The sequence below is a fragment of the Lissotriton vulgaris genome, chromosome 10 (assembly GCF_964263255.1).
Source record: "Lissotriton vulgaris chromosome 10, aLisVul1.2, whole genome shotgun sequence".
NCBI lineage: Eukaryota > Metazoa > Chordata > Amphibia > Caudata > Salamandridae > Lissotriton > Lissotriton vulgaris.
The window spans coordinates 1,005,354,903-1,005,578,219 of NC_141698.1; the positions used below are offsets into that span (position 1 = coordinate 1,005,354,903).

Consider the following 223,317-nt stretch of genomic DNA (forward strand, 5'->3'; position numbering starts at 1 on the left):
GCCATTTTGGTTTTATGGGCTAAACTGGCAATCCTGGGGTTGGGCAATTGGCTAATTCACCCCCGTAATTTACAAGCCAAGAAGAAGATAACTTTCTCCCTGGAAAACAAATCCAGATCATTTGAAAACCACTGGTCTCCCTTTTTTTCCTACCTGTCCACATTATTTGGAGGGAGAACTGATGTTGACTGCCTCAAATATCCCTGGGTAAGTATTGTTCATGTAGAAACTCCACATCTCCACCAGGTTTGACGAGCCATTACTACCATGCCATATCGTCCATTCTCTTCAGCACTATTAGTTTGCACTGGAGACTTGGAGTAAGTATGCAACTATGCTGAGCGCGTGTGATATATGATATTTGTAGAGTGTACAGCTACTCAACAAGAGTGTCCCGACGCTTAAGAAACCTTGAAGCATAGCTGTTGCAGACCCTGGAAGGGGAATGCAAAAATCTTTAAGGTTGTTGCTGGAACAACCAGGTTTTCAACAACTTCCTAAAGGTAAGTACTTCCGACGCCTGTCTAAGAGTTACTGGTAAGATGTTCCAAACACGGGCTACCTGAACTTGGAAGTAGAGACCTCCAGTTCGGGTGTGGGAAAACTTAGGGATAACCACCTGGTGCCGGAAGGATAATTAGTGACTCTCCTTCTAAGATTGTGTGTGCCTGTACCTTGAAAGGCCTTGAAGGCTAAAACTAAAGCTTAAAAAGTGATTCTCTTTTGGACGGGAAGCCAATGCAGCCCCTTCAGGTGGGGTGAGATCCGGGCTCAAGGTGCAAGCATGAGGACCGCCCTGGCGGCCGCATTCTGTACCACCTGAAGTCTATTCAGAAGGTACTGCGGAAGGCCAAGGTATAAGACATTGGCATAGTCCAGCCTAGAGATAATAAGGGATTGGACCACAGTCTTCCTGTGGGTGAGAGGCAGTAGAGGGAGAAATTTCTAAAGCATCCATAAGAGGCCAAAGCAAGATCCTGCGACTGACTGGATTTGTGTCTTCATGGTATCCAAATTAACACCCAGGTTCTTGACCGTGCTAACCGAGGCAAGGGGGGGTGACATGTCTAATGGCCACCAGTGTTTCCATTCGTCCCGGATGGCGAACCGAAGAAGATTATCTCCAATTTCTCCAGGTTACATTTAAATTGATTCTCTCTGAGCCATGTGAAAACCACGGTCAGGCTGTTGCTGATCTTCTCCCTTACAAAGTCCTCGCCTTTTTCATATGAAAATAGAATCTGCACGTCGTCCGCATAGGATATTATTGTAGCGCTGCAAGCTTCAGCCAGGGGAGCCAGAGGGGATGTGTGAATAATAAGGGGGACCAGACCTCTTGAGATCTATCCTCCGAAAAATAGGAGAACCACTTAAGCACTGTGTCACCCAGGCCGCCACTTGTCAATCCCTAAACCTTCCCTTTTCTGCATATTAGTCACCCTATGATAGACTCAAGGGCAGGGTGATTTGTAGGTAAAAGGTAGGACATGCCTGGTGTGTGTGGTATGTACTAATAGTGAATTACAGTCATTTTTGTTTTCCACTATTGTAGGAAGGTGGATATCTGACTATATGGTTACCCCAACTTTTTGCCCAGTGTTTTGCTGGTTTTCGACTTAGTTGGCCTGGGATCCTGCTATTCAGGGCTCCAGGCCATCTGCTTTCCCTATAAAATGGACTCCATGTACTTTAGGTACATACCAGATTGGGTATTGGGTCACCTTTGTGAGTCCCTGTATAGTGTACCATAGGGCATAGGTGCATCCAAGGCCTACCAGGGGCTGCAGCATGTATTATGCCACCGCTGGCTGGCCCTCCAAACTGACACCGCAGGTCTGTTCACAGAGCCTGGGTAAGGTGGTATAATCACCCCTTAATTAGATATAGTATACCTATATCTACCTTATATATAGACACATATGCACCTATAAGTCACTCCTATGGTAGGCCTCTACAATCCTGGAGGCAGAGTGCTTGGTTTTATGTGAGAGGGTGCCCTAGCATGAGCTAAGCCCCTCTGCAGCTTTCAGAACCATCTCCTTATAGCTGTTCTATGATATAGCCATACCATATACTCTTAAAAGCATTAGAATCCTCGCGGTTTATGCTAACTTTGGTTTGGCTTTATCAAAACATGTTGTGTAAGGTGTCAAACGCTTTGGAATACTTCCCCCCCGCCAATTGTGGCGGCGGGGGTAGCATTCCACCCTTCTAGAGGGAAAAGACATGTATGTTACTGCTTTACCCAGTTAAAGTTAAACAGAGCCTCAGCATCACAAAATGGATGCTGCTGCCACAGACACGAGTCTGACCTCCTGTTGCTGGGTGAAACTCCAGCAAGGGCGGCTTGGACAATAGGTTTCCTGTCCAGGGAGGTGCCAGCACCCCCCCAGACAGGGGTTTTGTGTATTGGGGCAGGGAGGGCTGCATTCAGTGAATGCATCTAGATCACAGCTTTCCAAACTGTGTGGCGCGACACATTACTGTGTCGCGCCCCAGCCATAGGTGTGTCGCGGGATGAGATAAAATGACTTCTGCCGGCAATCGGCAGAGTGGAGCTGCAGGGGCTCCTAGAAGGGGCGAAGCAACAACAAAGGCTCATTCACATGCACAAGGTCTTTAACGGCCTGTGAAGTGCTCGGATGCGGCTGTGAGCAGGCCCGGGCTGCCACACACGACGGGAGGCGGGGGGGGATTGGGGGGTGGGGAATGTCCGGGTTTCACAACAGCGTCCGGGTGTAAAATGGTAAAATGTTTCACTCAATCTTACAATTACAAAGTGTGAGCCTGCCTCACCTTTCCTCCACACCAGAGTAATTTATTTACCGATCAACTAAAATGGGTGAATGGAGATTCATGCTTCTTAGGGACATACTTTGATGATCCTCTGTTCACAGTAAGTAACGCCAGCAATCCTTAGACTGACTAGATTTTAGTGAGCCAGTGCAAGCTGTTAAACGTATTTAGTTTATGTATTACTGTATTTTACATTACCATATTTCTCGTCCCAATTGCATGAGATAATGCAGTTGTTGTGGAGTAGCGTAATCAAATAGCGCCACCTTCTGGAGGGTTGCAACTGATGTTTAGTTTTATCAAAGTATAATGAAATGACTACGTTTCTCATCAACCTTTCGTGAAAATGTTGAGATGACATGAGATGAGGTGAGGTGCAGTGTTTCCATTGTATCTACAGGCCTGGGTGGGCAAACACCAGCATAAGCAGCACTGGGTAGTGTTTGTTTGTTGACTACATTCAGTGCTATGGTTCCTTTTGTGCAAGAAACAACCACTCCCTCACTCCACCAAACCTTTCTTTTATGAGTTGGGGTCACAGGTTTGCTTTTCACTCTGGTTCCTACTGCTTCACGATTTTCAAATGTCATGCCTCCCCACTTTGCAGTGGGAAATGAATTTGGTTTAAGTTTGTTTGTGGATGACTGCCTCCCATCTGGGACTGGATAAGTGAAAGGTCGCACTGCCATGATTGCAACATCGCACATCACTATCATATGTGGAAAAAGTAGCAAAATGTGTTTGCTCTATTTTTTTTTAGCACAAGTACAATGTTTTCACAGTACTACCTCCAGTCCACATTGTGTCTTTACATTAAGGGCCTTGTCCTACCAGTGGCTATCGCCTCTTCATGCCATGATAAAAGGCCATGTCTGCATACAGCACCCAAAAAAGCTTTATCCCGCTCAGGGCCTCGTCAGAGGAACAAAATCTTCCTTGCAATTAGGAAACCCTTGCTCTTAACTGCATCGGCGGAGAAGGAGGGAGTGAGACAGAGAGGGAGGGAGTGAGACAGAGTGAGGGAGGGAGACCGAGAGGGAGGATGACAGAGATAGAGAGAGTGAGACAGAGGGAGACAGACAGGGAGAGAGACAAAGAGTGAAACAGAGAGTGAGACAGAGGCAGACAGAGGGAGAGAGAGAGAAAGACAGTCAGAGGGAGTGAGCTAGAGAGGGAGTGAGCTAGAGGGGGGGGTGAGACAGAGAGGGAGTGAGACAGAGAGGGAGGGAGACAGATGGAGGGAGACAGTTGGAGGGAAAGGCCACCTCCGCCACTGATTCCCTCACTAGTACCCTCTAACAGTGCCCCTCAAGTCTCTGGGGCCGATTCACAGAACTAACTTAAGACAAAATCCTAAACTTACTACTTTTGGTATTCACAGAAGTTAGGATTTTGTCTTAAGTTTGTCTTAAGACAAACTTAAGACAGACTTAAGACAAAATCCTAACTTAAGTCTGTCTTAAGTCGGTCTTAAGACAAAATCCTAACTTCTGTGAATACCAAAAGTAGTACGTTTAGGATTTTGTCTTAAGTTAGTTCTGTGAATCTGGACCTCTCTGCGTGGGGTGTGTGTGTGTGGGGGGGTGTGTGTGTGTGTGGGGTGTGTGTGTGGGGGGGTGGTGGGGTGTGTGTGTGTGGGGTTAAGTGTTGGGTGTGTGGGGTTGTGTGTGTGGGGTGTGTGTGGGGTGGTGTGTCTGTGGGGTGGAGTGTGTGGGTTTGTGTGTGGGTTGGGATGTGTGTGTGGGGGTGTGGCACCTGAACCCACCATAGGTGGTTCGGGCTCGCTCGCTGCGCTTCCTCACGTTACCGTGTCCCTACATTTTTTTTCACAAAAGGGTGTGTCACCAACATGAAAAGTTTGGAAAGCTGTGATCTAGACACTGCCTGGGGCACACAAGGTGCTCCATGCATAGCCCGGTTCAAACCAGTTGCTGGGGCACTCCAGCCCCAGCTCTGGCGCAAAACTGGACAAAGGGAAAGGGGTGTAACCACCCCCTTCTCACGTCCACCCATAGGAGGGACCTATTCAGGTAATCCAGTCCCCATCCTTAGTATAAGTATAGGAGCTGTGTCCCCAGGACTTCAGATTATCCTGGAACGAAACTTTGATACAGAACTCTTGGACCTTTGACATTCTATTCTGACTAGAAGACGGAAGACATCTCCCTTGTGGTCAAGGAGTGACCACCCTGTGCAAACAGGCACCATCAGCAACTTTGCCGCTCTGCATTTTCAAGGCTCCCGCCAGATCCCACAGAATCTGCGACACAGGAACTGGACTTCCAGACTTCTCTGACTCCGACCCACATCCACAGCAAAGCTGAGACCTGTGGCGGACACGAGAGACGTGGGACCGGACACCCTGCAATTTGCTAATGCTCGACTCCCGAGGTACCCTCGCAGTTGTGCATTGGGGTACGAGAAGCCCCAGACCGAGCACCATTTGCACCGAAGCTCAGCCCTCCACACTGCACGAGTGCCGCGTGGGGCCTGCTCTTGCATTTCAGCTCGACGCGTCTTCCAGGTTCCTTGCCCTTTGGCTAGTGAGCCCCCTGAAGACCTTTTCTTGAAACAAACTTGCTTTCCTGGTTACTTCTGGCTTGCTCCAGCTTCCCTCCTAAGGAGAAGCGCCACAGAACTTGCTGGTCTGCAACAGAGCCAATCTCAACATCCTGCGTGAGTTGCGGTTGCCAAGGCTTGTCGGGTCCAATCCGGATACCGACACCGCAGTCATCTAGATCCATCGTGGGACAGCTAGTCATTGTCGATGCCTCCTGGACTTCGTGGCTGAAGAGACAAACTCACCTTCTTCAACTTCAAGCACGCGACATCGCCTGGTTCCTTCCTGGTTCCTTCCTGGTCACTGGCTAGTGACCCAGACTCTGTCCCCTCTGCTTTCAGGTTCTTCACATCACCGATCCACCCTTGGATCCACCCGGACACTTTTCCTCTGTTCGCCTACAGCACTTCTTTGCAGATCTCCATAGAAAACGACGACGAAACCCGACACGAAAAGACACCTATGCACCCGGCTTCCCTAGGTGAGGTAACACAAGTACTCCATTGCTCCAGTGGGTCTTGATTCTCGAAGTGTCCTAGTTTAAAAGGGTTCCATCCTAGTCCATCCGGAAGTGTCCTTAAACAGTAACTTTGTAACTTCTTTGTTTCCCATTATAAGTCAATGGTAACTCACGACTGTGTTTAGACACTGCACGCGTCTCCCGTGGGCCTCCTACTTCCTAACATCTGGTTGTTTAGTGTAGCCCCAGCGATTCCCTAGGCCCTAGGCGTACTCTCTATTTCCAACGTGGTTCTTATGCCACTTTCTAAGTATATGATGTGTGAGACCCCTTGGGCATTACTGTATATTGTGCAACTTATTGTATGCTAATTGAGTAACTTGTGATGTACTTTTACCTCTGACCTCATAAAGGTTGCAGAGGGGTTGTGTTTAGAATCAATACAGATATATTTGATATATACCTTGTGTGGTGTCCTTTCATTTGGTATTCAAGGGATTATAATTGGTAAAACAGCTGGCTTCACATGCTCTCTGAAGTCTTAGCCTATTGACTGCTGGTCCATGCTACCACTAGGATAGCTTTCTATAAGGTTGACTTTACAACCACCATCAATAAGGGTCAATTAGACTGGTGCAAGGTGCCCACTAGAACTAGTGGACATCATATGCCAGGCTAACTTCTCACAACTATTGCAAGGCTACCTTTTCCCCATAGGCCAGAATGGGCAGTTTGATTATAACATCTCAAAATCCTAACCGACTCAGGGAACTAGTTAGGAATTCGAGTTTAGTATGCCTGAACTCAGAATGATAAAATACATGTTTTAGTGAAGTTGGTTTTAACATTCTGTGTTTGAAAATACCAATTTTAGAAAGTAGGTATTTTCTTGCCTAACCCTCCAAGCCTGCCTCTGCTAGGTTGTGTATTCCTTGTCTGGAGTTTGAGTGACAGGGGCTGGGGGATTCCATGAGCCAGGGTGAGTCAGCACAGGGCTGAATAGGGAGATCTGAATGTAGATGGGTGGGAGGAGTTGCACCTGGGACCTGAATAGGGCTGTGCCTTCCCTCCACAATGCCGGCTCCACCTCCTGTGGTGCATCTGATGTCCCTGACCTGCACTGTGAAAGGAAAGAAGGAGCCATGTAAACAGAGTGCTCCAGGACTGACCAGAACTGGTTTGGACTAGGCAAAGGCCTCTCTGCCTTCAGAGACCAAAGGGAAACTGTTTATAAAAAGGGGGACCCAGACCCCAGAACTTTAGATCACTTTTGGGAAACAAGAAGAAACCTTTGCTGAGGAGAGGAACCAGAGAGACTGACGAGAGACTATCCCTAAGCGTGAGAGATTGGCCTGCAGTGGTTGCCTGACTGCCAAAGAGAGGAGAAAGGAGTTTTGTGCTACTTTCTTTCAACTTGTGAAGGATCTCCAAGGGCTTGAGACAGAGCGTGCCTCCTGCTGAAGTCTCAGGGACAACAGACTTCACCCACCAGCTCCCCAACAGTTCTTTGGAAGTGCCTACAGTTGTGTTGGGCTTTCTGAGGGGCTGTGTGTCGCAAGTAGTGAAGAACCGGGTTTTAGAACCCAGCGGCGCCCGGTATAACGCCCGATGTCTTCGGATTCCCCTGTCTTGGCAAACAGAGACACGGGACACTTCTTGATGACGTCAAAAACCAAATGTATTGGCTGCAACCAGGAACAGAGGTCTACGAAGCACAACACGGGTGGTTCGCTAGAGACTGCACAAATTCAAAGAGCGGAGCATCGTCTTTTATGCTAAAAATCACATTCCTGGCTAGCATCAATTACATACAAACTGACCAATCATAGGGTGACATTTCAAACACATCGCATAACGACAATCCCACTTTCTGTTGTCCAGCCCACCAGAAATGACCAAGCAAAATCCAACATTCCTGTTCGAACGGGCCGGACAAACCCATCATAAAGATCTCAAACCATATCAATGATTAAGCCATAAAGGAAGAAACAGAAGCAGATGAGAAGTAAGATAGAAGGGTGTGTGCGTGTACCATGAACTCAGCAATGTCCTGCTCTTTGATCTCTATCTGACCAGCTGCTTAACGAGGAACTGGCTCAACGAGGTCAGCCTCGGGCAAGGAGTCAGTTCGTCCAGGTCACAAAGAAGTCAGCTAAGGATGTACGTGTCCCAGAGACTCGTTCGGCCATAGTCATCGGCCTATGTGAGGGTAACCACACAAAATGGCTGCTGTACACAAAATGGAACCCGAGGGTTCAGAACATAATCCCTAAATACGTAATGAATCCATCACTCGAACAGGACGAAAATACTCATACATGTCGCACTCGTCATTTGCGGTCGGCTGATACCAAAATCGTCACAATACGACGACCTTTATGAACAGGTTCAGAATTCACGGAACCTCAGACCCTCCTTTTGCCCTTACATAGGCAATAACCTAAACTCACGTCAGTCTGAATCCAGGTCTATATTCATCAGATCATCAAGATGTTGCTGTAGCATCATCCTAGTACTTAGCAACTCTCTCTGGACAGGTCTCTTCACACACGAAGTAGCACAAAGGCCACATATAGTAGGAGCACACTGTACGCAGAGACAGAACAGGAAAAGGATAGCTAAAACCATCCCAATGATCATCAGAATCTTTCATCCCCACGTGGATAAAAATTCCCAAAACCATCCCATCAACGACCAATCTCCCTCGTCTATATGTACAGAGTCGGAGATCTTATGTAACTGGGAAATGGCCTGGAAAACTGTTGGAGCGTTGTCTGGAATGAAAACGCAGCAGCTCGATTGAATCAGTTTACACACCCCACCACTATCTGCAAGTATGACATCAAGTGCAACTCTGTTCTGAAGAATCATAAGGCGATCCGACTGGAGCTCAGCAGTCAAGTTACTAAGGGCACCAGCAGTTTCGGCAATGGTGGACTCAACCACTCTCGTCAACTGTCGTATGTTCCTGCTGTTAGCCATCAGTCTCCAGAACGGCAGAAAACCCTTCAGAAAATCTCCCAATTCTTGTCCTGCAATATCTTCCTTACTGAAGACACCTCTAGCAACTCTTGTCTTGTGGTAATCTGCCGCAGCTGTAAAAGTGGGAGGCAACAAGAACGAAACAAAACATGTGCCCGAGAAGTCAGGGGGCAACCATGTGTACGCTTTATCGTAACAGATGAAATAGGTACCCTTAGCTGCTAGGAACGCTGGGGAAGTCTGAGACGCAAATACATAAGTCTCAGTACAGACACTCTTTCCTAACTGAGCTCTCGGATTCTTGCCATTACCTTGCAGACAATAATGACCCTGATGGGGCACTATCCAAATCGGTGGAGAACTTTTCGCTCGCTGGTTAACACTCAGACTAACTCCATATCCAGTAACGTTCCAACCAATGTATGCTAGTGTCTCATCTCTCAGGATAGTCTCATAGGAAGTAATTCCTCTAATCATGTCGACTATACCCTTGACCAGAGCACTAGTCTTTGAACTATGTTTCACGGAACGTAGGGGGTAGGCTTCACGAGCATAGATGAACATCGTTCTATATACCCAAATAGAACCATTGTAGCTGAAAGGCAAAACCAGGTAAGGAATACCTTTATCGGTAGTATGGGGCATTAGGCCACAAACCCAACAATTTGTCGCATTCATTACTAACTGGTGTTGGTGCAGAAGCTGAACAAAGGAATTTTTAGCAAATTCCAGTCTTCTAACGATTTCATGTTCGGGCAAAGGGTGAAAAGAATGAGAAGAAACAGTAGGAGGATGTATAGGTTGCGTAGTGGGCATGAACGTCACTTGAAAAGAGAATGTCACATATCCAATTAAAAACATCATTAAGCTAAGCAATGTAAACAAACATAATATTAAAAAACGTTTTCTGCTCATTAATTTACAGATTTTGTTCTTGAAGCTTATTTTTTCAACAGGTCTCTCCATCACGAAAAACTCCATCCTCTCTAATTGCTGCTCGCGGCGGTAGAGTGTTCTGTGCTAAGGAATGCTTCTGTCAGTCCAGGGCAACTCCCTTAGACCAACCAGAACCGTCGACCTAACGTCTTCGGCTTGCACTCCAAAGGCTTGACACCGCGACCCTACAACTGAACCCGGATGGCGGTTCGAAAAACAAAAATCAAAGTAGTTCCTCAGAGGAGAGCTAACCTTAAAAATCAGAAAAAAAGAATGTATTTGTTTATTAGTCCAACGACTCTCGGTCGCAAATTATAACGTTCTTTGCCAGGCAATGTCTGTTCACGAAACAATAAATCAGGTTCAACAGTGTTCAAACGGCTCAATGGAGACACAGCTTCTTGAAGGATATCGTCACTGTCTTGCTCAGTGTTCGTTCCAATCAAACGGGCATCGCTGAAAGGCAGAAAACGAGGCACGGTCTCAGTCTCAGAATCAGGAAGTCCTTTTTGGACCCACCGGTCGTACGGCAGAGGCAAAGGGGCCCTCTTACAATGTACGCCGTGGATTCAGTTCTTTTTACAGTGCACTCGTACTGCAGAACGGGTGGATAATAGCACCAAGTAGGGTCCGTTCCAGCGGGGCTGCTCGTTCTTGGTCCGCTGAAAATTTTTCACGAGCACCCATGTGCCAGGTTCAATGGCATGTCCTGGATCTTCAGAAGCTTGTGGCAATGTACCGTGAACCTGTTGATGCAAAACACGCAATTTAGGCGTCAACTTATACAGGTAGTCGAGCAACACAGGATGTTCTATTTCGCTAAACTTTGTCGGCCGCGGCACTCCCCAAACATTTGCCGGGTGACCAAAAACTACCTCGTATGGACTCAAACCCATTCGTGAATGCACAGTCATTCTAGTGGACAAAAGGGCTAGAGGCAAGGCATCTGGCCATTGTAAACCAGAGCTCTTCTGTATCTTGGCCAATTTGAGTTTAAGAGTGCCATTATAGCACTCCACTAGACCAGCTGATTGGGGGTGATTTGCAGCGTGGAACTTTTGCTTAATTCCTAATCCATCACATATTCTCTTTATCACTTGACCCACAAATTCCCTTCCATTCTCACTCCAGATCATTCTCGGCAAACCATACCTAGGGAACAACTCCTTAATAAGGGCTTTCGCTGTGGACAAGGCAGTATTATCCTTCAAAGGGTAGGCTTCCACCCATCTAGAAAAAGAGCAAACAACCACTAACACGTACTTCAGGTTGTTGCACCTCTCCATGTGGATGAAATCTAGCTGCAAAGCCTCAAACGGATACGTTGGAGGAGCAAAATGACCAGCTGGAGTTGGAGTTCCCTTACCAGGACTGTACATCAGACACACCATACAGTTTTTGACCAAATTCTCTGCACACTTGGGAATTCCAGCATTTTGCCATACTGGAGCCAACAACTTACAAATCCCTTTCACACTGATATGAGCCATTCCATGAGCCATTGTAACCACTGGAAGTACATACGCATCGGGTAACAACCATCTTTGATGCTCTGATAAATCAATCCAACAACCATTCGAATCCAATTTACCCTTGCTCTCTCTCCATTCATTTAACTCTTTCTCTGTCGCTTCAGCTTGGATGGATTTCACACTCTCAATCGTATCTTCACACATACTTCTATCTGGAACCCATCACGCCGGACCCGCAACATACATTTGACTCATCACATTTCTTGCAGTTTCTTTCGCGACTTCATCTGCAAACGCATTACCACGACCAACATCATCCGTAACTTTCTTATGCGCACTGCATTTCACAATCGCAACTTGCAACGGCAAAGTAAGTGACTCAAGGAGTTCATTCACCAACTGACCATGCTGAATCTTAGTTCCATGCGAAGTCAGGAACCCACGCTCTTTCCACAATCGTCCAAAACTATGAGCCACACCAAACGCATACTGACTATCGGTATACACAGTCCCTCGTTTCCCTTTTGACAACACACACGCTCTTGTCAATGCAACCAATTCTGCTGCTTGCGCTGAATTATGTGGGATACGTGCAGCTTCAACAATCGTATGCAAAGTTGTAACAGCATATGCCGCAGTGGTATCACCATTCGGAAGCTTGAAGCACGGACCATCAACCCATAAAGTACCATCACACTCTGAAATAGGAGTATCCCTAAGATCGATCCTTCCTTTCGTTTCTTCCTCTGTTCTAAGGAAGCAATCATGCTGTTCAGTAACATCTGTCTCAACTGAAATCGGCAACAACGTAGCTGGATTCAACGTATTGCATCTCTTTATATGCACATGACTCGCTAACAAGGTCAATTCGTAACCCGACAACCGAGCACTAGTTAAGTGCTGTGTCTTGGTACGATTCAACAAGGTATCCACTGCATGTGGAACCATCACATTCAATGTATTGTCCATCACCAAACCAGCAGACTGTCGAATCGAAACAGCCGCTGCCGCTGGAGCTCTCAAACAACTCGGCAACGCTCTAGCTACGGGATCCAAAGTCGACGAAAAGTAAGCACATGGACTCTGCTTATCGCCAAACTGTTGAGTCAACACTGACAATGCACATCCCTCTCTCTCGTGGACATACTATGTAAAAGGCTTGCTGTAGTCGGGGGTACCCAACACAGGAGCCGAACACAACGCATCACGCAATTCTGCAAAACTCTTCTGACATTCGTCAGTCCAAGGAATAGGATTTGGAGTATCCTTAACAGGAAGAGCTATCAAAGGTTTCGCGAGCAATGAAAAATTAGGGATCCACTGTCTACAATACGACGTAATACCTAGGAAAGCACATACTTCTCTCTGTGTCGTAGGCACACTCATTTTCACAATGGCTTGAATTCTTTCTGGGGTCAGTTTCCTTCCCTCCTTCAATAAGAGGTGACCTAAGTAGGTAACTTCTTGTCGACAATATTGCAACTTCGAAAGAGAAACCTTATGATGGAAATCAGACAGATGACGTAACAACGACAAAGTAGCCTCTTTACAAATCTCTTCATTGTCAGCAGCAACTAACAGATCGTAGACATACTGAATCAGAGCAGCACCATCAGGTAGAACAAGCAAGTCAAGTTGCGTCTTCAAAGCTTGACTATAGATCGATGGACTCTCACAATAGCCTTGAGGAGGGCGCTTAAACCGGAAACTTCGTCCTCCTAAAGAGAAACCAAAGATATCTCTACTTTCGACGGCAATCGGGATACTGAAGAAAGCATTCTACAAGTCAATCACCGAAAACCACGTGGCTGTAGCCGGGATCAAAGTCAGCAAAGCAGTGATATCGGGCACAACAGGAAATTGCGGAACTACAATCTTGTTCACCTCGCGAAGATCAATCACAAACCTATATACAGGAGGTTGTGAAGAATCAGTTCTTTTCAGAACAGGCAAAACCGGACTATTGCACACATTACCTCTCGTTTCCTCAATCACATCTTTCCCAATCAGATCATAGATGATAGCCAAAAGTGCTCTTTCACCATCACTGGAAATTCGATATTGCGGAATGCGTGGTAATCTAGCATTAACTTTCAACGTCACGACATATGGCGGAATCTCTAGGAGACCCACGTCATTAGGATCAGTAGTCCAAAGAGAATCAGGGAGAGAAGACAATTCAGGTGGAAGTCGATCTTTAGACAAGTACATCGGAGAGATCACTCTCTTACCCAATGTAAGGTGTACTCCTGACGGAGAACAATATAGCGTTGCATACAATCTCTTTAACAAGTCCAATCCTAACAAGTTCGCACCACAACCTGTCGTCAGAATAAGGGGTGCTTCGAATTCACAAGGTCCAACAGAAATAGACAACGGACTAGAAATCGGATTCGTAACCGAGGCGCCAGAAAAACCTATTGAAACATTCGTTAAGCCAGACAAAGGTGCGCCAGGTAGTTTAGAGTGCATAATATAACTCTTCGCAGCACCAGTATCCAACAGAAAAGGCTCTGACACACCTAATGCAATCACTTCAACATAAGGTCCACTCTGATCTCCAGGAACTGAAACAACTCCCTCTATTTGTCTATGGCTGTCCTAACAATCATTACCATCCACATTCTCACCTTCAACATAGTAATCGTCCACATAATACTGTGCCGTCCTACCAGACGCACCATTCTGCTGATCAAAGCTATTCATAGAATTCTGTGGAGGCAAAGAACGTGCGTTCTGACCACGACCTCAACCTCTAGGAGCTTGCTGAACACCTCGACCTCTCACACCAGAAGCACCATTGGTGCGCTGTAACAGAACCGGACAACTACTCTTAAAATGACCATCTTCTTTGCAATACGCACATTGATTAGGGCCTACGGGAAACCGCAGTTGAGAAGACTCGAACCTTTGCGAGTTTTCCTGATATTGCTGAGGTTACTGATAATCGCGCTGATTATTACGAGGCGGAGAAGCTTGCTGTAGAAGAACTTTAGTCTTCAATTCCTTAGAGTAGGAGAGTAGGGTCTGCAATCCTATGATCACCCCAGATTTTTGCTTTTTGCTTCACTGGTTTACGACTTCTCTGGCTGTGGGCCTGCTAATCAGACCCACAGCCTTGCTGTTGTCTCACTAAATTGACACGTGTACCTTAGGTGCATTTACCAATTGGTACTGGGCCACCTTATCAGACCCTGTAACTCAGGGCATAGGTGTACCCAGGGCCTACCAGGGGCTGCAGCATGTATTATGCCACCCCTGGCTGGCCATCTAAATCTGACACAACTGGCTGCACGACAGCTGGGGCAAAGTGGTGAAATCACCCTTTGCTGTAGATATAGTATACCTATATCTAACCCTAAAATGGACACATGTATTCCTATCAGTCACTGCTATGGCAGGCCTTAACAATCCTAAAGGCAGAGTGCTTGGAATTATGTGAGATGGTGCTCTGGCATGAGCTGAGCCCATCTGCAGCTTGCGGAACCAAGTCCTAATAGCTGTTCTATGATAACCCGTACCATATACTCTTAAGTGCATTATAATCCTCGCGGTTATTTGCTATCTTTGGTATCGCTTTATCAAAACATGTCGAGTAAGGTGTCATACAAATTGGAATACTAACCCCTCGCCAATTCTGGCGACGGGGTTAGCATTCCACCCTTCTAGAGGGACATGACATGTATGTAACTGTGAACCCCGGTTAAAGTTAACTCGAGCCTCAGCATCACAAAATGGATGCTGCCACCACAGACACAAGTCTGACCCCCTGCAGCTGGGAGTCCTTCCAGCGAGGGGAGCTTGGAAAAAGGGTTTCCTGTCAGGGGCTGTGCTAGCACCATCCCAGACAGTGTTTTGTGTATCCTAGGTAGGCAGGGCTGAATAGGAAGGTGACTGCAAGTGGCACCCCGGTGCTCACTGTGCATCTGCCAGTTTGAACCAGTTCCAGGGGTACACCAGCCCCTGAGCTGGGGAAAGTCCGGCATGGGAGAGGGGTGTAACCACCCCCCTTCCTGGTCCCACCCATGGGCAGCACCTAGTCCCGTACCAGCCCCTTTCTTTAGTATAAAGGTGGGAGCCGGGACCCTTCTAAATTAGATCATCTTTGAATCCTGAAACTACTTTCTACGAAAGGAACTCAAGACTTCTTCATAAGATTTCTCCCTTGTGACTAAGGAGTAGTCACCCTGCATCTGCGGGCACCAACTAAGAACACTGCGGTTTGCTGCACGTCCTTCCTCCGGAACCAGACCGGCCAGCATGACGAGACCCGGCTTCCCTGGCACCTCTGACCTCTACCTACATCATCAGCCCAGCTGAGATTCGTGGGTGTGACGAGACCTCGAGGGACTGGCCATCTTCAGAACTGCACTACGCTTATCCAGCATGACCGCCGAGTGATCCTCGAGTGAGTGCTTTGGGGTTTGAGAAGCCCTAACCCTGAGCAGCTCCAGCACCGAAGTCCAGCCCCCCCAGCATCCAGGAGATCTGCGTGGGGCCCTTCTGCTCTTTGCTGCTCACCGCGTTGTCCGGCCACTTGCCTGCTGGCTTGTAGCCCTCTTGACGACGAACGACGACATTTCCATCGCTGGTCTGGTTGCTCCAGACTGGCCCTTGCTCCCCTCCAACAGAGAAGCACCCCGGACCCTCCTGGTCCACTCTAGACGCCATTTTGAGTCCACTGCGTGGGCTTGCATTTGCCAAGAGTTGTTGCCCCAATCCTGGGTCCAGCATCGCCGACAGCAGATACCTTTGTGGGACAGCTCGCACCTCCATCCTGGTCGCCGACAACGCCTCCTGGTCCGAGAGACTGCAGAGCCCAGCGTCGCCCACTCACCTGGTCGAGGTGAATTCATCCGGTGCCATCCTGGTGCCCATCTAATCACTCGCTAGTGATTCAGAACTTGGTCCCCTCTGCTTACAGGTACCCTCTTCAGCTGATCCAGTCCTTGGATCGGCCCGGAACATCTTCACTGGTCGCCTGCCAGCAACTTCCACTTCAGGCTCCTGGTTCGTCGACGAAGAAACCAGACGACACTTGAACCCTATGCAGCCGCAGCCCCTGGCTAGGTAAACCGAGTACCACGGTGCTCCAGCGTAGAGCAACTCTCTAAGTGTCTAGATCCACTTTCGTTTTTGACCTACCTAGTCGGATTCGCCCGGGAACACTAACTTTGTAATTTCTAGCAACCATAGACTTTGTCCCGCATTACGCGTGAGAGTTTCCACTCTGCACACGACGTCCCTAGGCCTCCTGCTTCTAATCCAAGGGTTCAGCATTGTAGGCCTAGCGTTTCTAAAGTCTTTGAGAGTAGCACTTACCTGCTAGTAATTTCGCATTCCACTTTTGTAGTATATGGTTTTCCGTGCCCCTCGGGCATTTGCGTAACTTGTGCGACTTGCAGTATTTCTTTAAGAGTTTTGTATTGTGCTTAGCCCCCTGTCCTCATAAAGAGTCCAGGGCTGTTGTGTTCTAAATAAATATCCTTTTATTTTCATAACAACTTGTGTGGTGTCCTTTCACTTGGTGTTCAAAGGGTATATGTGATGGTATAACAGCTGTCTTAACACTCTCTCTAGAGTTTAGCCTAAAGACTGCTCTTGTCCATGCTACTAGGATAGCTGGTCTATAAGGTTGACTTACAACCAATCATCAATAAGGGTCGTTTGGACTGATACATAGTGATCACTAGAATAGTGAGCACTGCATATCAGGCCAACTTCTCACATTGGTGAGCAGCGGTTGGGATTTGAGCTTGCTGTTGTTTTACCACACGTATCCTAAGAATATCATTTGAAAGACCACATAAGTACCAAGGTACATATAACTTAGCTTAGAATACTCTGAGTTCTACTGAACCAGCTGTTGTAGTTCAACAGGGCCTAGCACACCCTGACTACAACTCTTAGCAAGGGATCACGAGGCAAACAAATAGTGTAGGTAAGTGCACCACTTACACCTCACTAGAAAAGCATGTCAGACAAAGGAGGGAACTCAGAGGCCCCCCTTGTGTCAGTTGACCCTCCACAGGTCGTCTCAAGATATGCAGCTCTTAGCTTCCAGGAGATGAGACAAGTGTGTACCTCCAGGAAGCTAAAACAAGGTTCTAACCCTACAATCCCATTCCTGATTGGTCTCTTAGAGACTTATGATGCCAGAAGGACTGCTAACTCAGACCCTTCTAATCCAGATGGGAACATGCCCCCTTAGAGGGAACCCTTGGGGACCCTGACCTCCATCTCAATGGAACAGTTAGTGAAGGAGAGGAGGAGGATCAGGAAGTGTCAGGGGATGAGGCAGACAAGGGTCAGGTAGAAGTCAGTAGACTCACCAGGACCAACTTAAGCAGGCATGAGAATGGATTTGGGGGACCCCCAGGCCCACTCTCAGGCAGGCTTAACATTGGGAATGGACAAGTTAGGTCTCTATCCAGAGGTTCTAACAGATCAATTCGAACCAATGGCTCTCAGACCTCTTCTCGCAGAGGGATGACATCCCCTCAGAGAAGAGAGCATGAAGCTAAGATGAGGGAAGTCAATCTGAGGATTGAAAGGGAAGAACTTGCTCTGGCCAAAGAGAGACTTGCCTTTGCTAGAGAGCAGAAATTGAGTGGGGTAGACCCCACTGGTGGCAGCATTTTACCTAGAGAAAAGGACAGGAGTTTAGACACTAGACACCTGAATAAGATAGTGCCCCCCTTTAAACAAGGGGATGATATCCACAAATGGATAACTGCTTTGGAGAGGGCCTGCACTGTCCAGTGCGCCCCCCAGAGTCAGTGGGCAGCCGTCTTGTGGCTCTCCTTTGAAGGCAAAGGTAGAGATAAGCTCCTCACTACTAGAGCTGAGGATGCTAACAATTACCAAGTCCTGAATAACACACTGATAGATGGGTTTGGCTTAACCACTGAGCAGTACAGGTTGCTGTTCAGGGATACCCAAAAAACTCAGTCTCAGGATTGGTCTGACTTTGTGGATTGTGCCACTAAGGCTGTGGTTCCCAAACTGTGCGCCGCGGCGCCCCGGTGCGCCGTAATGAGGTGCCAGGGGCGCCGCGCACACTATCTGTAATTTTGGCCATCACAGGGAGCAGCGCTGCTCCCCTGTGAGAGACCTCACCCCCGCTGCTGGAGGCGCTTCGCACTCCTCCAGGAGCACGAGCAGCCCCTCCCGCCCATTGTCATTCAGTATGCCGCTGATTGCCACTTACTGAATGACAATGGGGCAGTCTGGGGGTGTGACACCATGTGGCAGCCTCCTCCTGCCTCAGAGTACAGAAGGGCATTCTGTACGATAAAAAGTAAAATGCCCACGCTGCAACGTTAGGAAACACTTCATTCAAAGAAGCCTGTAAAATAAGTTTAAAAGAACACTGTCCTGTTATTTTAGAACTGAAGTATTTTCAATATGTATTCAACAAAGCCATGGTTGCTCCTTTTTTTTTTTTTAAGGAACTAGCAACCATTGACAAAGCCAATAGTCCTGCCTTGTTGAGGTGTAATGATACTTGCTGTATTATATATCTGGATGCAATGACAGAGACAACATAATACCAGTGAGGCGGAACACTATGCTAAGCGCATATTTTTAGCCTAGGTGTTTTAAGCTGCGCTCTTAATTACGTCAAACACCCCCTTTGAAGAACCCCCCAGTTTTTTTACACCGCTTTAAGCCCTGGAAACAACACCATGTTACAGTAACCTCACATCCTGGCACTGTGCATCATGCATGGCTTCTACGTTTTCAGTCTGCCTATGTGCAGGGGCATAGTGAACTCTCCACCAGCCCACCCCTTGCTTTAGTTCATTCTTGATGGGACTCTTCTGCCTGCCACTCTGCAAACAAAGGCTCAGCTCATAATGTGAAAAGGTGGGTGAGTAAATAAGTGAAGGAATGTCTGAATGGCTGGATGGATTACTGAAAGGATGAATGCATGAATGAAAGGGGGAATGGATAGATAATGAAAAAGGATGGGCGGATGAGTGAATGAATGGTAGTATGGATGAGAGAAAATGTAAATAGATGGATGTATGGGTGGAAGGGTAGATCTATGGGTGGAAGGGTAGATGGATAGGTAAAAGTGTGGATGGGTGTGTGAAAGGATGGATGGATGAGTGAAAGGGCAGCTGATGGGCGAGTGAATTGGTGGATGGGTGTGTGAAAGGATGGATGGGTGGATGAATGAAAGGGTAGATGATGGGCAAGTGAATGGGTGGATGGATGAATTGATAAGTGAAATGGTGAATGGATGGATGAGTAAAAGGGTGGATGTAAGGATTGATGAGTTAGTGAAAGGGGGTAGATGAACAAAAGGATGGATAGATGAGTGAAGTGAAAGGGTGGATGGATGAGCGAACGGATGGCTGGATGAGTGAACGGATGGTTGGATGAGTGAAAGAATGGATGAGTTATAGGATCAATGGATGGATTCCTGAATGGATGAGTAAATGGGTGGGTAGATGGATGGATAAGTGAAAGGGGGATGGAGAGAGAAAGGGAGGATGAATGACTGAAAGGGTGAATGGGTGGAAGGATAAATGACTGGGTGAATGGATGAGTAAGTGAATGGGAGATGGATGAGTAAGTGAATGGATGGCTGGGTGGAAGAGTGGATGCATGGATGATTGTACAGATGGATGGGGTGAAAGGGTGGGTAGATGAATAATGGATGGATGAGTGAAAGGGTGGATGGAGGGATGGATGAGTGAAATGATGGACGGAAGGATATATGGTGGATAGGTGTGCAAATGGTTGAATATGTTTGGATATAGATGGGCACACAGATGGAAGGACAGACCTTTTTAGTGTAAAAATAAGGCTGGGGATACTGATTACGACAGACCAAACTCAATGTTCCATTTTCTCAGAGCGGGTCTCAGTACCAAAAGGTACTGAAAGCAGCAGCTGGCATAAATAAGGGTTTGGGACCAGGTACTCTGTTGGGGAAAAAAACAATGGATTGGGATGCAGCCAGTGGATGAGATTAATAATTCAAGCATTCCAACCAATATAATACCTTCATTGCGTCCCAAATACTTTAAGGAAGATAACAGGAGGTACACACCACCCACCCACCCACCGGTAAAAAAATGGTGGGGAGCCACGGCCAACTGCCGATTAGGTCAGGGGAGCCACAGGTCAAAAAAGTTTGGGAACCACTGCACTAAGGCTTTGGAGGGCTGGTTGCTGGGCAGTAAGGTTACTGATTACACAGGATTGTACAATCTGATCATGAGGGAACAGATTTTAAACAATTGTCAGAACCAGTTGTTGCATCAGCACCTTTTTGACTCGGATCTGACCTCTCCCCAAGAATTGGGAAAGAAGGCAGACAGATGGGTCAGAACAAGGGTTAAGCAGAACCAGGACGAGAACCAGGGTGGTCAGAAGAAAGCAGACCAGAAGGGTAACAATAAGAATGAGCAAAATGACCAGAAGTCTTCGACAGGCCCCCAACAAACCAAAGAGGGTGGGGGTCAGGCTTCACAGCAGAAAAAGAAGACTCAAGAAGGCCAGTCTAAAAGGTGGTGCCAATACTGTAAAAGTAAAACTCACTGGTTTAGTGAGTGCACCAAGAAAGGAGGGCAAACTCCTACCACTGCAGCCCCCAAGGCACCTGCACCCCCTAGTACAGTCAGCAGTGGTAGTGCACCTCCCAAGGGATTAGTTGGGTTAACCTTGGGATCTGAGGGGTATGACAACTTAGTTGGCACACTCACTCAGGCTGTCCTTGTCTGTACAGGGGATGATGCAAGTCCCAATACTTTGGGCAAATACAGGCAGACACCTTTTATAAATGGAAAGGTGGCTCAGGCCTATAGGGACACTTGTGCCAGTGTCAAAATGGTGACACCTAACTTTGTGGACCCTGGACAAATCATACTAGGTACAGACTACCTAGTGAGCAATGCCAGCAATGTCACTACCCACCATAGTATGGCAATTGTGGCTTTCTCCTGGGGAGGGGTAAGTGGCCAAAAGAAAGTTGTGGTTAGTTCAGACCTCCCAGTTGAATGTTTGTTGGGCAATGATTTGGAGTCATCACTATGGTCAGAAGTGGAGCAGAGGACTCACATGGAAATGTTAGGCTTGCCAGCACATGTGCTTGCTGTGACTAGGTCACAGGCCAGAAGATGCCCCACTGAACAGGTGCTGGATCCTGGAACAATGGACCATACACCTTCCAAGAAGAAGAGCAGTAGGGTTAAGGCATTGCCTTCCCCCTTGCCCCAGGTGGAGGATCAGGTCTCAGAGGAGGCTGACCTCAAAGAGCTGAGGGAAACTGAGCCTAAAGAACTTGAACCTGATCAGGTTGAGTTTCTGGGTTCAGGGGGACCCTCCAGAGAAGACCTGGGGAAGGCACAGTTAGACTGCCCTTCTCTTGAAACCCTCAGACAGCAGGCTGATGCTGAGGCTGCAGGGAACGCCACAGGTACCCACAAGGTATACTGGGATGATGGACTCCTGTACTCTGAAGCAAGAGACCCCAAACCTGGTGCAACCAGGAGGCTGGTCATCCCCTTGTCACAGAGAGGTTTCCTTCTTACCTTGGCCCATGAGATTCCCCTTGTAGGACACTTAGGCCAGACAAAGACTTGGGACAGGCTTGTCTCACACTTTTACTGGCCTCACATGAATGAAGATACCAAGGAGTTTTGTCGCTCCTGTGTCACTTGCCAAGCCAGTGGTAAGTCAGGTGGCACAACAAAGGCCCCCCTTATACCAATGCCTGTGGTGGGGGTGCCCTTTGAAAGAGTGGGGATTGACATTGTTGGTCCAATGGAACCCCAGACAGCATCAGGGCACAAGTTTATACTGGTGGTGGTGGACCATGCCACCAGGTATCCTGAAGCTATTCCCCTTAGGACCACTACAGCACCTGTTGTGGCAAGAGCCCTAGTTGAAATGTTCTCCAGAGTGGGCTTCCCTAAGGAGGTTGTCTCTGACAGAGGTGCAAACTTCATGTCAGGATATCTGACTGCTATGTGGAAGGAATGTGGTGTCAACTACAAGTTCACTACACCCTATCATCCACAATGCAATGGGCTTGTTGAAAGGTTCAACAGGACCCTAAAAGGGATGATTCATGGACTACCTGAAAAGCTCAGGCGTAGATGGGATGTCCTGATACCCTGCCTTTTGTTTGCTTATAGAGAAGTCCCACAGAAGGGGGTTGGCTACAGCCCTTTTGAACTTTTGTATGGACATCCTGTAAGAGGACCCCTGTGTTTGGTGAAGGAAGGATGGGAGAAACCTCTCAAAGAGCCTGCAACCAACATAGTGGACTATGTACTTGGTCTCCGCTCCAGGATGGCTGAGTATATGGAAAATGCTTCTAAAAACCTTGAGGCAAGCCAAGAACTCCAAAAATCTTGGCATGACCAAAGGCTGTCCTGACTGTGTACAAGCCTGGACAGAAGGTGTGGGTGTTGGAGCCAGTGGCCCCAGCAGCACTCAAAGACAAATGGTCTGGGCCCCACACAATCATTGAGCAAAAGGGAGAGGTCACCTACCTGGTAGACCTTGGAACTCCCAGGAGCCCCCTCAGGGTGCTCCATGTGAATAGGCTCAAGGCATATGTCGACAGGAAGGACATGAGCTTGCTCATGGCCACACATGAGGGACAGGAGGAGGAGAGTGACCCTCTCCCAGACCTGCTCACTCAGAACCCTGATGATGGGTCAGTAGATGGTGTTGTCTTTTGTGGCAGCCTCTCTGAGCATCAGCAAAAGGATTGCAAACAAGTTCTTCAATCCTTTAGACATATGTTCTCTCTGACACCCAGTCAAACCAATTGGTGTACCCATGAGGTTGACACTGGTGACAGCCTGCCAGTCAAGAGTAAAATCTACAGACAGCCTGATCATGTCAGAGACTGCATCAAGACAGAGGTGCAGAAAATGTTGGAGCTGGGAGTCATTGAGCCCTCAGATAGCCCTTGGGCTAGTCCAGTAGTTCTAGTGCCAAAGCCTCACACCCAGGGTGGTAAGAAAGAGATGAGGTTTTGCGTAGACTACAGAGGCCTCAATGCAGTCACTAAGACTGATGCCCACCCAATACCAAGGGCAGATGAACTTATAGATAGATTGGCTTCTGCCAACTACTTAAGCACATTTGACCTGACAGCTGGGTATTGGCAAATCAGGTTAGCTGAGGATGCCAAGCCCAAGACAGCATTTTCTACCCCTGGTGGGCATTATCAGTTTGTGGTAATGCCCTTTGGTCTGAAAAATGCACCTGCCACCTTCCAAAGGCTGGTGAATCAAGTTCTCACTGGGCTGGATGACTTCTGTGCAGCATATCTTGATGATATACCTGTCTTTAGTTCCACCTGGGAGGATCACCTGGTCCACCTGAGGAAAGTGTTAGAGGCACTGCAAGCAGCAAGTCTCACTATCAAGGCCACAAAGTGCCAGATAGGGCAGACACAGGTTGTATACCTGGGCCACCTTGTAGGTGGAGGCCAGGTTCAGCCACTGGAGAGCAAGATACAGTCCATCAAGGACTGGGCTCCTCCAACCACCCAGACTCAGGTTCGAGCTTTCTTGGGCCTGACTGGTTATTACAGGAAATTTGTCAGAAATTATGGATCAATTATTACTCCACTTAATGACCTGACAAGTAAAAAGATGCCAAAGAAAGTTCAGTGGACAGCTGGCTGTCAAAAAGCATTCGATGACCTAAAGCAGGCCATGTGCACAGCACCTATCCTAAAGAGTCCAGACTCTCCAAACCATTCATTGTCCAAACAGATGCTTCTGAGTTGGGTGTGGTAGCTGTTCTATCTCAGCTGAATTTTGATGGTCATGACCAGCCATTGCTTTTATTAGCAGAAGGCTGACCCCCAGAGAGAAAAATTTGTCAGCTATTGAGAGGGAGGCCTTTGCTGTGGTTTGGGCCCTGAAGAAACTGAGGCCATACTTGTTTGGCACTCATTTCAAGATTCAGACCGACCATAAGCCCCTCTTATGGCAAAATCAGATGAAGGGTGAAAACCCCAAACTGCTTAGGTGGTCCATTTCCCTACAGGGGATGGATTTTACAGTGGAGCATAGACCTGGCACTGATCATGGCAATGCAGATGGGCTCTCCAGGTATTTCCACTTACAGCAAGAAGACTCACCTGGTCAAAGTTAGTTTATTGTCCCAAAGTTTGGGGGGGGGGGGTCATGTAGGAGAGTAGGGTCTGCAATCCTATGATCACCCCAGATTTTTGCTTTTTGCTTCACTGGTTTACGACTTCTCTGGCTGTGGGCCTGCTGATCAGACCCACAGCCTTGCTGTTCTCTCACTAAATTGACACGTGTACCTTTGGTGCATTTACCAATTGGTACTGTGCCACCTTATCAGACCCTGTAACTCAGGGCATAGGTGTACCCAGGGCCTACCAGGGGCTGCAGCATGTATTATGCCACCCCTGTCTGGCCATCTAAATCTGACACAACTGGCTGCACGACAGCTGGGGCAAAGTGGTGTAATCACCCTTTGCTGTAGATATAGTATACCTATATCTAACCCTAAAATGGACACATATATTCCTATCAGTCACTCCTATGGCAGGCCTTAACAATCCTGAAGGCAGAGTGCATGGAATTATGTGAGATGGTGCTCTGGCATGAGCTGAGCCCGTCTGCAGCTTGCGGAACCAAGTCCTAATAGCTGTTCTGTGATAACGCGTACCATATACTCTTAAGTGCATTATAATCCTTGCGGTTATTTGCTATCTTTGGTATCGCTTTATCAAAACATGTCGAGTAAGGTGTCATACGAATTGGAATACTAACCCCTCGCCAATTCTGGCGACGGGGTTAGCATTCCACCCTTCTAGAGGGACACGACATGTATGTAACTGTGAACCCCGTTTAAAGTTAACTCGAGCCTCAGCATCACAAAATGGATGCTGCCACCACAGACACAAGTCTGACACCCTGCAGCTGGGAGTCCTTCCAGCGAGGGGAGCTTGGACAAAGGGTTGCCTGTCAGGGGCGGTGCTAGCACCATCCAAGACAGGGTTTTGTGTATCCTAGGTAGGCAGGGCTGAATAGGAAGGTGACTGCAAGTGGCACCCCGGTGCTCACAGTGCATCTGCCAGTTTGAACCAGTTCCAGGGGCACACCAGCACCTGAGCTGGGGAAAGTCCGGCATGGGAGAGAGGTGTAACCACCCCCCTTCCTGGTCCCACCCATGGGCAGGACCTAGTCCCGTACCGGCCCCTTTCTTTAGTATAAAGGTGGGAGCGGGGAACCTTCCAAATTAGATCATCTTTGAATCCTGAAACTACTTTCTACGAAAGGAACTCAAGACTTCTTCCTAAGATTTCTCCCTTGTGACTAAGGAGTAGTCACCCTGCATCTGCGGGCACCAACTAAGAACACTGCGGTTTGCTGCACGTCCTTCCTCCGGAGCCAGACCGACCAGCACAACGAGACCCGGCTTCCCTGGCACCTCTGACCTCTACCTACATCATCAGCCCAGCTGAGATTCGTGGGTGTGATGAGACCTCGAGGGACCGGCCATCTTCAGAACTGCACTACGCTTATCCAGCACGACCGCCGAGGGATCCTCGAGTGAGTGCTTTGGGGTTTGAGAAGCCCTAACCCTGAGCAGCTCCAGCACCGAAGTCCAGCCCCCCCAGCATCCACGAGATCTGCGTGGGGCCCTTCTGCTCTTTGCTGCTCACTGCGTTGTCCGGCCACTTGCCTGCTGGCTTGTAGCCCTCTTGACAACGAACAACGACATTTCCATCGCTGGTCTGGTTGCTTCAGACTGGCCCTTGCTCCCCTCCAACAGAGGAGCACCCCGGACCCTCCTGGTCCACTCCAGACGCCATTTTGAGTCCACCGCATGGGCTTGCATTTGCCAAGAGTTGTTGCCCCAATCCTGGGTCCAGCATCGCCGACAGCAGATACCTTCGTGGGACAGCTCGCACCTCCATCCTGGTCGCCGACAACGCCTCCTGGTCCGAGAGACTGCAGAGCCCAGCGTCGCCCACTCACCTGGTCGAGGTGACTTCATCCGGTGCCATCCTGGTGCCCATCTAAACACTGGCTAGTGATTCAGAACTTGGTCCCCTCTGCTTACAGGTACCCTCTTCAGCTGATCCAGTCCTTGGATCGGCCCGGAACATCTTCACTGGTCGCCTGCCAGCAACTTCCACTTCAGGCTCCTGGTTCGTCGACGAAGAAACCCGACGACACTTGAACCCTATGCAGCCGCAGCCCCTGGGCTAGGTAAACCGAGTACCACGGTGCTCCAGCGTAGACAAACTCTCTAAGTGTCTAGATCCACTTTCATTTTTGACCTACCTAGTCGGGTTCGCCCGGGAACACTAACTTTGTAATTTCTAGCAACCATAGATGTGCCGCATTACGCGTGAGAGTTTCCACTCTGCACACAACGTCCCTAGGCCTCCTGCTTCTAATCCAAGGGTTCAGCATTGTAGGCCTAGCGTTTCTAAAGTCTTTGAGAGTAGTACTTACCTACTAGTAATTTCGCATTCCACTTTTGTAGTATATGGTTTTCAGTGCCCCTCAGGCATTTGCGTAACTTGTGCGACTTGCAGTATTTCTTTAAGAGTTTTGTATTGTGCTTAGCACCCTGTCCTCATAAAGAGTCCAGGGCTGTTGTGTACTAAATAAATTTCCTTTTATTTTCATAACAACTTGTGTGGTGTCCTTTCACTTGGTGTTCAAGGGGTATATGTGATGGTATAACAGCTGGCTTAACACGCCCTCTAGAGTTTAGCCTAAAGACTGCTCTTGTCCATGCTACTAGGATAGCTGGTCTATAAGGTTGACTTACAACCAATCATCAATAAGGGTCGTTTGGCCTGATACATAGTGATCACTAGAATAGTGAGCACTGCATATCAGGCCAACTTCTCACAGTTAGTCTTTCTATCCGCTCTCTCTATCTCATCCTTGTTCCTATTCTCATAGTACTGGGCAGAAGCCAAAATCTACGCTGACGTAGAAACAGCCCAAGCACTTTCAGAATCCTTCAACCTATTGCACAATTCTGGAAGCAAATTATGAACACATTTCTCAACAAACAACCTTTGACCACCTTCTGTACTCATGTCCTGACCACTGTGGTCTTCAAATGTCTCTTCGAACCGCGTGAAAAAGTCGGACACAGTCTCGTCTTTCTTCTGCTTGCATGCAGACAATTTGTCCCAATTAACACGCATAGCCGGCATTAGAGTCTTCATATAATCAATAATTCTACCAGGGAGGTCAGCAATCACATCCTCAGGCTTAGCACCACCTACTTGTCTAGTATCTGCAGCTCTAAGATTATCCCATGTATCACCTAATTCATTTGCATGATCCGTGTGACGAATCTTTCCCCATATAGGCTGTGGAACAACATTCCCAAACAACATGTCTAGATCAGCTAGATTCATGATACACGAATCCGCAGTTTGAGATAGCTCCTTATAATATCCTGCTGGATTCTTACGCGGATCAGGCAAAGTCTGTTCAAGAGCTAAAACTTCAGCACGCTTCCATGGAACAGGTACCCAAACTCGCTGAAAGTGTGGCGGAATAGCTGGATTAGCTGCTGCATCACCAGGTCTCCAAACTGGGGGAACCTCACGCATCGGATATTGTCGTGCCTTTCTCCTAACTGAAGAGTCAGGCTCATACAATCGCTGAGTAGGAGATTCACTCCTAAACGACAACAACGTCGCAACTGCTTTCTCAACCCCAAGACCCACAACAGTCCCTTTCGCAAACTCAGAACGTATACGGTACAACTCAGGCGGAGTTTGTCCTACCTCACCATCTTCCCATTGTTCACGAAGGAAAAAACACATCATATCGAAAACATATCTTTGTTTCTGTGCTTCCCATTGATGGAAAACATCCATAACACCCTCAAGATCATATTGCGAAGGATACGTAACCCATTTACGTGCTAAATGATCTAACACTGTCCGTTCATCAGGACCAGGCAATTGGATACGCAATTGCTTACGCTCTACAACAGGAGATATACCCAATGAACCCAACAGAGGAGAAAAGAGACCAGCAACAGCATCAGTCATTCTCTGTCGAGCAGAAGGAGAAGTTGACAAAAGAACAGGAGACGGAGTAGAATGAGAAGAAACCAACGTTGGAACAGTAATAGAAGGAACAGGCAACACAGGTGTAGGAATAGCAGACAAAGGAGGTAGCAAAGTAGGCGGCCCTTGAGAAGGCTGCACCAAAGGAATAGGAGCCAACGGAAGAGGAGCTGGCTGTTGAGGAATCACAGGTGGTAAAGCAACCGTAGGTTGCGCAACTACAACTTGTGGAGGTGCCATAGCACTCTGCACATAAGGGGGTGGCGAACTCAATAGATGCGACATTAAAGGATCTTTCACAAGATCTTTCTTTTCTTCTGGCTGTTGAGGTGGCAAAGCTGGATAGCACTTGTCTACCGCAAGTTTACGCTGCCTAAGCATCTGTTCGCCTTCTTGTTCTTCTTCATTATCCCTAAACTGTATAGCAGCCTGCACCATTGACATACTTCGTTCTCGTTTATTTTGCTATGCTAACTTAATTTCTTTCTGTTTGGCTTCCTTTCCCCATAAGCGGAAAGAGTCAAACATCGCCGGCCGGGCTTTCTTCTTGAACAGTTTAACTTCGAGATTGTCTAAAATCTCCGTTTCAAAGCTACCATAACGGGGCCACTGTAGGACACCGTCTTTCCTGGTATATTTGATCCATATCTCATTATCCGCGATGGGGCCCACTCCATGTTTTACGTAGAGCTCATAGGTCGGAGTTCCAATCGGAGGAACCGGACACGAATCTTCCAATCGGGAATCCCTAGTACAACCACAACAAAATATCTTTCCAAGTCTTCTAAGACCAGGCATCTTCGCTCACTAGTCTAGCTTCAAACTTCAAGGGAAATCTCAAAACGATAGTCTTGTGAATACACAAGTCCCTCGGCTTTGGGGCCTGCAGGTACCAAATCAAAGCGATCCCGAAGAGATACCAAACAAAACTAAGGACTGGGAGACGCTCCGCTCATACTTAACTGAAATGTCGATGGCATCACCAGAAGACCCGTCTATCGTCTCGCTCTACAAATCATCTAATGGCTCCAAGACAGGGCGACAGTCAGGGCAGCAGTCCTTCGTAGCCGTCGGAAAGCGGGGAACCTCACAGCAAAGACTGTCGGACCACGACGACATACAGGGGTCGATGAAGTGGTAGGCCTCCCTCCAGAATTTCCACACGAAGCTCCTCACGATCTTCAGGCTTGGACCAGTACCGCTGAAGTCACCCCACGTTGGGCACCAACTGAAGAACCAGGTTTTAGAACCCAGCGGCGCCAGGGATAACGCTCGATGCCTTCGGATTCCCCTGTCTTGGCAAACAGAGACACGGGACACTTCTTGATGACGTCAAAGACCAAATTTATTGGCTGCAACCAGGAACAGAGGTCTACGAAGCACAACACGGGTGGTTCGCTAGAGACTGCACAAATTCATAGAGCGGAGCATCGTCTTTTATGCTAAAAATCACATTCCTGGCTAGCATCAATTACATACAAACTGACCAATCATAGGGTGACATTTCAAACATATCGCATAGCGACAATCCCACTTTCCGTTGTCCAGCCCACCAGAAATGACCAAGCAAATTCCTGTTCAAACGGGCTGGACAAACCCATCATAAAGACCTCAACCCATATCAATGATTAAGCCATAAAGGAAGAAACAGAAGCAGATGAGAAGTAAGATAGAAGGGTGTGTGCGTGTACCATAAACTCAGCAATGTCCTGCTCTTTGATCTCTATCGGACCAGCTGCTTAACGAGGAACTGGCTCAACGAGGTCAGCCTCGGGCAAGGAGTCAGTTCGTCCAGGTCACAAAGAATTCAGCTAAGGATGTACGTGTCCCAGAGACTCGTTCGGCCATAGTCATCGGCCTATGTGAGGGCAACCACACAAAATGGCTGCCGTACACAAAATGGAACCCGAGGGTTCAGAACATAATCCCTAAATACGTAGTGAATCCATCACTCGAACATGACGAAAACACTCATACATGCCGCACTCGTCATTTGCGGTCCGCTGATACCAAAATCGACACGATACGACGACCTTTATGAACAGGTTCAGAATCCACGGAACCTCAGTAGCTGGAAGCATGACTCACGAAGAAGAAGCGGGTCGCCACAGCTGCCGCTGTCGCTTCGCAACGCAGAAGCACCTCGCATTGCCGGAGAAGAGAATCGACGTCGCACCAGACGCCGCTGTATCATCGGAGAAGGATGTCGCCGTCGCATCGCTCGTAAAGTGTGTCTCCGCTGCAGCTGTTGCATCGTCGTCGAAGCGCCTGGCATCGCCGGAGAAGGGGATCGACGTCGCATCAGATGCCACCGCATCACCCAGAAACGTGTCGCAGAGCCTGTCGCGGCTCAGAAGAATTGTTGAGTTGCCGCACGGCCATCAGGCGTGCAAGCATTGTGTTGCATCAAGAAGAAGACGCCATCTTTGTTTCATTGTACCAGATCTTCATCGCATCACGGCGCTGCTGGTCGCACTGCCATGGAAACACAGTAAGAATCCGACACATCACCTCCCCTCGCCGAGAAGAACCGACACATCCCCTAAGCATCAGTAGGGACCCAACGCATCACCGTTCTTGCGTGTACAGAACCGACGCATCACCTTCCCTGCAACACTTTCGTTGTCTAGCGTTATGCATCCAAAGGTACATTGAACTCAAAGTGTCGTATTTTACATCTAAAGAGAACTAAGCTATATTTTACCAGTTTTTAAGTACAGTATTGTGGATTTTTGTTGTTTGTCGTCTTGTGTTAAGTCTATATAAAAATATTTATTTTTAAACTACAACTTGTGTGGTGTCGATCTGTAGTGTTGTCACTGGGTTACTGTATGTGTTCATAAATGCTTTACACACTGCCTCTGAGATAAGCCTGTCTGCTAATGCCAAGCTACCAAGGGGGTGAGCAGGGGTTATTTTAGGAGTGTACTCCCTTACCCTGACTAGACGCAAGGATCCTTATTTGGTCAAATGTACCTACCTCTGCCAACTAGAGGCCCCCAAATCTAACACACCTTCATTCCAGGCCGTTGTGTGCAATATTTCCTCTATTTTCTTATTTGTTATAACAACTCTCAACTTTCAAGTTAAGTCAACGCTTAGATATTATCGAATGCTTTGTCCTCAATTATATGATGAGTCTCTCCACAACTGTGCAAGCTTTAATGTGTTATAAGTTGTCCAGGGTCTTTTGGGACATAATTTCATATCAAGTTGCAATCACGTGTTTTCTGTGAATAAGGGTGACACACTAGCTGCTGTATTTTGAATAACTATTGTGAAATGAAAATGCAAACGCTTGACTATGATAACTCGTACGAGGCAAGTTTTCTGCTGGTTGGATGTAAGAATATCTGAACCAAAACATTGTCTGACATAAATATCACGCCCTACACCTTGCTTTCAAAATATTGTCCCAATGGGTGTGGTCTGTGTATTGTTAATTCCAATGGTGCAATATTTTTTAAGACAATATTTAGGACACAATATTTATTTCGGACAATATTATGACTACAATATTCTGGTACTGCACCTTTTTGCTCATGCTAACATTGCTCAAACGAAGTACCCTTTTCCGTGACAAAACAAGATGTGCCTTGAGACCAGAGAAGTGAATTCCAGGCTATCTACAAGTGCTCTCATGAGTTTGAATGGGCACCTGCTTATATTTTTTGTGACAATGTAGTCATGTCATTGATAACTAGAAGCTTATACAATGGGGTGTATATTTGCTTCATGCCTTCTCTCTAGTAGATTGACTCCAGGGTGCCCAACTACTAGTTTTATATGTGACTCACAGTCCTGTCTACTAGTTTTTGCAGCTAATAATTATCAGATCAACCAGAACGCGAGACAGAGTTTTCTTTAACATTATTTAGACCCTATATACCTCAAGCAAAAAAATATTTTGTATAATGTACACACTGCTGCGCGATGGCCCCACATTGTGACACATTTCTCTGAACCTTTTGAACATACGCGTCTTCAGGGCAGAAGATGCTGGTGTAGTGCACCTGGAAATGGGCGTCACGGCTCTGATGGACAGGCTACGCTACACACGCATGAAGAGAAGGTCTATATTTCTCATGGAGCCACAGGACTCTCACAGGACTTGCAAACTGTGATGGCCAGCTTCAATGCGCAGAGTATACATTCCTTGTAACTCACAGTGTCCTTACTAGGCAATGGTGATGCATAGTCAGCTGCAGCTGGGAATTTGATGTCAAGATTGCGGAAACCTCACAGTCTTTTATTGTTTTGAAGTCGAAAGACTGAACTGGATTCAGAGAAGTACTGAAGCACAAGCCTTGTGTTTAAGAGGATTGACTGTGAACTAGATCACTATATTCAGGAGGTATCCACTAAGGGTTATGAACTTTTATATTTGTACTTCTTTATTTGTCCAAGAGGAGAAATAAAGATTTAGATGGGAAAGTAATTGTGGGTTCTTATGCAAATTAAATTATATTAATGTACATTTATTATGTCAAAGTTTATCAACCAGTCACATTAAAAGTAATTTGAACCAGACAAAGTTATTTCCTAACTTTTAAGGTAGATATCTTTAGCATGCCACTCATAATAGCTCAGAGTATCTTTGCCTATGTTGTAGAGTTTCTAATTGTGTTTCCGCTGTAGGTAAAGATAGAGGCTCTTCAACTAAAGAGTCAGAAATACAGAGAATGTGTAAGGGTATATCCCATACAAGATCAGAGGTAAGGTGCTGGAGTTAGTGTAATAGGAATACAAAAACTTTCTGTTGTCTTTAAATACCAATACTAGTAAAGACCAAGAGCACTTATGACAGAGCTTAATTTGTAAATGAATAAGTGCCAGGGCCCTAGTCAGCAGGACACTGCAGCTTCCATCATCCTTTGCCCCTGCCAGCTCTGCCAGTGACAGTACCAACACAACTACTAACCGTCACACTCTTACAAATGTGAAAACTCATAATATTCCAGGCCCCAAAGCTATAAGAATGGCTTGGCTAGAAGGTATCAGTCACTGTTAATGTATATTGAATTAATAAACAGCTGTTATTGTGCTCATGCCCAAATTCGACACATTGCGCCACCAAGTGGCAGACTGTGAAAAGCGCCAGTGCTGACAATTAAGTGTTGGTGCCAAGCACCGGAAACTACCGGCTCAAATTAAGCACTGCCTATGCAATAAGGCAGTGTGTGACCATATCCACCATCTTTATTTCTCTCCCTTGTCCCACTCAACTTATGCTGGGTCTGCTTCTAGCCAACATATAGTAAGTATATGGTTGGTAATGGGTTCAGAGCAGTGTGGAAGTGCGCACTGCTCTAGTCATATCTAGTTTGCAAGGTTCCTACCAGGACTGCACTTGTTCCTCACACAAGGCTGATTTTCACCACTATGGCGGGCAATATTTCAATCTCTCTCTCAATATTGTGTACGTTGGGATCTGGACTACGCTACCACTACTTCTTCTCCTGCTTCTCGCTCTGTCTGCTCACACATACTCTGTATTCAAGGTTGTGCTATCCATTAATTCCTCCCTCATCTACATTGTGTCCTTCAAGCCTGATTTTCTTGCCCCATACAGGCAACGAAGACAGAGAGTTAAGACCAAACCTGACCAATGATATACCTGAAAATAATAGTGGACACCCACTCAAGAAAGAAGTTAGAAAAAAAGATGGCTTGTAGAATTAATAATAGAACGGACAGGTGAGATCTTGTAAGAAGGAAGACAGTAGTAATTTAACTGAAAGAAAACAAAGTTAGAGTGAGGGTTTTGGTTTCTTGACAAGTAAGAGAAGGTCACATTTTAAGAATGGTATTTAACTTACAACTATTTTATATCCCCATTCCACTCTAAAATTTGCTTTCTCACCCAGAATCTCAGAGTTCTATTCAGCCTATCCATGAAAACTGAGATATTTATTGCCAATACTATATATTAACTACTGCAGAATGATTTCAGTGATTCAATATACATAAACTATGCTCACACATACCATTCAAAACAGCCAATCATCATTCAACTCTTTCTTATTCAATAGACTACTCCCATATAATAATCTATTAGGATGCCTCCTCTCTACTCCTTTGCACCAGTAGATAATATCATAAACTTTGCTTCCCAAAGTCCATGCACTTTGCCGAAACACATATACCCCCTTAGCTACTGCCGCCAAGCTAGCTATCCCACTGTCAAGAACCACACATTTCACAAGGTATTGACTGCTGTTTTCAGTGCAGTTGGCAGTCAGACCCCACACTGTCGATCGGACATATTAAAATTGTAAGACACCCACGGCTGTCCACCTGCCTCAGTCTTCTAGTTACATGCAAACCACCATGTACTGCCACAAAGTTCTGGTACTCCCTACTTCTAAGCCACTTTCACTGGATCCTCCTGCCACCAGATACGTGTGCTACCACCTGTCTACAAGTGTTCAAAACAAGTCTAAACATCCATATTTTAGAACTTGAAAAAAGTGACGATTACTCTATTTTATTCTAGAACTGCACCTCAAGTCAAGTCAAAAATAGCTTTATTCGATTGTTAGAAAGCAATCATAAAAAAAATACAAGTTAAAAATTAATCACATTTCATTTCATTTTACAAGATCACCATATTATAAGAAAACACATATAAAAACATATACAACAGTTCATTAGTGGGAGATTTCTATTCAAGTTGAAGGACTGGGTTCTTTTGGACCCAGCGGTGCCAGGGCACAACACCTGAAACCTTCGTGGGTAACCTGCTCCGGCGTACAAATCACAGAGACACGGGACACTTCCTTCGGCGTCAAAGATTCAAGGTTTATTTGCTGCAGGGAACACAGAAGTCACAGGAAGTACATCGAGTGTAGTTCGGGGAGACTGCTTCAAATTGGTTCTGTGGATCGCTCCTTTTATACAGTTTTCACCCATAGGATAACATTGAACAAAAGTTTACAACCCGGTTCCCACAATTAGCCCCCAGAGGGGTCGCCTTGGTCACTTTGAAATACATGAGGTCCGGAACATAAGTGCGGAAACATTTGGCGGTTCCCAACTGTAAAAACCATCTTCCCACCATTTAGCGAATTCCAATCAGCAGTAAAACAGATCGAAAATAGGAACGAAGACAGGTGCAGAGGAAGACGGAGACAGTGGGGAGATCGGAAAGGGTGTAAAAGGGGAGGTATCGAGAAACACGGGATACAGGCATCAAAGGGACGCGCCTAATGAGATGCACGGCTGAGACAATAAGCCCGTGCGGCAAGATGAGCCTCGAGCGGCGCCATCTGCCTTACAGCAGCAACCCCCTTGTCATAAAGACACTTTCAAAGAACACGTGTCTTCCGCAAATATCTTGGGAGTCCCAGGGTCGCGAGGCGGACATCGTCCGTTCGCTGGCTACTTGAGGGCAAGAGACAAAATGGATGCCGTACCTAAGATGGAACCCGTGGGTACAGATGAAAAACCCACATAACAAACGAACGGTTTAAGTTAGCACAGCGAAACTGCGCACACTTACTAAACTCGTCATTTGCGGTTCGTAGATACCAGACTCGACCATATTCGTGCGAGTCGAAAACACCACTTACAATTGTCACGGAACCTCAGACGCTCCTTTTGCCCTCATGTAGGCAAGCACTAGTCGGAATCATACTCGATATTCATCAGACCATCGAGATGTTGTTGTAGCATAACTCTGTCCAACCGAGTCCCCTTGGTAACAGATGGTTGTCTCATACACGTTGTAGCACAGAGGCCACATAAGGCAGGACCACACTGCACGCAAAGGCAACACGTGAACAGGAACACTACCACAACCCCGATGATCATCAGAATCTTCCAACCCCAAGTCGACATCAGGCCCCAAAACCATCCAAGTAGCGTCCAATCCCCTACATCCACGTGTATGGATTCGGAGATCTTATGCAACTTCGAGATGGCTTGATAGACAGTAGGAGCATTATCTGGAATGAAAATGCAGCAGCTCGAATGGATCACCTTACATACCCCACCGCGATCTGCTAAGATGACATCTAAAACCATTCGGTTTTGTAACGTCATAAGTCTCTCCGCCTGAAGTTCTGTGGTGATATTACCAAGGGCACTGGCAGTAATATTAGCTGTCGATTCTACCACTCGAGTCAACTGTCTCAGGTTCCTACTATTAACCATAGGTCCCCAAAACGGGAGGAAACCCTTGAAAAAGTCTCCTGCCTCTTGACCGGCAGTGTCTTCTTCGCTAACTACGCCTCGTACAACTCTAGTCTTATGATAATCGGCATCTACAGTGAACGTCGGAGGCAACAAATTTGCAATGAAACATGAGCCCATGAAGTCTGCGGGCAACCATGTGTATGCACGATCATAACAGATAAAGTAGGTACCCTTGGCAGCCAGAAACACAGGGGACGAGAGCATTGGCAGAATGTAACTTTCAGTGCAAGCACTTTCTCCAAGTAGGGCTTGCGAACCACGACCTATAAGACAAAGATTACCAGTGTGGGGTACGACCCATATTGGAGGCGAGCTTTTAAGCTGCTTTTCACTAGTGAACATACTATATTCCCCTCTACTTAGGACCCTATAGGCTTGTACCTCTTCTTCAGGGATAAGAAAAGGGTCATGGATCTCATCTTCCATATCCTCTATTGCCATCGATAAAGATTTCTGATACGAGGTAGGACCAGAATAGGGGGAACGTTGTTCCTGAATGGGGTGGAAACCCAGTGTGCTTCGGAACATTGTTTGGAATGCTCGAGCTGACCCTTGGGAACTATACGGTAACACCAGATATGGAATTCCCTTACCCGTAGTATGTGGCATCAACCCACACACCCAACAATTAGTAGTGTTAACCACTAACTGATGCTGATGGAGGAGCTGAATAAAGGAATTGTTGCGGAATTCTACACGTCTAGCCTGCTCGTGTTCCGGTAAAATGTGAAAAGAATGAGGAGAAACAGTAGAAGTAAGATTAGGGTAAGAAGTAGGAGTAGGTGTAGCAGGCAAGAAATAAGACATAGTGTAATACACCCCACCCGTCAATAATGCAGAAGCAGTTAAAAACAATACGAACAGTTGGAATACAAAACATTTGGAACGACTGAGTTGCTGCAGCTTGAATCTATAGACTTGAGCTCCCTCCAAATCATTCAGCTTCGAGAATGCCATTCCCTATGACCGTCCGCAACGTTTCTTGACGCACTTCGTTCTGTGCAGCAATAGTCAATCCCCAGGAGTTCCTAGGAACCGACGGCCTTTAACCTAGCGTCAAGACCTACTGTCCAGAAGGAAGTACGCGCGCGGCCCTACGGCCTTCAATACACAATATATATATATAAGCACAATGTCTCTCAGCTGTGGAAGGAAAAGATACAAGGAAGAAGCTTGATATATGTACAAAAAATTTCAATGATACGGATGTTCAAAACTGATCACGGGAAATCTGGGATAATGCAGTTGTCAGTTTCAACAAAGCAAGAAAATTTTATTTGTCCTTAATGCGAGATCGCAAAGAATATCGATGTTTCCCGGGACGTGTCTGCTCGTCGAACAAAGGATCCGTTGAAGAGACAGCGTCCTGCTGATCAGTTGGTTGATTTGGTCTTGAGTCTTTTGCTGACAAGTGTTCAACAGTGGCTTTCTGCTGCGCTGAGTGTTCTCCAACAAGCTGTGCGTCGCTAAAAGGCACAAACGCTGGCAATGTTTCTGTTTCTGTTGACGCAATGCCTTTCCTTACCCACGGGTCTGCCGGCAAAGGAATAGGGACTCGCTTACAATGGGTAGCATGTACCCAATTTTTCCGCCCCTCAAGACGAACGGCAGTCCTCGTGGCCAGGAGTACCTGGTAAGGTCCAGTAAATCGGGGGTCCAGATTGTTCTTGCGTGAAAAGTTGCGAGTAACCACCCAGTCCCCGGGCTGGAGCTGGTGGCCTGGACCCTCCGTCTGCGTTGGCAAGGCGTCGTAAACCTGTTGGTGAATTAACCTCAGTTTAGCAGTCAAGTCATGTAAGTAATCAATCAACATCGGATACTCAAGATCAGAGAATATTCCTGGCCTAGGAACCCCCCACACATTCGCAGGACGGCCGAACACTATCTCATAGGGACTAAGCCCTATTCGGGAGTGTACAGTCGCCCTAGTTGACAGTAATGCTAGAGGCAAAGCATCAGGCCACGAAAGTCCAGTCGTAGCCTGAATCTTCGCTAGCTTTAGTTTAAGGGTGCCATTGTACCCCTCAACCAATCCAGCTGACTGGGGATGATTGGCGCTATGGAATTTTTGATTAATTCCAAGGCCCTTACACACACTCTTCATCACACTTCCAACAAACTCACTTCCGTTATCTGACCACACGACTCTAGGCATTCCATACCGAGGAAAGTATTCCTTCAGTAGGATTTTCGCAGTAGACAAAGCAGTATTGTCTTTGAGAGGATAAGCCTCGATCCATCGGGAGAATGCGCAAACCACAACCAAAACGTACTTCAGGTTATTGCATTGCTCCATATGGATGAAGTCCAATTGAATCACCTCAAAGGGATACGAAGGAGGAGCAAAACTGCCAGGGGGAGTTGGGGTTCCTTTGCCAGGATTGTACATTATACACACCATACAATTCTTCACCAAACGTTCAGCACATTTCGTAATTCCATCATTCTTCCATACAGCAGCCAACAACTTGCAAATGCCTTTCGCGCTAATATGTGCTAACCCATGTGCCATTGTCACAACGGCCAGCACATACGCATCAGGCAACATCCATCTTTTCTGATCCGACAAATCAATCCAGCAACCATTCGCATCCAACTTTCCCGTACTCTCTTTCCACTTCATCTTTTCAGTGTCGGTGGCCTCATTCTGAATTGTTCTCACGCTCTCAACAGTATCTTCACACATACTTGATTCTGCAGGCCACCTAACCGAACTCGTCACATACATTCGAGTGCTAAGGTTCCGGGCAGTCTCCTTAGCAATCTCATCTGCAAACGCATTACCACGACCAACATCATCCGTCACTTTACGATGCGCACTACACTTAACAATTGCAACTTGCTTAGGCAAGGTCAATGCATCCAAAAGATCGTTCACAAGCTGGCCATGCTGTATCTTCGTACCATGCGACGTCAAGAAACCACGCTCTCGCCACAATCGTCCAAAACTATGCGCTACACCGAAAGCGTACTGGCTATCGGTGTACACATTCACACGTTTCCCTTTTGCTAACACGCATGCTCTAGTAAGAGCGATCAGCTCTGCAGCTTGGGCAGAATTCTGATTCAATCTTGCAGTCTCGACAACAGTATTCAATGTTACAACAGCATAGGCAGTAGTCACATCGCCATTCGGCAACTTAAAACATGACCCATCCACATACAGAATGCCATCCGGATCTTCCAATGGGGTGTTTTTAAGGTCCACTCGACCTTTTGTTTCCTCTTCTGTCCGCAAGTAACAGTCATGTTCTGCTACTTCATCTGACTCTGTGCTAAGTGGTAACAACGTTGCCGGGTTTAGGACATTACAACGTTTTATCTGAATATGGCTTGCCAGTAACGTCAATTCGTACCCAGACAACCTCGCACTCGTCAAGTGCTGAGTTTTCGTACGATTCAGAAGAGTATCGACTGCATGCGGAACCATCACCGTAAGCATATTATCCATGACCAATCCGGCTGATTGTCGGATGGAGACCGCAGCTGCCGCAGTTGCTCTCAAACAACTCGGCAATGCTCTAGCTACTGGGTCTAAGGTCGAGGAAAAATATGCACATGGACGTTGCTTACCACCAAAAGGTTGCGTTAGAACACTCAAAGCACAACCTTCCCTCTCGTGAACATATAACGTGAACGGCTTACCGTAGTCAGGGGTACCTAACACAGGAGCCGAACACAATGAATCACGCAGTTCAGAAAAACTTTTCTGACATTCCTCCGTCCATGGTAAAGGAGTTGAAACATCCTTGCACGTAAGAGCCACCAATGGTTTCGCTAGCAATGAAAAATTAGGAATCCACTGCCTGCAGTACGACGTGATACCTAGAAAGGCACGCACATCTCTTTGGGTTTGTGGCACAGCCATTCGCGCAATCGCTGCAATTCTCTCTGGGGTCAATCTCCTTCCCTCCTTTGACAATAAGTGACCTAGATAGGTTACTTCTTGACAACAATATTGGAGTTTAGAAGGTGACACCTTGTGATTTAACTCACAGAGATGTTGCAGCAATGACACCGTAGCAATTTTGCAAATGTCCTGAGTATCGGCAGCCACCAATAAGTCGTCGACGTATTGGATCAAGGCCGCACCAACCGGCAACCTAAACGCATCCAGTTGACCCTTCAAAGCTTGACTGTAAATCGATGGACTTTCACAGTAGCCCTGAGGAGCGCGTTTGAACCGGAAGCTACGTCCACCAAGAGAGAAACCGAAAAGGTCCCTGCTCTCTTCGGCAATCGGGATGCTGAAAAATGCATTTTTCAAGTCAATCACCGAAAACCATGAAGCAGTAGCTGGAATCAGAGTCAGTAGCGCCGTGATGTCAGGCACAACAGGAAATTGAGGAACCACAATTTTATTTACCTCCCGTAAATCGATAACAAAGCGATAAACAGGCGGTTTCGTAGGATCTGTACGTTTAAGAATGGGCAGTACAGGGCTATTGCACACGTTTCCCCGAGTCTCCTCAATAACATCTTTCTCGATCAGGTCATAGATGATCGCTAACAGTGCTCGTTCACCATCAAGGGAGATACGATACTGGGGAATACGTGGCAATCGCACATTCGATTTCAACTGAACAACATAAGGGGAGATATCAAGTAGGCCCACATCATTTGGACCCGTCGCCCACAAAGACGCAGGAAGAGAACTCAATTCCGGTGGAAGCTTATCGAGGGACAAATACATGGGAGAGACTACTCTTTCTCCTAACGTAAGCCTTACACCTGCAGGAGAACAATACAAAGTTGCATACAAACGTTTAAGCAAATCCAAACCCAAAAGATTCTCACCACAACCAGTAGTCAAAATCAACGGAGCTTCGAGCTCACGTGGCCCAATTTGAAGGGACAAAGGGCGTGAAACTGGATTGCTAACGGGGGCGCCAGAGAATCCAACGGAAACATTTGTTAGGCCAGACAAAGGTGCGCCAGGGAGTTTCGAATGCATAATAGAACTTTTCGCTGCACCAGTGTCCAACAGAAAAGGCTCAACGACGCCCGATGTAGCAACTGCGACGTAAGGCCCTCTCTGATCAACCGGAACTGATACCACTCCCTCTCCTTGTCTTTGGCTGTCCTAGTAATTACTATCGTTAGTCCCCTGATCGACGTAATAATCGTCTACATTGTACTGCGCAGATCGTCCTTGCGATGATCCACGTTGATCGAAACAGTTATTAGAATTAGACGAGTTGTCTGAGCGATCGGTTTGAGCACCACGACCTCTACCACGTGATGCCTGCTGTGAACCCCCACGACCTCCTTTAGACGAGTTACCACTATTACGTTCATTTAGAGCAGGACAATTGAATTTAATGTGTCCTTCCTGTCTACAATAAGCACATTGATTATACCCTAACGAAGATCTTTGGAAAGAGGAATCATTACGCGACTGCGATCGATTTGATTGCGACTGCGATCTATTCTGTTGGGGCGCATTCTGATTAGAACGCGGCGGATACGCTTGTTGCAACAACACTTTAGTTTTTAGCTCTTTCGTCTTTTTATCAGCACGGTCATTTTCCTCTTTCTCTCTATTCTCGTAATATTGTGCCGTAGCCAATATCTGAGCTGAGGTAGAAACGGCCCATGCACTTTCCGAATTCTTTAATTTATTGCTCAGATCGGGCAACAAGTTCGACACGAATTTATCCACAAACAACCTCTGTCCACCCTCAGTACCCATATCCTGTCCACTATGATCAATGAATGCTTCCTCAAACCTCGTAAAGAAATCGGAAACACTCTCATCTTTCTTTTGTTTGCAGGCGGACAGCTTGTCCCAATTTACCCTCATAGCTGGCATAAGCGTTTTCATTAATGTTATTATCCGCTGAGGAAGAGCAGTAATCAATTGATCGGGTTTAGTAGCAGCCACTTGTCCAGCATCTGCCGCTGTAATGGCAGCCCAATCGCCACCTAATTCATTTGCGTGATCTTGGTGACGAATCTTAGCCCATACCGGTTGCGGTACGACGTTGCCAAACAACATGTCGATATCGGCAAGATTCATTACCGTAGCATCTACGAGCTGCGATAATTCCTTATAATACCCAGTAGGATTTTTACGAGGATCGGGCAAAGATTGTTTCACCTGAAGCACTTCCGATCGTTTCCATGGGAGATGTATCCACACTCTCTCAAAATGCGCCACTATCGGACGAGGTTGAGCATTAGGATCAGCTGGTATCCAAACCGGCGGAACTTCACGCATAGGATATTGGCCAGACTCGTCTTGTTGTTCAATATCCTCAACGAACAATGCATGAGGAATAGGAGCGGGACGAAGAGATAGCAACCGCTCAATAGCCCGTCGAACATTAGTGTCTACTATCAGTCCAGTTGCGAACTGAAGCCGAAGTTCAGACAGGGCGGTCAGCACCTCGTCAGGCGCATTGGCCGCTATCTGATCATGAAGGAACTTGCACATTTCGTCAAACACATATCTCTGAGTTGGTATGTTGAATTGAGTAAACGTTTCGAGGACAACACGGGGTGGATTTCTAAGAGGGTTTACCATCCAACCCATCGCCATATTATATAGTGCAACACGTTCTCTGTTACCGGGAAGCTGACTACGTCTCTGAGGACCATCAGATCCAGCAGACCCAAAAACAGGTCCGAGCGACTGAAAGAAGTTTGTCGCAAGGGGAGAATTACGATTACGAGTAGAGGGAGAAGAGTAAGACACAGGACTAACAAGAGGAGGGGTAGAGACAGTAGCAACAACAGGGGTTATCAACACAGGAGCAGTAGCGGGAGCAGGAGTATGTGGAAGCGGAGGAGCAGTAGGAATAGAAACAGACAAAGGAGCAGGAACAGTCGGAAGAGCGGGTGCAGGTTGAGGAACTGGTGGAAGAACAATGGGTGGAAGAACAGGTACGGCAGGGACCACAGGAGCTGCGGTACCCTGTACGTACGGAGGTGGCAACTTCATAAGATAGGACATTAAAGGATCCTCAACTGTCTCTTCCTTCTTATCCGACTCCGTAGGCAAAGCAGGATAGCATTTATCTATGGCCATACGTTGTAGCCTCTCAAACACTTCCTTATCCTTATCCTCCTTATCACGCTGAAACTGCTCAGCTTTCTTCACTATAGTAGCAACATTATCTCGCTGACTACGTTTAGTCTGTCTGATTTCTTTCTGTCGGGCTTCTTTGCGCCACAACCGAAAGGCATCAAACATGGCCGGCCTAGATTTACGTTCGAACAACTTAATTTCCAAATTATCTAAGATCGACGCCTCGAAGCTACCGTGAGGTGGCCAACGAAGGTCGCCGTCTTTCTTTGTATATTTAATCCAATAATCGTTAAAAGCAATCGGGCCTAGCCCATGTTTGCTATATAAATCATAAGTAGGAGTTCCAACCGGAGGTATCGGACACGAGTCCTCCAGCAGGGAATCCGCACCACAAGGTCTGAAACAACTAAACAAAGTACTGCGACCAGGCATCTTGCACACTAGCCGAGTTTCACAAACTTCAAGGGTTACGGGATTTACCAAGTCCCAGCAAAGAACAAAACCCTCGGTTTTTGGCGGCTGCAGTCGTCAAACAATACAACAACAAAGTACGCTAGCAAAGTGTCACCGACAAAAACACTCACACAGCGTGAACAACAAAGACACTCGCTAAAGTGTCAACAACCAAGAACTCTGGGAGCGACCCACAAATACTTAACTCAAAGATCGATGGCGTCCTCAGGAAGGCCCGTCAATCGTCTCGCTATACCAAGGTCTACGCCAGGCGCCAAAACAGGTCTACAGTCAGGGCAGCAGTCCGTCGCAGCCGTCAGGAGGCGGGAATCTTCGCGGGAAAAGTCTTCGGGCCACTTATTTCGACAACAAGATCGATGAAGCGGGGTGCACCTTCCCTCGGAGATTTCACACGAAGTTCCTCACGATCGTCGGGCTTGGACCGGTACCACTGATGCAGCCCCACGTTGGGCGCCAACTGAAGGACTGGGTTCTTTTGGACCCAGCGGTGCCAGGGCACAACACCTGAAACCTTCGTGGGTAACCTGCTCCGGCGTACAAATCACAGAGACACGGGACACTTCCTTCGGCGTCAAAGATTCAAGGTTTATTTGCTGCAGGGAACACAGAAGTCACAGGAAGTACATCGAGTGTAGTTCGGGGAGACTGCTTCAAATTGGTTCTGTGGATCGCTCCTTTTATACAGTTTTTACCCATAGGATAACATTGAACAAAAGTTTACAACCCGGTTCCCACAATTAGCCCCCAGAGGGGTCGCCTTGGTCACTTTGAAATACATGAGGTCCGGAACATAAGTGCGGAAACATTTGGCGGTTCCCAACTGTAAAAACCATCTTCCCACCATTTAGCGAATTCCAATCAGCAGTAAAACAGATCGAAAATAGGAACGAAGACAGGTGCAGAGGAAGACGGAGACAGTGGGGAGATCGGAAAGGGTGTAAAAGGGGAGGTATCGAGAAACACGGGATACAGGCATCAAAGGGACGCGCCTAATGAGATGCACGGCTGAGACAATAAGCCCGTGCGGCAAGATGAGCCTCAAGCGGCGCCATCTGCCTTACAGCAGCAACCCCCTTGTCATAAAGACACTTTCAAAGAACACGTGTCTTCCGCAAATATCTTGGGAGTCCCAGGGTCGCGAGGCGGACATCGTCCGTTCGCTGGCTACTTGAGGGCAAGAGACAAAATGGATGCCGTACCTAAGATGGAACCCGTGGGTACAGATGAAAAACCCACATAACAAACGAACGGTTTAAGTTAGCACAGCGAAACTGCGCACACTTACTAAACTCGTCATTTGCGGTTCGTAGATACCAGACTCGACCATATTCGTGCGAGTCGAAAACACCACTTACAATTGTCACGGAACCTCAAAGTCATCATCACTATACATAAAGTGCACTACATGATCATAGTTTTTCTCCAATCTATCACTTTTTTCAGGAGGACTGTGATTATTGCAACGCCTCTTTCATTATCCAAATATTGTAGACATAGCAGGGCCGGACGACATTGGCGCAGACCCATATGTCTCAAAAGAGGCAATAAAATCCTACGCCTAATAGTAGTATCAAATTTGCAACATAAAACAACGTGCATGGTGCTTTGGGGAGACACATCGTCACAGGGGCAAGGCTGTAGATCTCGCGACCAGTCATTAACGGCTGGAAAACTAACCAGTCTATGAAAGATTCCCTACCTAAAGCGAAATAATAAAAATCTGTCATAATTGCCAGGGACACAAACCAAGTAGGGTTGAATATTAAAAGTAGTTAATAACAGTTGGTGTTGCAGGACAGTTGGTTTTAAGACCTCTGTTGATGTTCTTAAAGTATCCAACAGAGTCAGGCCCTCTTTCCTCAGGTCTTTTCTAGAAACGGCTGAGATAGTAAGAGGATTTAAAAAGTATTCAGGTTTGCCAAGATCCTTGAAAAACGTAAACACATAACTCAGCCAGGGAATCCTCATTACACCCTCCAATTTCAAGATATCCGACTAAATTTCCCTATTCAGCTTGGTTTCCTCTTTTGCCCACAGCCGGTGCCATAATAGCACAGGCTCAAGCTTAATCAAATCAGATATAAATGGGAGGCTTAATTCTGCATGGCCGATTTAACTTGAGGTACTATTTGGTACAGCTAAAATATATTTTAAGAAAGAGTTTTCAACTACCTGAATGGGTGTCGGGTTTACAGAGCTCCATATCCCACTCCCATAAATAGCAGCAGATACACATTTTGCCTTATAGATTTTGATTAGCTCAATGGGGGGTCTTGTACCCAATTTTTTGGCAAAAGTCTTGAGGGCAACAGTAGAACGTACCATCGCCAGTTTCTTCGCTGCTACAGCTTGGGCCCAAGACTCATTCTCATAATATACCCAAGTAAGAAAATTGCTTGGTTGCCTCAAGCTTCTGTCGAGCAATAAAAATGGGCCTTTTGGTCTTAAAATCCTTGCCACAGCGCATGATGAATGGTTTAGATTAATTTACCCTTAGTTCAAGATCTTTCATGAAGAGGGTAAAACTATCCACCACGCGCTGAAGACCCACTTGGGTACGCGACATTAACACCGCATCGTCTGCGTACAAAAGGGCCGGAATTGGACGGCCTGCTACGTACAGGGAATCTAAGCTAACTCTGCACAAGGCTCCCTCCAAACCATTTCTATACAAATTAAAAAGAAATGGGGCCAGGACACATCCCTGCCTGACTCCACTCCTAATTGGGATTTTAGCCGTGCGTTCACCCTTCAGGCCATATCGGTCGCGAGCTGATGCGTCACTGTAAAAACGTTTAAGAAAATAAATAATATTTTCATCAACCCCTAAGTGTCCTAGCAGACTCCATAGTTTAGTGTGAGCCACGCAGTCAAATGCGACCGAGAGGTCCACAAAAGTCTGGAACAAATCTCCTTTCTTGGCCCTTGTGTACTTTCCCACCAACATTAAAAGATTTAAACCCTGCTCCACTGTTCCTAGGCCGGTTCGAAATCCGTATTGTAAATCAGATAAAATAGAATTGTCATCAGCCAGTCCAAAACACGATCCAAAATTATCCGCCCAGCTATCTTCGTGAAAGAGTTCAACAGGGAGATAGGTCTATAACATGCCGGGTCGTGCCTATCCCCTTTTTTGAAGATAGGCACGATTATGGACTCCACCCAGGTAGACAAGAATCCCGTAATACAACTTGCATTAAGCACCTGGACCAGAAGGGGTGCCAAAAGAGGAATCGTTGCCTTAAAAATGTCTATGGGGACACCGTCTGGTCCTGGAGCCTTGCCACCCTGGCTAGCATGAAGTGCTTTTTCAACCTCATCCAAGGTAAATGCCAAATTCCTTGATCTGGAATAGGCAATAGGTGGGCAAGGGGACGAAGATAATTCCTCTCCCTCATATACCTGAGCGAAGTGCCCAGTCCAGTCTGCTTCTGGGATCGCTATCTCTATTTTGAGACAAGTCTCATCCGCTAGAAAGGGGGTTCTGATAATGTTCCAGAAGCCTGTACTATCATTATTTATAGATGCTACGTGCAAGGCTTCCCAAGCCTTCATTTTTAACATGTTCTTCCTGTCTCTGACAGCTAACTTATATTCTTTCCTAAGTCTCCTCACCTCAGTAATACTTCTTGGGTTTTTATGCAGTTCTTTCTTTAAGAGTGCATAGTGTTGTGTACATTTAGAGTTAAACCATCCTCCCTGATCTCTATTATTTTTATTTTTACACTGCCTCATAAGGGAGTTCCTTATTACATTTGTAATAGTTAAAAAAGAGGTAAGGAGAGTTTCTGGGGGGGAATCTTCGCCCAAGCATATCGCAAACTCTGACATACATTTACCGATTACTATATTAAGTATTTCTGTTTGGTTAACCATGGCCCATCGCAAAGAGTACCCGTTTATACTACCAATAGATACATTTTCTCGTGCTCGATCTTTTTGATTATTCCTTAAGGTGTTCTTCGTTGGCAGTAGGATGGCCATACAGAGCGGGAAGTGGTCGCTTAGTGCGTTGTCAGAGACTTTAAAGGAATGAATTCTGTGAGCATGATTACTAGTGGCAAGAGCATAATCAATAGTAGAAAAACAGCCCCAACCATGAAATGTTGGAGGTAAGGAGGATGGTAATACACATAATTTGTTAGCAAAACCAAGATCAAAGTTGTTAAGTACTTCATTTAGCTGCTCACCCAGAGGAGTATGATTAAAATGAGATTGGCACATGCCCTCTTCCCATAACACTCCACATCTGTTATCCTCAGCCATTCTACATAACGTACAATTAAAGTCGCCTACCAGAAGAATCATCACATCTTTCCTGTTACTTGTAACCTGGGAGGACAATACTTTAGATATATTATTAATAACATTTGATACTTCACCCAGGGGAATATTGTTATAGAAATTAACCAGGGCAATCGAAGTAACAGAATCCAGATCAAGTACCAGAAATTGAAAATAAGTATCTTTGATAGGCTCTATAACCCTTTTTAAATTCAGTTTGTTGGAAAGATAAACACTCAGCCCTGACTTAGCAATCTCCCATGCACAGCTTCGACAGGCGGGGTATGATAGGTCTTATACCCATTAAAATGGACCGCTTCCTTGCTCCTAGTTTCCTGAAAACAAAGCAGGTCTTGGGACTGAATAAAGTCCTGCCAAAATGGATTATTAATGTTTGACTTAACTCCAGCAATGTTCCAGGAGATGATGTAACATAATGGGATTACTACAGGGGTAGGAGCGGGTAGAGGGGGGCTGACACCTTCCAACAAAGACCTGTTAGGGTGCACTATCTCAGAACCAACTTCAGAGACCACCATCCCATTGATGGTACCCTTAAATCCCCGGAATCCTGCCCTTCTCCGCCCTCTCACTCATAGTGTCCCCCTGATTGGGCATAAAATTAAAGTGAACGACTTCGCTAGATAGATTTGCGAGGTTCTCCTTTTGCAGTCAATCATTAGTTTCCAAACCACTCAAGACCTCAAAGTGATTTGATGTCGGAACACAGTATCTTGCTTGGTTAGGACCCAAGTAATTTTCTACTAGGCGGTGGTGTCCTGGGCATCTTACAAGATCCCTGGGACGATAAAAGAAACCCATGGGTAAGATGTTAATAACCTCAGTGTTAACCGCCCCATTAAAGCCCCCCTCAATGATGTTTCGTACCAAATGCGGGGTTCTAAACGTTAAGATGACACAATCTCCATTCAGGGATTTAGTGGATGAGCCTACCCAGCTAACCCTTCTAGACATTTTGAATTCAGAAAACAGAGAATTTTTCAATCCAATCCTTGAGGATAAAAAATGAAGGGATTTGTTTCTCAGTGTCGACCAGTGTTCAAAAACATTGGGGGGTAAGACTAGGACGTTGGCTAACACACCTGTATATGGCGTAGCTTCTGGTGGTAAGTTTAAAGTTGGTAAGGGTTTGTTTGAAATATCCCTTTGGCCAGACTGGTCCCTGCCCGCATCACAGTTGATATTGCTATTATTTTTACCTCCCCTGTTTGGGGGCGCTTGAATTTGCCTCACTGTCTCTGATGTTACCCACTGTGTTAATAAGTTCTAGTCTGTTGTTAACCTCCCTGGTTTTATGTAGTACTGGTTTGGCCGAAACCGAAGACAAACCCTTAGGGTTTTCTCTTGTGTTGGCCGGGGATGGGTGGACTAATGTCTTAGTATGAGCTGTCTTGACAGATTGGTCGATGTTGATCATCTTTTCCTCTATATTAGCTACCCGAGTTTCAATAGTGGTGATTTTTAAACATATAGGCTCTAAGAGTGTTGATATCAAAGTCTCCATTCTTCCCCAAAACTGTGCACCTCATTTTGCATGTTTCCTTAGCTAGGTATCTGTTATAGCTTTAGTGATGAGTGATAAGTGACTTTACCAACTACAGTCTAAAACTTGTGCAACTAATTCCATACAAATATAGTTCTTTTTCTATACTGTATTAACCTCTACCTTCTTTTATCATCACTGTTGCTACGTAAAATGTTTGTAACTGAATGAAATGTTTTAGTACACAATACATAAATGCAGTAGATGAAGACAGGGACAAGTATGTCGGTGACATTTACTCACACCTATCTAAACACAATCAGATTCAACTTTTGTTGACCTCATAAGTGGTGACGCTCTGACATTATTTCATGTTTTGCCTAATACACATTAATCTGCATTGCATATTGCATCAATATATATATATATATGTTAAAGCTCCTGGGTCCACCACCAAAATGAAGGAGCACTCAAGCAACAGAGAAGGTTTGACCCGTAACCTTTAATATTGGGTACAAACTGCACACGCAGGTGGGCGGGATATGCAGAAACTTCGAATCACCTGACGCGTTTCAATTACTGTCTTCCTCAGAGGCTTTCAACGAAGTTTTCGTGCGGCACTGCCACATGCTCACTGATTGGGCCATTCCACGCCCCTGAGCATTGTGGATGTTGAAGTCATTAAAGTCCATAGATGAACGCACTGTCTTAGCTGCTGCTCTGTATGAGCCCCTAGACTCTGGATGAGCCTACACCCACGCTGCAGTTTTAATCCAGCTCCGCTACTCCACAGTCAAGGTAGGTGACATCCCATCTCATGGCCCCCGTCTTAAACAGGATGGTGCACCCTCGCGGCTAGGCTGCCGCTATATATTAAAGCTCCTGGGTCCGCCACCAAAATGAAGGAGCACTCAAGCAACAGAGAAGGTTTGACCCGTAACCTTTAATATTAGGTACAAACTGCACACGCAGGTGGGCGGTGTTAGAACTGGCTATTTCTGGTAGGCTAAGGCTGACGCCAAAGCCAGGCAGAAACCAGCATTCTAGTCAGGGCAAGGAAGTCACACGCCAAGATAACCCCTGCTCACCCCCTTGGTAGCTTGGCACAAGCAGTAAGGCTAAACTCGGAGGCAATGTGTAAAGCATTTGCGCCAGCGCACAACAGCAACAACATCCTAGGCACACCACAAAAAGGAACTCCACACAAGGTTATATAAAAATAACTTCTGTATTGTCAAAACATATCAGATAGAATCACACATGTACATTGTGCCAACTGGCACGGGCAATATTCACAAGGGATTATTTACAAGACAGGGCCACATGGGCCACTGTCATAATCAACACTTTTAGAAATAGAAATACTTGTCAGAAATTAGAATAAAAGAATATAAAATCACTGTAGCACAAAGTAACAGTTATAAATCACATCCAGTAACTACTGTGAACAGGTAAGTACCACCTACGCAACCCTAAACACCTTAGGAGAATGTCACGCAGGGAACCAGGACCTTACTAGGACCACCAGTACTAAAAAGAACAACCACCTAAGTATCACACAGCATTTAGGGGTCTAGGAAAGAACACAGTACCCATGATGCATAAATATACATTCAGAGGAGTAGTAAAGAGAAACACATGATGCATAGGCCTACACATTCAACAGTGTTAAGAACAGAGCACATGATGCAATAAAATACATTCAGAGGTGCAGCGCAAGAAGACGCATGATGCCTAAAACATTCAGAGGTGCAGCGCAGGGAAAAGGAAGACACATGATGCATAAAAACATTCAGAGGTGCAGCGCAAGAAGACACATGATGCCTAAAACATTCAGAGGTGCAGCGCAGGGAAAGAAAGGAAGACACATGATGCATAGAAATACATTCAGAGGTGCACAACAACTCAATAGCGCAAAAACACACAGTAGGCAGTTACCATCCTAGACATAGCAGATAACCACATTGCGCACAACTTACATAAGCCACCACCTGTGGCAGTCCCTAGGCCAACTGGCCTTGTTGGGGCTCAGACGCCCTGTGTCCAATGTCAGGGCGCGCTGCCAGGCAGCGCCAGTCCAAGAAAAGAAGGCCTAAACGTAGCAGCTGGCACTAAGTGCTGCGCAGCTGTGAAGGCCTGGCACCACTGTGCCCTCTCTGTCCCACACAGGGACTCTCTCCTGAATTGCGCCTAAACGGTGCAGCTGCCCACTAATTGCTGGGCAGCTGGAGACTTCAAAACTGCGGCAAGGGCTCTCACTGGCCCTAAACAAACTGCGCCGCAGGGGTTGGAGCCACACAGGCTCTCCAAACACATATTTCCACGTTGGAGCCACATAGGCTCTGAAAACACTGGTCAAACGCTGGAGCCACACAGGCTCTAAAAACGCTGGTCACCCCTAGAGCCTCACTGGACTCTCAAAACGTTGGGGCGACCCACTGCCAACCGGGGCCGCCCTTGGTTGGAGTCCCCCCCTCTGGGGGACTCGAGATACTGCAAATGCCCCTCAAGCCTCTCAGGCTCGCAACACAAGTGGGGCGCCTGGAGCCTTCTTGGGGCTCCAAACAATCCAAACTGGCCAAAAGAAATGCCCCCTGAAGCCCTCGTGGCTTCATACTAGCAACGAGCGCGAGATCGCAGTACTGCGGGGGGGGGGGGCGGACACCGAGAATGTGTCCCGGCGCCCCTCCCTTCTCCTCTTCACCACTCGCTCACCGGTTCAGATGACTCCTGCGCCGGCGGACAGCGCGGCACCTGCGGGGCTCCCTCCTTCCTTACGGGAGCTCCGCGCTGCTACCAGCGGCCTCAGCCTCTGTTTCCCGCACTTCACCCAGGCCGGCAGAATCCCTGGTCTCCCTCGGCACACGGGAGACCGGAAGGCCGATCTCCAATCAGGGCGCGGCTCTCCAAACGAGCCCCTCGTGACGCAGCAACTTCTTCCCGGGGCCCGCCAATCCCAGCGCGGCTCTCTGGGACCCACCTCCAACAGCGGCCCAATCAGTGCGCGGCCTAACAGGGCGAGCCTCCCAGGCCCGCCAATCACAGCGCAGCACCTTCGATCAGCTTCCCTCGGGGGCCATGAACCACAGCTCGGGCCGCGGCGGTGAACAAAGGGGCATAACGAGGGGTGGGCACCCTCGGTCACAAAAATAAACGTAGAAACGGGGTGAGCACCCGTTAGGCACTTAAATAAATGGGGTGGCACCCATCAATAAAATTATAGCGATATCGGGCATAAAGCAGGGTGGCACCTGCAATTCCTCACGCAAAATGCGGGAGGAGAAACGCTCGAATAAGGCAAGAAGCGCTCCCAAGCGCTAGGGAAGACAAATCAAGCGCTCCCAAGCGCTATAGCAAAGAAAAGAGGGTCTCTGCCTCAAACAAAGCACTCCCCCAGTGCTACCAGCAAAATCCAGCAGCAAGGGAAGCAAAGGGGACCCAGCAAAAGGTCTCCAGAGTTCAAGATAGGTCCATCAGGTATCCAGGGCAAAGAATAGTCCCCCCATCAGCCCAGGCAAGGCAGAGGGGTCCCCCAGAAGTCCTCCAGGCATCCAGGGGCTGGGCAGCGCCAGCCCCTGGTGGATTCAAGTCAGAAATAAGAACATTTTGGAAGGGGACACAGCCCCTTCTTATACACAGAAAAGTCTTTGAAGTCTTTGTGTAGGCAGTGTGAGAACCAGCTAGAACTGGTTATAGGAAAGTCCTGTCAGTATCAGGGACAGAGGTGACAGTCGCCCAGTGGGGGGTGGAGCCAGCATTGTGGTTTGGCAGGCACAGCCCTTCACTATCAGGTGCCATCTCCTCCCACTTCCCTGGCAGCAGATGCTGCCTTTCATCCATGGGCTGACTCAGACAACCTCCTGGGCTCTCCAGCCCCTGTCACCCTCAAACCAGACAGTCAATCCACAAGCAGGCCCAGGCACTCCTGGACCAGGCTCACCAGCCAATCACACGCCAGACACAAACTACAGAAATATGCCAACTTCTAAAAGTGGCACTTCTAGACTAGACACAGTCATGCCGCATATACCATTTCGCAGCATTCAGTCTCACGAGTTCTCTCATACCAAACTCGCCCCTGCACTCCCCACACATCAGGAACTACCATGGGCATACATATTCCCCATTCATTCCTATGGGAGGGCAGGTCACTCACCACACATACACAGAGAGCTCAAGCACTTTACACTGTACCACAGTGAAAAAGTGCACAGAGGCCTAAAATCACCAACACCAGGTCACAGAAACAGGCTAGGAAAAAGCAAAAAGTCTCAGGGTGAACCTGCCTAAAGGGCCAGGTCCAACAGGCGGGATATGCAGAAACTTCGAATCACCTGACGTGTTTCAATTACTGTCTTCCTCAGAGGCTTTCACCGAAGTTTTCGTGCGGCACTTCCACATGCTCACTGATTGGGCCATTCCACGCCCTTGAGCCCCTGAGCATTGTGGATGTTGAAGTCATTAAAGTCCATAGATGAACGCACTGTCTTAGGTACGTGGACAACGAAAATATTGCCAGAGACAGACTCCTTCTTTAAATGTGATTTATTTAATCAAATCCGTGAAATGGTGCATGCCTCATCAGACGCGTTTCGGGCACCAGCTGTGCCCTTGCTCACTGATAACAGCCACGTATGCACCACAGTGTTAAATACAAAACCTCACAGCGCGCCAAAAAATCACAGTCTTGTAATTGATATAGATAGAGGACTGCTATTTTCATCAACTGGAAAGTCGCGTGAAATGGACTCGCCATTTTGGAATGGGGTGATATACATAACAGTCATTGGACTTTTCATTGCCTAAAAAATATATAAAATACAAAGTTTATCAAACATAATTCAATAGACCGGAGTTGCATAATGAAATGCTTATATTGTACCTTCACGTTTCGGAAAGTTTAATGGGTCAACAGATTGGGCTTTCGGCAAATATATGGAAAAACGTGAGCGACGTACACTGTTATGATCATGTTACCAATACATTCTTATCAAAATTCGCAATTATTAGTGGACTGTTTGCAAAAGGGTGCTTCAAATCCCTTCAAATCCCCACTGATTATGTCCTAAAACATTTCGATTCAGAAAATCGGGGAACACAAAATATCTACGCAAAGAGATAACAATCTTCATCTGTCCATCTCTAACGCTACTACAGAGCGGGCACTCTTATTAAAGTGCATAGTGCATATGTAAACAATGATAATGTAAACAATAGACTAGTGCAAACTGATTCATGCCTTCCAATATTAAAGTGCGTTGTGCATGTGTAAACAATAGTATTGTAAACATTACGATATTGCAACCTGGTCCATAAATTGCAACACATGTTTGTATAAATACAACAAATTCCTATCCTTAGTACCCTGCTAATTCCAAGCCTGTATGCCCATACTGTAATTCCTTATTATGTCTCCATTATTCAAAAAGGTACAAAAAGCATGTTTCTTTGCTGCATAAATGCTGCTATCCTCAAACAGTCCCTGTAATGACCATTCAGTCCCCCCACGTCCTATCGTGCAAAGTGTGGTGTTGAATATTCCCGTGTGAAGTGGTACTACATGTGCTAATAAGCTGACAAACTAATAAACTAAATATCAGGCTGGTCCAATATTAGAATATATCGTGCAATTGTGATTTTAAAATAAAATGTTGCTGCTCATGTTCTCTATCCTGCTAAAGGCGGGTCCAGGGCGTGTCCTCAAAAACTGTATATGGGGACTACTAGGGGGGTTTAAAGATCCTTTCATAATATTGAAATCCACACCAAGCCTGGCGTGTTTGCTACAAAAAATTGTGAAGGTCCTCCCCCATGTTGAGACCCCCTGGTGCTTTGCTATTCAGTCTAATGATATATTTAGATTCTAGTTGCCTGAGACATTTGTCCTTGTCCCCCCCCCTTTTGGATTGTGTTACCACATCTATCACAAAGTATTTTAGATGTGATAAGTTCTTATTATGTGTAGTCTGAAAATGCCGTGCCACAGGGTAAGACTGGTCCGCATTCACTTTGGCCCTTAAGTGTTGCAGTATCCGTACGTGGACAGGATGCTTTGTGCTGCCCACGTAAATTAAATTACAGCTACATTTCAATACGTATACCGCATATTCAGTGCGGCAAGTATAATGGGCTTTTAGGGCTGTAGGAGTGTCATCAAATAGGGTATTAAAGGTGGTAGTGTTTACCCCAAATGTACAAGCCCTGCAGGAGCTACACTTAAAAAATCCTTTCCGAGGGGACAACCAGTTGCTCGCTTTGTTGGTTTCTGGGCTGCTGGTTACAAGGTCATTGCGCATGGAAAAGGCGCATCTGAACGTTAGGGTGGGGGCCTCAGGCATTATCTCTTTCAGCACCTGGTCAGTCATGATGATCGGCCATTCCTGTCTCATGATCTTCGTTATCTGCCTGGCCTGGCGGCTGAAGCCTGTGATAAGTCTAATTTCTTCCCTCTCAGAGCATATGTCTATGGCATGTGCCTCATTTCTATTGGGGTCCAAAAGTGCTAGACGATTGTTTACATTTGTCTTCATCATGGTTTCATTGAGTTTGTTTGAATTATAGCCCCTGTGTGATGTTCACGTTAAAGTTGACCTAAGTAATGTAGGGCTTAGTTTAAATAATGCATGTTAACATCTGAATATTCTTTTGGCTGCTGTATTATTTCTTTCTTTCTCACGGTTCAGGAGCCAAGTTGCAGTAGTTAATTAGAATGTTACGAAATGTGAAAATTGTTTATCTGTGAGCGTTTTCAATTAGATTGAATAGTGGATTGTGAATTTGCACACCTGTGCGGAGGACACGCGGACCACGGTGTACCATCCTGCTAAGAGATAGCTCTTTAAGTTCGTGCAGGTGAAACTTTCATTATGTGATGGCTGCAAAAAGGGCCAAAAGTCAGATACTGTTAAAGTTCGATCCTGATTGGGCCTTCCCACCACAGAAATCATGGGGAGTGCTGCTACTGTTGAAAATTGTGTTTTCATTGTGCCTTGCTGAGCTGGTTACCTTCAGATGCAACTGAACTTAACACTCTCTTGAGACTAGTCACTCTATGTTCTCCTCCTGAGCAAACTCATTCTCGCTTACCTGATTGAAACTTTATTAGGTTCTGTCTTTTAGAGGCTTTACTTACTGACACCTTCTGCTTGACTTGTCCCCCAACCTACTCGACTCCTTACCCTAGTATATTGAGGAAATTTCCCATTACGGGAAGCTGAAGCTGCTCACTTTGCTATAAGACTACATTTAACAAATTGGCTTTGCAGATGCTATTTTGAACTGAATTGAATAATAAAAACTGATTTCAATTCAATTCAATTCAAAATCTTTATTCGGATACAAATATATCCATAAAAGCCCAGGTCAAAAAGCAGCATAATGGTACACAGATCAACAATTAGGTAAAATCAATTCAAGATAAGAGAACATGAGAAGGCAATTTCCGATTAGGCCTACTAAGTTTATACATAACCTGTATCATAAAAAGATTAAAAGACTGATCTATAGAAAGTAACCATATATTTTTTGCAATAATCGTGAATATATTAATAGAAAATCAATCATATGTTACGAGCATGTACTGCAGCTTTCAAGAACGTGCCTACATGATAAATTAGTTCGTCCTCTTCCAATTTGAGGATACTTATGTCAGCTTCTTTATGACAGACAGGGGAAGTTTTTTTGAAAAACGGGTTCCATTACCATTTTGCATATTTTTAGTAAAAATTACAAAAAAATAAGAAGTGTAACATTGTTTGCTTACTTCGGTCATCACAAGGGCATAGCAATTGATCAAGATTGACATTATACCCCAGGGGGAAACAAAGTAGAAATTTCATTGTATTAGCCCTTAGACGGAAAAGGAGTCCTCACTCCCAGCGGCCTATTGGTTTTCAAAGGTAACTGGATGGCAACGGAGGTTTTCTGAACCTCCTTTTGGTATCTTAATTTGCTGTAGTGTGCATATAGAACCTCCCAATGGACTTTTTTTTATCTATGCCATCTAAACGAGTAGGGTTTAGAAAGATGTGCACAAGGTTCACACTGCTCAAGCTCTCCCTCACAGCGGCGAGCCATGATATTTCCCTACCCCTCTCGCACTTGAGACAATCTGTTATTATATCTCTGGTATTGCTGCCGGGTTTTTCAAGTTTGCAAGCCAAAATATGGCCGGGCGAGCCTTTATGTAATCTTCAATATGAAACAATTTCAGTTTGTTATGGCAAACGTATTGTGATGCAGAGATCGGAGCACCCAGGAGTTTTCGACCGAATCTTTTTGCTTCGCCCTGAATACTGTTACTTTTTGTAAAACCCCAGACCTCTGCACCATATGTTGCAGTAGGGATGCATTGTGATTTAAAAATGTTCATGATGGCTAAAACTACCTCTGTCTTTTTGGGCTGCGGGAGACCTAGGATTGAGTTAATAGCTTGATTTAAGTTTATGCTGACCATTTACTTAGATAGATTTGAAAGATTTGAATTTGTAACTTTTCTAATCTGATAATAAACCTTTCTGATTTGCAAATCTACTATTCTTTCATCATTGTGGGGTCTAATGTGCCTCACTGTTATTGAAGTATTGGTGATTTGATGATGTTTAGCCTCAGTGCGGGATTAAAGGTCCATCTGCACTTGAGCTTGTACTTGAGTTTGGCCAATGATCTGAACGGGGCAAATCCCATCCCGCTGATACATAGGCTAAGTATTAGTGTGAAAAAACATTTAGGCCTTTATGGGCTAGAGCTCTTAAAGCAGCACATTTGTGCACACCTGCTCCTCAATCCATTAGTCTGACTCAACTGCACTTTTTCTACTAAAGGAAAATCATGCCACATGTTGTCTGTGAAGTATTTTGAAGTGCTGGTTCTCAGCAGTGTATTACACTCTGCTGTATAAGGAGGCATACCACCTTATTAGACTATGGAGAAGATGTTTACTGGTGTAAGTCTAAGGACTCTGTCCTTGTTTACATGGTGTTCATAGTTTAAGGAAACTTGCTGTTAATTACTTATTATTAAAATCTAATTTCGGCCCTCGTGCCTGGGATCTCCCTCCCTCCCAGTGAGTAGTATCCTGATGTTTAGAGTATTTTGACATGTGCATAAAGGGATATAATATCCCTTCTGGGACACTATGAAAGTAGCCCAAATGGTAGATTGCCTGTAAGGAACATTTGACCTTAGCAGGTATGGTTTCTTTTGCTACAACCGACTTCAGCGGAAGCAATTGAAAATGTTTGGTTCCCCCAAAGTATTTGAGCCTAGCTCAGCCTGCAAGTTAGTTTGTTACTAACTGTGAAGCTCTGCACCCATAGATATAGGAAGATTTTTAATTTAGGGCACAACAATATGTTACTGCCAACTCTAGAGACTGTGATACGCCGAGTGATTCTGTAGAATCCTGCTGTGCGTAAGGAGATGGTTGTGGCCTACTGCGAGGGACTTGCAGTGGTTTCGGCCTGAAACCTTGGACCAGAACCTTGAGGCTCAACTGCTTTGCCTTCTTTGAGGGCCTGCTGACACTTTATGTGAGACGTCTGAGCTGACACCAGAGTGCTGCTATCCAACCCATCCAAAGCAATCAGCTAAATAAATCAAAGTTGGGTCTCTTCCTGTGCCATTCACACCAACCTGGGCTGAGATCATTACTGGAAGAACTCAAGAAGGCTCTGTGAACTGAGCAATTCCTCGATGTACCCAAAACATAGATTACGGTGGTTGTATGTACACATTGCGCACATTCCAACATTCTAACTGTCTGTGGCTTCCTGAGACGTCTCTCTGAAAGTGTTGCATGGCTATAGTTGACCCTAGGAGACTGCATTAGCTTGCAATCCCAAAGGACAGAACTGCACCCTCAAATGAATGTCCACAGAGGTTTTGTGGGCTGAGATCTACTGTTGTTTGAGTTGTGAATTTCATTGCAATCTGGTATGGTACCATACATACCGCTGGTTGTTGTCCAAGAAACCAGGATGTATTTACTGCCCACATCCATCTGAAAATGCCACGACTGCAGCAATGCGCCTGTTGTCTGAAGAGTTTCAACCCCTTGTCCATCTCTCATCCACTTCCAATTCTTTTCAAATAAGACACACCACACCCCACATTATACCATCCATGCACGCCCATCGGATGCCATTACTGAATCAGCAAAAGAGTATTATTTACGGCGTTACTTTTATTTTAGGTTCCAATAGAGCAAAGTGGAAATAAGAAACATAAATCGACTCAATAGCACCACTTAGTGGTCATAACCAATAATTAAAAGCATACGGTTAAAATATATACTTACATAAAGTGTTATATTGCAAATGAAAATCAGTTATTTTAATAAATATTTCATTTTAGGTAAGACAATATAAAATAGAGAATGAGTAGTAAAAAATGAACTTCCCATACCGGGAGTCGAACCCGGGCCGCCTGGGTGAAAACCAGGAATCCTAACCGCTAGACCATATGGGAGGCGATATACACAACCTTTCTGTGAACGCTTACAAAAGCGATGACACTCTGCTAGGTAAGAGTCCAAACATTTATGTTGAAACCGCAGACACCCTGTTATTCCCACTCAGTGTTCTTCCTGTTTTGAATAAAATACTATAATCTCCGGTCAGCAGATCTTTTGCATTTCTACCCAAGACCCCTGCCACCCCAACTGCTTGGCAACTGTAAGTGGGACTTGAAATTTCAAACCAATTTTGTTTCTTTTTGTTGTAGCAAAACACATACGATGTAGAACGACTTGAGAGAAGGGGAATTTTCCGCAATACAAATTAAAAAAATCTGGTAAACATTTTATATCACTTAAGTATGTTTTAAGAAGTATATTCCGTAATATTGACTGTAATCACGCAAACCTCCATATTCTGTAATCACACAAAAACAGCAATGTTACATAGAAGAAATACATACAAAGGTACAAGGTAATCTTATGTTTAACGATAAACGTCCGACTCCTGGCCGCAAATACCGGTGACTTCCTGTGGGAACACTGATGATCCCCTCTGGAGACCCCAATTAGAAAGACGCAAAAGCTACACTTTGTCGTTCGGTAGTAGACAGTGCTGAAACGCAGCATTTATATTAATGTCGAAAACAATGTTTCTCTTTTCTTTCGCAAGTTTACAGGAACGGACTAGTCCGAAAGGCGAGCGATTTTATGGATAACTAATCCGTTGAAGGCAGGTACCGCTTTTCAGATCATGGTCCTTCTCACCGCACTTTGAAATGAAGAAATGAAAACACTTCTCTACACCCAAGATGGCGGGCGGACTGTGGGTTAAGGTTCCCGTTGCGCGGTCTAGTGTTTAAGGAAGCTCCGCACATGACAGTCTCGAGGGCAGGTAGGCGTATCACGTGAGGCGGTTCGGGGGTCTGGACGTGCAACATCCCATCAGCTTGAGCTGTGCCCCAAGAGAGTCCGCGTGGCAGTAGTAGGAAAGGCCGGGGATTCGAGGCCTAGGCGGTTTTAGTAGGACACTGTGCTCTTCGGTCATTACGCTCGTGTTGTTTTCCTTCCTGCCACCAAAGCCTTAGGGAACGGAAGGCGGTCTGACGGGAAAACAGGCAAAGGTGGAAAAGAAGGAACCAGAGTAGCAAAGCCCCGAGGAGCCACCAGTGACCGTGCAGGTGAGGCGGAGGCGCGTAAAGAACCGTCGATAACAGGAACACTGTAATAAATGTACTGTATTATTTCCATCACCTCATACACATACAAGGGGAAGAACAGAAATGGCCAGTTCCTAGTAAAAAGCTTGCATTTATCACCCTGCAGTGACATCATTCTATAGACTAAAAACCGTAGTATTCAAACCGTAACAGTTGTGCTTTTATTTAAAGAGATTACAACAAATGAAAAGTCACAACTCTGATCTTTGACCACAACTGTGTGCTGGGGTGCTTCATATTCAAACTGGCAAGGTATGAGCCGATTGCGTGTTATAGAGGACACTAGATATCGGCATAGTTTCACAAAGTTATTGTAATATAGTATAATGTGCTGAACCAGGACTTCAAAGCCTAGAGTGAATCTGTTGTTAATTGCTTAGTATTTGTGTAGTGCAGCCCTTGAGACATGAAAGATGAAGTTATCTTCTACCCCAAATGGAACAATGAATGTTGCAAAGTATTTCAATCGCTGACCTAAATGACTCTAATTCGCTTAATTTTTTGCACGGTGGTTTCAACTCGAATGACAAAATACATTGCTGAATTGTAGAGATGTCCGAATAAAATACGAGATAAGTCTCCTTCATTATTTTTTATTTCAGTATTCATATCGATAATTATATGAGGCAGTCTTACACGCGGGCTTTAAGTGTATGCCTAATATTTGAAATAGTAATGCGTCCATGTCTAGTCTTGAAGTTTGCATGAATTACAGAAAACATTTTGTTTGAAAAATGGAGTTTCTGTAACTGCAGTTGCTTGACAGTGGTACAATGTTAAAAGTGCTGAACGAGCATATTTTAAGAGTAGCAGCTGGGCAGTAACTTTGTTGCACGCATGAGTCCTTTGTTATGGTTCCCAGCAACAGAATAACTTGTACAGAACAATGATACTCACTACATGGAACACTTCTAGTCTTATCAACTTCACACCCATCGCCGTCCATCTGACAACAATTTTGCTATTTATGCATCACATTGACTTTGCTAGAAATAGATGTTGATTCGGTCTTTTTGAGTTCCTACCTCCAGATTACTAAATACTTCTCACATATTGCCTTTGTAATAAGGCATGTAGGATTGAAACACTGCTCACAAACTCGATTCCGTCATCTATTTCTGTCTGTTCTGGTATCAGGAGTATCCTTCCTGTTGTCCTACACCAAGTACAACATTCTTCTTTTCTGTCATTTGGAGACTATCTCGACGCAGTGCATTCTTTATAGAGCCCTTGTGGGCTTAATTACGAACCTTATGCAGGATCATCATAACTTGTTTACTTTTCTAATGGTTTTAATACCTGGTTTAACTTGGCTGACCTGCAATCTACTAAACCTCTGCTTTTTATTCTTGAGGTCCAACAATTCCATTAGTAGGTAGCCACTCCTCCAGAAGGACATATTCTTCATGTTCTTTTCGCATGGCTAGATTCTCTGTATATCATTGTGGAGAAAAAATGCTCCGAGCTCTACCATTATACCAGTGCTTTGGTCCTACGGTGTCTACCAAGCACATTCTGCGCAACATAGCGCTAAACAATCCCCTAGAGTTTTAGATAACCTTTCTGAGTTACTACTTCTACTGCATCCTCAATGCCACCTGCTCTTAGGAGCCCCTCACTTCAGCTGTATACAGGAATTCCACATTGCTTAAAGTGCACCTTATGCGGTCTCTGAAGTTTTGTGACTCACTAGTCCCTAACTTCCTAAACAAAGCAGAAGAAATGGATGTGTTCATAGAAACCCTCCTTTAATAAACAACAAGCGTTTTGTGGAATTTTATCCAGACCCTATGCCACATTTAGATGATTTGAAAAGTTAATTGCGTTGGACTTTAAGGAACTGGAAGGAGGTACCAGGAGAGGACGGACTTTGTAGTCACACATTCATCAAGAGTACACATTTGCTCATGTCTCCCTGTAAACGCTGCGAGCAGACGCGTACTCTTGATGAATGTGTGACTACAAAGTCCGTCCTCCCCTGGTACCCCTATGATGTTGTTGACAAAACAAGTCATTTACAACCATACAAGGTAAAGGTCCTAAAAATATGGTCTGTATGGTAACATGCATGTTTATTAGTATTTAATTGTACAGAAAATTAGCAATCTTAAAAAGCAGGGTAAAAACGAGGTCCTGAGGAAAGGCTACCGACCCTTCACGGGCTATATAAAGGCTGAAACATGTCGATCTATCAGATGCCTGGGAACATTAGTTCCTAGAAGCATTGCGCTGATCTATTTTAACATTGCCCTAGATCCCAGAATAATACATTTGTTATAAAGGATTGAAAGGCTATTCTAACACACCCACTCAACCCTACCGTCATTCACACCCACTCAACCCTGCCTTCATTCACTGCTACCACTCAAAGAGCTTCACTTACAAACGTGTTGAGCCCACCCATTCACGTTCAGTGTCTGGGTGAGGATAATGATGAAGCATGCCCCAGGTGGTACCTGTGGGTGATAGCTATATATGTTCATTTTTCTCTGGCACCAGCACAGATGGAAGGAGGACAGTCATTAAATTATATGTATGATTAGGTCTGGCTTGACAGCTCACCCATCACCCTGACCTTTGAACCTAAACCAATATTATTCTGCAGTTCTTTGCTTCCACACAAATAAATAGCCATTTCCATGAACTTGTAATGCTTCACATTACCACTCTCTTAAAGCCAGAGCTATTGACAGTGCAAGTGCTTGTTGGATTAGCATGAACTGCCATTCACGCCTGAGATGACCTTATGGCTGTAGTGAATAAGAATAGGGCGGACACTTTCGTGCTCTTGGAACATAAGTATCTTTTGGTAGTTTTGGATATGGTACCACTTTCCTCTCCTATTGCTCCTTACCTATTCATGCCAACCGGAAGACTACTTCTCACTTCATGTTTTAAATGGATAGCTCTGCCTACTCCCATAGGTCATTAAACTTTTGGTCAATCCTATTATGCTAATGACTCCCACATTTTTCAAGATTAAATAAATCACTAGATAGTGACTTTCTATGACCATTCTTAATCACAGTCAAACACTGGACGATCAGAAACCATCTTGAATGTCATCAAAATTGAAATCTGGTCTTCAGACCTTCTTAAAATGGCCCCTAAACCCAAACACTGCATCTGCAACAAGCAATCAGTATTTGCTCTTCATACTCACTTTTGAGCCACATGTTGATACGTAGGAAAATTGATATTCTGAGGTGACTAAGCAGGTTCTTTCCATTTTATGGATTCCCACGTAATCAAGCAACCATCTCCCTTGTACTATCTTGGTGAGCCTGTAGGAGTAGAATTTATTTCAGGGGAGTGTACTCCCTCCCTCCTCCACAGACCCGAGAGAATGCCAAACAGAATTCTGCCACATAATCTCTTATGTATCTTCATCCATCCAATCACAGCTCATTAGATCTACAAGTGTTTCAGTGGTTGCTGTTTTCAGGACATATGTGGTATTAATAGATCCATCAACATTGTTAGTCCTTGCTTTCTGCAGAACACCCCCGGAGTATACAATTGAAATAAATTGTCTATGTAGAAATTATGAGTGGATATCGTATTTTCCAGGATCTCCACATTTTAGAAGAGCTTGGGAAACAGGCTGAGGAAGCTGCCTTATTTTTGTGTAATCTGCAGAGCAGTGGAGATTTTTTTAGTGTTCATTAAAAACAAACGGACTTTCCCCCTCCCACTTGCTTTCTAATGCACCACCAGTCCTTGGCTCGCTCACTCTCCCCACCTACACTTCCAGTCACTCACAATCACTATAAATTCTTCAATTCCTTGCTTGGACAATCATCACTTGACTACTATGGCCACTAAGATTGTCTGAAATATTGTTGACTTTTGCCTAATGTCTTGTTAATGGGTTTCATCTCGACTATACTCTACACCTCTTTACATTAGACGCGAGGCTCAAAAATGCTTTAAAACATTGTTTCAAGTTGTGATCCTGCAGACTTAGCTATCTGTCTCCCTCACTCAATCCCAGTGTGACGAGCTAGCCACTTCTTTCTCAAAGACAGTTGCTGATATTCAAACCACTTTCTCTTCTGCATCAGATCTTAACTTTACAGATGTGCACACCTCCCTTTCCCCCACAACAGTCTAATCCGCAATAGTATCAACCCACCAGGATCGGCTCACTGAGCTCTTTTCAGCTAGCCCTCCTCCGCGACTTTCAAATCTCTCCTCTCTTCCCTGAAGTCAGGTTTCCTTCTTGACCCTTGCCCTACTGCAGTGTTTGGCAATCTTGATTGGTCCTTGCTGGATTTATTCACACAGTTTTGAAATGCATCACTCTTGGAAGGCATTGTCCCAAGGGCATGTGCATGAAAACATGCAAGGGTTAGGCCTTTGCTTAAAAAACCTAATCTGGATCCCTCCATTTGGGCTAACTATAGACCGATATCCCTCCAGCCCACATTTTCTAAAGCCCTAGAAAAGCAGATGAATAATCAACTTATGTCATAAATTGAGCACAACGGGCTGCTCCACCCTTCTCAATTGGGCTTCAGAGCCGATCATAGTACAGAGTCTGCTCTGTTGGCCTTTACAGAAATCTAAGGCAACAATTAGACCATGATGGCACTGCTGCGCTGATTTTGTTAGATCTCAGTGCAGTGTTTGATATGGTGAATTATACCTTTCTAGTTCAAAGGTTGGAGGCCATCTGTATTCAAGACACAGCCCTGGCTTGGCTGAGCTCTTTCCTTCAGGATCAGGTCTTCCAAGTGCACAGCCATCGGCATCAGTCTAAGCCACACCCTCTGTCCTCCAGGGTTCCTCAGGGCCCCACTCTTTGCCCACTTCTCTTTAACCTGTACATATGCTAGCGGATGCAGGTCAAGAAGGGATTTTGGTATTGCTTGACCTGTCTGCTGCGTTCGAAACCATATCTCACCAAATTTTGGTAGACAGACTCCGTCTTGCAGTGGTTCAGGACTCTGCTCTGAATTGGATACATGACTTTCTAACTGACAGGACCAAAACAGTCAATCTAGGACCTTTTCAATGTAAAATTAGCAATGTAACGAAGGGTGTGCCACAGGGTTCCTGTCTCAGTCCATCCTTGTTTAATGTTTGTCGCCCCTTTGACTGGTCTGCTTAGGAAGATCAGATTTCTTCCCATCTCCTACGCAGACAACACACAGCTGATCTTCACCTATAAAAAATGTACCCCTGATGTCCAGAAAATGTTCTCCGAAGGCATGAATACCATCACCCTTTGGATGAAGAAAAATTTCTTGCAACTGAACACAGGGAAAACGGAGATCATGCTGTTTAAGGACGCCATCTCTAGATGGTCTCCTGGTTGGTGGCCTGAAGAATTAGAGGCAGCCCCTACCACAAGGACTGAGGTTAAAAATCCAGGAGTACTAGTCTATAGAGACCTCAATTTGGAGGGTCATATTGCAGCAGTTAAACGCGCTTGCTTTGATGCACTAAGCCTTCTTCGGAAGACATTCCATTTTATTCCCATGAGCACACTTAAAATGCTAATCCATGCTCTAGTCCTGAGTCGACTGGACTACAGCAATGCATTGTTGATATCTGCTAGGGAACATGATGTACAGAGTCTGCAGGTAGTACAGGACACTGCTGCTCGTTTGGTGACTAGTGCCCCCTATCGTACCCCATCCCGACCTCTCTTACACAGCCTACACTGGCTTCCAATCCGTAAGAGAATTCAGTTTAAAGTATGTTGCTTGGTATTTAATGGCCTTAATTCTATGGGCCCAACATATTTGCCAGAAAAATTAGTCAAACACTCCCCTGGGCATTCGCTTCGATCTGAAGGTAAAAGCCTGCTTACTGTTCCTCGCATTAAGCAGACTAGATTAGGAGGCAAATCCTTCTCTTACCTGGCACCTAAATTATGGAACTCTCTCCCATTACACCTGCGTGAGGAAGCAAATTATCTGTCTTTTAGGAAAAAACTCAAGACCCAGCTTTTCTAATGTCCTCCCCCTGTGAAATACATTCTGATCCTAAGCGCGGAGATACCCCATTTGGGGTGAGTCAGGCGCTCTATAAATGCAATAAATACATAAATATGGCCTCTTTCTTATGCTGACGATATCCAGATAGTTAATACCCTGTCCTCTCAGGAGAACCACAGTGCAGTGACATTGCCTCACTCAAGTCTGCTTCTGGGTGAACTCTTAAGACTTTGACGCTGACTCGAGACAAGATGGAGGTGCTAGTGTTCGGAAACCATCTTGATCTGTGGGGCCCACATTTATGGCCTGAGGAGTGGGACGGTATACCTGCCCCGGTTCCAGTAGTCAAAAACCTTGGAGTTTGGCTGAACGCAATTCTTTCTACGAGTCACCAAATCCCCAAAGTGGCCACTTCAGCATCGTAAGATGGCTCCAATGATTTTTAGGATGTCTTCCGTTCTTGGCCCAGCGAACAGTCATCCAAGCCTTGGTGATTTCTAGGCTTAACTACAGAAACATTCTGTATTTTAAAGTAATGAAGAACCTTCTCAAACGTCTCCAAATATTGCAGAATGCAGTGGCAAGAATTCTACTTCATCCCCCTAACCTCCATCCTACTGTTAGCCTGCTCCGCAAACTGCACTGGCTCCCAATTGAATGCTGTATTCAATTTAAGGTGCTGTGTTATGTTCACAAATGTCTCATGAACTCTGGTCCCTCCTACCTAAGATCCTTACGCTCAAGCAACTTTGATCTCACAGTAGCTCCTAGAGTTAAAAAATGTAGACAAGGTTGTAGAGCCTTCCTTTCTTAGGCCCAAAGCTGTGTAACTCTCTCCCTGCTGAGTTGAGATCCTGTCGCTTGCTTTCAGTCTTTCGCAGGACACTCAATACCTGGCTCTTTTAAACACTGTTACTATATGTAGTCTCTTTATGCTTTGAGTACCTTTATTGTTGCGTAGCGCAGGGAAACCCCTTGGTTGGGTAGCCATGTGCTGTACAAATCTGAATATTATTATTTTTTAAAACCAAATTGATTTGATTTGAAAGGTTTTATATAGCGCTGGCTAGACCCGGAGGTATCAGAGCGCTTTACATGAGTATTAGCCCATAGTTGCAGGTTACATCGTTACAAATGTTACACAGTTATTAGAGCATAGCTACATAGTTACATGTTAGGTCGAGACCAGCAATAAGGACAATATGCATAAGGGAAAAAGCAGATAAGGGGAGAGGGGGTGGAAGCAGGTGAAGTAGACCGCGAATGAAGGAGGGAAAGAGGAGGGGGCGGGTGAGAGACACAGCATGAACGACGAGGGGTAGGGTGACTGGGGCACAAACCGGTAGACAAGTAATAGCTGCGTCCAAAGTCCAGTAAGCTGTGATCTCAGGGGAAGTGGTATCATTCCACAACTCCATTGTAAGAGGCTCCCTTTACGCAGTGGACTCTCCCAGAGGGGTCTCTGAGACTCCAAGGCCTACCTACTGGATCCTTCCCCATAAAAGGGAGAGGGAGTGCTTTGGCAAGGGGCGCCATACCATACCTCCACTGTGAGTGGCTCCCTTGGCGCTGTGTACTCTCTGAGGGATCACTGAGACTCCAGAATATAAGTAATTGGATCTTTCCCCAACAAGGGGAAAAGGAGTGCTTAGTTAAAGGGCACAAGGCACAGAGGGCTAGGCGGCATAGCAGGCAAGGGGAGAGATTAAGGGGAGAAGGGATAGGGGCAGAGGAAGTAGACAAAGAATGAAAGAGGGAAAGCGATAGGGGAGGGTGAGAGAGAGAGAGCATGAAAGTGGGGGAGGGTAAAGGGGGCACAAACCGGCAAACGGGTAAAAACCTCGTCCAAGGTCCGGTAAGCTGTGATCCCAGGGGAAGTGGTACCATTCCCACATCTCCGCTGCGTGAGGCTCCCTTTACGCAGTTGACTCTCTCAGAGGGTCTCTGAGACTCCAAGGCCTACCTACTGGATCCTTTCCCAACAAGGGGATAGAGAGTGCTTTGGTAAGGGGCGCATACCATGCCTCAGCTGTGCATGGTTCCCTTGATGCTGTGGATTCTCTGAGGGGGTCACTGAGACTCCAGAGTAAGAATATTGTATCTTTCCCCAACAAGGGGAGAGGGAGTGCTTAGTCATAGGGCAACAAGGGACAGGGGTCTAGGAGGTGGGTCGGAACTGGCAGGTCAACCGAGGGGGAACAAACGGCAAAAGAAAATTACATGAATTACAGAAAGATAACATATTAAATACCAGGGTAAATGAGCGATCCAGAAAAAGACAGGATCCACGAAAGGCAAGGGTTAGGGAGGACAAAGGGAGGGAGTCAGCGAGTTGAAGACTCCCACAAGGAAGAGATACGAATAGCAGAAAAGGAAATGTATACGTTGTAGGGTTACTCAGGAGAGAAATGCAAACGGAAAAGCTGAGAATCACAAAATAATGATATACTAGTGGTTAGAGTTGTAACTATGCAAAATAGCAAATTCACTCGGGGTTCCATTTTCACAACGATTAGGCTAAAAACAAGTGTATTTTAATTTTCAACAGAGTGAACGGAGAAACAAGACATCCAAAGGGGGGAGAGAGAGGGAGGGAGAGGAGATTGGTGACAGGAGAGATGGGGTCCTAGCTGGGGAGAAAGAGATAAGGCCGCCAATGAACCCTGGAACATCAGCAGCCCTGGTTGTGCGTGACACTTTTTAGAAGCACAGTGAAATTTATCACCAGAGTGTCACTAGACAGACCTTGAACTCCACCTAATAACTCTTCTGTAAAAGTCTATTTGTCCGCCCTAATGAAGCTGTTAAATTTGTACATATGAGAAATCCAAGAACGGTGTGAATATGACATCAGTGTGCATTTATTACAAGGAGCTGTTTGGTACTAAACACTCATGGGTTCATTGAAACCATCATGGTGCTTTGGAACTCGAGTTGTCAAGTTCCCAGTGATTGTACATTCTAAGGCTTCCATGGCACTTAAAATATTAAGGAATTTTTATCTGAATACTGTAGGGGCCAATCTGCTCATACAGATATGCCCACACCTGGTATATAGTGCACCCTGCCGTAGGACTGGCAAGGCCTGATAGAGGGTGACTACACCTCACAGGTGCCTGCCAGCTGCAGGAGTAGTGGCATGGCAGGGTTGTGGCATTTAATAAAATATCTACTTGTCCATGGGGCAGGTTGCTTCATAAATCTACTTGTCCTGTATCAAAATCCTTTTGTCCCTTTGGTGCCATGTATTGCAGTGACAAATTTTGTCAGAAATCTCATTATATAAGAACTCTGATATAGCCGCTCTGATTATGCCAGGGCTCATACCATAGTAGTGTTTGAATACTTGCAATCTCCTTATGTTGCCACATTTCCGCCGATCTTCATACTGGGGCTGAAGGTAGTGGTAAGCAATAGTTCCAGGGTTAGAATGCCTTTTTTTAATCTGTGCAAACCTACTAACTTGCATGTTTTAAGGGTTTTCAACAACCCTCTTCTCTAATCTTTTTCCATACTGAGAAAGGTTGGAAATTTACTCTTGACAATGGCAGACGTCTTCCAGAGTTGGGGAAAAAAGTGGTTGGAGGGAAAGTGAACTTGCAATCACAGATTTTCGCCTGAGCAAATCTACGCATTCGTATTTGCTCTTGCTAAAATGCAGTTCACAAATATTTTCGAGGAGTGCTCTTTCTTGTTCTACTTCTGTACATTTTTGGGGAATTCACGAAAGCCGTATAGCTGCACCTAATGCAAGGACATATATACCATGGGTGCACTTTTGAGACTTTATTTAATAATTGGGTCCGTAATTTGGTCTGGCGTTGACCATGACCTTTTGCCTTTATTAAAATTCTCTCTCTCTGTATTGGCTGACCTCACTGTGAGTGACAGCATTCTGCTCTTTCACAAGGAGCACATCGGCACACAAAGTAGTTTTATTTAGTGGCAGTGTATTCTTTTTAAGACCAAAAACTATTTTTGCTTTTGCCAGTGTTTGTTATAATGGTGAGGGGCCGGCAGCTCCCACACCAATAAGGTTTTACAAAAACCACGGCAAAACAATTCACACATTGACAAAACTAAAAAGCTGACCATCAATTTCAGACCCACTGTCTTTGCCAAAGTTTGTTTATTTTTGTTTCCCATAATCTTATTGAAACTGGCCACACTGATTTTTCATTATGAACAGTTTTAGGAAATACTAGCATGCATCAACACATGTTACTAAATGATGCTGCAAAGAAATGGTACCTGAAGTTTTACAGTAGTTTAGCAAAATGTTTTTTTTTTCCTGCTTTAATTTTTTTAAGACCTTTTATTTTGGAAGCACAGAATCCTCAATCTTGCTTTCAAGCATCAAATCAGAGAGCATTCTGGGAGCATTATACATAGCCTCATATTGCTCAACTTTGGAAATGTGTACACATTTTTATTCTGGAACCACTGTCCGTATTGCAGGCAACATTTTCTTAGAGTGCTTACTCTAATAATAAAGGCTTTCAATTAACAAACTGTTCCATAATGTGGTACTGCAAACCGGCAGCCAAAGGGTTTGTGCTGCAGTGGGCTGTGCCTACTTGTCCCAAGGACAAAATACACAGGAAAACGTGTTGCCCTTGACCCCAAACAATATGTCCTGGGCGTCCGGCTATAGGAAATCCACATCCCTGCATGGTCCTAGTGACCAGTCCTAGAGCACCCTCTTCAGCCTCCAGGCCCTAGGTATCCAGGGTACCACTTACTAGGGTCTTATGGGGGGAGGGCTGTCCAGAAGTACCAATTGTGGACATGTGTGTAGGGTAAGAACACTGGTCCCTGGAACCTGGACAGCAGGGACTTGGTACTCTACAGTCAAAGTTGCATCAAAAGTTAAAAAGAGAGGGATCCCTTGGTGAACCAAATTAGCACAACCAGATAGTACGTGGTTGTTAGTATTCTAGCCCATATAGTAGAAGTAAATGTCACCAACAAATCAATAGATTCTCAAGTTCTTCTTTTATTTTCAGTTTTGGAAAAAGATTTTTTGTGTATTTACAAAATTTAAAAACAATACATAATAATTACATTCAGAAATACATCAATATACATTTCATAATTAAAAAAACACAATTGTGTTAAAAAGGTTACTAAAGCACTTCTGATCATAAGAGAGGGAAAGACAAAGGAGAGAACAAATAACAGACAATCCTATTTGTCATATTTATACATATCAGGGAACTCAAATGTGAGAGAATGATCCAGGACACACTCTACTTATGATGTCTATGGAGAAAGCTCTATCCCTTGATTATGTAATTCCAGGCGTCAACACGTTTCGATGGTTAGTTTAAACTTTTGACCATCTTTTTCAAGACCAAAATGGATATGTCTCTCCTATAACACTGGCACTGGTTGGTTGTCAAATTCAAGGAAATCCTTATATCATATTCGCCTTAGTCTTCTTCCAACTGACATTTTTTTATTTTGCTATTCATCAGGAAACTTTCTTATGTTTGTTTGTTTTCTAATTTTATGTATTGTTTTTAAATTTTGTAAATACACAAAAAATCTTTTTCCAAAACTGAAAATAAAAGAAGAACTTTAGAATCTATTGATTTGTTGGTGTCATTCACTTCTACTATATGGGCTAGAATACTAACAACCACATACTATCTTGTTGTACTAATTTGGTTCACCAAGGGATCCCTCTCTTTTTACTATTTACTAGTACCCTAATCCCCTGGTCTGTACGGGGTCTCTCATTTGATTACTCAAAGTTGCATCAAAAGCCAGGCAAAAAGGTTGGGGGTGGAGGGGTACTGCAACAGAACCTAATTTTCTCCCACGCTGCAAGACCACAGGAGCGGTAGATGCGCGCTATATAACTGCTTAGTGACTGTAACGGGAGATGTCTTTTTCTGTGGTCTGCAAAGAAAATAGTCGATATTGCCATCTCTGGATTCTATTGATATTTGTTATACTCCTTAGGGACCGATTCACAAAGTTTTTGCTTGCCAGAATTTAATTTCCGAGCATGCACAAAAAAGCAATGGTAATTTTGAAATTATACATACTGATTCATAGATTTGGGCTACAGACATTTTTTAAAAGCTAAGGGCCAGATGTAGGTAATTCCGATTCGGTATTTAAGAGTCGGTAAATCGGAAGGGGGCAGATGTAGGTAATTCTAATTTTAGAATTACCGAATCTGTATGATTCGGTAAATACTGAATCGATATTGCCCATTGATTCCTATGGGCCATGAAGCCCATAGGAATCAATGGGAAATACCGATTCGGTATTTACCAAATCGAAAAATAACGAATCATGCAAGGGTGCAGAGGGTGTCACTTTGACACCCTCTAGCACCCCAAGTACAGGCTTGTGTGACATGTGGCACACATACATGCCCTAAGGGCATGTCTGTGTGTCACATGGCACAGGTGTACATGCACAGATGTGCTGTACACCTGAATTCGGTATTTTACCACCCAATTGGATTGGGTGGAAAAAAATACCGAATTCTGAAGGCCTGTAGCACTGTAAACAGTGCTACCTACATCTGGAATTTACCGAATCGGTAAATTTACCGAATCTGTAAAATAAAGGGCCCTACATCTCAAAATCCAATTACCGGTCGGTAACGGCCGAATTCGGCTGTTACCGACCGGTAATTGGCGACCTACATCTGGCCCTAAATGTCTAAGTCATCTAAAAATGTGCTAGTATAAATGGTTTCCATCGTTATAAATGTAGGGTTAAGAGGTCATAATAGGAGCTGGCCTTACAAAATATGGTAATATTTCATGCTCTTGGAATGTTGTGGGTATTTCCTGCCCTGATAATGCCCATCAGCTACTCATGTGGCAGGCAGGACAAAATGCCTTTCCATTGTGGGGAAAGGGGGTTAAATACTTTGACATTTCACTGGGAAGGGGTTTTTCAAGAAGATATATTTACCCTGTTGATGAAGTGTGCTCCTGCCCGTTTCCTCTTTATTTATTAATGTGGTCTTTTCACAGTGTGGAAAATCCACAAGTTATTTTTGCCCAGTTTAGGTACTAATGGCAGTCTACAAAATTTTGTTTTTGTGATCTTTGTACATCCCCAAAACACCACGTGCAGGAGTAAAACTGCAGAAGTAGGATCTTGATTTTTGCCAGCCCTGCCTTTGAATTAGGCTTTTAGTCTTTTACTGGTGGTCTATTGCACCTTAATTGTTCAATGGCATTTGAGTTGCCACTACATGGTTAAAGTTGAGCTGAATCTCTCGTTCCTACCAGGGGACACATCATACCAATTATTATTCTCTCATATAAATCTCGATAAATCTGCTCTTCAAGTCGCCCCGTAAAAATCTGAAAGAAATAAGGTAAGGTTTGGTTGACTCAGCAACTTGGTCTTGATTGGTTGGTCGATGTTATTGAGGTTTACACAATGGGTTCAAAATGGGTCACAAGGCAAAACCACTTAGATGAGTAAATCCTGAAAATGTCTACTTTGTACATTCATTTTCATATGTTTGACTTGCTTCAATAAATTGTGTTTTTAAATATGAGTACATGAAATTGTGATTATCTATTTTTGAATAATTGTCCTATTAAACGTAGTACATAAAAAATATGTAGAACCAGAAGATCTGCAATATTGCATTGTCCTCACGGTCTAGTGGAGGAAGAGAGCTGCATAATTGTTTCATGACTGCTACTCTCGCAATACATTTGCAAAATCAGTATTTATGCCCTGTGCTTCCTGAACGTATTTGCCAACCTGCTGTTGAATTTCTCACACAAACTAACAGTTGATATTTGAAGCACTTGGTTCATTATGGCAGATAGTCTGTTTAGATGTAACCCGAACGATACTTAAACTGAACTTCTAATCGCAGTTGCATGGATGAACAACATAAATACATTTTAAGCTTTTTACGTGTCTGTTGCTGTTCCAGATGTAACACACAGATTACCAAATCAGTGTTTTTAATTTGCAACCTTCTGTTACTAGAGCAGTTCAGTGACCTAATCCATTTTCCACTGACCTACAAATTTGTCACCATGGTACCAGCTCCATTTTAAAACTAATATATCTATGCAATCAATTTCCTGATGGACTTGTTGCAAAAGAATAAAGTATACAGGTTGTCCAGAACTTTCCGCCTGATTTGCTACAAAATATGAATGATAGGATATGAAATTAAGTGTATTTGTAGAGCGCAAAATATGCCTGGGGCGTTAAGGCGCTGTGCACATTGAGCTTCAGAACCATATGGTGTTTAAGAGTCCACCCAAAAATTACTGAATATAGAGCCATGTTTTGAGCGTTTTAAGTAACCAAGTAGATCTCATTTCTGATAGAGTTGCATTAAAATCAGTCTTCCCATTGGTGGGACTGCTGGAACTGGGGCACTAGTGAAAATAATTTCCTATATCTATAAAGCCTTGCAACAACATTAGAAGCCATTGGAGGGCAGGCAACAGCGGGATGCAAACTTGGGTGCACCCCTGACTGATGCTGCCAAAAACGGAGTAAGAAATATCCTGATAGGACCTCAAAATGCCTTTGGTGTCCAGAACAAAAAGCTGTGTTCTTGCATATGACTTGGACGTGCCCTGAGCTAATGGAATATTGGAAAAATATAATAAATGCGTTGAAAACAAATGCAAACTTAGATCTGCAAAGTAACATGAAACAGTGTATTTTGTGAATCATACCCAAAACTATGCTAAAAACAAACACAGTATAAGTTTGTAACTCTGGGAGAGATGCTGGCGAGGAGATGTTGGCACCTTTCCTCCATCAGTCTCCCTTCCATCCTTCCTTCCTCCTCAAACTTGTGTAGTGAAGAATACTTCATTTAAGCCTGGGTGACAGTCCACATGGAAACACCCCATATCCCACCTTGGTGTCCATGTTACACGGCACAGGAATATCTGCAGGTTGTTGGGTCATGTAGGGCGAGCGTGAGAGTCGTAATACTCACAAGTACGTAGTACATGTAAGTTCCCTAAATTCCCACAAGAGAAAGGTAATGTGCAAGCCCTAGATCTTCTTGATTTGAGTTTCTCCTGCTTCTAATGTGGTGGTCATCATAACCATTCCTAGGAGATTATTGTGTGGCACTCCTAACTAAATTCTAGGTATTATTCACAATCGAGGATTCAAAAACCAAGCATTCTATTTTTTTTGTGGTCTCTACAGTGCTTAATTTGAGCTGGTGGTTTCCGGTGCTCGGCACCAGCATTTCATTGTTAGCACTGGCACTTATGACAGCCTGTCACATGGCACTGTCTGCCTAATCTAAGTTTGAGCACAACAACAGCTGTTTATTAATTGAATATACATTAACAATAGCTAGTACCTGCCACCCAGACCATTCTTATAGCTTTGGGACCTGGAATAGTCTGAATTGTGACACTTATAAGAGAGTGATGGTTTTTAGTTGTGTTGGAGCTGTCATTGGCACCGCTGGCAGGGGCGATGGATGGTGTAAACTGCAGTGGCATATTGACAAGAGCCCCAGTACTTATATTTTTACAAATTAAGCACTGGGATCATCCTTACTAAATGTACAAAAAAGTCAAACACTATTTTCACAAAACATGTCTGATCTTGTGAGACTCTGGTTGACTCTAGGCACGCCACTGACACTGGCCTTGTGGAAATTACTTCTCCAGACCCTGCTAGAGTTCATGTTACGCTAGTGGCTGAGTGATTCTTCCCACTTAACTTTATTGCAGACCTAAGGGCTTATTTACAAGCCTCTTGCGCCACTTTTGTGTAATTTTTAACATAGGAAAAGTGTCGTACGGGTGGCGCAAGGGACTTGTAAATAATCCCTCAAGTGCCTAGAAACCCAGCAATGAATAAACTGCAGGGGTCACCCTTATAACCCATAGGCTTTTGGGTATCAAACAAAGGAACAATAAGGTAAAGCCTACGGACCACTATTATGTCTGTCTAGTTATAAGACTGGATACCATCAATTGTCCAATCTTAAGTTAATCATTCGCAACACAAATTAATTGCAATCATTTTTAACAAAGAGTATCTCCAAGCAGATAGCCAACTGCACACAACAATCAAATGTGTAATTCAACTTATTGTTTTAATTAGACCACATTAAACCTTGATTATTGGTATCTTACATTAAACAAAACTGTACAAACTTCATATATACAGACAAAATACATATACATTTATTTTACATATATACACTTTTTTTAGGAACCACACTCGCAGTTCTAATGCCCCACTTCTTTCAACAAGGATGTCACTGTATAATTTTTTTAAAACATAACATTCCTTCACTTTAGATCACCAAAACAAAGCAAAACCTAAACCAAAAGGCGTGTGTGAGGTTTAACCATTTTTGACCTCTCTCAAAGATAGCACTCTCTTAAATAGATTTTATACAGTGTTCCACAATTTTTTTGTTTAGGTGTCTTCCAAAGAGTGTGTCGACGCGTTTCAGCCTCTGTTTAACCCAGGCCTCATCAGGACTACGAGGGCAGACATACTAGAACCCAACTTCCAATTTAGAGTCGCCAAAGGAACAACGTCCACTTTTAGATGCTAGTGCTTTCACTCATAAGGGCTTAAAATAGATATCCTTCCAAATGGGCTGCCACCCCACCGGACGAGTAAGCCTCCTCAACTCTTCTAACGGGTTCTTCTGTAATTACACGACGGTACTGGATCGACGTTAAATAATCCTCTGAGCTCTATTACTGCGCTCCCAACGTCGTCACTCAGGAAACCGTCTAAAAGTGGATGTTGTTCCTTTGGCGACTCTAAATTGGAAGTTGGGTTCTAGTATGTCTGCCCTCGTAGTCCTGATGAGGCCTGGATTAAACAGAGGCTGAAACGCGTCGACACACTCTTTGGAAGACACCTAAACAAAAAAATTGTGGAACACTGTATAAAATCTATTTAAGAGAGTGCTATCTTTGAGAGAGGTCAAAAATGGTTAAACCTCACACACTCCTTTTTGGTTTAGGTTTTGCTTTGTTTTGGTGATCTAAAGTGAAGGAATGTTATGTTTTAAAAAAATGATACAGTGACATCCTTGTTGAAAGAAGTGGGGCATTAGAACTGCGAGTTTGGTTCCTAAAAAAAGTGTACATATGTAAAATAAATGTATATGTATTTTGTCTGTATATATGAAGTTTGTACAGTTTTGTTTAATGTAAGATACCAATAATCAAGGTTTAATGTGGTCTAATTAAAACAATAAGTTGAATTACACATTTGATTGTTGTGTGCAGTTGGCTATCTGCTTGGAGATACTCTTTGTTAAAAATGATTGCAATTAATTTGTTTTGCGAATGATTAACTTAAGATTGGACAATTGATGGTATCCAGTCTTATAACTAGACAGACATAATAGTGGTCCGTAGGCTTTACCTTATTGTTCCTTTCTTTAGAAACCCAGCAATGGATTGGGTGTCCTTGCAAGTCTGTTTTTGTTATATCTTTACACAGAGGAACTGGAAAGCCACAAATGTATGGACCGTGGAAGTTAATAAATTAAGAACATACAAATATTGCCATTTTTAAAGCGTAAAACGTTTTTCAGCATTGTTTCCTGCTTTGAAATTATCTGGAAATATGTTGAGCTTACCCTGCTTGTGACAGTTAGTTCTAGTAATGAATTTGCTCTGATTTGCATTGTTAATGGTACAGCCTACTTATATGGTGACTTGTCTATTTAATGTTTACAGTTGGGGGATGCCGAGCTCCGCCATGAAGAAAAAGGTAAAGACTTTCTTTGTTTCTCTATTTGTGTCTCTTGTGGCATCGGTGGCCCATTAGGATATCTTTTTTCAAAATAGCTGTTGCTATGATACCCAGACTTACTGCTGAGTCAATCATATTTTAACAATGAAAGCTGTTGCATCTGGGAATGGGTGAAAATTGCATATAACACATAGGGAGAGCAAATTACAAAATAGTTTTTTTTTTCTTGGTGGCCTGTTTGACAGTCCTGGGTATTTCACTCAATCACCCATTTTTTTTTATGGTTTACTTACGCTTTTTTTAAAGATATATATTATACACAAGTTTGAGCAACTAAACAACTGGGTACAAAAGCAGAAAAACACTGGGTCTAAAACTTTGTTCCTCAGGAAATGACACATGAGAACTTTAGGATCATGCCTTTTAGAAAAGGGCTGAATCCTGAGAACTCACATTTTTGATGTCCTGGTGAAGTTATCTTCTTCCCCCCTTCCTACTCCTGTTTCAGAAGTAATGTTCTAGTACCGTTTTTAAACACTTTATAATCGCTCATTTTCTAACCTTGTGAAATAACTGGCTGCTCAGCTGCTATCTACCTGAACTTGTTTCTCTTTGTTGCTGATTTTCCACTGGAGTTCCTCTAGGTTCGTTTTTAGGTCTCGCCTGGAAATCGCATCCGAAGGATGCGTCCAGGCTGGAGACTTATAGCGAGCTGACACGGGGGAATGACGGACAAGAAACTGTCACGCGCTTCTCCCCGGCTGGATTCAGCTGCTTGCACGCGCACCAACATTCACGCATGCGCACATCACAGCCACACGCATACACAGCACTCACGCATGCGCACATACACACGCATACACAGGCACACCCCCGTCGCCGCCGCCGCACCTACATGCATACACAGAGACCCCTCCACACACACCAGCCCCTCTCCTCCCGGCTCCACTCACCGGTGTCTGGCGGGCGCTCCCCGGGTCTCCAGGCTCCTTCCCTTCCTCCGCAGCTGCCGGCTCTCAACATTCACACATGCGCACATCACAGCCACACGCATACACAGCACTCACGCATGCGCACATACACACGCATACACAGGCACACCCCCCCGTCGCCGCCGCCGCACCTACACGCATACACAGAGACCCCTCCACACACACCAGCCCCTCTCCTCCCGGCTCCACTCACCGGTGTCTGGCGGGCGCTCCCCGGGTCTCCAGGCACCTTCCCTTCCGCTGCTAGACAGAAGGCTTCTCTGTGGCCGGGCGGTGGTAGCGCTCGGCGGGGCTCTCTCTCCACATGGGAGCCCCGCCTCCTCAGTGCGCCCGCTTCGCCCCGCGGGTCTTCACCCGGTCCCCCATCTCGGGACCGGGACTTAAAGGGAAACAGTATCCAGGGCTCCTTCCTGGTCACGGGAGCCCCGGGGCCGTAATGCTCACGCCGGCTCCTCTTCCTGGTTGCACGTCAGGTCCCGGGCCAGCAGCCAATCAGAGCGCGGCCCGGGAATGACGTCACAGAGGTGTCCCGCAGTACCGCCCCCGGCCTGCCTGACTTCTCAATAACTTTATTCAGGTTATTTTTTTATTTTAACTAACTTTGGCCAAAGCTCTTGTCAGTGTAGGCGCCCACGCCTGCTGACTTTCACCTTCTGAATAGTTAAGGTTCCGCCCGACGCCTCTCACGGGTTCCCTGGAGATGAGTTACGGCAGGCCGCCGCCTGACGTAGGAGGCATGACGTCCTTGAAGGTGGACAATCTTACCTACAGGACGTCGCCCGAAACACTTCGAAGAGTTTTCGAGAAGTATGGACGAGTAGGCGACGTCTATATCCCCCGCGACCGATACACGAAGGAGAGCCGCGGTTTTGCCTTTGTAAGATTCCCTGACAAACGTGATGCCGAGGATGCGATGGACGCCATGGACGGAGCCGTACTGGATGGGCGCGAACTTCGGGTGCAGATGGCTCGTTATGGAAGGCCACCAGACTCACACCATAGCCGCAGGGGACCACCACCCCGAAGATATGGAGGCAGTGGAGGAAGTTATGGACGCCGGAGTCGCAGTCCCAGGAGGCGTCGTCGGTCGAGGTCCCGCAGTCTGAGTCGCTCCAGATCCCGCAGCAGGAGCCGCTACAGCCGATCCAAGTCAAGATCCCGCACACGATCAAGGTCTCGTTCCACATCGAAGTCCTGACAGTGAGTGCAGAGTGCGTGCAGAGTGCAGAGTGAGTGCAGAGTGACAGTGACAGTGAGCGCGGAGTGACAGTGAGCGCGGAGTGACAGTGAGTGCGGAGTGAGTGACAGTGAGTGCGGAGTGAGTGACAGTGAGTGCAGAGTGAGTGACAGTGAGTGCAGAGTGAGTGACAGTGAGTGCAGAGTGAGTGACAGTGAGTGCAGAGTGAGTGACAGTGAGTGCAGAGTGACAGTGAGTGCAGAGTGACAGTGAGTGCAGAGTGACAGTGAGTGCAGAGTGACTGCAGAGTGAATGCAGAGTGACAGTAAGTGCAGAGTGAGTGACAGTGAGTGCAGAGTGAGTGACAGTGAGTGCAGAGTGAGTGACAGTGAGTGCAGAGTGACAGTGAGTGCAGAGTGACAGTGAGTGCAGAGTGACAGTGAGTGCAGAGTGACAGTGAGTGCAGAGTGACAGTGAGTGCAGAGTGACAGTGAGTGCAGAGTGACAGTGAGTGCAGAGTGACAGTGAGTGCAGAGTGACAGTGAGTGCAGAGTGACAGTGAGTGCAGAGTGACAGTGAGTGCAGAGTGACAGTGAGTGCAGAGTGACAGTGAGTGCAGAGTGACAGTGAGTGCAGAGTGCGTGCAGAGTGCGTGCAGAGTGCGTGCAGAGTGCGTGCAGAGTGCGTGCAGAGTGCGTGCAGAGTGCGTGCAGAGTGCGTGCAGAGTGCGTGCAGAGTGCGTGCAGAGTGCGTGCAGAGTGCGTGCAGAGTGCGTGCAGAGTGCGTGCAGAGTGCGTGCAGAGTGACAGTGAGTGCGGAGTGCGTGCAGAGTGAATGCAGAGTGACAGTAAGTGCAGAGTGAGTGACAGTGAGTGCAGAGTGAGTGACAGTGAGTGCAGAGTGAGTGACAGTGAGTGCAGAGTGAGTGACAGTGAGTGCAGAGTGACAGTGAGTGCAGAGTGACAGTGAGTGCAGAGTGACAGTGAGTGCAGAGTGACAGTGAGTGCAGAGTGACAGTGAGTGCAGAGTGACAGTGAGTGCAGAGTGACAGTGAGTGCAGAGTGACAGTGAGTGCAGAGTGACAGTGAGTGCAGAGTGACAGTGAGTGCAGAGTGACAGTGCGTGCAGAGTGACAGTGCGTGCAGAGTGACAGTGAGTGCAGAGTGACAGTGAGTGCAGTGACAGTGAGTGCAGAGTGACAGTGAGTGCAGAGTGCGTGCAGAGTGACAGTGAGTGCAGAGTGCGTGCAGAGTGACAGTGAGTGCAGAGTGCGTGCAGAGTGACAGTGACTGCAGAGTGCGTGCAGAGTGACAGTAAGTGCAGAGTGCGTGCAGAGTGACAGTGAGTGCAGAGTGAGTGACAGTGAGTGCAGAGTGAGTGACAGTGAGTGCAGAGTGACAGTGAGTGCAGAGTGACAGTGAGTGCAGAGTGACAGTGAGTGCAGAGTGACAGTGAGTGCAGAGTGACAGTGAGTGCAGAGTGACAGTGAGTGCAGAGTGACTGCAGAGTGAATGCAGAGTGACAGTAAGTGCAGAGTGAGTGACAGTGAGTGCAGAGTGAGTGACAGTGAGTGCAGAGTGAGTGACAGTGAGTGCAGAGTGACAGTGAGTGCAGAGTGACAGTGAGTGCAGAGTGACAGTGAGTGCAGAGTGACAGTGAGTGCAGAGTGACAGTGAGTGCAGAGTGACAGTGAGTGCAGAGTGAGTGACAGTGAGTGCAGAGTGAGTGACAGTGAGTGCAGAGTGACAGTGAGTGCAGAGTGACAGTGAGTGCAGAGTGACAGTGAGTGCAGAGTGACAGTGAGTGCAGAGTGACAGTGAGTGCAGAGTGACAGTGAGTGCAGAGTGACAGTGAGTGCAGAGTGACAGTGAGTGCAGAGTGACAGTGAGTGCAGAGTGAGTGACAGTGAGTGCAGAGTGAGTGACAGTGAGTGCAGAGTGACAGTGAGTGCAGAGTGACAGTGAGTGCAGAGTGACAGTGAGTGCAGAGTGACAGTGAGTGCAGAGTGACAGTGAGTGCAGAGTGACAGTGAGTGCAGAGTGACAGTGAGTGCAGAGTGACAGTGAGTGCAGAGTGACAGTGAGTGCAGAGTGACAGTGAGTGCAGAGTGACAGTGAGTGCAGAGTGACAGTGAGTGCAGAGTGACAGTGAGTGCAGAGTGACAGTGAGTGCAGAGTGACAGTGAGTGCAGAGTGACAGTGAGTGCAGAGTGACAGTGAGTGCAGAGTGACAGTGAGTGCAGAGTGACAGTGAGTGCAGAGTGACAGTGAGTGCAGAGTGACAGTGAGTGCAGAGTGACTGCAGAGTGAATGCAGAGTGACAGTAAGTGCAGAGTGAGTGACAGTGAGTGCAGAGTGAGTGACAGTGAGTGCAGAGTGAGTGACAGTGAGTGCAGAGTGACAGTGAGTGCAGAGTGACAGTGAGTGCAGAGTGACAGTGAGTGCAGAGTGACAGTGAGTGCAGAGTGACAGTGAGTGCAGAGTGACAGTGAGTGCAGAGTGACAGTGAGTGCAGAGTGACAGTGAGTGCAGAGTGACAGTGAGTGCAGAGTGACAGTGAGTGCAGAGTGACAGTGAGTGCAGAGTGACAGTGAGTGCAGAGTGACAGTGCGTGCAGAGTGACAGTGAGTGCAGAGTGACAGTGAGTGCAGTGACAGTGAGTGCAGAGTGACAGTGAGTGCAGAGTGCGTGCAGAGTGACAGTGAGTGCAGAGTGCGTGCAGAGTGACAGTGAGTGCAGAGTGCGTGCAGAGTGACAGTAAGTGCAGAGTGAGTGACAGTGAGTGCAGAGTGAGTGACAGTGAGTGCAGAGTGAGTGACAGTGAGTGCAGAGTGACAGTGAGTGCAGAGTGACAGTGAGTGCAGAGTGACAGTGAGTGCAGAGTGACAGTGAGTGCAGAGTGACAGTGAGTGCAGAGTGACAGTGAGTGCAGAGTGACAGTGAGTGCAGAGTGACAGTGAGTGCAGAGTGACAGTGAGTGCAGAGTGACAGTGAGTGCAGAGTGACAGTGCGTGCAGAGTGACAGTGCGTGCAGAGTGACAGTGAGTGCAGAGTGACAGTGAGTGCAGTGACAGTGAGTGCAGAGTGACAGTGAGTGCAGAGTGCGTGCAGAGTGACAGTGAGTGCAGAGTGCGTGCAGAGTGACAGTAAGTGCAGAGTGCGTACTGAGTGACAGTGAGTGCAGAGTGAGTGACAGTGAGTGCAGAGTGAGTGACAGTGAGTGCAGAGTGACAGTGAGTGCAGAGTGACAGTGAGTGCAGAGTGACAGTGAGTGCAGAGTGACAGTGAGTGCAGAGTGACAGTGAGTGCAGAGTGACAGTGAGTGCAGAGTGACAGTGAGTGCAGAGTGACAGTGCGTGCAGAGTGACAGTGAGTGCAGAGTGACAGTGAGTGCAGTGACAGTGAGTGCAGAGTGACAGTGAGTGCAGAGTGCGTGCAGAGTGACAGTGAGTGCAGAGTGCGTGCAGAGTGACAGTGAGTGCAGAGTGCGTGCAGAGTGACAGTGCGTGCAGAGTGACAGTGCGTGCAGAGTGACAGTGCGTGCAGAGTGACAGTGCGTGCAGAGTGACAGTGCGTGCAGAGTGACAGTGCGTGCAGAGTGACAGTGCGTGCAGAGTGCGTGCAGAGTGACAGTGAGTGCAGAGTGCGTGCAGAGTGACAGTGAGTGCAGAGTGCGTGCAGAGTGACAGTGAGTGCAGAGTGCGTGCAGAGTGACAGTGAGTGCAGAGTGCGTGCAGAGTGACAGTGAGTGCAGAGTGCGTGCAGAGTGACAGTGCGTGCAGAGTGACAGTAAGTGCAGAGTGCGTGCAGAGTGACAGTGCGTTCAGAGTGACAGTAAGTGCAGAGTGCGTGCAGAGTGACAGTGCGTTCAGAGTGACAGTAAGTGCAGAGTGCGTGCAGAGTGACAGTGCGTTCAGAGTGACAGTAAGTGCAGAGTGCGTGCAGAGTGACAGTGAGTGCAGAGTGCGTTCAGAGTGACAGTGCGTTCAGAGTGACAGTAAGTGCAGAGTGCGTGCAGAGTGACAGTGCGTTCAGAGTGACAGTAAGTGCAGAGTGCGTGCAGAGTGACAGTGCGTTCAGAGTGACAGTAAGTGCAGAGTGCGTGCAGAGTGACAGTGCGTTCAGAGTGACAGTAAGTGCAGAGTGCGTGCAGAGTGACAGTGAGTGCAGAGTGACAGTGAGTGCAGAGTGACAGTGAGTGCAGAGTGACAGTGAGTGCAGAGTGACAGTGAGTGCAGAGTGACAGTGAGTGCAGAGTGACAGTGAGTGCAGAGTGACAGTGAGTGCAGAGTGACAGTGAGTGCAGAGTGACAGTGAGTGCAGAGTGACAGTGAGTGCAGAGTGACAGTGAGTGCAGAGTGACAGTGAGTGCAGAGTGACAGTGAGTGCAGAGTGACAGTGAGTGCAGAGTGACAGTGAGTGCAGAGTGACAGTGAGTGCAGCAGTGAGTGCAGAGTGACAGTGAGTGCAGAGTGACAGTGAGTGCAGAGTGACAGTGAGTGCAGAGTGACAGTGAGTGCAGAGTGACAGTGAGTGCAGAGTGACAGTGAGTGCAGAGTGACAGTGAGTGCAGAGTGACAGTGAGTGCAGAGTGACAGTGAGTGCAGAGTGACAGTGAGTGCAGAGTGACAGTGAGTGCAGAGTGACAGTGAGTGCAGAGTGACAGTGAGTGCAGAGTGACAGTGAGTGCAGAGTGACAGTGAGTGCAGAGTGACAGTGAGTGCAGAGTGAGTGCAGAGTGAGTGCAGAGTGAGTGCAGAGTGAGTGCAGAGTGAGTGCAGAGTGAGTGCAGAGTGAGTGCAGAGTGAGTGCAGAGTGAGTGCAGAGTGAGTGCAGAGTGAGTGCAGAGTGAGTGCAGAGTGAGTGCAGAGTGAGTGCAGAGTGAGTGCAGAGTGCGTGCAGAGTGAGTGCAGAGTGCGTGCAGAGTGCGTGCAGAGTGCGTGCAGAGTGACAGTGAGTGCAGAGTGACAGTGAGTGCAGAGTGACAGTGAGTGCAGAGTGACAGTGAGTGCAGAGTGAGTGCAGAGTGACAGTGAGTGCAGAGTGAGTGCAGAGTGACAGTGAGTGCAGAGTGAGTGCAGAGTGACAGTGAGTGCAGAGTGACAGTGAGTGCAGAGTGAGTGCAGAGTGACAGTGAGTGCAGAGTGAGTGCAGAGTGACAGTGAGTGCAGAGTGAGTGCAGAGTGACAGTGAGTGCAGAGTGAGTGCAGAGTGACAGTGAGTGCAGAGTGAGTGCAGAGTGACAGTGAGTGCAGAGTGAGTGCAGAGTGACAGTGAGTGCAGAGTGAGTGCAGAGTGACAGTGAGTGCAGAGTGACAGTGAGTGCAGAGTGACAGTGTGTTAGACGGACCGGGAGGGTCGGCCGAGATTACGGGGAGAGGTCTCCAGGGAGAGCCGTCTCCAACGACTGTACAGATAAGTAACTTCCCCCCCCACAGACGGACACCACACAAGATTGAAGGTTAACGAGACTTTATATGCACTTCTTAGGTTACGTTGATATAATACAAGGAGGTCTGGACTCAGGGGTCCCCTCGGTTCTGATCTCTGGTTGAGGAAAAGGGTAGCGGGACAGTCTTAGTTACCAATGAGTTCAATAGCTCTCAATCCTCGAGCTCGGCGTGGTTGCTGATCGGGCCGTGGAGGAGCCAAGCAGGTCCCGAGATGGATGAAGGGTAGTCGACGGGCCGTGGAGAAGCCAAGCAGATCCCGAGATGGATGAAGGATGGTCGACGGGCCGTGGAGAAGCCAAGCAGGTCCCGAGATGGATGAAGGGTGGTCGACGGGCCGTGGAGAAGCCAAGCAGGTCCCGATGCAGATGACAGTTACAACGGTCCGCGGCCTCGCCAGCAGATCCGGACGACGGTGAAGGATGAAGGTTACGACGGCTGTGGCAGCGCCACCAGGCAGGATGATGGTGCACAGGACAGAGCTACGGCAGCGCCGGTAGTCCGTCCAGGATGAGTTCTTCTTTCGTCTCTCGACTCCAAGATACAACTGCCTTCCTGTTCTGGAGCTGCCCCAGTTATAGGGCTGGCGTGCTTTGATGTCCGGACCCTCGCACTTGGAGGTCGGGAGGTCCGGGATGAGGGAGTCCAGACACCCAGCAGGGGGGTGGAGCCAGCGCCCGGGGAGGCGATGGGCGAGCGGCACTGGCCGGGGGAGAACCATCGACACCTCTTTCTCCCATTGACTGGCCAAGTAGCTCGCTCACCTCCTGGGTGGAGGGTGGTGCCGGAATGTCTGAGGCCGGCTAGGCCCAGGGTTGAGGTCGATCGGGGGCCAGGCGGCCTCGTGGCGAAGTGTCCAAGATGGCGGCCCGGGCTGGGCGCGTGGGTCGGCCGTGGATCGGACCCACGAGGTTATCATGCTCGGGGGCAGGTGTCCCTGAGGGGACGTAGGACGTGCAATGGTGGTGTGTGGTGTTTGTATGACTGGCTCGGGCTTGGTCGAGCCGGGGGAGAGCGGCCCGTCACGTGGCCTGTCCAACATGCGTCCCCCCCAGCTGAAGGCGGGGAGAGTTACCCATCCTCTTGGGGACTCTCTTCGTCGAGGCGGAAAAACCGGGACAGGCCATCCGCGTTGGCGTGGTCAGACCCAGGCCGGTGTTCAACGGTAAAGTCCATACCTTGCAAGGAGATGGACCAGCGTAGCAGTTTTGGGTTTTCCCCCCGCATATGCATCAACCACTGCAGGGGTCGGTGGTCAGTCTGCACCCGGAAGTGGGTGCCAAAAAGGTAGGGTCGGAGCTTCTTGAGGGCCCATACCACAGCGAAGGCTTCCCTCTCTATGGTGCTCCAGCGTTGCTCCCGTGGTAGGAGTCTCCGGCTGATGAAGGCCACCGGTTGATCAAGGCCTTCGGTGTTCACCTGGGACAGGACCGCCCCAATGCCCTGGTCGGAGGCGTCCGTCTGGACGACGAACTCCCGGCTGTAGTCTGGGGCCTGGAGTACAGGAGCGGAACACATGGCGGCCTTTAGCTGTTCGAAGGCCGCTTGACACTCTGGGGTCCAGTTCACCTTCTTGGGCTGATTTTTCGACGTGAGTTCGGTGAGAGGCCCCACGATGGTACCATAGTCTTTCACGAACCTTCGGTAGTAGCCCGTGAGGCCCAGGAAGGCTCGCACCTCAGTTTGAGTGTTAGGGGGTTGCCAGTTCTGGATGACGGCAATTTTCAGTTGAAGAGGGGCCACTAGACCGCTTCCCACTTGGTGTCCGAGGTAGGTCACTGACCCTTGTCCAATTTGACATTTGCTGGCCTTGATCGTGAGGCCAGCTCGCTGAAGGGCTTGCAACACTGCTTGGAGGTGGTGGAGGTGCTCGGTCCAGTGGTGGCTGTACACAGCGATGTCATCCAGGTAGGCGGCGCTGAACTCTTCGAGCCCCGCCAGGACCTGATTGACGAGCCGTTGGAAAGTCGCTGGGGCATTTTTCATGCCGAAGGGCATGACCGTGAAGTGATAGTGGCCATCGGGGGTGGAGAAGGCAGAACGTTCTTGTGCTCGGGGTGTGAGGCCGATCTGCCAATAGCCTGCCGTTAGATCGAAGATGCTGAGGTAGCGGGCAGCGCCCATTCGGTCGACCAGTTCATCTGCCCGGGGGATGGGGTGTGCGTCCGTTCTGGTGACTTCATTCAGGCCCCGGTAGTCGACACAGAACCGGAGTTCGGGTGTGGTTCCGGGGGCGGCTGCTTTGGGGACCAGTACGACCGGGCTGGCCCATGGACTGTCGGAGGGCTCGATGACCCCGAGCGTGAGCATCTTAGTTACTTCCGCCTGGATGCAGGCCCGTACCCGATCAGGTACGCGGTAGGCCCGGTGGCGGATAGGAGGGCTGTCTCCGGTGTCCACATCGTGCACACACCAGGAAGTGACACCTGGGGTGAGGGAGAACAGGCTGGCAAATCGTGATAGGAGGGCTTGGCACTCTTGGCGTTGTTCCTGGGTGAGGGTCTCCGAGAGTCGGACCCCATCCACGGAGCCGTCTTGCTCCTGGGTCCGCAAGAGGTCAGGGAGAGGCTCGGAGTCGTCCTCAACTCCGTTGTCTGTGGCCATCAAGAGGCTGAGTTCTGTTCGTGCAAAGTGGGGTTTCAGTCTGTTGGTGTGGAGGACTCGGAGCGGATTCCGGGCAGACTCCATATCGATCAGATAGGTGGCGGGTCCCTTGCGCTCGATTACCTTGAAGGGTCCCGTCCATTTGTCTTGGAGAGCGCACGGTTCTGTGGGGGACATTACCCAGACCTGTTGCCCCGGCTCGAATTCAATAGATGAGGCGTTCTGGTCATACCATCTCTTCATGTCCTCTTGACTGGCCTCTAGGTTGGCTTTCGCTAGGTCTCTGAACCGCTGGGACTGGTTGCGGAGGGTGAGGAGGTACCGGAAGACATCTGGAGGACTCTTGGCCGGAGGCAACTCCCAGCCTTCTTTGATCAGGCTGAGTGGCCCCCGTACTGGGTGCCCATAGAGCAGCTCGAATGGGCTGAAGCCTAGGGACTTCTGTGGGACCTCCCGGTAGGCGAAGAGGAGGCACGGCAGCAGCACGTCCCACTGGCGACGGAGGGGTTCTTCCAATCCCCCGATCATCCCTTTTAGTGTGCGATTGAACCGCTCAACAAGTCCGTTTCCTTGGGGGTGATAGGGGGTCGTGAAGCGGTAGGTGACCCCACACTGTTGCCAGAGGGACTTCATGTATTTGGAAATAAAGTTCGTGCCTCTGTCACTGACGACTTCTCGGGGGAACCCCACACGGGAGAAGATCCCCATCAGGGCCCGGCCGACCACTGGGGCTGTGACGGTCCGGAGAGGAATAGCCTCAGGGTAGCGGGTGGCGTGGTCCACTAGTACTAGGATGAAGCGATGGCCTTGTCTTGTACGTGGGTCTAGGGGTCCCACAATGTCTATTCCGACCCTCTCAAATGGGGTCGTGACTACGGGAAAGGGTTGCAGGGGGGCCTTTAATTTGCGGCCGCTCTTCCCACTGGCTTGGCACGTGGGGCAAGATCGGCAATGCTGGTGCACATCGTTTCTCATTTTTGGCCAGAAGAAGTGGGTCACTAGGCGGCTGTAGGTTTTATCTTGTCCCAGGTGCCCTGCCAGGGGGACATCGTGGGCCAGATTTAGCAGGAAGTCTCTAAAGCGGAGTGGCACCACTAGTACTCGGTTGGCCCCCAGCTCGGCGATTCGTTGCTCGCTGTACAGTAGGTCATTGTCCCAGTAGACCCAATGAGTTCCGGAGGTATCCCCTGCGCTTTGGGCGAGCGCTTGTTGTCGGAGTCCCTCAAGGGAGGGACAGGTCTTCTGCTCCTGACGAAATTGTTCTTGTGTGGGCCCCCCTTCTTGAGCCCACTGGTCGAGATTAGCAAGGTCGGAAGGTTGAGCAGGTTCGAGGGGGATGCCCTGGTCGGGGGTCTCGGCGGGGGCGACCGGAGGCGGAGGCGCCGGCCATTCTGGTTCTTCCGGGTGATGGTTGGCACGGGCGGCCATAGACCGGGTGGTGACGCACGCCCAGTCTGGGACGCCCAACATCCCCAAGTGTTCTTTTCGCTCCACGGCTGCCCACGGGGAACTTTCCAGGTCATTTCCGAGGAGGCAGTCCACGGGGGCGTCGTCTCGGACCGTTACTTTCAACACGCCGGAGACCCCTCCCCACTCAAAGGGGACGCAGGCCATCCGACACAGACTCTCCGAGTTGTCGGCTGATCGTACAGGGCAGAGAATGTTCGGTAGATATTGCTCTGGGGTCACCAGATGACAGCGGACGGCTGTCACACTGGCCCCGGTGTCTCGGAGGGCTTCGGCCCGTTGTCCATTGATGCTCACCCATTGGCCGTACTTTTGGGTGTTAGCGGGTAGGGGGACCCGCGGGACCATGTCTCTTCCTCCTAAGCACGCGAGAGTCATGGCGGCTGGCTCCCACCCTTGATACTCTTGCTCGTCTGTTTCTTGTTCCTCGGAGATCTGTTCTTCCCCTAGTGCCGCAGCGGCCACCTGGCGGGGTCTTGGGCTCTGATACTGCGGGCAGCTTGGGTCATTTGCATAGTGGCCGACTCGTTGGCATCGGTGACATGTAACATTGGCTCTGTATCCCGGTCGCGCCGGGGTGCTGCCCCGGTTGGCCGGGGGGGTGGTGCTGGTAGTGGGGGCGGCCGGAGTGTTGTCTCTTCCTCGTCCTTGGCCCCCTCCTCCTCCTCTGGATCGGTGGTGACCATTGTTGTTCCTGTTCTGCTCGTAGGACCCATTCCGGCCCACTCGGGTGATCTCCCACCGGTCAGCTTCGGCTGCGAGCTGCCGGGGATCGGTTAACTTGCTGTCGAGGAGGTGTTGGCGTAGTTCAATGAAGCAGTTGTTGGACAGATGCTCCCATACCATCAGATTGAACAACTGCTCGTAGGTCGTGACGTTGTTCCCTCTGATCCAGCCTTCGAAGGCTCGGCTAAAGTACGTTACATAGTCCACCCAAGTTGTACCTGGAATGCGTGTGCAGTCTCGGAACCTCTGACGGTACATCTCGGGCGTGAGGCCATAGCGAGTGAGGAGGGCCGCTTTCATATGGTCGTAGGAGGTCATCTGGTGGTCTGGGAGCTGTAACAGAGTATCGCGGCCCTCATTGAGGAATTTGCCCCATAGGCCGGCTCCCCAGTCGGCTCTATCGATCCGGTGCGCAGTCATCGCGATTTCATATGCTTTAAACCATTGCTGGATGTCGTCTTCTCGAAAATATTCTCGGACCACATCCTTGGGGATGTGCACTTTTTTGTCCGTGGTCCCGGGGGTGGACGGTCTGTCGGGCACCCCTAATTCTTTATTCTGTTTGCGCAGGTTGATCTCGGCTAGGTTCCGCTCGTGCTCGTACGTTAGTCTTTTTTCCTCGAGCTCCCTTTGCCTCTGTTTCTCCTCTCTTTCTTCTCGGAGGCGAAGGTGCTCTAAGTTTATTTTTTGCTCGGCCAATTTGAGTTCTATGTCCATCTTGAGTCGGGCCATTTCAAGTTCGTGTAGTCGGGCTTTTTCTCTTTCTTGGATCTCGTCTTGCGAGAGACCCGTTCTTTGCTCTTCAGGGGCCGTGTTGGTCTTTTTCGCGGTGCTTTGCTCCGGGGCTTCGACCTCCCCGGTCTCTGCCCAAGATTCTAGGGCATGCTTAAAATCGTCCTTGGTACTTAGTCCGGTGGTAGCGATACCTAGTTCGATGCAGAACTGCTTTAGTTCACGATGGCTGTATTCCTCTAGCTTTTCCATTTGGAACTTCTCAGTTGATCCGCTCTCTTTAGTCGACATTGTTGTTCGTTGTGGGGTGAGCTACTCTCTGTACGTTATGCGGTGATTCGGATCGCGCCGCTGGCCACCAATGTTAGACGGACCGGGAGGGTCGGCCGAGATTACGGGGAGAGGTCTCCAGGGAGAGCCGTCTCCAACGACTGTACAGATAAGTAACTTCCCCCCCCACAGACGGACACCACACAAGATTGAAGGTTAACGAGACTTTATATGCACTTCTTAGGTTACGTTGATATAATACAAGGAGGTCTGGACTCAGGGGTCCCCTCGGTTCTGATCTCTGGTTGAGGAAAAGGGTAGCGGGACAGTCTTAGTTACCAATGAGTTCAATAGCTCTCAATCCTCGAGCTCGGCGTGGTTGCTGATCGGGCCGTGGAGGAGCCAAGCAGGTCCCGAGATGGATGAAGGGTAGTCGACGGGCCGTGGAGAAGCCAAGCAGATCCCGAGATGGATGAAGGATGGTCGACGGGCCGTGGAGAAGCCAAGCAGGTCCCGAGATGGATGAAGGGTGGTCGACGGGCCGTGGAGAAGCCAAGCAGGTCCCGATGCAGATGACAGTTACAACGGTCCGCGGCCTCGCCAGCAGATCCGGACGACGGTGAAGGATGAAGGTTACGACGGCTGTGGCAGCGCCACCAGGCAGGATGATGGTGCACAGGACAGAGCTACGGCAGCGCCGGTAGTCCGTCCAGGATGAGTTCTTCTTTCGTCTCTCGACTCCAAGATACAACTGCCTTCCTGTTCTGGAGCTGCCCCAGTTATAGGGCTGGCGTGCTTTGATGTCCGGACCCTCGCACTTGGAGGTCGGGAGGTCCGGGATGAGGGAGTCCAGACACCCAGCAGGGGGGTGGAGCCAGCGCCCGGGGAGGCGATGGGCGAGCGGCACTGGCCGGGGGAGAACCATCGACACCTCTTTCTCCCATTGACTGGCCAAGTAGCTCGCTCACCTCCTGGGTGGAGGGTGGTGCCGGAATGTCTGAGGCCGGCTAGGCCCAGGGTTGAGGTCGATCGGGGGCCAGGCGGCCTCGTGGCGAAGTGTCCAAGATGGCGGCCCGGGCTGGGCGCGTGGGTCGGCCGTGGATCGGACCCACGAGGTTATCATGCTCGGGGGCAGGTGTCCCTGAGGGGACGTAGGACGTGCAATGGTGGTGTGTGGTGTTTGTATGACTGGCTCGGGCTTGGTCGAGCCGGGGGAGAGCGGCCCGTCACGTGGCCTGTCCAACACAGTGAGTGCAGAGTGACAGTGAGTGCAGAGTGACAGTGAGTGCAGAGTGACAGTGAGTGCAGAGTGACAGTGAGTGCAGAGTGACAGTGAGTGCAGAGTGACAGGGAGTGCAGAGTGAGTGCAGAGTGACAGGGAGTGCAGAGTGAGTGCAGAGTGACAGGGAGTGCAGAGTGAGTGCAGAGTGACAGTGAGTGCAGAGTGAGTGCAGAGTGACAGTGAGTGCAGAGTGACAGTGAGTGCAGAGTGACAGTGAGTGCAGAGTGACAGTGAGTGCAGAGTGACAGTGAGTGCAGAGTGACAGTGAGTGCAGAGTGACAGTGAGTGCAGAGTGACAGTGAGTGCAGAGTGACAGTGAGTGCAGAGTGACAGTGAGTGCAGAGTGCGTGCAGAGTGCGTGCAGAGTGCGTGCAGAGTGCGTGCAGAGTGCGTGCAGAGTGCGTGCAGAGTGCGTGCAGAGTGCGTGCAGAGTGCGTGCAGAGTGCGTGCAGAGTGCGTGCAGAGTGCGTGCAGAGTGCGTGCAGAGTGCGTGCAGAGTGCGTGCAGAGTGCGTGCAGAGTGCGTGCAGAGTGCGTGCAGAGTGCGTGCAGAGTGCGTGCAGAGTGACAGTGAGTGCAGAGTGCGTGCAGAGTGACAGTGAGTGCAGAGTGCGTGCAGAGTGACAGTGAGTGCAGAGTGCGTGCAGAGTGACAGTGAGTGCAGAGTGACAGTGCGTGCAGAGTGACAGTGAGTGCAGAGTGACAGTGCGTGCAGAGTGACAGTGAGTGCAGAGTGACAGTGCGTGCAGAGTGACAGTGCGTGCAGAGTGACAGTGAGTGCAGAGTGCGTGCAGAGTGACAGTGAGTGCAGAGTGCGTGCAGAGTGACAGTGAGTGCAGAGTGCGTGCAGAGTGACAGTGAGTGCAGAGTGCGTGCAGAGTGACAGTGCGTGCAGAGTGACAGTGAGTGCAGAGTGACAGTGAGTGCAGAGTGACAGTGAGTGCAGAGTGACAGTGAGTGCAGAGTGACAGTGAGTGCAGAGTGACAGTGAGTGCAGAGTGAGTGCAGAGTGACAGTGAGTGCAGAGTGAGTGCAGAGTGACAGTGAGTGCAGAGTGAGTGCAGAGTGACAGTGAGTGCAGAGTGACAGTGAGTGCAGAGTGACAGTGAGTGCAGAGTGACAGTGAGTGCAGAGTGACAGTGAGTGCAGTGACAGTGCGTGCAGAGTGCGTGCAGAGTGCGTGCAGAGTGCGTGCAGAGTGCGTGCAGAGTGACAGTGAGTGCAGAGTGCGTGCAGAGTGACAGTGAGTGCAGAGTGACAGTGAGTGCAGAGTGACAGTGAGTGCAGAGTGACAGTGAGTGCAGAGTGACAGTGAGTGCAGAGTGACAGTGAGTGCAGAGTGAGTGCAGAGTGACAGTGAGTGCAGAGTGAGTGCAGAGTGACAGTGAGTGCAGAGTGACAGTGAGTGCAGAGTGACAGTGAGTGCAGAGTGACAGTGAGTGCAGAGTGACAGTGAGTGCAGAGTGAGTGCAGAGTGACAGTGAGTGCAGAGTGACAGTGAGTGCAGAGTGAGTGCAGAGTGACAGTGAGTGCAGAGTGAGTGCAGAGTGACAGTGAGTGCAGAGTGAGTGCAGAGTGACAGTGAGTGCAGAGTGAGTGCAGAGTGACAGTGAGTGCAGAGTGCGTGCAGAGTGACAGTGAGTGCAGAGTGACAGTGAGTGCAGAGTGAGTGCAGAGTGACAGTGAGTGCAGAGTGACAGTGAGTGCAGAGTGAGTGCAGAGTGACAGTGAGTGCAGAGTGACAGTGAGTGCAGAGTGACAGTGAGTGCAGAGTGACAGTGAGTGCAGAGTGACAGTGAGTGCAGAGTGAGTGCAGAGTGACAGTGAGTGCAGAGTGCGTGCAGAGTGACAGTGAGTGCAGAGTGACAGTGAGTGCAGAGTGAGTGCAGAGTGACAGTGAGTGCAGAGTGACAGTGAGTGCAGAGTGAGTGCAGAGTGACAGTGAGTGCAGAGTGACAGTGAGTGCAGAGTGACAGTGAGTGCAGAGTGACAGTGAGTGCAGAGTGACAGTGAGTGCAGAGTGACAGTGAGTGCAGAGTGAGAGTGCGTGCAGAGTGAGTGCAGAGTGACAGTGAGTGCAGAGTGACAGTGAGTGCAGAGTGAGTGCAGAGTGACAGTGAGTGCAGAGTGCGTGCAGAGTGACAGTGAGTGCAGAGTGCGTGCAGAGTGACAGTGAGTGCAGAGTGACAGTGAGTGCAGAGTGACAGTGAGTGCAGAGTGACAGTGAGTGCAGAGTGAGTGCAGAGTGACAGTGAGTGCAGAGTGAGTGCAGAGTGACAGTGAGTGCAGAGTGCGTGCAGAGTGACAGTGAGTGCAGAGTGCGTGCAGAGTGACAGTGAGTGCAGAGTGCGTGCAGAGTGACAGTGAGTGCAGAGTGCGTGCAGAGTGACAGTGAGTGCAGAGTGCGTGCAGAGTGACAGTGAGTGCAGAGTGCGTGCAGAATGACAGTGAGTGCAGAGTGCGTGCAGAATGACAGTGAGTGCAGAGTGCGTGCAGAATGACAGTGCGTGCAGAGTGACAGTGCGTGCAGAGTGACGGTAAGTGCAGAGTGCGTGCAGAGTGCGTGCAGAGTGCGTGCAGAGTGCGTGCAGAGTGCGTGCAGAGTGCGTGCAGAGTGCGTGCAGAGTGCGTGCAGAGTGCGTGCAGAGTGCGTGCAGAGTGCGTGCAGAGTGCGTGCAGAGTGCGTGCAGAGTGCGTGCAGAGTGCGTGCAGAGTGCGTGCAGAGTGCGTGCAGAGTGCGTGCAGAGTGCGTGCAGAGTGCGTGCAGAGTGCGTGCAGAGTGCGTGCAGAGTGCGTGCAGAGTGCGTGCAGAGTGACAGTGCGTGCAGAGTGACAGTGCGTGCAGAGTGACAGTGCGTGCAGAGTGACAGTGCGTGCAGAGTGACAGTGCGTGCAGAGTGACAGTGCGTGCAGAGTGACAGTGCGTGCAGAGTGACAGTGCGTGCAGAGTGACAGTGCGTGCAGAGTGACAGTGCGTGCAGAGTGACAGTGCCTGCAGAGTGACAGTGCGTGCAGAGTGAGTGCAGAGTGACAGTGAGTGCAGAGTGAGTGCAGAGTGACAGTGAGTGCAGAGTGACAGTGAGTGCAGAGTGACAGTGAGTGCAGAGTGAGAGTGAGTGCAGAGTGAGAGTGAGTGCAGAGTGAGAGTGAGTGCAGAGTGAGAGTGCGTGCAGAGTGAGAGTGCGTGCAGAGTGAGAGTGCGTGCAGAGTGAGAGTGCGTGCAGAGTGAGAGTGCGTGCAGAGTGAGAGTGCGTGCAGAGTGAGAGTGCGTGCAGAGTGAGAGTGCGTGCAGAGTGAGAGTGCGTGCAGAGTGAGAGTGCGTGCAGAGTGAGAGTGCGTGCAGAGTGAGAGTGCGTGCAGAGTGAGAGTGCGTGCAGAGTGAGAGTGCGTGCAGAGTGAGAGTGCGTGCAGAGTGAGAGTGCGTGCAGAGTGAGAGTGCGTGCAGAGTGAGAGTGCGTGCAGAGTGAGAGTGCGTGCAGAGTGAGAGTGCGTGCAGAGTGAGAGTGCGTGCAGAGTGAGAGTGCGTGCAGAGTGAGAGTGCGTGCAGAGTGAGAGTGCGTGCAGAGTGAGAGTGCGTGCAGAGTGAGAGTGCGTGCAGAGTGAGAGTGCGTGCAGAGTGAGAGTGCGTGCAGAGTGAGAGTGCGTGCAGAGTGAGAGTGCGTGCAGAGTGAGAGTGCGCGCAGAGTGAGAGTGCGCGCAGAGTGAGAGTGCGCGCAGAGTGAGAGTGCGCGCAGAGTGAGAGTGAGCGCAGAGTGAGAGTGAGCGCAGAGTGAGAGTGAGCGCAGAGTGAGAGTGAGCGCAGAGTGAGAGTGAGCGCAGAGTGAGAGTGAGCGCAGAGTGAGAGTGAGCGCAGAGTGAGAGTGAGCGCAGAGTGAGAGTGAGCGCAGAGTGAGAGTGAGCGCAGAGTGAGAGTGAGCGCAGAGTGAGAGTGAGCGCAGAGTGAGAGTGAGCGCAGAGTGAGAGTGAGCGCAGAGTGAGAGTGAGCGCAGAGTGAGAGTGAGCGCAGAGTGACAGTGAGCGCAGAGTGACAGTGAGCGCAGAGTGACAGTGAGTACAGTCACTCAGCACCACCACATTATCACTCAGAACCACCACAGCACCACTCAGAACCACCACAGCACCACCACAGCACCACCACAGCACCACCACAGCACCACCACAGCACCACCACAGCATCACTCACCACCACCACATCACAAATATGTTCTCTCAATGTTTCAAGCTTTATTACAAATGTCACAAAAAGATGTTCATATTTCACTTCTGTTCTTGGATTTCGTTACAATAAAATACACTGAACATAATCTTCACAAAAGTTATTTACAAAAGTTTAAGCTATTGCCATTATAAATTACAATCACTTTTATTAAGTATTAAAAAAAATTAAAAGCCATTGTTATTTGTAATATCAATACATCTAAGTCACGTAAATACAAATGTTGCATTACAAATGCTATAGGTGTCACATTTGCGAAAGTTATAACTATTGGCATTGTAAATGACAAAGCTATTAATTTAGCTATTTTCAAAACCAACACATAAATGAACATTTGGTGAATTTCCATTAAAATATTTGACTTTTTTACTAAGATATTATTATACTCTTTTATGCAAACAAAATTTAGATACTGCATAAATAACTTTAATAAAACATATTTTATATGTAGCTTTTTATGTAAAAAAATAACTATAGCACAAAGCAAAAAACAATTGCCATTTACAATGCTAATAGCTCAAACTTAAATAATGCGAGACCTATTGCATTGCAAATGCTTGTTATCAGTGGCACAAAAATCGGGTTTGGTTTGCCCCCCTTTGTTACTGTTCCTTGTGAGTCATGTGCAGGACTCAACTATCACAATAACCATGTAACGAGGGACTCCACAGACTCCTCATGACCTCACAGCCTTGCTATGGTCATTGAGATGAGCATCCAATCAGATTCAGCTGCCCATCTTCACTCTTCCTCCTACTGCTCCAGCAGTGCTGGATGACCAAAACGATCTGCACGCCTCATTCTCACCTCGTTGCCTGGATTATTGTGGCTGGACCCTGTTTGCTGCCTTATCTCCTGCTTGCCAGCGTCATTCCATCACCGCTCGCAGGACCCGCTGCGCGGGTCCCACAGCGCGCTATCTTCAGCAGGAGTCGTCGTCAAGGGGCTATACTTCTGAAGAGGACCTTTGTGGGCAGAGTTGGTGTGGAGCAGGGCTGCGAGCGCCGAGTCAGGGACTCCAAATCCCAAGAGTCCCTGTGTGCCCAATTGGTTCCACCTGGGCCGCTCTCCCTGCTGGACACGCCCCCCGGATATCCCCATTCCTATTTAAGTTAGTTAACATCCCCGCAGCGCGGGAGCGTCCCGGGACATGTGCGGGCCCTCTGAGGCCCTCAGAGACCGAGTGAGGCCGGGCTGGGCCTACTTCCTTTTATCTCTTCTGTGGACATTCCCTCTGTTAATCCCCTTGCAATGGCGCAAAGTACTGATAAAGATACCATGGAAAAATCGGGGGCAAACAATACTGTTGGGACACTTGACAACTATTTCACACGGGCTTCTACTGACACAGGTAGGGAAAAATTACTGGCAGTGCGCCGAGCGGAACGACGTCGCTCTGTAGAAAGCTTAAAGAATAGGATTTCTATAGATCCCCTACCTCATGTTCCTCCACCCATAGTAGGCCTAACCGGCAGTAACGAAGATCCCCTATTTCTCGAGAGCTTCCCCCTTCTGTTACGCAATCCACCCCGACACCATTAGTCCCCATAACTCAGCCACCAGCTGACATTTCTTCTTCCACTCTGATTTTAATAGAGACACATCAGACACCTCGCACCGTTGTCCGAACTAAATCCGCTTTAAACAAATCTAAAAAATCATTGCCCGTTAAGGTACATGGCCCTCCACCTGCCAAGAGAAGACGGAAAGGGGGTGTCCCACAAAAGCCCAAGATTAGTCATACTGACTTTGGCAAACCTTCAAGGCCTACCATTACATCTACTTCGGCCCCAATGGCCGCACTAGTCAATTCACCAATTTCGACACCCCCTCCACCATTGGAATCACCTCCTCAGCCAGTGAACAATATGCCTCAATTTGATATCCCTGCAGAACTTGCTCCAAAGAATACTCCTCTTGCAGCCTCTCTAGATAATATGGAACACCTAATAAGGTCCTTCATCTTACCTATCATAGAGAGGCTGAAGAGGGTAGAGAACCGGCTCGAGGATATCGAATCTGTACTTAGCAAGCACGTAGGATTATCCAAGGTACTGGTGAGCGGGATTGTCCCGCCTCACGCCCTGGTTACACCAGGCATTCCCATTCCTCTCAAACCTCCGGCCAAATCTATTGATCTAACACACTCTAAGAAATTGAGGGCTCCATTGGTCAAGGAGCGCTCTAACGTATCTCTTAATTCAGCTAGTGCACCTGAGAGGGGACCAGGAAAAGTATCCGTAGGAAACACACGGGAGAACACACGGGAGATTATACGGGGTTCCACTAGAAATACCAGGTCACCGTCTCGTAAACTACCTCCAGTAGAACTAGCCCCTGAAGCCCTCCCTTATGTGGTTGTGCTGACAGGGGTCCCTAGATTACCAAACAACAAGAGGGAAGGGTTCCATCAATTGAAAAATAAAATTGTGCACTGGCTCAGCCAATTTAGACCACTTACACAAAACATCAATGGAGAAATTGTACATGTAAGGCGCCTTCCTTGGCTGGGCAATAGGACCAAGGACAACGATGTATGTCTGGTTGTTATAAACTTCAGAGACCCGCGAGCGGTTAATTATATACTAAACTGGCCCCTAGGTAGTGGCTCTAACTCCATCGTCCAATGCCCGCTGACTTACTTCTATCCGAGATCCATAGTGTTCCCACACACTTATTCTGGTCCCATGGCTCTCAATCATACTACCCCCATATTACCCTTCAACTCCAGACATCCGATACAAGTTCCTCAGCCCCTACCTGTTGCTGACCCCTTTGGGTGGAATATGGTACCTTCCAGGCCTAATAGAAACTTGAACAGTAGAATGGACCACCGGAGACCTTTTACACCCCTGGAGTCAGCAAACAGGTTTGATGTGCTCTCCGGATTGGATAACTGTGATTGAAGTTCACAGTCTCAACAGAGCATGGGTGCCCAACTAAACGCCACCGGTGAGGGAAAGATTGGTGTGGAATCCCAAACCACCAAACCCCCTATCGTGTTGGCGGATTCTATTGAACCTTCTGTATCGGACTCCCCTCCCACTCCAACTGGAGAGCGTACAACTAGACTGTCCATCCTTTCATGGAATTTGGCGGGCCTTCAGGGCAAGTTAGACTCCCTTGAGTGGGGGTCTTTCATCGATGATCAGGACATATGCCTGTTTCAGGAGACATGGGCACAGAAGGACACATGGCGTTCTGGGTATGCAACCTTTACAATCCCAGCCAAATGGGAGGGGAAAGGACGGCCCTCGGGAGGGCTTGGTATATGGGTGGCATCCCATCTGGGATGCAAGGCTAGGGCTCTCCATACTAATTCTCTGGATATTCAGTGCGTGTTGGAATGGTCGAACCATAGCCAACTTGCCCTTATAAACGTATACTCCAGACCGACGGGCATAACTAAGCCCTCACCCACTTGGGATGAGCTCTCTATTTCTCCCCAGAATTCCTTTGGGTGCTGGGCTTGTGCTGGGCAGAGACTTTAACTGCCAGTTTGAGCCACTTACCCTGACTATGGAGGGAGCACTTATGGAGGAGGATGACCAGTGGGGATTTCCACAATTGGTTGGACCCCCACCCAAGCCATGGTCTCCTCTAGCAACACAAATTATGGCACTTACTCTCAGCAATTCCCTGAGGGCTTGCAACGGCCGATTCAAGAGTGACATCCCCTCAAAACCCACCTTTAACAAATCAGGACAGGGGTCTCATTTGGATTATATCCTGGTTCAGACATCGAACTGGAATAGGGTCTCTTGACTTTGTGGTAGTCGAAAGAACTGACAGCGACCACAACGCGCTAATTCTTTTCTTGGTCGCGCCAAGCGGTTACTTGGGCGACCCGCCGGCAGAGGCATCCCCAAATCCCAAATTAATTCTAACAAATGATAGGCGTAGAGTGAGGTGGGCCAAGCTTCTGGACAATCCTGCCCACATCTCCGAGTTGTACGATCAGCTACTCTCCATATTTGAACGTGTCGGGGCTCTTATTAGTCATCCCCTGCAAGGAAATGTATTCCGCAAGCTGGGCAATCTCCACACGGAATTGGTGGACACCCTTGTGGAATTTTTAAATCCAATAGCGCGGAAGGGGATCCGCAGGGGCCTAAGACCCTCTTGGTATAATTCAGCTTGCAGGAAGGCAAAGGCCAACCTCCTCGCTGTATTGAAATATCCAAGGGATACAGATTTAATTAAGATCAGAAGGGCGGAACTAAAGCAAGCAATTCACCATGCAAAGGTGGAATGGGATCATTCCAACTGGGACAATATGCTGGCGACTCTTCAGACTAGAGATGCCCGCAAATTCTGGCAGATAGTGAGAACAGGGTCTGCCGAGCGGACTCAGGCTGTGGAGGGTAATATAGCGGCCTCAGTCTGGGAGGACCACTTTCGCAGCCTCTATGAAGAGGTTACCTCTAGCTCCCCTAAACATCGTGATGACCTGACGCCGAACACCATTTACCTTCTGGTGGGTCTACCGCACAATTTGGAATTATCGAGGGTGCTGAGACACTGCAATTCACCTTGGGGGAGGTCCACAATGCAATATCCAAATTGCCCTCGGGCAAGGCCCCTGGGTTAGATAAAATCCCGGGTGATTTATTTAAGCACCAACCCAGGGTTTGGGCCCCGTATTTGTTGGAGGTTTTCAATGCAATTCTCGGGGAATGGCAGTCCCTAGCACTTGGCTGGGAGCAGAGATTGTACCTATCTTCAAGAAGGGCTGTCCTCTGCTGCCAGCCAACTATAGGCCAATCAGCCTCATTGATGTAGCACAAAAAACTTTTGCGAGGCTGATACTTGACCGCCTGCAGGAGTGGATGACGGACAACTCTGTCTTAAGCACATACCAGGCAGGCTTTAGGTCCAAGGTCTCGACGATGGACCACATTTTTCCTTTGGCCCTTTTATTCTGCAAGACTGTGCGGGTGGAGGGGGGTTCGTTGTACACCGTCTTTGTCGATCTCCGCGCAGCCTTTGATTTGGTTCCGCGGAGCAAATTATGGGCAGTACTCGCCGATCTTGGTGTTCCTCCTGCTCTTTTAGACATCATTGTTCGCTTGCATACTCACAATTATGCTCAGGTCTGGTGCGGGAGGTCGGGTACCCTCTCACAAAGATTCCCCGTTGGCAGAGGGGTAAGGCAGGGATGTGTTCTTGCACTGACCCTGTTTTGCCTCTTTGTCAACGGGGTAATCGATCAACTAAACAATGTCCCCAATACAGATGCACCAAGACTTGGCGGCAGAAGGGTGCCCGCAATCATGTTTGCGGATGACACCCTCCTGCTGTCAAAATCCCCAATGGGGATTCAGCGCATTCTTGAGGGCGTTGAGGCATTTTGCCAAGACCACAGTCTTGAAATAAATGCCCTGAAGACCAAATACATGATTTTTAATCCCCCCCAAAAAAACACGCCCCAATCCCATCATAGGCCCGAATAGGGTTGAAAGAGTTCTCACGTTTGAGTATCTGGGTGTGACTTTGAATGACAAACTGGAATGGGGTGAACATCAAGTCAAGTGCCAGCTCAGATTGGCTCAAATAGCAGGGGGAATAATTAGGCTAGCCAATGCCATTAAATCATCTATTAGGCCGTTAGCCCCCCCCCCCCCCCCCCCCCTTGGAGATCTATAGACTCCAGCCCAGAGGTGCGATTCTTTACGGCAGTGAACTTTGGGGACATACCTGCAAGGAAGAGCTGGTCACAGTTGAAAACAAGTTTCTTAGACAGATTTTAAAGTTACCGGCTAGCACCCCACTTCTGCCTCTCAGATTGGATCTGGGCCTAAACCCGTTGGACGAAGTCGTGGGTGTAAAGCCTTTAACCTTCTGGAGAAGATTATGGTCTACCCCTGAGCTAGCCAACTATAGGCAGGAACTGAAGGAAATATTTGCTCTGCCTACTATAGAGAACATCCCGTGGTTCAAATATCTAAAAACTAAGTTTGCCCGGCTGGGTCTCCCCACCCTTTGGAGGGATCCTGAAATGGCCTGCCAGGGTCTGTCTCGTAAAGAGCTGGTGGCAACTTTCTATGCTTGTAACCTCCCATACACAGGGTATACGCCCAGACTCCCTGGTTAACACCTTTCTTGGGGTGAAAGACTTTTACAAGTTCGAACCAGTTCTTGACGATATTTTTCCGAATTTGGCCAGGAAATTATACTTGCAATGGCGGTATGGTACTCTTCCGCTTAGAGCATTTACAAGTAAATGGAAGTTCCACACCCTGAAAAAATGTCCAGGCTGCAATTGCGGGCTTGAAGACAGATTGCACTTAGTCTTCTTCTGTCCCGCACATTGTGCGGCTACAAGGTTCTGGATAATTCCACTATGCAAAAATCTAGGGTTTGTTAAATGCTCTGAGGCCTTTAGAATTCTCAAGACCGATCTCTCAAAAGTAACTGTTTTTGCGATGGCCAAATTCCTTGAAGCAGTATGGCACAAGAGACGGCTTTTAATTTCCAGGTTACCCCATCCCTGACCAGATCATGTACTACTGACTGCGCAACCCTTTTGCATTGGTCACTTTTTAACTAGAATCTACATTTTATATAAAATTGTCTCGTTTTTACCTAAATAGATTGTCAAAATAATTAAACAGTACTGATCTATTGATTGTCTGTATACCTTAGGTTGCTATGTATTGGGACACTCTCCTGTTTTATTTGTATGCTATTCTGCTACTGTTGTAACATTGTTGTCTAATCTTGGTTTGTATGTAATTTTATGCTTATCTTTTATGGCAATTGCCGAAAAAAAGATTAATGAAATGATCTGCACGCCCATCACCACTCCAGATGATTTGCACTGGGTGCTGTGAGCTCGACTGCAAGGTCTTTGTGGCATCAGATGGAGACTTATGGTCATTCCCTCCAACTCTTTATTTGGTGGGTGATCACTTCAAGAGGCTTCCCTTAGCCTGCGGCTCTATAGGCAGTCTACCTACTTGTGCTTTGATAGCTCAGGTCTGCATTCTACAAACGGACCCACTCAAAAATATTCCCACTTCTCAAAGTAAAGGGCGTCGCTTGATTTGTATCAAGAGCAACTAACAATTTAATCTTAATGTGAACTCTTTTGTTAACTTCAAGGCAAGTTTTACAAGCATTTGCAATGTAATAGGTCTCACATTTGTTAAAGTTAGAACTGTTGGTGTTGAAAATGACAATGTTTTTTTCTTTCTTTTTTCTTCAGTGGAGTAATTATATTTGCATAACGCTATTGCCATTGGTGTAAAAAACGTTGTCGTTTACAACGCCAACAGCTCTAACTTTAACAAATGCGAGATCTATTTGAGTGGTGCCGAAAAAAGCAAGGCGCAGCTCGTCAATCGCTTTTTTTTTTTCTTCAAAATGTTATGCTTTTATTAAGCAGCACAGCATACCGCCTGTGCAACGCTGCTTACTAAAAGCATAAAATATTGAAAAAATTGTTTGGCGAGCTGCGCGCTTTGAAAATAAAGGGCCGCAGATGCCATTGGTGCTTATGGAGAAGAAAAGAAAATCTTATGGCCGTTCTTGTTGAAGCTGCCGCGCTGCCCCCCAAAAAATACAAAGGTGCAAAAACAGAGTTGGACGAGCCGCGCACAACAAAATAAGTCGCGCGGCCGCCATTGCTTATGTCCAAACATGCTTCATTGCAATAAATAAATAAATTACGTTGCGGGAGAGGTGTCCTGCCAGCAGGCATGCAAAAGTCATGTAAGTAAATAGTGCTGAGGAGACTGTAAATAAAGCTTACAGAGTAACAAAACATGTAACCGGGCCAGTCCTCATGGGAGGTAACAGAGGAGAGGGCAGTTCTAAGGGGGGCAATAATAACCTATTAGACGACAGTGACAAAAGCCAAATAAAAAGATGGGTGGAGCTTCAAGTCCATACCTGAATGCAGCATGTCTCGGAGAGACAGCTCAATCACTGCCTAGGTGATACCTAATAACAAAGTTATCATGCTAGTTGACCAATCCAGAGATGACTTGATGATAATATGGTAATCTCCTTAACAGCACCTGGAGGCTTGCGTAATGTATAGTGTGCAATGTAAGTGTGTTTTTGCCCAATTTTGCAGCCTGAAATCAGTTATTCATATTGACTTGGATGAAACAACTGCACAACTAGGAATGAAAGTGAATATGTCTAACACAGGTACACAATGATTACTTCCATTATTTGCAGTGCTTAATTTGTAAAATAAATACATTAAAAAGTAAAGGGTCTGAATACCAACAATGCTAAGTTGTGGTTCCACCTTTCTTCCATAGCCCTACCCTTCCTGTCTCATTTATGCAGACTCTTATTCCTACTTTTTTTCTTTGCCAGTGTTTCTTTTGTTTTGACTTTCGTCCCTTCTGTCTCTTTTGCTCACTTTCTCTCTCTTTCTACCTCCCTTTCTTTCTCTTTCTACCTTTTCCTCTGTCTGGTCAAAGTCGGGTGATTAAAAAAAATAAGTTTCTGGCTCCAAAGTTGCACACAGACAAAAATTACTTTCACTCTATACTTCATATTTTATCAGACCAAAAGAAGTTTCTGCAATCGCCCAACAGATCCCTTCATACCTCTATCATCCCAAATGCTAACCCTTCGTTCCCAAAGATGTCACTTCATATGACTTTGCTTATTTTTCTCTTTGCAATGGGAAATAAACTCTAGATATAAACAGCAAATGAGCAAATGCTCTGCCCTGAGGTCTCCCAGATAAACGCAATGAGTCACCTTGTGGCTGACAAAATTACTTCGTTTTGGAGAATTCCTAAGCAACACATCCCTTTTATCTCACCCATCATCTTAGATCAACGACCTAAACCTGTAACCAATGTTCACAATTTAATTTATCAATTTTTAGGTATATTCCATATAAGAGAACAGTGAACTTCTAGCTCCTCTTTTAAATAAAGTAGTCCCAATCTTCCTACTTGACAGTGGGGCAAACTTGGTGAAAACATTGGTTCTAAGCAAACTCCCCTATTGTAACATCAGCTCCTTCTCTCGCAATACATCTAACTGTAACTTGCAAAGCATGACTGTGAACTGCATCTACACGGTACTCCAGACCTACAAATTAATAATTCAAGCTAGATTTGCAAACTGTCTAACCACTGCTTTGAACAGCATATACTTTAGTTCCATGGTATTTTATGACTATTATTCTTTAATTCTGAACTGTAAATCAAGCAATCCAATTGTTGCACTATCAAGCACCCCACTATGACAACCGCATGAGATCTTAAAAATACGCATATACAAAAAACTTTCATTTTCATGTCATCCCCTATTGCCTTCTTAATCTTGCATGTATTGCCATTTCTAGGAGCCTCGGATTTGCGTTCGACTGAGTGAGGCAGTGGGCTGTTATTTCTTATTTTGTCTGTTTTGGGGAGGAAGCAAGGGTCTTTTTTTCTTGCCCCTTTGTATCATAATCCCATCTCTTTCTTCTCCACGGTTTCGTCCCTTTACTTTGTGGTATTTTCCATTCTTCCAGATCTAGCAGTGACAGATGCACTGTCTTTGGGGTTTCTGTTGTGATGTGGCCACATCTGGCTTCTCAGGACTGCTGGCCTATCCCATATAAGATCATGCCACATGAGAAACCCATAGACCCAGGAGAGATCTGGGTAGTGTATGTAACAAAGGACAATGTACCAACAGGTATCCCATTTTGTACCTCACCTTCTTTGTTTCACAACTGAGACTTTGTCCCAGTTCCCAATACCCAGCCATGTTTGACTGGCATGTATGATAGTACAATGTCTCAACAGGTAATATTTAAAGACAGTTGTTCTAATTAGCACACCAGTTGCAAGGCGAAAGAAATGGGAAGACCCAAATCATGCCAAGAGCAGTTTGTATTTAGAAAAAACACAGTAGGAAAGAAAGTCACTATATTACATTCAATGTACATGTAACCTGTTAAAACTTGTGCACCTGTGCTCTTGATAAAGTGTGAATGGCGCAAGGTGACAAGTGAAACAGCGATGGGACTGCGCAAAAGAAAACACCCAATCAATATTTACAAAAACTTTTTGTGGTTCATAGTTAACAATAATTAGGAGGAGGTCAATTATTTGGTGAACCTTGGATCATGAGCCAAGTAATTGCGCTGTGGGGGTCGACGGCTTTTCGACCTGTTGTAATCTTATTATCTTATTACTTTGAGCAACCGCTGGGTTGCAAGAGTTGTCCATATCGGACCTTCATTCATATGTCATTTTGACACGTAATGCATAATTAATCTATATATCATGACAACCAGGGATTCCCCAAACTATTCAGATGAATACATTAAAAAAAATCTTGAGTGGTCCCTTGTCTTCTTTTTCTACCCCCACCACATCGGCGCCTAACCCTTCACGAGTTCTCTGTGTCAGACTTGAAAAACGAAAGAAAAAACGAATTTGCAGTGATTTACATGCTTGCATGCTGACAGAATATTTGAAATCTTACTTCAGTCCAAATAGGCCTCCAGATCCACAATACTCCAGCTATCTTTACACAGGACCCCAAATTCCGGACTGACTTCAGCCATCTGGCAACTACTTGCTTAGAACATTGGATGGTCCTTGGTATTCATACAGCGATTGAACATAGCTGCAGGGAACTAGAAGATATTGCGGGATGGAAAAACTCATCACCCAGTAAGCAACTCCTGAAGTGGAAGCCGGGAGCTTTTTATCTTTAACCACAAATAATTACTTGCTGCTCTGATTTTGCACTCAATTGATTTTTTTAATAACCTCCACGCAAGTCTAACTAACAGTACTGTTGCCTCCAGCTTACCCGGGTCTGACAATCCGGATCGGCCCAGGGGACGCTGATACAACACCGGGAACTGCCGCTCAATTACCGCCGCCATCTTGGGAGGAAATCGGAGCGGGCAGCGGGCTAGTTGTTCTGGCACAGGTAGAAATAAAATGAACTCCTCAGGGCCTCCGCGCAGCGGGCGCGCCAAAGGCAAGCCCGTCTGCGCCTGGCCCAGGGCCAGGAACCCTGGCACAAAAACAACGGAGAAGTCATCTATCCCACCTCTGCCTAAACAGGCAAGAAAGACAGTGACCCACCCCAACTTTCTAAAAAGTATCAGGAAACCCCCTATGTCCAATTGCATTAGAGCCCGTGACATCTCGGATGCTTTCACTTGCAACCATTGTGGGTTTTCATTAAATTCAAATGGAAGTATAAATACACCACATACGAACAAATGTAACAAACCCCCATCTAAAATTTACAAGATGATGAGCATTAACTGTTGTTCATCCCGAAACATAAAACAAATATGTTTGATCTCCTCCTGAACGACCAGCCAGATGCGGCCTTTCTTACCGAAACTTGGCTCCAAGAGAGCTCAGGACCAGATCTAGCAGTAGCTCTACCTCCCAACTATGCTATAGTATGAGTGGACAGAATTAAAAAGATAGGGGGGGAATTGCTATAATTTTCAAAAAAACGTTTAGCTGCACCCTAGACCAATTCCCTGTCACAGTTTGCGAAGCTGCCCTTTTTAAACTCACTCTCTCCCCCAATTTTATCTATTCAGGGGTGCTTATGTATCGACCCCCAGAGCACACTGCAAATTGGATTCCTATATTAATGGAAGAAATCTCATTCCAGATAACTAGTAAGGCAAACTTCACAGTCCTAAGAGATTTAAATCTCCATCTAGAAGACTCTACCTGCAAAAACCGTATCAGACTTATCTCAGATATGGCTTCTCAAAACCTAAAGCTGGTAAATGCAGGACCAACCCACAGAGCTGGACACTTCCTGGATCCCATCTTTTCTAATTTAAATACGATCACCTGCTCACCAGCCTTACCAACCATCTGGTCCGACCACCACCAGATACATTTCTCCCTGACTTCCCCACATGATAAGAACACATCAAACAATACAAAAAATGCAGAGAATATACAAAGAAATTGGAAGAAGGTAGACATAGACAAATTAAATACTTGTCTGAAGGCTTATAAACCATCCTTAGAGCAAAAGGTAGACCCCCTCGCTAAGGCAGTACAAAGCTGGCTCTTGGAAGCTGCGGATTCCTGTCTCCCCACTTCAAAACTCAAAAGAACCGTTCACCATCCACCAGCACCATGGTACAATGATTCCTTAAAGAACTCAAAGACAAGCTGTAAAATCTTAGAAAGAAATTGGAGGAGAAATTATGACCATACTGCCAAACAAGCTTATAAAACAGCCCTCAGTAAATATCACAAAGAATGCAAGCAGGCACGTGCCGCCTTCGTGAATTTAACCATCGCTAAAGCATCAACCTGCGCAAAAACATTATTCAACACAGTAAAAATTCTGGCAGGTTCAGACACAATAGCCAAACCTCCTATCCTGTCCCAAGCTAAATGCGAAGAACTGGCAAACTTCTTAATAAATAAAGTGGAAGGTATCTATCAAGAAATCATCCTACAAGAATACGAACAAAATAGCCCCACGAACCAGAACGCATCTATCCCTGAGGATGACCCTCTCACGCGGAACAGGAACCTAGTCGAAAAACCGCGGACTGCATTTTAATGGACTGGCCCATGTTAACAACGGATAGTATAGAAGGGCTACTTAAATCTATTAAATCAGGATCACCGAAGGACCCCGTCCCAGCAAATATCTTTAAACAACTTAATCATTCAGTGATGTCAATCCTAACTCATCTACTTAATGCATCACTTAAAGAGTCTACAATTCCATCTTCCTGGAAACACGCTAAGATTCACCCATTATTAAAAAAAACAAATGCAGACACATCCGATACCAAAAATTATCGACCCATTTCACTGCTTCTGATTCTATCAAATTTTAGAAAAACATATCCATATACACCTGACACAATATGTTGCAACTCACTAACTGCTTCACCACTCGCAATCAGGATTTAGAGTGGGTTTCTCAACAGAAACCAGACTATTAGGAGTGACCGAAGCAATCCGCCAAAAATAAGGCAAAGGGGAAACGGTGGAGCTCATCCTACTAGATTTGAGCGCTGCTTTTGACACCATATCACACACAGTGCTTATAAACACACTAAGCAAAATAGGAATAGGTGGAGCAGCGCTCAAATAGATTCAGGCTTTTCTCTCAAACAGAACTTTTCAAGTTTTTTCCCAAAATGCCAGCTCCAAAATTCACTCTTTTACACATGGCGTACCTCAGGGATCCATCCTGAGTCCACTTCTTTTCAATCTTTACGTCAAACCTTTAGCAGAGCTGGCTGAAAAATCGGGACTCACAATTTACTCATATGCAGACGATTCGCAAATTATTTTTTCACTTACGGCACAAAATCCCAATGACACATCAACGCTCAAAACAGGACTGAATAACATCGCTACCTGGGTGAAAGTAAACTTCTTAAAATTAAATGGCGAGAAAACGGAAGTAATAATTCTAGGGAAGCAGAAACATCTATGGAGCCCACAACACTGGCCAGAAAAAATGGGCAACCTCCCAGTCCCGGTATCACAAGTACGAAATCTAGGTATACTCCTTGATGATACACTGAGCATGCATGCACAATCAGTAAAAGTCGCAGCCACCTGTTTTTCCATCATTAAGTGGCTGAGAAAAATCTGCTGGATGCTCCCGGAGTCGACCTAAAAAACAGTAGTCAATGCCTTAATAACGTCCCGTCTTGACTACGGAAATGTCCTCTATGTGGGATCAAATAAAGCAAATCTCCACCGATTACAAATGGCCCAAGACGCGGCAATTGGACTATTATGCCAGGTACCAAAAAGAGAATCGGTTTCTGCATTCCGATGCAAATTACATTGGCTAAACGTAGAAAATCGAGTGAAATTTAAAACACTCACCTACATGCACAAAATAAAAACTCACACAGCCCCCAAGTACCTCTGCACTTTGGCCAAAACATACACTCCATCTAGAAATCTAAGATCTGCTTCTCATTGTCGTTTCATGGTCCCTAAATTCAAGCTAGCCCGTATTGGAGGCAAATCCTTTGCCTACCTAGGCCCTCTATATTGGAACTCTCTCCCTATCTCACTGAGAAATTAAACAAACTACCCCAGTTTACCTGGCTGTTTGATAAATAAGATACACGCATTCCACCCATCAATTGGCTACTCTGCGCCGGGAAACCCTTTTTGGGTAGCTGTCGCGCAATACAAATGCAATAAATAAATAACTAAATTGAGGATTGCACACTGACTGATACCTAAAATCTGCTTGAGAAAAATAACAACAGTATAGCCACCTTCAACTCTTTTGAATAGAATAAAAAGATTAACAAAATGCAAAAAGGCATCAAGAATTACGATTCAGTAAAAACATGCCCTTACTTAAGTGACAAATTCTACACACCCCATATCAACCACCACGATCAAAGAATTGGAGCAGGTACAGGAACAACCAGACGATAACTTTCTCAGATTCTTCCAACACCTCGGTGGAAGATTCGGACCCTGGAGAGAGAGGCTGCTCCGAAAGAATACCAAATAGAACCCGCCCCTCCCCCTCGCCTGCCCGTTTTTTAGGTCTCGCCTAACCCAGCGCTTTCGCTGGTCTGGCCAGACCTTAAGTAAGAAGGGCTTCAAAAAATGCTTCAGCCGGCTACACCTTGCAGTGCATGTGCACGGGCTTAGGAGCAGAGGCGCCATATGGCAAACCTCGTCATGCTCATTAAGCGCCCGCGATCACTTTCGCGGCGCCCCTTTGATGTTCATGAACATCAAAGAACATGTAGTTGTGTTAATACTTTGCTGCTGCCCGTATGACTTACACCGTGCTTTCTCTTTCCACAAACTCTGTTTGTGTTCCTTTATTTTGAGATGCTTTTACTATTAGTCACACACACAACCACACACATACCCCCACAACCATACCCCCACAACCATACCCCCACAACCATACACCCACAACCATACACCCACAACCATACACCCACAACCATACACCCACAACCATACACCCACAACCATACACCCACCCACACACCCACACACACAACCACACACATACAACCACACCACAGCCACACACAAACACACACAGAACCACAACCACACACAACCACATCCACACACAACCACCCAATTACACACACAACCACACAAACCACAACTACACACACAACCACACACAATCACACACACAAAACGCACACAACCACACACACACGCACAACCACACACACACAACCACACACACACAACCACACACACACAACCACAAACACACAAAACGCACACACACAACCACACACACACAACCACACACACACAACCACACACACACAACCACACACACACAACCACACACACACAACCACACACACACAACCACACACACACAACCACACACACACAACCACACACACCACCACACACACCACCACACACATCACCACACACACCACCACACAACAAACCACACACCCACAACCGCACCCACACACAACCGCACCCACACACAACTGCACCCACACACAACCACACCCACACACAACCACACACGCAACCACACCCACACACAAGACACACAACCACACCCACACACAACCACACCCACACCCACACACAACCACACCCACACACAACCACACCCACACACAACCACACCCACACACAACCACACACAACCACACCCACACATAACCACACCCACACATAACCACACCCACACATAACCACACCCGCACATAACCACACCCGCACATAACCACACCCGCACATAACCACACCCGCACACAACCACACCCGCACACAACCACACCCGCACACAACCTCACCCGCACACAACCACACACACACAACCACACACACACAACCACACACACACAACCACACACACACAACCACACACACACAACCACACACACACAACCACACACACACAACCACACACACACACAACCACACACACACACAACCACACACACACACACACAACCACACACACACACAACCACACACACACACACAACCACACACACACCACCACACAACCACGCATCCACACACACCAAACCACACACCCACAACCGCACCCACACACAACCACACCCACACACAGACCCACACAGAATAAATCACAGACCCTGTTCAAATTGGTAAAGAGCTTAGCCAACCCTACATGTGCCATACCATCTCCACCGGTGTCACAGAAGCTTTGTGACTCGTTAGCCACAGCTTTTGATGACAAAATTAGGAACATTCTGAAGGGCTTTGAGGGTTCTATGCAGCCTATGCCATCTGGTTCTTGTCCCTTTGTGTCCCCAGGCCACCCGGCTTCTGAGTCAAGTATGAACAAGGAGTCTGCCTGTCAGTTGCCGAGTTTTCCAATACCCTCGCTGGAGGAGTTTTGTGCTCTGGCTAACTGTGTATCATCTGGCTCTCCTCTGGATCCCATGCCGCACAAGATCTGGAAGGCCTTTCAGGGCGAGCTGTTTCCCCCGCTCCACTCAATCTGTTGCCAATCGTTAGCTACTGCATCTGTACCAGACTGCTGGAAATTGGCTATTGTAACACCTTTGCTAAACAAGCATTGGAAATGCAATAGGGCTCGCATTAGGAAAGTTTGAGCTATTGGTCTTATAAATGATTTTTTTGTTATTTATGTGTTATATTTTAAAATAGCTAAATTATTAGCTTGGTCATTTACAATGCCAATAGTTATAACTTTTGCAAACGTGACACCTATAGCATTTGTAATGCAACATGTTTTGTATTTACGTGACTTAGATGTATTGATATTACAAATAACAATGGCTTTTAATTTTTTTAAATGATTAATACTTAAATAATTTATTTAATTTGTAATGGCAATAGCTTAAACTTTTGTAAATAACTTTTGTGAAGATTATGTTCAGTGTTTTTTATTGTGACGAAAATCCAAGAACAGAAATGAAATATTAAAATTTTTTGTGATTTGTAATAAAGCGTGAAAGCTTGAAAACAGCTTGAAACATTGAAAGAACATATTTGAACCAGTGATGCTGTGGTTGCGCTGAGTTATGCTGTGGTTGCGCTGAGTCATGCTGTGGTTGCGCTGAGTCATGCTGTGGTTGCGCTGAGTCATGCTGTGGTTGCGCTGAGTCATGCTGTGGTTGCGCTGAGTCATGCTGTGGTTGCGCTGAGTCATGCTGTGGTTGCGCTGAGTCATGCTGTGGTTGCGCTGAGTCATGCTGTGGTTGCGCTGAGTGGTGTCTGCATCGGTGTAGCTTAGTGGGTGCATTGGTGGAGATGTTTGGTGTGTGCATTGGTGAGCTTAGTTGGAGCATCGGTGGAGCTGTGTGGTGGGTGCATCGGTGGAGCTGTGTGGTGGGTGCATCGGTGGAGCTGTGTGGTGGGTGCATCGGTGGAGCTGTGTGGTGGGTGCATCGATGGAGCTGTGCGGTGGGTGCATCGATGGAGCTGTGCGGTGGGTGCATCGATGGAGCTGTGCGGTGGGTGCATCGATGGAGCTGTGCGGTGGGTGCATCGATGGAGCTGTGCGGTGGGTGCATCGATGGAGCTGTGCGGTGGGTGCATCGATGGAGCTGTGCGGTGGGTGCATCGGTGGAGCTGTGTGGTGGGTGCATCGGTGGAGCTGTGTGGTGGGGGCATTGGTGGAGCTGTGTGGTGGTTGCATCGGTGGAGCTGTGTGGTGGTTGCATCGGTGGAGCTGTGTGGTGGTTGCATCGGTGGAGCTGTGTGGTGGTTGCATCGGTGGAGCTGTGTGGTGGTTGCATCGGTTGAGCTGTGTGGTGGGTGCATCGGTTGAGCTGTGTGATGGGTGCATCGGTGGAGCTGTGTGGTGGGTGCATCGGTGGAGCTTGTGGTGGGTGCATCGGTGGAGCTGTGTCGGTTGAGCTGTGTGGTGGGGGCATCGGTGGAGCTGTGTCGGTGGAGCTGTGTGGTGGGGCATCGGTGGAGCTGGGTGGTGGGTGCATCGGTGGAGCTGTGTTGGTGGAGCTGTGTGGTGGTTGCATCAGTGAAGCTGTGTGGTGGGTGCATCGGTGGAGCTGTGTGGTGGGGGCATCGGTGGAGCTGGGTGCATCGGTGGAGCTGTGTTGGTGGAGCTGTGTGGTGGTTGCATCAGTGGAGCTGTGTGGTGGGTGCATCGATGGAGCTGTGTGGTGGGGGCATCGGTGGAGCTGGGTGGTGGGTGCATCGGTGGAGCTGTGTGGTGGGTGCATCGGTGGAGCTGTGTGGTGGTTGCATCGGTGGAGCTGTGTGGTGGTTGCATCGGTGGAGCTGTGTGGTGGTTGCATCGGTGGAGCTGTGTGGTGGTTGCATCGGTGGAGCTGTGTGGTGTGTGCATCCATGGAGCTGTGCGGTGGGTGCATCGGTGGAGCTGTGTGGTGGGTGCATCGGTGGAGCTGTTTCGGCTGAGCTGTGTGGTGGGGGCATCGGTGGAGCTGGGTGGTGGGTGCACCGGTGGAGCTGTGTCGGTGGAGCTGTGTGGTGGGGCATCGGTGGAGCTGGGTGGTGGGTGCATCGGTGGAACTGTGTTGGTGGAGCTGTGTGGTGGTTGCATCAGTGGAGCTGTGTGGTGGGTGCATCAGTGGAGCTGTGTGGTGGGTGCATCAGTGGAGCTGTGTGGTGGGTGCATCAGTGGAGCTGTGTGGTGGGTGCCTCGGTGGAGCTTTGTGGTGGGTGCATCAGTGGAGCTGTGCGGTGGGTGCATCGGTGGAGCTATGCAGTGGGTGCATCTGTGGAGCTGTGTGCTGGGTGCATCGGTGGAGCTGGGTGGTGGGTGCATCAGTGGAGCTGTGTCGGTGGAGCTGTGTGGTGGGGCATTGGTGGAGCTGGGTGGTGGGTGCATCGGTGGAGCTGGTTGGTGGGTGCATCGGTGGAGCTGTGTTGGTGGAGCTGTGTGGTGGTTGCATCGGTGGAGCTGTGTGGTGGGTGCATCGGTGGAGCTGTGTGGTGGGTGCATCGGTGGAGCTGTGTGGTGGTTGCATCGGTGGAGCTGTGTGGTGGGTGCATCGGTGGAGCTGTGTGGTGGTTGCATCGGTGGAGCTGTGTGGTGGTTGCATCGGTGGAGCTGTGTGGTGGTTGCATCGGTGGAGCTGTGTGGTGGTTGCATCGGTGGAGCTGTGTGGTGGTTGCATCGGTGGAGCTGTGTGGTGGTTGCATCGGTGGAGCTGTGTGGTGGTTGCATCGGTGGAGCTGTGTGGTGGGTGCATCGGTGGAGCTGTGTGGTGGGTGCATCGGTGGAGCTGTATGGTGGGTGCCTCAGTGGAGCTGTGTGCTGGGTGCATCGGTGGAGCTGTGTGGTGGGTGCATCAGTGGAGCTGTGTCGGTTGAGCTGTGTGGTAGGGGCATCGGTGGAGCTGGGTGGTGGGTGCATCGGTGGAGCTGTGTGGTGGGTGCCTCGGTGGAGCTGTGTGGTGGGTGCCTCGGTGGAGCTGTGTGGTGGGTGCCTTGGTGGAGCTGTGTGGTGGGTGCCTTGGTGGAGCTGTGTGGTGGGTGCATCGGTGGAGCTGTGTGGTGGGTGCTTTGGTGGAGCTGTGTGGTGGGTGCATCAGTGGAGCTGTGTGGTGGGTGCATCGGTGGAGCTGTGGCATCGGTGAAGCTGTGTGGTGGGTGCATCGGTGGAGCTTAGTGAGTGCATTGGTGGAGCTGTGTGGTGGGTGCATTAGTGGAGCTTAGTTGGAGCATCGGTGGAGCTGTGTGGTGGGTGCATCGGTGGAGCTGTGTGGTGGGTGCATCGGTGGAGCTGTGTGGTGGGGGCATCGGTGGAGCTGTGTGGTGGGTGCATCGGTGGAGCTGTGTGGTGGGTGCATCGGTGGAGCTGTGTGGTGGGTGCCTTGGTGGAGCTGTGTGGTGGGTGCCTTGGTGGAGCTGTGTGGTGGGTGCCTCGGTGGAGCTGTCTGGTGGGTGCCTCGGTGGAGCTGTGTGGTGGGTGCATCGGTGGAGCTGTGTGGTGGGTGCTTTGGTGGAGCTGTGTGGTGGGTGCATCAGTGGAGCTGTGTGGTGGGTGCATCGGTGGAGCTGTGGCATCGGTGAAGCTGTGTGGTGGGTGCATCGGTGGAGCTTAGTGAGTGCATTGGTGGAGCTGTGTGGTGGGTGCATTAGTGGAGCTTAGTTGGAGCATCGGTGGAGCTGTGTGGTGGGTGCATCGGTGGAGCTGTGTGGTGGGTGCATCGGTGGAGCTGTGTGGTGGGGGCATCGGTGGAGCTGTGTGGTGGGTGCATCGGTGGAGCTGTGTGGTGGGTGCATTGGTGGAGCTGTGTGGTGGGTTCATCGGTGGAGCTGTGTGGTGGGTGATTCAGTGGAGCTGTGTGGTGGGTGCATCGGTGGAGCTGTGGCATCAGTGAAGCTGAGTGGTGGGTGCATCGGTGGAGCTTAGTGGGTGCATTGGTGGAGCTGTGTGGTGGGTGCATTGGTGGAGCATCGGTGGAGCTGTGTGGTGGGTGCATCGGTGGAGCTGTGTGGTGGGTGCATCAGTGGATCTGTGTGGTGGGTGCATCGGTGGAGCTGTGTCGTTGGAGCTGTGTGCATCGGTGGAGCTGGGTAGTGGGTGCATCGGTGGAGCTGTGTAGGTGGAGCTGTGTGGTGGGTGCATCGGTGGAGCTGTGTGGTGGGTGCATCGGTGGAGCTGTGTGGTGGGTGCATCGGTGGAGCTGTGTGGTGGGTGCATCGGTGGAGCTGTGTGGTGGGTGCCTCTGTGGAGCTGTGTGGTGGGTGCATCGGTGGAGCTGTGTGGTGGGTGCACGGGTGGAGCTTAGTGGGTGCATTGGTGGAGCTGTGTGGTGGGTGCATTGGTGGAGCTTAGTTGGAGCATTGGTGGAGCTGTGTGGTGGGTGCATCGGTGGAGCTATGTGGTGGGTGATTCAGTGGAGCTGTGTGGTGGGTGCATCGGTGGAGCTGTGTGGTGGGTGCATCGGTGGAGCTGTGTGGTGGGTGCCTCTGTGGAGCTCTGTGACGGGTGCATCGGTGAAGCTGTGTGGTGGGTGCACGGGTGGAGCTTAGTGGGTGCACGGGTGGAGCTGTGTGGTGGGTGCATTGGTGGAGCTTAGTTGGAGCATTGGTGGAGCTGTGTGGTGGGTGCATCGGTGGAGCTATGTGGTGGGTGATTCAGTGGAGCTGTGTGGTGGGTGCATCGGTGGAGCTGTGGCATCAGTGAAGCTGTGTGGTGGGTGCATCGGTGGAGCTTAGTGGGTGCATTGGTGGAGCTGTGTGGTGGGTGCATTGGTGGAGCTTAGTTGGAGCATCGGTGGAGCTGTGTGGTGGGTGCATCGGTGGAGCTGTGTGGTGGGTGCATCAGTGGAGCTGCGTGGTGGGTGCATCGGTGGAGCTGTGTCGTTGGAGCTGTGTGCATCGGTGGAGCTGGGTGGTGGGTGCATCGGTGGAGCTGTGTAGGTGGAGCTGTGTGGTGGGTGCATCTGTTGAGCTGTGTGGTGGGTGCATCTGTGGAGCTGTGTGGTGGGTGCATCGGTGGAGCTGTGTCGGTGGAGCTGTGTGGTGGGTGCATCGGTGGAGCTGTGTCGGTGGAGCTGTGTGGTGGGTGCATCTGTTGAGCTGTGTGGTGGGTGCATCTGTTGAGCTGTGTGGTGGGTGCATCTGTGGAGCTGTGTGGTGGGTGCATCTGTGGAGCTGTGTGGTGGGTGCATCTGTGGAGCTGTGTGGTGGGTGCATCTGTGGAGCTGTGTGGTGGGTGCATCTGTGGAGCTGTGTGGTGGATGCCTCGGTTATTTTCTTTCTATTTTGTAAAGGAGTCAGGTAAACGGAGCTACCAGGGAATATACAGCAACTACCTTTTTGCACTCTAGGATCAAAATGTGCTATAAGGTGTCTGAAAGATGGCATGTTGACGCTATACAAACGACAGGACCTATACTAATATCCAGCAAATAAAACATTTTTAAAAAGTCTCTTTAGCTTACAGGCTAGCTCAAGCCCGGCTCATTCCTCCTTCGGGGAGTCAAAAAGCTCTAAAATGTATAAACGCAATATGTAGGCACTACGGAAAATACCAATAAATAAACAAATAAATATATAAATGAAGAAATGTGTCTAGCTTGTAAACAATGCCGCGTGGCATATCTAGCTTTTCTTCAATCGCTGCAGGCTATGCAAGTGATCGGACGTGACTGGAGGGCTACATGTTGGTGCTATACAAAGCACTGATACCTACAATAGTAATATAATATAGTATACCAAAAAGTGAGTACTTGCTGCTCTGGAACGTCTAAGTGTTCTGAAGTTTTCGAACGGCAGATTGTTAGCCCTATACCTAATAGGAGCACACATTTGAAGAAAATACATTTTGATGTCTCCTCTGTGATAGTACAGCACTCTGCCTCTCTTACCTAACACTCACAGACCGCCATGTCAACACAGTCTGCGAGTTCCATTAGGGTTTGTGATAGAGGAAATATGTCGTTTTTTATTTGTAACACATTTAGATATAAGCCTGTATTTATTTCTACGAAGCCCTGCTTCTGGCAATCGAACAGTGTACATTTCAAGCCAACAATCGAAGCCATTGTAGAAAAAAACAAGCAAAGTCTGCGCTGCACATCTGTCATATTTTGCTAAAGCACTGAAATTTATAAGCAGCAATGTGCAGGAGATGGTGTGGGGGCCTTGGGATTTTTAGATTAGGCAAACTGCAAGCCTTGATGGGTGGCGAAGCCCTGAATTGCTTTGCAAACAAAGGGAGGGAGCGGAGACGACCACCTCTGTTTTTGAGCATCTGAATAATAAAGCACCGAGTCAGGGAAACCCTGGCACAGACTGTAAAGCTGAAGCCCTGGTGGCGAAAGATGGGAGTCAGCAATTGAGAAAACAAGTTAAACAGGTTGTAAAAGGAGACTGAAAGTACGGCCGGCTGGCCGTGAATAATTAGGGGGTGAGAAATGCGCTGGGAGGGCTGCCTTTGATGTGGTAACGCGAGGCAGGCAGGCAGGCGGCTGGTGGCATTGTGCACGCGCTTTTTAGGGCTTGCGCAATGACCTAAAAAGCACATGCACTTCAAGAAATCGCCAGTGGTAGATAAAGTCTGGATAGGCCATAATAGAGCTTCGCCAGCGATGCGCAGAAGCGCATCAGCAGGCGAGCCCTAAAAAGGCTACTTTGGACCCCCTCTGCCCAGCCAATTATAGGCCTATTTTGCTGCTACCATTCGCGATAAAGATCTTAGAGAAGTGGGTTACGAGAGCCTTGGCCAACTTCCTGGAATCCAACTCCAGTCTGGATGTAGCTCAATTTGGCTTCAGACCGGGCCACGGTACTGAGACTGCTCTGGTTACCGCGTTGAATGATCTGCGAACGCGTGTCGACAGGGACAAGTCAGCATTTTTAGTACTGCTTGACATGTCGGCCGCGTTCGACACGGTGAACCATGAGGTCCTCCTGGGCCGTCTCGGTAATGCGGGAATAACGGGCTCAGCACTAGCCTGGTTATCATCATACCTGGATAACAGACAACAGGCAGTAACATTACCACCGTTCCGCTCTGCCATACGCCAGGTGAACCAGGGTGTCCCCCAGGGTTCGGCGATAAGTCCGATTCTTTTTAATCTGTACCTCCGCCCCCTGATACAACTTATAAGATCTTTCGGTATTCAAGTCATCAACTATGCCGATGATACCCAATTGATTTTTTCTTTTGAGGGTTCAGAGGCAGTGTCGAGGGACACCTTCCATCAGTGTATGTCGGCCACAGCAGAGTGGTTGCAAGCCAATTCACTCCAATTCAATGGCGCAAAGACGGAGATATTGCACTGCTCTTCTGACGACTCCCTCGCCCATTGCCGGAAGACTTCTGGCCTAGTTCCATTCCAGGCTCGGTGGAGGCAGCAGACTCGGCCCGCAATCTGGGAGTCATGTTCGAGTCGAACCTGCAATTGGACGTCTCGGTGAACAGGACTGTTGGGACATGTATTGGCCTGCTCCGTGCTTTACGGAAGATACTGCCGCTTCTCCCGCGGGAAGCCAGAGTAGAAGTAGTGCGTAGTACCATCCTCAGTAGGTTAGACTACTGCAACGCACTACTTCTAGGAGCCCTAAAGGTTTTGATCCATAAATTACAAAGGGTTCAAAACATGGCGGCTAAACTAGCCCTATCCCTGCCTCGCTCGGCTTCTTCTGCCGGAGCCCTGGCAATCTTACATTGGTTACCGGTCCAGCAGAGGATCTCCTACAAGGCTTTGTGCCTGATTTTTGGAGCACTGCATGGTCAAGGACCAATACCATTGCAAAATCTCTTTTCGTGGTATCAGGCTGCCAGACCTCTGAGATCCGCCTCAGCGTTCTTAGTGAAAATCCCAAGAATAAACAGAGTGAGAATGGACGGCCGCGCCTTCAGTTTTACGGCCGCCACAATGTGGAACACTCTACCTCTAACACTGAGGAGCAGTCAAAATTTGATTCTATTTAAAAAGGACCTTAAAACCTTTCTCTTCCCTAGAGCAGAATAAATGGTAGAACAGATGGTGGAACTGATCTCAGCGCCAGGATACCCGCTGGGTGACAGCTGCGCTTAATAAGCATTAAAATACATACATACATACATACATACATACATACACACAACCACACCCACACACAACCACACCCACACATAACCACACCCGCACACAACCACACCCGCACACAACCACACCCGCACACAACCACACCCGCACACAACCACACCCGCACACAACCACACCCGCACACAACCACACCTGCACACAACCACACCTGCACACAACCACACCTGCACACAACCACACCTGCACACAACCACACCCGCACACAACCACACCCGCACACAACCACACCCGCACACAACCACAACCACACCCGCACACAACCACAACCACACCCGCACACAACCACACCCGCACACAACCACACCCGCACACAACCACACCCGCACAACCACACCCGCACAACCACGCACACAACCACACACACAACCACGCACACAACCACGCACACAACCACGCACACAACCACGCACACAACCACGCACACAACCACGCACACAACCACGCACACAACCACGCACACAACCACACACACACAACCACACACCAAATCACACACCCACAACCGCACCCACACACAACCGCACCCACACACAACCACAACCACACACAAGACACACACCCACACCCACCCACACCCACACCCACACACAACCACACCCACACATAACCACACCCACACATAACCAAACCCACACATAACCAAACCCACACATAACCACACCCACACATAACCACACCCACACACAACCACACGCACACAACACCAAACCCACACACAATCACACCCGCACACAACCACACCCGCACACAACCACACCCGCACACAACCACACCCGCACATAACCACACCCGCACATAACCACACCCGCACATAACCACACCCGCACACAACCACACCCGCACACAACCACACCCGCACACAACCACACCCGCACACAACCACACCCGCACACAACCACACCCGCACACAACCACACCCGCACACAACCACACCCGCACACAACCACACCCGCACAACCACACACACACACAACCACACACACACAACCACACACACAACCACACACACACAACCACACACACACAACCACACACACACAACCACACACACACAACCACACACACACAACCACACACACACAACCACACACACACAACCACACACACGCAACCACACACACGCATCCACACACCAAACCACACACACACCACACACACACGCATCCACACACCAATCCACACACCCACAACCGCACCCACACACAACCGCACCCACACACAACCACAACCACACACAAGACACACAACCACACCCACACACAACCACACCCACACATAACCACACCCACACATAACCACACCCACACATAACCACACCCACACATAACCACACCCACACATAACCACACCCACACATAACCACACCCACACATAACCACACCCACACACCACACCCGCACACAACCACACCCGCACACAACCACACCCGCACACAACCACACCCGCACACAACCACACCCGCACACAACCACACCCGCACACAACCACACCCGCACACAACCACACCCGCACACAACCACACCCGCACACAACCACACCCGCACACAACCACACCCGCACAACCACACACACACAACCACACACACACAACCACACACACAACCACACACACAACCACACACACAACCACACACACACAACCACACACACACAACCACACACACACAACCATACACACAACCACACACACACACAACCACACACACACAACCACACACACACAACCACACACACACAACCACACACACACAACCACACACACACAACCACACACACACAACCACACACACACAACCACACACACAACCACACACACACACAACCACACACACACCACACTCACCACACACGCATACAACCACCCACACAACCACACACCACCACGCACAACCACACACCACCACGCACAACCACACACCACCACGCACAACCACACACCACCACGCACAACCACACACCACCACGCACAACCACACACCACCACGCACAACCACACACCACCACGCACAACCACACACCACCACGCACAACCACACCCACACACAACCACACCCACACACAACCACACCCACACAACCACACCCACACAACCACACCCACACAACCACACCCACACAACCACACCCACACAACCACACCCACACACAACCACACCCACACAACCACACCCACACACCCACACCCACACAACCACACACCCACACAACCACACAACCACACCCACAACCACACAACCACACACACAACCACACACACACAACCACACACACACAACCACACACACACAACCACACACACAACCACACACACAACCACACACACACACAACCACACACACAACCACACACACAACCACACACACAACCACACACACACACAACCACACACACACACAACCACACACACACCACACTCACCACACACGCATACAACCACCCACACAACCACACACCACCACGCACAACCACACACCACCACGCACAACCACACACCACCACGCACAACCACACACCACCACGCACAACCACACCCACACACAACCACACCCACACAACCACACCCACACAACCACACCCACACAACCACACCCACACACAACCACACCCACACACAACCACACCCACACACAACCACACCCACACACAACCACACCCACACACAACCACACCCACACCTGACCACACCCACACCCGACCACACACCACACACCAACCACACACACATACAACCACACACACACAACCAAACACACCACCACACACAACCACGCATCCACACACCGAATCACACATCCTCCCACAACCACACCCCCAACCACACACACAAACACACACAACACACACAACCACACACAACCACAACCACATCCACACACACACACACACCACAACCACGCACACACCACAACCACGCACACACCACAACCACGCACACACCACAACCACAACCACACACAAGACACACAACCACACCCACACACAACCACACCCACACACAACCACACCCACACACACCCACACCCACACACAACCACACCCACACACAACCACACCCACACACAACCACACCCACACACAACCACACCCACACAACCACACCCACACAACCACACACACACCACACTCAACCACACTCAACCACACACCACCACGCACAACCACACCCACACCCACACACACCCACACACAACCACACCCACCCACACACAACCACACCCACACCCACACCCACACACAACCACACCCACACACAACCACACCCACACACAACCACACCCACACACAACCACACCCACACACCCACACACAACCACACCCACACCCACACACAACCACACCCACACACGACCACACCCACACCCGACTACACCCACACCCGACCACACACCACACACCAACCACACACCACACACCAACCACACCCCAACCACACACACATACAACCACACACACACAACCAAACACACCACCACACACAACCACGCATCCACACACCGAATCACACATCCTCCCACAACCACACCCCCAACCACACACACAAACACCCACAACCACACACAACCACAACCACACACAACCACATCCACACACACACCCACACCACAACCACGCACACACCACAACCACGCACACACCACAACCACGCACACACCACAACCACGCACACACCACAACCACGCACACACCACAACCACGCACACACCACAACCACGCACACACCACAACCACGCACAACCACGCACACACCACAACCACACACACACAACCACACCAAGCATTGGAATAGCCAATAGGTCTTGCCTTTGGGACCTTATAAGTGTTTAGCCACGCAACAGTTGATGTGGTTGCACCTAGGATATTGTGCTGCATAACTAAATACTTAGAAGGTCCCAAAAGCGAGACCTATTGGCTATGCTAATGTTTGTTTACATCGGAACCGCAGACACAGCAGAGCCAGGGCCAACTACCAATACCCTGGAGCACACCAGACATGCTGGAAATTCTACGAATGTGGCCCTCTCCAATGAAAATATCCAACACTGCCCCTGAATTAGACATGACAACATTTCCAATCTTTAATCTCTCAAAAAACAACCTACCCTCCCAAGAGATTGCCCACTTGATCAAGGGTCTTTTCTTCGTCCCCACGGAACGAAGCAATTTATTTGCTCTTCGAGTAAACTTAGTGCAGTTCTTCAGAAGAATTAGACTGAAACAATTCTTTGCTGACAAGCCCAACCTTGACCGTATACTCTACACCCCCTTTCACCCCATCCCCCTTTCATCCCATCCCCCTTTCATCCACCTGCCGCAAGCATGCCACCTGAAACACTGACATTCGAGAGACTAGTTCTTGCTGAAGTTGCAGAGATCAAAATTGTACTTGAATATAAACCATATTACATGACCCATGTGGAGAAACAAGCACTCTTCAATCTCAAAGAAAACCCAAACCTCATAATTAAACCGGCTGACAAATGGGGGGGGGGGGATTGTGATCATGGACAGAGGAAAGAATGATACGGAGATGACAATTATCCAATACTTCCTATTACCAGACCCCTAGCTTTGATTCCCCTCCCCGACAATAGAACCAAAAAACAGGCTGTGACTAACCAGGCCAGACTGCTGAACATCATAACAGAGAAAGAACTGGCCTTCCTCAACAATCCACATCCCCATACTCCTGTGATCGTTGTACTTCCCAAAATACATAAAGATTCCACCAATCCGCCGGGCTGATCGATTGTATCTGGCTGTGGGCCATCTTGGAACCAGTACTTAGATGCTGTTTTCAAGGATTTTGTCCCCGGTACTGCCGCATTTGTCTGTGACAGTATGGACCTCATTAACTTAGTCGAAGACAGGTCATTCCATACCGAAACCGATCTGATGGTAGGTCTCGATATCGAATCATTTATACACTAACATCCTTCACGATTTGATTTGATTTGATTTGATTTGATTTGGACTTGTAGAGCGCATGGCTGCCCTGGAGCGTCCCAGCGCTAATCCTAATCTGAACCTGGTGAACTCAAGCAAAGCAAGGTTAGAGGGTGGTAGGGAACAAAAAGGTTTTAAGTGCTCTTCTGAATTTCAAGTGATCCGGTTCCATTCGGAGTTCTCTAGGGAGAGCATTCCATTTGTTTGACACATTCAGAGAGAACCGTCGGCCTCCTGTTAGTGCTTTCCTCACTCGTGGGACAATGGCCAGATTTTCTCCATCCGAGCGAAGGGCCCTGGTCGACTTGTAAGGTCGGATCAAACCTCTCAAGGCTGGAGGGCCTTTACCTTGCAGGGTCTTATGTGCAATACAAAGAGACTTGAAAGAGACCCGCTCTTGGATGGGGAGCCAGTGCAGGGCATTCAGCAATGGTTTGGCTGAGGCCCGTCTCGGCGCCCCCATCAGCAACCTGGCTGCGGCATTCTGAGCTCGCTGAAGAGTCTTGATGGTAGCAAGAGGGGCTGCGAGGAAAAGGGAGTTACCATAATCCAGTTTGGACAAGATCAAGCCCTGGATTAACAGCTTTCTAGATTGAAACGGAAGGAGAGGGAGTACCTTCCGGGCTGCCCGGAGCAAGCCGAAGCAGCCTCCAACCACTTTCTGCGCATGGGTCTTGAAGGTCAGTTGGGGTTCGAACCAAATCCCGAGGCTTTTTATTTGCTGCTTAGGGGGGGGAAGATCTCCCATACAGGCAGGCCACATCTCAGGGGGCAGAGAGGTGAATTGGTTGCCTAGGAGCATGATCTCCGTCTTAGATCCATTTAGTTTAAGTTTTGAACTGGACATCCAGGAGGAAATGGCTGTAAGACAATCTGGGAGATCAACCGAGCTGCCCTCATGTTGCGACAGCGAGACGACAAGCTGCGTGTCGTCAGCATAACTTATAGCTTTAACCCCGAATGGGGCTATCACCTTCTCCAGCGGGGCCATGTAGACATTAAACAGTGTGGGGCTGAGGGAGGAGCCCTGCGGCACCCCACACTGAAGAGGGAAGGGCTCTGACATGGACCCATTTTCCCAGATCCTGAAGGATCTCTCCTCCAAGTAGGACTGCAACCATTTGAGGGCTGATCCTGAAATGCCCAGCAAGGCCAGGCGTTGGGCCAGGACAGCATGATCCACAGTATCGAATGCAGCACTCAGATCCAGGAGGATCAGAGCTACTGATCCCCCTGAATCCAAGATGCATCTTACCTCTTCAGTCACTGCCAAAAGGGCGGTGTCTGTGCCCTGACCCGGACGAAAACCAGTCTGAGAGTCACTGAGGAGATGGTTAACCTCTAGGTACTCGGAGATCTGCTTATTCACCACTTTTTCGGCCACTTTGCTTAGTCCAGGTAGAAGCGAGATCGGGCGAAAGTTGGCCAGATCGGAGGTGTCTAGTCCTGGTTTCTTTAAAAGTGTTTTGACTCTGGCCTGTTTCCAGCTCGGGGGCACTATGCCCGAAGATAGCGACGAGTTGAGTAACTCCGTGGCTACCGGGGCAATGATGTTTAAAGTTTGTTTAAGAATGTGCATCGGGACTGGGTCTGAGGGAGAGCCGCTTTTAATTGTGGAAAAGATATTACAAAAATCTTCTTTGGATATGGGGCTGAAAGCCTCTAGTTGGGGACAGGTAGGGTCAGGGGGAGGGATCTCGACAAGTTCAGTGATGGAGGTTTGAGGGAGGCTATCTAGGATTTTCCGAATTTTGGTGTCGAAAAATTCTGCTAACTGATTGCATCTCAGTACTGGGTCATTCTGGACCAAAGGGGGGTCTGGGACTTTAAGAAGCATGTTCACAATTTTGAATGTTTCTCTGGAGGAATTAGAAGAGAGACGAATTTTTTCTTCAAAAAAGGCAGCTTTAGATTTTTGTCGTCCTAGTTTGTAGAGTTTAAGGGCTGCTTTGTATGCGGTTTTGTGAATAGGTGCCCAGTCTTTGCGCCAGGCACGCTCGGCTCTTTTGCACTCTTTCCTGAGTTCACTTAGTTCAGGCGAGAACCAGGGAGATTTGAACGTATTGCTCTTTTTTGTACAGAGTTTAAGAGGCAGAACCGAATCCAAGGAATTAGTGAGCCAGTCTCGAAAATTTATGTCTGCCTGAAGAACATCGGATTCTGTGGGGGGAGCAGATTTTTCGAGAGCAGTTGACAAATTGTCTACTGACAGCCTTGGCCATGGCCTTTGAAGCGTACGGGAACAAGGGATCTTGATTCCTCCTTGGTGGAGTTCCCATGAAAAAGGAACTAGGAAGTGGTCTGACCATAATATGGGCAAGGGTGGTTTGGCTTTAATCTGGGGGATGTTAGAAAAAATCGGGTCTAACAGGTGACCTTTATTATGGGTGGCTTCCTTATTTGTCAGTTCAAGATCAAAGGAGCTAAGGTTAGTAATCAGTTCAGCCCCAGAGTTATCCTTGGGATCGTCGAAGTGTATATTCAAGTCGCCCAGGATCAAAAAATTCGGGGCCTGAGAGGCAGCTGATAGGGAGATTTCTAACAGGGAGTAGGGAAGTGTTTTAGACTCCCCGGGGGTCTATAGATGAGAAGACCTGACAGGGAGTGGGTGGGTGAGAGCTGAATGTTAAAACTAGCACTTTCTGCATCTAAAATTCCACCCTCCTTCAATCTACAGGTCAGAGACTCCCGATGGATTATGGCAAGTCCCCCCCCATACCTTTGTCTCTGTTCAGACATTGGATATTGATGGCCTATTGATCCTACAGAATCTGCTTGATGCCAGACCTAAACTGGTCCGTATCCCTACGGAGTTAATTACGAACCGAACCGTATTGCTCTCTGTTTTTGGGACGTTACATCCACATACTCTTACTCTGGTATGGTTATTCCAACACAGTACACTCCTTTGTAGAATGGCTTAACAATTCCCAGCCTCACTTCAAACTTACCTCTGATCCCAGAACGAACGATCTACCATTCCTAGACTTGACTCTTCATGCTGAGGACAACAATTCCGTAAACCCATCGAACGGAATACCCTACTACATTACTCCAGCTTTCACCCTCAAGGACTCCGTGATAGTCTCCGATATGGACTGCAAATGGAGAAAAAACTATTTTCGTGAAGCTGCTATTCTCACTGAGAAACTCATTCAATGGGGCTGTCCTTGCCACCTGGTCTCAAGGAACGCAAGCAGGCCTGGTACAGTCAGAGACATTCTACTTTCACCTAAAGTAAAACGACAAAACAAACTCATCCCGTTTGTCTTCTCCATCAGTCCCTCTAGCAATAAAGTGTGCAACATCATAAAAATGAACTGGAATGTTTTACGAACCCACAAGACTTTTCAGCAACCACCGCTTTTCTCGTACAAAAGAGGAGAAAATCTGTCTGATCATTTAGTACATGCCATTACATGGCCCAAAAAAGCCTGACGACTTGGGTTCCATTACATCAGTATGGGGTCTCCCACCTATACTTGGACACTATAAATGGCAAAATTGTGTTGCCTGTTCCCTGACAACCAATACTAAAGAATTCAAAGTGTATGACCGTATCTACTAATTGAAGTCTTTCATCAATTTCCGCTCTACCAACATGTTCTACGCTACACAATGCCCTTGTAATCTACTATACAAAGGTCAGACCACACAAATGATAAAACGATGGATCATCCAACACAAAAGCTACATCCACTACAAAGTTGAGACCGCACCGTTAGTCAAATACTATCTTGAGAGAGGCCACTGCGAGACTGACTTGTCCTGGCAAGTGATTGATCGACCTACGCTACCTAAATGCGGTGGCAACTTAAAACAACTGTTGAATAAATGCAAATGCCGATGGATAACTTGATGTCACTCTGTGAACCGTGGCCTTAATACCCTCGATGAATGGAACAACACTATCATCCTGTAAAAGTATTGCCCCATGATTGCTGTCAATCTCCATACCAAAGCCTATATGCGTTCACATGCATATGAATCCTCTTAGGTTCACAATGATATCTTTATCTTACTGCCCTTCCATTACAAAAATATTCCCTTCACGTGCGGAGATACACTGATGCCAACACATTTTTTGAGTCCCTTGCATTTCAAAAGTTTGCCTATTCCCTTATCTCCCAGAATATTTTCATTGTTTTAATGTAACAACCACTTGGGCTCCCCTTTTTGGGCCCACCGTAAACGTCCCTTGCTCCATTTTGTAGTATGCATTTGACCACCATATTAACTGTGGGCTTATAGATGACACATATTCTGTCTCTTTGCATATATGCTAATCATGCTTAATTGGTCCATTTTGTATGATGTATCTAAATATCTGATTTACTGTACGCTTCTATATGACACATTCTCTGCCTCCTTGGATATTTGTAAATCATGTTAACCTGTTTCAGCCTAGAATGATCCACGTGGTAGCCATCTAACAATTCAAACACAAGGAAATGATAGACAGAGCACTGAAACTTTTCAACCATTGTTCTTTAGCTCACTTTAGCACCTCAGTTCAGACCCAGCTATATGCAAATCAGTCTTGACCCTGTGCCTCATGGGAACAGTCCAGCCTGAACTGCCAAGCCAGGTCTTCCCAGTTAACATAACTTAACCAGCTGTGCTACCACTGATCTACATGACATGGCGATATGTGTATATTCTTGTGCAACTGTGAATCTTCTCGCATTTCACAATTTTTCTCTGTACCGGCCTTCTAAACTTTCACTGCTCGGCATTCATTTCCCCGCCCATCTCCGACGTAGTGACTTCATGTCTTCCCCCATCCTGCCGCTCACAGGACGTCCCGGCTTTCTATATTCTCACACATCCATCCCCATTCTCGCACTCGGACTCACGCCGCAGTATGCAACTTCCCTGAAGGTTCTTGCGGTTCCGGATGGCCTTCGCTTAGCATCCACTGATGTCCTACTTATTTTTCCCACGGTTAGTCCTTCCTCTGATGACCTTATCCGGTTTTACTCTCGGTTGTCTACATCCCCCCCTAACAGTCCTCCTTTCTCCTCCTAGCCACATTAACGGATGTCATTCCCCTGACACCAGACACCATACAACTGCACTCCAAATTGCTGAGCTTCTTGTAATCTACGTCAGCCCACCTGGAATAAGTGCTATTCAATGCACTACAGTGAGTCCTTTTCACCGTACTGATCAGTACAGCGATTCGAGCACCTTTTTAAGTACTCGCTCTTACGCGTTTTTTCTCCTCTGCCTCATGTATATTAGTTCTTTTGGGGCAGTACTCCACCACCACTTTTCTAATTCGCTCCCCTCGGCCATTTCCGCAGACCTCGTGCCCCCCTTTGTACTTCCTGGACTTACCCTTCTACTATCACGCAGGTATTATGGATTTTTTCCCCCCAGATGTGGTGACGCTGGTCCTTTCCCTACAATTCCTTATTCTTTTTATCTTTCTTCTTTCTCCTCAGCACTTACAATTCTGTAACTGGTCATGAAGATGACCTGAACTTACAACAGTTTGAAACGCCGTCAACCCACCCTTCCCCCACTCCCAAAAGCGTGATTACTTGACGCATGCTCCGTGGTTCACCGAATAATTGACCTCCCCCTAATTTTTGATCACTATGAACCACAAAAAATGTCTCTGTAAATATTGATTGTGTGTTTTCTTTTGTGCCGTCCCTTCTGTTTTACTTCTCACCTTCCACTGTTCACACTTTCACGAGCACACATGTGTACAAGTTTGTACAGGTTACATGTACATTGATTGTAATGTGGTGCTTTTCTTTCCTACTGTGTTTTTTTCTATAAAACAAACTGCTCTTGGCATACATTGCAATAACGATTTAGGTCTCCCTGTTTTCTTCGCCTTGCAACTGATGTGCTAATTACAAAAAATTGTCTTTAAATATTACCTGTTGAAACATTGTATTATCACATATGTCAGTCACAAATGGCTGGGTGAAGGGCACTGGACAAGTCTTTGTTGTGAAACAAAAAAGGTGAGGTACAAAGTGGGATTATGGTGATGGTGGGGCAGACAAAAAGAGAGGAGCAGATGGAAAAAAGGAAGGTGGAATGCAAGTGTGTTATGAAAGTACTGGAATAGGGAGTGGGGGATAGACATTAAAGGGAAGTCTACAAACTTCCCCGCCAATGCATCATTCTGTAATAGGTGAAGGGTCCTGGTTGCACACAAATGTAGATAACAGAAACCAAAATTGTGCCCTCAGAGGTTTTTTGCCTGCATTTCACATTTCATGTTTGAGCACATCTGAATTTGAGAATTTTTCCCATTTAAATGAGTGTAAATTGGAATTGGGCTCACATTCCAAGTTCGCTGAATGATCACTCGCCATATTAGTGGCACATACTAGATACGAAGTGGGATATCACATAATGATCTTCTCAGTCAAGATGTGAAAGCCTAAATAGTTTTTAAAAGTTTTCAGTATGAATGTTTTTTTTCAAATGCGAGTGCTGTGTGGTTATGTCTTAATTAATGTTTGCTCTTTTTATCTCCCTACATTTTTTTTCTTAATAGGTGCTGCTGATGGGGAAAAGTGGCTCTGGAAAGACTAGCATGAGATCGATCATCTTTGCAAATTACATTGCCAGAGATACGCGACGTCTCGGGGCCACAAGTAAGAAATTGTATAATCCGGATAAACGTATAGAGAACTAGAGCAAGTGAGATGTTGAGAAGTATGAACTTCAGCATAAGCGGTCTGTTGAGGAAATCTAGACTGAAGTGTCATTATGATACTAGTGCCTCCAGTTAATGAGGCAGTTTTAGGGGTCCCCATGAGAAGATGTTAATGTAAAGACACAAACTCCTATAAACACTAGCACTGCCGGAAGATCCTTTGAGGAAAATGATGACACTAGGAGTGTAGCGCCTCTGTGCACTCTGCCATTGTGCTGGAGGAAGTTCATGGTTGTTGCACAGAATCTGAATTGTTGAATTCAATGCGTGGTTCAGTCACTGACATACTTGGTGATCATGCATTACATATATATGAGCAATTACGATGTGCAACTGTGCAAATTACCTCAAGGTGCAAGGCTGCTTATAAGAAGGGCAATTGGGTTGTAAAACTAAAGACGCAGGAAAACAATTTTCCTCAAACAACCGGAATGAAAGCAAGCCCAGTGAGTATGCATGAGTAAAGTTCTAAGATTCTAAAGCCATGGGTTCAACTAGAAAATTGTCATCTTTCTTGGGCACATACCTTGACAGGGCAGAAGACTATCAACACAAATCTCTTTCTCGATTATAAGAATCATGTGTGTCCACTGAGACAAGGAACTGTGAAATCTAGTCTTGCACTACCAAATGGAGAAGAGCAGATAAGGACCCCAGAGTGTGTTTTTCTGTTAGTTCTCACAGCCACCACCCACCCACAGTAAACATATGGTATGCCAGTTCAGACCACCATAATCGCATACAAAACAGCACTGGCTTCTTTAAACTTAGCAAGTGAGCTTTTAATGGCAGCAATGAAGCATACACTGATGAAGGAATACATTGTTTGTCTCACTCCATCAAGGAGACCGGTATAGCCTTCGACCATGATTTGAAAGCAACATTTCTAATCTCACTGTTAACTTTGATAGGCTGAATGAAGTACTTCGAAAACTGCCTTTGCGGATGGACCGACAACCATTCGGTTTTCTGTTTTTTAAAAAAAAAATTTAAATAAAAATAAGCAAGGTATCAACAAAACAAACGAAAATGGAAAAATATATGGAGCCTGAAATAAAGTGGCTAAGTTGAAGTACAAAGAGGCGGCATTTTCTCTCTCCTCCACACTTGAGCCCTGGTTGATAATTAGCTCAATACACTAGGATGTGCCAGTGCTGCAATGTGTTAGATAGGCCTAGTCTTATAAAGTAGTATCAGTATGCATTGCGCAATTTCCATAGAGTTGTCACAGTGGTGAGTATTGAAGTGGTATCCCGTCCTGTCATATTGCTTTTTGCTGCTGTTTTTTTGACAAATAATGAAAGCTATAAAGAGTTTGAGATTAAAGTAGAGTTATAACAGACACCAGCTGAACTAAGAAGTCTATGTGAATTGGGTGGATAAGTTTAATGGTTTTGGATACTGAGAGTGCATCGTTTATTTCATGTACACCCATCTATTTTGCTGACTCCATTGTAATTCATAGCAAGTCAGCTTGAATGCATGTTTCACTAAAACACAATAAAGAAATCTGCTCTTTCCTTGACTGGCTGTCAGCGAAGGAGACTGGCCTGTTCTCTTCAGACCAAAAAATGAGTAGGTGTGCTTGCAGTATTCTATATTCACTAGGTCCACAGTTAATACTAAGAGGCGATCATAATGCACACTTGCGTAATCTAGATTGGAATTTATGCACAGTCTGCAGTACTGTTCACTAGGTATACAATCTAAAGTTTCTATCCCAGAGCAATTCTTAAAAATTAATAGAACTTCCTTGTATCTATTCTGTAAATATGAAGTTGAAATTTTAAACCCCTGTTTGTGTCTCAGCCATAATTCTCTCAACCCAATCTATCCACAGACAGCTGTGGCTTATGCAGTCTTTTTCTTGCCTTTATTTTGGTTTTTAGAATTCATACCAGTTATAACACTGTTATTTATTCCTCTTCCTTGATTTTGTTTTCCAGTTGATGTGGAGCACTCTCATGTACGTTTCCTAGGAAATTTGGTGTTGAACCTCTGGGACTGTGGTGGGTAGGTACAAGGTTTTCTCTTTTGTACAATAAGAAGAAACAAATAACTCATTTTGGAGTTTTAGTAGATAGTGTGAAGCTGCTAATCCCATTGCCTTTAGAAGCTTTTGGGTGAATATGGAATACTTGACTGATTTTGTTGACACTTGCCTACCAAGGAAATACTAAAATCAAACAGAATTTTTATAATAACCCGATGGCACAAAATGTGAAGGTTATGTCATATCACTGAAGTTCATCTAACCTTATCATGTTCCCTCAACACTAATTTAATATATTGTGCTGGTTCGTGAGACATTTCTAGAGCAAGAGAGTTTTAAGTCTATTCTTTAGGAGATTCATTGATCATAATGAAAGCCCCAGTTTAGTTTTTTTTCCTTGTTTTTACAGGTAAATATGGACTGGAAACATCTATTTCTCTGTAGGAATTTATTTTAAAATATGGAAAAAAGGGAATATGGGCTTTTTTGGAGTGAATTTTTATGCTGTCAATCATTAATGCTTGGTTAATAAATGTGCAGGCTGACACTCAAAGGAATTAACAATGCATAAGTGACGCATGTTCCTAATGGAGCCTTAGACGGGTGCAGGGGTACACATGTTTGTACTGAAATCCAAATGTTATATGAGTATATTGCATGTGAATAATGCATCGTCTGTTGCTTCTTATATCACTAAAACCCATCATGCATCCACTTTTCGGGGTACATGTAATAGTTTAATAAATGTAAAAATATACTAGTTAAAGGTTGTTGTTTTTTTAACAAAACCCAATAAATATGGATAAATAAAGATACAATGATCAAAAAGTAATTATGGATAAATGCAGACTGAAATCTCCCAAAAAGTAAATCGCATTAAACAAGGTGCCCTAATCTTAACCCCTTTATCTGGATTTGGGAAACAACATATTAAAGAGAACCTGAAAATGGCAGAGAGCAAATTTCACAAACTAATTGTTTAGTGGTCTTACTGGAGTTGTAAACGATTGATCTAGAGTAAGGATTTAGAATATTTGATAAGAGTATAAAATGTATGTTATCTAAGCAAATCGGTTTTTAGTTACAGTGACTAAGTAGCTCAGTGGATAAATGTGAATAGAGGGGTGGAAACTAGAATAGGATGAATGTGAAAATAGGAAATGATGAATACCATGAGATGTCACTAGGAGGAGCGGCTAAAATATAAACATATGCAGAAAGAGTTGCAGATTTGTAGGTCATCAAGTTGTGCAAATTCATCTTTTTTTGACCCCAGACAATCAATCCTATGTCAGTAAAGCATTGATTTAGCAAAGCCGCCTAACTAAAACTTAGTCGCTGGCTCAGAACAAAATAGTAAAATGGGTTCACGGCACTGTGAAATTTGCTATCTGTGCATGCGATTAGCCTTCACCAAAGAAGAAAATTAGTCTCTGGTCTACAAATCCTTCTTGATCCAAGTCTTGTTTAGATGGCTGTTGTTCGTCCACCTTACCCTCACTGTAGCCTTTCTAGTACACACATGGCATGTATGAGTGAACCAGGATAATGGAGTTCTGGGATCCATTTTGGATGCGACCAGCCCTACTTGATGCTTAAGATGGATGTGAGTTTGTTTTCACAAGTGAGGAAAGAGGAGGCCAGATCCCTCTAGACATTCAATTAGCCTTTGGCTGAGCAAGGTGCTGCTGATTAGTCTTCCTGTAGCATTGCAATTTTGGTAGATGATGGGGGTGAAGAGTGCAACTGCAGTCTCGATTGATCAAGGTGAGTAGTCCCACTTTGGTGTGGCCGGCCTTTTGTATTTCCTTTATCCCTCTTGCAGTATGTACGGCTGATGACAGCCAGGTGCAGAAAGCTCATATCTCTTTGTTCCTCAGTTTAGGGTGCTCTAGTATGGAGACAGCCTGTATGTGAGGAGCATCACTCTACACAAAGGCTGTATCTGGAGAGCAGTCTGGCAATGCACTTGAAAGCAGAACCTCCCTAAACCAGTCCTGAGAGTGCAGACAGTTGGTTCACATCTCCTGTCTGCTTTTACAGTTCATGGACCCGACGACTCACTGGTTGTACCCATTCTGAGTCCTCTATGGTGAAGGGAATGCTCCACAAAGTAGTCAGAGGACTGTAATGCAACCAGAGCTAGTGTCTGCCTGACAGGCAACTACCCATATTTGAGAGAACATAAAGTCCGTCTACCCACCCATTGCTGTAAAGCTGTACAGCTCTCCTTAAGTACCCAGAAACCAACCTGCGTGCTCAGAGGGAAAGAGCCTGCCAACCCTGCAGGAGGATTGTCCAGGAATAGCAGTATGCAACGCGACCCTGTTTGGTTGGTCTGCAGAAGTGGAAGAATATGGAGCGTGGACAGTTTACCTTGGTGTCGGTGGGTCCTAGACTCTTCTCTGTGATTCCTGTCCGGGATTCCTGGAGCGGCAGTGTGTCCTGAGCCTTTTCTAAACCGGAGACTGTGACATGATCTGTAATCCTTACCCTCTGCTTGAGTCTGGTCTGTGCTTGATCTGTGCCCCAGTGGGACTACACCGTGCAGCAGCAGGACCAACAATTAGAAAATCTGCACTTCTCCATGCAGTCACATCACTGCAAATGTGACCTCCAAGGAGGCTAAGAGGAACTGCCAACTCTCGCTCAGCCCACAAGAGGTGCAGCAGACTCGCTGCTGAGAATGCATGTTGAACACTGACTGAGAGACCAATAGGCTGGGAAACAGTGATGTTAAGAGACTTGGCCCAATTCCAAGAGCAATGCGGTAATCTTCATCAGAACCGAATCCCGTTGAGCGTTGACTTGGGTGGAATCCACCTAGACTCCAGGGTAGTACAGGGATTATAGTGGGGAGAAGCATTGATTTACTCCAGGTCTAGAACCAGGCCTTGACAATTCATAAAATTTTCACCAGGCCTGAAGGTTGAGCAACTTGAATAATCTTCTCACCCTAACTGTAACATAGAAATCTGAGCACTCAAGTATTTTGCAAAAATAGTCAAGAGTTCAGCAATCTCAAAGTGATAGTCCACTTTAATCCAAGTTTGCAATGTGAAGTCCAAGTCTTCACATCAGGCTTGCAGTAAGCATCATGGTTAGTTCCAAAGAAAAAATCCTCCAAAAAATGTTCCGAACAGAAAGCAGATAATGTTATCAGCTTGAAAATATTCAGCCTGGATTAAAGTGGACTATTACTTTGAAATTGCTGAACTCTTGACTATTTTTTGCAAAATACCGGAGTGCTCGGATTTGGAGGGCACGTTGGCGTTTATGGTAACTACCCATTTTTCCTTGGAGCACCGCTGTTATACTATATATGCTGTCTACTTCCCCATAATTAGATTGCAGTGCACCCTGATTCTTTGTACTACTTGGGTACCATATTATCTTGTATAGCCTAACTGTAACACATTTGATCCATAAACTGGTCTTCTGTTGTGTGATCGTAGGCAAATATTTTATTTCACCGTCATTTTTCTTCAATTATCACATATGAGAGCACCTTCATGTATGTAAGTTTAGCGTGTCTGCTGTGCAAAAACTCTTTTTCTTTGACTTAATAGACTAAACGTCTACCTACATGTAAAATAGAAATCTAGCCCATATAAGGGTACACATGACCCTGACTTGCCTCTTAGTTCACTAATAGCATTGTCATCAGGGAGGGGGCAGGAATGTTTTTCAGTTCATGTTTAAAAGCTCTCTTTTAATAATTATATTACTAAAGCATGATAGCGTAGTGCACTGTCCTATACAGACATCATATTTCAATTGAAATGGCCGCAAACCTTCCCACTGACATGCGTTTTTTACTGATAGAATTATATAGCATACAAACAATGTGTGGAAATAGGGTTTCAGAAAATACTCCTCATTTGCGCCTCACCATTAAAAGTGTTTTGATCCTATAAAAATCTTTGTTTACATCGACGGCAATTTTTTTTTAGTGCTTTCCCAACTACTAAACTATATTTTGAAATAATTCATTTCCAAACTATGTAAATGTTGTGTTTGAAGAAAAATGACTATCTACAGCCTTTCATTTTACACTGCTTGTACCCCAGCATGATTGTCAGACTGATCACTTTACCTTTGTTTCCCTGACTGCCAAGTTATATGATTTTGTAAACACCAATCTCAAGGATAAAATAAGCAGTCATTTGTAAGAAGACATAAGTTGACATTTGAACTCTGTCTTTCAGAAAAGTAAATGTGACCAAATAAAAACAAGATTTAAAGGCATCTTTGTTGCTCGTTCAATTTCAGAATGCCTGTTCTTTGTCAGGAGCTCTTTTGCCAGACCGGGCCAGGAGGCCCTAAAAAATAGCTCACTTTGATAAAATCTGACTCGCCATAGCGAATGTGCTAGTAGATTTCTCAAGGCTCATAAGACACAAAAGTGTGTTGTGTACATTCTCATATCTTTAGTATTCATTTCGAGTGTACATTAAATAAGTTTCTTCATTTCTTTCTTTCATTTCTTAATTCATTATACTAAAGTGTATTTGAGCTCCCACATACTACTTCCCTAAGAATCCAGTGACTGCACGCCATTACTACCACCAAGAATCAAGTGTGTAAGGAAGGGGTTGTACTTCGCCCAGTTTGCAGAGCCATAGTAGGACAGATTCTGATAGATACATTTGCGAGTGGATTCCTCACCTTGTGAATGTCCCCTACGCAGCAGCCAATCAGAAACTTTTGTAGCTCTCCACGCCGGCGAGGTCATGAACAACGTCACAGAGGGTACCACTCTGCTCGCGACCCCGCTGATGTCACTGGATCCATAATAGGGCCTCGTCGGCGTGATGACGTCAGTTCCCTTTTTTCCGCGCCGCCGACGCCAACCGTTTCTTGGGACTCTCCTTAGCATCTTGAACTTATCTTGTTTCAGATAAAGATCCTGAGATCCAGGATTGGCCTTGTACAACACCCTTCTTGGCCAATCCGGGGCGACCAATATAACTTGGGCCTGGTCTTGGCGAATAGATCTTAGGGTCTTGAATCTTATCTGAAGAGAAGTTCAAGATGCTTACCCTTGCACAGGTTCTTCAGTCGCTGATGGAAGAAGACTGGATGGTGTCAATAGATTTGCAGGATGCATATGTTCACATCAGGAAGTATCTCCGTTTTACGGTAGGATCGCAGCATTACCAGTTTGTGGTTCTACCGTTTGGTCTTACTACTGCGCCTCGAGTCTTCATCGCTAGCACATTAGGGCACTCCAGTGGTGCCTCCGCAGGCAGTGGTATCAACACAACGGAGATCTCGGGGAGTCAGTGAGGATCTCCAGAGAAGCTGCGGCGGATCTATCTTGGTGGAGCGTGGAAGGAATCTGTCTCAAGGAAAGCTCTTTCAACTGCCTCCAGCTGTGGCCACGGTGATAACAGATGTATCTACTCTAGGGTGGGGTGCTCATCTGTGGGATCTGGAGGTCAAGGGTCTTTGGTCTCCAGAGGAAAGGTTTCTTCACATCAACCTTCTGGAATTGAGGGCGATTCGTGTGGCACTCAAGGCCTTCCTCCCTTCCCTTCGCGGTCAGGCAGTTCAGGTCCTGACGGACAACACGACCGCGATGTGGTTTGTCAACAAGCAGTGAGGAGTGGGGTCCCATCTTCTCTGCAGAGAAGCTCTGTGTCTCTGGTTCTGGGTTCAGGACCACCAGATTTGTCTGATGGCAAATCATCTGGCCGGAGTTCTGAACGTTCGCGCAGACAGTCTCAGTCGGCACTTCTCAGCCGACCACGAGGGGAGGCTTCACCCAGAGGTGGTTTGTCACGTCTTCCGGACGTGGGGAACTCCTCAGGTGGACCTGTTTGCCACTCACGAGAACGCTCACTGCCGGTCATTCTGCAGTCTCTAGAATCCGTTGCTGGGAGCTTTGGGGGACGCGTTTCAGTTGAGTTTGGGCTCACAACTCCTTTACGCGTTTCCTCCCATACCCTTGATCCCTCGGGTTCTGAGGAAGATTCGCCAAGACCGGGCCCAAGTTATATTGGTCGCCCCGGATTGGCCAAGAAGGGTGTGGTACACAGATCTCCACCTCTCCTCGTGCCCACCGCTCTGTCTCAGGAAAGATCTCCTCTCTCAGATGGAGGGGCAGGTTCTACACCCTCACCTCCAGACCTTACACCTTCATGCCTGGAGATTGAACGGGGCAACCTGAATTCATTTTCTCTCCCGCCTGATGTGGTGGATGTAATTCTTTCGGCCAGGCGTTTTTCCACCAAGTCCATCTATTCCTATAGGTGGTCCAAATTTGTTTCCTGGTGTGGAGAGAAATCTATTGATCCCTTGAGAGCTCGTTTGTCCAACATACTTCAGTTTGCTCTTTCTTTGGCCCAGCAGGGCTTTGCTGTGGCGACTGTAAAAGGTTATTTATCGGCCTTGTCGGCATTCCTTTGTTTGCGGGACAAGCCGTCTTTATTTAAGTCACCTATTGTGTTACGTTTTATAAAAGGTCTTACCACCAAATTCCCTCCAACTCCATTTATTGTGTCTCAATGGGACTTGAATCTTGTCTTAACCTACTTGATGGGTTCACCCTTTGAACCCTTGCACAAGTGTCCCATGAGACTTCTGTCTTTTAAGACTGTTTTTTCTGTAGCAATTACCTCGGCAAGGAGGGTAAGTGAGCTTCAAGCTCTTATTTCGAAACCCCCATTCCTGACCACTCATGCTGAGAGAATGGTACTTAGGACCAGGGCTGCTTTTCTGCCTAAGGTGGTAACTTCCTTCCATCTGGGGCAGTCCATTACCCTCCCTACCTTCTATCCTGCCTCTCACCCTTCCAAGGAGGAGGAGCGGCTTCACCGCCTAGACCCTAAGAGGGCGGTGAGTTTCTACCTCAATAGGACTAAAGACGATTGTGTGGATGGCCAGCTTTTTATTGGATTTGCTGGCTGTAAGAAAGGAAAAGCAGTGCACAAGCGCACGCTGTCGAGATGGATTATCCTGTGTATAAAGATCTGCTACGCCCTGGCTGGTAAGGAACCTCCAGAGGGAATTAGAGCTCATTTTACTAGGGAAAAGTCTTCTACATCTGCTTTGGCTAGGGGTGTGCCTGTAGAGGATATTTGTAGAGCAGCGACTTGGGCTTCCCTCCACACTTTCGCAAAGCATTACTGCTTGGATTCCGAGGTGAGGAGGGACTGCCACTTTGCGCGCTCTGTCCTCCAGGATTTCTTTTTTGTTTTTTAAATTTATTTTTATTGCAGATGCTCAGATGGAAATAAGTCCACAATAACATACAAGTTTTCAAATAATCAATGGTACACTTCCAAAGTATAGCATAGAGAGCCCTCCGACCTTCTCTAAAGCGTGCAGTAACAGTAATCCAACAACACCAGTGGTGTTCTTTCCACCTGTCAACGACATAGTAAAGGAGGCACTCTTGTGAACCATCCTGGCAACTGCATTTTCTGTTCCCCCACCCCCCCCTTCCCCAGAACAAATATCATAGTGTACATGGAAAAAAATCGTCACATCAACTCTTGTTCAAAACTTAACTGTGCAGTCATAGCAGTGGCACCATAGAACTCCTCCAGTCCCCAATCCCCCCCCTCCCGGTAGACATACAATAGAAGAACGTGTAGCCATCAGAATGTGTCTGAAGTAGAAAAGTAGACACACGGGATTCCCCCCGGCCCCCTCCCAGCCTTATCATATTGGCAGTCTTGCTCAAGGGCCTCCCGCCCCCAGTCCTCCGTCTAGTCCGTGATAGTGTCTCAATTTCGACCATACTTTTCTAAACTTATTCGGGCACCCCCTCGCTTTATATGTCACCCGCTCTGCTGCCATGTATAAGTCCAGGCCTCTCCTCCACTCTTCCACAGTAGGGACATCCCCCGCACCCCAATATTTTGCAATATCCCGTTTTGCGACCACCAGCGCCAAGGTCAAGAACACCCAACAGATGGCGTGGGAGATCAACATCGTTAGTCATTCCCAGAATGGCCAACTTCGGCTCCTGCTCAAGCGACACAGACAAGACATTTGTAAGTTCAGTGAATATGAGGGTCCAATAGGATTGTATATTGTCACATTTCCACAGTATATGAAAAAAATCCCCTCCCTCACATTGACATCTTAGGCATTTGGCATCCAAAGTTTTCCCCATTTTAAACAGTCTCACCCTGTCTATGTAAGTTCTGTGTAACACATTATACTGAATCAGACGGAGCCGAGATTTGATAGCCACCTCCCTGGGGTGCATTAAAACAGAATCCCAGTCGATATCCTCAAGTGTGCCCACATCTGCCTCCCAGTGTCTTCTAAGGTTCGCCAGATCTCCCAGCATGTTGTTGGTGAGTGTCTTGTATATAAGCGACACCGCCTTATTCGGTATCTGTTCCTGTAGCTGTCCTCCAGGATTTCTTGGTATAGCAGAGTGGACACCCTCCTCCAGGAGTGGGGACTGCTGTGGGACTCTATTCACAAGGTGAGGAATCCACTGGCAGATGTATCTATCAGAAGAACAAGTTACTTGCCTTCGGTAACGCTTTTTCTGGTTGATACAGTATCTGCCTGTGGATTCCTCACTGACCCACCCGCCTTCCCGTTTGTCCACTCTTCTATACCTGATAAGTGTATATTTGAGTGAATTTTTTAATGGATGTATTTATATGTTCATGCATATTACATTGATTTCACACTGTGTGTGCTGTTTTGAGTACTGTGTACTATGTATACTATTACTGTTTATGTCGGTCCATCTGTGTACCTCAGGGGCACGGAAAAAGGGCAGAACTGACGTCATCATGCCGACGAGGCCCTATTATGGATCCAGTGACGTCAGCGGGGTCGCGAGCGGAGTCGTACCCTCTGTGACGCCGTCCATGACCTCGCCGGCGTGGAGTGCTACAGAAGTTTCCGATTGGCTGCTGCGCAGGGGATATTCAGGGGGAGCAGCAGGGGGAGCCTACTGGAGCAGAAGTCACCCTCACGAAGACCCACATGCCGGAGGCACAGGATTCGCAAGAGGTCCTTGAGCAGCTCCCCAAGAAGGAAGGCCAATGGAGCAGAGGATGCTATGAGGATGCTGTACTTGGCAGGAAGAAATGCTGGAGGCTGGAGCTTCTTGCAGCCCGAAGTATTTGGCAACAGCAAGCCGCTGCAGTGCAAAGGTGTTTGGTCCCAGCTGTTCCAACGAGGGATACTGGCCTCAAAATTGCAGAGGACAAGTTGGGCCTCGATGGAGTTGCAGAACCACCACTTGTGTTGTTAAGCCTTTCCAAGTCCGTCAGGAGCAGCAGACTGGTCAGCTTTGTTGCTGTGCCTGCAGATGCAGGGGGAAGGACTCCTTCACTCCAAGGGAGATTACTTCAGGTGTCCTTGATGCCCATAGGTCTGTTGAAGATCCTGGAAGAAGCTCAGACACAGACGACGATGAAGAAGACTTTCAGAACAGCAAGACCAGAAGCAGCAGGAGTCTTCCTTGATGCACTCTCTGTTTCAGACAAAGTGCACGTGTGCCAGACAGTTGAAGAGTGACTTGGTTTCCGGCTGGAGTCTTTTCCCACGAAGAATCTGAGGACCTCACCCACAGGTAAGCACTTAAATACCCTATGAAGTGGGTTAGGACGACTCGGGGGGGGGGGGGGGTCTCTCCCAGAGGAGGGGCTGGACAGAGGGGAGGATACTCCCATGTCCTATGTACAGCTTCACGCCAAAGCGGGAGCCAAGGCTCCCTGAATCTGTTCCAACTGGAGTATGCAAGGAGGGCAACAAATGTGCCCTTCAAAGCAGTCTGGTGCCGCAGACGAGCTCCCCAGCACAATACACTAAGCCCTGTCTGGGAGGTGGTCACACCTCTCTGTGACAGGAAACCTATTGTTCTATCTTTCCCTGCTCGAGCTCAGCAGCAGAAGGGCAGAATCATGTCTGTGGTCGGCAGCAACACTAGCTTGTTGGCAGGCCCTGGAGAAGCCCCCCAGTGCATGGAATCATACTACCAGTGTTGGGGTATGATTCCAACAGATTTGATCCCAAACATGCCCAGGGTCAGCACAGCCACTATATACTTAGCCATCGCTTCAGGACTGGAAGGCCAGCCATAGGGATGACTTATAGGTTTTAAATGTAGTGGCCTCTGATGCAAGCACCAACTCACACATGCTGCAATGGCAGACCTGTAGTCACAATTTAAGTGGTCTCTCTTGGGTCGCGCAATACATGCTGCAGCCCATGGGAGACCCCTGGTGTACCTATGTCCTGGGTACCTTAGTACCATATACTAGGGACTTACAAAGGTACACCAGTAGCCAATTGTGGAGGTACTGAAGTACTTACCATGGTCAATTAAGGGAGGAAGCGCAGTGACTGGGGTACTGACTAGAAGGATCCCAGTCAGGCTAGTCAAAAAAACATAAAGACGCCGGTAAAATGTGGGGGTAACCATGAAAGCTGATCCTACTTTCCTATAGTTCAGATAACTCGTGTGATTAATGTACCCTACAGGGGCTGGTCTGGATAAAAATTCCAAGGCTGCTTTGGATTCCCAGTCTGGCCCTAGTTGCAGCTTCTTTTTTTACTCCGCATCTGCTTAAAAGAATTCACATAGCATTGCTGAGTAGTAATAGTAAGCACTGAAAATGAAGTTAACATTAGTTTACATTAAAACACATTTGAAAGTGTTCGAATTGACATATACGTGTTTTAAATGAATGCAATTGTTTTGATTTGTATGTAATGACTGATATCGTTATAGACTCTAGGGCCTTGAGTAAAAGCGTACTGTGGGTTCCACAGTGCCATATGGGTATTCTGTTAACAATGAAAATCATAAGACTAGAGGTTGGGTGCTCGTTTCATTTCAGTAAATCCCTCGGATGACTTTGTAGGGCCAAAATCTTCTCGTTTATTTTTTTATTATGTATTTTCATAGTACTGGTAACCTATTCTTTATAATATCTAAAGGTTTGATGTGCTATGAGCATCAATATACATTTTATTTGTATTTTTTATTTAACCACTGTTATAACTCTGCCCAGATGCATTGGAGAGCAATTTCATTTTGTAGGGCGTCTACTTGCCAAGATGCAACTTTGCTGCATCCACCTTTGCACTTAAAGTTAAGACATTAAGAGCAGTTACTGAGCCCACTTATTTTTTCTCTCTCTCCTGTCAGGCAGGACACCTTCATGGAGAACTACTTCACAAGTCAGCGGGATAACATCTTCCGAAACGTAGAGGTCCTTATTTATGTGTTTGATGTGGAAAGCCGTGAGCTAGAGAAGGACATGCACTACTACCAGTCATGCCTGGAAGCCATCCTCCAGAACTCTCCCGATGCCAAAATCTTCTGTTTGGTGCACAAAATGGATTTGGTACAGGAGGATCAAAGAGACTTGGTAAGGGTTTGCATGTGCTAGTTTTTTACTACCACACAGTGGTGAACTAGGTACGGACAAACAAAGTAGTAAGATTGAAAAGTATCTAAACTTGTGATGCCGTCCTGGTTCCCCAAATTATCCATCTGTTTTATTGCCCGATTGACTTAAGTCAAATGTTGTACATTTCTGTTCAGAGTGCCTGAACACTAAAGGAAATGGTTAATAGGGTAACAGAAGTGAGCAGTTCTTGGTTGTAATAACTACCCATTTGAATAGATACTCCATCTTGCAGAGTCATCTGCATGAAGTCTTCCCATTACCCATGCTATACTGGGAAAATGTGGTCTCGTCATACTGTGATACTCTCACCTGGCAGCTCTTGCAGCGCTAAGCATCTGTCTGAGGTGGCCCTACCTAAAGTGATGAAATAGGTCATAAAGCCACCACCTGTCATCAGTTACACTTGTCCTTTTTTGTTTCCACGCAGCATAAGTGCCAGGTTCTCTGGTATCCAGTCTTCTAGAAGATCTATTCCCACCTCCTAAAAGTCTACATTTTTGGAAAAATTCACATGGTCTTTGAAGCCATCTGTCTCGAAGTTCAAATCCTTTTGCAGTTGACAGATGTCCGGCACAGACCTATGTTTTTCTTTTCTTTGATGCCTGAGTTCAAAGCATCATAAGGCTGCCTGTGATTTCTGTGCCTTCATGTCCCAAAATGCCCTTTGTGTGAGGAAGAGAAAATTGCTTTAGGACTCTCGTAAGATATCTGTATTGAGATCTAAATCCATCTTTCTCTTTATTGCAAATGGCATCATAAAAAGCCCAACTGTTTCTCATTCTCTTCTTGTCAAAAGCTTGGGAGGAGTACTTCTGAAGAACCTTTGGGCACCTCTTCTTCACAGCCTGTGCTTATTATAGCAAAACAAACCCTCTCCTACAGTAACTGCCCCTTTTTTAGGTTTCGCTGGGGGGCGGAGCCGTTAGGCTCCTCCTCCAGAGAAATCTATTGAGTATAGTAAGCACTATGGAACACGCCCCCCCGTCCCATTGGCTAGCTCCATAAATGGAGCCTAGCCATTGGACGAGGGGCCTGTCCATCAATGCCGGACCAGACACGGGGGCGTTCCCGAGATTCTTTGGCTTTTGCCGACGTCACGCGACGCCGGGAACGCCCCCGAGTCTGTTCCGGCATTGCCGGCACCTCCCTTGCTGCTCGGGACGGGTCTCCTTATTTGTTCCTAGCTGCCCCTCTCCCGCCTCCCTCGTCCTCTCCCGCCCCCCTCCCGCCGCCCTCGTCCTCTCCCGCCCCCCTCCCGCCGTTCGTGTACTCTCCCGCCTCCCTCGTCCTCTCCCGCCCCCCTCCCGCCGTTCGTGTACTCTCCCGCCCCCCTTGTTCTCTCCCGCCCCCCTCCCGCCGTTCGTGTACTCTCCCGCCCCTCCCGGGTTCAACCACGGCATTAGGAACATCTCCGCCCCTTCCCGTGTTGCTGAGTGTCTTTTTCCTCCGTATACGGGGCCGCGGATGAAACCGTGGAGACTGCCGGCAGGCGGAGGCACCGAGGCCCGAGATGGAGGGCTCGAAAAGTGCCTGGCAGCCATTGGAGTGGAGGAGCACCGCTGCGGGGCGTCGGCCGTTGCTCTGAGACCAGACGTCCTGCGAATCCTGGGACAGCGCTGCTGGGAGGCACGAGAGGCAGGGCAGCTGGGCGTGATAGCTGAGCGGTGTCATGTGGACGAGGAGCGCGGCAATTTCTGTGGCCGGTAAGCGCTGCTGGGAACTTGTAGCTCTTCTGTAATATAACTTATTAAAATGAACTAATCCGTGTTGAGGTCCGTGTTTAATCACCAGGTCAAGTCTTCACATTTAACCCGGGTTAAATCAGCCTTTCATCCTTCACGAGTCTCAACAACGAATCCTATTGATTAACAGCTGTATCTGCCATGCACAGCGCTGTGCAAACTCTATCAAAGTAAATGTAATTACAGAGAGCATCTATGAGGAGCTCAGGGGCATCATATCCGGTCTCTACAACAATCTTTGGCTTGTGTGTTCCACGAGCTCCTGTGCATTGAGTTACTTGAGAAACGCGTGCGTTACACACTGCAGGCATCTGCAAGGCGCTTTGTGTGCACTGCGACCCTTGGATGTTTTTCTGACGTGCACAGTCAACATCATTGTAGCCACTGCTTAAGTCTGGTGCCCACTTATTACAAGTGGATACATATAGTCATATTCCCGTCATGCACCTGACCATGGTCAGTTACACATTGGGAGGCACGAGAGGCAGGGCAGCTGGGCGTGATAGCTGAGCGGTGTCATGTGGACGAGGAGCGCGGCAATTTCTGTGGCCGGTAAGCGCTGCTGGGAACTTGTAGCTCTTCTGTAATATAACTTATTAAAATGAACTAATCAGTGTTGAGGTCCGTGTTTAATCACCAGGTCAAGTCTTCACATTTAACCCGGGTTAAATCAGCCTTTCATCCTTCACGAGTCTCAACAACGAATCCTATTGATTAACAGCTGTATCTGCCATGCACAGCGCTGTGCAAACTCTATCAAAGTAAATGTAATTACAGAGAGCATCTATGAGGAGCTCAGGGGCATCATATCCGGTCTCTACAACAATCTTTGGCTTGTGTGTTCCACGAGCTCCTGTGCATTGAGTTACTTGAGAAACGCGTGCGTTACACACTGCAGGCATCTGCAAGGCGCTTTGTGTGCACTGCGACCCTTGGATGTTTTTCTGACGTGCACAGTCAACATCATCGTAGCCACTGCTTAAGTCTGGTGCCCACTTATTACAAGTGGATACATATAGTCATATTCCCGTCATGCACCTGACCATGGTCAGTTACACATTTTAGTCAGCCTTGTACCCTTTCCATTAAAAGCTAGGCGAGTTGACTCATATTTCAGCGTGCCAGTGAATGTTTCAAAGACTCTTGGAATCCAGCAGACATTATTTGCATATGCATTTTTTGTGGTAATGATATATTAAACTGGCCTCTATTTTGGTGGTAGATGTAGGTGGCAAACACATTGCAGGGGCGTGTCCTTTCTGTGTACGGGGTTGGCAGTTTCCTTGGGCTGCACGCCATCAGTAATGCTGCTTCCCTACCATATCACATCTGCTCGGCCGCCTCCCAGGAGGAGACATGCAGAGCCGTGCATTCAGCAAAGCCCCATTAGCCCCAGTTTTCTGCACATCTTGTAAAAGGAGCCAGACCTCGGGGGGCTTGGAGGCCTATTCGTCTGAAATGCCCAAGTCAGATGTGAAGGACGGGTTTCAGGAATCCCTTGGCCTTGGGGCACACATTTTTTTGAAAAGGAGGCTTCTTAATTAATATTAAAAAATGCAGGGATTGGGTGTTGCTGAAGAAAGAGTTTTTTAAATCACAGATATAGAACATTTGCCCATCTGTGCATGTTTCCCATGCCTCTTAATATCGTAAATCCAATAATTACATATGAAAGTAATTGTTTCTATCTCGTTGTTTAAAAAAAAAAAAAAATCTATCTATCCGTACTTCCACTCTTAATTGTAAATGGCCAGGATGTTTGATCAATTTACTGTACTAAAAAAGGTACTGCAGCTATCTAAGCATGCATGCTTGGCTTCAGTGACATTGTTTTGCGGCTTTTTGCGGCGATGTCGGCATAATTGTTGGCAGGTATAAAGCCTCTAAATTAATGTTAGCTTTACGACTAATGCATGTGCCCAGTAGCAGCAACCAACACGGTGCTGAATCTCAACATCGTACTTCTGTCGCTACCAGTTTTGTAAAAAATGAATCATTTTAACTCTGCATTCTGTGAAAGGTGGTTTCTACTAGGATAAGTTTTGGTACTGTCACATGACTGATAAAGCCAATGTTTTACATTTGACAGTAATTACGCTTAGCATATTGACTTGTAGATTGCAGTACCCTAGTGTATACAAATCCCAGATGAAAATTCCCCAGTTTGTTTACGAACTTTGCCACACAACAGTAATCTATCTATTAGAAACAAAACACTTTGCCACTCTTATTTTCTCCACTCTGATTTTTAGGTCGAGCCTAGACAGCTTGCAAGCGGCGTGTAGCTCTAGGTGTATGTGTGTCTCTAGGTGTGTGTGTGTGGAGCTCTGTGTGTGTGGATCTGAGTGTGTGTGGCTCAGGATGTGTGTGTGTGCGTGTGGCTCTGTGTGTGTATGTCTTTGTGTGGCTCTGGGTGTGTGTATGTGGCTCTAGGTGTGTATGTGTGTGTGGCTCTGTATGTGTGTGTATATGTGTGTGTAACTCTGGGTGTATGTATAACTCTATATGTGTGTGACTCTGGGTATGTATGTGTAGCTCTGGGTGTGTTTGTAATCAGTGTGTATGTGTGTGGCTCTGGCTATATATGTGTAGCTCAAAGTGTGTATGTGTGTGTGGCTCTGGGGTGGTGTGTGGCTCTGGGGTGGTGTGTGTGTGGCTCTGGGGTGGTGTGTGTGTAGCTCTGGGAGGAGTGTGTGGCTTTGGGGGGGTGTGGCTCTAAGTGTGCATGTGTGACTAGGGAGTGCAGAGTGACTAGGGAGTGCAGAGTGACTAGGGAGTGACTAAGGAGTGCTAGGAAATGACTAGAGAGTGCTAGGGAGTGCACAATGCTAAGAGGCGCGGAGGGACTAGGGAAGCTAGGGAGTGCACAATGCTAAGAAGTGCGGAGGGACTAGGGAAGCTAGGGAGTGCACAATGCTAAGAGGTGCGGAGGGACTAGGGAAGCTAGGAAGTGCACAGTGCTAGGGAGTGCTATGGAGTTCTAGAGACTCCAGAGATTAAGCTAATAACAATGTAAGTGACAATGCCATTTATTTATCTGTTTTCAAAACCAACACATAAATAAAAATGTTGTCATTAACAATGCCAATAGCTCAAACTTTTCCAAAGGCGAAACCATTGCATTGAAAATGCTTGTTCTCCATTGGACGCAAGCTTAACTCCGCTAATACCCCTTCAGGAGCCTCTAAAATGTCTTGTGTATAACAAGCCATCTTTTACCCTGGATTGTACTTAAGCCTCTGCTTCGTGTATGTTTAAGATGTTGGTTATTTCTTTGGCACAGAACTGTCCCTGGTTGTGTTCTTCTAACTTGTCTAGCAGATGCTATTTTAAGAAATGCCATAAACTCGGACCGGAAGCTATTACAAGCTTCTTTGACCTTGTCATGTCTTAGTCAGAGAGCATGTTTCCTGCAAGCACATCCATCAAGGGACCTAGGTGAGGATTTGAGGGAGCAAATTTTGATTGCACTTTCAGACGTGAGATTATTGCTAGACTTGCAAAATTAAAGTGAGCTAGATTCCTTCCTTGAAGATACATTTTCAGTTTGGAAGATCCTACATCTAGGAAAAACTGTTCTGTGTATAACATGTGTGGCTGTAAATCACAAGTTCTCCATACTCTTGACATTAGTGTTGGGCACAGGAGCCTGAGAATGTTTTGCCTTTCAGTAAATCCGTCCTCAACATTAATTACACGCTGTGTCTTTGTTGGGTTTGCTCTACCCTTTCTCTTCTGATCACCTCCGGGGACCCTTAACCTGCCATCAAGTGGATGGAATGATTGGCACAATACTACATAATAAAATACCTCCCCTGGATGTACACGGGGCATCTGAGTAATACTTGTAGAGGAACAGTTTGACAGCAAGTGCCTTTGAATGATTCTAAATGAATCTCAACCTTTACAAAGTGAACAGAGCTACCACCATAGCTTCTAGTTTCTATCTCTGGTCTGGTATTCAGAGTAGCAGAACAGTAGGTTCAGATGAGATAGTTGTTGCTTCATTCGATCCCACCATCCTCAGCCTACTCGCATAACTGCATTTTTCCCCTGTGCAGAGGCAGAATATTTATATCTTTCCATGCCATTATAATCCTTCCTGCTCCATGTTATACCATAAATTCTCTTTATGGATCATATGTTAGAATGGGCTGACTTCCATGCTATTATATTACATTACTCTCACTCAGCAATATTGCACAAAATTTAGCTAACAGTTTTATTTAACCCCTCGCATGCTCAGTCACAGTGGAGCTATACTCATGACGAACTGAGCTCGTCATAACAGCCGCCGCCCACCTACGGTCGGCTAATTCCCTGCCTGTGCGGGAGAATTAATGAGTGGGCGGGTCTGTGGCGAGCTCAGCTCGTCATGATCACAGGTTCACTGTGAGTCATGACGAGCTGACCTCGTCATGAGCACAGCTCGGCCGCGGACCCCCCGCACCATGGGGGCATTACCCCAGCTGCCAAGGGTTTAAAAAAATACCCAATGTGGCATTTCATGTGGTGCTATGTGCCTGGCAGCAGTTAAAATAATCCCTGGCCAGTCTGATCATGTTATGGTTCCTTTGTGGATATTGTGTGTTTTGACCAATAATCTGGCTCTTCTCCTTGGTGTGCCACTTACTTTTCCCATATTTCTGATCAGGTTATACTTAAGCTGTTCACTTTAGTGATCACTTTAGGCAGAAATCGTGTGATAAAATTACATTATATTGTTTGTTTTTATTTGTTTTCGTAGATCTTTCGAGAAAGGGAAGAGGATCTAAGGCGTCTGTCGCGCCCGTTAGACTGTGCTTGTTTCCGGACATCCATCTGGGATGAAACATTGTACAAGGTGTGTACCTGACAACTTGATTTCCAGATTTACCCAGGTTGATCTTGTTTTAAAATGGAACACATGTATCCATAAACATTATGAATGTTCCTGAACTTCACAAAACTAATCTGCATCGCATGATCATTTTTTAAAAGCTTTGACTTCCAGACTCTTTTTTTGGGGTGGCGGAGGGGGTGGAGGCGGAGTTTAATCATTTTCAATTACAAGAACAATACTACGTTCAGTGACATATGTACAAATTCCAGACTCTTGTGAACGTATGTGCATAATTTGACTGAGGTAATTCCTGAATTGTGACTTGGACTGTTTATGTGACATTCTGTCAATCCATAGCAATCCTTGATCCATCCCGGTAGAACCCGTTCAAGAGTCATGGGGCATGTATAGATTTTTAGGCTTTAATCAAAGTGATTGATTCCATTTTCCTTTGACGTCATGTGGCTGACCTCAAACTCTGAAAACAAAACGAAGTGATGGTGAGTAGTTCAAGGCTTATCCGGAAATTGGTGTCTGGTTAGAGTCTCAAAACTCACTGACTCAACAATGATGCCCAACCTTTACTTTGTTAAAAGGAAATGAAGCCACCCCCAGCTCAAAACTACATAAATGCGGGATGAACAACACTGTAATATCTGTATTATTAAAGGGAAATTAGTCAGGCTATATATTGCAGTGACTGAGTGACGCAGCTCTCATTTATGACTGCCTGTGGGCTGCTTCACAGTAGTGTTGCTAAACGGTGCTTCTCGAATATGAGAAGGTGAGCGCTTTGTCAAAAATGGCCTGCTTCAGTGTCTGTGTTGGATCACTAATGCCATGATGGGCCATTTACCTCCTAGGTGCTCATACGAGCATGGCCACTCTTTTAGGGCATGGCACAGAGTTTATCACCCAGCCGCCTTCTGTAATGCTTTGCTGGGTAGCTGCGTGGTCACGAACGGGGGTTTCGCAGTGTTTGGAGCTGCTGACACACCAGAGAAAAACCTGGCCCAAACGTAATGTGATCCCACCCTAGATGCTTCGAGGAAGCAGGGCAGTTCCTCCACAAGTAAGGTGAAAGAGCAGTAGAAGAACTATAAATGTCCCTGGAGCGAACACTACAGAAAGTTTCAGACTTCTCGGGTGACGTCCCCTCATGTAACTGGTAATCTGGCTGTCATTGACACTAGGCCTGTATCCCAGAAGAGTTTTTAAAAAACAAATGGTAGTCCCTTAGCATTGGTCAGAGAAAAAACACTTGTGTTTAGTCTCCTGTTTATACTATATGCATAAACAGAGTTTGTATATTACTCTTGCAAAATGTTGGCACTGGGGTTTGCCATTTGTAACTTTATGTATCCATCCCCAGACAGGCAGCCTCCGTTTTTGTCTTCAAGTGCCAGAAGGAAGGAGGGGTCCAGCTCGGAGCCTCTTATTCAGAGTGCCCCAAATAACAGGCACAAAGGGGAGAGAAGCTCTTATAATTTACACTTCTGGGCCTTAGAGAGGAGCACCTCAGGGGAAACGAAAGGTCAGACCATGGTCTAAGGGTAGCTCTGTGTCCTGTCCTGTCACACTGCCTACCAACCTGATGGTGGTGGCACCTAAATGAAACAAAAGAGCAAAGGATGGAAAAGGAGGCTGCTGTCCATTAATTTCACTCATTACAGTGTGGCGACTCATAAATACAGCAATGAACAATACTTGTCTGAGAGCCTTCTTACTACTTTTATTTTGTACAACTTGCAGTGAAAATTCAAAATGGACTCCTGTGTCCACAGTAATCAGTCATACACTCACTCCTGGTTTGTCCCACATGTGCATGATCCATATGCACTGGAAGAAGCGTAGGATATTATTTAACTTTCACTTCACACTGGGGTGTACAGGCCTTGAAACATCATAAAAATGTTACTAGACCTGGGGGTCTAGTGGGTTGGAATAATCTACTTGACCTGACTGGAATGCGTTTGACCTGTAACCTGGTCTCAAATTGTGTGATCCTAGGCAGATATTTTATTTCACAGTTGCCTGTTTTTTCATTATCATATATGAGAGCACCTTCAAACATGTGCATTCCGCATGTCTGCTGTACAAAACGGCTTTGTTTGTTTTAATAGACTACTCTTCTGTTCCATATATAATCAAAATCTATCCCATATATAAGGCTACACATTACCCTTGACTTGCCTCTTAGCTTACTGTCATCAGGGCAGGAACAAGAATGTTTCTTAGTTTGTTTAAAAACTCTCACCTTTAATAAATATATTATTAAAGCATGATGTGGTAGGTCACTGTCATTTAGCGACTTCACATTTCCATTAAAATGGCCACAAACGTTCCCATGAGACCGTTTTACTGATAAAACTATGAAGCATACAAACAATGTGTGGAAAGGGGTTTCAGCAAATATTTTATTTGCATATCCCCCAATAAAGTCTTCTGATCTGTTTTTACCCTATTACAATCTTGGTTTCCATCATACTTCAGTTACAAAACGTTTGTAACTACTGCAATAAATATTGAAATATTTGTACAATTCATTTACAAGCTAATTAAATGTTTTGTGCAACAATAAAACTGGCATCCTACAGTCTTTTATTTCACCCTGCCTGTACCACAGCACGATTATCGGAAGGTTTACTTTTCTTTCTCTAACTGCAAAGTTAGAAGATTTTTTGCACACCAATCTTCAGGATAAAATAAACAGTAATTTGCAAGAAGACATAAGCTGACATGTTAACTCTGTCTTTGTAGGTATACAGCGAATGTACCATGATAAGAGCAGTAAATAAAGGCATCTTTATTGCAAATTCACTTTCAGAATAAACAGAGCACCTGTTCTTTGCCAGATCAGGCCATGCCAGTAGGCCCTAAAAATAGCTCACACTGACTCGCCATAGTGAGTGGACGAGTATATTTCTCGAGGCCTGTTCTACACTTGCTGCTTTAAACCTGATTTCATACTAGCCCTCTAAAGAAAGAATAATTTCGTACCCCTCTTCTTCCAACTGCTGCACCCTCATCAGGTTCCCTTCCTTTCACTCCACTACAGTAGCTCATCTATATCTCAAAATCTGTTAAAAGCTAGTGATTGTGCATGCGCTCCAAACAATTTCATGGCTTTACTTAACACCCCAGCTTTCTCCCACCATCTTGTATTCACATCCTCCTTAGAATCTCAGTAGCACTTGAAACTGTTTACAACTTGCACAACAAACTCGACCTCCGTGACCTATCAAGGACTGGTCTTTTACCTCCTTTCTCACAATGCTCATTCTTAATCCCTGATGCTCCAAGCAGGTTATCCTCCCCTGTGACATACCTGGACCTAACTTATTAGTGCACTACTCCTCCACATCGGAGCTACATTCCCTCTTTCAGCTTTTCCTAACACTTAAATACAGATGACATCTAAAGTGCTTATTAGCTGTTTATGCTGATCATGGGCAAAGACGTTGCTTGACAGACACTGTTGAGGTCCGGAAACCTTTTTGACTCTGCCACCAGGATTAGGAACATCAGTTTCTCAGTGCAGCAGTCATCATCGCTCAAGTCCTGATTTGAAGCTGGGGACCCAAGAGAAAGTGATGATGTCCACTTTGATAGGTAGAACAAGTTTGATACCATAATTAGCGAGGTACCCTCCAGCAAACAGTATGATGACATGGCTGTGGCCAAATTGCAGAGTGCCATCCATGCATACTGACCAAACTGAGGAGGAAAAGCTTTACCTCATCTACTATATGCAAAGAGGGTAAGAAGTTCCTCAGGGTCTGAGTAAATGAACGCGTGGATGCAGGTGGGAGAAACACCAAGCAATGGTTGTCTCACCTGGAGTAGAAACCAGGGGAATTTCCTTTGTCGGAACTAGGGCTCTCACCTGAGGAAGATGGATGGATAGGAGACCGGATCAGTAAGCGCAGGAGAGGCGAAGGAGAGAGGAAAGAGGAGGAGGGGGCAGAGATCCAAGATCAGCAAGGGAGGAGATTGGAGATAGGCCAAAATTCATAGGAGCAAAAGCAGCGAGCAACAGAAATAGCTAATAAAAACTCATCAGATACATTATTTGCAGCTAAACCTGTGAGTGATCTTAGGGCATTAAGAACTTTTAGGAAGAAATGTTGAGTAAATAGTAAACAGTCTCAGAGCTGTTGAATTGGTGTTTTTTCTTTAAGTAATGAAATGTATCCAGAGGACCAGTGTAATTGATATTTTTCTGTTTGCCAGGCATGGTCGAGTATAGTCTATCAGCTGATTCCTAATGTACAGCAACTTGAGACGAACCTGAGAAATTTTGCACAGATTATTGAGGCGGATGAGGTACTCCTGTTTGAAAGAGCAACATTTCTTGTGAGTACTCTGGAGCCCTTTGATTCATTTACACTGTGCTGTAAAAGGAATTACTTTTGTCATGCGTTGTTTCAAGAGTCCCACAGTAAAAAGAACTTTCTATGTCTCGACTGTTATTTATTTCATATCTGTATTACAACTACTTCATTTTTAACATTCAAATGTTTTCGTTTACATAATTGTGCATCTGTAAATAAAACCTTTTTTTTTCTGGAGTCTTTTTCTTACTTACTCTTCAATAAGCACTCCGTTTTGACAAACAGACGTTTTGTATTTGCTCTGCTAAATGACTTATCTTCTTCTGATTGAACATTATAAGTTACAGAAGCTGCTTATGTTTTAATTATTTTTAGCTTTCTGAACTAAAGTAGAACCCTCAACACACATTGTGAATTTTGATATTAACCAAAGTGTAGGAAACCGTCTGTGTTGCAGTACCCCCTATTTCTTGCCAAGTACCTGATGCAACTTTGACTGAAAGTGTACTAGGTTCCTGCTTACCAGGTCCCCAGTGCCAGTGTTCATTCCCTAAAAACTGTACAATTGTACCCCCAATTGGCAACACATTTCGCACTCTCTGGAAGTCCCTGGTAAATGGCACCCCTGGTACCTAGGGCTGAGGTACTAAAGAGGGGTCCTAAGCGCTGCAGCACAACTTGTGCCACCCTAAGAGACCCCTCGCCAAAGCTTATTCAAGACTGCCATTGCAGGTTGTGTGTTTTGGTGCAGACATAAGTGAAAACACGGCATAACACACATCCCTGTGTGCCATGTCCCCAACACCACATGTACTATTTGCAAGTTACCACTACAGCAGGTCTTATAGCCCTAAGGCAGGGTGCATTATATTACATGTAGGGACATATCCTCATGAGCAGATATGGCCCTGTGCTGATCAGTTTACTGGCAGTACAAGTGATCAGGGAAGCCATTTTAAAAACATTACCTGGACACTGGTGAAAAAGTGTTCCCCAGCTACATGATGGCTTCACTGAAAATGAGAATGTTTGGTGCAAAGCATCTTGTGTTAATAAAACCCACACTGATTCCAGTGTTGGATTTATGAATACTTGCACCCAAAGGGCTTCTTAGAGGTGCCCCATGAAAACTTACCAGCCTCTGGTTTGTTGACTGACTGGTATCTAGTCAGCCTGCCATAAGAGATGAGTTTCTGTTCCAAGGGGGAGGGACTTTGCTCTCAGGAGGACAGAAACAAAGCCTGCTCGGGAAGAGGGTGTTCACACCCCTTCCCAGCGGATGGCCTGCTGATTAGCATTCCAAGACAGGGGGAACTTCACAGGAGAGGAAGCCGACTCCCTTTACCAAGAGCTCTTTAGCACCTAGACAGGTGGTAAAATTAGCTAGTCAGGTAGGTGTGCCCACCCCCAGGCTAGTACCAACCCTAAGGTTTGGTTTGATTTGTGCATTTGTAAAGCGCACAAATGCCCATGGTTGTCTAGGCGCTGATGTCAGAGAGTCAAGTAGGTGCCGGTGTCACTGTAGATGAAATGTTAATTAGCGAAGAGCCAAGTTTATAGCGCCTTAGTGAAAGATAGCAGCGTAGGGCTATTCTTTATGCTGACCGGGAGCAAGTTCCATGTTTGACTGTCCGTAACAGAAAGCTACTTCCGCCCCAGTGAACTTTCTTGAACCTAGATATTTTTAGAAGTTTACTATGTGCAGATCTTAGACTTCTGGAAGGCATGTGCCAGTTCAGATGTGTCTTCAGGAATTGGGGACCAGCACTGTGTAGTGCTTTGAAAGCTAGGCATTAGGATTTAAACTTGATCCTCTTATCCAGTGGGAGCCAGTGCAGGGCTATTAGACAATGGGAGACAGGCTGGGACCTAGGATTATCCAATAGTAATCTAGCTGCCGCATTTTGAAGATGCTGCAACCTCTGTAGATGCTGTGATTGGATACCCATGTACAAAGCGTTACCATAGTCCAGTCTGGACAAGGCTAATGCTGTAACCAGTGTTTTTAGGGGATTTGGCGGCATAAACAGGCACATTTTCCTGATTATTTTTAGGATGCAAAAAATGGTTGAAGTAAGGGTACTGATCTGATTTTTTGAATGTCAGTTTGTCATAAAAAATTAACCCTAGGTATCTAACCTTTTGCACGGGAGGTGGGAAATCTCCCAAGCTGGAGAGCCACCATCTGGGTGATCAGAAGGATGTGTTAGAACCAAGCAACAGAACCTCTGTCTTTCCACTGTTCCATTTTAGGCCATTAGACCGCATCCATAGGTTTACCTGCGTCATGCAGCTATTAAAACGATTGGCTGTTCCTTCATTTTTATTTGAGATGGACACCAGCGTATGAGACCACTGAAAAGCCGAACTGTCTAATGATAGTCGCCAGCGGGGTGTCCTATACATTAAAAAGCGTGCGGCTCAGGGACGAGCCCTGTGGCACACAGGGCTCATGGCCTAACCTGAAGTGGACACAACTTTTCATGGTTTCCCACCTTTGTTACGGCGAATTTAGGAACTCTGAGACTGGGTTATGCCCACTTCCAACAGGAAAAAACATTGTTCCTATGCTTAGGACATTCTCCAAATTATTTATTCTTAGGAGAGGGCTATTGTACATTGATAACTAGAATAGTCTAACTGCTTAGAATTTCCTTTTCTTCTGTTATCAATGTTGTTGAAGTATCTCAATATGTTTGAACCCCTAACGTAACTATTTTTTCTATGATCTAAAAATATAAGGGTATAATAAATACACCAAGCGTTCCTGCAGCGTTGCACTTATTAATTGCAACGCTGCAGAAAGGAACCGAATACGTATCAGGGTATTTAAAAACGGGCATGGTGATGCCTTGAGGAATTCCTAGTTTTCTGGCTCACGGAGCTGGAATAAAGATATTAATATATCTGTGGAGATTGAATTTTCCGACATTATTATTCAAGCCCTGACGAAGTTTTCACAGTTTGGAACGAAACACATTGGCTGAGCTGTTTGTATTTATAAGGAGTTATATTCGATGAAAGAAAAATTATAAATAAAGGTTTTTGAAAGAACGAGACTGACTTGACTTCATCACCTGGCGTCCCTCCTTTGCTTTATAAAACGGGTTTTAAACCTGTTTTATTGTTTAATCTTATTTCCCCTGGACCTGCCCCCAGGACTCTGGTGAGTCATGGGAATGGGTCCAGAGCGATGACTGCTGGTGGGGAAGTGGTGGGCACTGTTACAGTGCGCATGATGGTTTGGGTGGTCCTCTCAGGCCGGCCAAACCGTCGTGTGCACTGAAACTCTCTCCAGCCCCAGCTGCGTTGCTGGGGCTGGAGAGAGCAGACTCTAGTTCCTAGTCTGCCTGGGAGCACAAGTTGACAATACTCAGGCCTATCTTGACGCTGCTTTCATGCGGGAAACAACCGGTACAACTCATGAATTAGAACGCCTGCTTTTACCCAGCATGCCATTACAACAAAATGGTTTGCTGTATGGGGACATGAGGTGTTGGATTTAACTACAACGCCTTCCCTACTGTTGCACAGACTGGAGTTGGAATAATAAATTATACTATTCCAAACTCCAGTGCACCCCGACAGCAAGTCGTTGTAACGACTTGCGTTGTAATGGCATGCGGGGTAATAGCATACGTTGTAACGTCATACAACCCTTTCATGCAGCGTCCGGAATGGCCACAGTGTTGTCTGTGAGCCTGTTCCCAGAAGAAGGTAGAGTGCAATGCAGTAGGCGGCGGCTTTCGGGTAAGTTATTTTTCTATTTGTTTTTATTATTTTGGCCCCGAATCCCCCGCCCTTCCCACTTCCCTCATCTCGCCTGCCCCACCACTTTGACAGGGGACGGGACGCTACTGCACTGAACCCAGGAGTGTTTGGTATCAAAGAGCTCCTTGTAATAAACCTACACTGAGACCAGTGTGAGATTTATTGAAACGTGTACTCTGAGAAACCTACCAACCCTGGTGTGGGCACAGACTGGCTTTAAGCAGTCTGCCACACACAAACATGTTTCTGCCACCTGGGTGGAGAGCCTCTGCTCTCTGGTACTAGAAACCATGCACATCTTGGGCTCCGCCCCCATCTCCGGGCAAGGTGCAGCCCAACACCCAATCCAAGAACAACACCCCGTACAGAACGGGGTCACCTGGCCACATGACCAAATTGTGTGAATCGAGTCCCCCGATTGCGTCGAGCAACAGAAGCACAGCCTCACCCACATGTAGTAAACCCTGTGCAGATAGTTTCACTGTATGAGACAAAACTGTCGCAATTGACATTTCGCTGGAGATGGACAGGCCTACATCCAATCCTCGTAGGTGAGGGGCCCAAGGTCCCCATCCCAACTCACGCCTTCTCTTTTTCTTGCAAGATAGAGTTGTCTGATTCACAGTTTGGTTCTTCTATTTTACTATTGCATATAGAATTCTATAGAGTAATGTAGAATATTACATCTTGAACCCTGACTCAGTACACAGTAACATAGTTCATTGGCTGTATACTCATCCTATTCATCTAGTTGGTCTGAGCAGCTTTTTAATATTTAGCATAAAAGACATCCTAAGCTTTTTGGAGAGGGTCCTATCTACCTTCTTTCTTACCGTCTTTCCCCTCTGGCTTTACGAGGCAAAGGTGAGCGACTCGAACAGTGTGAATGTTGTTCCTTAAAACTCTATCTCGATCAATGATTCTGTTTATAGTTCTTTCCTGACTTAGCCTGATTGAGATTCTTCAGGAAGTTGCCTCATGAATCCAAGAGTTGAATGTTTTTATGGATTAGTTAGCAGGGAGGAGCCTGTGCAATATCTGGGAGAAATGATGCTTGAACTAGAACATCCTCCTCTTCCTGATTTGTGCACTTGTTAACAAGTCTAAGCTCAAACCAGAAGAAGACTAATTTCTTCTGTGTGTCCAAGTTGCAGTCTCCTCTCTTTTTTCTTCTCGCTTTGTCTGTATCCGTGTTCTGCCGCTATATACATCACATGCAGTAGAAAAAGTATTTCTTTCTTTGTATTTGGCTCTCCATGGGACAACATGGCTCGATGTCTCACCACTTCCAAGCATATTTGTCTCTGGGGATGAGTCTGTTGGCTCAAGTGATGTATGTGCTGCTACAGTCTTGAGAGCTTGAGTTTGGAACCTCAGTATGTCTTCTTGTGCAGTGTTATTTCCAAAACATCATTAATTACATTGTCCACCAGCTATAAAGCAAGCTTGGATCATTGGTTTGGGGTCTACTCTCTCAACATCTGAGCATGTAGAATTTGCTTGTCATGGATTAGGATCTATTCAGTCTCTGATTAGTAATTTCCTTTCCTCTGTTGTATTTTTTTATACATAATCTGCCAAGATTTTGAGTGGCCCTAATTAAGACTCTCCTCTGAGCCCTACTCCTTCAGTTTTACTAGGTTGAAGCTTCCCTCCAGGCATTCAGCCAGACATTGTTTTCATGAGGGGACTCATCAGCACTCTTAAATGTTTTACTTTTAGATAAATTAAGGTAGAGATGTTGTCCACTCCTTAATCTAACGAAATCTGTAATGAGTCTTTAGTGTTGTGAAGATCACATCATTATATTATTGTAACCATCAGCCCAAAGTGTTAACCTTAGTTTCCTCTTTGTCAGGATATATTATCAGTAGTTCAGATTACCTGGTCTCCTGCTCCTTAAATCCTGAGTCCACTGCCTGATTAGTGTTTCACTCCAGCAGGGGGAGCTTTCAACATTCTCTGTCTGCAGTAGGATCTCACTGCTTCACCCAACATAGTCAGAAGTTAACTTGCATGGAAACAGTCTGGGCACCATACTGTGTACGGAATAGCATGAAAGGAGAATGAAGAATGATTTTGCCAGGTTTGAGTCTCTTCAGAGAATCTGCCTGTCTCCAGAACATTTCCAAGAATATGGCTGAATGTGTGGTGCCTCACAGCTTTCTTACGCAATCACCATACTTGCCACAAGTTCCAAGAACTCCATATTCCCATGTTAAGCAGTGTCTGAGGTCTCTGAATCCCAGCGATCTCGTAAATCAGAAAACAAGTCAAAGGGAGAGTAGTACTTTTTCACCCAAAAGTTGAGAATAAAATGAGGATTGCAGTGTACCATTTCAAGGAGGTTGAATTGGGTTTGCGCTTGTTCGAGGCATGTGGGCTGCTGAATTCATATCTGTGCATAGATTGCCGCCTAGTGTTGGGTCCGGATGGTTGCACATTGTTGTCCTGGAAGAGTCTTCGAAGTATCACGAGATAGGTGGCTCCTCCCCTGGACTACAGTGCGCATGGGCATCGACTCCATCCCCAGATTGTTTTTTTCCGCCATTGGGTTCGGATGTGTTTCGGTTCCCTCTGTCGGAATCGATAGTTATTTAACTTACTTTGCTCTAGACCAAAAGGTCTTTAGGACTTGCGTCGGTATTGTCTATCGTTCGGGTTTGTATTTCCTCGGCCCCGAACCAACACTGCCCTTCCGCGTGCTTTCGGCACGGACGGGCCTACACGACGCTCCAACCTACTTCCATCATGGAACAAAGTCCATTTAAACGGTGCCCGGTGTGTGCCTCGAAGTATCCGCTTATCGACGTACACCCGGTGTGCAATAAGTGTTTGTCGCCGGACCACGACGAGGCCAAGTGTATGGCCTGCTCCAAGTTCCAGTCAAAGAAGATACTCAAGCTCCGTCGAGCTGCGCGCCTGGAGGCCCAGCGATCGGCACCACCTCCTACGGACATCTTCGACGCAGAGGATGTCGGCGACGACACTGTCCAGGAGATCACAGAATCTAACCCAGCGTCGGAGGTCGAGGACGACTAAGACGCGGAATATGAGGATTTCGACGAAGTCGTCGAGGAGGTAGGGGACGACGACAGGGCCCTTGCCACCTTGGAGGATAGCTCGGAAGAGGAGCTTCTCAGACTGACTCCGGGGCCGGCCAACATTCTAAGGCCCAGGTCGAGGGATCGCCTTCGGGCCTTACCCAAAGCCTTGATTCCCGTCCTACGGCTCCGCCATCCGGCCCGGCCACGGACATTGATACGGCACCACTCACGGTACAGAAACCGAAAGTGAAACCATCGGTCTCGACGCCAGGCGTACCGAAAGCGCTAGTCGCGCTAGTCGGATCCAAGACTTCGGAGGCCTCGGTGCCGAAGAAATCCAAAATGGCCGTCTAGCTCAAGAGCCACGCCAAAATGGCCGACCCGAAGGCTACTGTATCGAAGCCGAAGGTTAAAAAGACCGACGCAGCTGCATCGGCGCCGAAGACGGTCGACGCACATAAGAGTCGCCTCGATCCCACGAAGGCCGACTACCTTAAGAAGGCCACTCTCGACACAAAGAAGCGGCAGGACGACCCCAAGTCTCTCACTGCCTCGCTTCCACTCGACAAGGCCAAGGGGGCAACGACGTCGGCTCCGAAGACCGCGTCATTGGTCGCCGTCCCGAAACCAGCTTCAGAAGACTCTCTCGAGCCGGTGCGTCCCTCCGCCTCGTTCACTAAGAAGGTTACGGAGTCCCTTCAACGTATTAGGGAGGGGGCCGCAGCAGTCGAGCCGAAGGACCCTGTGCCGCCCAAGCCTCTTCTAAAACCGGCAAAGACGCCAGCGCCTATTCTGTTCACGCTGCCGCCGAAGACGGCGCCGAAGGCTTTCACAACAAAACCTGCGGCCGGAGTGCCCGTGAAGATATCTTCGGCGCCGAAGGCATCGTTAGTGGTCCCAAGCCCGCGGCATCGACCGCTAGCAGAAGAGGAGCGTCAGGAGGTGATCATCGACGCCAACACGGGCAAGCTCTCTCTCTCCTTAAGAGAAAAATCACCCCTGAACCACAATTGGAGCATTACCAAATTCCACTTAAGAAAAAGATGGACTCTGCTGGTGCCTCTACCTCTATGGAGCCTGTATCACCACAAGCGCATGAACTTTCACCCACTCATTCCCATGTAGAGGAGGGTGACGGCAACGATGACGATGAGTATACCTATCCAGTCTACTCAGACCCAGAAGATGTGACTGAGCCATGGTCTGGTGGTGGCGATCCTGGGGACCCGCATTCAGGGCAGGAGCCTCAGCTTTTTTCAGCCAAGACTTCCCCAACAGAAGACTCTGCAGCTTTCAATGCACTCATTGAAAGGGCGGCAGCCAATCATGACGTCGATCTCCATGCTGACCCAGTGGACGTCGACTTCCTCTTTGACACCTTTTCAGTCTCTGAAAAAACTGTTAAAACTTTACCAATGCTAAAAGGGGTGTTGAAACATGCGGCAGAAGTCTTCAAGGAGCCCACCCGAGCAAGAGTCATCAACCCACGTATTGATAAAAAGTACAAGGCAGCGCCCACTGATCCTACTTACATCAAAGGACAGTTGCCTCTGGATTCCCTGGTTGTCTCCAATGCACGCAAACGAGCCAACTCACAAACTACGGGTGATGCTCCTCCCCAGATAAGGAATCCAAGGTTTTTGAGGCTTCGGGGAAAAGGGTGGCTGCGCAGGCAGCCAACATATGGCGCATATCCAACACACAGGTGCTACTGGCGTGATATGACAGGGCACACTATGACACTCTAGAGACCCTTTTACAGCACTTACCCGATCAATATAAGGAAGCTGCAGAAATGTTGATACAGGAGGGGAAGCTTATCACCAATGCTTCAATTAAGTGCGCTCTGGACGTGGCTGACACCGCCTCAAGAGCAATTAACACTAGCGTTCTACTTCGTAGACATGCATGGCTCAGGATATCCGGTTTCAAGCCAGACATTCAAACTACCATCTTGAACCAGACTGTCAACCCAGAGCACCTGTTTGGCCCAGAGGTTGATACCACCCTCGAAAAAATGAAAAAGGACACCGACACTGCGAAGTCTATGGGTGCCTTGCAGTCCCAGCAGTTTTGGGGTGGTTCCTTTCGTCGCTCCAATAATAGAGGCACCTCGAGGGGTCAACTGGCACAGTCAACGCAATTCTACAAGAGCAACACCCAACCTTCCTATACCAACAAGGGTCGGGGTGGATACCGTGGCAACAACGTCAAGGGCAGAGGACATGGAAATAACAGCTCCAGGTCCTCCAACGCCAACAAACAGTGACGCCTTGTCACTGCCCCCCGACCACACAACACCCTTCGGGGGGAGACTCCAGCAGTTCCTGCCCATGTGGAAGTCCATCACCACGGACAGGTGGGTCAGATCTCTTATCCAATACGGTTATTGTCTGGAGCTCACATCCACTCCACCCAACATACCCCCAAAGAACCGTCCTATGTCCGGCGAGCACTTGCACTTGTTGCAGCAAGAAGTCAACGTCATGCTGCAAAAAGGGGCTATAGAGCTCGTGCCCCTGCAGGAAAGAGGTACGGGAGTTTACTCCCTGTACTTTCTGATTCCAAAGAAGGACGGATCCCTCAGGCCCATCCTAGACCTCAGACCGCTCAACTTTTACATTCTGTCAGAACATTTCCCTATGCTCACGCTGCAGCAAGTTCTCCCACTGCTTCAGCAAGGGGACTTCCTAGCAACTCTGGACCTAAAGGATGCGTACTTCCACATTCCACTGCATCCTTCACACAGAAAGTACCTCAGGTTCACCATTCAAAACCAGCACTACCAGTTCAAGGTTTTGCCTTTTGGGGTCACCACGGCGCCCAGGGTTTTCACAAAGTGCCTGGCGACGGTGGCGGCGCATCTAAGACGTCAAAACATCCACGTCTACCCCTATCTGGACGACTGGCTCATTCAGGCAAAGTTGGCCCAGCAGTGCGCCGACCACGTGTCCCACACCATTCACCTTCTGCACGATCTGGGGTTCTCACTGAATTACCCAAAATCCCATCTCCAGCCCGCCCACATACGGCAGTATTGTTTCCGTGTCAGCGTTTTCCTTCCTGTTTGCCCGCCTACCTCGCCGCCCTCCGTCTTCCCTCCCCGCTTCCCGCCACCACCGCAGACCCCGCCCCTTTTTTCCTTCTGTTCCCTCCCCGCTCCCGCCTCCCAGCTGCTCCGCCCACCCGCGCACTTCGCCTTATATGGCGACCGTGCGAACGCGCAGCGGTCACGCGCAGCGGTCACGCGCAGCGGGCGCGCCGATTGTGCGCCGAAGGCGCGCCAAAGGTAAGCCCGACCGCGCCCAGCGCCAGGACCCCTGGCCCACGAAGACCCCGACCTACCCGCCTGACGTACTCCGCCGCCACCCTCATCGCACTCAACACCGGCCGACTCCCAGAATGCCACCAAGCCACACCACGACGCACCCACGGACCTTTCAGCTGCCACGCCTGCAAGTTCACCTGCATCCGGACCTGCCTCGCACCAGCACCCGCCAAGTCGAACACCAGCAGCACCCACCTCAAGTGCATCCTGCTCAACACCCGCTCCGTCCAGAGACACGCCATCGAACTCTGGAACCTCCTAGACGCCACAGCCCCTGACGTTGCCTTCCTCACGGAGACCTGGATGAACGCCTCTTCAGCTCCCGACATCGCCATCGCTATCCCAGAGGGCTACAAGATTGTCCGGAAGGACCGCAACGCCAACCAGATGGGAGGAGGCATCGCCATCATCCACAGGAACACCATCCGTCTCACGACCAGCACCGACAACACCCTGACCACCGCCGAACACCTGCATTTCCAGATCCACACCGACCCGAACACCACCCTCAGAGGCACCCTGATCTACCGACCCCCGGGACCACGCACACAATTCAGCGAGGACATCGCCGACTTCGTCAGCCCGCAGGCCCTCCCCTCCGCCGACTACATCCTCCTGGGGGACCTCAACTTCCACCTGGAGAACAACAACGACCGCAACACCAGCACCCTGCTCGACAACCTCGCCAATCTTGGACTCAAGCAGCTGGTGTCCACCCCCACCCACCTCGCCGGACACACACTCGACGCAGTCTTCTCTTCCAGCACAGACATAGACTTCAGCCACGCCACAGAGCTTCAATGGACGGACCACAGCTGCGTCCACTTCACCTTCAAGAGAACGACGACCCACCGCCACCAGCAACAGGCCGCCCGCAGAAGCTGGAACAAGATCACAGCAGACCAGCTCGCCACCTCCCTGAGCCAGCACAGCGAACCCCAGCCAGGCCGCCGACAACCTCACGAAGTGGATCAGCAACTGCGCGGACGAACTCGCCCCACTGAGGACCCCGCCCAGCAGACCCGGCAGCAAGAAAGCCCCGTGGTTCACCGACGAACTCAAGTGCTCCAAGAAGAACTGCCGAGCCCTCGAGAAAGTCTGGAGAAGGGAACCTACACCGGACAACAGGACCACCTTCAAGCTAGCCATCCGGAAGCACCACCAGCTGATCCGCGCCGCCAAGAAAACTGCATTCAAGGACCGGCTGGACAACAACGCACACAACTGCAAGGAACTCTTCAACATCGTGAAAGAGCTATCCAACCCCAGCGCAGGAAACGACATCACCCCATCGCAAGACCTCTGCAACTCCCTCGCTTCATACTTCCACAACAAAATCGCAGACATACACAACAGCTTCAACAACCAACCAACGCACACCAAGACCGAACAACCACCCCCCACCACCACCCTCCACGCCTGGACCCCGATCAGCACCGAAGACACCATCCGCACGATGAACTCCATCCACTCCGGATCACTGACCGACCCCTGCCCTCACCACGTCTTCAACAAGGCTGACGCTGTCATCGCACCCCACCTGCGAGACATCATCAACACATCCTTCGACACCGCCGCCTTCCCTGAGAGCTGGAAGCACGCCGAACTCAGCGCTCTACTCAAGAAACCCACAGCGGACCCCACCGAACTCAAGAACTACCGCCCTATCTCGCTCCTCCCGTTTCCAGCCAAAGTCATCGAGAAGACCGTCAACAAGCAGATGGCCGCCTTCCTCGAGTCGAATGGATCCCTCGACCCCTCACAGTCCGGCTTCCGAGCCAACCACAGTACCGAGACCGCCCTCATCGCTGCCACCGATGACATCCGAGCCCTGATGGACAATGGAGAAACAGCGGCCCTCATCCTCCTAGACCTCTCCGCGGCATTCGACACTGTCTGCCACCGCACCCTAGTACAGCGCCTCAGCAACGTCGGAATCCAGGACAAGGCGCTGGAATGGGTCATCTCCTTCCTCGACGGAAGAACTCAGAGAGTCCGCCTACCACCGTACAAGTCAGAAGCCACCAAAGTCATCTGCGGCGTCCCTCAAGGATCCTCTCTGAGCCCCACCCTCTTCAACGTCTACATGAGCCCCCTCGCGGCCATCGCCCGCCAACACAACCTCAACATAATCTCCTACACCGACGACACTCAGCTGATCCTCTCCCTGACCAACGACCCCGCCGCCGCCAGAGCCAACCTGCACGAAGGGATGAAAGAGGTAGCCGAGTGGATGACGACCAGCCGCCTGAAACTGAACTCGGACAAGACGGAGGTCCTCATCCTGGGCTCCTCACCCTCCGCCTGGGACGACTCCTGGTGGCCTCCCGCCCTGGGCACCGCACCCAAACCGACAGACCATGCACGCAACCTGGGCTTCATCCTGGACTCCTCCCTCTCCATGACCAGGCAAGTCAACAACGTTTCCTCGGCGTGCTTCAACATCCTACGCATGCTACGGAAGATCTTCTGGTGGATCCCCACCGAGACCAGGAAGACCGTCACCCAGGCCCTCGTCACCAGCCGACTGGACTACGGCAACGCCCTCTACGCCGGTACCACCGCCAAGCTCCAGAAGAGACTCCAGCGGATCCAGAACGCCTCAGCCAGACTCATCCTCGACATCCCACGAACCAGCCACATCTCCGGACATCTGAGAGACTTTCACTGGCTCCCCGTCAACAAAAGAATCACCTTCCGCCTCCTCACCCACGCACACAAAGCCCTACACGACCAAGGCCCGAGCTACCTCAACAGCCGAATCAACTTCTACGCTCCCAAACGCCACCTCCGATCAGCCAACCACGCCCTCGCCGCCGTCCCCCGCATCCGAAGAGCGACGACAGGAGGAAGGTCCTTCTCCTACCTGGCCGCCAAGACCTGGAACTCCCTCCCGACCGACCTGCGCCTGACCCAAGACCACCTCTCCTTCAGGAAGAAGCTGAAGACCTGGCTGTTCGAGCAGTAGCAGCACCCCCCCACCCCCACCCCCAGCGCCTTGAGACCCTACGGGTATGTAGTGCGCTTTATAAATGTCATTGATTGATTGATTGCGACAATAAACACTCTGGCGGCCACGGCGCAGCCGAATTCAGTGAGAGTGAACAGCATTCAATCGCTGATCCAGAGATTCAGACCTCAACACTCGCTTCCAGCAAGAGTGTTCATGCAGTTGATAGGCATGATGGCCTCCTGCATTTCCATAGTCCCGCACGCGAGGCTACATATGCGTCCGCTTCAGGAGTGCTTAGCACGTCAGTGAACTCAGGCTCACGGGCAGTTAAAAGACCTAGTGTTGGTGAGCGGTCGGGCATACAACTCTCTGCATTGGTGGAATCCACAAAACCTTTGCAAGGGCCGACCGTTCCAGGAGCCTGTGCCGCAGATTATCCTGACAACGGACGCTTCTCTCCAGGGATGGGGAGCGCATGTACTCCAATACACGGTGCAGGGACTATGGACGCCACAGCAAAGGAAGATGCACATCAATGTACTGGAACTGATGGCAATCTTCATGGCCCTAAAGGCATTCAAAGTACATCTGTGCAACAAGGTCGTGTTGATCCGGACGGACAACATGACGGCCATGTACTACATTCAGAAGCAGGGAGGCACACACTCTCCGCAGCTGTCTCATCTGGCTCAGAGCATGTGGAAGTGGGCCATTCAAAGGAACATTTTCCTCATGGCAGAACATCTCCCAGGCAAGGACAATCAAATGGAGGACCTGCTCAGCAGGCACAGCCACCAAATGCACGAGTGGGAGATACATCCATCAGTACTCCAACCGTACTTCCAAAGGTGGGGTCATCCAGAGATCGACCTGTTCGCCACAAGGGAGAACGCAAAATGCCAAAGCTTCGCCGCCAGGTTCCCACACCCGCAATCGCAGGGCAATGCGATATGGATGAACTGGTCAGGCAGATTTGCGTACGCTTTCCCCCCAGCACCTCTGATACCGCTGGTGGCGCGCAAGCTCAGGCAGCACTCGATGACTCTCATCCTAGTTGCTCCAACGTGGGCACGCCAACCATGGTACACCACGTTTCTGGAACTGTCCGTGGTACCGCATCAGAGGCTTCACCTCACACCCAGCCGTCTGACGCAGAGCCATGGCGACATTCAGCACCCAGATCCGCAACAGCTCAACCTGGCGATCTGGCTCCTGAAGTCCTAGAGTTTGGCTACCTCAACCTTCCTCCCAATTGCATAGACATCATTCGGGAGGCTAGGAAGCCCACTACTAGAGCATGTTATGCGGCAAAATGGAAGCGGTTTGTCATCTATTGCGCAAACCACAGCATTAATCCACTGGATGCTTCTATTCAGAACATCATCTGTTACCTGTTCCATCTATACAAGTGTAATTTGGCATATACTTCCATTCGCATTCACCTGTCTGCAATGGCCGCATACCTCCAAAATAGACAACACCTTTCACTTTTCAAGGTGCCTGCCATCAAAGCTTTTCTGGAAGGCCTCAAAAGTCATTCCGCCACGGACTCCACCAGCTCCTGAATGGAACCTCAATGTGGTTCTTACAAGACTGATGGGTCCTCCCTTTGAGCCACTACATTCCTGCGAGATCCAGTTCTTAACGTGGAAAGTGGCTTTCCTGGTAGCAATTACATCGCTACGGAGGGTTAGTGAACTGCAGGCCCTCACCATCCAAGAGCCTTTCTTCCAAGTTCATTCAAACAGGGTAGTACTCCGCACTAACCCTAAATTCTACCCAAGGTTGTGTCTCAATTCCACATCAACCAAACCGTTGAGTTGCCGGTGTTCTTTCAAAATCCAGAGTCACTGGCGGAGCGAATGCTCCATACCCTTGACGTTAAACGGGCCCTAATGTATTACATTGATAGGACCAAAGAGTTTAGAAAGACTAAGCAGCTTTTTGTTGCTTTTGCGCCACATCACAAAGGTAACCCTATTTCAAAGGCTGGTATTGCTAGGTGGATTGTGAAATGTATTCAAATCTGCTATGCTAAGGCAAAACGCACTCTTACCATTCCACCAAGAGCCCACTCCACTAGAAAGTTGGGGGCCTCTATGGCTTTTCTAGGTAACATTCCCTTAGAGGACATATGTAGAGCAGCCACATGGTCTACCACACATACATTTACCAAGCATTACTGTGTAGACGTACACTCCAAACTGCAGGCAGCTGTAGGGCAGGCTGTTCTCAAGACACTTTTCCAAACTGCTGCAGCTGGCACGGGCGGCCGCCGCTAATGGAGGGACTGCTATGTATTCTATGCACAGATATGAATTCAGCAGCCCACATGCCTCGAACTGCAAATGCTACTTACCAGTATGCATCTGTTCTTGGCATGTAGGGCTGCTGACATTCATATCGCCCGCCCTCCTCCCCGGCGCCTGTAGCAGCTGCAGAATTCACACATACTTCTGGCATGGTCATCTTTCACTTAGTTTCACTCCATCTTGGCCGAAATGGCTAAAAACAATCTGGGGATGGAGTCGATGCCCATGCGCACTGTAGTCCAGGGGAGGAGCCACCTATCTCGTGATACTTCGAAGACTCTTCCAGGACAACAATGTGCAATCATCCGGACCCAACACTAGGCGGCGATCTATGCACAGATATGAATGTCAGCAGCCCTACATGCCAAGAACAGATGCATACTGGTAAGTAGCATTTGCAGTTTCCGCCTACGGAAGCGGGTCGACATCCAACATTTAATCGTTTGAAAGCACATTTTCTTACATTGGAACACTGCATCGAAGGGACATTGAAATAAAGTTGTTTTACTGGTAGAACTGTAATCCCCTTCCCAGCTATATTCTTTCCTTATTTTCCGGAGCTGTGCCTGTGCCATCCATAATGGGTAAGCATCACCGGTCTCCATTTTACTCTGTGGTATGCTCTGTAATGTTATATAACAGGAGAAGGGGTCTCATTCGCTCCGTCAGCAAGGCAGAGTCTAAGTCAACCAAAAAACTTTGGCATACCAATGGGCATGTCTCCCTTTCCCCAAATAAATTCTCAGTGATGTTGCCTTAAAAATCCACTTGTTATAACTGGGGGTCTCTAGTTGGCAGTGGCATGCTCCATGTCCAAATAGGGAGCCTTCCTTCTGGTCAGGATAAGGGGATTACATGCTTAAGATAACCCCTGCTCAACCCCTTTGTAGCTTGCCACAAGCAGACAGGCTTATCCCAGAAGCAATGTGTAAAGTATTTGTACAAAATACACACAGTATCACAGTGAAAAGACTTCAAAATGAACACCACACCGGTTTAGAAGAATAGCCAATATTTACCTTAAAAAAAACAGACCAAAATGACAAAAAACTAACATACACAACCAAAGATATGAATTTTCAAAGAATATCCCAAAAATACAGTTAATTGAAGTTGATAGCTCCAACAGTGGCTATCAAGGAGTCATGGTCAACACATCCAACAGTTCAGTCCTATCTCGATGGAGTCAACGGCCGGCTACCGTGTCTGGGAAGACCCGCAAACAGTACCTTGGAAATCGAAGAGTCGTGGAGCACCTTGCGGTGATCTGGGCGTAACTGGCGTAAATGCCACAGGTCAGTGTAGAAGTCTGTGACTCCTCTGATTCGCACTCGTTGCAGATCGAACTCTGTGAGGTCTAAGTTGGGAGCGCTGATGTCGGCGGTGCCTGGGCTATGGTGTTGTCGCTCGTGGTGCGTCGTGCACTTCACGATATGGTGTCCGTGGCTTTGGTGCAGGCAGCGGTCATGGCGTCGGTGTGGAGCGCTGTTGCGGCAGCTTGAGGCTGTGGTGTTGGGGCCGGTGCGGCAAGGCGTGACCGTGGCTGTGGTGCAAATGAGGACGTCGGTGCTTAGGTGGTGGTGAGGTCAGCGTTGTGGTGCTGTTGGTGTGGTAAGGCAGTGCCCACAGTGTCGGTGCAAGCTGCTGCGTCAAGTTCAGCGAGATGTGATGTAGGCGGTGAGACCAGGGCTGCCGTGTTGTCGAGGTCTGTGCTGCGCTCACTCAGCGAGTGGGGATCACGGCGTCTGTGCACAGAGCAGTGTCGGTGACTGCATTGGGTATGCTTTTCTTGCAGTTACAGCTCAGCAAACCCTTCCAGTGGCCCAGAACTGGGATTGGCATCACTTGGCAGGTTCAGGATTCCCTGCAATGGAGTCTAAGTGCTGTAGTTGAAGCCTTTGTGCCCCAGAGACTTCTTAACAGGAGGCAAGCTCTACTTCAAGCCTTTGGAGAATCTTCTTAAGCAGGATACAGCAAATTAAAAGTCCAGTCCTCTCCACTCTCCACAGACAGAAGAAGCAACTGCATTCCAACCCAGCAAAGCAACCCACAAGGCAGAGTCTAAATCAACCTAAAAACATTGACACACCAATAGGTATGTCCTCCCCCACCCCCTCCCCCCCCCCCTCCCTCCAGTACTCCTCCTGGCAGCTCGTTCTCTTGGCAGGATCCTTTTAGTCTGGAAGTGTTTTTAAAATTCTGGGGTCAGAGCTCCAATACTTATCACGTTCAGCCTTTGAAGCATGAGGGCTTCAAAGAAAGTCTCTCTTGCTAAGTAGAACCAGTTCTGTCCTCCCTGGTCTGGCCATTCGACAAGGGGTGGAGACAGCATTGTGAAAGGCAAACACAGCTCTATTCAGGTGTCAGTGACAACTCCTCCCACCGCTCTAGCTCAGGAAGACCCATCAGCCTGCTGATGGGCCATCAGGATATGCAGAGCACACCTCAGCTCCCTTTTGTGTGAATGTCTAGAGTGAATGTCCTGTCACTCTAAACCAGACATTGATTCCATAAGCAGGCAGAGGGACCGAATGTTAAAGCAAGAAAATGCACACTTTTTAAAAGTGGCATTTTCTTCCACACAACTTAAAAATCACCATCTGTATTTTCAAATCCTGAGCTCAGAAGTCCAAAGTTCAAATCTCTAGCGGTTCCCAATTGAAAGTTACACTTGTAAAAAGTTGCAAGACAGCTCCTAAGATTGCCTAAGCCTGTGGGAGAGCTAGTCCTTACAGTAGTGAACAAGCATTTGCAATGCAACGGCTGCATCCGGTCCCATGGGTTGGAAGATGCCATCAACTTCTCAACAGTTTCCAAAATTACCGCAGAGCCTGGAAACAACGAGCTGTCTCTGCATGCACAACTCCTGTTCATGCAGGCACAGCGAGTAGGAGACTGGGAGGAACAGGAGATGTGCACGCGTACACATGACCTGTACGGGGCAGGAGATGTGCACGCGTACACATCACCCGTACGCGTGGACATCTCCAGTCCGTACGCGTACACATCTCCTGTCCCCCTTCGAACGTAAAACCCACAACAGTCACTAGGCGAGACCTAAAAACAAAATTGGCAGTATTTCACTATCAGGACATGCAAAACACAACAGTAAATGTCCTACCATTCACATACACTGCACCCTGCCCATGAGAGTACTTAGGCCTACCAAGTGGGTGCACTTGTCTGGTCAACATGGCAGTTTAAAACTGCGTGCACAGACACTGCAGTGGCAAGTCTGAGATTGGTATGCAGGGCTACTCATGTGGGTGGTACAACCAGTGCTGCAGGCCCACTAGTAGCATTTGATTTAGAGGTCCTGGACACACACAGGGCACTTTACTAGGGACTTACCAGTAAATCAAATATGCCAATCATAGATAACCTATCATAATCACAATTTACACAGGGAGCACTTGCACTTTAGCACTGATCAACAGGGCCAGAGACAACCCCTGATGCTCATGAATACAAGGGTGATCACAGGAACACTCCTTACATCCCATCAGCACTTCATCAGCATCCTGATTCCCGGGTATGGAGGAAAGTGCACTTAGGACTCTGAGTATGCCGGACCTGACAAGTAACTGTCTCCCTGGACCTAAGTGGTCCATGTGACTGGCTTCATTGGCCATTGTGGCCTGTCTGAGAGAAGATTGGTATTTATTAGGCCTGCTGCTTCAGAATCCACAAAGCTGATTAAAAAGATTAATTGTATTCAAGCAAATTTGCTTACCTTTATAAAGTCGTATCCCCAGTTCCCCTCAAGAGATTGTTGTCTTTTTGGTGTCTGATATTAACGGAGTTGTCTTTATTTATTTATAAAGTTTTATATAGCATTCTTATTTACTGTTTCGGTACTCTACATGCTTTACACTTGCCCGTTGACTAAGCCTGACTGCTCTGCACCACGGCTACCCAGCACTCAACTATGAGTTTTGTTAAAAAAAAAACATACTAGACCTGATCGAGATTGTGACATTATTGCATGATGAGGTCTCCCCACAACACTGTATAACAATCCACTTTCCTACACATATATTTGCGAGATAGAAGGATGAACTCTGATAAATGTAATTATAAAAAAACAATTGACCCTATGCCATAATGAGATACTGTCAAGATTATGTAATACTGAACCACCATGTAAATTGACAGTATTCATCCTTTTGAAACAGTCACTTTTTTTGTGAAGGCACTACGGATGTTGTCTTAAAAAGTGCTACAGAGGGATGTGTCCAGATTACCTAGGAACCTTCAGAGGGGTTTATTTTGTGTGGAACATCATGGAGGTGAAAAGAGAGGCTTGCATAATTGATTTTAAGTAAGTGTATAGTTCCAATTAGACATACATGTTCTTCTTTGAGAGGAATAAGGTTAGCTATTTGAGGACTTTGTCAGACATGCCCATTTGGTTCACAAATATTGGACATACCTTTGTTGTTAATGGGGTTGAAGTCTGACAAGAGTTTGAGTTTATTTAATATAGACTGGGTTCCATCTTATTCCTGTGGTGGGTTGTATGTCCTGGTCACAAGAGAGTCTGTGGCTACCGGCCATTTCTTTGGTGAGTAATTTCTGTTTGGCACTGGTGTCCTAGGGCTTTGAATACTGTAGCACAGCTCTAAAGTTCCAGGGGCTCAATATTGGCGCTCTTCTTCCAATAGGAAGCAAGCAAGAAAAGTTACGGTGTACTCTAAGAGAAATGATTAGGGACTCTGATATATAGTCCAGTACAATGTCCAGCAAGATCTGCAGTTTTTAGGTCATATATCACCTATGGCTTTTCTTAACCAATAAAATTAATGATCAGAAAAGCAAACCAAACGGTCCTAGCACCCCTTTAGTCTTAGATTGAACCCTCTAGTTACCTATAATCCCTTAACATTGAGACATGCAGCCCACTTGAACTGTCGAGAAATACAGAACGTAAGCAGCTTTCTCACTGCAGTGCCCAAGGCCATAGAATTGTGTTATGGTATATTAAAATAAACTTGTAGCAGTTGACCAACAGACATGGGCATGTGTCCCAAGTCCGTGCTGGGCACGTATAGCACAGATATCAGGTTTATGAGAAATATTGACTTTGAATGTGGTATCAGCATGTTTCAATAGATCTCAAACAATGCCTTGACCAATGTTTCATTTCGCTTTTTCTAGGTAATTTCTCATTATCAGTGTAAAGAACAGCGGGATATCCACAGATTTGAAAAAATCAGCAACATTATTAAACAGTTCAAGCTGAGCTGCAGGTGAGAGTTCATGCTTAACATTTCTTGTTTAGAATGTTTGAGAACCAATTGATTTTAAGTTTTTTTTTTTCTAACTGATTGAGCCAAACGTTGTCTATGAAATTGATACATAATGTTTTTTAGAGTAATACGCTGGCCGAGCTATCATTTCCTAATATTTGTTAAAAGTGAAGTCTAATCAAAATAGAAGATGCGATTTTCAACTGCAGCAACTTGATTGATGCTAGAATAGGTGAAGCTGTTGCAGAACATTGAAGGTATGTTTATCTCTATACGCATTGTGCTTTTTCATTCAGATTATTTTTATTTGTCTAGAAAAAGATCCAGCGTGATTGATCAAAATAAAAACAGCAAAAAATGACTTGCTAATATAGTACGATTTTAGCGCTTAAAGCCGAAATGGTCTCTTTTATTTCGTAGCCAGCTTCCTTTTCACCTTGCAAAGCTCTGGCTTTATGCCATGTTTGGCTGTTGGACTAGGACTTGTCTCCTTAGTTCCTGGAACATTTCCAGGAATAGTTCTGTGCATTTGCAGTTCCTGTTGTAGTAGGTAGGGCAAAGCCCCAGCTGTGGTTTTTCTGTCACTGTCTTTGTAGTCCTGTGAAGTTTGGTCATGCTGCTGCCTGATTGTCTGGTCTTTCCAGACCGCACCTTCCTGCGGGATGTATGGAATCCTTTGCAGTTCTGATGCAAGAAATGTGGATACTGTTCTTCAGTTTGATTTATTTATTTTTATTTATTTATAACACTTGTAAAGCGCGCTAATACCAACCGGTGTCCTGGCGCTGAAGTGGTATCTCCCTGAGATTGATCCTCCGGAACTAGAGGGTGAAGAGCCATGTTTTCAATTTTTTTCTGAAAGCCAGCAAGTTAGTATTTTGTTTGAGGGCTAAAGGAAGGGCATTCCACGCCTTTGCTGCTCCCCTGACAAAGCTTCTGCCCCCCCCAGCGCGCCTTCCTGATATGGGCTGTTTTAATCAGCCCCATACTGGCCGACCTTAGTTGTCTCCCTGGTCTGTACCATTGAAAGCGATCCTGAAGAAACACCGGGTCCAGACCATGCAGTGCCTTGAAGACGATGCAAAGGGCTTTAAACAAAATCCGCTTTCGAACAGGGAGCCAGTGCAGCTTCTCCAGTTCCCTGGTGACTGATGAAAACTTGGGCAAGCCCCCTATAATGCGGGCTGCCGCGTTTTGTAAGACCTGAAGTTTGTTAAGCAACCCCTGTTGGGCCTCTAGAAGAAGGCGTTACAATAATCGAGGCGCGAAAGCAAAAGTGCCATCACCACCGGCTTTCTGCTCCCCCCGGTAACAAGGGGAGGACCTTCCTGATAATTTTCAGGGTCCAGTGTATGGAAGACGAAATCGCCTTGACTTGAGGTTTAAAAGAGAGTTGGTTGTCAATAATGACTCCTAAATTCTTCACCTTTGGAGCCGGAGATGGCGGAGATCCCATATCTGTCGGCCACCACTGGTAGATCTAGACTAACATTGTACGTAGTTTGTTTCTGCTTATGGGTCTCTGTTTCTGGCTGTTTTGCCCCCAGTCTAACCTGGTTGTGTATATATGAACTGAGCTCATCTGCACCCCTGCATATTAAAGACGGTGGAGGAGGGTGAGCAGCTGCAGGCCACCTATACAACCATTCCAGGTTTCTACCAGAGCACAGAACCACAGTCTGACTAGACAGGTCTTAAGGTTAGTCTTGTGGTTGAGAGATTAGAGGTGTTTGGTTGTTAAACCGGTCTGCTGCCTTTGACACTTCTGGTTCATACGCTGCAAGTGGTCTATATGGACAAGATGGCTATAGTTACCAGTATAATAGATGGGTTGTCTAAGTAACTGTAGGCCCTATGGATCTGCCCTTTCAGTGTATCGGCTAGCCATTTTGTTAAGGAAGTAGAAGCTAGATTTCCAGACTATACTGTCTCTCTGTGAGCTTAAAAGAGAACCTTAAGAGAGGTGCTGCCTTTTGGCTAGGTTCGTCCTACAGAAATACTATAATAAAGAAATTTATAAAGCGCATGGTTACACCATCTCGGCGTGTCCACGCGCTAAGGATATATGCATTACAAGTGTGTTCCCCAAGCAATAATGAATTTCCTGCTTCCTTGGAGATGAGGCAGTTGGAATGGACCCCCCCTCAAATAATGAACAGCCAGGGACTATGGTTAGACCACGAACTATCCATAAATAGGCAGAGCTGGAAAATTGTGAAATCTTTCAATTTTCATTCTGAAGTTCCAGTACTTACTGCCCTTATTCAGACCACAGTAGTATCAAATCTCAATAATGGGAATGTCCTGTACTTGAAGGTTTCAGGTGAGGTTACACTTTGTAGCAAAAGCAATAATTTTGCAAAATCCAATTCTGGATGTCTGCGGCCTACCTGAAGCCCAAACTTTGTAGACTACGTTCGTACTTTCATTATCTCAGCCTCTTTATTTTCAAATTAGTAAACTTGTGTACTCCTGCGTACCTAGGAAATGAAATGAAAATGTATGGCGGGCTATTAAACACCCACAGCTGTAATATTGTCGGGCCTTAAACTAAGCTCTGGAAGTTAAATTCCATTTCGACCAACATCTAGCAGTGCCCTCCCACTTCACTTCCACAACTCTTCAAGCAGTACTTTCTGAAGAGCTCCTCCCACAAGCTTCCTTTTTTTAGTAGTCTCCTTCTCTTCTGAACAATACTTAATCCCCTCTCTTTTTGTGCCCTTATTCTTTCAATCCAAGTTTTGTACCCACACTTTTTAATCTCTGAATTGTGTTCGTGCTTCCAGTGCTTTGTAGCTCGAGCTCTTTATGGCCCGTTTCACAAGCCTGCACTCCTCTGAGATGCCAAGACCTTGCTTTCCCTGCCTACAGGCGGTGCAGAGCCAGACAGAGCATTCAGTTGTTACCCAAAGCAACCAACTCACTCACTTTTTTTTTTAAGTCCCCAGTAAAAGAGATTATACAAAAAGAGCTGCTGTGGATCTGCACACAAGATGTTTGGAAGTACCTATTTGGGAATCAAACTTGCTATTTATCTTCGAATAAAGTGCAACTAGTTCAGTCAAAAGGTGAATGTTCCACATACTTGATTGGCGGGTCAGTTATTTATAAGCCAACGCATTCAATTATTACTAAGCTATGTTGACTGTTATTGAGTTTATCATTGGAGTTGGTCCCGTTCCATGTGTGAACAGTGCCACCTCCTGTTATGGGGACTCTTGAAGACCAAGAAACAATGTTTGTTTTCCAAGTTTCCGAAACACAGCAGTAATCAAAATGCCTCTTCTTTTTCAATAGATCGATGACTCAAATTAATAATAACACCTTAAATTTGAAGGGCAGGGGGAGTGAGTACTCAACACAGTCCTTTTTATTTTATTTTTTTAGGTTTTCGGGAGTGTTAGCCTTTAAACCTGACCCCTTTTACCAAAGCAAATTATATGATGTGTTTTCCTGTTATGTTGAACTAAAGAGTTCTTCGTTTTGCAGCCTTAATCACTCATTCATTCACATGCTTAGTGTAATCCTTATCGGTGCTCAACTTGAGTGGAAAGGAAAAGATCCTAGCAAACATAAAAATGTATGCGTTTTCAGATTTTCAAATTCCCTGCAATTTTATTCAAATCCCTTAAGTTTTTTCCAAGTTGTGCATATAGATGGATTAACTGTTAGCGCTTTTGCACATGTACATATGTGCACGGTAACATACACTTGTACCAAGATCAAGGCCAATACTCCAGACTTCCATGTTCTGGAAAATTAGACTGTAGAAGTTACGCAGTCTATACAAGTTTCCGAAACTGCCAAAGCAGTATCCTATGCCAAATCAAGATGAAAGTTGTTTAATATCCATCTAAAATATATTTGTGAAGCCGGAGATGCTTACAATGCCTTAAATGGCCTTGGTCATTTCAGAGAAAAGATCAATGAAAACAATTGCAACTATACCAGCAGTGAAGATCAGCATCCCCTGAAAAACCATGCATACCACAAAATGGCAACATTAATGTAAAAGAGACACACAAACATGCACAACCACCCTCCTCGCCTCTACCCTCCTGAGCTTGGGTCAGAAGTTTTGAAAGTGAACACCTACTGTCTCAAAATATGTTAAGACATTTGTGTCTACAATCTCTTGTCATGGATTTTGAATTTGATGATGAGGCGTGTCTGTCAAATGTACCATGACACACACAAAACTCCTCTGAGCCTCTGCTGCATTTTCCTATAAATTATTTTAGTGCTCATTTTAGTGCCTAAAAAATGCAGTGAGTTTTGAGGAAACTCCTAGACTAGTCTTTTAATAATTAAGAGTTTAGTATTAAACTAAAGAGTTCTTTGTTTTGCAGCCTTGCTGAGAGGGCGTGGAGAAAAGCTTTCGATCCCACGTTAAAATCACTTTATTTTGCCCAGCTTAAGTCCTACCACAGAGCTATTTGCCAAACCCGGGCCGCCTATTACGCAGCTGAGTTTTCCAACAGCCCCAACCCCTCTAAGTTGATCTTCAAGGTACTTAAAGACCTGATGGGGAAACGGGCCACCTCGCAAGAAATCTGTACGGACTCGCACTGCGAAAGCTTGGCATCCTTTTTCGTGGAGAAAGTACAGAAAATCTACCGAGGATTCGTACCAGCTGCCCCCGGGGATGCTCCTAGCGAAGTAGAGGTCTTGGTGCTTGAAACTCTGTCAATCCTGCCGAGTATGTCCAATGAGGTATTCGATACTCTGAGCCTTAAAATTAAATCTGGCTCTCCCTCAGATCCTCTGAAACCGGAGTTTTTCGCCTCTCTCCCACCTCTCTGTCGTGAGCCTATTATGGAGCTAATCAATCTTTCCCTCAGAGAGGGCGTGGTGCCGTTACCCTGGAAACAGGCTGTGGTCAAACCCATTTTGAAGAAACCGAATTCTGACCCCCTGCTCCCGGAGAATTACCGGCCCATCTCCCTCCTGCCTTGGACCGCCAAGGTCACGGAGGCACACGTGAATACCATTCTGTCTGCCCACCTCTCGCGTAACAACATCCTTGACGAGACTCAAAATGGGTTTCGTGCTCAACATAGCACTGAAACGGCTTTGCTCTTTATGATTGAGCACTTGCGATCAGTGCTAGACGCGGGGCAGACCGCGGCGCTCCTATTGTTAGACCTGAGCGCCGCGTTCGACGCGGTGTCTCATGACATTTTGCTGCGGCGTTTGGAGGAAGTGGGGATTGTCGGGAAGGCTCTTAAGTGGTTCCGCTCATTCCTCTCGGACCGGTCTTTTAAAGTAGCCATTCCACCTGGCCAGTCCTCGTGCCATTCTCTGGAACTGGGAGTCCCTCAGGGCTCTGCCCTCAGCCCCACATTATTCAATTTGTATGTGAAACCGCTGGCTGCTGTCGTCAGGCAATATGGCCTTACGATGACATCGTATGCCGACGACACGCAGCTGGCGGTGACACTTAGTGGGGACCCTGAGGTGACTGCGCCCAGATTCCGGGCAGGACTGATAGCTGTGGCTAGCTGGATGCGTAACAACTGCTTACAGCTTAATGCAAAGAAGACCGAGGTCCTGATTGTGGGGAAGCAGGCGGAACTCTGGGGAGACCAGTGGTGGCCTCTCGAACTGGGGGCGATGCCTATTCCAGTGGACGAAGTAAAAAATCTGGGGGTATGGCTGGATTCTAACCTTTCCTTTGCCAGCCATACAAAGAAGACAGCAGCCACCTGCTATGGCATTCTGCGAGGACTTAGACCAGTTCTCAAATTTTTCGACCCTCCCACACGTCAACTGGTGGTTCAGGCCTCTATCCTCTCACGGATAGACTACGGGAGTGCCTTGCTCCTTGGAGTCAATCAGGCTGAGGCGACGAGGCTCCAGAGGGTGCAGAATGCTGCTGCACGGGCCATTGTGGGTCTTCCGAGACGATGTTCTGTCTCTCCTGTCTTGGCCTCTCTGCACTGGCTTCCGGTCAGACAGAGAATCAAATTCAAGGTTCTCTGTCTGGCATTTAAGATCTTAAAGCTTTCTTCTCCTCCGGCCTTGACAGGCCTTATTTCTTCTTATGTCCCCACGCGATCCCTCAGATCCGAAGCCCAGTATCTGGCGAACAAGCCTAGGTTCAGGCTTAGCAGGATGGGAGGACGTTCCTTCCGCGTGCTGGCGGCAGATTTATGGAATTCCCTTCCTGTTCACATTCGGGCCCTCAACAGCTTGACCCTTTTTAGAAGGGCCATCAAAACCCACTTCATCTCTGTAGGCTAATATCCCCCTCTGTCAGCTCTGATCTGTTGTGTTGTTGCATATGATCAGGCGCCAGGACGCCCCTTCGCTGGGGCAGCTGTTGCGCCTAATAAATGTTATTAACATAACATAACATAACATTAGTATAGAATTACGAAAGCAATTAAGGGCCGCCAAACTCTTGACAAGCCTCTGCCAAGTAAATTTAGGAGTAACATACTTGCACAACATACTAACCGCAAAAAGATGCCACTTTGTTTTCTCAAAACGGCCTCTAGTCCCCTTTTAGTCAAGTTTAGATTTAGTGTCACAACATTTTTTATTTTTTTCTTTACCTACTCAGTGCTCTATAAAAGGCAAGAAGCATCCAAATGTTCATTTAAGTCTTATGGTTGAGCTGTTGTAAGTTTTATTAAGTCAACAGTCTCTGCTTTATAAAATAATGTTTAGCTCTCCACCCTTTGCAAACACTGGTATTGTTGCAAGAATTTAGAATCTACCTTGGTTAATATTGTTTTGTCTGATTTTGAAATGTCTTGCATTCTGAGATTTCACGTAACTTGTCCTGATGTTGGTCTTGTGCTCACATCATCCGAGCTCTACCCGTCTTGCAGCCTTGCAACCATAATCCACTCCACAGGGTCTAAGGTATATGCAATTTTTGGAGTGACACCTTGAAATGTTATTTAATTTTATTTTATTTTCATACCAATATAGGGATGGAAACCACTCTCAGACTTTATAGTAATGAAATGAAATGGGTTTTCTAAAGCGCAGATAGCTGCCCGGGGGCGTCCCAGCGCTGAATGCTAACAAGTGTTCTCAATAGGGCTGAATACACAAGGGCAACTATTTATTGAACAGAAAAGTTTTTAGATGTTTCCTAAAAGAGGTAAGGTCCGAGTTGGACCTAAGATGAAAAGGAAAACTGTTCCACAATTTGGCCGCATTCAGAGTGAAGGAACGACCACCTGATCTAGACCTTTTGACCTTTGGCACAACAGCAAGTAAAGCATTAGTAGACCGAAGCTGTCTGCTGGGAAGATAAGGAGTAATAAAAGGGCGCCTGATCAATGGACCAGTTTCCCAAAAGGATTGGTGGGCAGCACAAAGGGATTTAAAACTAATCCTATCCTTAACCGAGAGCCAGTGTAGTCTTGTCAGTCCGGCCTTCACAGAGGTCCTACGGGGGATTTGGAGCAGAGTCCGAGCCGCACAGTTTTGAATTACCTGTAACTTTTTTAGTGTGAAATCTGGGGCCCCAAGGTAAAGCGCATTTCCAAAGTTCAGCCTCGCAAGAATCAGTCCTTGGACCACAATTTGTCTTGCCTCAAACGGTAACAATGGAAGAATCTTCTTCAACATTCTAATGAGGCCAAAACAAGTGGCAGATAATACAACGGCCTGATGGTCGAACGTCAGGGACTTGTCCAACCAGACACCCAGGCTCTTGATGGCATCCCTGGGGACTGGGGGAGTGCCCAGGCACGCTGGCCAGATCTGGTCGATCGTAGATGGCGCTATGTGTCCCAACATCATGACCTCTGTCTTGTCCCCATTAAGTTTAAGACAAGACGGGGTCATCCATCTACTGACCTCGCTCAGACATCCCACCAGGTCCACTGTACCCACAGGGTCTCCAGCCCGCGTAAGAGAGACCACCAGCTGGGTATCGTCCGCGTAGGTCACGATCTTAATACCATACGGACGAACGACCCCAGCCAGTGGTCTCATGTAGACGTTAAACGTCGGGGTTAATGAGGAGCCCTGCGGGACTCCACAGTCCAAGGACCTGCTTGTAGAAAGGGTTGCTCCCTCAAAGACCTGAAATTTTCTACTGGATAGGAATGAACAGATCTACTCCAGCGCTCCTCCTTGAATCCCAATTTCTCGGAGGCGCTGCAACAAGATAGTATGATTTACAGTGTCAAAAGCGGCACTGAGATCGAGGAGGATGACTGCCACCGATCCTCCCCGATCCAAGATGCCCCTTGTTTCCTCCATGACCGCCAACAGAGCTGACTCCGTCCCATGCTTGGGGCGGAAGCCGGTCTGCGAGGGATCAAGGAGACTATTTTCCTCCAGAAAATTGGTCAGGAGGCTGTTGATATATTTTTCCAGTAGCTTACTGGCCCAGGGGAGCAAGGAGATTGGACGATAATTGCTGAGATTGTTGACGCTCATATTAGGCTTCTTAACAAGTGCCTTCACCCTGGCTTCTTTCCACTTAGAAGGAACTATATTGGTGGAGATTGAGGCATTGAGTACCTTCAGCATAACCGGGAGGATGGTCTGACTAACGGTCCTTAAAAAGCTAGGAGGGGCCCGATTTTACCTGGGTCATTAGAATGGATAAAAGGTCCAACTGCAGCAAAGGGAAGTTCTCCAGCACTGGTGATATATTATCTATCACACCATGTTTGGAGTGGCCAGAAATGGCTACCTGATTCTTTGATTGAATAGTTGGAAAAGCAGAGTATATACAGTCTATTTTATTAAAAAAATAGTCTGCCAACTCGTTACAGCGAACTTGTGAATCATCACTGTTTATAGGGGGCTGGGGAAGGGCAGTAAGACTTTGTACTATCCTATATATTTCCCTCGAATTGGACCTAGCATCATTGATCTTTTGCGTATAGTGCTGGGATTGAGCTTTTTTGATCTCTAGCTTATAGTCCCTGATGTAATTTCTATATGCCATTTTGTCGAGATCTGTATAGCCCAGACGCCATTTTCTCTCCAGCCTTTTACACTTACGTTTAATCTCCCTAAGCTCTATGGTATACCAAGGGGCTGACGTCCTGGATCTTTTAGTCCGTGATTTTACTACTGGGAGAATAGTTTCCAGTGACTGAGTTATCCAGCTATTGAAAGTGTCATTAACTACTATGGGATCTGTAGTGATAAGGGGGATTGTGGCTTGAAGTTCACAAACCCACTCATCAGTTGACAGTTTAGGCCAATTTCGAGCCTCCCGTAATCCTGTCGGAAGAACAGGCTGTTTGGGGATGCACAAGTTAGCGGGATAAGTTGATGGTCTCTCCACGGGAGAACAATAGGGGGCTCTATCACTAGACCCGGGCAGTTGCTAAATACTGGGTCTAGTAGATGTCCTTTCACATGTGTAGGTGAGGAGACAAGTTGGACCAGCTGTAGTGCAGGTAGGCCGGCAATTAGTTCTTGGGTAGCGTGATCAGCAGTATCTTCGAAATGCATGTTTAAATCGCCCAACAGCGTGAAATTGGCCGATGTAATAGCCAAATCTGCAATTGCTGCGGGCGCAGAGTCTAGAAACTGTCTGACCGAGTCAGGGGGGCGGTAGGCCAGAATTCCAGAAAAATTTAAGTTAGGTGATAGTTCCAGATTGAACGACACGCTTTCACAATCCAGAACAGAAGTGGAATTGCATCGGCAGGTGTAACTGTCTTTAAACACAATAGCTAAGCCTCCTCCCTTTCCTAAAGTACGGTCTGTCCTGGCTATTTGATAGCCATGTGAGAATGCTTGGACAAGGTCAGGCACCGACGATGCAGTTAACCATGTCTCCGTGAAAAAAACTGCATCCGGATTATGCTCTTCGAGCAATAGGGATATTTCAGTTTGATGCTTGGGCAGCGATCTACAATTTAAAAAACATTTTAAAGAATTTCTGATGTTCCGTTGTCTTAATACCTCTTGGGTGAAGATGGCAGTGTCGGCAATGAAAGGGCAAATTTAAAGGGTGATGTAAATGGTCACATTCCTTTTTTACGAGGGGTCTCAGGCTAAGCAGCTCATTAAAGTTATAGCTTATGTGAGGGCCAAGTGAATGGACAGGGGTCGTGGCCCCTGGCCCCGTCCGGTCGCGGATGGGCGCAGACGGGCGCGCCCGCTGCGCCCGCCCGCTGCGTGACGGGATGATGACATCCTTTTATACAAGTTAGAGGCGGGTGGGAGGCGAGCAACAACTCTAGCGCCAACCCTGATTCCCCCCAATATGGTCTCCTAATCCCCGCCTCACACAGCGTCAGCGCTGACTCAGCTGCGCTGGCAGTGGGGACAAGCGCGAGAGAATCCCAAATTTGGTGGGTTTAAAATGAAATTATAACAAAAGTAAAAAGCAAGTTATTTTCGAAAATGCACACAATTTAAAATTAGCAGCCCCCGGCTCAAGCCTCAGGGGTCGAACACGCGCTAGCAATCAGCGCGCGCGCGTCACACTTCCGAATTTGTACCTGGGCGGGCGGGAGGCGAGCAACAACTCGAGCGCCAACCCTGATTCCCCCCCAATATGGCCTCCTAATCCCTGCCTCACACAGCGTCAGCGCTGACTCAGCTGCGCTGGGAGTGGGGACAAGCGCGAGAGAATCCCAAATTTGGTGGGTTTAAAATGAAATTAGAGTAGAGTTACTCTTTGTAAATTGAGAAACGGAAAGGTACCCGATTTCATTGCCAATGAAATTCTTTTTTTCACACTTTCATCATTGATCTATTGCCATTAACACAGATCTAAGATTACTAGACCTTTGAAAGCTAATATAGGCCTATTGTTTAATAGAATTTTAAGGTCATGATCCATTTCAATCTTCTACAGTTATTTTAGAATAAACCTCTTAATGCGCGAACTGTGTAGAATGAATCAGTACAAATACTTATCTTTCTCAGTATGACACTTTTTGCTTAAATCTAATGTAACTCCTTCCCAGCACACGGGGATGGTGTGTATATGCAGCTTTGCTCAGTCATTTTTGAGGCTGTGTGGAGCCACCTATTGGTGTGTGAGCACTGATCTAGTATGGCTCCTGGGGAATATTTAAAAAATGAGTAATCTGCAGTTAGCCAGGGCCCACCATTAAGAGTTTTACCGAAGTAAGGTAACTTGTTAATAAGGTCTGCCTCAGGTATACCAAGAAGGCAACATTTACAGTATTCTGTCATCACAGGCCAATTCATGTTGTCATTCGAAAACCCGGTAGTCAGAGTAATGTTTCACTATGATGCAGGAGGGAAAATTGCAGTACCTTTGTATCTTAGCAGCCTGTCCTCTTCTCTCCACACTCCCGATTTTGACCCAAGATTTGAACTACCTTTTAAGCAGGATGTTTCAAGTTAGGTTGTGCCAGCAAACCTGAAGTGAAAGGGGGTCAATATCCATGCAATGTGATGACAAATTATGTTTGAGGCATATGGGCTGCTGACCACACACTGTTGCATTAGATCACCATCTGGTGGTGGGCCCGGATGATTACACTTTGTTGTTGTCTTGGAAGAGTCTTTGTCTGCTAGGAGACTCCTCCCTTAGACCGTCGTGCGCATGGGCATCGACTCATCCTCAGATTGTTTTTTTTCCGCCATCGGGCTCTGATGTGTTCATCGTTCGGTCCCGTTACCGATCTCTTTTCTAATCCATAAATCAATCTAACAACATCAATATCGTCTTCGACACTGATTCCGGTCGCCCGTGTCGAAGAGAGGATCCACTTCTCCATTCCAACGCTCGCCGGGGCCGTCGAGCCCAACTGCTCCATTGGGCCAGAGTAAGAGTCGAGACTGTGAGGCCTGCGCTTCGTTCGGGTCCAAGAAAACAATCCGGGACCGGCGAGCTTGAAGAGCCATGGAGCAGTCATCGTCGTCGACACCAGATCTCATCATAGACAAGGCGCAAATCGAGATAGATGTCGAAGAACAGCAAGAAACGTAGCTTCCGAAGCAGAGGAGTCCGCTTCCGGAGCCGAGGATCGATCTGAAGATGACTATCTTCTTCCAGCTGGTCAACAGGTCGTGAGTAAGAGCGTCGACCCTGTTCACCTCCCATACCAGGACATGCTTCGGTTTCATCCCCATCTTCGGGCCGGGTCCACACCGATCGAAACCTTCCGACGCCCCGCCTTCAGGCTCGGCAGCGACGAGTACTAAAAAGCCTCCAGTCGACTCTGGCTCGAGTCAGTCTGTCGGTCCCAAAAAGCAGAAAGTGCTTAAGCCGAAGTCAACACAGGCACCGAAACACCCATCGATACCGAGACCCAAGTTCGGCACCAAAAGAGGTTCTGGAACCAAGTTCGGCACCGAAAGTGGGTTCCCAAGGTTACAGAAACAAAAATGACTCCGGTAACGGACCCGAAAGTAGTTTCCATACTGAAACACACTTCGGCACCAAAAGCAAACAAGTCTAAACACTCAGCAACAAAAGCTTTGGATCCAAAAAGCACAGATCCAAAGAAAAGACAAGAAAAGTCTTCGGAACCGAAACCAAGACCCGTTCCAAAGATAATAGACCCTGTGAAGACTAAACCTGTCTGCTCCAAACAAGATAAATCAGCGCCGAAAAAGGATTTACCAATAGAAGAGCTTTTCCAACCCGATGTAAGGCAAAAGACTCTAAAAATTCATCCAATGACTAGACATGTGTACACAGTGCCTGAAAAGAGGAAAATGGACTGTCCACAACCATCACCTGTTCCTCCAAAGAAGCATGTTCAAACTTTCCCTATAAGACTTCCTTCACCAGAAGTAGAAATACCAGCAGATATATCTCCTGTACATTCTCCAGCTAGCACACATAGCCTTATACCACAGGATGAGGATTATGGGGATACATACTCACAAGAGAGTTATCATCAAATGGATGATATTAATGACTCCGATGATATGGCTGGGCCATCAGGTGACCCATTGGAAGATTACAATGCACCAGATCTACCACAGGACGAGGCATACCCGTCTAGGCCATCTCCACCAGATGACACCATTGAGTTCACACAACTCCTCCGTAGAGCAGCTACTTTCCATGGAGTAGATTTGCATACAGATCCAATAGAAGACTTTCTTATGGATACACTATTAACGTCACATAAAACCACAACCACACTTCCAATACTTAATGTAGTGGTAAGACACGCACCAGAAATATTTAATGACCCAGTCAGGGCCAGGGTAATTAACCCCAGACTGGAAAAGAAATACAAAGCTGCTACCTCCTGATCCAGCATATATTAAGGGACAGTTGCCACTAGACTCACTGGTAGTGTCAAATGCGAGAAAGAGAGCCAACTCGCAGACAACAGGGGATGCTAGACCCCTGGACAAAGAATCTAAGCTTTTAGATGCTTCAGGGAAACACACACTCTCACAAGCTGCCAATATATGGAGGATTGCTAACACACAAGCTCTGTTAGCAAGATATGACAGAGCTCATTATGATGAGTTTGAGTCAATCATGCAACACCTGCCAGAACAATTTAAGGCTAGGGCTGCTGACTTAATACAAGAGGGCAAGGTTATAACTAATAACTCCATAAGATGCGCGCTAGACCCAGCATCTAGAGCAGTAAATACAGGGGTACTGTTGTGCAGACCTGCATGGCTACAAATCTCTGGGTTCAAACCAGAAGTACAAGCCAGTATATTAAACCAGCCATTTGGCCAACAACATCTTTTCGGTCCAAATGTAGACAGTGCACTGGAAAAAATGAAAAAAGATACCGATACGGCAAAATCAATGGGAGCTTTACAAACACAAGCCCATAGACCTTATTTTCGTTGTTCCTCATATAGGGGCGCCTCTAAAGGTTTCCAAACTGACAACACCTCCTCTGCTTACAAACCGCCCAACCAAACCTCACCCAGTAAGGGATATTATAGAGGAGGCTATAGAGGGAACAACAATAAGAGCGATATCCTAAAACCTAGGACATGTATCGGGTCTAGAGATTCATCAGTCCTACAAGTACCGACTTGCACCCACCTGGGTGATCCACTGAAGAACTGCAAGTACCAGAGTCCCGAGGGGCGATCCGGAGGAGGGGCTAGAGGTGTGCGCTCCATTTATGACGAAACACAATACGGCTCCCTTGAGCTTTGGGCCGACGGGCTCTTGGAAGACGCACCTGCGTGCCGGTTCTGGCATCGAGGCCTTTGACTGTTGTGTGGTGGCCTTCTCTTCCACCCCTAAACAATCTTTCTCTACTGATGAGGGAAGTCATCCCGAAACCCGAGACATGTCTCGGGCGATATCCTAAAACCCGGGACATGTATCGGGTCTAGAGATTCATCAGTCCTACAAGTACCGACTTGCACCCACCTGGGTGATCCACTGAAGAACTGCAAGTACCAGAGTCCCGAGGGGCGATCCGGAGGAGGAGCTAGCGGTGTGCGCTCCATTTATGACGAAAGATTACAACAGTTCCTACCTGTCTGGAACTCCCATCACTACAGACAGGTGGGTGAGACAAATAATTCAGTCAGGTTATTGCCTAGAGCTCACTTCCAATCCTCCAACAATACCACCAAGACAACGTCCGATGTCACAGGAACACCTCTTACTATTAAGACAAGAGGTGGAAGCACTACTGCAAAAGAATGCAATAGAACCAGTACCAAAAGAACATCTGAACACAGGGGTTTACTCCCTTTATTTTCTCATACCCAAAAAAGATGGGTCTCTCAGACCAATTCTAGATCTAAGACCCCTAAACATGTACATACATTCAGACCATTTTCATATGGTCACATTACAACAGGTTCTACCGTTACTAGAGAAAGGCGACTTCCTTGCCACATTAGACCTCAAGGACGCCTACTTCCACATTCCCATTCATCAGTCTCGCAGAAAGTACCTAAGGTTCGTACTAGAAGGTCAGCACTACCAATTCAAGGTGCTCCCCTTCGGAGTAACAACAGCATCTCGAGTGTTCACAAAGTGTCTAGCAGTAGTAGCAGCACACTTAAGAAAGGACAACCTTCATGTATTCCCATATCTCGACGACTGGTTAATAAAATCCAAGTCCTACAACCAATGTGTACAGCACACGCATCAGACAATCTGCCTGCTGCACAAGTTGGGGTTTACAGTGAATCAAAAGAAGTCTCATCTACAACCGTCCCCATCTCAGCAGTATCTAGGTGCCACAATAGATACTTCCAAGGCAATTGCGTACCCCAACTTAGTAAGAATACAAGCTATGCAGACTCATCAAAAAATTCCAGCCACAACACTCACTACAAGCTCGAGTGTTCATGCAACTAATAGGAATGATGGCATCTTGAATTTTCATAGTACCATACGCAAGACTACAAATGCGCCCCATACAAGAATGCTTGGCAGGTCAGTGGAATCCGGCTCGACAAGAAATAACAGATCTGGTGGTGGTAGATGACCAGACGCATCGCTCTCTGCAATGGTGGAACAACAAAAATCTTTCCACGGGCCGGCCGTTTATAGAACCTGTTCCACAAATGATACTGACCACAGACGCATCCCTCACTGGATGGGGAGCGCATTTACAAAGTCAAACAGTACAAGGTACGTGGACAATAAAACAAAAAGTACTCCACATAAATTATCTGGTGTTACTAGCAATTTTTCAAGCTCTAAAATCGTTCAAACATTACATATCAAACAAAGCTGTACTAGTCAGGACGGACAATATGACAGCAATGTATTACATTCAAAAGCAAGGAGGGACACACTCCCTACAGCTCTCCCGGCTGGCGCAGAGCATTTGGAGACGGGCCATCACTGAAAACATTTTTCTGTTAGGAGAACATCTACCAGGAGTTCACAATCAATTGGCAGATCTGTTAAGTCGTCAGAGACCACAGATACACGAATGGGAGCTTCATCATCAAGTTCTTCAGCCATTTTTTCAAAGGTGGGGACAACCAGAGATAGGTCTGTTTGCCACACACCACAACTCCAAATGCCCAAGCTTCGCCGCCAGATACCCACACCCATTATCCAAAGGCAATGCGGTTTGGATGAACTGGTCAAACAAATTTGCATACGCTTTTCCACCTCTCCCACTCATCACATTGGTGGGACGCAAACTACGGCAACATTCTCTCACATTGATTCTCATAGCACCAACGTGGGCGAGACAACCATGGTACACAACGCTACTACAGCTCTCTGTAGTACCACATAACAAACTAAAACTCTCCCCACATCTACTAACACAGAACCATGGAGAGATTATGCATCCAGACCCTATGCAGCTCAATCTATTGATTTGGCTCCTGAGGTCTTAGAGTTTGGATATCTGAATCTACCTCCTGATTGCATGGATGTCGTTAAGGAGGCAAGACGTCCTACCACTAGAGCAGGCTATGCAGCAAAATGGAAAATATTTGGTGTCTATTGCACAAATAACATTAACCCCTTAGATGTTTCTATACAAAACATCATATGCTATCTCTTACATATACAAAGATCTAATTTAGCGTACTCCTCAAACAGATTACATCTTGCTGCTATAGCAGCATATCTCCAAAACAGACAACATTTGTCATTGTTTAGAGTACCTGCAATCAAAGCGTTTATGGAAGGCCTTAAAAGAATAATTCCTCCCTGAATACCACCTTCTCCAGTATCAGTGGCGGCTGGTAGTGGGGCGTTGTGAGTAGTGGGGCGTTGGGGCAGCGCCCCACTACTCACAATCAAGACAAACTGTAACGTACGTTGCAGGCAGCAAGAAATATAAGCAGACGCAATTCTCGTCTGTTTACATTCCCGGCCTGTGCTGGCAGCTGCTTCACAGCCTCACGTGCGCATGCGTCACACACAGTGCATGCACGCAGGCGGTGGCAGCAGGAGTCCAGAAGTGGACTCCTACTGCGCAACTGCGAGCCAGGGGCGCTTTTTATTTAGCACTGCCAGTCCATTCGCATAACATTAGGCATGCTGCGCATGCCTAGTTTAGTGCAGAAGTCTGCATATAGGCTCCTCTTCGGGCGGTGACGTACAGTCGCCCCATGCCCTTTCAAAAGGCCTGGATGCGACTGGGGGCGGTATCCTGCCAATGATTTGTCACGTTGGACTCGGAGTGAGACGTGCTGTGACGCGGAACCGGCCGCCGGCGGAGGACATGCCTCATCCTGATAAGCTAAGTTTAGTTTTTATTGTATTTAATTATTTTATTTATTTTGGACCGTTGCTTTTCCTCTTAAAATGTATATCTTTAATCTGCGTAGAAGATAGTGCCCAGACTGCTAAATTATAGCGCCATTTAGGAGCGGTCATCTCATTCAAAAAGCATTGCGCCCTAATTACATGGATGTAGCGCCGTGAATTCCATGACTATGATCCGTGTGTACTGTGTAGATATATTCTTTTACTATTTGAGGGGGGCTTCATGGTGCACAGACATAGCGTTGTGTACTGCATGCAAGTGAACTGGCTGAAAATATAGCACACGCTTAGCTGCTTGCACTAAGAATAAATCAATTGACGGACATTGTGCACTGTTCTGCGTGATCGAAATTAACGCACAGATGTGGGGGCCTGCGCTTCGGACGTATTGCTTCCTGTTCCGCAAAGGTGACTATAGTGCACACACAGCGCGGCTGTTCTATATGCTAAGCAGCACGTGCCCATAATGCATTGCATTTAATTTATTTCATATTCTACTTCCTACCCCTAGCGAGGCACCTGAAACTTTGCCGCAGGTTCAGAGCAGTGTTGGTCATTTGTGGGCTTTGGTGTGCCATTTCTTGGTTAAAAACGAAATTTCTCGAAACCGAGTCAGCGCATTTGAATGGAAAGTTTTGGCTCTGCACTTCCGCGCCAGGGGAGCTTCACCACAGACATCCCTGATACCCAGCGCGCCCTAAACGCGCAGAGGGTTCTCCTCCGTTCTTTGGGTCCCGGTGAGTTCATTATTATTATTTATTTTTGGTCGAGCAATCAAATCATCCAATCCAATATACACGCTCATGTCTATTCCGTCTCTTCCTTTTTCTCCCTTCCTCGAGATAATCTTATCCTCTCACTTGTCATCCTTCTGCTCTTTATTTATTAAGACAATGCGAGCCCCTTATCCAGTTCTTTAATTTAATAACAATAAGGTTTCGACATCGACAAGTTCTTATAATTGTGAAATATATATGTGCTTCCCCAAACCGTAGTTATTATGGGCAGCTTGATGAGCACTAACCACGGCAGGCAGAACATTTCCAGGAGCCCTCATGCGGGAGAATTCTTATTGGAGGAAGACTCCACTTTAAAAGACTTCTAACTGCGCGCTGTCAGTAATTATAAGGAGAGCCCCTGGGGAGAGCAGGTCTGCCAGGATAAGGCAGGCGTTATTACATAGGGATCAACCTCATTGTATTCCTGCTTTGATCTTTGACACATTCTAAGCATTTAACCTATCTATGAAAAGAGGATGGGTTATAAAGATATTCCTCGATATACGGTTTTGAAAAACAAATAGTGACATATGGTGCATTTTACACGTTTCTTCCAACACAATACAATAAAAGCAAAGGTTTCCCAGCCAGTACTGAAAAGGTAATGACATCATGAAATATTACACTTTTTTTTAGGGTTCGACACCATAAACTCTGGTCAGAAGCACTGTTAACCTGTGAGCCGGTGGAATGAAATAACTAATCTGAGGGCTGTAGTAATCCAGGTTCGGGCACAAAAGGGAGTTAGCATTTAATGATTTTGGAATACAAAAATACCACCCCAGTTCTGCATCGATTTCGCCAGGTAGACCTTGTGGAATTGGTTTACTCAAACCTCCAGTGCACCAAGTCTGTAGCATGTAAAAAGCTAGGTGTGCAGCAGGGGGTAGCTTTCACTGCTGCAGCAGGTGTAGTGGCACCGCTACCCAAAGTCTTGAGGGCTTGCTGAACCCTGATTACGGTTGTGTGTCGTATGTCAAAAGGCGGTGTGCTCCACCACTAATTTTACGCCACACCACTTTCAAATGTCACCAGCCGCCACTGTCCAGTATGGAATTTAAATATTGTTCTCACAAGACTTATGGGTCCACCCTTTGAACCATTGCATAAGTGTGAGTTACAGTTTCTTACATGGGAAGTTGCTATTTTAGTAGCAGTTACCTCACTAAGAAGAGTGAGTGAGATCTAGACATTAACCATTCAAGAACCATTTATACAACTTCATCATAATAAATCCAAAGTTTCTGCCAAAGGTCATTTCACCGTTCCATCTCAACCAATCAATTGAGTTGGCAGTATTTTTTCCACAACCACAAACGGTTGCAGAAAGAGCTCTACATACACTAGATGTAAAAAGAGCAATTCTATACTATATTGACAGGACAAAACCTTTTCGTAAGACTAAACAACTGTTTGTGTCCTTTTCACCCCCACATAAAGGCAATCCTATTTCTAAATCGGGCATTGCTAGATGGATTGTTAAGTGTATTCAAATTTGTAACCAAAAAGCAAAACGCACTCTATCCATTCCTCCTAGGGCTCATTCTACCCGTACGTTAGGAGCATCTATGGCATTCTTAGGAAACGTACCATTAGATGATATCTGTAAAGCAGCTACATGGTCTACTACACACATTTACAAAACACTACTGTGTAGATGTGCAGGCAAAACAACAAGCAAGTGTGGGCCAGGCTGTACTAAAAGCATTATTTCAAACCACTGCAACAGATGTGGGTGACCGCCGCTAAGGGAGAAACTGCTGTGCAATCTATGCAACAGTGTGTGGTCTGCAGCCCATATGCCTCAAATGGAAAATGCTACTTACCAGTATGCATCTGTTCTTGGCATGTAGGGCTGCAGAACCACACACGCCCACTCGCCTCCCCTGCTACCTATATCTGTTCCAGTATTATCTTATTAGATACTCAATACATGGTCATCCTTATCTGTACTGATACAACTCCATCATTTGCCCAATGGCTGAGGATGGAGTCGATGCCCATGTGCACTACGGTCTAAGGGAGGAGTCACATAGCAGACAAAGACTCTTCCAAGATAACAACAAAGTGTAATCATCCGGGCCCACCACCAGATGGTGATCTAATGCAACATTGTGTGGTTCTGCAGCCCAACATGCCAAGAACAGATGCATACTGGTAGTAGCATTTTCCTTACCTAGAATTTGTTCATGGCTAGTGAGGATGTTAAGGTTATTAGAACAGACTTTAGGGCATTATAAGAACTGTGCAAATTTCCAAACCCCTAAATGTTTATTAAAGATTTAGATGGAAACTGCCTTTTGTAGGGTTAGGATATAGGCATTTTCTAATTCTGAAATGTAGAAACATTGTGTGCTACAATATCTAGTTATATTAAGGCTTTGGGAGTGCATATTTTTAATGTACAAATATTTAAAAATAATGTGCAAATGTCTTCATCAGATATTTATGGTTGTTCCTTTTAACAGTTTAGTTGCTCCATAGTTTATTCTCGTCATTGGTTGGGAAGAAAATCCCCTTACAGTCAGTCCTAATGGATCGTAATATATTTTTCCTAATTTTCTCAACAGTAAACTGGCAGCTTCTTTCCAAAGCATGGAAGTGAGGAACTCAAACTTTGCTGCCTTCATTGATATCTTCACATCCAACACCTATGTCATGGTTATTATGTCAGACCCATCTATCCGTAAGTGGAAATTGGAGTTTACTTTCGTTTTCTTTTTACATCCATGTAGGTCTTCTTGCGAAATTGTCTTATTTTCTCTTCCAGCTTTTATCGGTATTATACACAATCATGCTTTTAATTCTGTTTGAATTGGTTGGAATTTTTAGATTGTAGTCTTATTGAGAAGACCATCCCCAGAGTGATCCATCAAGTGTGGGCCAAGGGGGATAAAGCGGGGAGAGGGGCGGGGCAAAGCACATTTTCTCACTCAGTTTTACATTGGATAATTGAATAACCATATCACAAAAATGGATGAACTGAATATTTGGCAGAAAGCTGGACCTTGGTTCAAAAGGTCTGCTTTTTGTGATTTGCTGTAAATCTGTTCTGTAATTTTTGAGAAATGAAGGTTCCAAATATTCGCATACTTAACCCTCAGAGGATCTGCAGAGCCTACAGATCTCAAGATGAGATCTGATTGGCTGTCACCACATCAAATATGTGGCAGCAGCCATATTAAGACTCAGGGGCTCGGTCCCTAGTCCTTTTTAAAATAAAAAAGAGGGAAGGCTCTTGCCCTTTTTAATTACTTGCATGCGCGGCAAATTTTCGCGCTGTGCGGGTCATCAACATAGTGGGTGGGATTCGGATGGCCCCTGGCTGTCGTGAGCACACGCCCACTGTGACTCATGACGGCCAGGGGCCGTCATGAGCATGCAAGGGGTTAAATCCGAGCCCTGCGCCCTTCAGTCTGGTGAGGGAAAAAAATCACTGTCTACTAACCAATCTTAAATTCCTAAGAGATTCCCCACTTATTGCATAATTTCGTATTATTTAGAATTTGTCTGGTTGTAGCTGGTGCTGTACCTCAAGATGATAATTGCTAAATCCTGAAATGCTGAGATTATTATTCCTTACCAAAATTAGGTTGTCGACCTTTCTGTATCCTAACCTAGCTATCCGAAGGCTCAAACACTAAACTATTGGCTCAACCATTCCCAAAATGTCTCAATTTAGCAATGCCATGTTATCATCTTCCGTCCTCCACATGTGATGTTCCTTATTGGCCCAAGTGAACCTATTGTTTCATCCACCCCATCCATCTTTCATCTTGTCTCTTGCTCTGTCGGCAAATTGATAGTTAAACATAGCTAGTGGCTGGCAACACCTCACTTGCTAGAGGAGAGTGAGAAGAAACATGTTTGATAAATTTTCTGTTTACTATGGAAAGTTGCTGCATCCTATAGATTTGGCTGTATGGATGTGGCAAAGTCTAATGGAGGTACTATCGAATCAGGATGGTGGTGCGAGACGTAAGTCGGTTTAACTTACATGGTTTGCTTCTTTTACAAGGCTCTTTTAACAGCATTTAGTGTTTAAGTTAGTTTGCCAACACGTTTTATTCAGCAAGCCTTTATTATTTTCCACATATCGTGGTTGTTGGACTTGGCCCTCTTGGCAGGGTCATCCCTGAACTTTTTGCCTTCCTCCAATATTCTCTCTGACCTGTTATTGTTGGTTTAATGACTCTGGGCACTTTACCACTGCTGACCAGTGCTAAAGTGCATATGCTCTCCCTACTGAAAAGTGTATATGTGATTGGTGTCCAGGATTGACTAATTTGGTTTACTGTCAGACCCCGGTAAAGTGCACCAGGAGTGCCAGAGGTTGTAAATACAAATGCTGCTGGTGTCAAAAGCGGCCTAGGAAAATGTATCTAAGGTCTGCCTTTGCAGGACCTGCGTGCAGTCTGGGACTGTCATGCTAACTGCGCAAGTACAACTACTTGCCAGTCCCTAAACCTTCCCGTAACTTCCTATTAGTCACCCCTATGGTAGGCCCAAGGGCAGGGTGCATTGTAAGCGTAAGGCCTGATGTGTGTGGCATGTCCTAATAGTGAATTACAGCTATTTTCGTTTTTCACTATTGTAAGGCTACCTACTCTCCATAGGCCAGAATGGGCTGCTGGAATTATTACACTCTATAATCTCAGCAGACTCAGAGAGCATGGTAGAAAGTCAAGGTTAGTATGCCTGAACTCAGAATAATAAAATACTTATTTTAGTAAAGTTTATTTTAATATCCTATGTTTGCAAATACTACTTTTAGAAATTTAGTATTTGCTTGCCTAACCAATTCAGCCCGCCTCTGCTCTGATGTGTATCTGCTGTATGGTTTCTGTGTGTGACAGGGCTGGGGAATTCCAGGGAACAGGCTGGGGTTGGCAGGTGGTGAATAGAGAGATTACACCAGGATGGGTGGGAGGAGTGCCCCTTTACTCTGAATAGGGCTGTGCTCTGCCACCACAATGCTGGCTCCGCCCCCTGGGTAACGATTGATGACTCTGCCCTGCACCTGGTCCAGTAAGAGGGAAGACTGTCAACAGAGTACTCCTGACTGTACTTGTCATCACAATGCTGGCTCCACCTCCTGCGGAGCGTCTGATCTCCCTGCCCTGCACCCTGAAAGAAGAAGCCATGGCCTGAAAAACAAAGTGCTCAGAGACTGACTGGATTAGGCAAAGGCCCCCCCTGACATGCGAGAACAAAAGAAATGGTGTATAAAAGTAGGAACCCTGCTCTTAAGAAATCAGATCCTGTTTACGCCAAGAAGAAACTCTGCCTGAAGAGAAGGACCTGGGAAAGCTGCATGGAGGACTACTGTCTCTAATCCTGAGAGACTGGCCTGTGGTGGGTGCCTTGCTGCAAGGAGGAGAGAGGAAGAAAAGACTGAGAGACTTTTTAATTCAACTTGTGCATTTGAACAATCTCCAAGGGCTTGCTGTTTAACTTGCCCCCTGAACTGCGCCCCAGGAACTGTGGGCGCTACCCCCCCCGGAAAGAGAAGCTGCTGTGAGTGTTGCACCTTCCCTGCAGCTCTACCAAGGAGAAACTGAGCGCGCCGTGAGGAAATTGCTGTGCCCTCTGAAAGGCCCTGGGCACCCCCGTCCCCCCAAACAAAGCAACTGCGTCTTGACAAGCCCCTGCTTACATCGCAAAGCCCAGCCCGCTGGCCCAAGCACCGTGACTGCCGCCTGCCTGACTGTGGTCTGCACCGCAAGAACTGACCTCGCCTTGTGCCCATCTTCCCTGAGGTCAACTGCCTGAAAGTCCGCAGCCGCGCCGTTCGTGAACAGCAGCAGCGCGTGGAGTGAAGGAGTACGCGCCGTACTCGTGGAGACCTTTGTTCGCCGCCTCACACTGCTTCCTGTGTCCCGTCCTCTCTTTCCAGCCCCGGAGCGCCTCAACCAGGAGAGACCCGGCCCACAACGCAGTCCTCCCGAGCCACGAGCCGAAGCTCGCCAAAGGAAGACCGCACCACGACGTGGGACGTCCCATCTAGCATGCTTGTGTCCGCTCCGAACTCCTACGACAACAAGGTACTGTGCCCTGTAACCGGTGCGAGTCGCATCTAACCCTATGGCTCACACCGCCCTTCATGCCATCTAAAAGCCCCGAGCTGTGAGGGGTGCGAGTCTGACTGCCAACCAACGCCTCGCCTCGCTCTGCACAAATCAGCCCCAAGTACGCCTGGCCGTACCCAGCGCTCCGGACTGCAGTGTCCGTGCGGCGCGTGCGTGGTACGAGGCATACGAGTCTAGTACGACTCGTACACCCGGTTTGGTTCTCTTGCAGTGTACGCGTCTCACGCGGATACGTGAGATTTGGTAGGGTCTTTTGACTGGTGATCGTACGGAGCGCACAGGAGCGCTCCAGAGTGCCCAGACCTGGACCGAAATGCACAATAGCCATAGTAACAGGGCCTGAAGCACAGGGAAGCCGGCTTTAGAAGTATTGAACCCCTTCCAGGCCCCGAAATTTGCAACTGAGGCCTACATCTGGCTTTTGAACATTGGGGCATCATTTTAAAAGTAACTTGAACCATTTTTGCAGTACTGGGAAGCCGTTTTGAGAGTAATTGAAACTATTCTAAGTACTGTCCGTTATATTCAAAAACAGTGGCAAATTATGAGTAACTGGAACCATTTTGAAAGCGTTTAGACTGTATTTACAAGCCTGCTTGAGAGTTTTATATATATATAAAGGAATATATTTTTACAGAACTACAGTCTTGTGTCCCTGTGTGGTGGGTTGGTGATTTATTGCGTGTGTTATATAAATGCTTAACCGTATGTGCTCTGGACTTTAGCCTTGTCTGCTCGCGCCACGCTGCCTAGAGGTTGAGCAGGGGTTATTTCTAGGAGTAAGTCCTTTGCCCTGACTTAGAGGAGAGGGTCCCTGCTTGTCACAATAAGTGTGGCTCAGTGATTAGAGCGGCAGACCCTGATGCAGAGGTCTAGCCCAGGACCAGGGTTCAATTCCCCGCCTCGGCGGGTCTTGGGCACAAAAATTCCACGGACTTGATCATTCTCGCCTCGGTGCCTATTCCAATCATGGAGTCCCACTCTGCAACTTCTGGGCAATAGCTTGCTTAATCTCCACAACGGCCCCCACAACGCTAAGGATGCCAGGCCTCCACCTTGGGGGTGCCCAGGAGTGGGCGCCTCACAGGGAAAGCCAGGATGGGTTCCACAGCGGTATTCGTACAAGCGCCTTGAGACCCTTGCGGGTGAGTAGTGCGCTATACAAGTATCAATTTACATTTTTTACATTTTTACCTGTGCCAACCAGAGACCCCCAATTCTAACAGTGGTCCAATGATTTATTGCAGGGGAGTTGTCTTTCTGGAGCAAAATTGTTTCACAGGATCATAGCGAAGAAAAATCGCAGTAATGTTACTTATGAGGGACTGTTTTTTAAAACTGGATATAAAAAAACAAAAAAACTCCAGAGCAGCCATAAAAGTAGAATTTTTATGAAGTAACTTTGTTTGCAGTTGTTGTAAACAAAGTAATATAAACATAAAAAGCAAACTTTGTACACTTCAGTTTCTCACCATGTGTTTTTCTGCCTATGTTCAGTATAACACTTTAAGCAGGTGTTATTTTTTGTCAGTAGAACTTTGCATTCTAAAACGTTGTGCTTTATTAATTTTAAATATAGGATTAAAAGTTCCAGAGTTCGAAATGCTGCTGTTAAAAAACACACAGGGTAGACTGGAAAGGGTTAAATGAAGTACAGTAACATGCTGCATCACCCATGTAGATCAGTCTTTTCATCCTTTGTACTTCACCTTAATGATGAAAGGGCTTTGCCATTCAGGTGTTTTAGTTATTTATGAGGAAACATTTGTGAAATATATATTTTTTTAAATCCTGGTTTTTCAAACATGTCTAACGTTCTCATACTTGTGGCTCTGTACAATCAAGGGACTCTACTCAAATATATTAGAATTCTCTTATATTCTAAGGGTGTTCTCTTCCATCCTGGGTCAGGCAGATGGCCAGTGCTCCTATGGTGGTGTTGAGGCCTGTTGCAATGATGTGTTGCTTGTATAAAATGCCCTAGCACTTGGCCGAGGGAAGGTCTAACTGCATAATCCTTAACCACTGGTCGTATAAAGAATTGAAACGTCACTCATGGGCAAAATTATATTAACTGAAGTAGCCAGGGAAATTTAAAAAGGGTCACTTTGTAAAGCTCGCTGTGACTCCTAACAACAAGAGTTAAAAAAGCTAAAAATTCATCGAGTTTAAAAATTGACTGCTCTCAGGTGAGTAAACTTACATATTGGTTTCCACTGTCTCACCTGTTTGTGTGTAGTAAGTCACTTTTCGAGTTGTGGTAATAAATGTGTGTTTAATCCAGAACTGCCTCTGTGCATATTGGTAGATACTAATTCATTTCTGCTTAAGTCGAAGGCTAAATGTGTGCAGTCACTTATGTGTTTTGTGTATGGACAGTAAGTTAGTAAAAAGAGTTTATGATTAATTGTGATCAGATGTGCACCCCACTCTACTGTGCACTCTCCACTGCGCACTCTCCACTGCGCACTCTCCTACGACCAGGGACACATTTGTGCGCACCCTCTACTGCACATTCTCGTGTTAACAGAGAGATACAGTTGTGCTCACCCTCGACAGCACACTCTCCTAGGACCATGGACACCCAGTCATGCTCACCATGGACTGCGTGCTCTCCTATTACCAAGGGCATTCAGCCGTGTGTACACTCTCCTAGGACCATGGACACCCAGTCATGCTCACCATGGACTGCGTGCTCTCCTATTACCAAGGGCATTCCGCCGTGTGTACACTCTCCTAGGACCATGGACGCCCAGTCATTGTCACTATCGGCTGCTTGCTTTCCTATTACCCTGGGCATTCCGCAGTGCTCACCCTTGACTGTGCACTCTCCTAGGATCAGGAACACAGTCATGCTCACTCTCTACTGTGCACCCTCGTATTACCAGGAACACACAGTTGTGCTCACCCTCTACAGCTCATTTTCTGAGCAATAACCAATACTCTATCTACTGTGTACTCTCGGAGGACCCGGGGCAAGTATTTGTGCTCACCCTCTACTGCACCCTCTCCTGTTATCAGGCAGATACACTTGGTCTCTCCTTCTGCTGTACACCCTCCTATTACCAGGAATGCGCAGTCATGCTCACCCTCTACTGCGCTTTCTCTTAGGACTAGGGATATGCAGGTATGCTCACCCTCTACTGTGCACTCTCCTAGTACCAGGGACACACCGCCGTGCTAAGCCTCTTCTGCACATTTTCCAAGAAAAAACCCACACCGTCTACTTTGTACTCTTCAGGCACAGAACACCAAGTCAAAAATAGTAACACATCATCCACTGTCCCACAGCAAAACAAGCTTACTGATATTGCAGACTATTTATATTCATGGCACTAAGGAATACCTATCAAAAACCACGGACACTTTATGAAAATACATTTCAGAAGCAGCAATCCAGATTCCAGCAACACTTAGTGACCATTCTTACCAGAGCAAGGTCACCCTCTGCAGCTGGCAGTTCATTACTCGCATTGATGGGTCAATTCGATATCATGGCTCTAACATAAATAATTCCTCTTCGGTGCTTGCATTTGTTTAGAATCACTTTCCAATGTATAGTTTCTGTAATATTTCTAAATAGACAATCCATGTGTAAATCATCTTGACCTTGGCCGATTATCTCCAGCTTTTTCTTTAGTCAGTGTTCAGTACTAGCAGTCAGCAGGTGAAAACATCGGATTGTTACTGTTCATGTAGTGGCATTCTGTGCTCAAAAAAACCCTGTAATACACTAATCCAACTGAAGCATCATCTCTGCTCAGCCTACCCTTGCAGACTGCCAACCCAGCTACATAATGTTAGTTATTATTGTAGAGCTCCTGAGTGCAAAACGTGTCTTGTCGCTTAAAAACAGAATGGAAACCATCAAGGTGTCGGCCAAAGAAACTGCAATAGAACTACTTCTAGTTTGAGAGAAATAGCCGAGAATAAAGTCGGTGAACTTCTAGAAGGACCTAGCTAATAAATTCGAATTAGAGCAAAATGTAGATCACTACCTTACTCTGGACAGACTAATCTGTTTGCTAATTCAAAAGTCTAACTAGGGAATTAGTCTGACTTTTGACTACATATATAACCAAGTTTCTAGCTTCTTCCTGATCCTAGACAGATTAATCTGACTTTTGAGATTGAGTGGTTAAGCATTTCAGGCTTTGGACTTTGGTAGGCAAAAGATCTTCCACCTTGGCGAACTCTGTTGATCTATCTTAGCAAGTTGTCAAATCAGTGCAATCGAAGTGCTAAGTGTTTTTGATAGGCAATACCAGGAAAAAGCAGCTCAATAAATGGTTGACCGTGAATGTGAAGAGCCTTGTAGCAGAAGTCTTTTTTTAATTTTTTTTTTACAGAATTTGCGTTTAGATCTGTAGTCAGTGCAAATTTTTCAGATGATAAAATAAGTGCCATGGAGTAGCAGATTCAGAAGCAGAGGAGCAGCACATTTCAAACCAGATCCAGTTTGCACTAAATGGGCAGGAAAACCCAGATAAAGAGCATTACAGTAGTCTAGCCGGACTCCTATCGCGGCTTCTGTGAATAGACAGTGAGATGATTTCTGTAGGAAAGTACGATTTTCTCTTAATTCTTCAGTTGTGGAAAACAAGAGTAAGTGACTTTGTCAATTGGAATGTGGAAAGAAGGGTCTCCCTAGATTTTTCATGGGCCAAACTGGAACCATATGTAGGCCAAAAACATCAGACCACCAATCAGGAATCCAGCAATAAGAGGAGCCTCCTAACCCTATCCCCTCCATTTTATCTGAAGTTGACTTGTGGGTGACCTATGGCCAGCAGTTCCCATATTTTGAAGTTATCACTACAACAGCCTGTGTTAGTTGGCTTAATGAGTCTTGGAAATATTTTTTGGTAGAGGCTGAAGTAATCATTAGTTTAAGTCCTTCGGTAAGACCATTGGGGGTGCATCGGTATTATTTTGCGAGTCCTAGTTATAGGCGGTTTGTGTTGTCGATCATCTAGAGGCAGTAATACCCACTCAGTATGAATGCCTCATATAACTGGTCTGCACTAAGTACGGTGGCCCATAGAGGATTCAGCTGTGGCTTTCAAGGGGGTTACGGCTCTGCTTCTACTGGTCAAGTATAATTATCTTGGGCCATTTGCACAATAGTGATCAGGATTATAGCTCGAGGTTGTCATCAAGCAGAGACTTCCAGTGGCTAGAACGAAGTGGTTTTGGCAATTTGTACTCCTGGAGTGGGCTTTGATGAGGATGCAGCTAATCTTCTTGTAGTATGAATCTTTGGATTCTAAGGGAGTAGGCCGGAGGTAGAAGAGTGGAATGAGTGGGGAAAAGAGCTGTCGGAGGGGAAGGTTGGTGTTAGGATGTACACTGCAAATTGGTATGCTTGTTAGTTGAGGGTGAATCAGGACTGTGGGATTATTTGTGCTGTGCCTGTGGTGTTTTGAGGGTTTTGTTAACAAGAATGTTGTGTGAATTTCTTCTTTGATGGGGGGCTGAGGATTGTGGGCCTTTAGAAAGGAAAATGTTTGGAAATAATTGGGGAATGACTAGGTGGGTTAGACTGGTAGAGTAGAGTCTCTGGTCTGGTGAACATATCTTTATTGTTTTTCTAAGTGTGAAAAGGAGTCAGGTTATAGAGATTTTAGGGGTGATAGGGTGCTATTACAGGGAATATGGATAGGAATGTGGAGATCCACACTTGGTTACATAAGTAAGTGGCTTTTATACTCTTATGTTGTACACTGGTTTGCAGTGATGTCTGAGGAGAGCTCTGGGGTATGTCAGCTGTGCAGGAGCATCTCTCCCCAATTAACCACACTTTAACTACACTTTATACACAGGTGTACTGTGGGGTAGTAGTATTCAGGGGTACCTACCGTAAACAAATGAATGTACCTTTGGGCACAGCGAGGGCTAGCTCCCTCCTTCAGCAGAGATGAAGAATGTAGTCAGAACCAGTAGGGACAGTGTTGATTCTCAAAGCTTTAGTGTTTAGAGAATCACGATTTTATTAAAGACAATAAGACTAACATTATGAAATAATCTCTTTATTTCTCACCTCCAAGTACCAAACATTCCAAAGTTCCAAGAATAGAACACTGTATTACTCCTAGACCAAACAGAAAATGTCAGTCTACATACTCCAACAACATTCCAATTGCTCTTTTTGACCTTCTCTCCGTTCAACCAGCCCATCTTCTCTGCAAGTCCAACGTAGTTCATTGATTGTCTACAAAAAGAAACCAAACTATCGTATTAATCCACATAAATACACCCTTCTATATGCATACTAATATAATAAAGAGAGAGCCCAAACCTTTGAGGCGGGTAATCTCAGGAACCACAACACCAATCACAACACCCAATACAGCGTGTACAAAGTTGGAAAGGGCAGTTACAGCAGAAGGACATAGGCTATGCAGACGCCCACCATATACATTTAAAAGGTAAAAGAACCGTGCCAGCAAAGTAGTCCCTTGTGGGCGTGTCTGCGTTGTGCTGGGTGCGTCACAAACGCTGGGGGCGTGTGGTAAGTTCCACCCTTCATGCCATGTCTCATATTGTGTGCTATTCCCACCCTGCTTCCTTTAAATACCCCTGCACCCCATAATCATAACCCACCCTTACTCCTTAAAATACCCCAACACCCTTAAACACTAACCCATCTTAACCCTATAAATATACCCTGTGCCCAAAAACCTATCCCTAAACCCTAAAAATACCCCTGTACCCCGAAACCCAAACCTAGCCCTGAACCCTATAAATACCCCTGTACCTCAAACCCCAAACCTACGCCTGAACCCTAAAAATACCCCTGTAACCCAAACCTAGCCCTGAACCCTAAAAATACCCCGTACCCCAAACCTACCCCTGAACCCTAAAAATACCCCTGTACCCCAACACCCAAACCTACCCCTGAACCCTAAAAATATCCCTGTACCTCAAAACCCAAACCTAGCCCTGAAACCTTAAAATACCCCTGTACACCAAAACCCATACCTAACCTTAAACCCTACAACTACCCATGTACCCCATAACCAAAAACTATATCTGAACCCTTAAAATACCCAAACACCCCAAAACATATACCTCAGTACGGTAAAACATATACCCCTACTTACCTTATCCAAACATTAAAAAAAAAACCATGCTTTTACCATTCATGCATTTACAACGAATTTCGTTGTAAATGTATGCGTGGTAAAAGCATATAAAATGTAATGCCATGCTTTATAATGGCATTGCGGAGTCATGGTACTTTCGTAATGAAAGTATGCAGAGTGATGGTATGCGGAAAGAAAGTTGCGGAATAATGGGTGTTTACCCTCCCCCGGTAAGTACATTGGTGGCACGGCGGCCCACATCTCCAGCAGTATACTCATATTTTTTCACCTCCCATTTGAAAAATGCACAGGTCTCTCTCATTGATGGCCAGCACCGACATACACTTTTAGACACACCTCCCGCCACAAATTCTAGAATTGCGAACTTTAGAGCTGGGGAGCTATGTTCGAATCTCGGCATCAGCTCAACATCCTGTGATTCCAGGCAAATCGCTTTGTCTCCCCGTGCCTACTACAAATGAATGTGTTGTTCTGTAATGTAAATTGTGCTCATGCCATGTTGTCGAATTCGCGCTATATAATATTGCAAGGAAAAATAAAGTAGGGAAACTCGAGTTCACACACTACTGAACGCGCACTCTTAAGTGCATCAGCAGTGCACTGTGAATCGGAGCGTTTCACAGGCCTGTCACAGATAAGAAATGCTATCAAAACGAAATCCTACAAAACAATATACTACTGGCCGGCAGCAATTCATACCCGGACAACGTCTGGACGGGCTGCTAGTCCAGTATAAAAAGTAACATTTCCTCATTTAAAAAATGTCCTATTAATATAAACAACTACGTGGAAAAACATATTTCCCTTCCCTCTTTTTTTATTTCAAAATTTCTTTTTGGGAGGGAGGGATAATGTTAGCCTCCTTGTCTTTAATAATATCACAATTCTCTATAGAGTAAAGCTTAGATTGTCTACATTTTACAGCAAGACAGGAGGCAAACATTATGCAAGGTCTATGCCTCTAAAAGAAATACTTGAAATAAGCTTCACAGGTTTAAAATAGAACTGCATGAAAACTTCAGTGTTCGACCAGTCGCGCTCCTGGTGTAAAAACTTTCAAAGCCATCGCCCCTTCCACTGATTTAGATTCCTCTTCTGGCTGGTAAAATCTACTGGTAATGTCTAAAGCTTGAACATCAGATTCTTTCCTAAAAGAAACTAAACAAAGCAGTGATGCCAATTTCCAAGACTACTGTCTCAACGACAAATATCTGTTACCTGGCCAGGACTCAAATGGATTCAACTCCAAATTAATGTACGACGTACTGTTATAACATGATCTTGCTGGTCTCTTGTAACAAATCCTTTTCATCACCCTACTAATCAAAGGGCTCTTCCCAATGGATAAACCAGTCAATAAAGAATGTCCTGCCACAATAGCTGACCTATAACAGTTTACCTTTCGATATTAGAAACCCTCAGTAAACAATTCTGCCAAAAATTGTGACTTCATCTGCCTCCCTGTGATCCAGCTCTCTTTAAAAGGACCAACATAACAAGGCTTTCCATGGATTCCTGCATCTCTTCCTAGTTCCTGGTGCCCAGGATCTATTGAGAAGCTCCAAAGTTTCTTCTGAAAGTCCCTTGAGTCTTCTGGAATTCCTGAGGCTGAGCATACCAGACTTCACCAGAGGATGCTCCACTCCTTCCAAACCTTCCAGCATCCCTCTGCAAGACTGTATCAAAAAGGGCACTTCCACCAGCAACCCGTTGGGCACTGATGGAAACCAAATTTGTGTTACCCACAGGGGGGTTTCTAACACAATTTTGTATCTCTGCCTCCTCACGTGAACCAACACTCTGACTCATTGCAAATGGAGGGAAAGCATAACTTTTCAGAATGAGCCAATTCTGAGTGAAATCATCCACGCCCATTGCTCCTAGATCCATACACCAACTGAAGTATTTCTCCTTTTGGAACGGCAAACGGGAAGCAAACAAATCCACTTATGTAGGACCCATCTTTAAGTCTATCTCCTGAAAAATGTCCTTAACCTCCAGTTGCTGCAATTCCTTAAAGTGTGTGTATTCCAGTACGCCACTAAATGATCCTTTCCTGGCACATATTGCTCTGTCACATGTATCTTGTACGCTTGGCAAAATTCCCAAAACCGTCTTGCAATTTATGCTAGTTTCTATAATCTGCTTCCCTCTAATTTGTTTATATATCTCACTGCAGTTATGTTGTCCATCCCCAATGAATGAATGGAACTTGTAGAGCGCACAGCTACTCAATCAGGAGTGTCCTGGCTCTAAAGGTTCACACGACTGGACCCAAGGACGACTTCACTCTTGAAAAGCCATGTTTTTAGCGGTTTCTTAAAGGTAGTCAGATCAGTGGATGCTCTCTGAGCCGCCGGAAGTTTGTTCCATGCTTGTTTGTTCCCACACAGTGGCGGCTGCGAGGACAATTGTTACACCACTGGTACTACCATGTATAGCGTCCCCTCCAAACACCTTCCTCATTGAATTCTGAGCTTTATCTAAAGCTGTGAAAATGTATACATACTTTCCAACTGATATTACCATCCCCTCTCTAAATAACAGACCCTCCGCCCCGTCAGAGGATTCATTTATAGCTAAATCACCCAACGTAGGGCTGATGCGCATCTAGCTTTCTGGCTCCAGCCTTTTTAGAAACTCAATGTCAGTGTCACTTTCCTTTAAAATAATCCCCCTCTACTAGATCAAAAACTTGTGCCAACTGACCCAAGACATGCAACATCTTGTCTTCACATTGCTTCAGAACCCATTATAAACCTTTGCTAGGATCTCTTCCCATTTGAAACAAATAAATAACTAGTTCTGGATCCAGTTTTGGGGCCATTGTGTCTTTTCTCCCCCACAACTGGTCTGGAGCACTCCACTCTCATAACATTTCTTTCATCTCTCTCCAATGGCCTTCTAATTATCTGCCCTATGTAGTCAGAGAACCTTTGCAACGGCCACCAATCTGAACTCCTAGGCTATTTTACATCCTTCGAATCAAATAACTTTTGCCTAAAGGATCCTTTACAGTCTTCTCATAAGTCACTTTTATGTCATCTAAATCTCAAAATTCATTTCCTGAATAATTGTCTTGTTCCTTTTACAGTTAACCTCCTGGACCTCTAATTGACAAGTCCTCACCTGATAAAGATCAAAATTCCTCATTCTCATTGAGAATAGCCTTTCTTTTCCTATCATCCTTCAAAACCTATTTCACTGTTTCCTTAATAATCTCTTTTCATTCTTTCCTGACAATCTCATCCCTCTCCATTACCTTCTGCTATTCTAATGTCAAATGCCAAACATCTAAATCCTTTCCTTTTAAACAGAAATAGTCTCACACCAGCCCACAGCTTCCTCACTGTTTCCATCAACTGTAGATTTCACCCTTCAAATGCGCTCGTCTTCTTGCTTAAATTCAGTCAGTGATGTTCATTAAAAAAAAACTACAATGGCCTTTCCTCTAACCTCAGAACGAGTCCTAAGCGTGAGGCCAATTTACTTTAAAAATGCCTTCTACGCAGTGCGTGCCCTAAACTAAGATAGCTGCCTGCTAAGGATGAATGATGGAAGCCTGCAAGAGTTACTTGCCCTTACTCGAACGCGAGAGCTAGAATGCTCAAAACGTGTTAAAGTGAAGCCTATTTCCCTTAAAAACTTTCGCTACGCAGTGCATGCCCAAATCAAATTTGGCTGCCAGCTGTATTTAAGTGGCTGAAGCTTGCAAAGTCAACTTGCCCTTACCTGTATGTGCATGTTGGAGTACTGCTTCCAAGCCGGCTCTGAAGATTAAAATCGCTACTCTCAAACCGGTAACATTCTAAAGTATATGTTTAAGCTTACAACCTTGCCATAGTGTGAATATACATTCAAAATGTAACTTACCTGAAAAGGATTAAAAGCGACCTTCGGTAAAATGGACGCAAAATATTTAACCATTGTTCTACATTTCTAATAACCATACATCATACACCCTAATCCCCATATCGTCTCTCAATCCAATACATTAATTGGATTGAACTTGAACACTCACCCAAACTCTCATAAAACATTAACTATCTGATGTAAACAGCATGTACTTATCTGCTCAGAAGCAGCAAACCAAAGAGGGAGGAGTTGGAATGTTGTTGGATTCTGTGGACTGAAGTGTTCTATTTGGTTTAGGAGTCATACAGTGTTCTTTTCTTGGAACTTTGAAATGTTTGGTGCCTGCAGGGGGTACATAAAAGGATTAATGCATATTAGAACATTGGAATGTTGGGAGCTCCATTTCAAACAATGGAGTACTCCGTGCTTATAATGGCTGGTATAAGCCCGGAGCTCCAACATTCCAATATTTCTTTGTTCACAGCTCTGGCTGTGAACAAAGGCTTCAGGGAGCCTGAGGGGATTCCAATCCCCTCACCCTCCCATAAGGCTTTGTTCTTTTTTGTTAGAACATTCTGCCCTCTAGTGGCAGAATGTTCTAATAGCCTTATAGCCCTTGGTAGCTGGGCTGTACCGGCTATTAAAGTCACTCTCCCTTGTTAAAGGCCCTTGCCTTCGGCTTGGGCCTTTAACGCTGGAGAGGGCCTATAATAGCTGGTATAGCCCTCAACGGTGGGCTATAAGGCTATAATGTTATCCTCCTGTTTTGGCATACAATCCCCAACCAACTGGGGTTTACCTGTGGGCAGAACTCCGAATCCACAATCTCCACCTTGTTCAGATTAACCTGTGGGATGAACCCAGAAATTAGTCATCATTCCTCCCCCAAACTCCTTCCCACAAACACCCCCCCCCCCCACACCACCAGATCAGTTGAAAATAATCTGAGATGAAACTAGGAGTGACCTTTCCTCCCACCAAAAATACATGTGAGGGGGTGGGGAGAGTGTTATTTGGAGGGGAGGTTTGGGGACCCATTGGTGGTGTTCAATGAAATATTAGGTTATATATTCAGATTATCCTGACCCTTCTTAAGGTTGGGGTACCAGAGAGATTGGTTGAAAGTTTACTTAACCAGATGAATTGCTGTAGTTTGTGGGCCAAGGGGCCTGACCCTGGTCTTTTTCCAGACCCAAACAGGGCAGATGCTCTTAACCTCACTGCCCTTCAAGTAGACTTCTGAGCTGGACACCCTAGTTAAATAGTGTGGCCTCAATAGTTAACTTGTTGGGATAATTAAATATTTTGGACAGTGTGGGAGGAGAAGTGGGAAGCAGTGAAGTTAGTGTTTGTGGTCCTTATAGGCACTAGGACAAAATGGAAGGAGGAGAGCCAGAGATGGACAGTGTAACATCTGGGTACCACAGAAACAGGGCACAAATAAACAACTTGAATTGTAAAATGGAAAAATCTACTTCCAAAAATCAACTTATTGGCGCATACCTTAACATGCAATTCTAAACAAATGCAGAGCCAGGAATGTGAAACGCTATATAAAAATGGAACTGGATTACATTGAAGAGTGTATCTGAAAGAAACAGGTTAGTGTTAGATCCTTACCTTAGAATACGTTGTTGATTACATTACACATCGCTCAGATCTTATAAATACCCTACAGCCCAGATGGTAATTGCTGTGAGAAGAGAATTACTTTTAGACTTGGACATCTTAATAAAAATTGACAGATGGGATACTAAAATATTTGTAAAGAAAATAAGAGAACAGGAAGCATACCTTACTTAAAAAACAGAACTTGCTTGTGTGTTTGATATTCTGCCAGACCATCTATTCATTCAGAAATCTATCCTCCATAATTCCAGACTCCGTAAATGCAGATATTGAAAAGTTTCTGTTTTCTTTAAAGGCTTGGCAAAAAGTAAGGAAATACTTATGAGAGTGTACAATTCAAATGAGAGAACTGCGCATTTCCTAGTAACAAAAAGTTGCCTTCCACTTGTGGTGTGACCTCACAAACCTGCTAGAAGGTCTGTCTTCCACCTAATCAAGCAAGGGTGGTTCTAAAGTCACTTCTGAGTGCTAAGCATATTATTAAAATACTATTCTTAGTTTATCTAGCTAGATAGGCTTTTTAGCAACTCGTGCCAACTACCCATCTAATGTCTAATTCTCTTCCACTAGCCTCTGCAGCTACACTGATCAACATTCGGAACGCAAGAAAACATTTTGAAAAACTGGAGCGAGTGGATGGGCCCAAGCACAGCCTCCTCATGCGTTGAAGATTGATATAAAATTCCTATTTTGTCATTTTTTTTGTCTGGCCATCTTGATAAGTTGGAACTCAGAAAATCTACCATTGTGGGTATTTTTATACGAGATTTAAAAGAGTATTACACGCCTTACCACTTTTTTAAAATAGAAAATGAAAAAAAAGATGACTAGATGCAATATGACTTCTGGATCCACATCGGACTTTCACATTATTATTTGCGAGTTGGTTGGGGGACAAAGCACCGCTTTCGAAGAGTAACTGAGGACTTGACATGTAAGGCCACACTTCACCGTGCCCACATTTTGTCTTTGCAATATTTGTATTTTAATATAATTATATATCATTGTACTTTAAAGTTATAATTAATACCAAATCACATTGAAATTTGTTCTTATCTTCTATTCAATCATTGATAAAGCTATAATTAAGATATCAATCTTATTTTGTTAGTGGTTTGCCATTTTATTTTTATTTTTTTCTTTAAAGTTTGCAGCAATGAGGACCAATCCGATTTCTCGTCTACTTTGTTTTCCTTTCTAACAATCGGACTGGTGTTCAATACAAATTCACAAATCCATCCATTCTCTTAATGCGAAACATTGCGGGAATAGTGATTGCTTGTTGTCGCGTTGCTCTTCCTTTAGTTAAGTTTATTGCTCCTTCCAGAACATAATTCTCCTGCAAGCAATCTGGTATTTGCTCATGCAAGGACTACAGATGGCTCATTTACAACTGCTTGTTAACTCACGTTGCTATAATAGGCAGCGATCTGAATTCATCACAAACCAGGTTTTACAATCCATGGCTTCTGCTCACCCACGCTCAAACTACCCTGTTAGTCTAGCAATTTCTCTCTACTTTTGCCCGTTTGTTGTATTCAGGAATGATGATGGCTGTGCTAATATTGTGGGTATGCATAAACTGTGCTCTCTCCATCACCTAACAACATTTTAATGCCATTTTGTATTTTGGGTATCCTATTTAAATGTTGCCCCAGCTGCATCTGAAAGTTGACATAAATGATGAGCACTTGGTTTGTAAGCTCTGTCTTCCAGCCGATCAAAAGGTGAAAACTGTAATGGATGTTTAAGCCGAAGACTTTAATACACCTGGATAAGGTAATCCTGGTTTATTGGGTGGGGGGGGCTTTCAGAGGAGGATATTCTTGCTTCAGATGTACCTTAAAAGGAACAGATTTCTACTTAGCGTAAAAATCCCTTTTTTGTAGAATTCCAGCAGTGGGTGCCTGTGAACATTCTGTAGCAGAACATAACGTATTTATTCCATTGAGGGACAATTGGAAAAATTGTCCAGGTCAACTAGCAAGCATTTAACGTTGACACCTACACAAATTATATTAAACCACGTTCCCAGACACTGAAAACTACACCAGTCAAGGACACCAATGAAAAACCAGTATCCCACCAAGCTCTTTGAGAAAGATATCAGTGGGCAATGGCCACATGATGTCCACTTGCTTTGGGAGAAGTTCGGAAGGTAAAATGAGGCCATTGTTGTCAAAGGATAAGCAGAGTTGTAAAACAAGACGAGCTGCAGATGTTGAGCACCACGAATGATAAAATAATAAACTTTTTATAGGACACATTAGATACTTATAAAACACAGAGGACTTTGAGCATGAAGAAAGCAAGATAGGATTCTGTGACCCCTGTAACAAAAGGAGAAATGGAGATCCCCAACAATAGAAATAGAGCAGCAAACTGAGATGATGGGGACAATCAGAAAAGAAAGCGAATACTTAGCAAATTATGTACACCAATGAAGACGTCTCAGCAACAGAGAAGGTCATCACTTTTTGACGACAGTACAGACTATCATGGGGTTAAACGAGCAACTGAGGCATAAAGGGTCAAATTGGGCGTAGAATCTGACATTTCTTTTCTTCTAGGCATGTTAGATACTCTGCATAGGCAAAACCCTAGTTTACCTTTGCTGCAAGCAGTCTTACTACAACAAGAACAAGGTCATGAATGAAATGCTTGAAATATCAGACCAAGGTCATGGATGAAATGCTTGAAATAATATCAGACTGTGGCAGTCGCTCGGGCTGCACCCCATCCACTTTTGCCCAGTAGGCCACCTCAATTTGGACCCAGCTATATGTAAATCAGTCTTGACCCAGCTCCATTCCGGAACAGTCAAGCCCAAACTGCCAGGCCAGGTCCTCCCTGAACCGGACCTGTGAGTTCCTTAGCCAGGTATAGCAAGATTTCACTGGCTCAGTGAGCACATGTTTGCAGTGGGTCCTGTGCTCACTGTGCAATTGGAATCAAGCCCTGCCTGGATGAAAAGCTCATAATAAGGGTGAAACCTGTCCTAGGTTGCTTGTATTCTGTTTCAAGGGGGACCTGGCTTGGCAGTTTGGGGTGCACTGTTTCAATTGGAGCAGGGTCAAGACTGATTTGCATATGGCTGGGTACAAACTGAAGTGGGTGAAAAACGATGAATTAGAATGCGACACCCAGCTATGCTAGTGGCTGAGATTAATTCAAGCATTCCAGCCATCACCTTGTTGTTGTTGCAAGCTGTATTACAGCAATATTAGGACATCTTTAATAAACCAGCGATTTTCAAAGAGCTTTAGTCACAGATTGAGAAATAATGGAAACCTATGCCACAAGATCCCCGGTCCATTAGCTCACATGCGGAAAAGAGCCAGCCAGCAGAACTGCATAAATGCCCAAAACACACTGGCGAAAGAGTACCAGTACGCATTTTGAAGCAGTAAGGAGAAAGGTTGACAATGTTGCAGGCATGCAGAGCGAACTCTAATGCACTGTTAAACAGATATATCCAGCAGCATCGGAGAAAGACAGAAGAGTTACTTCAGCAAGTTTCAGAACGTTATTAAAGAAGGAGGAAAGCTACAGTTGAAGGAAGAACACTAGCTAGAACCTATTTAAAATTTGCATTAAATAAAGCTCACGCTGCAGGAAGACAATAGGCATAGTCCTCCGAATGCATGGTTACCGGTTTCAGGATTCAAACCAGTACAATGTAATGTCACTGTTATGGTCTTTCACAGGTGAACATTTACCTGCTCCTGCAGCAGATACAAATTTAGAGCAAGTGAAAACAAATGACACTTCTAAAATTATAGGGAGGTTGGTTTCGCAAAAAGGGTGCACCGGGCAAAAGGGGCACGGTTGACCCCTATTTCACATGACATGGCAAAGACAAATGCAGGTAAGCTCCTTTCAAAATCCAGGTCACTAGCAACATAATAAACAAGGTAGACCAACCTATACAGGAAGAGTGAAATCAAGAGGTCTGCCAACAAGAGCTGTCCTTACAATTAAATGACTTCCTCATTCCATTTCCAGAACATCCAAGGGGGGCAGAATAAAGTACTAATTCACAAAGTGGAAGTCCATAACAAACAAGTGGGTGTTAAATGTCTTCGTATTCACATATTACATAAAATTCATATAGAAGCCACCCGTCAAAGAACCCACATTACAGGTAGACCTGTTCTAGAACCAGAAGTTTGGGTAATTGATGTGAGAAACAGTAGAGGATGTTTCTCCCCAGGAAAGAGAACCAGGAGTCTACTTGTCAACCTTCTTGATACCAGAAAAAAACTTGACAACCGTAATGTTAACCGATTGATAAATACAGTCATTCAAGATGAAAACCCTTATGAAGGGGTGTTCATTACTGGAGGAAGACTATTACCCAGACACTTGAGAGCTGGTTACAGTGAGATCCCCTAATCCTACTCACAGAAAGCACTTCTCTGTGTAAGTAAAGATATTCAATATTAGTACAAAGTATTTATTTATTTATTTAAGAGTTTTGGATAGTGCTGGCCAAACCCGAAAATATCGGAGCGCTTTACAACATTAGTAGCGAATAAATTACATAATATGGCAGTAATACACGCATTGATTCGTGACAAATCTAAAGTATTACCATTTGGAATCGAATCCGCAGAAGCGGTGTTTTGCGAAATTCTTTGTAGTGGTGAATCACACTTGAGAATGTGGTCCGATCATGTATTCCCATTGCTGGACTATAGGCTGGTCAAGTAGAGTACCTAATGACGTCAAAACAACATTCAGGGTGTAAGAGACGTACTTTAAGGGCTGGGATCAGTTTGAAAAAAAAAATGCCCTTTTACCAATAAAAAGAGAACCTTTTTAGGAGCAACTCCATCAAGAAAGGTAATGTTAATGGCACTTCAGGAACAAAAAAGTATTTGTCAAACACCTTGTCTCCAATTGTGATACTGATGATGGAGTTACTTAGATGATCGCATCATGTAATCTCTTTTGATTTTAGATTTAAGACAACACATGTGACCAGTACAGGAATGGTTAAATTATTCAGTGGTCTCAAGAGAAAGAGGACAGGGAGGATATAGTGGTTGTAAGAAGCGTGTTGGGTACAGAGTAAAAATGGTGGAATAAACACTATACTGAAAGGTAGGCTTTTCAAACCTCCTGTCCTCGATGCCATCACATTTGGGATAGGCACATCTTGCCAATCGTAAGGTAAGTTATGAGCTACAAACAGATATGTCGGGTGAATTAAATCTCCTCCAGGGGAATTGTAAAATAATGTTTTTTATTAAACATTAAATACTAAAAGGGCCTATAAATTAGCCCTCAAGTATGTGTGGAACTTTTACTCCAAAAACACAAATCTTTAAAGAAAAATGATTTACGAAAACCACTGACACAACACAATCATTAGCTTGTTTTAAATATATTATTTTTAATGTATCACAACATGTATATCTTTTTTCATATTTCTCTTTTCAATGGCTGCCCAGAGAACATAAAGACTAATACAACACATATGCATAGTGAAAATCATAAATCTCCCAGTGATCACATACACAAACATGAGACCTTGGAACCACAAATAATCAAAAAGTCCCAAAAATGTTTTGTTCAGTGTGTCCTTATATCTTCTTTACATATTCCAAGGATAGCTGACATAGGATATAGTGTTATGTTGTTGACGTTTCACCCTGTGGTCAAGTGTTATTCACTGTACATCATGCCGGGTCTTCCTCAGGACTGAAACAGACCAAAGGCAAGCCTTAAATGTATTCAAAGAAAGACCCAAATGGCGTGTCCAAAACATTATCAATTAGTTATGTAACATGACATCCCAGACCCCAGCAGGGGTTCGCGCGATGTGGGGATGGGGTTATTATTACCCTCCTTTCATTGTAGTCCTCAGGTAAAAGCACAAATGCCAGAAATGGAAGCAAAAAAACATATGAACTATCAAGAACTAAAGACTATTTCTAGCACTAAAGGCTTTTCAAAGTCTAATTCAAAGCAAGGTGGTGAAAGTACTAATAGACAACCAGAAAGCAATGTTTTATTTAGACAAATAAGGGAAACCATGTCAGACTTCTGGCACTCTGCTATTCTTTGGCCCTCAAAAATATTGACTAATCATTATTATTATTATTTAGCGATTTATAGAACGCCTGGTGACCCGGAGGCATCCCCGCGCTATGAAATCAGTGGAGACCTGAGGGGAGGGGGAGGGAAACTATTTGGGGAAAAGGAGAGTTTTCAATCTTTTACGAAAGATGAGGTGACAGGATTCCAGACGCAGGCTGCGGGGAAGAGAGTTCCACCCTGAGGACGCTTTGACCGCAAAGCGTCGCCCACCGGTGCGAACCTTCCTGAATCTAGGGACAGTGGCCAGGCGTTCGTTGTCCGAGTGCAGGAGTCTGGGGGCTTTGTAGGGGGTGACCATGTCTTTCAGGACAGCGGGGCCTACACCGTTGATGAGTTTGTGGGCAGTGCACAGGGCCTTGAATTCTACCCTCTGGCGCACAGGAAGCCAATGTAGGGCCTTGAGGGCAGGCCTGGCCGAAGCTCTGGGGGGGAGACTCATAATGAGCTGCGCCGCCGCATTTTGAGTGCGTTGGAGTTTCGCCAAGGTGGATTCAGGGGCACCGAGGTAGACGGCGTTGCTGTAGTCTAACCGGGCAAGAATGAGACCTTGAACCAGTAGTTTCCTGGATAAGGGAGGAAGAAGTGGAAGGATCTTGCGGATGGATCGCATGAGTCCAAAACAGATTCCTGCTGTTTTGGCTGCCTGGGTCTTCATGGTCAGCTCAGGTTCCAGCCAGACTCCCAGTGTCTTAATTTCTTTTTTCGGGGTTGGGACCTCACCGAAAACGTCTGGCCAGACCGACGGGGGAATGGTTGTCCATTTCTTGCCCATGAGCATGATTTCAGTTTTCGCTCCGTTGAGCTTCAGAGAGGACTCGCTCATTTATTTTTATTTATTTTATTTTAATTTCTTATAAAGCGCAGGAATCGATCCCGGAGGGGTATCTCCGCGCTTTGCCAGCTAAGACGGTTATTAGGTAGAGCAGCCTGAGGTTTATATGGGTGGAAATGCTTCTTGGAAAAGGTGAGTTTTTAGTGCCTTTCTGAAGGACAGGTGGTTTATGGTGGTTCTTAGATTAGTGGGAAGGTTGTTCCAAAGGGCAGGACCAACAGCGGAGAAAGCACGGTCACCCTGTCTAGTCTTCTTTGTAATGGGGGGTTTTAACAGGGCTTGGTTGCAGGAGCGCAGGGACCTGCTAGGCTGGTACAGTTCAAGAGACTGGGCTAGGTATTTGGGGCTTACTCCATACAGACATTTGTGTACCGTACAACAGATCTTAAAGTGGATGCGCTATCGTATGGGAAGCCAATGCAGTTCTTTCAGCAAGGGCTTGGAAGGAGTCCTGGCAGGTGCACCCATGACCAATCTGGCTGCCGTATTCTGGACCACCTGTAAACGGCCTACTGCATCCGTACTGGCTAATGTCAGCAGGCCGTTACAGTAGTCCAGGCGGCTGGTTACCAAGGCCTGTACAAGTGTCTTTCTGCATGTGGCAGGAAGGAAAGGAAAGACACGCCTGAGTAAACCAATGGTGTAAAAACACAGACCCGCGATGTAGTTGGTGTGTTCTTTCATGGTCAGTTTTTGATCAAACTTCACTCCAAGATTTTTAACGTG

General features: G+C 46.7%; 1 protein-coding gene, 1 non-coding gene and 1 pseudogene across 2 annotated transcripts; 2 read left to right on the top strand and 1 right to left on the bottom strand.

The window, feature by feature from the left end:
* Positions 1-60,157: 60,157 nt before the first annotated feature.
* Positions 60,158-60,229, bottom strand: TRNAE-UUC (transfer RNA glutamic acid (anticodon UUC)). The gene has a single exon. It is a non-coding gene; the product is annotated as a tRNA-Glu (tRNA).
* An 856-nt stretch (positions 60,230-61,085) lies between these two features.
* Positions 61,086-216,756, top strand: LOC147689143 (ras-related GTP-binding protein A). Its single transcript, XM_086942036.1, has 10 exons — positions 61,086-61,396; positions 79,080-79,113; positions 133,978-134,077; positions 136,086-136,152; positions 147,267-147,489; positions 154,021-154,116; positions 158,329-158,451; positions 178,998-179,089; positions 199,546-199,661; positions 216,225-216,756. Exons 2-10 carry the CDS (start codon positions 79,087-79,089, stop codon positions 216,320-216,322), a joined length of 942 nt encoding a protein of 313 aa, XP_086798162.1. The 5' UTR covers positions 61,086-61,396; positions 79,080-79,086; the 3' UTR covers positions 216,323-216,756.
* On the top strand, positions 80,689-81,285 carry LOC147689144 (serine/arginine-rich splicing factor 2 pseudogene; annotated as a pseudogene).
* Positions 216,757-223,317: the final 6,561 nt, after the last annotated feature.

Coding starts and splice junctions, on each gene's coding strand:
- LOC147689143 (XM_086942036.1), top strand. CDS start 79,087: ATGCCGAGCTCCGCCATGAAGAAAAAG. Junction 134,078..136,085: donor GCGACGTCTCGGGGCCACAA/GTAAGAAATTGT, acceptor TTTGTTTTCCAG/TTGATGTGGAGCACTCTCAT. Junction 136,153..147,266: donor AACCTCTGGGACTGTGGTGG/GTAGGTACAAGG, acceptor CTCTCCTGTCAG/GCAGGACACCTTCATGGAGA.